Source organism: Macaca fascicularis, chromosome 18 (genome assembly GCF_037993035.2).
Source record: "Macaca fascicularis isolate 582-1 chromosome 18, T2T-MFA8v1.1".
Taxonomy (NCBI): Eukaryota; Metazoa; Chordata; class Mammalia; order Primates; family Cercopithecidae; genus Macaca; species Macaca fascicularis.
In genome coordinates, this window is record NC_088392.1 from 3413387 (window position 1) to 3701744 (window position 288358).

At 43.9% G+C, this 288358-nt stretch overlaps 2 protein-coding genes and 3 long non-coding RNA genes across 15 annotated transcripts in view; 1 reads left to right on the forward strand and 4 right to left on the reverse strand.

Annotated features, from left to right (window-relative positions):
- Positions 1 to 5569: 5569 nt before the first annotated feature.
- Positions 5570 to 144763, reverse strand: GALR1 (galanin receptor 1). Of its 6 annotated transcripts, XR_012427039.1 has the most exons (5): positions 143350 to 144763; positions 138413 to 138478; positions 7455 to 7532; positions 6940 to 6980; positions 5570 to 5803 (listed from the first exon to the last, which is right to left on the reverse strand). XR_012427039.1 is itself a non-coding variant. In XM_074022197.1 (3 exons), exons 1-3 carry the CDS (start codon positions 144013 to 144015, stop codon positions 89511 to 89513), a joined length of 792 nt encoding a protein of 263 aa, XP_073878298.1. In that variant the 5' UTR covers positions 144016 to 144763; the 3' UTR covers positions 89398 to 89510. The 6 variants fall into 6 exon arrangements, 5 of the variants coding, with proteins under 5 accessions (XP_073878298.1, XP_073878300.1, XP_005586452.2 ...); XM_074022197.1 differs by lacking the exons at positions 5570 to 5803; positions 6940 to 6980; positions 7455 to 7532 and adding an exon at positions 89398 to 89570; XM_074022199.1 differs by lacking the exons at positions 5570 to 5803; positions 6940 to 6980; positions 7455 to 7532 and adding an exon at positions 112628 to 112941.
- A 40106-nt stretch (positions 144764 to 184869) lies between these two features.
- Positions 184870 to 190375, reverse strand: LOC141406943 (uncharacterized). Its single transcript, XR_012427040.1, has 2 exons — positions 189491 to 190375; positions 184870 to 185618 (listed from the first exon to the last, which is right to left on the reverse strand). It is a non-coding gene; the product is annotated as an uncharacterized lncRNA (long non-coding RNA).
- A 12558-nt stretch (positions 190376 to 202933) lies between these two features.
- LOC102145602 (uncharacterized) lies at positions 202934 to 222290 on the reverse strand. The gene is made up of 6 exons (XR_012427041.1): positions 222249 to 222290; positions 221767 to 221890; positions 221099 to 221347; positions 217170 to 217265; positions 210143 to 210255; positions 202934 to 203076 (listed from the first exon to the last, which is right to left on the reverse strand). It is a non-coding gene; the product is annotated as an uncharacterized lncRNA (long non-coding RNA).
- Positions 222291 to 246254: 23964 nt separating this feature from the next.
- LOC102145871 (uncharacterized) lies at positions 246255 to 257201 on the reverse strand. 3 transcript variants are annotated; one of them, XR_010582898.2, is made up of 4 exons: positions 256856 to 257201; positions 253198 to 253615; positions 247361 to 247496; positions 246255 to 246506 (listed from the first exon to the last, which is right to left on the reverse strand). It is a non-coding gene; the product is annotated as an uncharacterized lncRNA (long non-coding RNA). The 3 variants fall into 3 exon arrangements; XR_012427044.1 differs by lacking the exons at positions 246255 to 246506; positions 247361 to 247496 and having other exon boundaries at positions 252645 to 253615; XR_010582899.2 differs by lacking the exons at positions 246255 to 246506; positions 247361 to 247496; positions 256856 to 257201 and adding an exon at positions 255328 to 255848 and having other exon boundaries at positions 252645 to 253615.
- MBP (myelin basic protein) overlaps positions 255951 to 288358 on the forward strand; it is a 152906-nt gene continuing 120498 nt past the window's right edge. For all 4 annotated transcript variants that reach the window (XM_005586396.4, XM_005586397.4, XM_015439600.3 and 1 more), the window contains exons 1-2: positions 255951 to 256153; positions 280097 to 280181. In XM_005586396.4, the coding sequence (XP_005586453.1) occupies positions 280131 to 280181 (51 nt within the window). In that variant the 5' untranslated portion in view covers positions 255951 to 256153; positions 280097 to 280130. The remainder of the gene's footprint in view (positions 256154 to 280096; positions 280182 to 288358) is intronic.

A 288358-nucleotide genomic window follows, 5' to 3' on the forward strand; every position in this document is an offset into this window, starting at 1 on the left:
CATTAAAAGACACATAGTCACAAAAATAATAAAATTCCTAGGAATACAGTGAACCAAGGAGGTGAAAGGTCTCTACAATAAGAATTACAAAACATTGCTCAAAGAACTCAAAGATGACACAAACAAATGGAAAGACATTCCATGCTCATGGATAGGAAGAATCAATATCATTAAAATGGCCATACTGCCCAAAGCAATTTACAGATTCAATGGTATTCCAATCAAACTACTAATGATGTTCCTCACAGAACTAGAAAACAACTATATATATACATATATATAGTAAGCGTAACTCGCCATTTAAAGAGGTTACAGTAGACAAGGCTACATATATATACATATATACAGTAAGCGTAACTCACCATTTAAAAAGGTTACAGTAGACAAGGCTACATAATCATCTCAACACATGAAAAAAGTATTTGGTAAAATTTATTATTTATTCATAATACTTTTTAAAACTTAAGCAAACTAGGAGGAATAAAGGTAACTTCCTTAACCTAACAAAAGGCAACTACAAAAAATTCTAATCTCATACTTAATGGATGGTCTAAAATGAAGAACAGGAGAAAGACATTCACACATAACACTTGCATTTGACATTGTACTAGATGTACTATATATATATATGTATATATACACACACACACATATATGTATATACACACACACACATATATTTTTTTTTTGAGATAGAGTTTCACTCTCGTTGCTGGGGGTACAGTGGCGTGACCTCGGCTCACTGTAACCTTCACTTCCCAGGTTCAAGTGATTCTCCTACCTCAGCCTCCCGAGTAGCTGGGATTACAGGAATGTACCACCATGTCCAGCTAATTTATTAGATAAAAACTATTTTAAAATTCATATGGAACCAAAAAAAGAGCCCAAATAGCCAGGGTAATCCAAGCAAAAAGCAAAAGGCAGGAGGTGTCATGATACCCAACTTCAAATTACACTACAGGGCCACAATAACCAGAATACCATGGAACTAGTACAAAAACTGACACATAGACCAATGGAACAGAATAGAGGGTCCAGAAATAAGGCTATATACATACAATCATCTGATCTTCAACAAAACTGACAAAAACGATCAATGGCCATATGCAGAAGATTGAAACTTGACCTCTTTCTCATACCATATATAAAAATCAACTAAGAACGGATTAAATACTCAAATGTAAAACACAAAACTATAAAAATCCTGGAAAACAACCTAAGCAATACCAATCTGGACACAGGAACTGGCAAAGATTTCATGATAAAGAACGCCAAAAGAAACTGCAATAAAAACACAAATTCACAGAGGAGATCTAATTAAACTTAAGAGCTTCTTTGCAGCATAAGAAAACATCAACAGAGTGAAAAGAAAACCTATAGAATGGGAGAAGATATTTACAAACTATGTATCTGACAAAGCTTTAATATTCAGCATCTATAAGGAACTTAAAACAAATTTACAAGAAAAAAACTAACAACCCATTAAAAAGTGGGCAAAGGACATGAACAAACACTTTTCAAAAGAAGACATAAAGCAGCCAACGAGCACATGAAAAGAAGTTCAACATCACTGATTGTTAGAGGAATGCAAATCAAAACCACAATGAGACACCATCTCACACGATTAAGAACGGCTATTACTAAACAGTCAAAAAATAACAAACGCTGGCAATGTTGCAGCAAAAAGAGAACATTTATACACTATTGGTGGGTTGAACTAATTTACAGTTAGTAAATTCATTGTAAATTAGTTATAAATTAATTGCAAATTAGTTCAACCATTGTGGCAAGCACTGTAGGAATTCCTCAAATAGCTAAAAACAGAACTACTCTTCAATCCAGCAATCCCATTACTGGGTATGTACCCAAAGGAATACGAATTGTTCTGTCATAAAAATACAAGCACATGTATGTTCACTGCAGTAATAGCAAAGACATGGATTTAATGTAAATGCCCATCAGTAGTAGAATGGATGAAGAAAATATGGTACCTATACACTATGGAATACTATGGAGTCATAAAAGTGAACAAAAACCCCCGTGACACAAGTTTACCTATATAACAAACCCACTTGTTTACCCCTGAATCTAAAATAAAAGTTTTCTGAAAAGTAAGACACACCATGCCAAAACTCACTGAAAAAGTAGATAATCTAAATAATCCTAGACCTGTTAAAGAAATTGAATTTATAATGCAAAACCTTTAGACAAGGAAAACTCAAGGCCAGATAGTTTCACTGGCAAATTCTACCAAATATTTCAGAAAGAAATAATACCAATTTTACACAGGCTCTTAAAAAAAAAAAAATACTCTTGAATTCTTTTATGAGGCCAGAAGCGCCCTAATCCCAAATCAGGAAAAAATTATATAAAAAGAAACCTATAACTAATAGCCCTCATGAATATAAACATGCTCAACCAAATATTAAACACAACAATGTATAAGAAGGTGAGTACATCACACCAAGTGAGATTTCTTCCGAAAATGCGTATCTGCTTCAACATTTGAACATCAGTAAGCGTAACTCGCCATTTAAAAAGATTACAGTAGATAAGGCTACATAATCATCTCAACACATGAGAAAAAGTATTTGGTAAAATTTATTATTCATTCATAACACTTTTTAAAACTTAAGCAAACTAGGAGGAATCAAAGTAACTTCCTTAACCTAACAAAAGGCATCTACAAAAAATTCTAATCTCATACTTAATGGATGGTCTAAAATGAAGAGCAGGAGAAAGACATTCACACATAACATTTGTATTCGCATTGTACTAGATGTCCGAACAAGTGCCATAAGGCAAGCCAAAGGAATAAAAGGAGCAAAAATCTTAGAAAACTGTCTATATTCACAGATGGCATGATTGTCTGTATTGAAAATCCCATGACATTTATTTTTTTTTGAGACAGAGTCTCGCTCTCTCACCCAGGCTGGAGTGCAGTGGTGCATTCACTGTGCACTGCAACCTCCACTTCCCGGGTTCAAGCGATTCTCCTGTCTCAGTCTCCCGAACAGCTGGGATTACAGGCGTCCACCACCACACCCAGCTAATTTTTGTATTTTTCTAGAGACAGGGTTTCACCATGTTGGCTAGGCTGGTCTCAAACTCCTGACCTCAAGTGATCTACCCTCCTCGGCCTCCCAAAGTGCTGAGATTACAGGTGTGAGCCATCGCGCCCGGCTGACACTTATTTTTTTAACAAATAAGTGAGTTTTCCAAGGATGTAGACATTTCATCAAACAAACATGCAAATGACAATAAACATATAAAATAGTCTGAAAATCATTAGTCATTAAGAAAATGTAAATTAAAGCTATAACGAAAAAAAAACATGTTTATGGGGATGGCTAAAATTTTTTATAAATCCAGACAGTATCAAATACTAACCAGATTGCACAGTAAATAGAACTCTCATGCATCACTGGGAGGGCTGTGAAAGGGCACAGCCCATCTGGAACACACTGGTCAGTTCCTCACAAAGTTAAACATGAACACAGCAATCCTATTTCTAGATATTCATTCAAAAGTAGACTTGAACACTGAAAAATCTGTGTTCACACACACCCCCCCCCCAACGGTGAATGTTTATAGCAGATTTCTCACAATTCACAAACCCTGGAAACATCTTCAATGTCTCTCAACTGGGAAAAGGATTAATAAACTGGTACCTACATAAAGTAGAGAATATCACCCATCAATTTAAAAGGGGAAACGGTCATTGGTAGACACATAACATGCATGAATCTCAAATGCATTACCCTATGAAAGAAGCCATATTCTAAAGGCTACATGTTACCTACATGTTATGTGACTCCATTTTTATGACTTTCTTGGAGATTAAAAAACAGAATGAAGGAAAGCAAATCAGGGATTTCCAGGGATTAAACGTTTGACTTCAAAGGGCCACCAGGAGGGAACTTTTTCAACGGTGATCAAACTATTCTGTATTTTGATTATGATGGCATTTGCATGACTATGCATTTGTCAAAACTCATAGACCTGAACAGTGAAAATGCTATTGTGTATACATTTAAAAATAAATTTAAAAGAAACACAACCCAATAATGAAAGTGGATCCTCAGAAATAGGTAATTTATAATCATTCACAAATGTATTGTTGTGTATACTTCTCTACAGCATTTGAAACTTTCTATTTTATATAATTGAAATTTGTGTGTGTATATATCCTATAATAACATAATACATTACATTATAGTTCAGTGAATGCAGGAAACAGGAATAGCGTATATATGTATGCCATTGTCTGGCAGAGGTAATAATCCATAAATGTTTGTTAGATACACAATTTAATAGAAAAAACTTATCCCTGATGACACAGAACTGGCTCTCCTGCATAACTCTCTCAGTTCATAGCCAGTGGAAACAGCAGATTCGAAGGGGCAAAGAAATGGGTAGAAAAAGTTATTCTGACAGAAAAAAAGTGATCAATGTTAACCCCACATAGACAGCAGAGTACAGAATAATAAAACTCAAACACACAGATTTGTGTGTGCATGTGTTTTACATACCAAATAGGTGTCATTCATCTCTATACAATTTCAAATAATAATTGACATGGAAAGGGGGCCTTATAAATTAAAAGTTTTATTGTATAAAATATTCTTTAGAAAACTTTAGCAAATAAAATAAATTATGAAAAAATTAATTTTTATCTATTTAGTTATTTTGAGATTAACTTATAAGACTAGCTAATTTTTGTATTTTGGGTAGATATGGGGTTTCACTATGTTGGCCAGGCTGATCTCGAACTCCTGGGCTCCAGTGATCCACCCGCCTCAGCCTCCCAAAATGCTGAGATTACAGGTGTGAGCAACTGCGCCCAGTATGCTGCCTTCATACTCTATATGGACATTCAGTGAACCTCTGTTAAATTAATAAATGTTGAGTGATGTTACCATACCCTTCCTGAGTACTAGTTCTGAGAAAAAGTAAGCATTAAAAAAATGTTTAAAAGGATAACATACACAAAACCAAGTTTTATGTGTGTGTGCCTGTATGTGTGTTCATTTGTGTGTGTGTAAAAGAAGGATGCATCAATGCCTATACCTAACTTACATATGGCTTTTCTTCTTCTTAACATTTTTTAAAAAACAACTTACCTTTCAAGAATTGAATAAGGATGTCAATAAGCTAAATTTCTACCAAATGATAAATGGTACAACTAATAGTAAATATATAATAATAATAAATGCATATGCAGCCATATACATTAGGCAAACAGAATCATAGCAGAAATTTAACAATGATGCAAATTTTGTGGGGCATTTTAATTATGTGGTTTTAATACTTTTAAAGGTATAAAATAATTGAGGGAATTTACATAAATATATTAAGGATGAATAAATAATGGCAAAAACCACAATGACTATTGCACAGTGATTGTCCAACCTAATAATGTGGGCAAGTACCCTTGACTGGAAGTGTCACCCAGGTAGGGTACGGTAACATCACTCGAGGTTTATTAATTTAACAGAGGTTCACTGAATGTCCATACAGAGTATGAAGGCAGCATTAAGCACGTCTCTAATCATTCAAAAAGATCACGCGGAGCAGCAGACAGAGTAGAGCATCAAACATTGTGAACCAACGCCAATGTCATGCATTTAATGATAGAAACTAGGCTTATACTTCTAGAATAAAAATCAGGTTGACAGTGAAACACATTTTACGTAACAAGGACAAAGAGAAAGAAGGAGGCAGGGAGCCCCGGGGAATGACTGTGAGTGGACGACGCCCGGTTCCTGCTGGTGCTGCCTCCTTCCGGGATCATATTCAGCCTCTGAACAATCCGAGAGGATACAAAAAATTCACCAAAAGATTGAACCATTAAAAGTGATAAACTATAACATTAAGAATTGAGTCACTTAAATATAAAAAATAAAAATATAGAATAACAACACGAAATTGAGAAACTTATGAGTTATCCAAAGCATTACAATATATTCATTGCTAAAGTCAATCATACTAAAAAAGAAATTCAGGTGTTATATAAAATATTACTCGGCATCCAACAAAGAAGTCAGTCACAGAGCATGTTTTATGAGCTGAATAATGGCCATTATCAAAAACCTAGCCTGGCAAACAGTCAAGTAAATGGCACCAAGTATGAGTCATTACAAATTATTATAAGACAGAAATGTATCATCTAGACACTTTTCTGCAAACTCAGTTCGAAGCAGCACTAGGATCTCCTGGCTTACTTTCTACAAGGACTCTTTCTTTCAGCATTACATGTCTTATTTTTTGAAGATTGAAAGTCACAAATTCAAGTAATGACTATTATTAAACTTCAAGAAATATTTCCAAATGAATACCATGTACCAAATGTTCTAGAATCTCTAATGGTCTAGAATTTATGAACATGACTATAAAACTATATTTATTAGTAATGATGAAATCAATGGTTCATACTGTAACCCTGGGGACAACAAAGGACACTGAGAAATCGGGATCGTGGCTGTCTCAAAAGTTACGTCACTTGACACTCAGCACTTGCTTTGAATTTTTTTTTTTTTTTTTTTTTTAGACAGAATCTCACTTTGTCACCCAGGCTGGAGTGCAGTGGCGCGATCTCAGCTCACTGCAATCTTAACCTCCCGAGTTCAAGCGACTCTACTGCCTCAGTCTCCTGAGTATCTGGGACTACAGGCACATGACCCACGCCCGGCTAATTTTTATATTTTTAGTAGACATGGAGTTCTGCCATGTTGGCCAGGCTGGTCTCGAACTCCTGACCTCATGATCTGCCCTCCTCGGCCTCCCAAAGTGCTGGGATTACAGGCATGAGCCACCACGCCCAGCCTTGCTTTGTACTGTTGTCACCATGACTTGGTACAAAGCCTACCCTCTGTTATTTATCCTATAACTGACATTCTGCCATGCAAAGGATATAGATAATAAACAACATATACTTACATTCAAGGTCTGATTTCTAAGTAGGTTTGATGGTCAGCCCCCTGAAAGAACACAGGAATAGTGGAGAAATAAGTGTGAGCCCACTTTGTAGTCACCTATTTGGGACTCGGGGTTGTAGAGGAGCCCTCTAAGATCACAGGTGATCACAAAAGGCTAGAATGGAGACTTCATGAGACAGCCTGCTCGTTTCTATGGGGATAGTCACACACACCATCCAGGTAAGGCTTGACAGAATCCGCCTCTATCAAGTGCAGGACTCACACGCCTCCAGCCACTTCATCTCCTGCTGAGCTTCCAGGTTCCCGGAGGGAGTGCAGAATGGAGAAACAGGTATTCAGCCTCGCTTTTGATCCGGATCAGCAGCAGCTGCTGAGGCAGCTGAACCCCCTCCCCACCACCATCCCCCACCCAACCCCGCCCCAGGGTTCAGCAGACTGTTCCTGGTGCTGCTGTAATGAATATCCATTTGGGTTAAAACATCACCAGAAGCCCCAGAGGGAAGGAATCCTTCTAACCATCATCCTCCAGCAGGCTCAGTGAAGTGGAACCACGGAACAAATTCCATCTTCTGCCTCTTTGGTATCGTCCCCAAGCTATGTAAAATGTAAACACAACAGAACAAAGCTATTCATCTTTGATGGAGAACATTTGCTCAAAATTTGGAGGACCTTGTTTCTCAGCATCCACAAAGCTGAAAATATTTACTATCTGCCCTTCCATGAAAGTTTGCTGCCCCTAGAAGAAAATCCCAGGTAAATTAATCCAAATAGCTTTATCTTCAGGAACTTCCTAGAATATAAAAGGTTAAGGCAGAGTTTGAATGGAGAACTGGAAGCTAGCACAGTTTTGTTAATCTTTGTGGTTTTGTATAGTGGAATTTAATTTATATATTTTTGGATTATATGTTAGGTGGCCCTTTAGTCATAAAATTAAATGACTAAATTTTTTTTGCAAAGATCTTTAGATAATTACTTTGTTCACTTTTGAGATTACCAAGGAAGCTTGCAATGTCTATTCTTTTGCTAATACCCCTTAAGACTGGTTGAGGCCGCAGTAACAATGCTTTGCAAAACAGGCATTCACCATTGCAAACATATGATATGCACACTCCCAAATAGACATAGGGAAGCAGAGCCGATTTTTTATTGTGCCCCATGAAACATCAGCAACTCCTGCTAACTTTTAGCACTACGTGAGAATGTGACTAGTGAGAAGATCTAGATGAATCCGTTTATGGAAAATCACACATTAGAACAGTATGTGAGGTGTCCACATAATGCCACACATTGTTAGGTGAAGCTGCTTTAAGATCATTAAAAAACCAGTGTTGCATACTGACACAATGGAATAAAACTGTAGCAATGAGAATGAGCAGCCCACAACCGCAAGCGATTATGCGGCTGCATCTCATGAAGGTGATGCTATGCTCAAGAGAAGAGGCCATAGACTAAGCACATGCTGTATAACTTGAATTACATAAAGTACAAAAATGGGCAGAAAGCTCTTGGAAATTAAGATATGGCCACACACGGCGGTGGCTGTGACTGGAAGGGACTTGAGGGGGTTCCAGGGTCTTGATCTGGATGTTGGCTGCACGGTTGTGTTCAGCTCATAATCTACACTTTATGATGTATAAACTTTTCAGAATGCATATTATATTTTTAGCTTTTAAAAATGTAAAAGAGGCCGAGTGCGGTGGCTCACGCCTGTAATCCCAGCACTTTGGGAGGCCAAGGCAGACGGATCATGAGGTCAGCAGTTTGAGACCAGCCTGGCCAATATGGTGAAACCCCATCTCTACTAAAACTACAAAAATTAGCCAGGCATGGTGGCACATGCCTGTAGTCCCAGTTACTTGGGAGGCTGAGGCACAAGAATCACTTGAACCTGGGAGGCGGAGGTTGCAGTGAGCCGAGATCATGCCACTGCACTGTAGCTTGGGCAACAGAGCAAGACTCTGTCTCAAAAAAAAATGTGAAAGAAATTAGAACTGGGTCCATCCAGCCTCTGTTGAGCATATGACAAATGTAAAATCACAAGAGAGAACACATATTAAGGAGTGATTTTACCCTTGCCACCTGAGCTGCGGTGAATAACACTGGATCCCCCTGAGTAACATGGAGCCGGTGGAGGTGTGCCCTTACTGCCTGGCTCTGGGGAAAGCAGGGGAGGGTTCCAGCTCTGGTGGAACATGACCACAAGGGAAGCCAGAAGAAAACCAGGCCTCTGGAAGCCCCGGACCTTGCGGGTGTGCGTAAAGGTAGCATGGAAGCAAACGTCCAAGGCTTAGTGTCCTCTTTGCCTCTTGCCCAGGATTTCCCAAGCCTATTTCAGTTATTGATGCCAGCTTCATGGACTGAGGAGCCATATGATTTCACAGCAAATGAGAGAGGAAGTATTCATGACAATTATAAGCCTATGGATATTCCAGCTCTGATAGTCTCTCCATGAAGCAGAACATTCACCAAGCTAGTCACCAGCAGTGACGAGAGCCCTCAATGTGGGTGTGTGAGCAGCCTTTCCAGGGGTAACCCGATGATGCAGCTCTGAGTGATATGTGCAAAGTGGCTGACTCCAGACCACGACTTATCCACAAGGCTGCTGCTGTGCTCTTTTTTGGTGGCACCTGGTCCCCAATGGAGGAGTTAGAGGTTCTTGAAAATCCCACGAGGTAAAATCTTCTTTTCCAAGAAGAAATGGTAAAAAACACCCAAGGAGAGTTTCAGCGATGCATCTCGGTCTCAGTCTGCACAGCTCCAGGTTGCTGAGGAGGGCAGGAAAAATACATGACTGGACATAAAATTAAAATTGAAGGAAATCCCATGACCTCAAAATGGAGAGAAAGAAACTGAGCTTCTCTTTTTGGGATCTTGAATGACTTGAATAATGGCGGTGATTGAAACTGTGCTGGATCACAGTGTCCTGCAAAAATCCAGGTACCACTGGAACCTGAGAATGTGACCTTATTTAAAAACAGGGTCTTTGCAGCTAAGTGAGTTCACACTGGACTATGATGGGCCCTAAATCCAATCTGACTGGTGCCCTTATAAAAAAAAAAAAAAAGAGGAAAACACGTGTGAAGGTTGGCAGAGGTGGGAGGATGTGGCTGCATACCAAGGAACGTACAGACTGCCAGGAGCCACCATCAGCTGTAAGAGATGAAGTCCTTCCCAAGACCCTTCAGAGAGAACACAGCCCTGCTGACCCTGCATTTTAGACGATAGCATGGATTTCTGTGGTTTTAAACCCCCCAGGTTGTAGTTTTCATCACAGGAGCCACAAGCAACTAGTGACCTGGTCTTTGGAGATTTGCATGACTGGATGTGAGAAGAGGTGGTAGAAATGGCTGTTGTGTACTCAGGGAGCATCTCACAGCACTCGGAGCATTACATGAAGATATTGGCTCCCTAGGAAGAACAACAAACTAATATTCACTATTTTATTTTTATTTAGAGCTGCTAAGGCCATCAAACCCAGATAAGAAATTTATGTCTGGCTGGGTGCAGTGACTCAGGCCTATAATCTCAGCACTTTGGGAGGCTGAGGTGGAAGGACTGCTTAAACCCAGAAGTTCCAGACCAGCTTGGGCAACATAGTGAGACCCTCATCTCTATAAAAAAAATTTTTGAAAGCCAGATGTTGCGGCTCACACCTGTGGTCCCAGCTACTCAGGAGGCTGAGGCAGAAGGATTGCTTAAGCCCAGGAGGTCAAGGCTGCAGTGAACCGAGACTGCACCACTACACTCCAGCCTGGGTGACAGAGCAAGATGCTGTATCAAAAAGTCTGATGCATCTGGATTAAACATTCTGAACTTAGGCAGTCTAACTGGAAAGCCACAAATCAATGACTCCTAGGTTCAGACTTCTTGTTAGAAACGGACAGCCAAGAGTGTGGAACGTGCTCCCGGTGCCCAGCCAACTGCTGTCCCAGCTGAGCCCACCTGGACCAAGGGACAGGACATCCTCCATTTTCAGTCACTATGAAGAAACTATTTCTCATTGTGAGTCGTTTTGTTAGATCATTCTGATGCCCCTCTCAGGTTCATGAAGCAGGTGCAAGATTCATCGGCCTGTTTTGAGCTTGCTGGGAACACTTACATCCGGAATAAATGTCAGCAGACTCAACTCAAAAGTGGCATTTCTTGCCCATGTTGACAATGCCTCTAATAGAGAGATTCACTTTCTCCCTTGTTTTCTGGTGTTAGAGTTAGAACACCAAATGTTCATGCACCTCTGCTTTGCAGATTCAGAAACCTCAACGAAAACAGCCCATTAACTGAGGGAGAAACCCCAGGTCTACGCAGCTCAGCGCTGGACGCTCGGGACAAGGCCATCATCCACCTGCTTCCACACCAACGGCAGGAATAAGGAAGTGAGTAACCCCAGACCTCCGAATATTCCAGGAAAAACCCCCTCCTCTAGTTCCCCACCTCCCTCAGTGCCTCACCAGCACTACCTGCCTGGAGTCCCTCTGGAATAATCGTATTTTACTGCGTAGTCCTGTTAATAGAACTCTCCAAGAAGCTCAGGAGTCCCAGTTCCTCATTCCCCAGACACACCTCCCCAAACCGTCCCAAGCACCTCCCTTCTCTTCCCTCTGCCCAACGTTCCTGGCTCCTGGGCCCGTCCACTGTGCCCTCTGCAGATCACATCATCCACAGCAATTTCCTACCTCATGACATTTCTCTCTAAATGCCCCGCGCTTTCTCGCTATAAGAGAAGCAGGGTCTTCCCCGAGGGAGCTGCTTCACTGCGCTCTCCAGGGGTGGACGCAGTGAGCGTCCTCACTCTTCCTCTCCCCCTACCCTGGTGTTCTCAAGTCAGTAGGAGGAGTAGGGGTCCTCAGAGCCCCCTGGTTCCACTTCTAGATGTTACAGCTTTTCTCTGTTCTGAAAACCCTCAAGGTTAACTGTTGTACCCACCTTCCCTCTTTCTCATGGTAATTGTCTGCTGCTCCCAGGCCAGGTCCCTGACAGTCCTAGAATGAGTTCCTGTCACTGCCACTCCCCACACCATTTCTGCCACAATCTGTGATTTTCACATCAATGTCCATGATCCTTTCAAAATCCTGGCATCTTTGATTTATTCTCTTTTGATAGCCTTTCCCCTAGGCTAACTCAACCACTGGTTCCCATGACGATGGAGTTGCTAAAAACTACATCCCGGTAAAACTCCACACCTCAGTAAGTCCAGCATCCCCAACTTCCTCAGTGATTCGGCCCCCTGAGCCCTACAGTTTTTCCTAAACCCTTTGCACTGCCCCATCCTCCACCATCCTCACTTCCCTCCGTCCCAAGCTGACTTGCCATGGTTGTCATCCCCTCGCTCAGATGCTCAACTCCACCCGTGGCCTTTTTCCCTCCTTACTGCTGTCCAGGCCCCAACTCTATCGCTCTACACAATGTGCACATTGCTAAACAAATCCGGAGAAAAGCATGTCGCCGGGTTAAGGGAACTCACTTCAATCTCTGATCACCGATTTCAGATGTGCCCTCAGCATTCTACGGCAACACACAACACTCCATCACCCTTTCACAGTGTGTCCCCACCTCGGCGTTGTTGGCACTTTGTCCCAGGGGCCCTGCTGTGTGGGCTGCCCTGTGCACTGTGGGATATTGAGATGCATCTCTGGCCTCTGCTCACCCAAGGCCAGTATCATTTTTTTCTCCCCCAAATTGTGACAACCACAGATGTCTCCAGACACTGCCCAAGGTCCCAGGGGGAGCAAAATCGCCCCCATTTGAAGACTATCTATCTATAGATTCCACTTCCAACATGTCTTTCCTCGTTGTCACTCTCTGCTGGTTCCTGTATCTGGTATTTGATTAAGAAGACTGACGAAACCCAGTCTCTACTAAAAGTACAAAAATAAGCCAGGCATGGTGGTGCGTACCCGTAATCCCAGCTACTCAGGAGGCTGAGGCAAGAGAATCGCTTGAACCTGGGAGGCGGAGGTTGCAGTGAGCCGAGATTGCACCACTGCACTCCAACCTGGGCAACAAGAGTGAGACTCCATCTCAAAAAAAAAAAAAAAAGATTCATACACCAGAAAACGTCTTCAATCTCCCACTGTCCAATGGACTCATCTGCAGCTGTTACCTTATTCTCGCTTTCTCTCTCTTCATTCTTTAGGACGCAGTCATGCACCCCTTTAAATTCAACTCCTTCACGTGGGTGCTAGAACACAAGGACTTTCTTCCTGAAACTCTGCCTTCCCGGGTGCATCACCTGTTTTCCCTTTCTCCTGGGTTGTGTGCATTAGCACACAAATGTCATTTAACTTCTTCCACCTTCTCAAAAATCCTTTTGATTCTATAACCCCTTGCAGATGTCAACCATTTTTTCTATATTTTTCCTCAAGAAGTGTCACTCCTGCGAGTTTTCTAACTCACGTTCACCAGTTCTCTTCCCATGTCCTCCGAATTGCACTGGAGTTTACAAGTCATCCTCTCAACCCATTGATACATCCTGCGTATTGTTATCTCGGTGGCTTTTGTGGAACCGCTCACATCCTCCTTCTGAAACACTTTTCTATTTGGTTTCCGGGATGCAATGGTCTCCTTGATTTTCTCTTACCTCACTCATTTCTGATTCTTAATTATTTTTGCTGGTTTTTCTTTCTCTCTCCATATTGGAAAGTTTACAGTGCCCCAGAGCACGTGTTCGGAATTTCTCGTCTTCTCTCAATACCCTCACTCCTTTGTTGACAGCATGCGGTCCGTGGCTCTGAACAGATCTACAGCATGGTGGCTCATAAAGACACATCTCCTCCCCAGACCCCGCTCCTGGACTCCGGTCTCACACATCCATGTATCTACTCAAAGTGTTTCATTTGCTGTCTAGCAGCCATCTCTACATAAACACTTGAAATCCAAACTTGTTTTTCCTCTCGTTTTCCTCGTATCAGTCAACGGCAGCTGCATCATCAGACCAATCACCAGAGCCTCATTGCTGAATCCTCTTTTCCTCATCTTCTGTATCCTGCCTTTCATCAAATTTGTTAGCTCCTGCTTCAAAACGGGTAATTAATTAATATTCATTTTTATTGCTTGTCTCCAACTACTACAAAGTAAGCTCCATGAAGAGCAGAGATGTTACTTCTTTTGTTCATTGATGTATTGGCAACAGCAGATGTTTAACAAATACTTGCTACATTAAGAAATAAATGAATGAAAGTGTAGTTGGTCTCCTGGGGGGGCACTGCTGCTACTTGTTTTAAAACAGAAAAGTTGGTATTTATTAAAATATGAAAATGTCATGGAATCTAAACCTTTATTTCAAAATGACACACAGAAGTTTCTGACCTTAAAGAAACAGTGTATGAATCAATGTAGAAACCAAGTGTAAGAACATTTTGAAACAGATTTTTTCATTGCTCTTCAGTATAGCAGGTTCTTCTCTGCCAGTGTCCTCTTTCCAAGACACTCAGTGCTCTCAAAATCAACTTATAAAAATGATTCAGTGGATAATTTTTTACCCAACATGTCTGTAAGGCACAGTAATAAGTTTCTCCTTTTCTGCAGGAGTGACAGTAGTAAAGGACTATTTTATACATTATTAGACAAAATATTAAAGATGCTCCCATGTCGGTGGCATGCCACATGCCGGCTTATTCCTCACGCATGTGGGTGTCCCCAGGGCCAGCTGCAACCTCTGCTCTGCAGGGTGGCCTGGGAGGCAGGACCCCCACCTCGGGAACACTGCCGGCCCTCAAGGTAACGGGTTACCCTTTCCTTGTTTTGAGAGGTGCCACCGGCAGCACCTTCAGCTGGACTCTGCTGCTGTTAGACTGAACACGCTGGGGTCACCGTAAAGTGGGGGCTAGGAGTGGGCAGAAGGGGTGCATCCTTTTCTGATGAAGTCTCCATCTCTTAGGTCCTGATATGGTTTGCATATTTGTCCCACCAAAATCTCATGTTACATTGTGATCCCCAGCGCTGGAGGCGGGGCCCGGAGGGAGGCATCGGGGTCACGAGGATGGATCCCTCATGGCTTGGTGCTGTCTTCCCAACAGTGAGCTCTCCAGAGATCTGGTTGTTGCAGAGTGTGGCACCTCCCCGCCTCTCTTTCTTGCTCCGGGTCTCATCGTGTGACTTGCTGGCTCCCCATTGCCTTCCACCAGCTTCCTGAGAACTCGCTAATGTAGATCTGCCAGCGTCAGGCTTCTCGTATGGCCTGCAGAACCACGAGCCAATCCAATTTCTTTCCTCTATAAATCACCCAGTGTCAGGTATTTCTTTCATTTATTATTTATTTATTATTTATTTATTTATTTATTGAGACGGAGTCTGGCTCTGTCACCCAGGCTGGAGTGCAGTGGCGCGATCTCAGCTCACTGCAAGCTCTGCCTCCTGGGTTCCCGCCATTCTCCTGCCTCAGCCTCCCGAGTAGCTGGGACTACAGGCGCCCGCAACCTCGCCTGGTTAATTTTTTGTATTTTTAGTAGAGACGGGGTTTCACCGTGTTAGCCAGGATGGTCTCAATCTCCTGACCTCGTGATCTGCCCGCCTCGGCCTCCTAAAGTACTGGGATTACAGGGGTGAGCCACAGCACCTCGCCAGGTATTTCTTTATAGCAATGTAACCATGGCCCAATACAGGGCCCCAGGGCTTGGGGTGTGGCCTTCACAACGTTCCCACCCCTCCCCCAGGGTCCCAGCCTCCCCACCTGCTGGCTTCCCTGTCTTCAGCCTCCTTGTTCTTTTCCCAAAAAGCCCCACCTCCAGCAAGGCCAGGGCAGGCTGAGTGGGGCCCTTCCTCCAGGAGGGAGCTGTTTCTGCGTGTCCTGATGGACAGTCTCCCTTGGAGGGTAGGTCTGTGATACATAGAAGGGTATCTCCCCTCCCTCTCTCAGTCATAAGGGGCTTTTTCCCAGGTCCTTGATGTGAGAACCTGGGGGGTTTCTGCAAGGTGAGCCCCTGAATGTGAGCCCAAGGCCACCCATGGCATAGCCCGGAGGAGCCACTTGCTCTCCGCTAATCCACTCTCCAGCCTGAGACCTTTGTCAAAGCCACCGGCCCAGCACGAGGTCCTACCACGCACCATTCAGGGACTTCTACTCCAGAGAAGCAAACCGCTGGTGCCACATTGAGTTGGATTCTCCTGTGTCTTCAGATCTGGGCTGGCAGTTTGCTTTGCAAGCTCAGCTGTTTGATGGGGGAAGGAAAGTCGGTGATTTCAGTGTCCCACCTTCTCTTGAGGTCATGCAGGGAGCGTCTGCCTCTGTGTCCTTTCTGCATCGGAGCTGCAGTGGGGGTGGAGTAGTTCATCTGGTGGCCTAGAAATTTATAGATTCTGGTTTTGTGTCATATACTTATCGGTTCTAATGGGTTTTATTTGGGTGGAATCTTTAAGTTCTTCTAAATATAAGACCATGTGGTCTGTAAACAAGGCTAATTTAACTTCTTCCTCTCCAATTCAGATACCCTTTATGTCTTTCTCTTGCCTAATTGCTCTGGCTAGGACTTCCAGTATTACATGGAACAAACTCAGTAAAGACACAGATGACGCAAACTATCAGTCAATCGACTTGATGTAACTGACATTTATAGAATGTGCCATCCTGCAACAGCAGAATACACCATTGGGAATATCCATATAGATATTCTGCCATCCAGAATACGCCATATGGAATATGCCATCCAGCCACAGCAGAATACACGTCCTTCCTATCTTCTCAAGTGTACAGGGAACGCGCACCAAGACAGATCACATTCTGATCCATAAAGTCCATCTTCACAAATAACCCGTTCCTCACTTCACAGTGAGCTCTCAAGCACCATGACTCTGACTCCTGTTCTAAGGAGCAACAACTTCGTAGCTCCAACACCTCATCACATGTTACGAGGCCGCACTGCAAACCATCCCCATCTCTGCAATACACACCCTATGCTCTAACTAATGGACCTTTTTAATTTTCCTTGCATTATGAAAACTGGTGCAAAATGAGAATTGTGGGAATGTAGTAAGACTGGAAAAGAATTCCTAGTGCCCAATTCCTTGTGGAATTGCAGCAAGGGTTGCAGGTACTAATATCATCCCTGCTGTAGGGTCTTCAAAGCCTTGTTTTGGTCTCTAGAGAAATTGAAAAAATAATTGTTCAGACACACATCTGAAAACAGAAAACAACCACTTAAGAGATGATGCTGTAAGTCTCATGGTGGGAAGAAAAATGCAAGAGAATTAATTCAAATTCTCCAGGGTTCTATATACAGCATGATAATATCTCACGTTTGTTAATGACTGAAAGGAAACAGCACCACTGACTGTTTACAGCACATAGTTGATTACAAGTGGTTTATAGTTCGTGCACCAAAGTAATGAAGAGATTATATAACAAAATCTCACTGGAGAAAACACATTGACAGTCTTTGCCAACACTTGCTGCAGGTTGGGCCGTGAGGGCCGGAGAGGTCTGCGTGCAGGTGAGAGGCCAACGGCCAACTATCCGAGGGTAGGAGGGGGACCTTCTTCCCATCGCAAGAGTGGAATAGGGAAGAGCTATTTTTACTCATGAAAGAGATCGTGCACTTCAGCCAATAAGCCCAGGAGTCATTACATCAATATCAAATAATACGTAATGCACATTGAGTCTGAATTGTTCACGGATAAAGCACCAAGCGCGACCAGATACTGGGAGGGGGAAGCCGCCTATATGAGGGGTATTTTTGTTTGTTTTGTTCGAGAAGGAGTCTTGCTCTGTTACCCAGGCTGGAGTGCAGTGGCGTGATCTCAGCTCACTGCAACTCCGCCTCCTGGGTTCAAGCAATTCTCCTGCCTCAGCCTCCTGAGTAGCTGGGATTACAAGTGCCTGCTCACCGCGCCCAGCTAATTTTTGTATTTTTAGTAGAGACGGGATTTCACCATCTTGGCCAGGCTGGTCTTGAACTCCTGACCTCATGATCCACCCGCCTCAGCTTCCCAAAGTGCTGGGATTACAGGTGTGAGCCACCGCACCTGGCCTGTGTGAGGGGTTTTATCACCACTTCCACCTGCCCCCCCACTGCAGCTGCACAGCACCAGAGCCAGCAACTGTCAAGACATTCATAAGAAATGGAAGGGGTGGGCCCTCTTAGAACTGCAATTAAAATTTTAAAAAATAGGTTTAGCTCATGTCATGGAGAATGTTCCCATTACTGATTTACTAGTTATGTTCTGATAACTCAATCATCTCCCCCAGAAAGCTTTAAAATCTGTCCATCTGTTTCCTAGTCCTCAAATTCTAAAAATACACTAAAAAATGAAACATCTATAATTGAGACTGAATGTGACCACATTGTTTCCGTCGTGTACCATTTATACATCATAAACTCTCAAAACTAAAGAGTTTCAAAAGTTTCATAACTCCCGTGCTTGCCAGAGTTACGACCTTCACTTTAAATATATATATACACACACTCACAGGAGTAAATCCCAGTCAGTGCCCTAGGCAGCCCTGCTTACACCTTTCATGCTGCCTCCTAGGCGGTGAGCACTCGGTGCTTGTGGGATGGGCAACCCTAGGTCACGGAGCAGGTGCCATGGGCATCACTTTTCAGGTCACCTGCACTCATTCCAGCAGGGGTCTGAACACCGTGATTCCTGGACAGACCAAAGGGGTTTGTGAGCCAATTGAAGGTACCTGCAGTAATGTGTGAGTGCTTGTGGATATGTGTGAGCGCTTGTGGATATGTGTGAGCATGCATTGTATACGTTTGTCTCCATGTATATATGTGTGCCTGCATGTGCCCGTGTGTGCCTGTGGATACCTGTGAGTGTGTGTTGTAGGTATGTGTGTATCTTTGTGTATATGGGTGTGTATATGAGTGTGCGAGAGTGCCTGTGTGTGTCTGTGGATACGTGTGTGTTGTATGTATATATGTGCCTTGTATGTGTTGTATGTATATATGTGCCTTGTATATTTGTATATATGTATCTGTGTGCATGTTAGAGTGCCTGTGGATGTGTGTGTGATGTTGGTATGTGTGTATCTCTGTATGTGTGTATGTTTGTGTGTCTCCGTGTATGTATGTGTGTGTCTGCATGTATGAGTGCTTGTGGATGCATGAGTGTGTACTGTAGGTATGTATCTCTGTGTGTATGTGCGTGTGTCTGTGGATACATGTGTGTATTCTATGTATATGTCTCTGTATTTGTATACATGTGTCTGTGTGTTAGAGTGCCTGTGGATGTGTGTGTGTGATGTTGGTATGCACCTCTGTATGTATGTCTGTGTGTCTCTGTGTGTGTCTCTGTGTGTCAGTGCCTGTGGATGCATGAGTGTGCACTGTAGGTATGTGTGTATCTCTGTATGTGTGCAAGTATATATGCCTGTGTGTGTCTGTGTGTACAAGTGTGTCTGTCTCTGTATGTGTGCAAGTGTATGTCTGTGTGTCTGTGTGTGTGTCTCTGTGTATGTGTGCAAGTGTGTGTGTCTGTGTATGTCTGTGTGTGTCTGTGTGTGTACAAGTGTAGTCTGTGTGTCTGTGTGTGTGTGTACAAGTGTAGTCTGTGTGTGTCTGTGTGTGTGTACAAGTGTAGTCTGTGTGTGTCTGTGTGTGTGTCTCTGTGTGTGTACAAGTGTGTATGTCTGTGTGTGTCTGTGTGTGTGTACAAGTGTATATGTCTGTGTACAAGTGTATATGTCTGTGTGTGTATATGTCTGTGTGTCTGTGTGTGTGTACAAGTGTATATGTCTGCGTGTGTGTCTGTGTGTGTACAAGTGTATATGTCTGTGTACAAGTGTATATGTCTGTGTGTGTATATGTCTGTGTCTCTGTGTGTGTGTGTACAAGTGTATATGTGTGTGTGTACAAGTGTATATGTCTGTGTGTGTGTACAAGTGTATATGTCTGTGTGTGTCTGTGTGTGTCTGTGTGTGTGTACAAGTGTATATGTCTGTGTACAAGTGTATATGTCTGTGTGTGTCTCTGTGTGTGTGTGTACAAGTGTATATGTGTGTGTGTGTACAAGTGTATATGTCTGTGTGTGTGTCTGTGTGTGTGTACAAGTGTATATGTCTGTGTGTGTGTGTCTCTGTGTGTGTGTACAAGTGTATATGTCTGTGTGTGTGTGTATGTGTCTGTGTGTGTGTACAAGTGTATATGTCTGTGTGTGTGTGTATGTGTCTCTGTGTGTGTGTACAAGTGTATATGTCTGTGTGTGTCTCTGTATGTGTACAAGTGTATGTGTCTGTGTGTGTATATGTCTGTGTGTCTCTGTGTGTGTGTGTACAAGTGCATATGTCTGTGTCTGTGTGTGTGTGTGTCTGTGTCTGTGTGTATGTGTCTGTGTGCGTGTGTACAAGTGTATGTGTCTGTGTGTACAAGTGTATGTGTCTGTGTGTGTGCCCATGTGGAGGGAGCAGAGGGAGGCTGTGCTTTTTTCCCAGGAGAGAGTCCTCAGCTGTCATCAGGGTCTCAGGATGGGTCTGTGCACCAGCCCCTTCTAAATAAATACAGGAACCATGGCAAAAGGAAGGCTGGCTGGTACTGTCAGTTCTGATTAAGATCACGCTTTCCACGTTTTATAAATCTGCCTCTACCCAGACAGGCTGTAATCAGGGGGTACACTGATTTTTTTCTTAAAGCAGCTTGCTCTTGTTGGTCTTGATTGTTATTGGCTCAAAGGCATCGCAGTTAGGCGGTTACCATGTGAAGCTTCACCAGAACTTGACGAGGAATGTGCCACCACCTTGTAAAAGTTAAATTATGAAATCAACACCTGAGAGAAAAGATGGACAAACATCTGAAAACACAAGATATCTCCCAAGACTGCCAAAACGTCCCCCCCAAGCTGATCCACTGCACACTGGGAAATGCTGCATTCACCCAGAAAGAGGCGGCCAGCACTGACTCCTGCACGGGGAGGCCAGAGGCTCACGGGGCCACGGACATGGAAGTATATTTTCCAGAGCTGAGGAAGCCTAAGCTAGGATTCTTTTTGTATTCCAATGCCTTTGGTGAAGCCATTCTTACTGTGGCTGAGGACCTCGAGAATTTACCCCATGAGTTAATATTCTAGAATCTAGAGCCTGGAAGGCCGAAAGCATTGTCACACGTGATATCTGGTTATAGTGGCTGAACCCCAACTTAAGGAAATAGTGTGTTTTATACACTATGAAACATTACTTGGTGGAGGGGATTGCCATTTGCAAGAGCTAGGACAGAACTACGGTATTCTGAAAAGGAGAGAGGGAGATGCCAAGAGGTCCCAGAAGAGGGAAGCAGAGTCAGAGATTTAGAAGTTTTGTGGCGCTGTCGACCACGAAGGTGTAAGGTGTGGGGAAGAGCAAGTCCAGCTGGGTTGTACCGGTGAAAAGCTCGAGATGACATCTCTGACTGTCCCACAACCTCTGTGGCAATGCTCAATAACGCATCTGCGCAAGCGACTTTTTACGTCGGATAGATCCTTTGCTTTCATATGTTGAAACGGCTTCTCAGGGTGAGCAGAGTGGCTTTCCATTCAGACTGCAGGCACTGAAAGGCTGGTGGATGGTGCGGGCTTACTGCAAGTTCTGTTTTACACTCTTTGTGTTACACTCTTGGTGAAGTTGTGTCTACCACTGAGAAATGGATACGCTCTCTTGTGGATTAACGAACTCAGTTCTTGGTTGTGTCTACCGCTGAGAAATGGATATGGTTTCTTGTGTATTAACAAACTCAGAACGTAGACAAGGGTGAATTTAAGAAGAGAATGACCGCCACTCCGGCAGCCCTCTTGGAAACCAGCCTAAAGGTTTTCCCCCGTAGCGATGCCCTGATTGCCATCAGCTGCCTGCAGCTCCCTCAGGGTCTGCGCTGGCTCTCTCTGTAGAGATGTGGGTGTGCTCTAAAGAGGCCACTTAAGTCCTGTCCAAGAAGCTCTCCTGTCCTGCTGAGGACGGAGCTCCTGGTGACTTGCAGTCCACCCCGACACTTTGGGAGGCCAAGGTGGGCAGATTGCTTGAGCTTAGGAGTTAAAGACCAGCCTGGGCAACATAGCAAGACCACATCTCTACACATTTTTTTTAATAGTCATGGTGTTGTGTGCCTATAGTCCCAGCTACTCTGGAGGCTGAGGTAGGAGGATCTCTTGAGTCCAGGAGTAAGAGGCTGCAGTGTGCTGTGATCACACCCTGCACTCCAGTCTGGGCGACAGAGCGAGACTCTGCCTCTAAAATCACAAAAATAAGAGAATACAATCACTCTGTCTTGACCTCCTCTGCCCTAACTTGAAGTTCTGAGGATCACACGGCTGAAATCACATAAACAACACCTTTACCACTGATTGAGCCGGGAGATAATGTCTTGTAACAGGGCCTGCTCTTTGTGAGTCTGCAGCTCACAGGCGAAATGACCGTAGAAGGTTATCTAGTCTGACTGGGCCCAGTTTACTCACCATGAAGCGTGATGCTAGTGCTTATCGCACAAGGTTTCGTGAAGCCTGGGTGTACCTTTGCCGTCTCCTCCTTCTACCAAGCGCACCTGAGAGACCCTCGCTTTATTCATGTAATTTCCGTTGTTCCCCATCCCACTCCCCACAGGGCAACCAAGTCATCCTATCAATTGGAACAATTTTGTTTTGTATTTTTTCGCAGAACAATCTGATTTTCTCCTGATTCTCCTGCAAAGTAGTGGAAGCCTGTGTCACAGGTTAGACTCCATTCGAAGCTGACTTTAAGGTGAAGACCAGCATATGTCAGGGCTTATTTACATGAAGGGAGCTCTCTTGGGATCAATAGAGAGAAGGTAAAAGCGGGGCTGAGACACAGCCTCAAGAGGGACCATTCCCCCGACACGGGGAGCTGGGATGGTGTTGAGTTGTTCTGAATTACACTGAGGGGCTGGGTTTTTCACACCCTGTCTGGAGTGGAGGCTGCCCCAGGAAGGCCATAACCTTGAGGGCCAGGCAGCTCTCCACAGCAGTGACATGGGAGGCATCTGACAGCTGACAACTGTGGGGAATGTATCCTCTGTCCTGGAGGGGAAACGGCTGCCCACCCCCAGTGCCCACCAGACCCTGTGCCACCGGCTGGCTGCTCTCACTGTATAAAATGTTTGCTCTTATTAATATTCTGTATTCACTCAGAAAAACAGCTCTTCCATGCCTGTGTTATCCCAGGACTTCTTGTAAAGATATAATCACAAAGAATGAATGACTCTTTCCTTCTGTGCCTGCTGTATTTCAGTTGGCACAATGTCCTCCAGGTCCAGCCAAATATTGTCCTGTTGAACTTGCAGGAATTACCGAAGACAGTCAGACTCAGGAAGCAGAGGGTAGAGTGGTGGGTGCCGGGGCTGGGGGAGGAGGAGGAGGGGAACAGGGTTTGTTCACGGGGTGAAATGTTTCTGGTATGTGTGACAATAAGCTCCTGGGATCCACGGTGCAGCATAGTGCCTGTAGTTAATGTTGTATGCACTTAGAAGTTTTTGAGATCTCGTCTTGTGTTCTGATTGTAGTGGTGTATGTATGACACTGTATGCTTGTCAAAGCTCATAGAACTGCACGACACAGAGCCCTAATGTACACGATGGACTTTAGTTAATAATAATGCGTCAATAATGGTTCATCAGTGGTAATCAATGTACACACCAGTGTAAGATGACAATAGGAGAGATTGTGGGAGGAAGGAGAGATAGCACACGGGAATTCTCTGTACGTGTGTACCATTTTCCTGTAAACCTAAAATGTCTCTAACAATTAAAACTTATTAGTTTTTAACATTTTTTAATGTGAGGCTAAAGAGAAAAAAGGCAAAATGTTTGAGCTTGCATTTTTTTTCCTGTAAACCTAAAACTGCTCTAAAACTTAAAACTTACTAGTTTTTAAAATTTTTAAATCTGAGGTTAAAGAGAAAAAAGGCACAATTTTTGAGCTTGCATTTTAGGTTCTGGCTTGGCTATCTGACCTGCATTTTGATGTCCCCTGTCTAAATCAGGCCATAGTGGGGGAAGCAGGTTGGGAGGTAGGAATAAGAGAAATAAATTTTGTTTGGAGCACATTAAGTTTAGTTTCTGCTACACCATGCAAAAGCCAACTGCAATAATGGTTTAATTGCCATTTGCCTCTCCCACTTCCAGCAATTTTCTTGGAACAAGGCCCTGATATGACTCAGCAAAATGATAGATTATAGAAGAACCACAATATTTTATTATATTGAAAGATCCAATAAATGCTGAGCAAAGTTAATCTATTTCTCATATAAATTATGAATTATATATGCACCAGATTTCATGGCACCCTCTATAACTTAGTTAGATAACTCACAAAAGCCCCTGGACATTTTAAAAATAATTTCTACTGGACCAGCATTCAGAATTGTCCTAGGGTCACAGGATTATTATGTGAACATTATCTTTGGTCTGGCAATGTGAATAGCCAGATTTATGGGTTAATCCTTGCAGAGTTTTAAATTTTCACCAAATAATTGAATGAGACCAAACCATTCCCGAAATTGAACTGGCATATTTCATAGAATATTTCAACATGGAATGCCTGTAAAAGAGGAAAAGTGTCTTTCTTTGAAGAGTTATGCTATTCCCCATGGATGGCACGGTTGTCTCCAGCAAGTGTTTTTAAATTTGTTTCTGTCTCTATTTTAGACATGCATAGAAATGCACTATCTAGTTAGTACAGGTACAAATTAAAAGAGACAATGGCTCTTCTGGCCAGGAATACTGTTTAGGTGGTTTATAATATGTCTGAGTATTACAGAAGTCCACAAAGACTGAATGTACCCTACATGACAAACTTGTCTCTCTGCTTCTGATACTACAGCTCACTGTTCATTTGGATTAACTTTAGTTGGAGACATCCTAAGGCAATTGGTCTCCAGAGGCAATTACTTCTTGGAATTTTTTTTTCAATGCATATCAAAATCTAATAAACTAGAACATTTTATGAGATAAGACTTTGCTTGGATATGAGCAATTAAAACCCGATTACCTATGAGTTGCAGCTTTTCTTCTATTGCTCTCCTTTGCCAGTTCATGATGGTTCTGATCTGGAATTTTGTCTTTCCAAAATGTAAGGAGCCAGTTCTTGAAACAGTGACCATCCCACCATCCTGGAGGCTGCTTTTCTCCCTGGCCCCTGGCTTTGGAGTTCCTCTTTGAGATCTCATAAAACGCTGGCCTAAATGCATCTTCTGCCTTGGTCAGTAGTCAAGGCGTTGGCCTATTCAGTGGGTTGAAGGATGAGAAGTGTCCTGAGTTTTGTGTTTGGGGGTCTTGGGTGGTCCTAGTTAACCAAGCAGATTCCCCAGGAGCACCTTCTTCCCTTTAGTCTGATTCTCCTCAAACATGTGTCTTAAACACTGATACTCAGCCAGTTTACTTGGCATGTTCTTACAAGTGGAGTGAGAACAGGCTGGTGGCATGAGCCAGGCACAGTCAGGGGTCAGACGACCACTGAGCAGGAGGCTCTTGGCTCTGAGACCATTCTCAGAGCTTAAGGGATTCATATTTTTCTCTCTCACCTGTTTACAGTCTGTGCCAGTTACCAGGTGTTTCTTTCATAAAGGGAGTTAAAGATGGTTTTGTAAGGATAAGCTTTGCTTTATGGTTTATGGAAGCTGCATCTGTGCTTCAGTGGTCTTGTTTCCAGGGCAACCAGGTTTTTAGGGGGTTTTGTTTGTCTGTTTGAGACAAAGTCTCACTTTGTCGCCCAGGCTGGATTGCAGTGGTGCAATCTCAGCTCACTGAAACCTCCACCTCCTGGATTCAAGGGATTCTCATGCCTCAGCCTCCCAAGTGGCTGAGATTACAGGTGCCCGCCACCACACCCAGCTAATTTTTATATTTTTAGTAGAGACAGCATTTCACCATATTAACCAGGCTGGTCTCAAACTCCTGACCTCAAGCGACTCACCTGTCTCAGCCTCCCAAAGTGCTGAGATTACAGGCGTGAACCACCGTGCCCAGCTGCAACCAGGGTTTAACGTCTTGTTTTTCACAGAGAACTAACAATCCCTGGGCCAGGTTGCTCTGGGAGTCTGGAAAGTCCTGTCCTGTAGAGCCTCTGGGAAGTCTCCAGCTCTGGTTGTCATGGAGACAAGTAAAGTCCCCTGGCCTTATCATTATCTACTATTGAGCGGCACATAATGTTGGCCTTGCTGGCCTTGTGAGAGTCTTCATTAGGCCTTTTGTCTATCATTTATTTCATAGCCAAGAAATATCACTTACGGTATGCTATAAAGTTAAAAAGATACATTCACATCCTAACTCCCAAAACCTATGAATGCAACTTTACTTGGGACGAAAGCCTTTGCTGACATAATTAAATTAAGTATCTCAAAATGGGATTATCTTGGATTACCTAACGTTCAATTGCAAGTGTCCATATGAGAGACACACATGGAGAAGAGAAGTCCATGTGAACACGGAGACAGAGACTGCAGCGATGCAGACACAGCCACAGAAAGTCAGAAGCCACCAGAAGTGGCAAGATGCAGGAAGCTCCTCCCCTGGAGCCCTCAAAGAGGGCACGACCCTGCTCACGCCTGAACGTCAGACTTCTAGTTCTGGAACTGTGAGACGGTCAATTTAAATTTAGATGTGTTAAGCCACCCAGCTCAAAGTAATGCATAACAGTAGCCCTGGTAAAACTAGCATGCCCCGGGCCGGGCGCGGTGGCTCAAGCCTGTAATCCCAGCACTTTGGGAGGCCGAGGCGGGTGGATCACGAGGTCAGGAGATCGAGACCATCCTGGCTAACATGGTGAAACCCCGTCTCTACTAAAAATACAAAAAACTAGCTGGGTGTGGTGGCGGGCGCCTGTAGTCCCAGCTACTCGGAGGCTGAGGCAGGAGAATGGCGTGAACCTGGGAGGCGGAGCTTGCAGTGAGCCGAGATCGCGCCACTGCACTCCAGCCTGGGTGACACAGCGCAAGACTCCGTCTCAAAAAAAAAAAAAAAAAAACTAGCATACCCCGAAACCATGTGCTACAGTAACCACACCTCAGGCCAACAAGAGGAGAAAAAAAGAACATCCATCCGTAGATGTGAGTTCTAGATAGATGAAATACATCTCTATATGTAGATCTATATAGATCTATGTAGATATATACATAGAGAAAGAGAGATGAGGTCTCACTGTTACCCAGATTGGTCCTAAACTCCCGAGCTCAAGTGAGCCTCCCACCTCGGCCTCCCAAAGTGTTAGGATTACAGGCGTGAGCCAGCGTGCCTGGCCAGATAGATGGATTCTTAATTTTATAAATCGTTGTCACTGCCCCACTTACAGGAATAGAATTCTTAGCAAAGTCTAAAAGAGAAAACCACAACTCTGCAAAATGCTTCTATTCTTGCTGTATCAACCCCTCATGATAACTAATCTCATTCTTATCTTGAGCACAATCCACTCATCTCCCACTCTTTTTAACACATATGTGGAGTCCCCGAATATTAATGACTACATCATGTCCTTCTCATGTTTATAGATTTTTCCATAGAACTTACCTTCCATTGGTTATGAGTATACAAAGACCAAGTGAATAGTTTATTAGGGACTTTTCCTACTTAGAGGCAGGTGCTTTTGCCCCTTGCAGAAAGCTGCACAATTTAGTCTCCACTGTGCACCTATGACCACAATCACAGGGTGACCTGTATGGATTCTGCGTATTCCTGGCCTGCTGTCATGCTCCTTGCCTGAAGAACAGAAACGCATTGCAGTCTCCACTGACAGTTACGCTATCCCTTTCATGTGTACCGTGCTAACTTCTGAGGGGCTGGGTACTCAGGGGAAGAAATAATACCAGTAATAGTTGTATATTTACTGACTTACTTAAAGCTTCTTAGACAAGCATATTTTTAATGCTACAATTTCCAAAATGTGTAATTTTTATTACAAGAGTTTGTTGTTCTTAACAACTCATAGGAGACGAACCGTACACTCTCTTTTATCTATTTCCTTTGTCCCCATTTTGACTCTGTGAGTTGATAATGCGTCAGTGTCTTGATGCAATTAGAATCCTGCTTACCAAAATACCCATGGGACACACCAGACTCCTGTCAAGACAAGTAACATCAACTTGCTTCCTTTACAAAGTAAGGAAATAGTTCATTGTCTCAGAAGTAATAATAGCAGGATGAGTGTTGGTAACACTTCTGGGGGATGGGAAAATGTGTAATGATCCAGCTGTGATTGTTCACAGTCATCGGCATGCCAATCATAAATAATATGGAAAGCAATTATAGAAACTGTATTATAAATAATAAATCAATAAGCATTTAAGGTATAATTCTAAAGATGGTGTTTGATAAATTCATAAATGTAAATACGCAAGAAAAAATAAATTATTTAAAGAGTGCTAACCCTTGAGATATGTTACACAATCTTCAGCATTATTATGGAATTTTAAATTGCCTAAGGTGCCAAGTCAGTAAGATAAGCAGCTGATTTCCCATCAGAAACCATGAAGGCCAGAAGACAGTAGGAAGCATCTTCCAAGTGCTAAAAGAAAGAGGGCCAACTAAGAACACCATCTGATGCAAAACTGACCTCAAAAATTAAGGTGAGTTTAAGACATTTCAAGACCAAACCAACAAAGAACCTGCTCTATAAGAAACACAAAAGACAGTCCTTTAGGCTGAGATGAACAGACCGTACAAAGCAGCTCCAATCCACATGAGGGAACAAAGAGTGCCCATAAAGAAAATTACACAGCTAAAAATTAAAGACAATAAAATATTTTTTCTTGGTAACCTTTTTCTTCTATTTGATTCAAAAACCAACTTCATAAGGCAAAAATTACAAATCCGTGTTACTGGGTGTGTAAGGTATAAAATTCATGTGAAAATAACGGCAAGGGTTGGGGAGAAGTAGAGCTATAAAGGAACCATGTTTTCCTATGAGTTAGAGTTAATTTTCTATTAACCCAAACCAGATTGTTACAGTGAAGATGCTCATTATAACACCCAGGACAACCCCTAAAACCACACACACGCACACACACACATATGCATGTGTATTGCTCATTATAATACCCAGGATAACCCCTAAAACTACATACACACACACACACACACACACACACACACACGTATGCATGTGTATTGCTCATTATAATACCCAGGACAACCCCTAAAACTACACACACACACACACACACACGTATGCATGTGTATGTATATGCGTATATATGACTCATCTGTATATATATAACAAGGAAATTAAAATGGCATACTATAGATTTCATGCAACAGAAGACAGTAATAGGAGAATTGAAACACAAACAATATGTAAGACATACAGAAAACAGCAAAATGGCAAATTAAAATCCAATGAATAATAGCATTAAATGTAAATTGATCAATCCAATTAAAAAAAGAAATAGCCCAAATGAATTTTTTAAAGCATAATAAAACTACGTTTTCTATAAAAGACATAGTTTTTCTTCAAAGACAAAAAGGTATTGAAAGTAAAAGAACTGAAAAAGATATCTCATGCAAAGACATCCCTACCCCCACAAAAAAGAACTAGAAGGGCATCCTAATTTGTGAAAAAATAGGCTTTAAGACAAAAAAATATTTTACTAAAAAAAGAAAGACATTTTATAATAAAGGATCAATACATTCAGAATAAATAACAATTATCAACATATATGCATCCAACAAGAAAGTCTCAAATACGTTGAAGAATGGAAAGAATTGAAGCAATAAAGAAACAATATGATAATAATAGTTGGAAAATTAATAACCCAACTTTCAAATCAATAAGCAGAATATGAACAAGAAAATACAAGACTTGAAAAACACTGTGAATCAGCCAAAACCAATCGATTCCTACAGAATCTTCACCCAACAAAAGCAGAGTACAGATTACTCTCAAGTGCACATGGAAGATTCTCCAGAATAGGCCATATATTAAGTCATAATACATGTCTCAATTAATTTAAGAGGATGGAAATTATACAAAGTATGTTCTCCAACAACAAAGAAATTACATTAAAAATAAAAGGAAACAAGGGAAGTTTTTTAAAGGTGGAAATTAACACGCTGCAAGAATAAACAATGAGGAAAATAACAAATGAAATTAGAAAATACTTTGAGAAGAATAAAAAAGAAAATACAACATAGAAAAATTGATGCGATGCAATTAAACTAGTGCGTAGAGGGAAATTTATGGCTGTAAACATTTCTAAGAAAAGTAAGAAAGAACTGGCATCAATAACCTAACCTTTCATCTAAAAAAAAAAATAGGAAAACATAGCAATTTACATCCACTGTAGGAAGAGAAGGGGAAATAATAAAGATCAGGGCTGAAACGGGGAATAAAAAATAAGCAAATTATATAACCTAAATGGACAAATTCCTAGAAAGATGCAATTTACTAAAAATGGCTCAAAAATCAGCAATCTGAATAAATGCATAATAAGCAAAGACATAGAATCCATAATCAAAAAACTTTATATAAAGAAAAAACTTTATATAAAGGAAAAACCAGAACCAGATGATCTAACAGGTGCATCCTTCCAAACTTAAAACACGTATTAGCATCAACTTATCGCAAACACTTCTACAAATAGAGAAGAAGAGAAAGCTTCCTAACTCGTTCTATAAGAATGGCATTACCCCGACAATGGAGCCAGAGACAACAGAGAAGAATAAAAATATAGAGCAATATCCTTTAAAGACATAAATGCAAAGCTCTCAAAAAAAAAAATCACACAAACAAAATTTAACAGTAAATAAAAAGAATCATACATCTTGACCAACTAAGATTTATCCTAGTAATGCAAGGTTGTTTCAACATACCTAACCCCAATCTATGTAATACACCATATTAATAGAATAAAGGACAAAAGTCATGGATAATATAAGCTGAGAGAAATGCAACATTTTCATGACAAAACACAAACACACACTAGAGTGTATAAACGAGTTCAGAAAGATTACTGCACACAAGATCAATATACAAATTTTCATTTTAATGCCACATGCTAGCAATTTTTAAAAATCCAAAAATGAGTTAAGAAAACAATTTCATTTACAATAGCATCAGAAGAATAATATACTAAGGAATAAATTTAACCAAAAAAGAACAAGACTTGTACAACTGAAAAACTACAAAACATCATTGAAAGCAATTAAACAAAACATAAATAAATGAAGACAACCTGTGTTCATACATTATAAGGCTTGGTAATGTTAAAATGGCAGTATGTTCCAATTTACCTTGAGATTCAATGCAATTTCTATCTCACCCCACTACCTTTTTATAGAAATTGGCAAGTGGATCTGCCTTTTAAGGAAATACCATGAACCAAGAATAGCCAAAACCATCTTGAAAATGAAGAACGAAGTTGGAGGACCCAATTTTGAAGTTAACTACACAGCTGCAATCATCAAGGGTGTATGGTGTGGGTGTTTAAAGAAAGTAAAATCTTGTTGGATGATCTCAATAGTGAGTGGAGATGAAACAGGATGGAATCAGTGGACTTGATAGTTTAGGAGAATTTTCCAAATTTGGGCAAGAGAGAGAAAAAAAACAGACTAAAAAAAAATAAAAAGAACAGAAACAGAACCTCAGGCACCTATGGGACACTCATAAGGTCAAAGATGCATTTACCACTGTCTTATACAAAAACGAGACAGTAGGGCTGAAATAGTCCCAGAAATTGCAGTTGTAAAAGTTCCAAATTTTTCAAAAGAAATAAACCTACAGATTCAAAACCCTGCGTGAAGCTCAACCTCATAAACCTGAAGAAATCCATGCCAAGACAGATGTGATGGTCAAAAACCTGAAAAATATAGCCAAAGAAACAATTTTGAAATTAGCCAGAAAGAAAAGACACTAAATTGTAGGAAAATTCCAGTTCAAATGGCAGTGGGTTTCTCAACTGCTCCAGCAGAGGCCAGAAGGAAATGACACGCACATTCAGGGCCGAAAGAAAGGAACTATCAACTGTGGAGGCCACATCCGGTGAGACTATATTTCAGGAATGAAGGAAATTAAAGATGAAAAAGGAAAACTAACAGAATGTGTCCCTAGTCAACAAGGATAAAAGGATCAGTACACCAGGAAGACACATAATCCCTGAATGGAAATACAACAAAAGACAGAGTCTCAAAATGCACGAGGAGTAAACCGGATGGAGTTGAACAGTGATCAGCAAACCCACAGTTAGAGTTGAGGATGTCCTCACTGCCTTCTCAGGAACTGATAAAACTATGAGGCAAAAATTCAGCAAGCGCAGAGAAGATCTCAACAACATGATCAACCTACTGAATTCACTGGCGTAAACACTGCAGCCAACATCAGGAGAACACACAATTATTTTCATGCGCCCATGAAGCATTCACAAAGATAGATCATATCCTGGCACAGAAAAACAAACCCAAACAAAATGAAGAGAATTGACATCTTACAGAGCGTGTGCTCCAATTATAAAGGAATCCAACTAGAAATCATGAACAGAACAACAGGAAATTCGCTAAATACTTGGAAATTAAACATGACACTTCTAAATAACTCATAGGCCAAAGAGGAAGTCTCGAAAGATATTTTTTAAAAAAAAGATAACTGGAAGAAGGTGAAAATGCAACATATCAACATACGTGCAATACTACGGTGATGATGGTGTATTTACAGCACTACATGGTTACGTTAGAAGAGAGAGTCTCAAATTGACAACAATTCTCTGTCAAGAAGCTGGAAAACGATCACAATAAAATGAAACAGCATAAGGAAGAAAATAATACATACATAATAAATGATATTATATATAATACAAATATGACAGAGCAGAAATCAATAAAACTGAACAAAGGAAAATAGAGAAAACTTCTGAAACAAAAAGCTTGTTCATCAGAAAAGTTTTTTAAAAATGACAATACTGTAGCAAAATGATAAAAGTAAAGAGAAGAAATAACTATTCTACAATCAGAAGTAACAGGGTATTATTACTACTGGCCCCGTAGCCATTAAAAGCTTATTCAGGGAATGCTATGATCAAATTCATGATAATAAATTTAATGAGTTAGAGGAGATAAATCAATTTCTCAAAATGCATGGTACTCTTTTTTTTTTTTTGGCTACCATGACAATTATCAGAAACCTAGTAGCATAAAACAACAGAAGCTTATTATCTCACAGTTCTCAAATCAGAAGTATGAAATGGGTCTCATGGGGTTAAAACCAGGTTGTGAGGCCCGCGTGGTGGTTCACACCTGAAATCCCAGCTCTTTGGGAGGCCGGGACCGGCGGATCACAAGGTCAGGAGACAGAGACCATCCTGGCCAACATGGTGAAACCCCCTCTCTACTAAAATACAAAAAAATTAGCCGGGCATGGTGGCGGGCGCCTGTAGTCCCAGCTATTCAGGAGGCTGAAGCAGAAGAATCACTTGAACCTGGGAGGTGGAGGTTGCAGTGAGCTGAGACCACGCCACTGCACTCCAGCCTGGGTGACAGAGTGAGACTCCGTCTCAAAAAACAAACGAACAAACAAACAAACAATAAAAACAGGTCATGGGCTGGGCTGGTTTGTTCTGAAGGCTCCTGGAGAGGATCCATTTTCTTACCTTTTTGGCTTTCTAGAGCAGCAGTGCCCACCCTTTTTGGCACCAGGGACCAGTTTTGAGGAAGACAATTTTTCCACAGACCAAGGGTAGGGCAGCATAAGGAAGAAAATGGTTTCGGGGTGATTCAAGTGTGTTTCATTTATTGTGCACTTTATTATATTGCAATATATAATGAAATAATTATACATACTCACCATCATGTAGAATCAGTGGGAGGCCTGAGCCTGTTTTCCTGCACCTAGACGGTCCCATCTTGGGGTGATGGGAGACGTGACCAACCATCAGGCGTTAGATTCTCATAAGGAGCACGCAGCCTGGATCCCTCGCATGCCCCGTGCACAACAGGGTTTGCACTCCTGTGAGAACCAAATGCCGCCGCTGATGTGACAGGAGGCAGAGCTCAGGTGGTAACGCAAGCGACGGGGAGTAGCAGTAAACACAGACAAAGCTTCGCTAGCTCACCACTCACTCACCTCCTGCTGCGGCCCAGTTCCTAACAGAATTGGGGACCTCTGCTCTAAAGGCTGTGCTCGTTCTCAGGCTGTGGCCCCCTTCTTCTAGCTCCAAAGCCAGCAACATTGAACTCGGGAGCTCCCTAGCTGCCATCTTTATCGGTTCTCTCCAGCCTCTCTCTTCCCCTTCTAAGGACTCTTGATGACATTGGGCCCATCTGGATAACACGCACCATCTCCTCATTTTAAGGTGGAGGTTATTAGCATCTGAATTCCACGTGTCATCTTAATTCCTCTTTGCCCTGTAACCTAAGTCATTCAGAGACTCTGGGGATTACAATGTGGCTATCTTTGAGGTGCTGTAATTCTGTCTACCGTGTCACAAACCACCAAAACTCAACCAAGATTAAATAGATCATCTAAATAGCACTATCACCATTAAATAAATTGAATTAGTAATTAATGAGCTCCCAAAAAGAAATCTCCAGGCTCAGATGGTTTCACTGAAAAATCTGACTACACTTTTAAGAATTAACACCAATTTCACAAACCTCTTCCCAAAAATAGAAGAGAAAGAAACATTTTTATACTCATTTTATGAGGTCAGTATTAATGATACCAAAACCAAACACGGTACACACTGATCAAAACTACAGACAAATCTCTCTCATGAACTTCAACAGTATCACTGTCAAATTATTAGCGAATTAATGAATAAAAAGAGTATAACATGAACAAGTGCACGGCTAATTTAACATTCAAAATTAATCAATGTAATTACTGTATCAACAGTCTAAAGAAGAAAAAAATGATGTGATCCTGATAACTGCTGCAGAAAAAGCATTCGACAAATCCAACATCTCTTAATGATAAAAACTTGCAGCAAACTAGGAACGCAGAAGAATTACATCAACGAAAATCCCACAGCTGACGTTGTACCGAATGGTGCGTGCTTTCCCTACTGTCAGAAAATAAAGAGGCTATCAGCCCTCACCATGTATTCAAAATAGTAGTGGGAGTTCTAACCAGAACAATAGGCCACAAAAGGAAATAAAAGGCATACACATAAGGAAGGAAGAAATAAAACTATTACAATTTGCAAATGACATGTTTGTATATGGAGAAAAGAAATCTACAAAAAACAAAACCTTCTAAAACTCATATGTTTAGCAAGTTCAGAGAATACAAGGTAACATTTACTCACATTTCTTATACTAACAATGAACATGTGGAAAACGAAGTTAAAAGCACAATGACATTTATACTCACTTCAAAAAAATGAAATAAACTAATAGAAAAATTGTTCTTGCACCAACTAATACTTAGGTAAATACTTCACAAAACATACATGAGATCTACGTGCAAAACCTACATAATACTGACGCTGGTAACTTCAGAGAAAGGAGTAATCCCGCCCTTGTTCAGATTTGACTAGAACGACATGGACTCCTAAGGATTCTTACTGATGCGTGATATCCAAAAACATATTGTATGCCTCAGAGTATGAAAGGAAGAAACTTAACGTCACATGGGCATTTTTAATTTCCCCTTGATAAAGTTTCCTTTATTTAGCAATTTCATTAATTTACTCATGTATGTATTCAATGAATCTTTCCTCATTGCTGCTCCTACAATATATGCTATAGAAAAATGGCAAAGATGAATAAGCTTTCTTTCAACAAACTTTACAACTGAATAACAGATGTAGATAATCACAAAACCAACTATAAGAAAATCATCCTTTTCTAAGAATTTAAATTGTACATTCAGAAAGTCGATCTGTATGTGAATAGATATATCAAGTTACATTAATACGAGCAGAAATGATGAATATTATATGCTTATAATCTATTTGGTTGTGTTTCTACCTAAACTACAATTGACAAGTTTGCTTTTGCGTAAATATCTGCACATATTTCAGCACAATTGTCTTTAGTGGCTGTTTTAGAGCCCTGGCTTCCCGTGTCCTAATAAAGAGATACATTCTTTTTTTTTCTTACTACGCATTTTTACAACACCTACTTCAGACCAGGCTCAGCTGCTCATGCCTGTAATCCCAACACCAAGGTGGAGGCCAAGGCAAAAGGCTCTCTCAAGAGAGCCCAGGAGTTCGAGGCCAGCCTGGGCAACATGGTGAAACGGCATCTCTACCAAAAACACAAAAATTAGCCAGGTGTGGTGGTGCATACCTGTAGTCCCCGCTACTGCAGAGGCTGAGGTGGGAGGCAGAGGTTACTGTGAGCTGAGCTGAGATTCCACTGTTGCACAGCAGCCTGGGCAACAGAGCCAGACCCTGTCTCAAAGCAAACAACAAAAAAAGAATACCTATTGTATATTCTAAGCATCGAAGACGGAAAACAGAACAGTAATTCCTTGCCTGTCTAGAAGCTTCTAGTCACACTGTCCTCTTCTTTCAGTTCCCTTTATAAAATGGTATCAAAATATAAGTTTGCAATAATTTGTTAGCATCCATTTTCACCCAGTACAATCCAATCACAGTTAAATTAGTAAGTGACCTGCTTTGAGAATTTCTAGTCCTGATATTAATGATGATTTTACGGAAAAACATAAAGAACTGAAGAAACCTGGAAAAGTGATGAATAAAAAACTTAAGTCATAGCTTCGGTCCATGAAAAAATCAAATGCATATTGTGGGGCTTACAAAAAAGTATGAGTTCTAAGTTTAGACAAGAAGAATGTGTTTTATTTAATTAGAGGACTTTACAGAGGAGAAAAAGGTATCAGAAACTCTTCAGATGAAAAAAAATGTAAGAGTACTTAGTGAAACTGATGATACTCATTTCCATGCTAAAATATTCCAACATTACAACTGTAATTAAAGCACACTGAGGATAATTATTTAACATCCCCCCCTTTCATACTGTGGGCTTAATAAATGCATGGCTCTTCTCTCTCATTTCCTTCCTCATCCCCAGAAGGCAGCCCGACGGGAGGTGTGGGGCAGGTGCGGGCAGCGCACTCAGGAAGAAATGAACAGCACGAGTTCTGTGTGAAAGTGGAGTGGGGTGCTGTGGGTGAGATTACCTCCAGCCCGCCTGGGAGGGGCTTCCACAGCTTCTCAGCAACATCCTGGCACAGGCTCTGCCCCACCCGTGAAACTACAGCTCTTTCCAGCACTTGAGAATTGAGGCCTGTGTGTTCACTTATTTAGTGAGCATGTATCCAGCTCCAAACCTGTGCCAGACAGCGCTTGCGACGGTGCTCACACCTACTGGGCCGGAGCTCTTGCTGCCCTCCTGAAAAAATGCAGAGGCGGTCCCCAGTGGGGACCCTCCTGTCCCATTTTAATCTGGGGAGAAGTACTCACAAGCTCTCTGCTAGTGAACTTCCTGGCGTCTCCATTCAGTTAGACCAAGACAGGCACACACAATCGCTCATGCTGGACTTCAGAGATGTGAGAAAGCGCCTTAAATCTAAGCAGACCTCATGTCTACACTTCTGTCCGTGAATACTGACTATATCCTTCTATTGATCCCAGGGTTCTCATCTCAAGTTCTTCCCAGTATCGAGACACACATCCCAAATTGTACCTTCTGGAATCACTGTATCCTCTCATTTTTGCAGAAAAGCCTCTCCATCCCCTTTGCCTTCACTGAAATCTGATACTTCACTGTGGGCACTGATTCCTAGTAACCCCTGGAGATGGGAGCTTCTTGCCCTCCCACACGCTGGCCCCCAAGAGGAATGAGACCCCAGGAAAGGGAGTGGAGTTGGCATTGCCCTGACACCATCATCACTCCCCTCTGCTGCTCTCCCTGTCTCCACTCACCCCTTCGGCTGGAGCATGCTCTAAGCAGGGTCACCCTATCACCGCACCTCCCAGGCACTTGCCTCCCTTTGCTGAAGACCCTGTTCTGTATCCCAAACCCGCAGTGATCTGGGATGTCTCGGCTATTCCTGAGGAGCGTCACTATCCCCAGACAACATTAAGTCTGAAGACCTTCAGCTCCACCTGCTCTGCTGGATCACGGTGCCAAGCCCTGGATCATGTCATCACCTAGAAATACTTCTCAAAAGTTATCCACACCACTGTGTGTTTTCTACAAGCCTCCCTGATCCTCATTCCTGACCGAGTCTCCAGTGCCATGAGCCTTCTGCCTTTTTCTATGTTATCCAACCGTGACTTTCCTCACTCAGAACTTCTCTTAAACTGAAATAACCCCATTTCTTTGTTATGGTTGTTGTCGAGATGGAGTCTCACTCTGTTGCCCAGGCTGGAGCGTAGTGGAACAATCTCGGCTCACTGCAACCTCCACCTCCTGGGTGCAAGCGATTCTCCTGCCTCAGCCTCCTGAGTAACTGGGACTACAGGCACGTGACACCACACCTGGCTATTTTTATTTATTTATTTATTTTATTTATTTATTGTAAATGGAGTCTTGCTGTGTCACCCAGGCTGGAGTGCAGTGGTGGGATCTGGCTCACTGCAACCTCCACCTCCTGGGTTCATGCAATTCTCCTGCCTGAGCCTCCTGAGTAGCTGGGATTACAGGCATGCACTACTACACCCAGCTAATTTTTGTATTTTTAGTAGAGACAAGTCTTTGCCATATTGGCCAGGCTGGTTCTGAACTCCTGACCTCAGGTTGTCCACCCACCTCAGCCTCCCAAAGTGCTGGGTTTACAGGCATGAGCCACTGCACCTGGCCAATAACCCCATTTCTTCCACCTGATCTGCTCAGGAAACAAATGATCTGAAATATTTAATGCTATAATTTACCTTTGATATCTTCTAAAACTAGGTATCTAGCAAAAAAAAAAACAAAAAAAACAAACAACAACAACAAAAAAAAAACTTCTACAACTGCTCCAAAATGCTGTCAAAACACATATGTATGGAGAGCCCACAGTCCTCCAGGCAGGGGCACTATGAAAATGGTGATGGCACAAGAAATAAAACACAGTTTTGTGGGGAGGAGGACAGTGATAATGCACATAACCACAAAATATCAACTCAATGATCACAAGAAGGCAAAGTGCATCAAATATGTAGAAATCCAGGGGTTCCTACTGACACACACAGACATCATATTTGGAGATTGCTGGGATAGCTACTCGTTTTTCTGAAAATCAGTAAATAAAGGGTAAGAGTCAAGCATTTGTGCTGCTTTTCTGTATCAAACAGAAAACTAAGTAGGTGGTGAGAGAGCCTTATTGAGGAAACCCAACTAGTAAGTTCAGCAGAAATTGTACGTTAGGAAAATCACCACTTTGTAACCTCTGAGGACATCAAGGATCTGGACAGTAATCATCGATGGATACAATTCATCAGGTGGAGAGAAGGAAGCATGATGACAGAAGAGAAGACTCCCAGCCCTATCTTCCACGGAAACACTGATTTAATAACCATCCCTGGGGGAAAAAAATGCTGTCATGAGAGCTTCAGGATTCAGGTAAGAGGTAGAGGTGCCAGAAGAGGGAAAAACTTGATGAAGGATGAATCAAGGGGCAATTGAATCCATTGATCAATCTTAATGTTACATGTCAATCAAATAACGGTAGAGGCAGTCTCTGAGCCCCTTGCACACTAGGTGTGTCCACACTGCACTGTAATTCTGCCAGCATTGTTCTCATCCAGTTCAACCCCAAGACCTGTGAGAACGGGCAACTTTTCTTTGGTTCTCGTTGAATTCAATTACATGAACAGTCTCTAGAAGAGCAGAAGAGAACGTCTTAACTCTGGGAACTCTATTAACCTGGAAAAGGGAGACTATCCTGGAGGCACAGGAATGCACTCCGATTGCCTTGCGAGTCCTGTGAAATGACATCCTTCTAAGAACCTTTCCTCTCAGAGAGCATTCTTGCTTCAGATGAGCCCATTTGTGTCAGCACTGTGAGAAGCCACATCCCTGTCACCCTTCTCAGGCCCTGAGAGGTGCTGACTTAAGAGGTCATCTTAGCACAGCTTTTCAAACTATGAGAATCACTTTATGTCATGCTCAAGACAATCACAAAGAGGAAAGAATTTGATCTCAACACTCCTTTGCTGCCCTTCTCAAATAAGAGGAGAAAGAAGGATTTCTCTTCGAGATAAGGACAGTCTGTGTGCCACTCATCACGTGCTACGGTGATTACTGAAGGCATTATGTTTCACGTGGGCGTTCAAGGCTGAAACCCAGATACTCTAATCACAAACCACTTCAGTCCACACTCCTGGCTCCCACAAATTGTTATTTGTCAGAAGACAGCTGCTTATTCTCTTAAACAGTTCTGAGAAATCAGTTGTTGCCAGGTGCAGTCGGCTAAAGCCCTCTGCCAAGCTCTCATTTCCTAGACCTTGACAACACCTGCATCAACCCACTCTAATAAGGAGACTCAGACCCACCAGACATTCCTGAGATCTCCCTCGCCTGGCAGCTCAGTACAGAAGCGATGTCATCAGGGTTCAAATACTGATCTTATCACGGCGACATTTGCAACCATCAGGAGACAAGAGACATGCCAACATGTCAGAGATCACAACACACACATCCATGAACTAATGGAAGCTGCTCTTTGGTTCAGAGGAAACGGGAACTAAGTATTCTGCATTTGTTTATATTGCATTCCCACAGAGAGAAGACAACGAAACATCTCTAGGTAAAGGGCAACTCTATTTTATCCATCCATCACCTTTGATGGTTAGGATTTCCTAGGATTGGATGAGCCTCTAACATCCCTCCCTAATTCTCTCCTCCCATAGTCTCTATTCCAAGTTAAGTGACTCGAAGCTTTGGCGATTGGGGATGTGAGAGGAAACCAGCACTCCCACTGGAAGCACTGGAGGAGGTGGAGAGGAAGCTCCACGGTCTTACTACAAGGCTGAGGATTTGGGGAGGATGTTATTGATCAAAATGAAATGAGAGGAAAATTTACTAGTCTAGGGGTTAGAACCTTCAAGTCCTTAACTAGGCTACTAAGACAGGTGAGCTCCCCCTTTAAAAGGAGCAGGGCAGAGGGAAGGATGAATGTACTGAACCCTTGCTGCGTGCAGCACCCAAGCTGTGCTGTGCTGTGTGTACCAGCCGTGGGTCCTCACACGGACTCTACAAAACAGTTACAGTCATTACCAGGATTTTACAAAGGACAGTAGTGAGGGCACAAATGGAAGTAACTTGCCAAAGTCACGCTGCTGGTGGATAGTGGAAACAGGACGCACACCTGGCACCTGGCTGCAGGTACCTGAACCGCGCTGATGTCCTCTTTCCTCGTTCAGCTCTCCTTGAAGGAAATGAATGTGGATGATGTGAACGTGGATCGACTGGGGCATAGATCCCAGTGTGGTTTCCTGATGTATGGGAGCATACTGTACAGCTTTTGTCTATAAGAATCATTCTCATGCAGGCAAAGCGCTCTTGACCCCGACACAGACTTTGAGTCTTGAGATTTTTTTCACTCAATGGAAAGCAGAGGGCAAGACAGACTCAGAGGAGGGAGTGGTGAATTACGGGGAAAACTCATGCCACTGGCAGTTCACCAACCACCCCGGCCGTCTCTCTCTTTGTATGTCCACCTTAGTTCACCATTGACTTTCCAAGGAAGAGGACAGGCAAATAATTCAAGTGGGAGAAACACTCTATTATCACACCAACACACAGGAGAGACTGCAGAAAAAGGAAAATCCCAACAGCCTGTTTTTAAAATAGGGTATTTCACAGGGAACTCAGAGTTTTTATGCCAAAAGTTCCGCCGGTAATGCACCATCCATAGCACACTGGATCTTTACCCATCCCGTCTAGAGCTTCTCCATGAAGGCATTGCAGGGGCCTTCAGCTCCTCACCCTGCAGGAGTCAGCAGCATCCATCAACCTTCTCTCCCACAGAGGAGATCAGATTCAGCTCAATGCCATAAATGCAATGGTTCTCAAAATCTGGTCCCAGAACCGGCATCACCTGAGAACTTGTTAGAAATACAAATTTTTGGGCTCCACCCCAGCCCTACTGAATCAGAACTTCTGTGGCTGGGCCCAGCAACCTGTTTTACCAAAGCTCTCCAGGTGATCCTAAGCCTCAGTGGGTGTCAGCACCAGGTGTAGACCAGTGGGCCTCAAGTGCTTATTACATCCACCTAGGAGAGTTTTCAAACTCCTAACGCCTCGGCCACAGGGCATGCAATGAAGTAGTCCTATGATGAGATCCGAGCCTCAGGAAAGTCTAAGGCTCCCCAGCAGATTCCATTGTGCAGCCAGTCTTGAGAGCAGCATTCTAGTGGATGTGCTTGTCAGGGAAACAGGCTTCACTTGTGCAGCGAGACCAGCAAAGGGGGAACTGAAGCACTACTGGGGTAACAAGCCCATTATGCTCAGCAAGGAGGTTGTGTAATCTCAGTAGGAATGGGAATTTTTGCTGAGGCCAGAGTAGTTGGGACCACTGTGAGCCAAGTGCGCACTGTGTGTGCCGAGTGTGTGTGTGTCAAGAATGCACTGTGTGAGCCAAGTGTGCACCGTGTGTGCCAGGCAGGTGCTGTGTGTTCCAAGAGTGCACGGTGTGCTGAGTGTGGGCTGTGTAAGCCAAGTGTGCGCCAAGTGTGCCAAGCATGTGCTGTGTAAGCTGAGTGAACTTCGTGTGCTGAGCATGCACTGTGTGTGCCGAGCATGTGCTGTGTGCCAAGTGTATGCTGTGTGTGCTAAGCGTGCATTGTGTGTGCCAAGTGTTCATTGTGTGTGCTGGGTGTGCACTGTTGTAAGTTGAGCATACACTGTCTGACCTAAGCACATGTAGAAATGATTCTGCTGCCCAGAAGAAGGGATAGGACTGTGAGTCCAACTTAGGCTGCACCCTGGGGTCCCCTGGGGAAGGTTTGTAACCACCGACATACGTGCTTTGGGAAGCTTGGTATCCGGATTTTAAAAGCTGTGTGAGTAATGCTGGCATGTAGCAAAGGTTGACAACTTGGAGTCATGGTTGGAAGCTCCCTTTGACAACCAGCAGTTCCAGTGCATGGGGTGGGGACACAGTAGCCCTTTACTTCCGACAGCCAATGCATCCCCATTTCTTACAGAAATTCTACCTGTGTGGCGGTGGGACCTGGAGCTGTCACACTGGAGACTCCTTTCTGGGGCTGAGGAGGCTCCTGCAGGAACCTGGAGCTGAGTGCGTGTATGGAGCACTCAGTACATGCAGCAGGCAAGTTCCTGCCCAGAGAGGGGATTGGACTCCTGCCTCTGGCCAGGGAGCTTGTGTGCTATTTTCACGCCTGGGCCAAGCAGGCTAACTCAACGGTGGAAGGACTTCAGCATGGAGTTGAATGGCCCGATGTAGATCACACCAACATAAGCTGTTTTCTTTACTATTTTCTTTACTATTTTACTCAACGAGCCTGAAAAATGTGTCTCTAGAGAAAATCAGCTAAGTCCTGCTGGGTGGGGAAGCTCTTGGCACAGGGGATGGTTCAGCTTTCATCTGAGTCACCAAAGCAGAGAAGGAAGATGGGGCATGAGGAGCTGGTGGTGGAAGACTTGGGGTCCCACTGGGCCCTGGAGATAAGCACTTGGAGGCACCCCCGACACTGGCAGAAGAAGAAAACAGTCCGGGGTCCTGCCAAGGAGGGAGAATTGACGCGCGGAGAAGACCAGGCTGCACCGTGAAGATTGCCTGTTACAGTCAAGAGACTCCAGGACCCCATAGAGCCGAGCTGTCTGCCAGACAGAGCCCACATTCAATTCAACACCGGCATGCCAAATGCCCAGACACAGAGGCCCGAAGCAAACAGAAGTGTGGGGTTTTAAGTACTCAAATTCAGGAGACATCAAGAAGATTGGAGACCGGGGCATCACTGGCAGACATTTCTAAATGTTAGGGCAGAATGTACCTGAGTCACCCTCTAAAGAAAGAAGGATCTGTGTTCGTGTGTTTCGTGTTGCTATAAGGACTACCTGAGATTGGCCAATTTATAAAGAAAAGAGTTTTATTTGGCTCACAGTTCTGCAGGCTGTGCAAGCATAGTTCCAGCACCTGCTCAACTCCCAGTGATGCCTCAGGAAGCTTTATTCACGGTGGACGGTGAAGGGGGGAGCAGGCATGTCATATGGCAGGAGACGGAGCAGAGAAAGGGGTTAGGAGTTGCCAGGTTCTTCTAACAACCAGCTCTCCCTGTGAACTGGTAGAGAACTCACTTCTTACCTCAAGGGCAGCACCAAGCCATTCAGGAGGGATCCGCCCCGTGACTCACACCTCCCCCCGACCCCACTTCCAACACTAGGGATCACATTCAACATGAGATTTGGAGGGGACAAACATCCAAACTATATCAGAAGTCTTTTGGTTTCTGCTCAAAAATGTGGAGACGTGAAGGCTGTCACTCCCATCCACAAAGGGAAAGTGAACAAACTGACCATCAGACCATCAGGAAACAGAGGTCAGAATGCATACTTCAACCCCAAATCTGCAGACAGGCTCCTGCAGAGTCAGGGTTGAGACCACTGATCTGGAGCAGGAGCCATTGAAGCTCACCGGAACCCTCCAATGGTGGTGCTCATGAACCCCTGGAGGCCAGTGTGGACTATCTGGAGGCTGCAGGGTGGGGCTGCAGAGCTACGTGATCCTCTGCACTTTCACGGCCTTACCTTGAAGAACCCAGTGGGTGCTCACAGTAACAATCCAAGAGAGAGACCCTCATGGCACCACGGAGGAAAAAGCAATCATTTTGAAATACACCCAGAGCCTTCTTCCATATACCAAAGGCCCTCCCTCCAGAGGGAAATACTGTGCCAGAGTCTTATCCCTGCTGGGGGAAAAGAATTCCTCCCACTCCTGCCCTCCCAGCATTCCTGTACCACCTGAGGGGGACCGTAGGAAGCACAGACTGCAGGGTGGAGTGTCAGGAAACACTGGGAGGCATCTGCCGGGGCAGCAGCAGCAACACGGGCATAACGTCAGTGCCACTGGAGGAACAGGAAGAGCCGTGGCCCCAAGACACCGGGGCGAGGTGAGCCTGCGACTTAATCCTAAGGTTACAGGGTGTTCCTCCTTCCCCAGACGTTACCACCACCACGAGATTCCAGGGTAGTAACTGTGATTACAGCCACAAGAGCTGAGAGACACAGAGTTCCTCTGAACAGACGTCTGTAGGAAAGCTCACAGTCCAGAGAGAGTAGAACAAGCTCACCAGGGTGCACCTGGATTAGGTGCCGCAGGCAAGTGATGAGCAAAGCCCAGATGCTAACCAGGCTGGCACAAATCGTCACCAGAAGGTCCTGTTCTCTCCATTTCCTATGACGCGATGTCCAGCTTTCAACAGAAAGTGCACGGCACCTGCAATGCAGGAAGAGCAGGGCCCGAAGCGACAAAGCCAGCAGGAGAACCGGCTCAGGTGGGACAGACGCCAGGAGGAGCAGACGGGGAATGTGAGTGACTGTTATGAGGGTGCCAATTTCTTAACCTATTAATGTGATAATACATTCACATATGTTAATTGGACTATTCGTATGGAATGGTCCACAGGCAGTCTGGCTAAAAGAAAATAACCAGGGCTGCCCAGGACGGGGGCAGGTCACAAACACCTTGCAGGGCTGGTCACCAGAAACAACCTTGCAGGTCCTCAGAATGCTCAACAGAAAACGACCCCACCACCCAGCAGCGCCACTCCCAAATGTACACACAGGAGAGGTGAAGACTCGTCCACACAAAACTTCTGTGAGGTTAGATTACACACAACAGAAAATCGTGAAGTGTGAATAAAGTTGTAAAATAAAAATGTATTGTAAAATAAACATTGTAAACAAAAATTCACCGGAGTGTCATCAGTTGGTTATTCTCTGTACCATGCCAATGGCACCTAAGAAGAGACCCCACGGTGTTTGTTCTTTGAGCGCTGCTGTGTTCCAGGCACCATTCCAAGCTCTAAGGAGTCCTGAAACGAAGCAAACGAGCCCCGTTACTGAGCAGCACGTACAGCCCCGCGGAATGGGTTTCTGTGAATCCGCAAGCACAATGTTCATGGAAAGGGGGCGGCCAGTCTGGGAGCTACCGATCCTGACTGTGGCCGCCCGGCCCCACGTGAGTCTTGCTTGTGGTATGTGTTAGACAAGACGCCAAAACCATGTTGAACTGGGCTGTGTGCGAAGACAAATGTTATTTTTAGTCCTCATGACGTTGGTATCCTTACTCCAAATTTACAGATGAAAATGTATATCAAAACATCATATTGTACACCCAAAATATATAAACTATTTCTTAATATTTTGTAAATAATGAAAATAAAGACATTGCAGCTTCTATAAAAATAAAATACTACAAAAAATAAGAAAGGAAGCTTTAAGAATTGAAGCATTTGGGCCAGGTACAGTGGCTCACGCCTGTAATCCCAGCACTTTGGGAGGCCGAGGAGGGTGGATCACCTGAGGTCAGGAGTTCAAGACCAGCCTGGTCAACATGGTGAAACCGCATCTCTACCAAAAAACACAAAAATTAGCTGGGCGTGATGGCAGGCGCCTGTAATCCCAGCTGCTCAGGAGGCTGAGGCAGGAGAATTGCTTGAACCCGGGAGGTGGAGGTTGCAGTGAGCCGAGATCACGCCACTGCACTCCAGCCTGGGTGACAAGAGGGGAACCCTGTCTCAAAAAAAAAAAAAAAAAAAAAAAAGAATTTAAGCATTTTGTCAAGAATCCAAACACTGGTAACTAGTATGGATTTGAAGGGTGGCATTTTTTACTTTTAGCTGCAGTATTTTACTGCCCACTAGCCCACTCCCAGTAGTCTATTACATGAGAGAATTTGCACTTAGAGGACACAGCGGGTCTCTCACTTGTGGCGCTGCAGACGTTGCTTCTGGACAATCGCATGGTGCTGGGTGCCTTTCTGATCATTGAGAGATGCTTGGCAGCATCCCCATCCCCACCCACTACAGCCCGCAGAAGGCCCTTCCCAGGCCACAACAGTCTGCGTGGCCTCTGGACCCTGCTGAAGTCCCCCTACGCGACAGTGACCCTCCACTGAGAGGCACTGCTATGAGGCAATTCAGATCAGTGGTTGCACCTGTTTTGAGATTTTACTTATAATATCTAAATACTGTAGGCATGTGGCTATCAGCAAGAGGATATGTGCATAGTTAAATACTGTAGGATAATGGGAAGCATACCTTTTAGGCTAGTCATATTTTTATTATTTTGCTTAGATTACATATTTTTACTATGGAGCAAATTCTAAGGAGACTGGTTGAATAAGCTAGCTGAGCATAATCGGAGATGAAAATTGTAACATTTTTAGCTTGATAGAGAGTAACTTTTCAAAATATATTAAACGTAAAGATGTCCTAAGGAATTTTCAGAGACTTCTGGAGACAAAATCAAAAACAAGTTTTTGTTCTAGTGCCCTCTGTTGCTAGAATTGCTCCTATAGAACTACTCACTTGCTGACAGCAATGTAACACTCTGGAAAAATACATCTGAAGAATAACTGCTTGAAGACACTGGAGAGTTACAAAACGCAGGCACAACGCAGATGTTCCAGCCACGAAATGAGGAACTGCCCTGCAAGCAGCACCCACAGGACTCCAACTCCCGGGGTGGGGCTCCCAGCGAGGCAGAGCACAGCCCTAAAATCAGAAACCGGGGAGGGATTTGAAAGGGGACCAAGGAAACCTGCTGGGGCGATGGAAATGCGTTATGTATTGATTGGGGTGGTTGTTACACATGTTTATACATTTGTCAAAACTTTTTTTAAATGCACACTTAAAATCATCAGTGTTATTGTCTTTAAATTTTACCCCAATAAGGAAGCAGAAGTACATCAGTGCCTGACAAGAAACAACAATGTCTCTTATACAAGGAAGCCATCAGCGCCTTGAGGAGTTTAATGGCCCAGATGGACGTGCGGCCGGGCTTAGAAAGAGGCCTCGCAGGGCCTAGGACAGAACTGTTTGTTCTCGTTTGCTTATTTTCATGGCTTTGTTGAGATATAACTCACAGAGCAACGATGCCCTCATTTAAAATGTACAATTCAATGGTTTTCAGTGCATTCACAGATGTGTGCAACCACTGCCGCAATTTTAGAAGATTTTCATCACAAAAACCCACTTTTTTAACTCACGCTAAAACTTGGTTGTGTTGTAAATATCAATTTTCTTTCCTTCTTTTTCTCTGTATTTATTAAGTACTGCCTCTCAGCTCCCACTTGAGAGTTCAGTAGGGGAAAAATATGATCTAAATGTCAAATGTGAATTATAGCTTAGAGCAAGCCAAAATTTAAATCAGTATTCCCAAACCGAAGGGTATTACCTGTTAGCTGGTCACAACCCTTAGCTTAGTGGGTTTTCATTATCATTTGTTTTTAAAAAAAGAAAAAGAGAACAGAATAGAAAATATCAGCGTGTGCTACACATAATGTCAGTATTATTTGATGAAATATGTTTCAGGGGTGTGTGTATGTTGGTTCTTACTGCAAAATCTGTTTGTTACCATGGAGTCAGTGAAAAAATAGAAAAGACAGGTATTTAAACCATCCCTTTGGCTGTTTTTGGTCTTCTTTGGGTGAAAATGCCCCATCTCTGCCACCTTGTCCTGACCCTCCCCTCAGATGCTGCAGCTGGGGTGTGAGGTGGGGAGCAGGGCCATGAGTATGGGTCCTAGGCTTGGTCGGGGTGTGAGGTGGAGAGCAGGGCCATGAATGTGGGTCCTGGGCTTGGTCAGGGATGCACTTAGTGGGAATCTAACGGAACTCGAATGACCCCCTTCTCCCTCCGGCCTATTGTCTTGCTGCAAAATCCTAAGAATCTGAGTGTTATTCCATGTTTCTTCTTTGTACTCCTACTGTAGAAAATGGACTCTCCTTCACCTTCCCCTCCCTCTAGGCTAAGAAGGACATGGAGGCACCTCAAGATCTCTTCTAAACGTTATCTGTCAACATCTAGGAAAATAAGAGGGCCAGCATTTCTCCAGGCGAACTTGAGGACTCGGGTGCCCATCAGCAGAGAGAAAAAGCTCCTTTCCTGCCAGGGTTTGGCGTGGGTGTTGAGGTGGAGGAGACCAGCATGGCATGTGTATACCTATGTAACAAACCTGCACATTCTCCACATATATCCCAGAACTTAAAGTATAATTTAAAAATGAAAAAAAAAAAAAAAAAGATGTTGTTGGAAGGCCTAGAGACAGAACCATCATATAATATTTTTTTCCTAGGACACAGTCAAAACTACACAACTCACCTCACTCTGGACTGTCAAAACCCAACTCATTCGTAGATCATGCACTGCCAGCAATTATCTAGAAATTGTAAGTTGAAAAGTGCTTCAAATTTGGCCTAAATTATGCGCAGATAATTAGTGTAATTAGAAAAGTAATGCAGCTCAGAAAACCTGCATACAGAAGTGTGATAAATTAATCTTAGTATTAAATGACAAGGACATACACATAGTTCAAACACAATTCAAGTTTCAAAAAAGCCCTTGGGGAAAAGGAGAATATCATTAAGGTCTCCAGATTATTAATTAAGCCACCTGCTTTATTCTGCTAGTAAGGCTTTCTTATGTTTTACTCCATTAAGATAAAATTTTCTTTTGACAAAGGAAATTTAGGATAATAGTCATTTTACCTATTTATGCCAAGTTTATTGAACCTATGTGGTTGCTTTTCCTTTAAATGATTGTATCATAACATTATTGAGAAGTAATCTATTATTTACTTCCCAAATAACCACAAAGTGAGTTGACATTTTCATTAAAGGAAAAAGAGAAAATTATTATGTCTGGGACATTCATCTAATAAATACATTTTACTGACCTTTCATATGTTAAAGTCCATGACATTTTTAAAATTTTTTTTGCTCATTTGGGAATCTCAGAAAAGAAAAGATAATGAGAAGGGAATTTGAAGCTCAAATTTTAAAAAAAAGAAGAAGAAACACCAACTTACTGGGAACTGGAGTGTCAATGGCCCGGGATCTAAAGCCTTTTAAGTACCATAAAATCCCTGCATGCATACATTGATTTCAGAATCCTGACATACAGTTCTTTGTGCAATGCTAGTCTTGGCACTCACAATTTATTTAAACAGCATGTTACGCTCTAGAGGTTTGCTTCTGCTTAAGATGTGGAAAGCCAGGGGACTATGGTTACCTTGGGCTCAGAGCAGGGCGAGGATTCAAAAGGCATTGGGTTCCAAAGGGTTTGTGTCCCTGCCTCCCTTTTCTCTCTGCAGGCCAGAGATGCCTGCAGCATGGACCGGGTCTTCCTCCACTCTGGCTCCCCGCCGGGTGCTCAGTCATCATTGCTGATTTCTCAGTGCTAGAATCAGTCAAGCAAAGGCTGGAGCAGGAGGCCTCTGGTTCTGCTGGTCCAGACTTGGCACTGGGCAAGCCTGGGCATCTGGCCATAAAATCAGGTTTGTTTTTTTTCACTGCCCCTGTCCTTTCTCCAGAGGGCAGAGAAACTACCTCATGGATACAGGAGAAAAGGGTGTCCTGTGTCTTCCCACTGAAGACAGCTGAGGAAAGAATCAGTGAGCTTAAAGCTAGGTTGAGAGAAGTCGCATGAACTAAAACACAAAGAAGAACAAAAGCGAGAAAAGGGTGGGGGATAAGGAAGAAGAAACCACTGGGATACTACACTTGGTCTAACACAGGTGTAATCGATACCCTAGGAAGAAAGACAGGAATAAACAAGAGAGAAGAAATATGTTCCAGAATTAGAGAAGATCACAGATCCCAGAAGCTCCAGATAGCTTGAGAAGGAAAAAACAAACAAAAATACCCTCAGACATCTAGGGGAAAAAATAAAGAGAAAATCTTGAAAGCAACTAGGAGAAAGAGCATTACACATTGCTTACAGAGGAACACCAAAGAGAATCTCAGCACATTTCTCCTCAGAAGTAACACGAGCCAGAAGGTAATAGAGGGACATCTTTAAAATAATGAAAGAGAAAATGATTGTCAGAGAGAATTTCATACTCACAGAAAATATCTTCCCCAGAAAAGGTAAAATAAAGATTTTCCAGACCAAAAAAGAAGCTGAGAAAATATATGACCAGCAGTTCTGCTGTACACGAAATGCTAAAATGCTTCAGGCAGGAGTGTGATGCCAAATGGTCATTGGGATTACACAAAGAAACGAAGCTCTGGAAATGGTAAAATGCAGGTAAATCTAAAACACGTTTTAATTTTTATTCACTTTAAACATATAACTAGGTCAAACACTAAAACAGGAACAGTACATTATTCCGTCTCCCACATATTGTGTTAGGCAGAATAACAGACCCCAAAGATGTCCACATCCTAAACCCTGAAACCTTCAATTATATCATCTTCCGTGGCAGGGGGACTTGGCAGATGGGATTAAATTAAGGACTTTGAGGTAGGAAGGTTTTCCTGGCTTATCTGCGGGGGGTTCAATCTAACCACAAGCGCCTTAGAAACAGAAGCCATCCCCTGGTTGTGGTCAGGGAGGTGGGACTACGGGAGAACAGGCAGCAACAGAGGCCTAGCTGGTCCTGGAGGTGGACGAAGGGGCTGTAGCCATGAATGCAATGGCCTCCGGAAACCTTCTTCCCTGGAGCCTCCAGAAAGGGGCATACCCTGCAAACATCTGGACTCCAGCTCAGGGAGACTTTTGCAGACCTTCTGGCCTCCAGAATTGTAAGATAATAAATTTGCCTAATTTTTGTGGTAAGGTGTTGCAGCAGTAATTTTCTATGAAAATGAATATAACTAATATGTAGAAGTAAAATAGGTAAGAATCACACAAAGAGCATGCAAAAAGTATCTAAGATTTTACTATAAATGAAGTGGTAAAATATCATTTGAAGACAGGATATGATGAGAATATGAGAAGCCTTTACTCTTACTAGCACAGGTGTATACTTTAACCTTAAAGCAACTATTTTAAAACTTTTAAAAAGGCTTCATAGTATGCCAATACTGGAAAAAATGTGGGACTATAGAAAGTAGTCAATTAATAAATGAGTACACTATTAATAAAATGAGAAGTCAGAAGACTGGGAGAAAACATTTGCAAACAAATACCTGATAAAGGACTTACCCAAAAGACATATATATATGTAAAGAATTCTTACAACTCAACAGAAAGACAAACAATCCAATTTTAGAAGGGCAACATGGCCGGGCACGGTGGCTCATGCCTGTAATCCCAGCACTTTGGGAGGCCAAGGCGGGTGGATCACTGGGTCAGGAGTTCAAGACAAGCCTGACCAACCTGGTGAAACCCCGTCTCTACTAAAAATACAAAAATTAGATGGGCGTGGTGGTGCACGCCTGTAATCCCAGGAGGCAGAGGTTGCAGTGAGCTGAGATCGTGCCATTGCCCTCCAGACTGGGCAACAGAGGGAGACTCTGTCTCAAAAAAAAAAAAAAAAGGTTGGGGGGAGGTGGGGCAACATATTTCAGTAGACATTTCACCAACGAGGAGACACAGGCAGCAAATGAGCATGCACAGAAAGCTGCTCATCATCATCGGCTATTAAGAAAATGAAAATCAATGCACAGCCACTAAAATGGCTTTTTTTGATTTAAAAAGTTAAAACCCAGACACCTGCTGACAGCAAAAGCCAGCAAGAATGCAGAGCAGCTGAAACCTTCACGCACTGCAGTGGGGAGTGAAAAATCACACACACACTATGGAAAACAGTTTGAAAGTGTCTTCAAAATTCAACAGACACCCACCGTGTTGACTCGGCAATCTACCATAGGCATTCTGCCAATAGAAATAAAAAGATCTGTGGAAAGAAAAAAAAAAAAACCTGCAGGCAAATGTTTACCATAGCTTTGTTCATAATCTCAAAAAAAAAAAAAAAAAAAAAAAAAAAAAAAACCCCAAAAACAAAACCAAAAAACCAGAAACAGCCCCAAGGTCCAGCAGCTGGCGGCTGGAGACACAAATCAGAGCACGCACACCCTTGCAGCACTGCTGCAGCCATAAGCTACTGTCTCCTGCAAATGCATCACTCTCAGAGCACTGCTGCAGCAATAAGCTACTGCCTCCTGCAAATGCATCCATCTCAGAAGCCTTATGTCATTAAATGGGGGAAGACAGACACTGAGACTACACACCGTATGAGCCCATCTGTCTGACACGCTGGGCAAAGCAAGCAGTGGCCGCCAGGAGCTGGCGCTGGGGGAGAGAATGGACTCCAAAGCCTCACAAGGAAACTCTATGGTGGTGCTGGTTACACAGCTGAACGTATTTGTCACATCTCACTGACCTGCACATTCAAAAGGATGGATTCTACTCTGTAAACAATTCTACCTCCATACACATGGCTTTTAAATAAATGGCAGAACTAGCCCCTTTGGAGGAGAAACTGAGAGCAGGAGTTAGCAGGTTCTCCGCCTTCTTCCTGGGCGGGGCTCACTTCCTCTCACAGGCCGAGGAAGAGGAAGAGGAAGAGGAAGGCGGCGGGTCTTCAGGGCTGGATCCGCCTCTGACGGCCGCTCCTTCCCGCCTCTCGGTGCTGCCCGCGGCACCCAGGCTCGGGGCTGGCTGCACGTGGAGGATGCCGCTTTCTCATCCCCAGCGGCTAGCCAAGCCCAGGAGGAGACCCTCTGGCTCTGACTTTTCTTTTCCTGGAACAGAGCAGGCTGCAATTCTGAGCCAAGCTTTTCTTGCCCTTAGCTCGGGTGGAAAAGGATGAAAACATGTGGGAGTTAGAGGTGCGTCTGACACGTGGACCTCAGAGCCCGTGCCTGCTTCCAGCGTGCAATGCAGGTTCTGTGAAACAGACATGTTTGGGGAAATAAATATTTTTTACAAAATGGGTAAGCGCTTCTCTGAAAAAACTCTTAAGTGCTGAAAACTTATTGAAAACTTATTTGTAAACTGAAATACAGCTCACTGGTTTATTCATTAAATTTAATTAATTTTAATGATCTCTAATTGTATAGGTTCAATTGCTGACAGTAAGAACCATTCCAGCCAGATTAAGCAAACAGAAGCTTATCAGCAGGGATGAGGTGGCCTCCTGAATCACTGGTGCGGCAAAGGCTCCTCACCCCAGGAGAGTGGTGCCCAACCGTGGGGAGCAGGGTAGCCTCCTCCTCAGCAGGGTCACATCGGGGTGCTGAGGCCTCCACCCGCATCCGTGACACAACCCGGGGGCTTCTGCCCAGCCTCCCACCCAATTGTTCATTCAAGCTGATTTGCAAGGGATCTGGGAAATGTGGTTTTTAGCTCCAGGCTTGGCTGGATAGGGAGGAACACTAGAGGAGGTCAGAATGGAGCGTGAGCTAGCTCAGCCCGATAAACACACTTGGTTGGTCACAGACATGGCTCTTTGTTAAAGCCCATCCACAAACATGTAAGACACAGAAAACCAAAGTGCAGTAATGAATACAGCACCAACAACTGAGAGGGGAGCGTGTGCTTTTCAAAACAGGACGAGCAGAAGAATGCCGTGCAGGCAGGGCTGTTGCTGTGGAGAAGACATCACAAGAAGCCACAGTGTTCCAGAGACTCTCCAGTCCTAAAAACTACTTTATGGCAAGTGCGACATGCAAAGCCTGTTTAGGTTTTTAGATAATAGATCTGGGGCAAGATCTAGAGACTCCAGCTGAGCTAACACATGATGTCTGACATCTGGAAAGTTACCAGAGTCACTGTGGTAGGACTTCCACGCACAATAAAACCGGAGGACTTGAAGGACCTCCAATCTAGCCAGTCTGAATATCTCCCAGGAGAAATGGCTCAGGAAATGGACATTCGTCCAATTTCCTGAGAAAAGAAGACTGTTTTTAAATTCAGTCTCAGTAACTGTGAACACATAACACCAGCCCACAAAAGGAAATGTTAACTACATAACCATCAAATAGAAGAGAGAATTGTGCAAAGTAGAATGTGTGAGGGGACGGTATTATGAATGAGAATAGCACTAGTCTCTGAACAAGATGAAGGAGCAGCCATCATCAGATTTTACAGATTCTGGGATCATCCACCAGCTCCTATACCAGGGTCTGAGACTCCCTCGTTAGATAGCAATGTTCTTTTTGATTAAAACATTACTTCCTCCTGGAGTGTTATTGAAAAGGCAAAATTCACTAGATTTTCCAATGTTAATACCCTAGGTGAATTATTTAATTTCATCACTTTCTTTCATAAATGTAAAAGGACTACCTATCTAAGGACATTCTTGGAATAAGCAACCTTGAAGGAAACCAGAAGTTGGGCTAAAGTAGGTAGTTACCAGGTGGTGGGAATGGGGCCTCTACCAGGCACTTCAGATGCAGAGAATAAAATACAGTCCCTGGCCTCAGTGCACTTCCAGTCTAATTGAGAATACCAGAGAGGCACACAAAAAGGTAACTAAAAACAAAACAGAAGATTGGTACAAGCAAGATCATCCATAAAGGTTTAGAGAGGGAAAACTAAAATATTGACAAGAAAAACTGCAAGAATAATCGGGCCATTCTATAACCATATACCCTTAGAGTTTGAAAGGGCTTTTCATGGAGGCTATGACAACTGCCTGCGCTCGGAGGTACTATCCCTATCTGGAGTTACCTGTGCGTGTGGACATCTCCAGTCAGGAAACTTGCGTCGTGAGTCAGCTTATTCCAATTCTGTTGTTAAAATGGTCTTTCTGCATGTCTTCAAAATTGACTTTCTTTTACATTTCACCCAGAGGTCTCAGTTACCCTTGGGAGCTACAAACATTTTGACCACTTTGCTCCTACTCAGTATTCTTCAAATAGTGAAAGAAATGTGTGTTGTCCTTAAGCTTTCTCCTTTACAGAGAAGCTTTATCTACTAAATGTCTGTCACCATGTTTTCCTTGAGATGGGCCTGAAATTTGTCATCATTCCAAAGGGGATTCAAAACACGGTACAAAAAAAAAAAAAAAAAAAGAGTATGGCTTAGCCTTGGCCGTTTCCATGAAGAGACAATGGCTCACATGCGGCAGGTTTTGGAAATTAGTTTGCAAAGATAGGTGAGGGTCGGAGCGTGAAGGTTCTTGAGTGTGGGGCTAAGTCTGTACTTCGTCTACCTGCAGAGAAGCTACCAAATATTGCCCAGGAGATAATTTACTGGTGGGAAGCACCTTTTCAAAACATGTCCCAGATGTCAACCTTGACATCCAACTTGCAGAATTCCAAATGAAATGGACTCCAATGCTACTCCTCATGGGATGAAATTCAGTGATCAAGAAGTGGGGGTTGGCTGGCATTTTTCTTGTCATGTATGAGCTGAGTGTACTTAATAATTGCATCTTGTTGACTAACATATTATTTCCTCATTCTGCACTGCTGCACCTCTGCTGAATAGGGATCCTCCCCTGTACCTTGGCTACAAAGCTTCCAGCATCCAGCGCATTTGTGGGTGCTGCTGACTTATTGAACATTTGTGACAACCAAAGGCTCTTCTATTTCTGTTTCACAGTCTGCACCACCTGCTTCCAAACTTTCTGTTTCCTATAATCACGCCCTCTCCTTCAGGTTTTCTCTATAAACTTGATTACCCTCAGTTTATGATGCAAAGAATTTTGTTTCCCATCTCCTGCCGGGCTCTTGACTTGACTTCGCATATTCAACACCTAATCATTTGCCTGCCAAATGGAGAGAAATAGACTTCAGACTACGCCCTTTGACAGAACAGAAAGGTTGACAGATGCTCTCAGAAGCCCCTGTTTCCCTTCTCCCTCCCCAATCAACCACTGTGAGTTGTTGCTGAAGGGAATCATGTGCCACTTTATTTCCCTACTAATATAATTTCCTCCACTGGAGAGACAGAAACAGCTATAACTAGTTTTTATTTATAAACAAGATTTTTCTTTATCTCCTTTATGGAAAGATTAATTCCACAGTGATCTATAGAAAGAACTAATAGAAAAAGAAACTGAAAAAGTTAAAGCATTGAGTAAGGCATTAAAACAGTCCAGAAGTCTACGGCCATACCACCCTGAACGCGCCCGATCTCGTCTAAAACAGTCCAGAAGTAATGTGAAATTAAACTTGTGCTGTGGCAAGAGAGGACAGGAATGAAGCAAGAGAATGAAGAAGAGGAAATCAAATGAATAAACCTAATGAAAAGAAAAAATGAGTCAAGGTGGAATCCAGCATTTTCCAGCCAGGTAACTGAGGTCATCCATCCATGTGCTAACCTGTGTGATAGACATGTATCAGGGGCTGAAGAAGAAGGGCTCTAGGTGCTGGCCTTTAGGAGTAGAAGGGTACAAGCTCCTACTAATGTTCTAGTGGGAGAAATAGACAATCAGAACACAAATAAATGGCCAAGATGATTTCAGACAGCCAGAAGCGCTGAGAAGACCATGAAACAAAGTGAGGGAACACGGCTGGGTTGGGGGAGGCAGGGCCTGCTTTAGATTAGGCAATGAAATAAGGCTTCCTTTTGAAACTGATAATGAAATAGAAATTAGGATAATATCAAGGTGGTGGCTGTGCAGATGCTCAGAGCAGACTATTCCAAAAGAAGGGTCAAGAAAAGCAAATGGTTTAAGAACAAACTAAGCATAATTGAGGGGAAAAAGACCTATGGGATCCCATGCAGTGTGAGGATGAGGGGGTGGAGGGTGAAGTTGGGGAAGTGGTTAAACAGGAGGTCATGTGGAAATGAGGTGACAATGGTAATGGTTAGGTACGATGCGTGTCCCTTTGTAAATACTCAGCAAATGACAATTATCTTCCCAATATGGTTTGAATGCATCCCCACCCAAATCTCTTCTTGAATTCCCAGGTGTTGTGGGAGGGGCCCAGTAGGAGGTAATTGAATCATGGGGGCAGGTCTTCCCTGTGCTGTTCTCATGATAGCAAGTAAGTCTCATGAGGTCTGCTGGTTTTAAAAAGGAGCATTTCCCTGCACACGCTCTGCTCTCTTTACCTGCTGCCATCCATGTAAGACATGACTTGCTCTTCCTTGCTTTCCACCATGATTGTGAGGCCTTTCCAGTCATGTGGAACTGTAAGTCCATTAAACCTCTTTTTCTTCTGTCTTGGGTATGACTTTATCAGCAGGGTGAAAAAAGACTAATATACATTCCTTATCTAATTATTATTATAGCTTCAGCTGGCTTGCAGCCTATGCTATACTGCTGGAGAATATAGCATGGACAGTAGGAATAAAAAATTAATCATTCCTCATAATTAATCATGTGAATTCAAAGGAAAAACAAGAAGCAAGTGATTTACATAATTGGAAGATGAGGAAACCTTGCTGTTATGAATATGATGAAAAGAATCCATAATTGCATATCTTGCTGGTAGGAGTGTACATTTGCATAATTTTTAGAAATGTGAGTTAATGAAATTTACCAACAGCATTAAACACATGTGCCTTTTGATTCAGATTCCATTTCTTAAAAATATTTAAGCATGGTAATAGTGAATTCAATGTGTGTGTGCAAATATTTCATTAAAAGGATATTCCTGTGCTATTGAATGTCTTAAAGAAAACTGGAAACAACCTAAATGTTTATCAGCAAGGAGTGGTTACATTATTAAACTTCCACATATCTGACCACAGTTCAATCACTGAAACTGCTGTTACTAAAGGTATACTTATTGACACTGAAAGACATTTCTGATATCTTGCTTAATGAGAGAGACAGTGTAGAAATATTATTGTGGTATGATTGCTCAGATGGACTTTTTTGTCTGCTCACCATTTCCTTGAGGGAACTCCCTCTCCCTCTTTTCCTAGTCCTGTGGGTGGCATGGGGTTTGGGGCAAAGCACTTTACCAAGTGGGGTATCCCCCTGCCACCGTGATCAGCTCAGGAGTGAGCTTGTAATCCTGCTGGACCAACGAGAGTCCTCCCTGGTGTTTCTGCTGGTGCTTACAGGAAAACAGCATTCTCTTTTGCTGGGAGATTTTCAACTAAAGCCAGTCCATCTTCTTGAAAGAGGCCATCATTGCCATGTCATGTTGTGAGCCAACCTGGTTTGAGCCCCTGTAATTAGCAGTGTCACCCACTGGGCTTTTCAGTTGTATGAGGGAGTGAATTCATTTTCTACTTAGAAGAGTTTGACTTAACCTTCTGTGTTTTGAAACTGAAAGAATCATAGCCAATAAGAAACCACTTTTTTAGTGAAAGTGCATAGAAAAGCACCTGGAAGGATCTAAACCAACACATTGATGATGGTTATTTACAGATTTGTGGATCTTATTTTCTATATTAAGTATATGATATTTTGTAATTTTCTTTTAGTAAATAGAACTCACTTCATATCCAACAAAAAGAAGAGGTTAAAATGGGGTAACAGGAGAAGTAGTAAGGTTGGGTCAAGATTTAGAGAAACCAAGAGTACTGTTTCAACCATGTTAGTTTGAAACGCATGCTACACACTCATATGGTGACACTGAGCAGGACTTTGTCTACCTGAGTTCAGAGCTCAATGAAGGAAGTTACCACCAACACACAAAATTGGGGTTATACATTCTACAGAATGTATTTAGGTAAGCAGAGCCTACATATAGCAATTGAGACCTAAGGGATGCCAACACAGAAACTCTACCAGAGGAGAAAAGTCAGCCCAATCAGTAAAGACAGAATAAAGGAAAAGCCACTGTGGAATGAGGCAAACCTGGGAGGATGTCATGGAGAGGAGAGTGCTTCAAAAAGGAAGGAGTTGTCCGTGGTGCTGATTGCTGCAATTTGGTCAATGAAGACCAAGACAGAGCAAGACATGGGATCCAGCCAGCTCGTGATGGATGGCTGATATGGTTTGGCTGTGTCCCCACCCACATCTGATCTTGAATTTAGCTCCCATAATTCCCAGGTGTCATAGGAAGAACATGGAAGGTAGGAACTGAATCATGGGGGCAGGTCTGTCCCATGCTGTTCTCTTGATAGTGAGTAAGTCTCGTGAGATCTGATGGCTTGATAAAGGGGAATTCCCCTGCACAGACTCTCTTGTCTGCCACCATGTAAGACGAGTCTGTGCTCTGGCTTCATCTTCCACCATGATTTTGAAGCCTTGCCAGCCATGTGGAACTGTGAGTCCATTAAACCTCTTTTTCTTTATAAATTGCCCAGTCTTAGGCATTTCTTTATTGTAGTATGCTAATACAATAACCTTGAGGGGGTAATTTCAGACAGATGTGTGAGCAGAGCACAGGAGTAAGTCCAGGAAGGAAAAGGGGGCTGAAATTAAGCTCTTAATTACAGTGAACTGGAGAAGTATTTTACTGTGAGGAGACCTAAGAATAAAGCCTTCCTGTTAAGAAGGAGTGGTGTAGGGGGTCAGATTCTATCATTTATATATTTCAGTATAGGAAATACTAGAGCATGTTTGTGTGTTGATAAGAAGATGTTGAAGAAAGATTATGAACTTTCAAGGAAGGAAGGGCTTAATTATAGGCTTGAAAGAATAAGGAAATGGAATTTATAATACAAGTGAAGAGATTAACTTTATATAAAAGGAGGAAGTGAAAGCAGAGAGAGTGAATATAGATGAAGGTAGATTGGTAGATTCAAAAGTGATAAAATAAGAGCAATTCCTTCTAATCATTTCTAACCAATTTCTCAGTGCAGTGTGAAACAAGATCATCATCCAAGTGGAAAGGTTTAAAGAGAAAAAGGTTGAAACAGTTGTTTTTGAGCAATGAGAGAATGTAGTGGTATTTTTAGGTTTTCTTGAGGGTTTACTTGAGACTTACTGACATGAATTAAAGTCAGAATGTATTAGTCCATTTTCATACTGCTATGAAGAAATACCCAAGACTGGGTAATTTATAAAGAAAAAGAGGTTTAATTGACTCACAGTTCCACATGGCTGGGGAGTCCTCGCAATCATGGCAGAAGATGAAGGAGGAGCAAAGACATGTCTTACGTGGTGGCAGACAAGAGAGCACATGCAGGGAACTCCCCTTTATAAAACAATCAGATCTCATGAGACTTATTCACTATCACAAGACCAACACAGGAAAACCCAGCCCCATGATTCAGTTACCTCCTACCCGATCCCTCCCCTCCCATGACATGCAGGGATTATGGGAGCTACAATTAAAGATGAGATTTGGGTGGGGACACAGCCAAACCGTATCAGAGACCAATGACAAAAGCTTGTTGGTTGAAACTACCAGTAATTTCATCACAATTTAATAGTAATAAAATGAATCTTTTAAATTATCTGGCCTAGTCATTCACAAAATAAAAGCATCCATTGAAACATCCTTAACTGGTAGTTGGTCACTAATAGAATTTCTTCTATACTGGTATTAGTTACAACGACTTCTGCCTACCCCTGGAAGTTCACAAAATGGAAACATCCTAATTATGCAACAAGTACAATCTTTGTTGCTATATTGATATGGACCTGATGTCTGGTTTTGTCATGAACAGGCCACGTAGCAGGGATGGCCACCTCTGAGTCTTGGTTTTCTCGTTTCTAAAGAAGAAAAATCACATTTACCATGAGGGATGTTAAACTGAGATTGCAGTCAGCACTCCTTATCTGTGAGTTTGTAATCTGCAGATATGAAGGCTGGCTGTGCTAAGGCATTTTGTATCTGGAATTTGAACAACTGCAGATCCTTGCAAGGTCCTAGAACCAGTCCACCGTAGATAAGAGGGTCAACCTTACTTGAATATGTTTAATAATGCACCAATTATTTCAATATATGAATATGTTTAATATGTGAATATTTAATATGTGAATGTTAAACATATTTGAATATTAAATATTCAATTAAATATTAAATATTTGAATATTAAACATATTTGGATATGTTTAATAATGCACCACTAAAGAATATGTTTAATAATGCACCAATTATTTAAAAACTTATTACCTCTAACTTAAACTCAGCAATTTATCATTCCTAAAAAGAAAAAAAACTTCATAACACTTTTTCTTAGAAAAATCACTGAGTAAAAATCATTATCTTTAAAAGGTACTTCACACAATAAAGTCCTAATGCATCCAAGTTAGACCTCTCTAATTACAATGGAGTTGAAACATGAAAATTACCTCCCTCACTGCTTTTAAAAATTTTGGAGCCCATTTCCTAAACATGTATTGTCTTTCCTACTTCATTCTGAAAAGCAAACAAACAGGAAAGCAAATTAAAATACAGGCTATTAAGCGATTCCTTCCTGCAGAGTGATGAGGAAGGTGTCAGTTGCACATCACATAGAAGAAATCTTCATTCCTTATATGCATGGTTTCTCCCACCACAACATTCTTGAGCAAATTCCTTGATATAAAATGCTCCCAACTTGCCCTCTTGAAGATAAGCCCGGAAGCAGTTTTTCTCAACATTAGCCTTATAAAAAATGACGGAAATAATTCAGTGCCAGAGTTTGAAAAAGCACTCGTTCAGTTCCCCAGAAAATAAAATTCTTAAAACATATACATAGGAATCAATAATAAAAATAAGTATCTATGACAAAGCAAGGAGGTAAACAAAAAAGGAATTTTTTTTTTTTTTTTTTTTTGAGACGGAGTCTGGCTCTGTCGCCCAGGCTGGGGTGCAATGGCCGGATCTCAGCTCACTGCAAGCTCCGCCTCCCGGGTTTACGCCCTTCTCCTGCCTCAGCCTCCCGAGTAGCTGGGACTACAGGCGCCGCCACCTCACCTGGCTAGTTTTTGTGTATTTTTTAGTAGAGACGGGGTTTCACCGTGTTAGCCAGGATGGTCTCGATCTCCCGACCTCGTGATCCGCCCGTCTTGGCCTCCCAAAGTGCTGGGATTACAGGCTTGAGCCACCGCGCCCAGCCACAAAAAAGGAATTTAACATACATAAAATGTGACACACTGTAAAATAAAGATACGTAACCTTCGATGTGTGCAGATCCCATGTGCTTCTGTAAAATACTGTCTTTATAAAGTAAACACTTCACATGTCATTCCCATAGGCTACAAACAATGACAGATTGGATGGAAAAGAAAAGTGTTCCTATTCTCAGCGTCGTTTTGGTTGTCTGTTTTTGTTTAATGTATTCTGGAATGAGATAGAGAGAAGCTCTGGAACTGCAGAATCAGCCTAACTAGACAGGTGAGACTGTGGGGGGGGGGTGGTATAGACATCCCTACACATTAGGGAAGGTGCTGGCAGTCATCTAGAGCCAGGAAATGATGACAGACTGCAAGAAAGTAAAACAAGCTGGTCTCTGAAGCTATTAAAGTATACAGATTTCCACTTTGGAATCGTTTCTCGTTTGCTTTAAAAACATCCGTATGACACCTCATATTGTGTTAGATATCTCCATCATACACAGGGCAGGTGATAGAAAAATTGTTCAAATGTAGATTGGAGTATTTGCAAACACTGAAGGAAACTTACACACTGTAGGGACTCTAGGTTGAGGCGTTCTTACACAAGAGAAGAAACCCACGTTCTTTACATTCGGTATTCAAAACAGTTATATTTGGAGCAAAGCTTGCTTATTAATGTACCTAATTAAATTAAACTGAGCCAGTAACGCTGTTGAAGCCCTAAGAGCTGACTTTGGACTCAAGACCTATAAGTAGATAGTTTATTATTCCTTAAGCAACTGTCTTTGCCTAGGTATAGACATGACTGATCTATCGTAAAACTGTCAGTCCCTAGTCATGTGGACTAATGTGACGTCTACTGCTGCTCAGTTTCTTACAATTGAAGCTGAGTATGTTCATACCAAAGTCACATTTTCCCAGGTTTCTCCAATTTAGCCTGTAAACAGACCCCTTCAAGCAACATTCAGGAATAAAATGGACATTTTAGGGGGTTTTGGTTTCAAAAAGAAAATAAAAACAATTACCTAGCTATCTAAATTTTTGTAAATGATTTTAAAATCCTTTAAAGAAAATAATGGGAATCCTCGGAGGAACTACGACAAGTAGGATTTGTAACTGATTAGATCTCTTGGTTAAGTCCAAACATGCAATGAAGAGTAGAGAAACGTTCAGAAAATGAACAGGTCGTTTTGTGTGCAGATCTGACCCAGAGCAAAACCGTAGCTCTCACCAGTCAATTCACACAGAACAGGTGAGCTGGATGGCCCCAGCACACCCAAGGAAAACAAGTTTGGAGCCTGCTCTGTACATAGTTTCACAGGAGGAGGCACAGGGAAGCCCAGGCATGCTCCTCCTAAGCTCCTGCGCACACCAGCGGTGAATGAGATGAGAAGGAAATTTAAAAAGACCCATCTTGCAGCCATGGCCCTACTTTTCCTCCACTTCACTGCCTTTTCCTCCCACAATCTGATAATGGGAGAGGGGGTGATGACTCAGGACGCTTCCACAGATGTCAGGGACTTAGTAACACCAGAGTCACACAAAAGTGAATGATGCCTTCCCCAGCAGAGGCCCATGAGTCACATGGCAGCTTCACAGAACTCAGCTTAGATTTCTCTTGGGCTTTACATGGTTAACTTCAAGGAAACTTGAAAAGTCCAGGTTCATATGACAGGAGTCAAAGATTATATCGAGGCATTCCCTGAACTAACACAAGAAGTGATCTTCCTCTTGAAACCTTAGGGAAAAGCAAACCACGGCAGGAATCACCCAACACTTTATTCTAAGAGGTCTCTGAATCTATAAAATGCCTGTTAAACAAAAGGGTCAAAATGCTCTCAAATCAGCAGTTCTAGTACCCAAAAGAGATGGAAATCTCAGTCATGTGGACTAGGTTTCTCCAGGGATAAGTTACCTTCTGATGGGACACCGAATTCAGACTTCTATGATGTTGATTTCTTGATGAATCCCAGCTTCCATCTTCCTCTCTCCCCACCCTCAAGCTATGAATGGGAACATCCAAAGACACAAATGTTCTTCATTTTCACTCCTGGGAAAGTTGTGAGAGCCATATATTGAAAGAAGGTCAGAGCCTTAAAAGAAAATTGACACTCAGACCAACTGCCTAATTTTTTTCAGCAGTTCTACAGAATCCTAGAGGGGCGAAGTGGCTACTCAAATGCATTCAGCGAGTTAAAAACTCAACTGGGGGTTGGGCATGGTGGCTCACGCCTGTATCCCAGCACTTTGGGAGGCCAAGGTGGATGGATCATGAGGTCAGGAGTTCAAGACCAGCCTGGCCAAGACAGTGAAACCCCATCTCTACTAAAAATACAAAAATTAACTGGACGTCGTGGCCACCTGTAATCCCAGCTACTTGGGAGACTGAGGCAGAGAATCACTTGAATCCAGGAGGCGGAGGTTGCAATGAGCCAAGATCACGCCACTGCACTCCACCCTAGGCAACAGAGCAAGACTCCATAAAACAAAACAAAACAAAACAAAACTGGGGAGACATAAGCCAAGGGCCCAAGACCCTGTAGATTTTATTTTCCATTACTACCATTCCTTGTATAATAATAATAATAATAAAATGTCACCCCTAGTTTCAGGACTTTGGCATTCAAATTAACTTTAGGCTCATAGCTTAAATTTAACAGAAGTGTTCATAGTGATAGTTCAGAGATATGGCAGAAAATCTTTCTTCAAATATATCTTCTATGCTATTTTATGTCTTGAAGTCTGGAATAATTATAATAGAAAAGCAATAAAGAAACCTGGGCTCCTTGGCTGAGCTTTTCTGATGCACACATGGCAGTGCAGTGCTTTCAGGGTATGTCTAAGGTTAGCATTTCCTCACTTTCTTAAAGGCCAGCCTGAGGTGATGCCTAATGCATTGGAACTGTGGTCATAAATTTAAATTTGGTTCACTCTTGTAGCCAATAGTAAGAATTGTGGCTTCCTGGACCACTGTTTCCCTCGGCAAGAGCAGCTGAGATGCAGAGTGGGCCCTAACCAGCCACTCCAGCTCTCATGATTGATCCAAAGACAGTTGCATAATCAAAATAGATTTGATCAGGGTTTCTCTCCCAGTAATTTAAAATGTGGAATAAGAAGACCCAGAGACTGAGAACACTGGGGATGAAATTCATTAACGGCAGCATGCAAGAGGCAATAGCCCTTCAGTTCCCTTGCTTGGCCCAGACATTCCATGCTGTGAGACAATTAACTATCCAGGGAGGAAAGAGATAAAATCGCCTCTCTTATCACACCCCAAAATCAACTACAGATGGATTAAAACATTCAATGTAAAGGAAGCAAAACAAACTACAAAAGCACTGGGGAGAAAAACAAAAAACCCTAACAAACTCAACTTTAAAAAATGTAAAACTTCTGTGCTACAAAAGATAGTCCTAACACATTACAGTGTGAGTGACAGAATGGATGGGAAGCGTCACTCTACACATATCTGATAAAGATCAATACACAATCATACAATAGCCTCAAACCCATAATCATGTACACACTGGAAATAGTCAAAGGGAATGCATTGACCATTTTCAGAGCATGGATTATAATCGTTCCTGTAAGGGTGAGTCTTGGTGACTACGGATGAGGGGGTAGGATGCGCAAGGAAAATGGTGCAGGGAAGAGAGGATTTGGGAGGGCAAACCAGCCTCTGCTGTGGTCTGGGCAAGATGGCTTGGCAAAAGGAAAGGTAAAGTCATGTGGACACATTGCAGGAATGTCTTAGAGGATAACCAACAGGATGGGACAGGGATTTGAGGGTGGAAGTAAAAGAAGGCGTCATCAAGGACAATGCCCAGTTCAGCTCTGGGGAAGATAAAGGCAGCCTTTACTGAGAAGCAGATCATGGGACAGGAAGGAGTTTGGGCTTTGGGTGTTGCCGTCATTTATTTTTAAATACTTAAGCAGAGACAGCACAATCAATACATGTGGAAAGATTAGTTTTTGTCTGTGTATCCTTGGGGTGTTGGCTAATATTTGAATGATTCCAACCTAGAATATACACTTCACAAACCACACTGGAACATCTACAAACTCTTTAACTTGTCTTACTTAGGGTCAGCACCAGAGTTTGTGTATTAACGTAACAGATGCTAGAAGTCACCTTTCACCAGTGAAATGAAAGCCGTTCGACACATGAACTGGACAGACGTGCTGCATGGACCCTCCTTTGTTGCATGAACAGGGTATAAAAACCTGACAACTACAGGAGGCTTAGAGCTCCTTGCCGGCCTATGTCTGCCACTCAGAAATTTCACACACATAGTCCTGATAAGCAGATTCACTAAGACCTGCTGTTGATACTGCTGCTTCTCTCCCAAGTAAACCTTTCATGCAAGGACCTCATCAAAGAGCCTAAAAGAATATAGAGAGGCTGGGTGTCGTCAAGAGCAGGCTGGATCACCCTTTATGCCCTGCTGCTGGTCGTGTTTCTAGACATGACAGAATTCAGTGTGATTCTTGCTTCCCTGGTGACACGCCACATGGTAGCTAGGTTGTAGAAAGAAAGATGTTAGCCATCATCTACTTCTAACTATCAGAAGCTATCAAACTTTCTGATAAAAAAGTAACAAAAGTGAGGAAAACCAAAGAGCATCAAATTTGAGGTGCTCTGTAGACTTTCATGTGGCAGTTACAAACAGGCAGTTGGATATATAGGTCTAAAGTTTAAGAATATATAATTTGGAGCCCTAAAAATATAGTTCATATTTAAAGCAATAGGATTGGTGAGTTCACCAGGTAAATGACTGCAGAGAAAAAGAAAGAATGTGAGCAAGATTTGAAGGGCCCCAATATTTAAAAATAGTGTAGAAGAAAGAAGAATTAGTAAAGGGCCAATGGAAGGAGGCAGAGAATTGGCAAAAACCCACAAGAAGAGAATGTTATGGAAGCCAAAACAAGAGAAACGTTCAGGAAGAAAAGATGTGGCAAGCTGTGCCACCCACTACCTTGGGTTTTGTATAAAATTTGGATTTGGAGGGGAGAACCTGTTCTGCAACCCCATAGTGTGTCTGATACCAGGTCTGCTGATCTGTGACCCCACCAGCTGTCTTACACAGCCCATTACATGCTAGGTGGTCTGTAAATTATAATGGAGCTACAGCAACACTTTGCAGTCGTAGAAACAGACTTTCAAATAAATAGCCTTCATTCTATGCACGAAAATGCTCTGAAATAGGCAACACTTAACTCATGTGTTTATTATCTGTGTGAACAAATCAGGCTAGAGTGTTCACAGAGATCAAGCTTCTCACATCACAAAGAAAAGATAAAATAGGTTGAAGAACATGTCATGACTTGAAAATAGCTCCAAAATAGTTGAAAAAAATACAAGATGTGAGTATGGTACATCAGTCACATTAAAAACACACACACACACACACAAAAGTTGGCCGGGCGCGGTGGCTCACGCCTGTAATCCCAGCACTTTGGAAGGCCGAGGCGGGCAGATCACGAGATCAGGAGATTCAGACCATTCTGGCTAACACGGTGAAACCCCGTTTCTACTAAAAATACAAAAAAAAAAAAAAAAAAAAAAAAAAAAAAAAAAAAACCTAGCCGGGCGAGGCGGCGGCACCTGTAGTCCCAGCTACTCGGGAGACTGAGGCAGGAGAATGGCGGGAACCCGGGAGGCGGAGCTTGCAGTGAGCTGAGATCCGGCCACTGCACTCCAGCCTGGGCCACAGAGCGAGACTCCGTCTCAAAAAAAAAGAAAAGAAAAAAAAGTTACATGTGTTTGCTTCTTTATTGTTTTTAATGTCAATCGCATAGAAAAAAACAGAATATGAGTTTACAAAGCTAACTGCAACAATGACTTCTGGGAAGATCATATTAACCTTAAATCATGAGGGTTACATGATTTAAGAATATATGTAATTTTGAAAATAAGCCGTATGTCTGCTCATTGATGAAACGTGAAAATAGGTATAAATAATAGATTAAAGTCTCCCATAACCTCACAACCTAGAGATAACTGTTGTTACTATTTTGGCGCAGGTGGGGATCATCATGGCGGAGGGGAGGAAGGACCGGGCCGCAGCTCTGACTCGGACACACAGCAGTGTGCAGAGGCCTGCATGGTGAATCTTAGCTCCAGAACGACCGGAGGAACAAACCAGGAAACCCGAGGGGACCCACAGACCCTCTGAAGGAAGCGGATTGCACCTGCAAGACCCGAAGACACCCCCAATACTACTGTGAATGCCCAAACTGCGGGAGTGGGAAAGAGAGTTCCTCCGCCCAGAACACACACCGGCACTGGGGAAACGGATGGTCTAGTCTGCAGAAGTTTCTGGCCTTACCTGGAGCTGGGTCAATTTAGAGAGCCAAGCGAAACACGGGGTAGAGGAAGCAGCGGGAGAGGCCCTGGGAGCTGGCTGGGTCCCCACGCAGACCATTCCTGCCTGGCAACGCAGGGATCCACCCAGGGCGGCCAGAGGCACGGGGGAAGCGCAACAGGGAGGAGGAAGTCTCCAGCTGACTTTGTAACAATTTGAAACAGGTGAGAAGCTTCCCGCCAAAACTGGGGGGAGGGCCCGAATCTGGCGCGCAGACTCCATAGGCGGGGAAAGAACTAAGCCTTTTTCTTTCTCACCTGACAGGCAGGTAGCCTGGGGCAAGGTCTCAGCCCTGCACGCCGTCCTCCTGAAAACAGACTTGGGGCTGTTATGGGGGGCACAGTGGGAATGAGACTGGCCCTTCAGACTGCACGGGAACGGGGTGAGACCTGTGGCTGCTGGCTTTCCCCCACTTCCCTGACAACCTGCCTGACTCAGCAAAGGCAGCCATAATCCTCCTACACAACTCCCTTCACCTGGGAACCTCATTCCACTCCCTCACAGCAGCCGCAGCAAGACCCGCCCAGGCAGAGTCTGAGCTCAGACAAGCATAGCCCTGTCCCCACCTGATGGTCCTTCTCTACCCACCCTGGTAGACAAAGGGCATATACTTGGGAGGTCTAGGGCCGCACCCACCACCTGATCCTCCCTGTACTCCCACAGCTGATGCTTTCTGAGAAACGCCAGCTTCTGGCAGGAGGCCACCCAGCACAAAAGTAGTGTTTTAAACCCCCAAAGCTAAGAACCCTCACAGAGACCATCTCACCCCTGTGCCACCTCCACTGGAACAGCTGCTGGTATCCATGGTCGAGAGACCCACAGATGGTCCACATCACAGGACTCTGTGCAGACAGCCCCCAGTACCAGCCCAGACATGGGTAGAATTGCTAGGTGGCTAGACCCAGAAGAGAGATAACAATCACTACAGCTTGGTTCTCAGGGAGCCATATCCATAGGAAAAGGTGGACAGTACTATATCAAGGGAACACCCCGTGGGACAAAAGAATCTGAACAACCAGCCTTCAGCCCTAGACCTTTCCCTCTGACAGAGCCTACTCAAACTAGAAGGAACCAGAAAACCAACTCTGGTAATATGACAAAACAAGGCTCTTTAACACCCCAGAAAAATCACAGTAGCTTGCCAACAATGGATCCAAACCAAGAAGAAATCCCTGATTTACCTGAAAAAGAATTCGGGAGGTTAGTTATTAGGCTAATAAGGGAGGCACCAGAGAAAGACAAAGCCCAATGCAAGGAAATAAAAAAATTTAAAAAAATACAAGAAGTGAAGGTAGAAATGTTCAAGGTAATAGATAGCATAAAGAAAAAAATGACCAAAACTTCAGGAAACATTAGACACACATAAAGAAATGCAAAATGCTCTGGAAAGTCTCAGCAATGTAACTGAACAAGTAGAAGAAACAAATTCAGAGCTCGAGACAAGGTCTTCAAATTGACCCAATCCAACAAAGACAAAACGAAGAAGAAAATATGAGCAAAGCCTCCAAGAAGTCTGGGGATTATGTTAAACGACCAAACCTAAGAATATTCGGTATTCCTGAGGAAGAAGAGAAATCTAAAAGTCTGGAAAACATATTTGGGGGAATAATGGAGGAAAACTTCCCCAGCCTTGCTAGAGATCTAGACATCCAAATACAAGAGACACAAACAATACCTAGGAAATTCATCGCAAAAAGATCATTTCCTAGGCACATTGTCACCAGGTTATCTAAAGTTAAGAAAAAGGAAAGAATCTTAAGAGCTGTGAGGAAAAGTACGAAGTAACTTATAAAGGAAAACCTATCGTATTAACAACAGATTTCTCAGCAGAAACCCTACAAGCTAGAAGGGTTTGGGGCCCTATCTGTAGCCTCCTCAAACAAAACAATTATCAGCCAAAAATTTTGTATCCAGCTAAATAAAGCATCGTATATAAAGATACAGTCTTTTTTCAGACAAGCAAATGCTGAGAGAATTCACCACTACCAAGCCACCACTACAAGAACTGCTAAAAGGAGTTCTAAATCTTGAAATAAATCCTGGAAACACATCAAATCGGACCTCTTTAAAACATAAATCTCACAGGACCTATAAAACAAAAATACAATTTAAAAGCAAAAAACAACAACAACAACAAAAAAAACAAGGTACACAAGCAACAAATAGAATGATGAATGGAATGGTACCTCACATCTCAATACTAACACTGAATGTAAATGACCTAAATGTTCCACTTAAAAGATACAGAACTGCAGAATGGATAAGAACTCACTAGCCAACTATCTGCTGCCTTCAGGAGACTCACCTAACACGTAAGGACTCAAATAAACTTGAAGTCAAGGGGTGGAAAAAGGCATTTCATGCAAATGGACACCAAAAGTGAGCAGGGGTAGCTATTCTTATATCAGACAAAACAAACTTTAAAGCAACAGAAGTTAAAAGAGACAAAGAGGGACACTATATAATGGTAAAATGCCTTGTCCAGCAGGAAAATATCACAATCCTAAACGTATATGCACACTCAAAGAAGAGTTGGTACCAATCCCTTTGACATAATTCCACAAGATGAAGAAAGAGGAACCCTCCCTAAGTCATTTTATGAAGCTAGCTTCACCCTAACACCAAAATGAAGAAAGGATGTAACCAAAAAAGAAAACCACAGACCGATATCCCTGATGAAAATAGATGCTAAAATCCGTAACAAAATACTAGCCAACTGAATCCAACAACATATCAAAAAGATTATCCACCATGATCAAGTGGGTTTCATATCAGGGATGCAGGGTTAGTTTAACATGCACAAGTCAATAAATGTGATTTACCACATAAACATAATTAGAAACAAAAATCACATGATTGTGCAGACTGTGTCGAATGCAGAAAAAGCATTTGACAAAATCCAGCATCCTTTTTGATTAAAACGCTCAGTAAAATCAGCATACAAGGGACATACCTCAATGTAATGAAAGCCATCTATGACAAACCCACAGCCAACATAATAGTGAATGGAGAAAAGTTGAAAGCATTCCTTCTGAGAACTGAAACAAGACAAGGATTCCCACTCTCACCACTCCTCTTCAACATAGTACTGGAAGTCCTAGACAGAGTAATCAGACAAGAAAAAGAAATAAAGGGCATCCAAATTGGTAAAGAGGATGTCAACTGTCACTTTTTGCTGATGATATGATCATTTATCTCAAAAACCCTAAAGACTCCTCCAAGCTCCTAGAACTGATAAAAGAATTCAGCAAAGTTTCTGGACACAAGATTAATGTACACAATTAGTAGCTCTTCTATACACTAACATTGACCAAACAGAGAATCAAGTCAGGAACTCAACCCCTTTTACAACAGCTGCAAAAAATAAAAATAAAATAAAATATGTCTGTTGGCTACATAAATGTCTTCTTTTAAGAAGTGCCTGTTCATATCCTTTGCCCACTTTTTGATGGGGTTGTTTGTTTTTCTTGTAAATTTGTTTAAGTTCTTTGTAGATTCTGGATATTAGCCCTTTGTCAGATGGATAGATTGCAAAAATTTTCTCCCATTCTGCAGGTTGCCTGTTCACTCTGATGATAGTTTCTTTTGCTCTGCAGAAGCTCTTTAGTTTAATTAGATCCCATTTGTCTACTTTGGCTTTTTTTGCCATTGCTTTTTGTGTTTTAGTCATGAAATCTTTGTCCATGCAAAAATGCTCATCATCACTGGTCATCAGAAAAATGCAAATCAAAACCACAATGAGATACCATCTCAGTCCAGTTAGAATGGCGATCATTAAAAAGTCAGGAAACAACAGATGCTGGAGAGGAGGTGGAGAAATAAGAATGCTTTTACATTGGTGGTGGGAGTGTAAATTAGGTCAACCATTGTGGAAGACAGTGTGGCGATTCCTCAGGGATCTAGAATTAGAAATACCATTGATCCAGCAATCCCATTACTGGGCATATACCCACAGGATTACAAATCATTCTATGATAAAGACACATGCACACTTAGGTTTACTGCGGCACTATTCACAATAGCAAAGACTTGGAACCAACCCAAATGGATTAAGAAAATGTGACACATATACACCATGGAATGCTATGCAGCCATGAAAAAAGGATGAGTTCATGTCCTTTGCAGGGACATGGATGAAGCTGGAAACCATCATTCTCAGCAAACTATCACAAGGACAGAAAACCAAACACCGCATGTTCTCACTCATAGGTTGGAGTTGAACAATGAGAACACATGGACACAGGGCAAGGAATATCACAAACCAGGGCTGGTCAGGGGGTGGGGGGCTTGCGGGCAGATAGCATTAGCAGAAATATGTAACGTAAATGACAAGTTGATGGGTGTAGCAAACCAACATGGCACATGTATACCTATGTAACAAACCTGCACGTTGTACACATGTACCCTACAACTTGAAGTATAATAAATAAATAAATTAATTAATTAAAATACTTTGGAATATACCTAACCAAGGAGGCGAAAGACCTCTACAAGGAAAACTACAAAACACTGCTGAAAGAAATCATAGATGACACAAACAAATAGAAACACATCCCATGCTCATGGATAGGTAAAATCAATATTGTGAAAATGATCATACTGCCAAAAGCAATCTACAAATTCAATGCCATTGCCATCACAAAACCGCCATCATTCTTCACAGAATTACAAAAAACAGTTCTAAAATTCATATGGAACCAAAAAAGAGCCCATATAGCCAAAGCAAGACTAAGCAAAAAGAACAAATCTGGAAGCATTACACTACCTGATTTCAAACCATACTGTAAGGTCATAGTCATGAAAACAGCATGATACTGGTATAACAATAGGCACACAGACCAATATAACAGAATAGAGAACCCAGAAATAAACCCAAATATTTACAGCCAACTGATCTTCAACAAAGCAAACAAAAACATAAAGTGGGGAAAGGACATCCTTTTCAACAAATAGTGCTGAGTTAATTGGTTAGCCACATATAGGAGAATGAAACTGGATCCTCATCTCTCACCTTATACAAAAATCAATTCAAGATGGACTAAGGACTTAAATCTAAGACCTGAAACTATAAAAATTCTAGAAGATAACATTGGAAAAGTCCTTCTAGACATTGGCCTAGGCAAAGATTTCATGACCAAGAACCCAAAAACAAATGCAATAAAAACAAAGATAAATAGCTGGGATTTAACTAAAGAGCTTTTGCACAGCAAAGGGAACAGTCAGCAGAGTATACAGACAACCCACAGAGTGGGAGAAATATCTTCACAATCTATACATCTGACAAAGGAGTAGTATCCAGAATCTACAATGAACTCAAACAAATCAGCAAGGAAAACAATCCCATCAAAAAGTGGGCTAAGGACATGAATAGACAATTCTCAAAAGAAGATCCACAAATGGCCACAAACACTTGAAAAAATACTCGGCATCACTAATGATCAGGGAAATGCCAATCAAAATCACAATGTGATACCACCTTACTCCTGCAAGAATGGCCATAATCAAAAAAATCAATGATACTGTGAACAGGGAACACTTCTACACTGCTGGTGGGAATGTAAACTAGCACAACCACTGTGGAAAACAGTGTGGAGATACCTTAAAGAACTAAAAGTAGAACTACCATTTGATCCAGCAATCCCACTCCTGGGTATCTACCCATAGGAAAAGAAGTCATTATCATCAGAGTGAACAGGCAACCTACAGAATAAGAGAAAATTTTTGCAATCTATCCATCTGACAAAGGGCTAATATCCAGAATCTACAAAGAACTTAAACAAATTTACAAGAAAAAAACAAACAACCCTATCAAAAAGTGGGTGAGGGATATGAACAGACACTTCTCAAAAGAAGACATTTATGTGGCCAACAAACATGAAAAAAAGCTCATCATCACTGGTCATTAGAGAAACGCAAATCAAAGCCACAACGAGATACCATCTCACACCAGTTAGAATGGCATCCAGTAAAAAGTCAGGAAACAACAGATGCTGAAGAAGATGTGGAGAAATAGAAACGCTTTTTTTTTTTTTTTTTTTGGTGGGAGTGTAAATTTGTTTTGTTGTTGTTGTTGTTTGTTTGTTTGTTTTTTGAGATGGAGTCTTCCTCTGCTGCCCAGGCTAGAGTGCAGTGGCATGATCTCAGCTCACTGCAACCTCTGCCTCCTGGGTTCAAGCGATTCTCCTGCCTCAACCCCCCAAGTAGCTGGGATTACAAGTGCTCGCCACCACAGCCAGCTAATTTTTGTATTTTTAGTAGAGACAGGGTTTCACCATCTTGACCACGCTGGTCTCAAACTCCTGACCTCGTGATCCACTCTCGGATTACAGGCGTGAGCTACCATGCCCAGCCAATTAATATCACTCATTATGCATACATGACTGTCTGCAGCTGGAACTAACCTTTCGAATGTGTTTTTGAAGCTACAATTATTAAATCAAAGAATCTTAAATATAACTGTATGTCTTGACAAATATTGTAAAATGGCTTTAAAAACAGTTGCACCAATTTATTCTTCCACTAACGGTGAGAGGAATAGTTGTGTCTGGGTCCAGATCAACGCTGAATATGATTTGGGCTTCTCATGTTTGCGGATTTATAGTTGACCAGTATCTCTTTTAGAATTGTTGAAATAAAACCTTGTTGCTTATTAAGACACATTTCCATTTCCCATGAATCACAGATGTAGAGTCTTCTCTGCCAAGTGTGTAGACTCTGATCATTGAAGACTATGAACTCAATGTCTGTGAAATTTCTGGCAATTTTCCCTAGTTTATTTTTTCATTTTTTATTTTGTTTGTAAAACTTTTTTTCATTTTTTACAAAATTTTATTTGTATGTTGTCAAGTAAGCAATCTAAGCAATGGAAATATCACAAATGAAAATGCCCACGTATTTGTTAGGTGTGGTCCCTTGTTCCAGTTTGCTCATAATCTACTGTATTCATCAGGATTCTCCAGAGAAGCGGAAGGATCTATATGGACATACAGAAAGAGGTTTATCATGAGGGATGGGTTCATGCCATTATGGACACTGATAAACAAGATTAAATCTCAAGAAGTTATCGGCTAGACGCAGTGACTCACACCTATAATCCCGGCATTTTGGGAGGCTGAGGCAGGCAGATCGCTTGAGCCCAGGAATTCAAAACCAGCCCAGGCAAAATAGAAAAACCTGTCTCTACAAAAATACAAAAATTAGCCAGGCATGGTGGCGTGCGCCTGTAACCCCAGATACTCGGGAAGCTGAGGTGGGAGGATGGATGGAGCCTGGAGGTCAACACAGCAGTGAGCCGAGATTGTACCACCACTGTCTAGCCTAAGTGACAGCGCGAGACCCTGTCTCAAGAAAAAACAAAAAGAAGTTATGCTTCCCCCTGGCCTATATAATGTGCCATCTGCAAGCTGGTGTTCCAGGAAAGCTGGTGGTACAGATCCCAGGCCAAACCCAAAGGTCTGAGAACCAGAAGCACCAATGTCTAAGGGCGGGAGAAGGAGGAGGTCCCAGCTCAGGGAGAGCCAATTCCCCCTCCTCTGCCTTTGTTCTGTTCAGGCCCTCAGCGGACTGGATGGTGCCCACCCACACTGGGGAGGGCAATCTTTTTCCCCATCCACTGGGGATTGGTTATCTCCGCCAGAAACAACCTCACAGACACGCCCAGGAGAAATGTGTGGGCAGCTACCTGGACATCCCTCAGCCCAGTCACAATGACGTGAAGTTAATCCTCTCATCTTCTGAAGGGAGGCAGTATCATTTTTAAGACAGGGTCACAAATGACCAGAGAAGTAAGCATAGGCCGGGTAAGAATATAGCTTCCTGAGATCTTAATTTACCATATTTCTCCCCTTTTACCCCTTTCTCAACCTACATAATGTGTACATTCTGTGCTTCCTTGCCTGGGGAAGGTTATTTTCTAAAACCTTAGAACATTCAGAAAAAAAGTAAAAACTGCACGTGGAAATAACGTAAGAGGGACTGGCAGGGAACCTTCCTGGATGAAGTGTGAATAGTCTGCTGGTCCCATGAACACCGGGAACTGAGTGCAGAATCTTAGAAGGTCCCACATCTACGACAGCTTCAAGGGAATCAAATTCAGCATCTCAGGAAAGCCAGATCCAGGCTCTACTTCCCCGGGTCCAAAGTTAACCAGCCCACACCTCCAGGGCGTGGATGATGTGGGCTGAGGACACTGGCACCCCTCGGTGGGTACCGGTGTGATTAGATGACCAGTAACACACTGACCACAGGACACACAGCATCAGGCCTGCCCCCAGGAGCCCCGAGAGTGAACCCGGTGGCTGTTGCTGCCCAGAGGGTGAAATGGGAGGAGACAGGGAGTCAACATTGTTTCAGCTGGCTTAAAAAAACAGTCTCATTGTACATATCTTGGAACTGGAGTTTGTAGACCAGAGTTTATTACTCCTCCAGCCAGACTATGGTGGAGCCACTGAAACCACATTAAGGCATTCAGATTTTTATCACTGTCCAGGGCCATCAGCCAGTGATAGTCTCTGGGAAGCTCAAATGGGGGACAGGTGGTGTGACAGGAGGGAGGCTGGCCTCACAGAGCTTGAGTCAAAATTATAAGAGCTAATATCCAAGGGGAGAAACAGACATAAATATGATCAGATGATGCACTTAGAATCCATTCCAAGGGGCTAAGCTTTAGGAAGTTAGTTTATAGCACAGCCAGCCAAGGACCCCAGGTCAGAGGAAGAGAAAGTGACAAGGGGGGTGTGGAGCCCACAGAATCCTCTGAGAGTAGCGGCAGACACAGAAACTTGACTGAGTATTTTCTTCCTCCTGCAAACCTGCTCTTCAGGGCAGAGAGAGGCAGGGATTTGCCACCGTGCACCCACTGAGGGACCCTGACCCACAGGGTCTTCCAATGCAAGGAGCCAGTTTCCATCACTCCTCAGAGCCTCATCTTTCATTAACGCCGGTAGCTCTGCGGGAGGCCAGCACTCCCTCGATATTTATTCATTCTCAGTCCAGACAAGGGGCCCGAAGTGGAGGAAGTGGAGGAAAAGCTCCCGGGGATGGCTAGAGATGGGATGGAAAGAAGTGGAGAATGTGCACAGATGCAGAAAAACGGAATAAGAAAGGCACGTTAGGCCGGGCGCGGTGGCTCAAGCCTGTAATCCCAGCACTTTGGGAGGCCGAGACGGGCGGATCACGAGGTCAGGAGTTCAAGACCATCCTGGCTAACACGGTGAAACCCCGTCTCTACTAAAAAATACAAAAAACTAGCCAGGCGAGGTGGCGGGCGCCTGTAGTCCCGGCTACTCGGGAGGCTGAGGCAGGAGAATGGCGGGAACCCGGGAGGCGGAGCTTGCAGTGAGCTGAGATCCGGCCACTGCACTCCAGCCTGGGCGACACAGCGAGACTCTGTCTCAAAAAAAAAAAAAGAAAGAAAGGCACGTTAGGGGCCCAGGCCGCGTGCCCCTCAGGAAGCTGGGGGCTGTGCTGAGAGCTCCTCCAGAGACCAAGGCCAGGAGGTCAGTGGGCCCCACAATGCCTAGAAGCAGCATCCGTGGGCTGCCAGCGCTGGTGGACAATGGTTCTCAAACCCGCCCGAGTGTCAGGAGGGCTTGTTAGACCTGGTCTGCGGGTCCGTCCCTCACGTTTCAGCTTCAGAAGATCCAGGGTAACGCCCAGAAATTTGCATCTCTAACAACTTCCATGGTGAAGCTGAGGTGGCTGGTGCAGGCACCACACTGTGAGAACCACTGGGTGGGGAACGACGGGGCTTGCTCACACAGAAGACCCCTTACACACAGGCATGAGCCACGACACCAACCGAGGAAGGACCTGTGTTCCTGCTCCTGGTGGCACCACCACCAGCATCACCCCAATCTCATTACAAATGCACTCTCAGACTCAGCCTCGCAGCTTCCCGACACAGGTCTGCAAGTCCGGATCCCAGGTGACCCAGGTGCACACTAAGGTGAGAAGGAATTGTGCTATCAACAGAATCACGGTAAAAAAGGGGAATGCCATTGCTAGACCCTGCCCCTTTTAAACATTTCCTGAGAGGATGGGGGAGATCTGGATATGACTGAATTATTGGCCAAATATGAACACCCCTTCCCCAACACCCCCCCAACATCCCTTCCCCAACACCCCCCAACACACTCTCCCCAACACCCCCCAACACACTCTCCCCAACATCCCCCCAACACCCCCTTGCCCAACACACCTCCCCAACACCCTTTCCCCAACAGCCCCTCTATAACACCCCCTCCCAACACCCCTTCCCCAACACTCCTCCCCAACACCCCCTCCCCAACACCCCCTCCCCAACACCCTCTCCCAACATCCTTTCCCCAACACCCCCTCCCAACATCCCTTCCCCAACACCCCTTCCCCAACACCCCCTCCCAAAACCCCTCCCCAACACCCCCTCCCCAACACCCCCTCCCCAACACCCTCTCCCAACATCCTTTCCCCAACACCCCCTCCCAACATCCCTTCACCAACACCCCTTCCCCAATACCCCTTCCCCAACACCCCTCCAACACCCCCTCCCCAACACCCCTCCCTAACCTCTCCCCAACACCCCCTCCAATACCTCCAGCAGCCCTCCCCAACTCCCCTCCCCAACCCCCCTCCCCAACACCCCCAATACCCCCTCCAACACCCCCCAACACCCCCTCCCCAACACCCCCTCAACATCCCCTCCCCAACATACATGCATGTCTCCTCCACTGCAGGCCACACGGGAGGGGTGCCCTCACCCTGCTTTCACCAGAAGGCCTTTCCCGAGCAAGATGGCCGTGGCCCTTACCAGAGCCCTCCAGCCGTGGCTCTTTAGGGCTTTGGGATAATTCAGAGTAGAGACATCTCTGGCTTATGATTTCTACTGATCTTAACAATGTGAGCATGAACAACGGAGCTAGGAAATGACTCCGTTTCTCAGGGGGATTGTAGGAGCCTTATCTCCTTCCAGTCCCACCACTGCCATCGGCAAAGCAAGGCACCCGCGCTATTAACAAAGGAGGCCAGGAGACCGTCTGCCAGGGGTGTCTTCTGGGGAAGCTCCTCTCTTTTCTGACAGGTAAGGCCAATCCAGTCAGTCAGATGGCACCAGTAAGCCAGGCTCTCCTCCAGGGCCCCGGGGCATCTCCCACGATTGCGAGTCTTCTCTTCTCAACGTCCAGAGTAAGCTTCCATCGCCATTTTGGAAAACACTTCTCATTGCAGTGCAGTTATTTAGTATAAATAACTATAGAGGAAGCTGTACGCTGGTGATTGGCTGGTGCACAACAGCTGAGATGGGGCTGGCCTCCCCATCCTGCAGGAGCCAGCACCCCCACCCACAAGATTCCCACAACCAGGGGCTCCCTTCCGCAACAGGAGGGACCGACATCTGCAAGGACAGAGCCCCTGACCTTCCCACACAGCTGCCAGCAGCTGGCACCCCACACCAGCAGTGGGGATTTCCCCACAAAACCGCTTTCCCACGGAGGGCTGGTCCTTCCCTGGAATGCGGACTCTCAGTGTGTGCCCATGAAGGAAGACGGAAGATGGGCGAGCTAAGCCTTCTTCTGCTGGAACCATGGCCTAATTACATTTTCCCCATAAGCCCTGTTCCTCACCCACACCACGTGGTTTTGAAGAACTCGCCCCAAATGCTGTGAGTGCAGAAGGTGGTCCTCTTGCTCACACCAGGCAGATGACTGTGGATCCCACCTTTTGGAAGGTGGTCCTCTTGCTCACACCAGGCAGGTGACCGTGGATCCCACCTTTTGGAAGGTGGTCCTCTTGCTCACACCAGGCAGGTGACCATGGATCCCACCTTTTGGAAGGTGGTCCTCTTGCTCACACCAGGCAGGTGACTGTGGATCCCACCTAATGGAAGGTGGTCCCTTGCTCACACCAGGCAGGTGACCGTGGGCCCCACGTGATATGAGTGCTACAGACATCGTGGGACCGAAGGACCAAGTGCCCTGGCTGGAGGCCCCTCACCTGCCGGGAGCTGCCAAGACCTCACCCGGGCAGGTGTGGAGCCTGCTGGACACAGAGCAGGATGGGGAAGGGAAGTCACCTTCCTCCCTGATTTCTCACTGCCCTCCATGCCTTTCTGCTTGAAGAGCTGCCCTGTCTAAGCCCCTATCTCGACTCAAGAGAACACGCTCCTTGTTATTCCCTGAGGAGTCGCAGAGCTGAAGCCCCGCAGGGACTAGCTTGGGGCGACGTTTACCCAGGACACTGAGTTAGTTGGCATGGAAGGAGCCTCAGACTAGAGCCAGAAAACAGTGCCCTGCATGTCTTGTTGTTGTTTGTATTTTCATGATTGTGTCACTTAATCTGAGTCTCCACCTCCTAATCTAAAAGATAAATACAGCATCCAACCTTTCTTCCACTACAGTGCATTGCAAAACCAAATTCCCTCAAGACAGGTAGCGCAGGCAGATGGCAGTGCCCTGGAGTCCTGAGCACGGTGCAAGGGAGAGGCTCCATGTGGTCTGTGGCTGCCCACGGCCCTGCTTAGGACAGTCACTGACCCAAATTTGATGCCTCTGCTGGAAATAGCTGAAGCCCACAGGATGTCTGAGGCAGCTGGGACCGCTAGGACAAAATACCACAGTCCGGGTGGCTTATAGGCAGCAGAAGCCACTTGTAGGAGTCAGGAGGCTGGAGGTCCAAGATCAAGTCCCCGCAGGTTTGGTGTCCCGTGAGAACCACTCCCCAGCTCCTGGCTACCTTCTCACCACACCCTCACATGGTGGGACAGGCGAGGCAGCTCTCAGGGGTCCCGTTCATAAGGGCACTCGCCTCATCTTTGAGGGCTTTGTCCCGGTGAGCTAACCCCCTCCCAAAGCCCCATCTGCTCACCCCCATGCTGGAGAGGAGGATTTCCAGGCATGGATTTGGGAGAGACACACAGATAGCCCATTGCCCTGGGGATCCCTGGTTTTTCAATATGCAAAAGGAGATGCTGGGAATCAGTGATTTTTTTAAGTCCTTTCCAGCTCTGGAATTCAATTAATTCTGTCCCATCAGCATGAAGTATCTGAGAGGCAGTCAGTGACGTAAGCTGTTATTTTTGCTGCTATGGGTGACTGGGGGTCCAGGGAGCTGCTATCCAGGCTCCCGCAGGAGACGCAGACTCAAGAACCATATCCCTCTGCAGGGCTCGGCGATGAGCTGGGAGCCCGCTGAGCACCGTTGGCAGTTTCATAGGGAACTTTTGAGACCCAGAGACCCTGGTGTCCTAGGGCACATGGCCAGTGGCCACAGATGTCCCCGGATGAGATGGCCAGGCAGGCCCAGCCCACCTGCCGCCAGGTTCTTGCTGCAGGGTGATGGGCTATTCCAGCCAGGTCACCGCTGGCACCACACCCAGGCAGGGGAGCTGCCTGCCATGCACTCCTGGGTGGACTCCTGTGTGCAGAGTTCTCCAGCCCCTGGCTCTCCTTGGTCCCGCCCTTAGCCCTGCACACGCTGTGGGCTGACACCTGGCCCAGTCTCTCTCACATCCCTGCCCCCACTGGTGAAGGAGCTGGGACAACTCCAGGCAGAGAGGCCCCTGGGAGTTTCACAACCCGGCGTGGGGGCAGCAGCAAGAGGGTGGGAGGTGGGAGTGCTCTGCCCTGAGCATTTTTTTAAGTTCAAGCTGCAATCCAGAAACCCGTGGTTCCAGGCTGTTGCCCCTGCAGTTGTGAAGGGAACTGTTGTGTGCACGTGGAGTGGTGCTAAAGTGGTGGGTGAGAAACTCGGGCACACCACACTGCAGGTCCAATCAAGACCCAACGCACAGTGAGCCAGTTATCCCCTGTGACTGCCCCTGATGTGTCTCCTGTCCCATGGTCTCAGGCGCCCGTGGCATGTGGCTCCACCTGCTTCTGGAAACCATGTGATACCAGCTGTGCCCCATGGGGCATCCCCCCTCCCCTCCACCCAGGGCCCCACACACCCCGTGGGCAGAGCACAAACAGACACTCCAGCCGAGCTCTCAGCCCTGACCATGGTCACCTTGGTCATCATGGCTGATGTCTGTGACTCGGTTTCATTGAGAAAAGAAAGAGAAATTTCACCTAGTCCGTTGAGCATGATGTGTGAGGATTAAATTAGTGCACATGGGTACGTGTCTGGGACCACGTTTCTCCTCTCCCTTGTGGGATGATGCCATCTTCAACGCCCAGCCTCCTCCGGGCGTCCGTGCTGCTGACTGTCAGGCTCAGAGGTCAGCCGGGGTGGTTCCTCCACCCACTCCTCCCTCATCATCTCTCACCCACTCCCGGATCCAGCCTCCCTCTACCTGTCTCCTTCCTCTCACCCCCCGTCAGGCTGCCCCACCGCCCTGCCACCCTTGGCACCTCCACTTGAAAACCCACTTTTTGCCAGCCCTCCCCATAAGAATGCAGACTCATGTCATTCCTCCTAAAGAGGGCATTTTGCCTGTCAGTTTTCATTTCTGAACACTTGTTTGTCATGCAAAAGCCGTGAGTGTCTGAGTTGCTTAATTTCTTCATTGAATGCATTACTTATTTAAGAAAAATGCCAGTCTTTTCCTTTCCTCGAGATTGGAAACCGAAAACATAGAATAACATTAGGCACAACAGCATTTGTAACGTTCTTGGCATTGCTTTTAAAATAAACGATACCTTGTTTGTAGCTTTCTAAGTACACTGTCTACAGTGTGCTACACATCAGTTCCTCCTGCTCTCCTGCTCCTTTTGTGAAAATAAAAATTCCTGTCTCAGCCTTTCACCAGAGATTGCTTTCTATATTTGGATACATTTTCCTGTTTTCCAGTGCATTTCTATGGTTACACAATGTTTACTAATTAGTTTGTTTAATTACATTAGTCAGCAACGGATAGACCATCCCAGTAAGTAGCTAACATTGTTTTCATCTCTTCATGTCAAACCTCAGACTGTCACTTAATAAAGAGCTATGCCTTCAAGCCAGCATGTCTCACCATGAAGAATGCTTCGTGTCAACACTGTGCAAATGGACTGCATGTTGTTTAAAGTCATTGGAATACCTGGATGTTTCCCCATTAGAAATGAGAAAGCAGAGAATCGGTGTGGCAGCTAGCATTGCACTATGTGTATAGACTTTGATTAATAGGCACTGGTTGATAGATTTCAGGTACGGGGGGAAAAAGCAGGGTTTTTAAATTTAAAGCACCCAGTTGGTGCTGAATAGCCCCGCTCACTTTCCAGTGCCGCACATCACAAAGAAAGGTCTTGGCTTCTCCAAGGCTTCATCTCTGATGGACAGAAAGACTTGATGTGCGGCATTCAGCCTTCTGACCACACAAAAGGCTTCTACATTTGGCGATTACAGTGTGAGTCAAAGGCAGACGTTCTGCTAAGTTGAACATTTAGTCTGCCTGTAATTCACTGACGAGGTCACTTTGTTCTTTAATGAAGAATCACCTCCAAACCAATGAAGAGAAGGAGAAAGAAGGCCTCACCCAGGCAGGTGCATGTGGTAGGAACCAAGAGGCAGACACATTTTCAAAAGGCTTCACCCAGGCAGGTGCACATGATAGGAACAGCGAGGCAACCGCTTTCTCATTTGAGCTGTCACGTTGGAGAAAGGGAGGGGACGGGGGGAGGTTGGGATCCTGTCCCTCCTATTTGTAGTCACGTTTCGAACTGAAGAGGATTTCCCAGGATGCATTGGTATCTTAGAAAGATTCGTCTCTGGAGCCCAGAGTGATTAGAAATGTCTTCTTGGATAGTTGATGTTTTCCAGTTTCTTTTACAGAAAACTCTATTCGTCTTTTCTCTCAATTTCAAGAGGGCTGTGATTGTGCAGACAAGTTTACTTCTCCAAAATTTGATTTTCGTAGCCTCCAAAGAAACTTCAGAAGGAAACCACTGGAGGTTAACTGACACCCCGGCACTGGGAATAAACGATGGCACGTGGTGTTCATTCCCTGCTTAGTGGATATAATCTTGTCTTGATACTGTTTACATTTCACGAAGACGTGCGTTGCAACGAGGCAATCCCATGAAAGGTGTCCGTGGCCTGGAGTTCTTGGACAGACTGCACTTCAGCTCCTAGGAATCCAGTGGCCCAAACTGCTCCCTAAGGGAACATGCATGAGTTTCTTATGGCTGCTGAAACAAATTACCTTAAACATGATGGCTTAAAACAACATATTTTCTTTTTTCCTCTTACAATTCTGAAGGCCAAAAGTCCAGAATGAGCTTCACTGAGCTGCAGCCAAGGGATTTGTGCTGCCGGTTCCCTGTGCAGGCTCCAGGGTGGGATCCGTCTTTGGCCTTTCCAGGTTCCAGATGCCATGTATGCTCTTTTGTTCATGGTCCCTTCTTCTGTTTTCAAAGCCAGCCATGTGGCATCTTCGACCCCCTTCCACCCTCTCTCACTGCTCACATCCACTCATAACCTTCTCTGCCCTTGATCCTCCTGCCTCCCTCTTAGAAGGGCCCCTGTGAGGACACCATGGTCCCCCAGATAATCCAGGATGGTTTTTCCCAGCGTCCTCTACATGTTTTCACCGTGTACTGGTATGGCCAGTGTTGAGCAGAGGCAACCGCTGGAAGGCTTCTGCTGAGTGTTTGGTCTGCCTCTTGGGCTGTGGGACTCCCTCGTGGGTTTGCAATGACTATTCAGGAGGGGCTGCTCCAAGCATTGCAAGATGTTTTCCACCTGATGCCAGCTGTGGTCTGGCATCCCCAGAGGAGATGAGGGGATGACTATGGTGAAATTGCTGAAGAGACAAGTAAATGTGGGTAGCACTGTTGGCAAAAATAAAAATAGCCCAGTGAGTGTTGCATTACAAGCTTGGTTCTGTGCAGTGGACTCCAACGTCCCGGCCCAGGCTACTCCCCAGACTAGACAGAACCAGGCTATGAAGAGCCAGAAGGCCAAGCAGTGGCCTGCACAGGGTGCCACAGCCTAGGGGCCTGGGGACCTAGACCTGTGTGGTCACAATATGGACAGGTGACACTCCCATTCCGGTCTTTGTGGTCAGGAACGGCTGCATTCCACTGGGGAGTGGTGACCTGCACAGGGTGAGTGCCACAGCCCAGGGGCCTAGGGACCCAGACCTGTGTGGTCACAGTGTGGACAGGTGATGCTCCCATTCCGGGTCTTTGTGGTCAGGAACGGCTGCATTCCTTTGGGGAGGATGCTTTTGGTTAAAACCATATTTGACCTTCCTTGGCCTCTTTCTGCCACTGCACTGATGTGAGTGTGGATCCACAACCGTGGTTTCTGCTTTCTGAGTCAGATCATTCTTAGTCTTTCTAATGGAATCGCCTTCGCAGCTGGAAATTTTGGTAAAGCTTGTGGCTTACGCAGACACCTCCCATCTGGATGAATAGTGAAGGGGTCGCAGCTCAAGGTTCACCTTCTGTGCAGCGCTGTCCGGACAGGCCTGGGGGCTGAGACGGAGGAGGGGGAACTGAAGGAGGTGTGATGTAGTCCCCCTGGGCCCCATAGTGTCGTCTCATTTTAAGGGCAAAGAAAGGCATTTGGGATGTAGTAAATGCATTTTGAAAAGGAAGTGTGGCCCCTAATGGCCAGGAGTTCAGCAAAAGCACAGCCTTGTGCAGGAGGGAGAGTGCTTTAGAAGATTATACATTGTTTTATAAACAGCAGGATTTGTAGAAGTAAGTGCTCTACCAGGCCCCTCCCCTGAGGCTGCTGAAATAGGAGAAAAATCTTTGTGATTTTTTGTGATTTTAGGGTTATGTAAAATGTTCTTAAATATGATACTAAAAGCATAATCCATAGAGGAAAGATCAAAAAATTAGACTTTCAAATGAAAAAGCTAATTGTACTTCTAAAGACACAATTAGGAAAATGAAAAGATAAGAGCCAGATGGAAAGAAAAATGTTTACAAATCAAGTATCTGAAAAAAAAAACTTGTTTCTAGAATGTATAAAAAAACTTTCAGAGTCAACAATATGAAAACACATAACCCAACATTAAAAAATAGGCAAAAGATTTGAACAAACATTTCACCAAAGAGGATATATGGCTGGCCAAAAAATAAAGTGGAAAGAAGCCAACATCTTTAATCCTAAAGAAACTGCGAGACACCACAACACAGCTCTTAGGATAAAAAACAAACCCTGACATGAGCAAGTGCTGGGGTAGACGTGGAGCAGCCAAACGTTGCTGACGAAAATGCAAATGGCACAGCCTCTGTGAAAACAGTGGTGGCCCTTTAAATGTAAATGCTAAACATTCACTTAATATGACACCTAGCAATCCCATTTCTAGGCATGTACCGAAGTGAAATTTTAAAAGCTGACACATGAATATTTATAATTTCATAATTTCCAAAAACTGGAAAGAATTCAAGTGTTTCTCAACTGGGGAATAGATAACGAATGTGGATATGAACCATCCAAGCCATGAAACAGTCCTCATAAGAAGGAATAAACTGCAGCAACAGGCATGGGCCTCACATCCATTAGCTAAGCAGAGAAGCCAACCTCCGACGTCTGCAGACTCCGATTGCATTCACAACATTCTCAAAAAGGCAAATTGCAGGCACGAAGACTATGCCAGTGGTTGCCAAGGGCTCAAGGGAGAAGACAACTAGTATTCCCAACTGTTCTCCGTATTTCTTAGTGAGAATTCATAATACAAGTTCGTCAAAGGGAAAATCTGGTTCACTTGGCCAACCTATCAAGTAAGGCCATCAGGACCGGCTCCCCCTGGATAACTGGTCAGCCAGATACACACACAGCAGCTCCCTACTCTGTCTGAGACATACAGAATATAAGTGAAATTACTGACAAAAGATAATCAAAGAAAGCACAATTCATATTGCAAATGAAATTAAGATAAAAACTCAAAGAAATTGTTAATAAGACGTAAGCAAAAACAAACAGAAAAGATGATCTAACAATTATGAATTGATACTGATTTGTTATATTACATTTTAAACTCAAAAAATCTCATATTGAGAAAAACTCCTGCAAATAAAGCAAGCGTGTAGAAATCCCACCAAGTCCACCTACCCAATGCCCACAAAACACAAAGCTGAAATACAAGACATGGAGAATTAAAACTTAAAAGAACAGGCGAGTTAAAACAGTCAAATGCAAACCAATAGGAAAGAAGTTTCCAATATTACTATTGGAAAAAATAGAATTCAAGATTCAATGTCTTAATCAATAATTAAAAAGTCATTGTTTTACTGATAAAACGTATCATGTACAAGTAAGGATGTAACTAAGACCATGAGTTATGATTCTCCCTCTCTCTCTCTCTCTCTCTCTCTCACACACACACACACTCACACACACTCACACACTCACACACACACACACTCTCACACACACACACACTCTCACACACACTCACACACTCACACACACACTCACACACACACTCACACACACTCACACACTCACACACACTCACACACACACAGTCACACACACTCTCACACACACACTCACACACTCTCACACACACTCACACACACACTCACACACACACACTCACACACACACTCTCACACACTCACACACACTCACACACACACTCTCACACACACTCACACACACACACACTCTCTCTCACACACACACACACACACACACACACACAGGCTCATTCTCTCTTTGACCAAAAATACAAATGTACCCAATAGTAGTAAAAGACTTTAACACATCTCTCAATCAAGTAGGTAAGATGAAAACAGAAATTGAGGGTAGGGTCAGCAAACTACAACCCCCAGGCCAAATGCAGCTCATGGTAATAGATATTTATTCTGTACATGTGGAGAATATTTCACCTCCCTTCCTAGAAACCAACTATCAGTCCACACAGAAGATCTCAGCAAATTCCAAAAAGATAAATTGTATGGGCTAAGTTTTCCTAGCCACATGCAACAAAACTAAAAATTTATAACAAAAAGCACACACCAAAAAATACTCAACAATTGGAAATTCTAAGAACTTTTCTAAACACACAAAAAAGTTACATTGCTGTTTTGATATTATTATAATTAATATCAACACATAAAGAAGTAAATATAAAGAGAACAAAAAAAAGTTGTCAAGATTTTAAAATATGGATATATGGAGCCACCACTTCAATATTTATCCTGAGGCGAGAAGTAAAAATTTGATCAAAGACTTAGTTTTAGTGCACTTCTCTGTAGTTTTGTTTATAAAAGAAAAAATAAGAAGCCTAGATATGAAACAATAGAATGCATTCATTATGGTAAATGCATACAAACGAACACTGGATCATGTATCCATCAACTTAGGAATGTGATCAAACATTTTTATTAACCAGAGCAGGCTCCCAAACAACAATAACATGATTCTGGGTAGTTTTAAATCTTCCTGTTGATGTGTCCCTATCTCCAATTGCTTTACTTCTATAATTACATGAAAACCATCAATATATTTTATTTAAAAACCTTACCCTACTTCTCCAAAAATGAGCACAGGAGAAAAGATACAATTCATAATATCATAATAATATGATACAATTCTCAGCACATAAAATACAATGAATTCTATTTGAATAGCATATTTTCTTATTCTTAAATTTAATGATATGTTAATGTACTTATGCCTTACATTTGCAAGTACAGTCAATGCTAAAAAATGTTTCAGCAACAAAGTAAGCCATATTCCATCTAATACAAACTTGACACATTTCTTTGGATGTTGAAGAATCATCTCCTCTCAGGAATAAGTGTCAGTCACTCCAAATCAGCAGTCACTGATGTCTTCTCTACATTCGGCTCCCCAAATGTAGACACCTGTTTGTGGTGCAGAGGAGGGGAGATCTCTGTGGTCAAAAAGCTGAGACACTGAATTAATCTGGTCTCTTTACTAGAGTATGTCTCCGAATCTTAACAGGCTAATCATATTTCCTCTATATTTCCAAGAGAGGCTGTAGGTTTCAGGCATACTCAAAGCTTTTAGATATTGCTTGATTTTTGGTTTTGTATTTGTTTTTAATCCTAGAATTGTTTTTTTATGAAGCATCTGACACCATTGCTAATACCATTAGTATTGTGCCAAACATGCTTCGGCAAACTCAGCAATAAACAAGCAATTTGGGCTTCTAAAAATGCAAAAAGATTTTTTGGCAGGTTGAAAACTGTTAAATGCCTTCCTGTTTGATGTAGTCCCACTTGCTTATTTCTGCTTTTGTTGCCTAACTTTTGGTATAATATCCAAAAATCATTGCCAATGCTAACAGCAAGGAGACTTCCGCTTCTGTTTCCTCCTAAGAAGTTTCATGGTTGTAGGTCTTACATTTAAGTCTTTCAGTCATTTTTGAGTTGACTTTTGCATCTGGTGTGAGACGAGGTCCAGCTTTATTCTTTTGCATGTGGATATCTAGCTTTCCCAATACCATTTATTAAAGAGACTGTCTTCTCCCCATTGTGTCTTCTTGGTGGCCTTGTCAAAAATTACTTGACCATATATATTATATGGGTTTATTACTGGGCTCTTTGTCCTGGTTCTATCTATCCATCTGTCTGTTTTAATGCCAGTACCACACTGTTCTGATTACTATAGCTTTGTAACCTAATTCTAAATTAGTAAGCGTGGTCTCACCATCTTTGTCTTTCTCAAAAAGTTTTTGGATCTTTCGGGTCTTTTGTGGTGGCATACAAATTTTAGAATTTTTTTCTATTTCTGTGAAAAATGCTGGAATGAAATGTTGGAATTCTGATAGGATTTGCATTGACTCTGTCTATCACTGGGTAGCATGGGCATTTTAACAATATTAATTCTTCCAACCAAGACATAATAATGGTCAACAAGAATATGAAAAGGTGTTCAACATCACTAACCATCAGGGAAATGCAAATCAAAAGCACAAGGAAATAGCACCTCCCACCTGCCAGGATAGCTACTGCCAAAAAGACAAGAGATAATAAATATTGGTGAGGATGTGGAGAAAGGGGAATTCTTGTACATGTTGGTGGAAATGAAAATTGGTAGAGCTGTTATGGAAAACAGCATGTAGCTTCCTCAGAAAAGTAATGATAGAGCCACTGTATGACCCAACAATCCCACTTCTGATATATACCCAAAGGACATGAAATCAGCACCTCGTAGAGATGGCTGCCAGTCCCCATGTTCATTGCAGCAGTTTTCACAATAGCCAAGATATGAAAGCAATCTTTGTGTCCCTGGACAGATGAATGGATAAAGAAATGATGGTATATACATGCATTTGGATATTATTCAGCCTTAAAAAGAGACCCTGCCATTTGGGACAACACGGATGAACCCTAGAAGATATTATGCTAGGTGAAATAAGCCAGACACAGACAGAAAAATATGCATGATCTCACTTTGATAGGGAATCTTTAAAAAAGTCAAATATATAGAAAGAGAGAACAGTGTTTACCAAAGGCAGAAAAGGGGAAGAAATGAGGACATGTAGGTCAGAAGGTACTAAGTGACAATTATGTAGGATGAAAGGACCAGAGATCTAATGTGCAGCATCAGGATTCTAAAATTAATATATTGCATTGTACAATTATAATAGTTATAATAACATAATATATTAATAATAATATAATTATAACTATAATTATTATATTTAATAATAGTGTAGTGTGTACCAAAAAATTGCTAAGAGCAGATTTTGGTGCTGTTACCACACACACAAAACTACCATATCCATGGCTATGGAAGGTGATGGGATGTTAATTTTCTGGACTATAGTAATCATTTCACGATATATCTGTATATTAAAGCAATATATATGCCTTTTTAAAGTCTCACTGGGCTTTATGAGCTCATGTGCCCTAGGCTACAATTATCACACCAATGGCTTAACATGTGTATGGTAAGAAAAGCACTCAAAGCAAAGTAAAGATGTGAAAAGATTCCTCTCGTGGACCAGAGCCTGCCGAGATTTTGGGAGAAGGCTGGAAATGAAGATTCCACTTTTATGAGATAAACTATTCTGATTCAAATCAACCCTGTTTATTCAGAACTGCTGCACCACTGGTGGGCACCCAGGTGCAGCAATGCTCATGCATATTCCTGGCTGGACATTTCTTTAGTCACAACCTGGCACTTAGTTTTCGACAGAGTGATGTGCACCGGGGGCAGCCAGCTTTTTCAGTAAAGAGCCAAACAGTAAGTCCTCTAGGTCCTGTGGGCCACACGGTCTCCCTCAGCGTTCTTCAAACCCGCCACTGTGGCACCAAAGCACAGGGGAGCAGCTGTGTTCCAGTAGTATCTCACTCAGGGACACTGAGACTGGGACTTCCTGTAATTCTCATGTGTCTCAAAATCTTCTTCTTTTAATTTTTTCCAACAATTTGAACATGTAAAGATCATTCTTAGCCCCATAGCTGGCATCTGGCCCTCAGGTTGTTGTAGGATGTGAGCCTCTGGTAGACACTACTACTCTTTCTTGGGAACATTTTCTCTATCACATTCCAGTTTCCCATAACAACTTTTCTGCTATTCAGTATGTGTTATTCAAGATAAAACTTGACATTGCAATCATCATTTCTAATACACTATTCGTCGCACCTGCTTTGTTTCTTTAATTGCTAGTTCTGCACCATGCAAGACGGTTTTCATGCGAATTGTTCCACATTTCTTGCCGATTTAAAACTCATGGTGCTTTGACTGTGGTGCTGTTTTGTTTTATTTCGTTCAATTTAATGGCCACATGTTTTGAGCAAGAGCTTTAAGAAATATATAGTTCTTCTAAGTGCTGTGGTCATAGCAAAATTCTTTCCGGGATCATCACTGGTTGTCCATCCATCGATCTTAACTTTGAATGAGACATAAGATCATTACCTGCTTGCATTATTAATGGAATCCCAAATACATAGACTTTTTCCTGACAACTTATTTTTATACAAGTAATATTTGTTTATTAAAATAAGCCATTTTTGAAAAAAAAAATCTGCCGTTCCTAGACCTAAGACTTCCCAAATGCATTCGGCGTAGATGTGTTCTTTCACGCTGTGTTTTGCTTTTCACTGTCACTTCCTATGCACACATTCAATCATGGATACAGCCACGTGTTTGACTGTGCTGTGGCAGTCCACTCTATTATCAGGACATAGGTTGTTGAAACATGCCATTTGCTTGGTTTTTCGGGGAGGTTTCCAAGCTCTTCCTCTTACACAATGTCACCGAAGTTATATTTGTCCAACTTCAAAGGGAGTTATTTCCTTGAGATTCATCCCCCAAAGTTGAATTTCAAATCGAGAAGCACTAGCAGCGCTATTTTTATTGGATATTGCCACATACGAAGTGTTTCAAAATAATCCCCACAACCTTGGATTTTGTCCTTTTAATGTACTTGTACTGCGTTAGCGTGGGTGGCACAGTAACAGGCTTTCATCTGCATTTTCTGATTTAGCTGCACTTCTCTTCAGTTGATGATTTTCCGTTTGTATTCACTTATATTGTCTGTGATATCGTGAAAGTCCTCTCGGCAGCTGGCAGTGCTGCTGAGGACACATGGAAGCACTTCTGAAAGAATTTGTTGGGAAAATGTATTTCCAGTGCCCAGGATTTTGGAACGGAGATGCTCCTTCGCTGCTGCCAGAGACCATCTCAACTCCAGATCTGGAATTTAGTTTTGAAGAGCCCATTCCTCCCACCTTCACCCAATCTGCCAAGGACACACCAGACGTCATTCCAGCAAGCCAGCTTCCTGTCCCCATGCTGTTCGCACAGCTCCTAAGCCATTCATCGCCACCCAGCATGACGTGTTTCCCCGACGTCCTGGCACGTGCTCCCTTGGCAAGTGTTTATTGAGTACTGACTACGCGAGGTGCTCTAAGTGTGAACAAGAGAGGCGTGGCTCCAGCTCTCATTAAGCTTCAGTTCCTGGGCGCGGGACTTACTTAGACGTTACTTAGACATTTAAAACTTTCAGTGACCTCAGTGCAGAGGGGTCTGTGGCAAATAATGCTGTGGCATAAATGTTCACTTAGTCAAGTTTAGATTTGACACAGCCTGTGGGATGCCAATGGTCGCTCTGAGTCCTTGTCTTCCCCTCCGCACTGCACGCACCTTTCTTCCTGAAACACCTTCCTCACTTGGCTATGGGATGTCACACGCTCCTGGCGTATGTCCTACAACATAGGTGTTTACTCTTCTTCTTTCAACCCACTCAACACTGGAGCGCTCTGGGCTCGTTCTTCATCCCTCTGATCCATCGACACTCAATTTGGATGACCCATGATTCTAAATGCAATGCATTCCTGATTTGATGATACTCACAATTGTATCTCCAGTCCCAACTTTTCTGCTAAACTCCATGTTTACATATTTCTACTCTCTACTTGATAATCTCCATTCGGATGTCCAAAAAGCACTTCCAATTTTAAAATGTCCAGATAGCTTTGATTCCTCATTCCCCAGCCTCCATTCTACATAAATCAGTCCCATTTCAGTAGCTCAGATAAAAATACTGAGAGTTATCTTGTGTTTCTCTTTCACTTCTACTTCTCCAGCCAATCCTGTTGACTCTAACTTTAAGTTACATCCCAAATAAGCCACTTTTCACTGCCCAAATCACCACTACCAAATCCATGCCACTATCACGTATCATTTACCTAAAATAAAAGTTTTCTGCCCTGAGGGTTCTGCCCTTCCATGGTTTACTCTCCGCACAGCAACTGGAGCAGTCTTTCAAAAATTCAAACCTGAGTGTGCGCTCGGAGTGAAATTCAGACCCCCCGCGACAGCCTTGCAGAGTGAGCCCTGACTCCCTGAGTGCAGATCCCGTCGGCCTTCCTGCCACATCAGGACCAGGCCTGACCGTGGGCTTTGCCTCTCCCATTCCTTGGTGATGGGTGAAGTGCAGGACCAGGCCTGACCGTGGGCCTTGCCTCTCCCATTCCTTGGTGATGGGTGAAGTGCAGGACCAGGCCTGACCGTGGGCCTTGCCTCTCCCATTCCTTGGCGATGGGTGAGGTGCAGGACCAGGCCTGACCGTGGGCCTTGCCTCTCCCACTCTTGGCGATGGGTGAGGTGCTACATGGTTGCTTCGGGTCCGTCTGATCCAGCAAACGTGTACCTCTACGTCTCCGAACGTTTGATCTCTTGTTGACCTAACAGGAAAAGCTGAATCTGCACTCCCAGGTTGTAGTACTAAGGCTTGGCCCAAATTGCAGAAGTAGAGAAGCTGACTTGAGCCAAACCTTAGTACTGCAGCCTGGGAGCGTAGATTTAAGGAGCCCGAATGTACACTCTCATTAGCAGCAGTAACAAGTGAACTTTTAAAGGGAAAGAAGAAGCAGTTTCTGAGTTGGTTACCAAGAATTTACATTAAAATAACATGAGCTATTCATTGGCTAGACACCGTTAAGCTTCAGAGTAGGGGTTAGAGTGTCCAGTGTCCAGTGCAGCGTTATTCAGTTGACTTATAACTGCTCGTGGCAACAGCAAGCAGTTTCAGGGGAACGCACAGCCCAAAGTCGGGGGAGCGGGACGCGATTACCATCTCCTTTTAATGCTTCTCTGGGCCTGATCATTTAAAAGGACTTGCATTGCACAGATAAATGTTCTAGTCTTTCCTCACTCTTTTATTTGGAATAAACACAGCTGTTCACTGCCGATAACGGCTGTGTCATTTGTACAGGACTAACCCTTCTGCAGGTAACAACAATAAACTCAGAATGAAATACAGAAAACAACTATGGAAGGCATTGGAGAGAGATAAGGGGCAGGAAGACCTGGGAGTTGGGTCACTCCCTGAAAAAAGGAGCTCCACCTCCCCAGCATACGTGTGCCCGTGCGCGTGCAGGGAAGCTGCGACTCAGAAGTCGACTGACTTTCAGACTCCAGAGGTCAGAGGACGGAGCACAGGGCTGGCAGAGCTACCAGAAAGTGAGGGGGTGGATATCTCAGAAGGAGGAAGCTGCAGAACGCAGAGCAAGAGCCAGAAAACTCTGTGTGTATGAATAAACCATACACATGCATCTGTGTGTATACGTATACCCACATATATATCATGTATGCTTATGTGTGTGTACACATATAAAGATATGTATACACACATTAAATATATTTAGTATACTAAATGTTGCTAAATATCAAATAATTGTTTATATTAATAATTTAGTAAACAATTAATACAATGTTTATTGTATTACATTAATTATTGTATACAATTATTAATATGATAAACATTATTGTGTTAAACATTCATTAATATATTAAATATATTAATTACTGGTTAATTGATATATTTGATAATTATATTTATTATTGGTTAATTGATATATTTAATCTATTAACTACATTTTTTAATAATATATTTAGTATGCAAAATGTTTAATATAGTGAATATATTTATAAATGTAATAAATCTATGTACTGTCTAAAATGCTGACAATAATATTTTAGTAAGGTTGTCTTTGAGATGACTTCACAGCAGTCTGTAGAAGTGTGAGGTGCTTATGCTGAAAGTTGCGTCCTGCCGTGCCAGGCTTTACAAGTGGCCTTTAGTACAATCTTCTTCACAGATTATTAATAGCTCCTTCAAGGACTGCCTAGACCTTAGATAACAGCAGGAAACACAAGCGTTGTCTCTAGCAGAATCATAGACTAGGCAGCCACACTGACAGAGGGTCACAAGCACCAGAGATCCCAGCGGAAGAACAGGTGCCCTCAGCCACATCAGGATTTCAAAACAGTCGCGGGACAATTACTGGCACACTTACTGGCCTCCAGGCTGCACACATTCACCAATGTCCATGTTTGTCGCTAATATTTGTAGTGTCTCAAGTCAGGGCAGCACAGATATCAATCTTATACTGACCAGACTCTTCATGCAGCCGTGTTCCATGGTGCATGGGTGGCAAATGCTCCAAAAAGTGAGTTTAGTATTTTACTTCATATTAGCTATATTTGGGGTGGTGAGTTGGACCAGCCAGAAAAAAAGCGTCTTGTAAGAGGAATACCATATTGCCACTTTCCCAGAAATTCCCAATCCTGATATGCTTTGGAAATTTAAATTGTTTTGTTTTGTTTTTTAATTGAATACTCTGCTCATGTTACCGAACAGAACTGGGGCCAGCTCTCCCATGCAGTAAGAGCAGATGTCCACACGAAGGCTTGCAGTGGAGACAGGGAGGTGTTTATTTGCAGGGCACTGAGCACGGGGGACCATGAGGCTAGTGCAATGCCTTGCAATGCCTTGCAGGAAAGGGGTTTTAAAGGCAGGGGTAAATTTCAGAAAAACAGAAATTACAGGGAAAATAGTAAATCAATATGAAGGTTATACACTGGTTTTGGTCTAAAAGGGTGAATTATCTTGAGGTGGGGGCTTACAGGTCATAGACAGATTCAAAGATTTTCTGATTTGCAACTGGTTAAAGAAGAGAAAATGTGTTTAAACGTTGGGGTCAGCAGAAAGGAACCTCAGCTCTGGCTCACGGGTGTGACCTCCTCTAGGCCCCTTGGGAAGAAATTTAGAACAACGAGCAGTGGTCCGAGTTCAGTCTCAGCTTCCCTTTATCTGAGGTCTGTGTGCCAGTAGATCTGTTTGGTGGGGGGCCAGGCTCCCCCAAAACAACTCAGGGAATGTACGAGGATGTTATCTTTAGCTTCTATGGGGAACCAAACCTCCCGCGACTCTAGCTTCCTTGGCAATTGTTTTAAGCTACTATTACCTTCTTGCTTATCACATTGCTTATTTACTTCTCAGGGCTAGCTAAGCACTTGGAATTTCCCCCCGAAAGAACTCAAGATTTTCGTGTATTTCCACGTGCGGAGGGACCCGCAGGCCCCAAGAAGGACCTGCTCCATCTCATTCACAAGCACGTATATTCCTACTTCTCTCTTTTATCTCATACTGAGAAATGAAATTCCTTAGGTGATTACGTGACAAACATACATTTAAGTAAACACATTTTTGGTAAAATGTCACTGCTGAAACAGAGAAGGAGGAAGAGAAGGAGGAGGACGGGAAATAGGAGAGGTGAATAAACGTAAATCCTAATCCTGTTTTACTTCTTTATCTTTTCTAAAGGGTTACGAACTGCATGAATAGAAAACGTGGTCTTGCCTTTACTGCTAAGGCTGCCAGGTCCCTCAAGATGAGGAGAAACCAACATTTCCGCAACCCCCCACCCCACAAAAAAAAAAACCCTGAGCCATGGAGGAAAAACCTTCAATTGTGACAAAAATAGAAAAAAAAAAAAAAAAAAAAAAAAAACACAGAAAATTAAAATGCTCTAAAAATCTACTGGGGACAAGTGGATATTTTACTCACAAATGGGTTTTTTTACTGAGTATCATCTGGGTTACTGTCGTATTGTCCACAAAACAGACCTAATATGCTACAACATGCATAACTCTGAGGAGTGCCCCACGTATTCACACAAAGCAACTGTGAAAACTGAAAATGGCAAAAAGAACTGGTAAAATACATTAGAATTTCAAAATTATGCAAACTACCATACCCAAGAGGGTTTGACCAGAGTTTATTTGTATTTTAATTTAGCTTTTATTCATAATGTAATCATGTAGGTATATGCCTTACGGGCATGAGGAAGAAGTTCTTACATGAAAGAGGGTATAATAATAAAAATATAGATACTCAGCAGAGGCTGCTGGCAAATTAAAAAACGAAAACTAATAATGTGGTGTGCTACAGGGAAGGCAATTTAGTTTCAGCCCAGTTGCAGCTCACTGCCTTGGTAGGAACCAGGCCTTTCTTTTTGTTCTGGACCATCAAATAATGATTACATGTTATTAGAGCAAAATTAAGTGTTAAAGTTCATTTGTCAAAAAATGAATAACATAATAAAGTAATATTTAGGCCACCTTCCTTCTAAGAATTTTAGTTTTATTCCAGTAAATGAACCATAAAGCCCTTCAATGTTAAAGCTGGAAAGAACCTTAGAAATAACCGTATTTTTCCAGTAAACTGAAGCTCCACACAGTGAGCTGGGGGCTGAGAGAGGCTTTCCTTCCACATTCTTCTCAGTATTTCAGCTAGGTTCCCAGCAAGGACCCACTGAAAGTCCTGAAAAGGGAGTGCTTTTCCTAAATCCTCTCTGATGGGAACAGAGTCCCTGGTCTCAGCCTCATCTAGATCTTCCCAGGAAGGTCATCCTATGGCAACCGCTGTTGTCTATGATGAGGATTCAAACACAGAAATCACTTAAAGAACTATCCATCTGTACCACAGACACACACAAATTACTAAAGGAAAAAAAAATCCTATTAAACTCAACCTAGAAAATAAACCCTACAACAGAAGCTGCTCTGTTAAATTAACGGAATGAAAACTAGATTTTAAAGAATGGCTCTAAAATAATGCTACAGCTTTTCAAACCTGGATATTCCCCCTCTGCACCAGGCAGGATAGATTTGGGAATCCGTGTGATACTAGACATGTCTGATGCCCAAAGCGAACTGGGAGACTGAGTCAGGACCCAAGTCCATGCCCCAACAGACCCTTTATTCTATCTCTGAGAATTCTAAGAATTAGAGATAAAGTCAGAAAAGCCCCCAAAATATAAGCATCATGAAATGCTGCCAAAAGCAGGTAAGGCCTGGCTTAGTCTTTTATTTGGCAATGACAGCTGTGATTAAGCAAACCAAGGTACCCAGTCACATTGAAAAGACAAACATTCTTCTTAAAACTTGGAAAATATCCCAAGTCTAGTTTAAAACCTAGCTATATTTTTCCAAACCCATCAAACTTCTTGGTTTCTTGCAATTCAAATCTGTTCAAGGAAATCATCTGTCTTCAAAGGAATTAACTGCCTTTCAAGGTGTAGCAAATCTTATCTGTGTTTGAGAAAAGAATTCTGCAAGAAAAAAGTTCTCACTATAGAAATCGGAAACTCTCCTTGACAAGTTGACAAAAGGTAGACAGCCAGTTAAAAAGAGAATATAGGATTTAGGTATCGTGTGATTAAATTCCCTCTAGAAAATAACTCACTGAAAAATTACCCAATTATCAGAACCTCCTATCTTTAGACACATTAGAAGTGTTTCTTCATTTAATGGTCAACATTTATTAAGCTCGTATAATGAGATTTATGAAGGTTAATCAGCACTGAGATAAAAAGATAGATTCCTGTGCTCAAGGAATTTGAAGTCTACTAAAGGAAGACAGGCTAACAATTTAGAACAGGATGGACAAACTTTTTCCACAAAGCGTGAGATCGTGAATTTTTTTCCCTTTGCCCACCGTTTGGACTCTGCTGCATGACTCAGCTCCACCGTTGCAGTGTGAAATCAGCCATAGACAGTCCCTAAATGGCAGGCATGGCCATACACCCTCAAAACTTACCACCACAGGTAATGGAGACTGTCAAGACCATAAAACACAAGGAAACACTGAGAAACTTTCGCAGACCAAAGGAGTCCGGGAGACACGATGGCCACATTAGCTAGGATGCCCCAGGAAGACTCGGGTAAAAGGAGTGGATGGCTGGAGAGAAGCAACACTGAACAAATCGCCTCCTCCTCTGCTCCCGGGCAGAAGTCAGCACCAACGACAAAAGGACTGTCTCATGCTAGTCAAATCACTCACTGCTCAAGAGTCCAGTCCTCTACCCAGGCTGAACCACAATATCGTTTTTTAAATACCAATGGATCAAAGTTGGAAGAGAACAATTTGAATCTCCAAGCAATTTTTTTTTTCTAGTTGTGGAGGCTCAACCCAACCTCTTACTGACAGCTTCTTTATTTAGGTAAAATATTTTAATAGTTCATTTTGCATACAAGAGAAATAGAGGCTGTATTTAGGAACAGAAAGGATTAAAACTGTGAGGTACTAAACTGTGATAGATAATTGAGTAGATGGTCACCACTCTTGCACGGGAATTTGTATCACTGCAGATTAAGCTTCCCTTTAGAAAATGTGACTTGGTTTTCTCTAAGGAGGCCTCAATTCCAAATATTGGGAGAAGTTGGACAATTTCTCAACAGGACAGAAGACAGGAGTGAGGGAGAGAGATCCTGGGGATGCCCTGGGTCTGCGCGCCCTTCTGCTGGTGCAGCTCATGTCTCCTGGACTCCCCATCTCCAGTCAAGCTCCATGAGGAGGCACCATCCGGGGGATGTGCTCCCGCCATCCTGAGCAGATGCCAGTGTGTGCACCTGGGAGCACCCAGGCTGGGGAGCAGACGCCCAGGGACCAGCCTGGGAAACAGGATGTGGTCAAAGACAGAAGAAGGCATCCAATGCCAATCAACTGGCTGAAAGGACACAGTGCAACCAGAGCAGTGTGAGAAATGAAGAAAACCCTGGCAAAATTCCCTTGACTACTTGGCAAAGGAAATCTGGTTAGAAGGAAGGAGGGAGAGGGAGAGAGGATAGACTAGGCATCCTAGATCCAATAGGAAGGGGACTTAATTTATTATTATTTGCACACTAAACTGAAATGTGAAGTCCTTGTGCTGAAGCTTGGAGTCTCAGGATTGCATGTTAATATATATATATTCTTTTTCTAGTTATTTTTTGTTTATTTCAGATGGAGACAAAATATACGCAAATACATGAAAGTTATCATGCAGTAACATGAAATTATGCTTCTGATTTTGCTTTTTGTTTTCAAAAAGAGACAGATATGATGCAGTTATTAACCTCATTAACCTAAAAATGAGATCATGTCCTTTGTGGCAACATGAGTGGAGCTGGAGGCAACTATCCTTAGCAAACTAATGCAGGAACAGAAAACCAAATACCACATGTTCTCACATGGAAGTGGGAGCTAAATGATGAGAACACACAAACACATAGAGGGGAACAGCAAACACTAGGGCCTACTGCAGGGTGCAGGCTGGGAGGAGGGAGAAGATCACGAAAAATAACTAATGGCTCCTAGGCTTAATAGCCAAGTGATGAAATAATCTGTATAACCAACTCCCATGACAAGAGTTTACCTATGTAATGAACCTGCTTGTGTACTCCGAACTGAAAAGTTTAAAAAATATGCATATATAAGTGTAATGAATATGTTTATAATAAGTATGTGTATGCATATACACACAGAAAGAGATGTCCATTTTTTAACTTGCTATTCTGTGTAAAGGGCCGTATTGTCTGTAGAAGCCGTGCAAGCTAAGATCCGTGAGGGTCATGACTTTTCTGCCTTCTTCATGGGCCTGCTCAACACCCAACAACAACGGGAAATAACTACTTTTGAGGCAGGAAAATAGGGTCTGGAGCCAGGGAACATAAGGCCGATTGACACATCAGCTATACCAGGAAATGTCCTCTCCATAGGGCGGATGCTGTAATAGACTTTGTAACTTTACTTCATCCTAAAGCCGATTCACACATCAGCTACACCAGGAAATGTCCTCTCCATAGGGCGGATGCTGTAACAGACTTTGTAACTTCACTTCCTCCTCTCCATTTACATAGGGGATACCCAAAGTCATCCATGGAATCCTCTAGAGGATATTTAAACTCCCCAAAATTCTGTGACGGGGTCTTTGAGCCCCTGTGCTCCGGCCGCTCCCACACTGTGGAGTGTACTTTCATTTTCAATAAATCCCTTCACTGCTTCCTGGCTTTGTTTGTGTGTTTTGTTGAATTCTTTGTTGAAGACGCCAAGCACTGGGACACCATCCACGTTTAACATATTTTGGCGAGCCAGCCAGGAGGAAGAGGTAAGCCCGAAGTTTGGGATTTATTCTTCTCCTTTCTTCCTTCTGCTCCATACAGGGGAATATCTTTCTCTCTCTTTTCCTTTCCAACCTGAGACCCTTGGTGGCCAGGCCAGTACCTAAACATGGAAGCAACTGCAGGTTTCTGGCCATGGCCAGTGAAACTAAGCGGTTTCCATGTGGAGAAGCCTGACTGCCACCGCCTGGTTCGCTTAAGGGCCCTGGATCTTTTTCATGGGTTTTTTTTTTCCTTTCTTCTTCAGTCCTTCTGTGGCTGTTTCCTAGCAGCTCCTTGGAAATTGAGGGCAATTGGCTGGGGTCACTCCCTAGTGCTGCCTGAAGGCCTAGGAATGAATGGGAATAATTGCCCTGCCTCAAAGCGCGGATTTTTTTAATCTTTTCTACGTGTGGTCCTTGATCCCTATGTGCAGCACACCTCGGAGCAAACCCGCACATTTCAGGGGACTTAAACCTTCTTTTCTTACATTCTTCCCTTATCATACTCACTGGCTATGGAGCAGAAAGGCCCACCCGGCCTCCAATTCTTATTACAGCTCATGGCTGTTCTTATAAAGCTCATAGTATGCTCTGGGAGGGGGAACCTGCATGTGCCACCAGAGACGTCTGGAACGCTAAGACTGGACCCCACGGGAGGACGTTCCGTGGGTCCTGCAGACCCCAACCACTCCAGAGAGGATGCTCTTGGCAGAGGTTCTGAGGCCTAGTGTTAAACCCACCGTAGAATTTTCTCTTGCAGGTGCAATGCTGTTTGGCCCTACACTGTTTGGAATCTGGAGTTTACTGTTGAATGGGAAAGTGGGATAGCGTTGCATGTATCCAGGCTTTCCTGCTGCGGTTCTAAGCAGGGGTCCTGGTTAACATGTGACGCCCTCCTTTGATACGGTTTGGCCCCCATGCTCTTTGGAGTCTGGGGAGGTCTGGCCTGTAAAACTCACACTGCCATGGAGACTGCTTTACCCAAAAGTTTGGTTCACAGCCTTCATTGGATTATCTATTGGAGCAAAGTAAAACCAGCAAGCTTGTATTCCTATCTCATGGCTAAGGTCCCAAGCTCTTGGATCTTCATTTATCTGTGTGTGTGTATACAGGTCTAGAGGTGTTTATTTACATGTACACTTATTGTTATCTGTTGCGTCTACCAAATTAGCTTGTAAGTAAAAGAGTACTCATAAATTAAGTAAATAAGTCTGAGCAATTTTCAGGTTCATGTGACTTAAAGTATAACTTTACTAGACAAGCTAGCTTTGAAATTATTTGTGGAATAAAAATAGAAATGCCTTCAGAATTGTCAGTGTACATTTTGTCTGAATTTTATGTTTGTCTTTGGAAATAAACCTTATCAGAACATAACTTACCAGGTTGTATGTTAAAATTTGCCATTATAACATGCAAATAAGACTATTGGAAACAGTTTTACATGCAAGGTGTGTAAGAACAGTAGAATGTGTTTTTTGTAATAAAAGATTATACAAGGTTTTTGCTTCTTTAAAATTTCTGAATCATCATTTTGTCAAAATAAATAGTTTATGATCATCTGGAATTCCAAAATCAAACTTCGGTTTTAAAATCGTCTTTCCTAATGCCTGGCTTTCTGGATGGATCAGAGGGCCCTTGAAAACATCCAGAAAAGAGGTAAACAGGATTATTTGATATGTTTAGGTACATGGGATTGCCAAAATGATATTCAGTCTTCTTTAGGTTATACATTTTTGTGAATTATACTAATATACGTTCCCAAATTGTATGGGATTTCTAAAATAGCATATACTGTCAATTATAATTATGGTTATTAAGTTATTGTAAATCACAAAAATAACCAATTTTCTTGTCAGTGCTATGCACTTAATTTGGAAAAACAACTGGTGTCCAAGTGGAAGTAAGTCTAATGTTAATTAAGCATGGACTCATGGAGAACCAGGATGGCCACCTTGTCTTTCCTGAGTCTTTAAAGCTTTTGTTGTTAAAAGTTCTGCATTCCATGACTCATCATGGAAAAGATATAATGATCCAAATTGAATACATTGGTGTGGTGACTTACAAATTGCTAAAATAGTTTATGACCAATACTTGATCCCACATTCCTGGGAAAACAATTAAAGCTTCAAGTACATTTGCTGACGTGGTGAACCATTTAAACATTATGTAAAGGAATTTCATTCAATTACTACTTTCAATGTATGTTTTCTGGTTGTATAAAAGTCTTCCCATGCAAGAGGGCTGATGTTATAACAGTAGGTTATTATGCTAGTGTATTTTCACCTGGTAAAAAAGCTTCTCATGGTTTGGATCTTCTGAGAACATTGGTGAAAGACTGTCCTTGCCATCCACATTACAACAAAACTTCAGGACCACGGGCTTTGGGTTCATGGTCTTGCAACTGAGAAGGGTCCCTCCACACTTTTGGAACTGTACACGCTTTGGAACCCTTAAGGTAAAACTAACCAGGGAACTTTCTACCAAAAAGAGACTTCAGAGATCATACAATCTCTGATGTATGTGAACAGCTTTCCGCAAGTTCACAGATTCAGACTTCAAGATCATGAAACTCTTATCTTTGAACGCTTTTTCTTGCTTGTGTCTCTATGAACAATAGAAGTGGAAGCGGGGTCTGTTCTGTACACTAATGGGGTGTACTTTTATTTGTGAAGGAGTTTGCAGCCTTATACATGGATAATCTTATAATGAAACTATGGCACGAGAACAACATGACGCATGCACAAGCTTCAATAGCCAATTGATCAAGTGGAAGAAAGGGTATCAGTGATTGAAGAGCAAATTAATGAAATAAAGTTAGAAGAGAAGTTTGGAGAAAAAAAAGAGTAAAAAGAAACAAGGCCTCCAAGAAATATGGGACTACATAAAAAGACCAAATCTACGTTTGATTGGTGTACCTGAAAGTCACAGGGAGAATAGAACCAAGTTGGAAAACATTCTACAGGATATTATCCGGGAGAACTTCCCCAACCTAGCAAGATAGGCCAACAATCAAATTCAGGAAATACAAAAAACATCACAAAGATACTCCTCGAGAAGAGCAACCCCAAGACACATAATTGTCAGATTCACCAAGGTTGAAATGAAGGAAAAAATGTTAAGGGCAGCCAGAGAGAAAAGCAGGTTACCCACAAAGGGAAACCCATCAGACTAACAGCGGATCTCTCAGCAGAAACTCTACAAGCCAGAGAGAGTGGGGACCAATATTCGACATTCTTAAAGAAAATAATTTTCAACCCAGAATTTCATATCCAGCCAAACTAAGCTTAATAAGTGAAGGAGAAATAAAATATTTTACAGACAAGCAAATGCTGAGAGATTTTGTCACCACCAGGCCTGCCTTACAAGAGCTCCAGAAAGAAGCACTAAACATGGAAAGAACAACTGGTACCAGCCACTGCAAAAACATGCAAAAACAACTGGTACCAGCCACTGCAAAAACATGCCAAATTGTAAAGGTCATCAACACTAGGAAGAAACTGCATCAACTAATGGGCAAAATAACCAGCTAGCATCATAATGACAGGATCAAATTCACACATAACAATATTAACCTTAAATGTAAATGGGATAAATGTCCCAATTAAAAGACACAGACTGGCAAATTGAATAAAGAGTCAAGACCCATCAGTGTATTCAGGAGACCCATCTCACATGCAGAGACACATATAGGCTCAAAATAAAGGGATGGAGGAAGATCTACCAAGCAAATGGAAAGGAAAAAAAAGAAGGGGTTGCAATCCTAGTCTCTGATAAAACAGACTTTAAACCAACAAAGATCAAAAGAGACAAAGAAGGCCATTACCTAATGGTAAAGGGATCGATTCAATAAGAAGAGCTAACTATCTTAAATATATATGCACCCAATACAGGAGCACCTAGATTCATAAAGCAAGTCCTAAGAGACCTACAAAGAAACTTAGAATCCCACACAATAATAATGGGAGAATTTAACACCCCACTGTTAATATTAGACAGATTAATGAGACAGAAGATTAACAAGGATATCCAGGACTTGAACTCAGCTCTAAAACAAGCAGACTTAATAGACATTTACAGAACTCTCCATCCCAAATCAACAGAATATACATTCTTCTCAGCACCACATTGCACTTATTCCAAAATTGACCACATAGTTGGAAGTAAAGCACTCCCCAGCAAATGTAAAAGAACAGAAATCACAACAAACTGTGTCTCAGATCACACTGCAATCAAATTATAACTCAGGATTAAGAAACTCACTCAAAACCACACAACTACATGTAAACTGAACAACCTGCTCCTGAATGACTACTGGGTAAATAAAGAAATAAAAGGCAGAAATAAAGATGTTCTTTGAAACCAATGAAAACAAACACACAACATACCAGAATCTATGGGACACATTTCAAGTAGTGTGTAGAGGGAAATTTACAGCACTAAATGCCCACAAGAGAAAGCAAGAAAGTTCTAAAATCAATACCCTAACATCACAATTAAAACAACTGGAGAAGCAAGAGCAAACAAATTCAAAAGCTAGCAGAAGGCAAGAAATAACTAAGATCAGAGCAGAACTGAAGGAGATAGACACACAAAAACCCTTCAAAAAAAAAAAAATCAATGAATCCAGGAGGTGGTCAACAAAACTGATAGACCACTAGCAAGACTAGCAAGACTAATAAAGAAGAAAAGAGAAAAGAATCAAATAGACACAATAAAAAAACGATAAAGGGGATATCACCACTGATCCCACAGAAATACAAACTACCATCAGAGAGTACTATAAAAACCTCTATGCAAATAAACTAGAAATTCTAGAAGAAATGGATAAATTCCTACACACATACACCCTCCCAAGACTAAACCAGGAAGAAGCTGAATCTCTGAATAGAACGGTAACAGGCTCTGAAATTGAGGCAATAATTAATATCCTATCAACCAAAAAAAAGTCCAGGACCAGACGGATTCACAGTCAAATTCTATTAGAGGTACAAAGAGGAGCTGGTATCATTCCTTCTGAAACTATTTCAACCAACAGAAAAAGAGGGAATCTTCCCTAACTCATTTTAGGAGACCAGCATCATCCTGATACCAAAGCCTGGGAGAGACACAACAAAAAAAGAGAATTTTAGAACAATATCCCTGATGAACATTGATGCGAAAATCCTCAATAAAATACTAGCAAACCGAATCCAGCAGCACATCAAAAAGCTTATCCACCACAATCAATTTGGCTTCATCCCTGGGATGCGAGGCTGGTTCAACATACGCAAATCAATAAATGTAATCCATCACATAAACACAACCAAAGGCAAAAACCACATGATTATCTCAATAGATGCAGAAAAGGCCTTTGACAAAATTCAACAGCCCTTCATGCTAAAAACTCAATAAATTAGGTATTGGTGGGACGTATCTCAAAATGATGAGTTATTTATGACAAACCCACAGCCAATATCATACTGAATGGTCAAAAACTGGAAGCATTCCCTTGGAAAACTGGCACAAAACAGGGATGCCCTCTCTTACCACTCCTATTCAACATAGTGTTGGAAGTTCTGGCCAGGGCAATCAGGCAGGAGAAAGAAATAAAGGGTATTCAATTAGGAAAAGAGGAAGTCAAATTGTCCCTGTTTGCAGATGACATGATTATATATTTAGAAAACCCCATCGTCTCAGCCCAAAATCTCCTGATAAGCAACTTCAGCAAAGTCTCAGGATACAAAATCAATTGCGAAAATCACAAGCATTCCTATACACCAGTAACAGACAAACAGAGAGCCAAATCAAGAGTGAACTCCCATTCACAATTACTTCAAAGAGAATAAAATACCTAGGAATCCAATTTACAAGGGATATGAATGACCTCTTCAGGGAGAACTACAAACCACTGCTCAACGAAATAAAAGCAGACACAAACAAATGGAAGAACATTCCATGCTCATGGATAGGAAGAATCAACATCATGAAAATGGCCGTACTGCCCAAGTTAATTTATTGATTCAATGCCATCCCCATCAAGCTACCAATGACTTTCTTCACAGAACTGGAAAAAACTACTTTAAAATTCATATGGAACCAAAGAAGAGCCCTCATTGCCAAGACAATCCTAAACCAAAAGAACAAAGCTGGAGGCACCACACTACCTGACTTCAAACTATACTACAAGGCTACAGTAACAAAAACAGCATGGTACTGGTACCAAAACAGAGATATAGACCAATGGAACAGAACAGAGGCCTCAGAAATAATACCACACATATACAACCATCTGATCTTTGACAAACCCGACAAAAACAAGAAATGGGGAAAAGATTCCCTATTTAATAAATGGTGCTGGGAAAACTGACTAGCCATATGTAGAAAGCTGAAACTGGATCCCTTCCTTACATGTTATACAAAAATTAATTCAAGATGAATTAAAGACTTAAATGTTAGACCTAAAAGCATAAAAACCCTAGAAGAAAACCTAGGTAATACCATTCAGGACATAGGCATGGGCAAGGATTTCATGTCTGAAACACCAAAAGCAATGGCAACAAAAGCCAAAATTGACCAATGGAATCTAATTAAACTAAGGAGCTTCTGCACAGCAAAAGAAACTACCATCAGAGTGAACAGGCAACCTACAGAATGGGAGAAAATTTTTGCAATCTACCCATCTGACAAAGGGCTAATATCCAGAATCTACAAAGAACTTAAACATATTTATAAGAAAAAAAAATCAAACAACCCCATCAAAAAGTGGGTGAAGCATATGAACAGACACTTCTCAAAAGAAAACATTTATGCAGCCAAAAGACACATGAAAAAATGTTCATCGTCACCGGCCATCAGAGAAATGCAAATCAAAACCACAATGAGACACCATCTCACACCAGTTAGAATGGTGATCATTAAAAAGTCAGGACACAACAGATGCTGGAAAGGATGTGGAGAAACAGGAACACTTTATACAGTTGGTGGAAGTGTAAACTAGTCCAACCATTGTGGAAAACAGTGTGGCGATTCCTCAGGGATCTAGAATTAGAAATACCAATTGACCCAGCAATCCCATTACTGGGTGTTTACCCAAAGGATTATAAATCATGCTACTATAAAGGCACATGCACACATATGTTTATTGTGGCACTATTCACAATAGCAAAGACTTCGAATCACTCAATGTCCATCAATGATAGACTGGATTAAGAAAATGTGGCACATATACACTATGGAATACTATGCAGCCATAAAAAAGGGTGAGTTCATGTCCTTTGAAGGGACATGGATGCAGCTGGGAACCATGATTCTGAGCAAACTATCACAAGGACAGAAAACCAAACACCAGATGTTCTCACTCATAGGTGGGAACTGAACAATGAGAACACTTGAACACAGGGCAGGGAACATCACACACCAGGGCCTGTTGTGGGGTGGGGGGTAAAGGGAGGGATAACATTAGGATAAATACCTGATGTAAATGACGAGATAATGGGTGCAGCAAACCAACATGGCACATGTATACCTATGTAACAAACCTGCATGCTATGCACATGTACCCTAGAACTTAAAGTATAATAATAATAATAAAATTCTCAAGTGAAGCCACTGCTCCTAGATTTCTCCTTGTGGGAAGATTTTTTTTATTATTACTAACCCAATCACTTTACTGTGTGTTATTTTATAGTCCTTTTTCCCTATAAGGTCAATAATATTGTTCTTCCTTTCATTTTGATTTTAGTCATTTAATTCTTTTCTCTGTTTTTCTTGGTCAGTCTTGTTAAGGCTTTTTCAACCTTTCAAATATTTTCAAAGACTGACTTTTGGTTTCATTGATTTTTTTGCTATTCTGTTTCTATTCTCTAGTTCATCTGTTTCCACTTTAATCTATACTGCTTCCTTCTTTCTGCTAGCTTTGGATTTAGTTTGCTCTTTTTTTTCTAGTGTCTTAAGGTTGAAGGTTATATTATTGATTTGAGGTATTTCTTCTTTTTTAACATAGGTGTTTACAACTATAACCTTCCCTCTGAGACCTGCTTTTGTTACTTCTCATGATTTTTGGTGTCTTTTTAACTCACCACCATGGTTTCCTATTTGCCTTTTGATATCTTTTTGGATCTATTCATTATTTAGGAGCAAGTGTTCAATTTCAACATATTTGTGAATTTCCCAAGTTCCCTTCTGTTATTGAGTTCTCATTCCCTTCCACTGTTGTCAGGTAATATATTTTGTATATCATCAGTCCTTTGAAATCAAATTGAATATGCTTGATGGTGTAATGTAGAGTGTACTTAGAGAATGCTTCATGTACACTTGAAAGTTGTTGCTGGGTAGAGAGCTCTATAGATACCTATTAGGCGTGGATGATGTACACCATCGTCAAGTTTTCTTCGGCTTGCTAATCTTCTATGTCTTCTATTCATTATTGAAAATGAGGTCTTCAGGTCTACTACCATTGAAGTCTCTATTTCTGCCTTTGATTCTGTCCATTTTTGCTTCTATTTTTCCTCTATTTTTGCTTCTATTTTTGCTCTATTTTGCTCTATATTTGTCCATTTTTGCTCTATTTCTGCCTTTGATTCTGTCCATACATTTTGGGACTTTTTTGTCAAATGCAGACATGTTTGTTTTCTTTTCTGAGACAGGGCCTCACTCTTGTCACCCAGGCTGGAGTACAGTGGTACAATCTCAGCTCACTGCAACCTCTGCCTCCCAGGCTCAAGCATCCTCCCACTTCAGCTTCCCTCGTAGCTTGCATTACAGGCATGCACCACCACATCCGAATAATTTTTTGTATTTTTAGTACAAACGGAGTTTCACCATGTTGCCCAGGCTGGTCTCAAACTTCTGAGCTCAAGCAATCCACCACCTTGGCCTCCAAACGTGCTACCATTACAGGCATGAGCCACCACACCCAACCTTATAATTGTCTTATCTTCTTGATGGGTTGACATTTTTATTATTATAAAAGTATTATTTGTCTCTATTAACAAATTTTGTATTAAAGCCTATTGTATCTGATATTAGCATGGCCAATCCAGCTCTGTTTGGTTGCAAATATGTTTGCATGGCATATCCTGTTCCATCCTTTTACTCTCAGTCAATTTGTGTCTTTTATTCTACTGTGATTCTGTTGCAGACAGCACATAGTTGGAGCATTTTTTAATGCATTCTGCCAGTCTCTGCCTTTTAGTTGAAGCGTTTCATTCATTTAAGGTAACTACTAGTAAAGCGAGATTTATACATGCCATTTTCTCTATGTCCTACGTCTTTTTTTCCAGTTCCTTCATCACTACCTTCCTTTGTGTTGAATAGTTATTTCCTACTGTACCATTTCAAGCTTCTTGTCATTTCATTTACTATGTATAGTCATTTCCCTAGTGGTTACTCTCACAATCACAATTACCATCTCAAATGACACAAGTCCCTTCCAAGTTAATGCCAACTTAATTTTAATAGTATACAAAAACTTTGTTCCTATATAGCTTCATTCTTCTCCCCCATATGGTGTTATTTTCACATATTACATATCTATAAATAATGTGCCAATCAACATACATTTAAATTATATTATTCAGTTGTCTTTTTAATTATAGAGGAAATAAAAGGTGTAATTACAAGCAAACGTGCAAACATACACTCTTTCCTGTATACTTATGTAGTTACCTTTCCTGGTGCTCTTTATTTCTTCATTTAGAATTGAGTTGCTGTTTAATTTCCTTTCATTTCAGCCTGAAGGACTCCTTTTAGTATTTCTTGTGGGTTAGGTCTATTAGCAGCAAACTATCTCAGCTTTCATTTATCTGGAAATGTGTTAATTTTTTTCTTTATATTTAAAGGCTAGTTTTGTAGGATATAGTATTCTTGGTTAAGGCTGGGTACAGTGGCTCAAGCCTGTATCCCAACACTTTGGGAGGCCGAGGCGAGCGGATCACAAGGTCAAGAGATCGAGACCATCCTGGCCAACACAGTGAAACCCCATTTCTACTAAAAATACAAAAATTAGCTGGGCGTGGTGGCGGGTACCTGTAGTCCCAGCTAATCAGGAGGCTGAGGCAGGAGGCTCACTTGAACCCAGCAGAAGGACTTTGCAGTGAGCCGAGATCGTGCCACTGCACTCCAGCCTGGTGACAGAGTGAGACTCCATCTCAAAAAAAAAAAACACAAAAGAATTCTTGGTTAAGAATCCTTCCCTCCCCTTCCCTCCCATCCCCTCCCCTCCCCTCCCCTTCCCTTCGCTTTGAATATGTCATCCCACTGTCTTCTATCATTGTTTTGATGAGACGTTAACTATTAATCACACAATTTTGGCGTAATAATTCACTTCTCTCTTGATGCTTTCAATAGTTTTCTCTTTGTCTTTCAACAGTTTAATTGTCGTATTAGGCTGTTCTTGCATTACTAAAAAGATAAACCCAAGACTGGGTAATTTATAAAGAAAAGAGGTTTAGTTGGCTCATGGTTCTGCAGGCTTTACAGGAAGTATGGTGCCGGCCTCCGCATGTCTTCTAGTGAAGCCTCAGGAAGCTTTCAATTATGGTGGAGGGTGAAGGGGGAGTAGATACATCACCTGGCAAAAGCAGGAGCAAGCAAGAATGAGTGGGGCAGGGTGAAAGTGCCACATAGGTTCAAATGACCATATCTCACAAGAACTCACTGTCATGAAGACAGCACCAAGCCATGAGGGAGCCGTCCCCCATCATCTAAACACTCCTATCCCCGTGATGTAGACACTCCCACCAGGCCCCACCTCCAGCAGTGGGGATTACAATTGAACATGAGATTCGGGTGGGGACAAATATCCAAACTATATCAATTACGATGTGTCTAGGCATGCGTCTCTTTGAAATTCTCCTATCCGGAGTTTGTTGAACTTCTTGGATGTTAGATACATGTCTTTTATCAAATTTATAGAGTTTCAATGACCAAGGGCATAAAACATGTAACAATTCAGTCTTAAAACTGAGTCTATTAAAACAAAAACTACCATATAGAGTCTTTCAGGTAACTTTGTACTCTGGGGGGTTTCCTCTTAATAAGGCTTCTGCCTGATCACTCATTTGCCACTTGATATTTCTGTCAATTTGTCTTAACAATCTATCTTCTTCTTTTTTTTTTTTTTTTTTTTCCCTGAAACAGAGTTTCACTCTTGTTGCCCAGGCTGGAGTGCAATGGCATTATCTCAGCTCACTGAAACTTCTGCCTCCTGGGTTCAAGGGATTCACCTGCTTCAGCCTTCCAAGTAGCTGGGATTACAGGTAGGTGCCACCACGCCCAGCTAATTTTTGTTTTAGTAGAGACAGGGTTTTGCCATGTGGCCAGGTTGGTCTCGAACTCCTGACCTCAGGTGATCTGCCTGCCTCAGCCTTCCAAAGTGCTGGGATTACAGGCATGAGCCACCACACCCGGCCTACCTTCTTTCTTAAAATTATATAGTTACATTCCTTGGGTGACAAGAAATATATATTATATTCATTTTTATTCCTGACAATGCCTAACATCGTGAATTGCATACAGATGTTCAAAAAAAGTTTATTGATTGGCAAAATGAAAAAAAATGTTTCAACTTAAAGAAACTTTTATTTTGGGACCACAACTATTATTCATTAAAGTAACGTAATCTTCCTGAAATCACATTTATGAAATGTTTTCTTGTAAAAGAGAAAATTTATAGTAACTTATACATTCAACATGAACCCTATCAGCGTATTCTTTATTTTTTCAATTGTTCAGATAATACATTTAAGATTTATGGATATTTACTTTACCAGTATTCTGTAACTACAGTGTAATCACCCTCGGTAGAAACAAATTTCTGAAATTTCATTTATTCCTTCCCCATCTATTATTTCTTAACAGACATTCATCATACACTTAATTTAGACTTCAGAGAATAGAATGCCATTTATATATATTAATACCCTTATCTGAAGTCTCTGCAAGCATTTTCTTCTCTCACAGTTATTCTCAAAATGTCAAATGTGTTTAATCCCATTTTACAAAATAGAGTAAAAGGCAATTAGCAGCTTTCAGTGTACCAATTTAAGTTTTTAAATGACAGCTTTAAAACTTAATAATATACTCCTCAGGAGAACGCTATGTACAAAAAAATGATAACACCTGCACAAAATTATTTCCGGAACACCACTTCTCAGGCCTGGCTCCCCAAGCTGTAGAATCCTAGAATCTTAGAAGATATCTTAATGGACACGTGCTAAAACATCCCAGCCAAGGAAGGGTGCAAGGGCCTAAAGGGGTCTCCCAGAGCACAGGACTCACCGCCTTCAGAAACAGCCTGTATCCCTTCGCAGACTCTAAAATTCCTATTGTTATAGTTATGAATGGTTTAAGAACTAAGAAAGGAACATTACTGCCTGCACCCACCAATATCTACCAATCATCTAAAAAGAGATTGCAGGTGTCAAGGGGGAGGAGACAGAGGCAGAGAATTCCTTCTCTACATCCCATGAACATGTGGATGGGCTTCTTGGATGAGCATAGTGAAAGTTCTGAGTTCACCTAAACACAAGACCGATGAGCAGGTGAGTTGCCAGGGGTTGGGGGCAAAGCCATGGGAGTCAGGCCCCGATTATGAAGGAGGGCAATGGATTAGAAGAGCCAGGGAAGCCCTCAAAGACACAGACAGTAGAGAAACTTTGTGCAAGGTCAAGAGAAACCCGTCTGGTGAGAGGCCAGTGAGGTAAAAAGTGCGATGCTACAGAAAGGGAAGAAGGAAGACACCTCGAACTACAACACACCCTCATGGATGGATGCCTCAGCAACTACCTAACCCATCATATATGCCCGTGTTTATGCATTCACAAGAAAACCATCAACCCTGGATTTTTTCCTGCAATATTAAGTAATATTTTATTCTATCATTAAATAGTACCTACACCTTGAGATGATGATATTGGAATATGCATTTTTAAAATGGCTTCAACTGAAGACATAATATTCTCTTAACTGCTGAGTCTATGAATTCTTTAAATATTTTTCACTTAAAAAAAACGTAAATGACCCACTGATCTTATTTACACCATAATTGCGGTCATTTTTGTATTTGTTTTTAAAATGATCTTAACCAGAGATGACAACACCAATGAACCAGAATCTTTTCTCTTGCATGTAGAGAAAATCATATCAAGGCCGGGCGCGGTGGCTCACACTTGTAATCCCAGCACTTTAGGAGGCCAAGGCGGGCAGATCACAAGGTCAGGAGATTGAGATCATCTTGGCCAACATGGTGAAACCCCGTCTCCACTAAACTACAAAAAAATCAGCCAGGCATGGTGGTGCGTACCTGTGATCCCAGCTACTTGGGAGGCTGAGGCAGGGGAATCCCTTGAACCTGAGAGGCAGAGGTTGCAGTGAGCTGAGATCGCGCCACTGCACTCCAGCCTGGCAACAGAACAAGACTCAGTCTCAAAATAAAAAAAAAAGAAAATCATATCAAATGTGTGTAAGTGTGCAAAAGGAAGATATGAAGCTTCTTCTTACTAATCAACAAGCCAAAGTGGAATGAAAAATCAGGCAACTCTCTGCAGCATTAAAGATGTGGCCAGAGGAACTCACTATAAAGCAGACAATATTAAAAGGCATTACACTTGAAATCTATTGATTTTATCTCAGTGTCTTTCAAAATTTTAATCACTACAGAGAGGAGATATTAGACTGGGACAATCTCAGGACCCAGATGTAATATTCCGTGGCCAAGTCCTTTATTTTAGGCTCACTGCCACCTCCGTCTCCTGGGTTCAAGTGATTCTCCTGCCTCAGCCTCCCGAGTAACTGGGATTACAGACGCCCATCACCACACTCAATCTAATTTTTCTATTTTTAGTAGAGACAGGGTTTCACCATGTTGCTCAGGCTGGTCTCGAACTCCTGACCTCATGATCTGCCGGCCTCAGCCTCCCAAAGTGCTGACATTACAGGCATGAGCCATCCCGCCCAGCTGGGGGGATTTTCTATATAGATAATCATGTCAGCTGTAAATAAAGACAATTTAATCCCTCTTTTCTGCTGTATATGCCTTTTCCTTTTTTTTCTTGCCTTATTGCAGTGACTATAACTTCCATACCTTGTTAAATAAGAACAGGTGTCCTTGCCTTTTTCCTTATCTAAGGGAAAAGCATTCCGTCTTTCACTATTAAAACATGATGTTAGCTCTAGAGTTTTATTGTAGATGCTATTTATTAAATTGAGGACATTTTCCTCTACTCCTAGGTTACTGAGAATGTTTTTAATCATGAATGGGTGCTGGATTTTGTCAAATGCTTCTTCTGTGTCAATCATGATAGTCCAATTTTCCTTTAGTAGCCTGCTAATACGGCAAATAACAGATTGATTTTACACTGTTGATCCAGCTTTGCATTCCTGGAATAAACCCCTCTTGGTCATGGTACATAGTTCCCTTTAAACCTTTCTGGATATGATGTATCAACATTTTGTTGAAGATTTTGTGTTTATATTCATGAGATAGAGGTCTGTAGTTTTCCATCATTTTGTATTTTCTCTATTGACATATATTAAAAGTACATTATTGTCATATGAAAGTCTGGGAACAATTTCATATTTACAAAAGAATCCTTACATGAAAAAAGATTGGGAATTGCCAGGCTAAATGGTCACTTTACCAGGCTGAATGTCCCTTTCACGTTTATGGAACTATAATTCAATTTATGAAACTATAATTCAATTTATGAAGAATATTCAGGTATTAGAGAGTGATGAAAAGACATTCTGGTGAAGGTATCAGGCATCAGTAATTTTAAAAAGCAAGTGCTCATCCAAGCGGAAAAAAAGCTAGTTACCTAAAATGGGGGCATCAATTTGCCTTCTGACTTTTTTCTAGTAACATTCAAAATTCCGAGTTGGGTCTAGAGATACCTTAATAAAAATAAACTGCAATAAAATAGTTTCATCTGACATTGTTTTTCAGGTATAAAAGCAACAAATTAATATTCTCAAATATGCAGCAACTAAAGAATACAGTGTCTTCAAGAACTTTATGGAAACAGAAAATTATTTCCATTTTGTTTGGGGAAAAAAGCACACTTTTAAACTAGAGCATTTTAAGGAACAAATTTTATTTTCAATTGAAGAAAACTGGTTCCAGTTACAAAGGCCAATTATATTTCATGCAGAACACAGAGGTAGAATGATGGAGGATGACTAGATTTGGCATTAACTGAATTAATACAAACTCTTAGTTTTTGGCTTTTGGCTTTGTCAGCTTGCTGGCATTCATGCTAGATCTATAAATAATGAGATAAATTGTATGGCCAGCTCTCTAGAGAATAATTATAACAGCATCTGGTAAAAGAAGATCCACGTTCAGTACTGCTTTCATATCAGCATTTAAACAATCACATTGTATTAGTCCGTTTTCACATTGCTGATAAAGACATACCCGAGACTGGGCAATTTAGTAAAGAAAGTGGTTTAATTGACTTACGGTTCCACGTGGTGGGGGAAGCCTCACAATCACAGCAGAGAGTAAGGAGGAGCAAGTCACATCTTACATGGATGGCAGCAGGTAAAGAGAGAATGTACCAGTAGGGGAAATGCTAGATGCTTATAAAACCATCAGATCTCGTGAGAACTCACTATCATAAGAACGGATGGGAGAAACCGTCTCCATAATTCAATTATCTCCACCTGCCAGTCCTTAACACGTGAGGATTATTACAATTCAAGGTAAGATTTAGGTGGGGACACAGAGCCAAACCATATCACACATTATTAAAATTTTAAAATACAGTATACATAGATTTTTTTCCTTACTCATACTACTTATGTTATCAGGAGATAATTTAAAACCTTTAAGTACAGGGAAAGTTTATTTATCTCTTAGAGATAATGATGTAGTTAAAAATTAGCAGTCACATAGAAAGACATGCAAATATTTAAACACTGAGTTAAAACACTGGGTTCAAAACTTCACATCTAACAATTTTGAATCCTATTTTAACCCTTAATGTTTGAGAGAAACAAACTGAATGCATAGGTGCCCTTTTCCACCAAGCTATTTTATTTTATTCTTTTGAGGGGAAAGTTATAACAATCTCTGAAAGTCTTTCAAGTTATCAAACTCCTTCATGCTTTTGAAAACTTATGAATTTCTGTAGCTAGGGTAATGTAATAGTTAAACAGATATTTTATTGATCTGATCAATGTAAGCAATACAAATTCTGAATGATTTAAATTCCATGTACATAATTTTTTTCACAGAACCATAAAAGCTTAGACTTTAAAAGACCATCTGCTCAATTTGATTGGTTATCTGCTCTGAAAATGCAGATGCTATTTATTTTAAAAAGCCTGGACTCCACCTTCACCTTTAAACCAATTAAATCAGGTAGTAGATCTCACAAGGCGGTCTCTGGACCAGCTGCAAATCCTTGGGCCCCATCCCAAATCTACTGAATGAGAAATTCTGGAGATGTGGCCAACAATCTGTATTCAACAAGCTCTGCAGGTGATTCTGATGCCTGATAAAATATGAGACTCTCTGATCTAAGGTAAGGCCAGAGCATCACAGGTACTTTCAACTGCCCAGCTCATTCAAATGTGCAGCCAGTTCCCAACTCACTGACCTTTTCCAAATCCTTCTTGTATGCATGAGGATACCAAAGACAGAACTTCCAGTAGCAATGAAAAAACAGAATTCAGATCAAACCCTCAGTATCCTAATGTTCATTTTATCCTTTCTAGAATGATCCACAACTACTCTCCTCACTTAGGCAGATAGAACTGAAGAGAGTAAAAGATTTGTTCGATCGTACCCAACAAAACTTTGGATTTCTATACCTCTTTGCCAAATTTTGAGCCTCTATGTGCTATATGGCAATAAAATGTGACTCTTAGAAAACCAAAATATGAAAACTAACATTTACACATCCATTTCTGGCTTGTAAATATTTCTAAATTATAATCCAATTTTATTTCAATGGAATGATTAAGTTTGATTTTTTATACATGCTAGCCCTATTTTGAAAATATCTCAAATCTAGGAATCTGTGTATTCACTCAGTGTCTACCATGTAAAAGTTCCTCTGGGGCCCATGAGGCTGTGAAGAACACAGGGCACGCGCGCCTGAGGACACTACCGAAGCCTCTTCTGTAACCTCGCCCTGAGCCAGAACACTGAGACCTAGTTCTGAAGCTACACTGACATACCAGCAAATTCTCTCCAGAAGGAAAATGATATGCTTTCCATTTTTAAAAAACACTCTCATCGTCAAAGCTAGGTGACCCTGACACAATGTTCCCAAACAGCATTTGTGCACCCTGTTTCCTTTCTTTCCAACAAAATGGGCAGATTTCCACTGAAGAACAGCACACGTAGTCTCACTTCCACCCCCACTCTTCTGTTTTCTTGGATCTTTGCTCTTTCTCAATGGAGACTTTGTATAACCAGTGACCACAATGGCAAGTCACATAGCAAGACACCTGTCTATCATGCTGGTCATGTCTTTCACTCAGAGCTGTGTGCTGCCAAGTCCCCACCTATATTTGACCTTCACACATGAACTCTAGACCAGGAATGACGGAAACTCCGTTCACCTGCGCAAATCTCCTTACAGGAGCAGATGCAGTTCCCGGCCAGAGTAAGTCCGAGGGAGGCACACCCGTCACAACTCCACCCAGCATGCCCAGGCCCAGAGAGCTTCCTGCAGCAGGAGTCAAGTCCCAGCTTCGGAAATCCTCTCACTGAGTGGACGGACAAGTCTCATCTGCTGAGTCATAGCATCTCAGAAGTAACTGCACCCCAGACACCCACAGGGAATGAGTTCTCAGAGACGCAGCCCCCGCTGGATCCAGAACCCCACGCAAGGCCCTCAGGAGGCCACAAGCCAACTGACCTGTGCTACAACCAATGCTATGGAGGAACTGCTCACATGATCTGTTACAAAAGTTACTTGCTCACGAAGCTTGAGTTTCTGTTAGACAGAAAAGTATTGACAGGATAGCCAGGAAAAAAAAGTCCTAAGTCGAAACAAAATAATGAGGATATAGAAGTCTTGGGCCAAGCCACTTTGTGAACCCCTCAACATTCACAGAAATTGGAAGATCCCAAGTGTAGAAATATGACCAACTTTAAGAAAAGACTAGGGAAGAATAAAAACAGACGTGTATGAGTAATAAAAAGACTGAATGAAGGCGTAATCAGAAAGCCAACACAAATAAAGGATGATAGATTTTTTGGATTAGTTGTTCTCTAATGATTCTCAACAAATTATTACACAGACATCCAAAGGCCAATGGAGGTAAGAATCACCTGGCTGAGAAGGAGAGGAGGAGCTGGGAGCCTGCTTCTGCCATCAGCTTCATTTCTCCACCCTCCCGCCATAGTCAACAGTCCCCAGACGTCTCCAGAAGCCCCAGCGCTACAAGATGCAGGCTCTAAGAACCAATCAGAAATGATGCTCTGTGATTCCTCCAACAAGACAGTGAACCCTTAGATACCTGACACAAGTCCATTATATAGTGAAGGCCTTACACGTACCCCATTGCAGCAGTCCTAGGAGAACGCCACTCACACAGTGCAGGCCACACAAACATAAATGGGGCCCTGAGAGCTTTGCCTGCAGGGCCTGGGTGGCGCCCGGTGATCTGCCCTTCACTCAGCTTTTGGACGTCTGCCTGCTTTGGTGCTCCCCATACTGGAAAAGTTCTACGTTGGGCCCAGGTCATTCTTCATTAGCACCAGCCACAGCACCATCTGCATTTTCCCCATGATGTGACATGTTAGCTAGATTGCCCAAAAACAAGCTCAATTAGCCAGCAAAAAGAAGAGCTTCATAGATCACAATGCTCTCTAGAATAATGACACATAAATAGTTCCAGTGTTCATAATCAATATCCAATATTTTGGAATACAGTACTGTGGTATATGGTGTCCCAGAGGAAACCCACAGCAGGCCCCAAAATTCATCCCAGTTCATGGGTTACCATACTGATCTCCACTACCTGAGAGTCAAGAATTTAAACAGTGGAGCTCAGTTCCAGTCTATTCCACCGGCAAGGGATCTTTTCTTCACTGTGCCTTCCCTAATTGCAGAGAATTCGGAGCTACACAACGTGGCCTGAGAAATCTGGTCTCCGGCAGAAAGGGAGAGGCTTTCTATCCAACAGTGCCAACAAAATCTTGAGCTAACAGTTCAGCTCTTCAAGCAATTGCCTGAATATGGCAAATGAAGCCAATATTGAAAAGATGCAAGAGAAAATTCAGCGGAGGTTATTTCCAATGAATACAAAGATAAGACCCTCACTGGCCGCCTTCCCTTCTTTTTTCCTTTTTTTTTAATTTTTATTTTTTCGAGACAGAGTTTCACTCTTGTTGCCCAGGCTGGAGTGCAATGGCGCAATGTAGGCTCATCACAACCTCCGCCTCCCAGGTTCAAGCAATTCTCCTGCCTCAGCCTCCTGAGTAGCTGGGATCACAGGTGCCTGCCACCACACTGGCTAATTTTTGTATTTTTAGTAGAGACGGGATTTCTCCGTGTTGGTCAGGCTGGTCTTGAACTCCCGACCTCAGGTGATCCACCCGCCTGGGCCTCCCAAAGTGCTGGGATTACAGGCGTAAGCCACACATCCAGCCCCACCTTCCCCTCTTATTCATCATTCACGATGATGGCCTCTCCCACTATTTCTGCACCTAGAACAAAATACAAGCATCATCCAATGCGGGAACAGGGCCTATGGGGAGGGATGGGGAGCATCTGCCAGTGAGTCAGCACTGTGAGTAGCACCAGGCACCACAGAGAAGCAAAAGCCAGGACCTGCCAAGTCGTGTGAGGGTCAAACAGACATGCTGCCCTCAGAACCCCGGGATGGCAGCTAAAGTAAAACACGTGAATGTGAGGGAACCTGCTACACGAGGAAAAGAAACCACCATCTATTATCCACAGCACTTTCACAAGCTGATGAACAAAACATCCTGCTAATGCATTACAATACACGATACACTCTCCTTAGACACCTCTGCCTTATGCAGATACAGCCCCCATTAAAGATGTCTTAAGCATTTGAAATTCTTCCTCAGGCTCAACTTTTCCACTTTTAAAAGAGAACATATTAAAATATGGTTAAATAAAATCACATATAATTACCATTTCATAATGTTTTTCTTTCCAGGTCAACATGTAACTATCTGAATTTTAAACCACCTACTTGTTCTTACTACATATAGCTGTTAAAATAAGTCAATAATTAAACAAGTCATTAACATCTACTTGAGAAATAGCCTTACATGCAACATCTTTAATGGCCAAGAAGAACATGATTACCTTTAATAGAAACCCACTTACAAATTTAAGACATGGAAAATATGTGCAACAGTATAGATTAAATTTACAAATTATAGACAGTAACTTTCCAGAGGACGTAGCCACATTTGATGCATTTCCCCAATTAGTATCTATGTAGTTTACATACATGTATTTGATAAATCATTGAAAGCAAGAACATGAAGAAGCTGCACAATAGGTTATTTTCCTCAATGTAATGCTGCTTTAGCATGAGCAGTTTAGTGTTTACAGATATCCATGGCCATGATTGCAAAGGAAAGGGGTGCTCAGGTAAGCTGTCCTCTCCTGCTGAGATCTTGGGTCTCAGTTAACATATGAGAATGATCGCTGCACTGCCTCAATCTGTGAGAATGCAGAAATGCAGTATGATTTTGAGTTGAGCCACAAGAAGTTCTGAGCCTTGCATGACTCATGCACTTCCTCAAGCATCTCTCCTCCCCACTCTGATTTGTTTTATCTGGGCCAAAGGAGGAATTTTTCTGTGGTAAATATTATCGAGAGGAAATCTGGATAGAAGACAGTTAGGATAAAACAGATAAAAGCACAGGAGATTGGGATGGTGCAGGAAATGGTTTTACTCCCAATGTGTAAAATAAAACAATTTAGTTAAAAGCAAAAGTAATTTACCTAAAGTATTCAGAAATGGTTTTACTCCCAATGTGTAAAATAAAACAATTTAGTTAAAAGCAAAACTAATTTACCTAAAGTATTCAGAAAATGGTCTCAGTCCCCCATATGAGCACATACCTGGTCGGAAGAGCACACAACACAGAGAATCTGTGTCCTGTCTCCAGGATATAGGACAAGAAAGTGTTTCCATCCACATCACTGTATTCATCAGCAGGACACTGAAATTGTTGCTTATGCGTGTGAAACAGCAAGCATTTCAGCCACGAAATATCCCAGAGCCTGTCTCCTTACGTGAAAGCAAAAAGCCTAGGGAAATAACAGCTGCCTTGGGGCACTGAGACAACCAAATCTGTGTAGAAAGCATCGATTTTCTTTGAAGTAAACTGAAAATGTGGGTTTCAAGCAGCCTGACTTCAAAGGCACACGCAATATTTCTCCCTCAATCTGATGCTGGGAGAAAAAGTGTGTCCTTGGGAAGCTGTCTTTATTTAGCGATGGAAAAGAAGGTGCTTCAGAATTGGTCATTATATGTGAGGGAAAAGTCTAGCTAGGAAGCAGATGCTTGGCAAATGCAATACACTCCTGTACTTCTCTGGATAATTTCACACTGTTTACGAGTTCTTCTGGAACTCTTTATTCAGAAAACTTTGTACAGGTTTAGATCTTTGCAGAAGATGTCATTGTCCCTATCAAAATTTGTTTTAGAAGTAGACCCAGCTGAGACTCTGAGTAAGAGGAATTGATTAGAATGACAAGATGCAGGAAGTATAGCCTATCTAACTGTAAAATGCAACAATGAGCATTTACATTTAGCAAAGCAGGGGGTGCCTCAAGCTTCCCTCACGCCAGCAGCATCTGGGAAGGACAAAAGGCACAGCACGTTTTCAGCATACCTCTAGAAAATAGCAACAATGGCTACAGCATTTTAAAAAACACTTCCATTTATGTGCTTACAGATCAGAAGGAGAAAACAAAGAAATAGCCATGGTGCAAGAAATCATTTCCATTCATGCAAATTCAAATGCAACCAGAGCGCACTTCTTTGCACAATTTTGTGAATTCACACCCAAAGAAGTTGTTCTGGAGTTTGCAACAACAGCTTCAAGTTCCACAAATCACATGAGGTATCATTGTCAGGATAAAATTTTTCTGCTCCTATATATTTGAATAAAGTGCAAAAACATTCGATGCAAAGGACTTATTCTTTAAGACTCTCACTTACACATAAACACAATTTCTTTCTCTGGTCAATAAACATAAAAATATATCACTTCGAAATCTTTCTAACATTTTTCTTTCCTTTTATCCAGAGAGTTATTAATAACGTCGCAAATATAAACACTGGTCACTGAAATATGATTAGTGAAAGTAAGTGAACCAGCTAAAAAAGTTAAAAAGTTAGCATGCCAAAGGCTTATGTGAAGTTTGTATTTTTAATTTGATGTTTCATGTGGCATGCTGATTTGGCACAGATGTACACTACACTTTTTTTTTTTTTTTTTTTTTAGACAGAGTCTTGCTGTGTCGTCCAGGCTCGAGTGCAGTGGTGCAGTCTTAGCTGACTGCATCCTGGACCCCCTGGGCTCAGGTGATCCCCCACATCAGCCTCTAGAGTAGCTGAAACTACAGGCATGCGCCACCACACCCAGCTAATTTTTATATTTTTAGTTGAGACCGAGTTTTGCCATGTTGCCCACGCTGGTCTCAAACTCCTGAGCTCAAGCACTCCACCCAGCTGGACCTCCCAAAGTGCTGGAACTGCAGGCATGAGCCACTGTGCCTAGCCAAATCCTTTTTAGCAAACAAACAAACAAAAATTCTTGCTTTTGCTTCCTCCTAAAACATATCAAAGTCTTACAGTCTGAAAAGTACTTTTCCGATACAAGATAATTTAATATTTTCATGCCATTTTCTCATTGTAAACACACATCAATATAAAATTGTTATGAAAACTACATTTGAAATTCAAGTGGTGATAGTTTTAACCCCAAGTTAACATTTTTAGAGGAAATAGTATTTGGTGGAAATGTGCATTAAACATTATTACAAATGTGATGAAAACACATGCATTTGTACAAGATAGGACACCCCAGGTATATTCAGTCCCATGGTTTTTTTGAATGTCATCTAAATCAAACATGAAATATGCTTTATCGATAGGCATGACCATTACTTCATGTGACTTACCGAATTCTGTCTAGTCTTTGGTCCCATAGAAATTATTATCTACAGCAGCCTCACTGTTTTTTTTTTTTTGTTTTTTTTTTTTTAATCTCTCTTTTTAGTAGGTTCCATTCAAGGCAAAATGAAAACTTTTGTCAAGTACTTACACAAAATTTCAAAACCCAAAAAATTTCTGTTTTGTTAACTCTATAAAGCCTAATTTCACAGGATAAATTTGAATCAACAGTGCCTACTACTGCACCCCAGGTCATCACCACAACCCTGAATTGACTCCTGAGATAAACCGACTGTATCTCATGACGACAGGCTTCCAAAGCTCTGTACACTAGCTACAATTGGAAGCAAACGCCATCTGTGCAAACAGACTTCAGAAAGCCTTCTTTCCACTTCATAGATGTGTCTATGCAAATGGCCAAAAATTCATCACTGTGTGTCCATGATCATATTTTAAAACACATAGTTCACAATATTACTTCTCTTAAAGACTTAAAGCTCAAATTTTTTTCTAAATAAATTTGGTTTAAAATGGAGACTGCAAATATTCCTGACCATATTGACGGGCCAGTTCTCAATCTATGAAGAGTTGAACATATCTATGGAATTCTACTCAGCTTCCATTTCTGAAGAGGAACAAAACTATGCAGCATTGTCTTTTGTTTCTGAAACGTCATTTAGAACTAAAATAAAATTGAAAAATAATTCTCACTAGACCTAGGAATTTCCTAAATGGATCAAAGTACTTTTTAACACAGGTGGGATTTAATTAAAATGACTTGAACTGTTGTTAAGATAACAAGGAGCAGCATTGCTCACCAGCTCACTCTGTTTCTGTGCCTGGTCCACTTATATGGAAACTCAACCATAAGGATACTCTCATACATCTTTTATCACACATGAGTACAATTGGTTGATGGTGGGGTGTCTATTCGACTTTTATTTTCTTTATTATCACTCAGATGTGAATCTTTGCGAATGCGACACTTGAACACTTGCTTATAGGCCTTCCTGAAATTTTCAGAGAGAAACGCGTATATGATAGGATTCACGGAGGAATTGCTGTACGCCAGGCAGTGGGCGGTGATTCTGAAGAGGAAGGAAGCCGGGGTCAGCGGGAAAACTCCAAACTCAGCCCAGAGATGGATGATGTGGTGCGGCAGCCAGGAGATTCCAAACACCACGACCACCACCAGAACGGTCTGCGCAGTCTGGAAAGGAGGAGGAGGCGGAGGCGGTGGAGGAGGAGGGAGAAGGAGGGGGAGGAGGAGAGGGGAAGGAGGGGGGAAGGAGGGGGAGGAGGAGGAGGAGGGGAAAGGAGGAGGAGGAAGAGAAGGAGGGGAAGGAGGGGGAGGACGAGGAGGGGGAAGGAGGAGGCGGAAGAGAAGGAGGAGGAGGGGGGAGGAGGAGGAGGAGGGGGGAGGAGGAGAAGGAAGAGGAGGCGGCCACAGTGGCAAGGGAGAAGAAGGAGGGAAATTCATTGATTACAACAGAAAAAGAATCCAGCATTTTAAAATACATCCTAAGCTAATTTTATGTATATTTTCATGAGATCAAAAATGGATACTACATCTGTTTTAAGTGTTAACCCTCACTCCCCATAATACTTTTGTTCATAACTTCTCCAAGACCTGTCATTACCTTCCATAGTAATAATTTTGTGATATGTGTGAAATGCATTATAGGAAGAATGCTTCGAGTCATGGAACTAGAAAAGTACAAAGATTAGAGACTGTAACTTTTAAACCAGCAAAACTGTTCAAGCATGCTACTCACACAGCTGTATCACCAGCAATGCATCGCAGAGGAGTGCTGGACTTTGCTCCAAGTAGTCACCTCTATGAGCAAGAGTATAGGTGTTTATTTCTCCTCATTAAACTTTGGCAAATTCAAGGCCAAATTAATTGATGCACCGATGTGTTTCATTTCAGTTTCAGTGTATGGACCAAATTAGTCCCTTTTGCTTTCTTTCATTTTAACTCTTTCTTTGCTGCTCCTAAATCAGAAATACTTAGAAATCAGAGGTAGGGTCTTTGTGTTTCTTTCGTGATTTCTACTGAGCAAATGGTAGGAGGAAGTCATCCCTGATTAGGGACCTCAACAGGAGAGGACATCAACCTCCTATGCTCTACAAGCATATGCCTGTATGCATGGCCACGGCCTCCTCGACTGGCCACAAACCTATGGGACTGGAATTAAGCCTTAGGGCAACCTCGCCTGTTCCACACATGTTGAAAGACAAGAGCTAGGTGGCTTAGTCTGTGATTAATTGAAAACTCTATGTCTCTGGATTCAAAGAAACGACAATGATCTATTTTATTAAAATGCTTTCATTACAAGGTGTCTTAATATTTTTTAAACTATAAAATAAAAAGCAATCAGTTGGTTCCCTCTCAAACAGATTGTTCTTTAACAAGTGCAGCTGAAAACCCACACACAACCTCTAGTGTCTCGATGGTCACAACAGAGCCGTCGAAACTAGTGGACCAATGACGGGACCACATGCATTATTTCACCGAATCCCCTTTACAACTCTATGAAGCAGACGCTCTCATGGCCCACAGATTGTAGATAAGGAAACTGAGACTCAGGAGGGGAAAAGCAAACGTCCAGTGTCTCACAGCTGAATGCAAAGCTGGGGCTGGCAGCCAGGCGGACATGCTCCCCAGCCCACGCGCTCTGCAGCTGGGGTGCAGGGAAAACTCCGGTCATCACAAGCCACATTTCCCTCTCTGCTCACAACAGGGCTGCTTCTCAAAAAGCATCGTGCTAGCTGGGTGGGCAATAAAGGCCCCCATGAGACAACCTCCATCTCAGTTCCCCGGCGTGAAGGCACAGAGCGCTTCCCCAGCCGCCTCTGTTCGGCGACTTCAGCTCTCTGTTCACTTTATCAGCAAGTTTACTTCTCGTAGGAAAAAAGGAACATTAAGTGCGTAAGAGGTGCGCCTTTCAGCCTCTTTTCCAAAGGTGTGGACTCAAGGAACCTCCTTCTCTCAGACACAGTCCAGGCTGTAGTATTTTAGAGCATGCTCGGACATGGGGAGGGGAAGCATCAGAGTGTGAGCTGGCAGCAATCCCATTGATATGGTTTGGCTGTGACCCCACCCAGATCTCACCTTGAATTGTCATTCCCATAATCTCCGCATGTCATGGGAGGGACCTGGAGAGGTAACTGAATCATGGGGGCAGTGATCCTCATGCTGTTTTCGTGATAGTGAGTTCTCGTGAGATCTGGTTTTATAAGGGGTTTCCCCCGACCCTTCGCTCTCATTCTTCTCCTTCCTGCTGTCATGTGAAGACGGACGTGTTTGCTTCCCTTTCTGCTATGACTGTAAGGAGGCCTCCCCATCCCTGTGTAACTGTGAGTCAATTAAACTTCTTTCCTTTATAAATTACTCAGTCTTGAGTATATCTCTATTAGTGGTATGAGAATGAACTAATACAGAACATTGCTACTGCAGAGACTGGGGCACTGCTGTGAAGATACCCCAAAATGTGGAAGCGACTTTGGAACTGGGTAATAGGCAGAGGCTGGAACAGTTTGGATGGCTCAGAAGACAGGAAAATGTTGGAAAGTTTGAAACTCCCTAGAGCCTTGGGGTGCTGAGAAGACAGGAGGATGTGGGAAAGTTTGGAACTTCCTAGAAACTGTTGAATGGCTTTGACTAAAATGGTGATAGTGATATGGACAATGAAGTCCAGGCTAAGGTAGTCTCAGATGGAGACCAGAAACTTCTTGGGAACTGGAGTAAAGGTCACTCTTGCTATGCTTTAGCAAAGAGACTGGTGGCATTTTGTCCTTGCCCTAGAGATCTGTGGAACTTTGCACTTGAGAGAGATGGTTTGGAATTGGAATTTATGTTTACAAGGGAAGCAAAGCATAAAAGTTTGGAAAATTTGCAGCCTGATCATGCAATAGAAAAGAAAAACCCATTTTTGGAGGAGAAATTCAAGCAGGCTGCAGAAATTTGCATAAGTAATGAAAAGCCAAATGTTAATCACCAAGACAATGGGGAAAATGTTTCCAGGGCACATCAGAGGTCTTCATGGCAGCCTTTCCCATCACACACCCAGAGGCCTACGAGGAAAAAGGGTTTCATGTCCAAGCCCAGGGCCTTGCTGCTTTGTGCAGTCTTGGGGCTTGGTGTCCTGTGTCCCAGCTTTGGCTAAAAGGGTCAACATATAGCTCAGGCCATTGCTTCAGCAGGTGTAAGCCCCAAGCCTTGGCAGCTTACCCATGAGGCTGGGCCTGCAGGTGCACAGAAGTCAAGAATTGAGGTTGGGGAACTTCCGTCTAGATTTCAGAGGATGTATGGAAATGCTTGGATGCCCGGGTACAAGTCTGCTGCAGGGGCAAAGTCCTTAGGGATAACCTCTGGTAGGGCAATGCAGAATGGAAATACGGGGTCAGAGCCCCCACACAGACTCCCCACTGAGTCATTACCTAGTGGATCTGTGAGAAGAGGGCCACCATCCTCCAGACCCCGGAATGGTAGATCCATCAAAAGCTTGCACCCTGCACCTGGAAAAGCCATAGACACTCAACATCAGCCATGAAGGCAGCCTGGAAGGGGGCTATACCCTGCAAAGCCACAGGGGAGGAGCTGCCCACAGCCATGGGAGCCTACCTCTTGTATCAGTGTGACCTGGATGTGAAACATGGAGTCAAAGGAGATCACTTTGGAGTTTTAAGATTTGGCTGCTCCACTGGATTTCAGACTTGCATGGGGCCTGTAGCCCCTTTGTTTTGCCAATTTCTCCTATTTGGAATGGGTGTATTTCCCCAGTGCCTGTACCCCCATTGTATCTAGGAAGTATAATAGGTACTTGCTTTTGATTGTAAAGGCTCATAGGCAAAAGGGATTTGCCTTGCCTCAGATGAGACTTTGAACTTGGACTGTTAATTCTGAAATGAGTTAAGATTTTGGGGGAATGCTGGAAGGGCATGATTGTGTTTTGAAATGTGAGGACATAAGATTTGGGAGGGGCCAGGAACAGTAAGACATGGTTTGGCTGTGTGTTCCCACCCAAATCTCATCTTGAATTGTAGTTGCTATAATCCCCATGTGTGGTGGCAGGAACCTAAAACGAGATAACTGAATCAGGAGGGCAGTTACCTTCATGCTATTCTCATGATAGCGAATGAGTTCTCATGAGATCTGATGGTGTTATAGGGGCTTTTTGCCCCCTTTACTCTCATTCTTCTCCTTCCTGCCGCCACATTTGCTTCCTCTTCCACCATAATTGTAAGTTTCCTGAGGCCTCCCCAGCCCTGTGGAACTGTGAATCAATTAAACATCTATTCTTTATAAATTACCCAGTCTTGGGTATGTCTTTATTAGCAGTGGAAGAACAGACTAATAGACCCACTCTTCTCCCAGGCCTCACTGGGTTTCACGGAGCAGGAAAGCAGACCCCCTCCCCTGGCCTTCCCATCACAGCATAGGGATGTGGTGAAGGGTTCACCTGGGGCCACCAGTCTGTTTTCTAAACAGAAATACTCTAAAATGGATGAGTGGGAGAAGAAAAGTTGGGGTAAAAGAAGAGAAAGCAAGAGAAAAAGAATGAAAATAGAGCCTTGTTTTTCTTATAACTTCACATGGAGAGAAGACTAAGACATGGGAAACTGACTCCATGACTGAGACAGCATTGTCCCACCACAGATTTTCCCTTGGGACACAGGCCTTCTTATTATGGTCCTGCATGGACCTCACACCCTGCAGGACTATCACAGGGCAGTGGGAACCACAGCTCCACACTGCTAGGAGGGGAAATCCTACGTGGCAAAAGGACTCTTCTTTTTTTTTTTTTTTTTTTTTTTTTTGAGATGGAGTCTCACTCGGTCACCCAGGCTGGAGTGCAGTGGCACAATCTCAGCTCACTGCAACCTCCACCTCCCAGGTTCAAGCAATTCTTCTGCCTCAGCCACCTGAGTTGCTGGGATTACAGGTATGCGCCACCATGCTGGCTAATTTTTGTATTTTTAGTAGAGACGGGTTTTCACCATATTGGTCAGGCTAGTCTCAAACTCCTGACCTCATGATCCATCTGCCTCGGCCTCCCAAAGTGCTGGGATTACAGGCGTGAGCCACCACGCCCGGCCAAAAAGACTCTTCTTGTCACTTCCCATGAACTAGAGTCCCACTGCAATAGAAATGACAACCAGACGATAATGCATGAGATGCCAGCTCTTCAAGGATTGACATGAGGTAGCAAAGTAAGACGGGAGATGAAGTTTATCAAAGAGGGGGACTGGAAGCCAGGAAGCTGTGCCCAGGATCCAGGCAGAGACAGTAGAGGGAGGGCTAGATCTCAGATCAAGACCAGGACAAATTCTACCAGCGAGGTGGACAGGAGATGAGAGTTAAGCTCCCTATCCAGAGGCACCAGGGAATGCACAAGATCCCAGGACTGACAGCAGGTCTGTGTTCCCACCTGGTCATGCTATAAGCTGGTTGTATGACCTTTGTAAAATGTCATAAACTCCCTGAGCCTCAACTTCCTCATCTGACAATAGGATGAACCAATGAAATGATTCCTAGACTATGCCTCATCTATTTAAACACGACAAACAGCTCAGGTATAAAAATCTGAGTATGGGTTTTATAGGGTACAAGCTTACATATTAAAACCACTTACTGCATGACACACAAAGCAAACAGATAATGTGCTCACATATATTAAGGGAGTGCCTGCTATCAATCCATTTATCCATTAGTGGATGAGAAATGCCATTCTCAGATGATTTAGTCAAAACAATCTAGATATAATTATACCTACAGATAGAATATAAAACATCATCATTTCTTTCTAAGACAATCAGACCATCTCTCCATCTCACAAAATGATTCTTTTAGACATTTTTACTAAGTGCAGGGCAGAAATCGATCCCAGCAGCTTACTGATAAGATCCATGCCTTATCAACATCCACAGGGCAAATGGTAGTGTGCCCTGAGGCCGGAGGGCAGGGTTTTCTCTGGCAGTGTTTGTTAACTTTGTGTGTCCGTGACTCATTCCAAGTTTACCTTTTAATTTTTACTAGTCCCATTAGTCTTAGAGCCATGGATAAGAATCAGGTTCTTTTTCTTGGTTTACCAGCAGCTTTGAAATGAGATGGGATTACAGTTTGCAACATAAATATCAGGAAAGAAGGCTTAATGGGTATTGCATAAACTACATCATTTGTCTCAGATTGTTCCCAAAAGAGTTTAATGGAAAGCCTGTCAACACTGACTATCCTCCCAGATAAGTATCTCCAGGGGTTTCCTATTTTCTTCATGTTTATCAAGCATCTCAGGCCATTGAAGTGGAAGGCCTCAGGGTTGTTAAAAGCCAGCTCTCTGCAAACAGGCCCTGGGCACCTGGACCTGCTGTCTTCAAACTGAGTCCAATTCAGTTGTAGCAACATCAATATGGCAAATACACCCATGTGCATGGCTGAAAACAGTAGATGATTTTTGTCGTCATTCTTCCCTTGCAACAGATGCTGGTAGAAGATGGGACATGGGGCAAGAAGTTCCATGCCGGTGGAAAACCATCTTTATTCATTTACTACTGCTCCAAACTGTCAAACTCAGGAAACAATATATGCCTAGCATAGACTAGCTCAAAGTTAAAGATCTGACAAAATAATGCATGTGTACTAATTTCAACCCTGGGATTTAAGTAGGTTAGTATGCCTATCCTTACCCAGTGCAAAGCCTTTTTTTTTTTTTTTTTTTAATTCAGATCGCTATACCTCATCTCTTATAGCTTTAAAGCAATTGGTAGAGGTTATTAGTTACCCAGGAATCTGCCTTTTTAAAAAGCTCAGCCAGGTACAGTGGCTCATGCCTGTAACCCCACCACTTTGGGAGGCTGAGGCAGGAGGATCGCTTGAGGCCAGGCGTTCTAGGCCAGCTTGGGCAACATCCTGAGTCCCCACCTGTAAAAAATGTTTTCAAATAACTTAGCCAGATGCAGCAGTGTGCACCTGTAGTCCCAGCTATGCAGGAGGCTGAGGTGGGACGATCTCTTAAGCCCATGAGGTTGAGGCTGCAGTGAGCTATAATCACACCACTGTACCTAAGCCTGGGCAACAAAGCAAGACTCCATCTCTAAAAATAAATTTAAAAAGAGCTCAAGAAGGTGTTTGGAGAACCACTGATGAATTACATAAAAGTCACAACAAAAAGAAAGTTGTCTTACCCACCTCAATTTAAAGGCAATAAAAAATGCTTAGTATCAACCCCTAAGGCTGAAGCATCTCCTTTCCTAGAAAGAGCTGGAAAAGCCGCTTCCTGTCTTTCCCATGGAAACATCAGAAAGTAACATCAGAAAGTAACCAAACACTGAATCTGCAGGAGCTTGATTTTAGACTTCCAACCTTCAGGACTGCAAGGAATACATTTCTATTGTTTACGGACCACCCAGGCTGTTGTATTTTCTCATAGCAGCCTGAACAGACTAAGACCAGTGGATACAGAGCAGAGAAAGTCACAGAGAGAACTCCCCTCCCTGGAGGACGAGACTGATTTTTAAAATTTATTTATGACGTGATTCTTTCTACTCTCTTACAGGGTCCTCCGTCTCCGTCAGACGGACATGTCCCCTGTGCTTCCCTCCTTTGTCTATTTAGCGTATAGAATCCCAACATGATCTTCTGATGGAGAAAAATTCATCGTTTAAAATTATATGCTAAATCTCTCTACAAATTCTTCTTACCCTTGAGTTTAGGTCTTTTAATAGCCTGGTTTCTCTGTGCTCCTTTTGCTGAAAGTATCTGAAAAAATATTAGTCGCTCTTCTTATTGTGAGATGCTGTTTTTCAAATCATCTGAGGTGTCTGTTCTTTCTTCAAAGAATTTTACTCACAATATGTCTAATGGAATTTGGCTGGGGAGAAAAGAAGTGACTAAAAGATGAAAATGATTTAAAAAAAAAAAGCTTCACAAATGTATAAATGACAGCCAAAAAGCTTACTGAGTTACTTAAAGCCAAAGAAACAACAACAACAAAAAGCAAACATTAAAAGAAGCCAGTGGCTGGATAGGACATCAAGAGGTCCTTTAATCCAATTTTCTCCAAGAAGCAATCATCCAGTAGGCTGTCTATCCCATTTTGAGGTATTCCAAGGTTTTACCAATCAGCTTTGAGCCAGAAACTCAAAGCAGAGTTTAAGCAAAGCATGTGATCAATCTCAGCGCTTTATTTCTGCAGTAGAAATCCTATTCTTCTTTTGCACTTTCTCCAAACATGGAGAATAACTGTTAGCATGTTTATCATGAAAGGCCAATCTACCCACCCCATAATAGTTGTAACTCTTCACAGGAAAGCCCTGTATGGACGGCCGCACTGTCTCAAAGTTTATGTCCCCACCCCCTCCAAAAAATTCATATATTGGAACCTAATCACCAAGGTGATGGTATTAACAGGTGGGGCTTTTGGGTGGTAATTAGGTCATGATGTGGGGGGAGCAGTCACAATGGGACCAGTGCCCTTATGAATAAGGGCCCAGAGAGCTGCCTCACGCCTCACACCCTATGAGGACACAGAGACTAGAGCCCTTATGAAAGAGGCCTAGAGAGCTGCCTTATGCCTCCCACCCTATGAATAATGGGACCAGTCCCCTTATGAAAGAGGGCACAGAGAGCTGCCTCACGCCTTCCACTCTGTGAGGACACAGAGAGAAGGGGCCATCTATGAACCAGAAAACAGCCCTCACCAAACACTTAATCTGCAGGAGCTTGATTTCAGACTTCCAAACTCCAGGACTGCAAGAAATAAACTTCCATTGTTTATGAGCCACCCAGGCTATGGTATTTTCTTAAAGCAGCCTGAACGTACTAAGACAAGTGGATACAGGGCAGACAAAGGGAACTTTACTTAGCCACTGAGAGAAAGGGCTGGAAACAAGTGGAGCTGAAATGAGCAAACTATCCAAATCCCTGTCACATCTTCCATTACTAATCAAATGAACACGTGTGCACCAGTAGCAATTTTCTGTGCCGAGACCTGGGGAAATACCCACAATGGACCAATCCAGTTCCTGTCTTTGTCTTCAGGGAAGTTGCCATGTATTCTCTTTCCCTCCCGCATTTCCCCTTTCTCGCCTCTCCTGCCTCTGTCCCCCTCTCTCCGCCACCTCCCTTCTCTTCACTCTTCTGCCTCCAATCCCTCTTCTTACCCTTCCTCTGCTCCTCTCTCATCTCTTTCCTAGATACACACACACCACCACCACCATTACCACCACCACCATTACCATCACCACCATCACCACCACAATCGCCACCATCATCACTATTACCACCACCACCACTGTCACCACCACCACCACCACCACTGCCACCATTGCCACCACCACCACTGGCACCATTGCCACCACCACCATCACCATCACCACCATGACCACCACCATCACAATCGCCACCACCACCACCACCACCATCATCATCACCATGATCACCACCATCACCACCACCAACACCACCATCACCACCACTATGACCACCACCATCACCACAATCACCATTATGACCACCATGACCACCACCAGCACTATGACCACCACCACCATCACAATCGCCATCATCACCACCATCACCATCACCACCACAATCGCCACCATCACCACAATGATCACCATCATCACCACCACTACCACCCACCACCATTATCACCACCATCACTACCACCACCATCACCACCACCACCACATTTATTTGTCCTATGCAAACAAGGAGGCAATTAAATACATCAAAAAGATCTGACATCTGTTCAGTGGCTGTTAAGGGTCAGAGGCTGTGAAAATGAAAAAGAAAATCTTCATCCCTTTTTCAAATGCTAGAACCTCCTCAAGGTAAGAATAAACAAAAGACAATTTTATATAGATATATTTAGTGTATGTATATATGTAAGCACATATGTCTTATACATGCATATACTCACATAAATCTAAATATTTGTGTATATATGTGTGTGTATGTGTATATAACTAAAGTAATTACTGAACTAATCACTGATCTTTAGGTTTTTTACTGTAAAATAAAACAGCTTTTCTAATCATTTTTATAAGACCTATTTTTTAAGTATTTTATTCTTCACTGAGACCTTCACAATTTCTCTCTAATACTTTTTCAAATATAGAGACTAAAACTACCATCGACACAAGTAAGATTCAGCAAATATTAAAGAAATGTTTTGTTTTATTTCTGTTGGTAAGCATAAAATCTTTTGAATCATTAACAAACATTTATCACAGATCAATGATGTCTTCTTGGTTAAAGTTTGGTGAACCCAATCTCTCCCAAGGGAAATTAAGCTCTTCCTTCCCTGATGCTCCAAACACTGCTCCCTTGAACAGGCCTTTGGGACTTACACATTTATCTCTTCCATTACAACGTTGGCTTCCAGGTGGAGCCAGTTCCTCTTAGAATCCCCTGGGTCAGCTTGGTCCTACACAGAGCAGGGGCTCCAAAAATAACTGTCCAAGGAGAAGTCAGAAACGATCCTTAATTGTCTTTAAAGAACCATTTTCTTAGAAATAAGAAGTGCGACTCAGAGGAAGAATAAATAGATATACCAGAAAAATGGAAAATCCCTACCATAACAGCACATCACTAAAAACAAAGGAGGAAGGCACCAACGTTCAGGGTTTATTCCATTCATATAACTTAGCACTTGGTCAGCTGCTCTAATGAGGGGCCTAGATGCCTAAAATGAAATATTCATCATAGTTGTTCAGATGTAAGAAAGGATCAGTGGTATAAAGCCATAACATGGTCTTGTTACTTATATTGCACCTTGTATTCTTAGGTGGTTATCCTAAAAACTGTATGATTGCATTTCTAATATAAGCTAATTTTTTGCTGCCAGAAAAAAAAAAAAAGGTCTTAATGTTTGTACTCTATAACCAATTCTCTACCACTAGTTTCGACTCTGGACTGTCAGATGGCCTTTTAGCCACATTACTGTTGATCAACAAGGAAAGTCAGGAAAAGCTGTCCTTTATTTAAGTAGAATTTTTAAGTAAACATGATTAAATATGATCTAAACTATAATTTCTATAAGTTATATATGTCATTGATCATAAATACTTATAAGGAAAAAACAAGGTATTTTAAGATGCTACTACTACGCTTTTGGGTTAAAATGTCCGGTTATAACCTCCTACTCCTTAATCATATTGCCTAATAATCTCATTCTACTTCCTAAAATTAGAAGTTATATAGATATTTTCTGAGTAAAAGTTAATTTAATCTTGATCTGTGAAATAGTTTTTCCTCAAAATGTAGAATGTCAAGACCATCAGTAAGTTAGGCGCTGTAATACTACTCAGGAGAAGCTTGTTTAAATCAGGGCTGGGGGATGAGAAAGTCAGTTAGCCACGGAAGGAATCAGCTTTCAGCCTTGTCCACTCTTCAGTCTTTACCCGCGGGGTCAGAGTCAGCACATGTGGGTGAAAGAGGCAAGGACGACCCAGTGCCCTGGCGGCTTTAGGGAGGGATTATAACGACGTTGTCTTAAACGAGAACCAAACCTGGGCTTTTTGGAATCACATCAGAGACTGTAAACATACAACAAAATGACTATACTTTCCCCCTAAGTGTGCATGTCAGCGACTCTGCACTCTGCACTCTGTCTCAGTCAGCCCAAGCACACCTCCCAGTGAGGCGCAGGATCAGCAGAATCCGCGTTTCCTCGTCTCCCCAGATCTTCAGCTAAGTTTGAATGCAGCACAGAGTGACCCGCGATGCCCTTGCCAAGGCTGACCCTCCATTCCCATCCTAACGGTGGGAGGCTCATCTCAAACCTCCATAGCCACACCAAGGGTCCTAAATGTTACAGGCTTTAGGTAGACATGAGGGCAAGTAAAAATAAAGATAAAGTAAGCTCTGAAAAGTAACACACATATATATATATATTTGTGATCATTACCTTTTTCTTGGATGCTTCAGACTTCTTTGACATGTTCTTCAACTTTTTATGCAAATGATTAAGAACCTGAAAGACACAGACTAATGAAATCAGTTCGCCTCACCTCTCACAACCCACTGCGTATGTTGCATTAACAATTATTGACATGCTGAAATGGTAGCATCACTATTTATAAGATCATTAAAATAAAAACTCAAATTAGGTGATTAAGTAACAATGAATGTGAGTTGCCAAATACATTCTTTTCTAACATTTACGAGCATGCCAGGAAGGCTGATGCACAGCCAGACAAGTTCACAGCCATAGCACCTGTTTGCAGAGAATGCCCAGCACATGGAGCTCTGGGGTTTTGCCCAGAAACAGCCATGCCATGACCCACTCATGCAAGCTTATTAGTCTATTATCTGCCTTGGTTTCTTCCAGGACCCCATATATTAACAAACACCAGGTCCCTACTACATGTCAGGCACAATGTTAGATCCTGGATGCATCAAAAAACTAGAGATTTGCCCTTCCGAAATTCACTGTCTGATGGGGAAAGGAGGCAAGTAAACAAATGAAGATAACATCATCAGACATTTCTTCAGCGCAGCCCACCCAAATATCGCCAGCGTTTGTGCCAAAATATTCTTTCTTCTTCCTCTTATGGGCTGCCTCCACTGCAATTGTCCTTACAGCAAATCACCACCCATCAGGCTTCCCTTCACTCTTTATTCCAATCCTACCCACGGTGCTGTGCTTTTAGACAACTTATTGGGGATTCGGCATCATCGATGATTTACAGAACATTTTTGCAAAGGTTTTACAATTAATGTCCCTGTCAGGGAATCTCCTTGAGACACACTGGCTCCCTTAATTAAAGAAGCTATTTTTGTCTTTTCTTGCCAGTGTAATACTCAGGAGAAATGATATGAAAATGTGAGGTTTTAGATATTGGAATTTCCAACATATATTTGGTCTTAGACAACATTGTTAAGCCTGCAGAACTGTCACTTAAGTTCATTGCTATATCCCATGTGAGGGAAAATCTAGAGAAAATCGAGCCCCAGGGTGACTAAGTGCTTTAGATCGTCTGTAGATTGCTGAGAAGTCTCTCAAGGAACCAGAAGCCATGTTCCAACCAGTTCTTTGTTCCCTGTAGCATGGAAATAATTTAATCAAATTGAACTTATTGCAAAAGCCTGCTCCATTCAGCCAGAGGAGGCACTTTCAGAGCAATTAGTCACACCTTACTTGGAAGCCACAGGATCTATTTACCAGCTGCCCAGGTCTTATGCAGGTGAAGCAGCAGCCATCACAGGGGTATGAATTCTCTCCCCTACTGAAATGCTTCCCAATTCCTGAAATGACTCAGCAACATCCGCAACAAAACAAGTGTTTACTTGCCGCAGGAGCATTTGGGAAAACACTCAATACATTGACAAGGTGTTAGTTTACTGTTCTACCAGCAGAAATGAGAGTATCAAAACCTGAATGCAAGGTATCGACAGAACAGGGGCTTTCTTGCAGGAGCAAATGAGAGCGTTTCAAAGAGGAAGGAAAGGGCTGGAGGAGGCAGGACCCTGCCCAAGAGGACAGGACCGCCTAGATGGCTCAATGGCAGCCTTCCCAACGGGAAACCGCAGGACAACACTGGTCACTGAGGACACAGGAGAGACCAGAGGACAGGCCGCACAAGCAAAATCAGAGAGGGACACCTGGACAAATCACAACAAAACGTCCAAATGTGACCAGCTTCATAACGCTGCCGAGCTCCATGCGTTCCTTCCAAAAAGAAATTTGGATCACAGCTCAGCCACTTCAAAACACCTAAAAATGTTGAATGCTGTTGAATGGTCAATGGAGAAAATACTCAAGTATATTTTAATCAGCTCTGTTTCTCTTCAATAGCCCATAGTATGAGCACAGAATGATGTATCATGATATACCATTGAAGGTCTTGTCAGCAAAGGAGGAAGAATGTAGATATCATGATAGGGTATGATGAGGTTTAAGAAGAGAGTGATAATAACATACTGGGGTCTCTTGGTGAGTCTGTAAATTTCTGAGTGTGCACAGGAAGGTGCTAGCTCAAACCAAACCCAGGTCCTGCTGGGCACATCCTGGAGATTCAGAGTAACTTAGTCGGGTGAGCCCATTGAGTTTATCCTCGTGGTAGACCAAGGAGGTTCTGGACAGTAATTCACTCTAAGGAAAGTGAGCGAGGGGCACAGCCCTGGTGAAGAACAGCTCCACAGCAGCAGAGGCGAGGGCTCTTCCGGGGGCACTGGGTGGACAACTTCGACTCATCCTCCCGCCATGTATTCGATGGGTTTCCCAGAAACTGTCTGGTGCAAAAGACTGTTCCCTTACAAACCTGTAAGAATTTGGAGGCAAAAGGCAACTCTGGAATGCAATTGTCTTAAGTTTCTTTGTTTATTTAAAGCATCATAACCTCAGGTTCCCTTTTAGCCATCTGTGCTTTTTTTTTTTTTTTTTTTTTTTCAGGCTATCTAACAGACCTGAAGAATAGCGAATCCTGAAACCAATACTCAAGTAGCAAAATCCTTAACTGGATGGTGCACAGCTAATGCCTGAGCCAAAGAAAAGCAACTTGAAATAAATCTCCACCTATCCATGACAGCCCTGAAATTAACTTGTAAATATTATGCTGAATTCAAAATATTTTTCCAGTTATGCTTAGAAGCAAACTATTTCCATATAAAAAATCCAAATGATCCTGTATTCATTAAAATTTTTTTTAAAAACTATTTTTTAAACATTGCCTTTCTGTGGGACTTCTATAGACTCGCAAATGACAGAAATGTAGCCTAATTTATTCCTAAAAGCTTACTTTGTCATTTCCAGTAAGATTTTAGTTCTTCTCCCTAAAGGCTTTGGGGAAATAAGGAAGCGTGTGCTTCAGTTCTACTGCAATAATTAGGAACTTAACAGCCATATATTGTAAGATTCCCAATCTCAGACTTCAGTGTCCTCAAGGCCTCAGCAACTGTCCTGTCCTCCGGAGACTGGGAATCCCTGTGTTAAAATCCTTCCTTCCTTCCTGAATCATTCACCAGCTTCATAATTTGGGTCAGGTGTTCCTTTCCAAAGCTCTTTTTCCTTAAGTAATAAAATGCGGGTAAATAATAAAATAGCTCCAAGCCAGAGTTGTGCAAATTAAATGAGATGGTGCACATATCAGATAATTGTGCTAGGTAAGATGGCCTTTGTTTAGCATTTGCAGAAGACCACATTAATAAACCAGCCGTTTTCCAAATAGCTAAGCTAGAGTTCTTTTCCAAATTCCCTTACTGCTACTATATTGGTGGTGGTGGTGGTGGTGGTGTCGTTGTTTTGAGATGGAGTCTCGCTCCATCGTCACCCAGACTGGAGTTCAGTGGCACGATTTCAGCTCACTGCACCCTCTGTCACCTGGGTTCAAACAATTCTCCAGTCTCAGCCTCCGGAGTAGCTGGGACTACAGGGGCCCACCACCACATCCGGCTAATTTTTATATTTTTAGTAGAGACGGGGTTTTACCTTGTTGATCAGGCTGGTCTCAAATTCCTGACCTCAGGTGATCCACTTGCCTCGGCCTCCCAAAGTGCTACTATATTTCTTTATATTTAACCTTTTGGTGCAAGCCGTTCAGATAATATCCAGCAATACTATTATTCAAAATCGACACGATCTACATAGATGAAACAGGTCGGGGGAAACAGGTGGCTTATAGCAAACACTTCTGTTGATAAAAATACCTTGTGAATTGAGTATTAAAAGTGATAACTGTTCTACCTAGTGAGGTTATTTGTGGTCATATAGTCACAGCCTTATTGAAACAGAATGAGAGACCGAGGTGCAGTCAGGGGAACCTGGTAACAGAGCTGTATTTCAAATGGCCACGCTCTGGAGCCAGAAGGCTGCGCACACTGGGGTTTACCCCGTGAATCGCTATCCCCTGATTGTTAAAATAAGCTCTTGTTTACGCAAATAGAAACACGTGTGTCAAAGGCTGAAGACGTTTTGATCAGTATAAAGTCTTCAAACACTTGTGGACGTAATGAAAAAGAACGTGAGTTCTGAGCTCTGCCCGGCTGTACAAAGGGAAAAACGATCTCCCACACGCGTGGACGGTGCCTCTGCTAGAGTTAGGGTGAAGATCCGCCGCCTCAACCACTTCACCCTGTTCTGGAGACCTTTCTAAAAAGGATTGAAATGGGGAAGCCGAAAGCTCGAGTCCATTCCATTCCAAGTTCCTGGAGCCTGCGGTCAGGACTCTGTAAAGAAACACCGTTTTATAAGGCTAAGCTTCAGAATAAAATTCAAAGCTCTGTCCCCGGGAGCAGTGGCTTCACAGAGCCCGGTGTGCGCAAAGCCTTCGGAGCGAGGGCAAACTGCGCACCCCGGGGGAGAGGGGCCGCCCCGCGAGCCCCCCGACGGCCAGCTGAGAGCCCGGGAGCGGGCGGTGGGGACCCGCCACCCTCGCAAAAGGTTCGCGCTCTGGTGACCACGCGCTCCCCTCGGGTCCCACAGCGCCGAGGCGGTAACCTCCCCGCGCAGCTGATCTGGTTGAAGAGTTGCTGGAACCGAGTGGGGTTTGCGGTACCGGGAAGGAGGCGGCAGCGCCCGCCTACCGCCCAGGCAACCTGGGGGCTCTGAAGCGCCGCAGGGGCGAGGAAGGGGAGGGGAGGAGAAACTTGTTCTACCAGACCATGCGAAGTGAACTGCAAACTTTCCCCAGCATCTCTCAGACTCCAAGTAACTTTCTTGCGCGAGCCAATGGCAAGCTCCAGCAGCGGCCAGGGAGCCTCCCCGCACAGATCCGCCCCAGCACCGGCGGGGTGGAGGCAACTGGGGCCGGGCTGCCGCCAAGGCTCCGGCAGGGCCGCGGAACACTGGGACCCCCGGGCCCCCCACCCTCCCTCGCACGTCTCGGCCCGGTGCCCGCCGCGCACCTTTGCATAGCAGAAGCAGATGAGCAGGAGCGGCAGCAGGTAGCCGAAGACGAAGGTGCACACCACATAGGCCTTCTTGTGGCGAGGGTCAGGCCACTGCTCCCAGCAGAAAGTCTGGTTGCTGGCGCGCGGCTGGAAGAGGCCCTGGTGGTAGGCCACGGGCGAGGCCATGGCGATGGACAGCGCCCAGATGCAGCTTACGCCCAGCAGCGCGTTGCGGGACACCCTGAGGGAGGAGGAGCGCCGCGAGTGCACGATGGCCACATAGCGGTCCACTGACATCGCAGCCAGGGTGAAGATGCTGACCAGCATGGACACGGTGAAGAAGTAGTGTATGAACTTGCAGATGAAGGCGCCCAGCACCCAGGTGGGCAGCGCGTACACCGTGGCCTGGAAGGGGATGCAGAAGAGCAGGTAGGCCAGGTCGGCGATGCTCAGGTTGAGGATGAACAGGTTGGTGGTGCTCCGCGGCTTGCCCGGCTTGCTGCGCGCCAGCACAGTGATCACTAGGCTGTTGCCCAGCACGCCCAGCGCGAAGATCAGGCCGAACACCACCAGCGTGACGAAGTTCTCCACGCCGATGCCGAACAGCGGCCCGGGCTCCGGGGCTGGGGGCTCCGGCCAGCTCGCGTTGCCCTCGCTGAGGTTCCCGACCGCCAGCTCCATGGCCCGCGGGGCTGCCCGGGCGAGCGGCGGGGCGAGCGGGGAGGGCGGGTGCCTGGCAGGAAAGTAGGCGCCGGGGGTGGTCGGTAGTCCCGGCGCAGAGCACGGAGAGCGCGAGTTTAGGAGTCTGAGCTTCCCCTGAGGCGCGCGCCAGCGGGCGCGGGGATCCGGTGGCCGTGCCTGAAGGCACCGTCTTTGCGCCGCGACCTTCTGAGAGGGCGGGGACGGGAGCCCGGAGCTGGACCTTCTCGGGAAGGGACGGTGGTCTTGAGAGCTCTAGGTCCCCTACCCGGGCGCCTCCGCCCGCTGCGCGACCACGGAGCCTGGGAAGAAGGATCCGCCGGCTGCAGCCGCGCAGGTGGAAAGACCCTTCTCTCCGCCTTACAGCTCCAGATCTTCGCCGGCCGTTTTCTCTCGCTCCCGGAGCGGCTGCGGGCTGCACCTGTTGCTCAGAGCCGCTCCTTCCCGCGGCGCTTCCCCGGACTGCCGAGCGCGCAGCAGCGCACCGTGAGGCTCCTGCAGACAGGGCTCCCCGCGCCTCCCGCGCCACCTCCCCAGTGGGCTGGCGCCTGCGACTCCCTCCCGGCTTTTCCAGGGATTCCGAGGTGTCCACAGGGCGAAAGCTCTTTTGGGGGACTTCCTGGTGGTAGAAAGAGTCGGGTACCAGGGGCCTCTCGGCTTCAACTGAGAGACGTAGACCGCCTGGCTGAAATCCGCGCCCCCTAGAAGTCACAGTGCGCGAGCAGAGACTGGACGGACTCTCGCGGGATGGGTCGCCGCCCACCTCCCGGCTGGAACCCGCGCGCGCTCGCCTCCGCGGGGTGCGGACCTGCACGGCTGGCTGAAGGCGGGGCTGCCAGCTGCTGCGGGCCGGGCAGGCGAGGGAAGCCGGGCGCTCTCCAGGGCGCTCCAGAGCGCGCCGGGGGGGAGGCGGAGGGGTTCGCGGGCCCCCTCACCCATCAGTGTCTGTCCTCCTCCTCCTCCTCCTCCTCCTCCTCCTCCCCCCCAGGGTGGCTGTCCGTGAGAAAGCCTCTGTCCCTGGAATAACCCCAGGAAATCGAGGCTGGCGCCGCTCCCTGGAGTTTTGTAAAATTGGCCGCCTAATCCCACCCTTATCCGCGGCCTGCTAGAAAGGAGAGAAGTGCGAAGGGAAAGGGCTGTGTGGGCTTCTCTATAGATGTGGATGACATTGAAGGGGAAAGCTGTTCACACCACTCAACCTCACATCATTTTTGCCTTGCATTACTCATCTGAGGGCCATAAACTGCAGCGATGACAAAATATTTTTAAAGTGAAAGAACGTGCTTAGTATCTTACTGCGATAAATGTAGATTTGCCAGAAAGAAATTAAGCCGTTTCGGTACAGCAGGGCCAGTCACGTTATCTTTGTAACCTGGGTGGTTCCCAGCTAGAGAGCCGACACTGATTCCTTTATTTGGGGTGATTTGTCTGTTTCACTTTCAAAAACACCGATGCGTTTCCAGCATTCTCCATCTGGTGGTTGTCCATTACGCGCGGACGCAGTGCCTGAGGGCATGGGTAATCCAACGACCAAAGAGGGCAGGGGCTCTTCACCTTAGGGAGTTGTAGGATCTTGTTTTTCTATCTTGTTAGCTCTGTTCTGCCTCATTTCCAGATAAATCTTGATGCAAGTTCATTGAACATCTGTGTATTTTATGAACATCTATGTATTTTATCTGCATTCATTGCTAGGGAGTTCCTTGCAAGGGAATTGTTCTATTCACACACATTTTCTGGAAGACCAAATTGAGTGTAAGCAACCTGCCAAGAATGCGCTTACCTGCCCTGACCTGAGAGAATGCCTTGAAATTTCCTTAGGTGATCTTGCCAATCCGTATTGCTTTTTTTCCTGAGATGCTCTCCGACCCAGGCTTTCAAGGTATCATGTTATATTGGACACCTCTGTTAGTAGTAATATGATTTGGAAGAGTTTTTAAATTATGAACTATTTTGACATGAAACAGATATGATAAAATAACATTGCATACCAATGTACCCACCATCCAGCTTAGAATAATTTTTAAATATTATCAGTGGAGTTGAAGTCACTTTTGTATACTTTCCAATCACAACCTCCACCTCTCCTACTATCTCCAAGTAACCTAAATTTGTTGTCTGTTAGTCATTTCTTTATACATTTTTGGCATATGCATATGATCTTAAATAATATATTGTAGTGACTTTTTGTTTGCTTTAACATTACATAGTTGGTATTACGGTACATGTTTTGTTTGTTTTTGCCTTAAAGTATAATTTGTTATTGCTATAAGTACACCAACATTCTTTGCTTTGTATTTGCCTGTTACATCTTTTGCAGCCTTCCTGTTATGTCCTGCAATTTAAAGGTATTGCTTTAATATAGCACATAACTGAATTATTTTAAAACATAATTTTAAAATCTCTAGTTTTTAACTGGCAAGTTTAGGTCATTTTTATTATTACTAATCTATATGGATTTTTAACATTTTATTTTGTACTTTTTTTCTATTTCTGTGCTTTTATTTTTTCTTTTTTTGCATGACATCTTTTGAATTGCATTTTAAAGTGTTTTCTCCCTCCCTCCACATTCTTGGAAAAGGAAGATATGACCTACTTTTATTATTTTACTGGTTACCCTTGAGTGCCTACTATGTGCCAGGAGCCATTGTAGGTTCTGAAGATAGAGCAACACAACAAAGTTCTTTCTTGTATGGATTTTACATTTCATTACGGACACGACATTTAAAAATAAAATGATAATGTCACATGTGGTAAACACTGATATAGTTTAGACACCTGTCCTCGCCAAATCTCATATTGAATTATAATCCCTAATATTGGAGGTGGAGCCCAGTGGGAGGGTTTGGGTCAATGGGGTGGATAGCTCATGGCTTGGTGCTGTCCTCAGGACAGTGAGTCTCAAGATCTGGTTATTTGAAAATATGTGGCACCTCCTCCCTTCTCTCTCTTGCTCCTGCTCCTGCCATGTAAGATGTATCTGCTCCCCCTTCACCTTCTGCCATGATTGGAAGCTTCCCGAGACCTCCCCAGAAGCTGAGCAGATGCCAGCACCATGCTTCCTGTACAGCCCACAAAACTGTGAGCCAATGAAACCTCTCTTCTTTGTAAATTACCCAGCCTCAGGTATTTCTTTATAGCAATGCAGGAATGGCCTAATACAACCCTAAAAGAGAAGAATGCAGGATAAGGGATAGAGAGCAGTTAAAGAGTGTAACTATATACAGGGCAATTGGGAGAAACATCTGAAAAACTGACATTTGAGCAGGAACCTGAAGAAGTATAGCAGGAAGCCTTTTAAACAGGTAGTATGACACATTCCTGGGAAACGGTGCAGCAGAGGAACCTGTGTAACGAACGAGGACGACAGTTTTACTGTCATGGAAACAGCTGGGAAGATTTGTCAGCCATGAGGCCAGAAAACATTGGTTGAGGAAAATGGGGATGGATGACCTCGGACCTTGGAGAGCAAGGAAGGGGCCTGGGACTTCATTCTGGACTTGAGGAAGTCTTGCAGGGAGTTTTGAGCAGAGAGATGTTATGCTCTGACCTGCGATTCCGAACGATGATTCTGGTGTACAGGTTAGAAGAGCAAAGGAAAGAGCAGAAGACCTGGCAGGAAGCTTGCAGGACCCAGACAACAGATTGTTCTAGGTGTGGTGGGAAGGGCTTGGATTCTGGATATCTCAATGTTGGAGCAAATGAGATTTGTTGGTGGATGGATTTAAGGGGAGAGGAAAGGGCGAGTGAGGTTGACTACCACAGTTTTAGTCTGACAGCCTGGATGGGAAATCACCATTTACTGAGTTGACACAGAGTGGAAGGAACGGGTTTGGAGGTGGGGAGCATCAAGTTAAATTTTAGGTGTTTGCTACACATGGGACTGACAAGATGGCAGTTGGGTGGATTTAGTCTTGAGTTAATGAGAGACCAGAGCTGGAGTCATGGATTCAGAACTTACTAAAATTCTATTAATATTAAATAGAATTTAAAATTAATTGTTATCACTCCCCTCCTCCCAAGCCATACAAGTTTCAGGAAGCCTTCTAACTCCAGTCACTTTTTCTCATTCTAGCTGGTTTTGTTGCCCAGTTTAGTTTTTAATTTCCCCCCAATTAGGCATATTTGTTGTTGTGTGATGCAGGCACTATCCAGTTTGGTTACCCACATTCTTACCCATGACTTTCTTCACCTTCTTCTATTCATCTTAAGCCTTTTCCTTGTTGTTAGAGAATATATTTCAAGTTTTCCTTTAGTGATAGTCAGTGATACAAATTGCTCATTGCTACTCTTATTGGAGTTGGCCAGATAGACATTTCTTTTCTTCCAGTACATTGAAGATCTTGTTCCACCTTCTGGATTTTGCTGTGGCTCTTGAGAAATCAGCTGACGTCTTTCTGTCACTCCTTTAGAGACAATTTGACTTTTTTCTCTATTTCTAACATCTTCTCTTTATCGTTGCTGTTTTATAATTTCACTTTGATATGTTTGTGATGATTTTCATTTTTTAGCCCTTCTTGTTGAGCTTCTGAAGCTAAAGATTAATATATTTTTCATCAGTTCTGGAAAAACTTTCAGCCATTATCTCATTTACTTTTCCCATTCTTGGCACTCTCTCCTCCTGGAGTTCTGAGACATAGCTTAGACCTTTCCACTATCTCTTTCCTATCACTCACTTTTTCATACTTTTTTTCTCTTCATCTGTGCCTATTTATTCGTATTTCTTCAGCTATACACCCTTGATTTAACTGTTCTCCTTAAGTTCTCACAGAATTTTTTTCAAATGTGCCAGGCCTATTTTTTAATATTTTCTTCCTCATTTCTGATGTTTCTAATTACCTCTCCTATTTATTTGAATATTTTAGATATGCTGATTTTACATTCTGAAAATTCTAATATCTGAAGTCCTTGGAGTCTAATTGTGCTTTTATTATTTCTACCACGTTCCTATTCTCATAACTTGTTTCCAATTTTGTTTTGTTTTTGTCCTTTAGATTTCCGTTGGGCCAAAGCATATCTGTGATGATTCTATAGGTCTAAGTTAAGTGCATACTCCCATGAAAGTGTTTTTATTTGCTCTGCCATTGGCCCAATGGTACTATCAACTCAGGACATTTTTAAGTTAATTTCTCAGCATGATATGCCTCAGGACACGCAAGGGTAAATTCAAACCCCAAAACCTACATAAGAGAGGGAATGGGGAGTGAATTCTCAGGCCTTTCCCTCCCACCTGGCCCTAAGGCTGCCACAGAGTTTTCTAGAAGTGTCTGTGGGCAGATTGCTTTATTGCTCCCACTCATTTACTGCACTCCCTATTGGAAAATTCTGTAATCCTGCCTCTCCTGGGTGACTTTGTGCTCCTCTCAAGGCAGAAATGAGTCTTACTCTTTCCTTCAGGCTTTGGCTGAGAAAATGTGAGTGCAACAGCTGTGAGGTCATCCTGAGCTCAAGGTCTAAGGGATACCATGGGATTCATTCCTTGGGCACAAAGACTCTGCGTCCCAATGCAGGCTGCCACTTTGGGCTATGTTCTCCATGAATACATGGCACAGGATTTCAGTTGACCCCAGTTAAAATGTCCCCTTAGCAAGAAATTAGCCTTTGTGGCTGTGAGCTACTTGTTACTGCAGCTTAATGCAGCAAAAGCTGACTACAGCATTTCTTCACCAGGAAGCTTTTTATAGGTGAATCCTTCACCAATAGTGTAGCCTTTCAAGGATCCTGCATTTTTACAAGGGTCTCAATTATCTGTCTTATTCTGTCTTATTCCAATTCTCTTACAGTCGAATCCAAGATGACCTAGTCTCTAATGGAAATTTTAAAACTCAGCAAGACACAGTGGCTCATGTCTATAATCTTAGCACTTTGGGAGGCTAAAGAGGGAGGATTGCTTGAAGCTAGGAGTTTGAGACCAGCCTGGGCAACAACGCAAAATCCCATTTCTACAATAAAAATAAAAATAACATTAGCTGGTCATGCTGGCATGTGCTATAGTCCAGCTACCTGAGAGGCTGAGGCAGAAGGATTGCTTGAGCCCAGGAGTTGGAGGCTGCAGTAAGCTATGATAACACCACTGTATTCCAGCCTGGGTGAGAGAGTAAGACCTCAATCTCTAAAAAAAATCTGTGACAGATATGAGTGTTTACCAAATTTTCAGTTCTCCCCTTCCAGGCTCCTGGAATACTGCAGTCCCATTGATGTTCTGCAGGTCTGCAGGTCTGCAGGATTAGTTAGGTCCAAACAAATAGGAAAGAGAAACTTCCAAGCCACAAGGAAGAACCCACACAAGCATCCAGTTTCTCTTCATCGACCTGGGTGACCCTGGAGAAGGCCATGATGTCCAGCCGTGAGATGGAAGAGGGCACGAACACTGAGTCACAAGATGGAGGAGAGTCTCTCAGAGCAGCAGCACCCTTTATGTAAATGAACATTTACCTTTCATGTGTTAAGCCCTGAAATTTTTGAAACTGTTTTTTGTTTGTTTGGTTTGTTTGTTTTATTGCAGCAAAACACAGCCTATCCTTAGCAATGCTCCAAAATTTTGGCTAATAAATTTGTCAAAAGTCCTGCTGGCTACAGTGGCTTTCATATCTGTTTAGCACTGTAATTTTCTGCTTCTTCATTTTTGGAATCCAAAAATGTCCCCAGTTCATCAAAAGCTTGTTTATGGACTCAAGATGCTGTCTTACAAAGCCGAGTAAGGCTTTTCAGTATAGAGTATGTAATATTGAGAGAAAATGATGTCTGGAAAGTGTTTTTCTGTTCTCAAAGAATTTAATGCTTTATAGCAAATATATTGGGATTGAGTCAGAAAAATATCTCCAAGAGGAAAATGGAAAAATTTCATGAGAACATGAAGAAACAAATCTCAAAAACCAATAAAAAACATCCAGGCCTCATGTCCAGGTCCTCAGGATTGCTATATCCCCTTATTGTGGAGCATCCTAGAATCTGGAGTTTTTGTGTGTTTTTTTTTTTTTTTAGGACAAAGTCTTGCTCTGTCACCCAGGCTGGAGTGCAGTGGTGAGATTTCAGCTCACTGCAACCTCCACTTCCTGGTTTCAAGCAATTCTCCTGCCTCAGTCTACCAAGTAGCTGGGATGACAGGTGCCCGCCACCATGCCCGGCTAATTTTTTTGTATTTCTAGGAGAGATTAGGTTTCACCATGTTGGCCTGGCCGATTTCAAACTCCTGACCTCAAGTGATCTGCTCACTTCGGCCTCCCAAAGTGCTGGGATTACAGGCGCGACCCACGCGCCTGGCCTGGAGTTTCTTTCCATGGGTTCCATTACGTTTGTTCTGTGCGATCAGGCGCCACGGGAAAAACAAAGGGGACTTGGACCGATGAGCAACTGGCAGAACGATCACCTGGATCTTACAGCAAATGTGAAGATGGGCTGCAGTTTCTCCATCCCACAGGATGTCACCATCTGACACAGAGCTCTGTCCCGAGTGCCTGTGTGCTGACCCCGTGACTCCCTGAGCAGCCTTGTAGCTTGCACCAGGGCCCTTCCTTCTGGATACTGTGCAATGTCCCTGGAACTCCTGGCTCCCCACTCCCTGTGTTCCCAGGAGCCGTTCCAGTCAAATGGACTCTTACTAAGCGTCCTAACATACCCTGCTCTTAGTTTTTTTGCCTTCCTGACAGACTACCTATGTGAATGTCAGTTTTCATTTTATTACACCTAACATGTTTTCACTCATCGTTCAAGTCCCAGCTGCAATGTTACTTCATTTCCAGAGTCCTCTTGGCTATCCCTGTTAGGGCACGTCACTTCTCCCTCTATATTCACAGAAAACTCGTCCTGGCTTCCCAAAGCACCCTCACAATGCTTTGTAACTTCGCATGTCACAGGACAAGCATCTTGCAGTCCCACAACCCAGGAGTCTCTCCGGGGCACATTGGGGTCGGCTCCAGGCAGCTGCTCTGGGTCTCTGGAGGTCTGCCACACAGCCAAGCACCGGCTAGGGAAGGGTTTGGGGGAGTGGATGCCGTCGGCATCCTCCCTGCTTGCGCATAGGCCCCGTGTGTCTGTGAGGACAAGTGCAGGGCCAGCCTGGGGACCCAGCTGCTCCGGTCACCTTAGAGACGCAGGCAGCCCACTGGGTGGATGAAGCACACTCCTGGGGTCTGAGGGCAGCTGCACAAGCACTGCTGGAGCCACAAACTCCTGGGGATTTGGGGGGGGCATCATCATCCCCTCTGCCACTGACCCAGCCCCCTGGCTTCCCAGCCAGTCCCTGCCGGGCCCTCCTGCCCTCGCATTCAGCCCCAAGGGTGTGGCACAAGCACCAGCCTTGGGTGTCCGCTGCACCCCTCTCCCACCCCGCGCCCCGGTCTCTAGGATGTTCCAGGCTCCACACAGGGACCACTGTTCCAGCAAGGTCACTCTCTGTGGTTTTAAACAGCAGGTTTTGGAACTCACAGTAAAACTTGGACTCCACTCCCTTACCCCCACCGCTGGCACTGGGGCCTGTTGTAGTTTTCCCCGAGGGACATAATCCTGTCTAGTAGCTAAGTTTTAGTGATATACAGGGTGTAAAACAAAATATCTTGAAAAAATGGAAAAGGAAGCATTTCAAGTATTATCTGGCCACATTCATTTAACCATCTCCACACTCTGAAACACAGCAGACACATGTTTCATCTTTGCCTCCCAAACTAGCATGTGAACATGCTAATGAATGAATAGTAATAAACCGGCATCAACCAAGTCATTAATAATTAGCAATAATTTTGAAAGTGTCTTATGTGCTATACTGTAGGAAATATGTTCACTATCTCATCGAATTCTTATAACAACTGTAAAGTTGGCGTTATTTTCACCATTTTACAAGCAAACAGCTAAGTCTTGGAAAAGTTAAACCAACCTTAGGACTCATGCACATTTTTGTTTGTGGTGATGAGATTTAAGCTGGATCAATTTCAGTCCACATATGATATTCTTAATCTTTATACTGTTGTAGAATATTTAGTATATACCTATGTCAAAGTACAGTGGGAGATGGTATCCTCTGAAACACATTCATGGAGATTCATTCCCTGTATAGAAAATACCTGAAGCAAGTACATATTTATCCGCCCAGCATCCCCACCTTTGAGAAACATTGTTTCACCATTCTGTGGTAAAGCAGATTCATCCTCAGATGTCCCCCAACTCCTGGGATGTAGCACTGCTTCATCATATACAGTATATACATATTGTATATACATAACACATCTCAGCTTTAGAAATCAGCATCTACCCAGGCCTAGCCAATCCAAACACTCCACAGGTTAATCTTCCCCTGACATTCCAAACTGCCACATCTACAAAAAGTTTGAACTGTTGGCGGCTGCTTTTGTCACCATGTGAAGTAGGCCCCTTGAGGCCACCACTCATGTGGAGGGAAGCCAAATGAAAAATGGAGATCAAGAAGCTCAGAGGACATCACTATAGCTGCTGGATCCAGCTGTGCCTGAAGACAGTCCCCCGCCTAGACTTGCCAGTCTCATGAGATAAGCTCCTGCTCTTCACAAGTGAATTTTAGTTAAGTTTCTGCAACCAACAAAAGGCCTGATGTAGCACTGCTTCATGAGAAATATACATAATACATCTTAGCTATTCGTTTATGCTCCATTTGAGAAATAAAATATATAGGAAAGAAAAAAATGCAAAAATGATAAAAATTAAATAGGTACTTGAAACCAGATACTTCTGGTCTATTTTCTAGATTTAATACTTTAAATATTTTCATTTATCTCTTTGCTTATTTTTGAGACAGAGTCTTTCTCTGTCACCCAGGCTGGAGTGGTTCAATCTCCGCTCACTGCAACCTCCAACCTCTACCTCCTAGGCTCAACCATCCTCCCACTTCAGCCTCCCATGGAGCTGGGACCACAGGTGCTCACCACAATGCCAGGCTAATTTGTGTACTTTTTGTAGAGACGGGTTTCACCATGTTGCCCGGGCTGGTCTCAAATTCTTGGGTTTAAGCAATTCACCTCCCTGGGCCTCCCAAAGTGCTGGGATTACAGGTATGAGGTACCATACCCAGTTTCTTATTTAGATTTAAGGTAATCACTGTTTCCCTTAACTTCACTAAGAAAATAAAGTTTAAAGAATAGTAAGGGGTCACACATTTGAGAGATCATTGCTTTTAAGATTTTTTCTGTATTCATTCATTCATTCATCAAAGGAATACACTTAAATTTAAATCATAACACAATTCCTTCCTCTAGGCATGAAATATAGGAAATTTACACCAAGAAAGGATTATCCTGTGCAGCTTTTCCTAAACAAGCATATCTTACTGACATGCGTGATAAATGCACAAAAAGGGGCATGAATCAGAAGTCTACAGAGTGGCAGATCTTCACAAGTTCTTCAGTGCTTCAAGAAAGCTGCATTCACACACCTTCTATAAAATGCAGTGTTTGGGGATGGTGGTGCTGCAAGAAAATCGAAGATACAGAAAGCAGGGGCCTTACGATTAGAGTCCTCTGCATTTCCAGAAAGGGACTGTGTCCCCTAACACAAAAGCTGTATGAAACAGAAACGGGGCATCTCTGAATAACAAGGGCTGCCCTCCCGAAGCTCCTCATTAATCTCAAAACCCAGTAAAGTAAGAACTGGAACAGCTGTGAGTGTCTTTCATGAACTGGTTTCTAACTTCTGACTGCTAATAAATCCCAGAGGTGGGGGTCTAGCTTACATTGTTCAGCACATTATGGATAAGCCCAGTGGCCTGTCACCTACTGTAGCTTGTAAATGTTTTCTGGCTAACGAAGCTGAAGAAATGGCCTGTCTTCCACTTACATAGCTGATGTTCTATCTTTCAATATAATATTGGAACTTGTCCATTCTGAACAACACATTTGACTTCTTTATTTCCCTTCTTTAAAGTCCATTTGGATTCCAATATTTAAAGGAGTTATCGATTTCATCTATCCAAGTCTATTTATGAGTTTACTTCCTACCTATCCCTCCATTCCATTTCTAAGTTTTGCATTAAAATAATTAGGAGAGGGCTGGGCGTGGTGGCTCATGCCTGTTTCCAGCACTTTGGGAGGCTAAGGTGAGCAGATCACCTGAGGTCAGGAGTTCGAGACCAGCCTGGCAAACATGGCAAAACCCCATCTCTACTAAAAATACAAAATGTTAGCCAGGCATGATGGCAGGCGCCTGTAATCCCAGCTACTCAGGAAGCTGAGGCGGGAAAATCGCTTGAACCCAAGAGGCAGAGGTTGTAGTGAGCCAAGATCACACCACTGCACTCCAGGTTTTATTTTCTTAAACTGCAGAATAGATGTAAAGAATGAGTTAGCCTAGGCAACATTGTGAGACCCCTATCTCTACAAAAAATGCAAAAATTAGCCAAGGATGGTGGTGCATGCCTGTGGCCCCAGACACCTGGGAGGTTGAGGTGGGAGGATCATTTAGCCCCAGGAGTTGGAGGCTGCAATGAGCTATGATCATGTCAGTATACTCCAGCCTGAGCAACAGAGAAGAACTCATCTCAATAAAACAGAATAATGAGTTACAAAGACTACGGTGAGATGGTTTTCTGACACGTTAAGGTGAGAACCTCATGGCCAGTCATCTGTTGAGTTTTAAAATATAGTTCCCATCTATTGTTTTGCTGTATAAATTTTACTCCCAGCAGTTTCAGATGACTAATACATCCAACTTTGGCCTCACAAAAAGGTGATATGCAGTCCTTGGGACTCGGGCCCTTCAGAAGTTAAGGGAAACGAGGAGCAGAGCAAGGAAGGAATGGCCAGCCCACAGGGTCAGGGAGGCCACGGCAGCAGCCCCTGGGGGAGGGGCCCAGGCTATGGGTGTACAGGTTCCCCTTGCGTCTCCTGGGGTGATCAGATCCAACATCAGGCCGTGGGGGTGATAAAGTCCAGCAGAGTCAAAAGAATGAGAAAAGACAGTTTGAGAGAGAAAGTGGGACCAGGGACCATCGAGAGTGTGGAGGCTCCAAAGGCCCCGAGCTCTGGAAGCCCAGACTATTTACTGGTGATCAAAGAAACAGGTGGTGAGAATGCGGGGTTGAAAGGAGCGTTGCAGTAAGCACATGATTTACAGCTGTGACAGTTTAGCATACGCTCTGCTACTTGAGATAACAGGGAGCAGGTTCTTTTAACTCAAGATACAATAGATTCTGGGAGAGCAAGGAGCCAGCAAGTCTATACACATTCCAGAGCCACGAGCCCTGGATTCTATCCAAGCCACGAGGGGATTTTATGCCCTGGGCTTAGATTATGGTATGTGAGAGTAGCCTTCCACCCTTTAGCAGAGCTTGGTGTTCCAAAGGTCACGAGGGGTTTTAGACCCTGGACATGTTCCAAGACGCTTTTACATTATGTCAGACATGCAAGCCCTGCCTCAGCTTCTCCCAACAGCATTCCAACCCCTGCAGAAACACATCTGCCACAGGAGCTTCCCCTCTTCCTTCCCGCATTCTTGCCCTTGCCAAGGCTCCTGAGCCCTCAGCTTCCTTGCCCCAAGGCCCTGACAGTGGGGAGGGGCTGAGGATAAACACTGTTCCACATTCCATATGATCACATTTGTTTTTCATAAGGAGAAACACATATGTTATTTATAGGAAGTAATGTGTAATAGGATGCTAAAATAGCAAAATGATTTTTTAAATTTTTTAGACATCATAGATTAATGGAGCTGGGGTAAACAACCAGTTTCTTCTTCTGTCCTCTAACCCAGGGTAACCCCAACGGAGCTACTGTTCCAATTTGGGGCACTTACACTAGTTTCCTCCTTTCTTTTGCCTCAGATGTTTTCTTGGTGAAACAGAAATAATAGCACCTCCCCTATGGAGTTGTTCTGAAAATTAAATGAACTAATAGATGGAAAGTTCCAAGAACAGTGGGAGCATAAAATAAGCATGAAAAAATGCTGCTTTGAAGTTATCCATCCATTCAGCTTGTGAATGTTTGCATTTTAAGACACTTGCTTCTAACATTCTACTGTTACAGTATTTTATTCCTTCTCTCTGTAGTTCAGCTGATTATTTTAAGATACTTGCACTCCTTGTGACAGAATTTTATCACATCTCTCCATATTTATGATGTAATCAGCTCTGTTAATGTAATGGACCAATAGTAAAAACACCACCAATTGCTGATCATTCAAAAACACTGACACATGGCTAAGCGCGGTGGCTCACGCCTGTAATCCCAGCACTTTTGGAGGCCGAGGCGGGTGGATCGTGAGGTCAGGAGATCGAGACCATCCTGGCTAACACGGTGAAACCGTCTCTACTAAAAATACAAAAAAAAATTTAGCCGAGCACAGTGGCAGGCTCCTGTAGTCCCAGCTACTCAGGAGGCTGAGGCAGGAGAATGGCGTGAACCCAGCAGGCAGAGCTTGCAGTGAGCCGAGGTTGCGCCACTGCACTCCAGCCTGGGCGACAGAGCGAGAGTCCGTCTCAAAAAAAACAAAAACAAAAAAACAGACACATTAAGATTTTACTTTAGGATGGGTGTGGTGGCTCATGCCACCACACTGTATTTGTTGAATAATATTCTGTTGGGTGAAATATATGTGCTTTAAACCTATTACAATGTTGGATATGTATTTCACTAGAACATACTTCCTAGGGCCCAATTAAAACATACTTAAGAATGCATGAAAATTCCAAGTTATATATTTAAGAGAATTTATAAAACACTGTAGCTTAGTAAAAAGATGATGAATTATGGAATCAGAAAAGTCTGGTTTAGAATGTATTTGTTCACACTGTAACTCTATAACTTTAGACAAGTTTATTTACAGAAATATTAAGAGTTCAAATAAATGATAGACTAACGTAGATAGTGTATCTAGTATTCTCTTAATCTTCAAAAGAATTTTATGAGGTCATTTTAATCTCTACTTTAGATAGTGGAAATTGCCCTGAACCTTATTTCCCCAAATGCAAAATGAAGATCATTAACCCTAGAAGCTACAAAGTTGCAACTACGAGGCTTACCATAGAGCTGGTTATAATATTATTTGTTAAATGCTAGATATATTTAGTAAATGTTAATGTTTCTGCTGAAATATGGTGTATTAGTCCATTCTCAGGCTGCTAATAAAGGCATACCTGAGACTGGGTAATTTGTAATGAAAAGAGGTTTAATTGACTCACAGTTCAGCATGGCTGAGGAGGCCTCAGGAAACTTACAATCACGGTGGAAGGGAAAGCAAATACCTCTGTCTTCATATGGTGGCAGGAGAGAGACTGAGAGACAAAGTGAAGGGAGGAAGCCTCTTATAAAACCATTAGATCTCGTGAGAACTCATTATCATGAGACCAGTACAGGGGAAACCACCCCCATGGTTCAATTATCTCCACCTGGTCCCGCCCTTGACATGTGGGGATTATTACAATTCAAGATGAGATTTTGGGTAGGGATGCAGCCAGACCATATTGTATGGACAGATCAAAAGTGAAGGCTGTGGTGTGGTCAACGTACGAATACAATGACACTGCATGCAAAATAGTGTCAATGTGTACTTTACAGACAGTTAAAACCCAAAACTTAGCAATGGTTACTGATTCATTATCAACAAATGCTGAGGAAGGCAACTTTACACCTATAGCCTTTAACTTTGTTGATAATTTTTCCAAAACTTCATCCTTTTATATATCCTCACCTAGTCAATCATCCAGGTTAGAATGGTATATTCGAGGAGGGCAACATAATTCAGACCCAAAATGGTCAAAGCTTACTGAACAATGGACACTTATGCTAACGACTGCTAAAACAAAAACTACGCAAGAGCCAGCAGGGATTCTGGGTCGATATTATTGGCTGGTGTGCTAAGTTGGAACTGCAGCCTCTTATGATGGTCTTTGTTCATCTTGAGAAAGTACTAATTGTATATGTATCTCTAAGTGGAAGGATTTAGGTACAATATCTAGCAAAGAAGAAACACTGGGGCAGGTGATAACAATTGGGAAGTGATGGTGACAAAGGGTCCACCAAGTTGTCTCATTTCATTTCAAAGGATACTTGTCTTAAATAGGTGATCCATCATTCCTTAGGCATTTCCACTGAAGGAGGTTAAAGCACCAAGGTCTCTGGCACCCATCTGTCTTTGAAAGAACCACACCTGTTCTGTAATGCCCGGAACTATCAGCACCACCACCTCTTCTGTGGAATGGTCGAGATGCGGACCTTTAGCACTTCCTGCTGTCAGACCTGTCTGCCAGTTCAAGGCTGCCAACAATCAATCATTAAGAAGTTCCTTCCCTAGCCCTCCACCAAAAGCTGCTTAACCCAACCCTACAGTTGTTTGGTTGTCATGGAAGCCCACCCCACTTACTACCAGCCATTGTTTCTCCTCCCAGCCACTGATTGCCAGGAAGGAAGAGCAGCCAGGTGCAGAAAGAGCAGAAGGTGGGCTCCAAGCTCCCTAATTTACTGCATCTGTTGCCCAGCCCACTTTAATCACGATGGTGTAGGTCAGTGGCCCAGCAACTCCCCAGTCACAATCGATCAGGCAGCACTAAGGTGTAACGCCAATTTCTTTGTGTGTGGCATTTTTCAGCACTCTGGACATTGTCCCCAGGCCGCTTTTTGCCGCAGCAATACTAGAGATGACAAAACATTGAGACTCAGAGGCCGTCAGCAAGAAGCACACACTTCTGTCTTCCACATCTGCTTGCCACGTGGGCTTGGCTGCAAGTCGGTTCCACATCCGCATTCCAGAGTCCAGTTGAGAACACAGTCAGATGGGTGGGGAGGAGGAGAAGAGGCTGAGCCCGAAAGCACATTTAATTTGTTTGGATGCAGTGTGTGTCCATTCTGCTCACACAGCATTGGCCAAAGCAAGTCACACCAACAAGCCTCAGGAAACTCTTTGAGGAGGGCTGCTCCTTCCGTGTGTGTGGGAAGCCAAGAGCAAATTATCTGCTGGCTGATAAAATCCACTGCAGGCCTCTCTAGCTGTGAAATCGTTGCCTTCTATAAAGCAATGGAGACTTGAAATAACAGATGGCAAAATAAAGGCAGCTGGATGAGAATGATTGTTTTCTTGAAGGTATTGTCAATGAATATGACAAGCCCCACAAGGCAGAACTCTAAATCTGTTACTTGACATCATAACTCATCACCTAAGCATTGATTCATTCTCTTCTGTTTTAGGGTATCGAGTTACCATGGTGTGCACGGCTTCCTATTAGGCATTTAGGAGCGGGAGAGGAGGAATGAAAAGACTGAGGCCACAGGCATGCCGCCCACATGGAGCACCACTGGTGGCGTCTGGTCACGGGCCTGCAGCCACTGTGTGCTTCTGCAGAACGGTGACTGCAGTCATCGTGTGTAAACAGTGCACCTGTGAGCATGACTGCTGATGACAACTTACAAAAGCAGCTGTGCAGATGCTAATTGCAAACTGAAGGTGCTAAAGCCATGCAGTAATAAAGAGCATGGATTTGTATCAGGCACACCTGGACTCATGCCCCAGCTTCTACTGTGTGGCCTAGGGCAACCTCCTCAGTGTTTCTGGGCCTCACTTAATTCATCTGTAGAATAGGTTTGCTTTATTTATTATGAGAGATAGCACCTAGGAAACGTGCTGGGCATGGCACGTGTCATGCACAGAGCGGATTTGCAGCAGCATTTAGCACAGGGGAGCAGCAGGGGCAATGCCTGCAAGAGTGTGAGGGCAGCTGCAGCAGTGCCCGCAGGTCAGGGGGCGTGTCCTTTGTGGGGGCATCATGAGAAACACGTTGGCTGGAAAAGTGGCTGAGACACAGAACTCAACTCACACCCGTTTCCTAGTAGAAGAAATGCATATGGAAACCTAAATTTCAATTTCATAACCTGTAAATAGAAGACCATGGTTTCCTAAGAGGACTAAAAACTAGAATTTGTATGTAAATTAAAATATAATTTGATATAGGAGTCTGGAATAGCAAAATTAATAGACATATTCCACTTATTAAGAGCAGACAGACCTGGTCTACCTGCCAGATGTCACTTGGTGAAATTAATTATCCAGAAAATAAGTATATACAGAGATCTGGGCACGTTTCTTGACTTTTGTAGACAGGATCTGCAGAAATTGAGCTTCACCAAGGTGACCCTTCAGAACAACTGCATCAGATGTTTCCTGTTTTACTTTCCCCAGAGCTGTTCAATCAAATAAAGCATTAGCCAGAAAGTGAGTCTGTTTACTATTACTAAAACTCTCAGCAATAAACCTGTTGAAAACTCAACTTCAGCCCACCAAAGCAAAACTTATGCATGAATTAAGAGTAACTGCTAAGGTGGTATAAAATTTCTGTGGAACCTGACAGCCTTTTTGCCCCTAAAACATACCCTTTATTCAATGTTGAAGAAATTTTAACCATTAACTTCACACTATTGGCTTTGAGGTCTTGATTCATTTTAAAACACAGCTTTTTGGTAGAACAGGAAAGGGAAATGGAGAAAGAGAGAGAGGTAATGAAAAAGAAGAAAAAAGAGGAGGAGGAGGAGGAGGAGGAGGGGAGAAGATGCTTTATTGACAGTAAACATTAACTACAATATGGAAAGGGGGAGAGAGAGTAATTGTACAGAGAGGAAACCTGATAGACACTACCCCAGCTGGGTGATCAAGGTCAACATCCATAGCAATGTGTACATTCATTTATGAATTATTTATTGAATTATGATGAAAATGGCACTTCACCTCTGTGGTCTTCCTCACAAAAACCCATAACCCCAGCATAAGCATGGGAGAAATATCAGAAAAAATCGGGTTGAGAGCCATCCTCCAGTATACCTGATCCATGCTGCTCAGAATTCTCAAGTTTATCAAAACCAGGATAGTCTGAGAAGCTGTCAATGCCCAGAGAAGCCTAAAGACATATGACAATTAGATGTAAGGTGGTGTCTTGGATGACATCCTGGAACAAAAGTGAGACATTAGGGAAAATCTAGTGAAGCCCAAATTAATAGTGGAGTTTAGTTTATAGTCAATAGTAACCTATCAATATGGGTTCATTAGCTATGCTAAACGTACCATGATAACGTAAGATGGTAACAGGGAAGACAGTGCAGGGATCCTGGGACTCTGTTGCATCTGCACAACTTCCTGCAAACCAAAAACTGTTCTGAAATAAAATGCTTATTTTCTAAATGTGGGGAAGAAGTATGGCACAGGAGACAAACGTGGCCTACTTCTCCTCAGTGTGCAAGCTAGCAGGCACCCCATCCTGAGTCAAATGTGCAGCAGACACATGATGAATGATGCACGGCGTTAAGAAACAAACAGTCCCATAAAAGAAATTGAACCTAAAAGTCACTGTTTACAGTATAACAAACCTAATATGGGAATACAGATATATCCCAGAGGAATTCACTCAAGAAAGAGGTTTGTGCATTTGGGCCCTGGGTTGTTCTATTTTTCCTATAGTCATCATTTCAAACCCAGATTCTCAAATATTCAGGAGGGAACTGCACATGTATACTCTCTATTCCAAAAGAAAGAAGGACATCTTTCAAGTCTCTTTCAGAAAATTGTTCTTGTTGCATGTTATAGAACTCATAAAGTGAAAACACAGGTAGAGATTCCCCTTTGATAGAAGATAAGTCAAAATCATTCACACAAAAAGCCATTTAAAATTTATCACACCAAGACTTTAGGTCCAGCGGTAAACAGTGGTACTCTGCTGCCCAGCAATGTGTGCTGGGAGTTGCTGTCAGCCACTGTGCTCCCTCACCTGCACAGCCCTCCATGGCCTCAGCTTGGGGAACATGAAACAGAAACAGGGCCCACACCTGACCCCAGCTTGGGACCAAGTATTCCATCCTCTCCCCTCCTTTCCACTTTCAAGTGCCCCTGTGTCTCCTGTGAAAGACACCAGCCGGCACCGTCCCTCTCAGAGGGTAATGTGAGCTTCAGAGCCTCGGTTTTAGTCAACCTTTACCCATGGAATCGTGTCCCATCTCTCCCCTAAAACGGCTGCCTGGGTCCCTGATGACCCCAAAGAGAAGGGCCATCCCCACAGCCTGGAGCAAAGACTCAGATTATTCTATGAGCAATAAATAAATTTCTCCCAGAATGAGCCATGGAAATACTGGGTCTATTTGTTACCACAGTCAAGCATATCCCAGTTTTTATAATACCTCTTGGGAGAGGAGAAGATCACCATTGTGTAGAGCGACAAGAATGAGGATTCATGGCAAAACATTGAGGAGGAAAGATTTCAGGCACAAGAGCGTGGGAAACCAAACTAGTGACTTGAGAAGGGACAGTCACACCCACAGGAAGATAGCAAGGAAGAGAAACAGTGGACAGGGACAGAGGAGAGAACTTCCACACTCGGGCAGTTGGCAATGACCTTGAGTGCTCCCAACAGGCAGGGAAGGATGAAAATGAAATTACACTACTGCAGCAGGCAATTAAGTAATTGTTGATTAAATAAATGTCAACTTTAGTGGGTTTTTTGAATAATTACATAGTACCCATAAAATTACTGTCCTACTTTTGTTTGCTTAATCCTAGGAGAATTTCTGGTATCACTACATATTCTTGTTAGCTCTCATGTTTAATCTATTGAGTGATATCTGTTAATTTATTTAGTCATTTTCCTATTGTTAAATATTTAGATCACTTACAATCATAACATATTGGAAGCAACGTCACAATGAATATTTGTGCTTATGGAAATTTTTTCTTGTGATAGTTTATCTCCTTAGGATAAATCTCTTTAGAAGTATAATAATTTTATAAATGATTTTTATAGCCAGTGGCAATTATGCTATCAAAAATTAAACAATTTATATTATTTTCTGCTAATTTAATATATCGAATCTTTTCATTAATTACAATAGTGTAACAATCTTATCAAAAGCTATTAAATAAATGTATCATGACCTAACGTTCTAACCAGCTTGTTACAGTAAAGCTCAACTTAATTAATTCATGCATATTAATGTAATAATAACCTTTCTTCATGCTGTTGCCAGTAACTGTTTAATAGGGCAACAGAGTATCATTGGGAATTATACACAAATGAAGGTTTCCTGTATCTTAAAAGAAATGGTACCTCAGCTCTTTCTCCCCCAGGCATATTCAGTTACCTTTTCCTCCATGAGATCATATACAGGAACATTTATTAGGGTTATTTTAAAACAGAAAACTCTAAGTGGGAAATAAAAACGGCCCATAATCCTTTTACCTGATAACCCATGTTGACATTTTGTAACAAATGAAAGTAATACATGCACATGATTAGAAAAATCAGATAATAATGGAAGGTATAAAACTCAATGTGTCTAGAATAGGCAAATTCATAGGGACAGAAAGCAGAACATAGGTTACCAGGGTCTGCGGAGAGACAGGAGTGAAGAGTCATTGGTTAAGGGATAGAGAGGTTCAATCTAAGACGATGAAAAAGTTCCAGAGATAGCTAGTGGGAAGATTACACAACATCATGAATGTACATTACGTCACTAAAGAAAAAGGCAACATTTTTTCACTTTAAAAAATTTTTTTATTTCCACAGGTTTTTGGGGAGCAGGTGGTATTTGGTTACATGAGTAAGTTCTTTAGTGGTGATTCATGAGAATTTGGTGCACCCATCATCCGAGCAATATACACTGAACCCAATGTGTAGTCTCTTATCCCTCACCCCACCTACCCTTTCCCCCAAGTCCCTAAAGTTCACTGTATCATTCTAATGCTTTTGCATCTTCATAGCTTAGCTCCCACTTATGAGTGAGAACATGTGATGTTTGACTTTCCATCCCTGAGTTTCCCCACTTAGAATAATAGTCTCTAGTTCTATTGTGTGTATATATATTGTTCTATATATGTATTTTATATATATATGCACATCACAATTTCTTCATCCACTCATTGATTGATAGGCATTTGGGCTGGTTCCATATTTTTGCAATTGTCAATTTTGCTGCTATAAACATGCCTGTGCAAGTATCTTTTTCATATAATGACTTCTTTTCCTCTGGGCAGATACCCAGTAGTGAAATTGGTGGATCAAATGGCAGTTCTCCTTTTAGTTCCCTAAGGAATCTCCACACCATTTTCTACAGTGATTATACTGGTTTACATTCCCACCAGGAGTGTAGAACTGTTCAAAAAAAGGCAACTTATATTTTAAAATTGGGGATAAAAGTTTCCCTCCTCTAGTCTTTACCTTTCCCCAAAAAACAATCACTAAAATTGTTTGACAAGTGTCCTTTGAGAAAAAATTACATTCATATAGTCCCTTATACAAAAATATGTAGCATATATATTTTTTATTTCCATGAATCGGATGATAGCTTATACAAAGATGTGGATTTTGCCTCTTTTTCCCTTAGTAATATTTCTTGACCACCAACAAATGGAGCCATACCTTATTATTTTTACCATCTGAATAACTGTTCATTATATGATTATAATTTATTTAACTAATCTATTCTAGTCTCCATATGATATAGGACAAATGATAGATACTTCCAAGGAGCATTTGTGGAAAATTTTAAACAATAATGAGGCTAAGATGAAGATAATAGTCCCACCTTAATAATGTTGATGTGGAATTGACATTGTTTATGACTGTGAAGATACGATCTAAATCATACATAAGCTGTATAATCCAAAGCAATTTTTAAATGACAATAACAATAGTAGTGACTAATCTAACATTAAGTCAGTATTAAATTTGGCTAATAAAAATATGGGTGGTTATTTTTAAAGTGGTAAAGTCACTGGAAGCAATTCATTCCTCCCACGATACTCTAGACCTTAGTGAAAGGAACAGAACCAGAATATGGGGATAAGATGTGTTTCAAAGGCTTCATATACATCACCCGTGGTTTTACTAGCTGCACCCTATGACAAACTCTACTTTTCCAAATACTTGATTGAGAAATAGCTCAAAAATGTTAATATTATTCAAAGTTCTCAGTTTTCATTCTGTGATGCTAGTTTTAGTCCACTAGGTAAAAGATAATATGTCACTAGGAAAAATAGTTTTCAATCAATTTTAAATATTTATGTCAATATTGCCTCTTCTACCATTATTAAAAAGTTAAACTCTTTCAAGTTAAACAGAAATGATTTATTAATAATTCCCAAACTAAATTATACAGTCACAGCCAAATCCCAATAATTATAAGGGATTTCAGCCCTGAAGATAATTACTATATTCTTTTCGTTTCTTTCTGCTCAGTTTATCAGAATCTGCTCTCTAAATCTTCGCCCTTCACTTCTTCTTCACGGGTTTTACAAGCCACAGTTACAGAGGCAACAGGAGCATTTCTATTTCAGAACAAATTCCAGTGTAATAACTTAGATGAATAAACAGCATGGTTAATTTTGACATTCAAGATTGTGTGTTTCTAGCAAATAGCTAATTTTTTTAAAACTATTAAAGAATATGCATCTCATTTGCAACCTCTAATAAGTCTCTCCCAAATTGCGATAAAATATGACTTTTAGCAGCACTGGATATGAAGACTGGCAAGTCCAATTAATCTCAGAAATTTGAAGGAAATAAAAATAAGCAGATAAACCTAAAGATTTTATGAAACGGCCTCAAAAAACAGAAACTACCTTAAAAAGGAAGTGGAGTTGGCAGAGCCTGCATAAATCCCAGCCCCTCCTCATGTAAAGAAACAAAGGTAAATCAAACTAGAAACATGGACAGATATTCCCCACAGTACTTTAAAAAAGTACTCCCTCTTCTCACTACTTCTAGCCATTAAACACCATCTTTCTTATTCACTCACAGCAGATTCCAGACTTTCAAAATCTAGAAAATGAATAGGAGCAGATTGAGGCAGAAAGAGAAGGACGTAGTACCCTGAACGTGCACGGCGTAGCCTCCACAGGTAAAGCTCGTGGGTTGGTGAAAATGTTTGAAATAACTTGATAGAAAAGCAAGCTGGGATTTTTAATTGTCAAAATCTTCATAAACTCAAAAGTATGAAAGAAACATAAATTATGGTTAGAATATGATGCATCTCAATAAATCCCATGGGGACAACTTAAGATACATTCAGAAGCAGATTAAAAGCTCTGAGGAACTACGTGGATATGCCAGAAAAAAACATATTATCACAACGGGGATGGAGATAAGGGGCCTAGAGCCTCACTTGCACTGGCCAAGCTCGTCTCAACTTGAGTTTGAGTAAAGAAAAAACAAGTATAATGAGATTGAGAAATTGGCACTCCCTATACATCATCAAACAGTCTCGAAGAAGCAATCCAGTGTAAATGGGTCATCAGAGATCATCAGCTATGTAAAGACAAGGGGGTAATATGGAGGAGAAAGATGAACAAAAACTGACAGAAAAAAAAAAAACAGAGATAACTCAGGGAACAGAAAGAAAATAATTTTAGTTAACATGCTAAGATATTCAGGAAGATATTACTTTCACAAAATAAAATCAATATGCTCTAAAATGGAATAATCAGAGAACAAAAAGGGTCTTGGAGTCTAAAATGTGCTTAAAACTTTAAAAAAAAAAAAAAAAAAAAAAAAAACTAGAGTGAGGGAGGAATCCCAGAATGGAAAAGAAAAAAAAAGGGAAGAATAAGAAAGACAGGAGACATAGCATGAAGGCACCATCTGTGTCATCCCCCAACTGACTAACAGCAGACCTCGGAAGAGAAACAAAGAGATGAAGAAATTGCCAAAAACATAATAGAAGGAGGAGAATCCCTTGAGCCTGGGAGGCTGAGGCTGCCGTGAGCAGAGATGGCGACACTGCACTCCAGCCGGGGCGATGGAGTGAGACCTTGTCTCAAAACAATAATAATAGAAGAGACTTCCTCCACAGATCTAAAGATGAACCGAAGTTTTCAGATTGAAAACATTCACTCCGAGACAACATGAATTTTAAAAGATTCACGTCCAGAAACATTCTGAAGCAATTCGAGACCAGCAAGAGAAAATGGCGGCTTCCGGGGAGAAGAAGACGCCTTCGGTGTGTGACCAAGAAAACGACCCGCCTTGACCGCGGTTCCAGCAACACACGGGACTGATCTGAACCTACTCTACGCTCAAACCAGCTATCAATCACAGGTGAGGCTTAAATACAGACACTTCCAACTACGGAATAATGCAGACACTGCACCCTTTCTTGTAAAACTGAGGATGTTATAAAGGGCTACAGTGAAACATGGATACAGTGCCAAGCTACTGTAAGTTCGATTCTGGACACATTTGAGGATGTGTGAGATATATATTTTTTCTTGTCGATAGAAGAGAGAAAACACAACCAGAAATTTACAGGAGAAAATTAAAACTCTACCATGGCATAACTTCAAACAATTGATGGAAAATATGTTTAAGGGAAAGAATTTGCGTGGTGAATTCTTGGAGCATTGTCTTTTTAGTAACGCAGCTTGCCTACAGACCATTTGTCACTGCTCTTATAATGCGGAGGATAAAAGTATGGAACCTGGACTCTGGCCATTTAGATTCCACCCCAGCTCTGCCCTTTACATCTGAGAGACCTTGAGGAAGTCATTTAAACCCCATTTCCATCAGTTTCTTCGTTGGCAAAATGGAGATGAAAATAGCAGTATCTAAGTCATGGTGTTGCTCCACCACCAAAACGTACAAAGACAACATCAAAACGTTCACTCGGCCTCCCTACATAACATTGTATTAATGAAGACTGGCAAGTCCAATTAATCTCAGAAATTTCCCCAAAAAACAATCACTAAAATTGTTTGACAAGTATCCTTTGAGAAAAAATTACATTCATATAGTCCCTTATACATAAATATGTAGCATATATATTTTTTATTTGCATGAATTGGATGATAGCTTATACAAAGATGTGGATTTTGCCTCTTTTTCCCTTAGTAATATTTCTTGACCAACAACAAATGGAGCCATACCTTATTATTTTTATCATCTGTATAACTGTTCATTATATGAATTATTATAATTTATTTAACTAATCTACTCTAGTGTCCTAGATATTTAGTTCAATTGTTTGTCCGTATGTCCATACGATATGGGACAAATGACAGATATTTCCAAGGGACATTTGTGGAAATTTTTAAACAATAATGAGGCTAAGATGAAGGTAACAGTCCCACCTTAATAATGTTGATGTGGAATTGACATTGTTTATGACTGTGAAGATACGATCTAAATCATACATAAGCTGTATAATCCAAAGCAATTTTTAAATGACAATAACAATAGTAGTGACTAATCTAACATTAAGTTGCTATTAAATTTGACCAATAATAATATGGGTGGTTTTTTTTAAAGTGGTAAAAACCACTTTAATTAATTAATTAATTAATTTGACTTGCCAGTCTTCATTAATACAATGTTATGTAGGGAGGCCGAGTGAACGTTTTGATGTTGTCTTTGTACCTTTTGGTGGTGGAGCAACACCATGACTTAGATACTGTTATTTTCATCCCCATTTTGCCAACGAAGAAACTGATGAAAATGGGGTTTATATGACTTCCTCAAGGTCTCTCAGATGTAAAGGGCAGAGCTGGGGTGGAATCTAAATGGCCAGAGTCCAGGTTCCATGCTTTTATTAACATTGTATTAATGTTATGTAGGGAGTATTAGCAAACCTTAATAACTTAGAAGCAAATGCAATCCTGTGTTATAGCAAAAAATGATTCATTCAAAAATGTTTGTCAAACAAATGCTTATTGATCAACCACAGTAAGTTAGGCTTATTACTGTAATCCAAGAATGGTTTGTTTAATAACTAGAAACAGTTTAATTCATTACATCAATAAAAATAATATAATGACTAAGATTTTTTAAAGGTTGTAGGAAAAATAAATCTCCGTTTCTTATTTTAAAAGACCTAATAACATTCCTTAACATGATAAAGAACATATGTTAGACCAAGAGACATTATACTACATGGCCAAACGCAAGATATTCTCACTGAAATCAGAAATGTACCACAAGCATTATTACCAAACATTATTTTGTGTGTTATTACACAGAAAAATAATAACATAACACAAATTTTCACCATCAAATGCACCAGGAAAGAACAAAACCAAGTTTGTCAATAATATAGATAAATAGGAGCTCTTAACTTGCTAGGAGAGCAAAATGAAGCAAATGTTCTGGAAGTTAAATTGCCAAAATATACCAAAAGTCATAGGATTACTTCTTTTTGGCACAGCAATTACAATTACAGCAATTAATTCTAAGTATAAAAGTCAATGATACACACAAAGATTTATTATTAAGCATGTTTATCTGTTCCTGCCTCAGTTTGCTAAGGATAATGGCTTCCAGCTCCATCAATGTCCCTGCAAAGGACATGATATTGTTCTTTTTAATGGCTGCATAGTATTTCATGGTGTATATGTACCACATTTTCTTTATCCAGTCTATCATTGATGGGCATTTGGGTTCATTCTATGTCTTTGCTATTGTGAATAGTGCTGCAATGAACATACGCATACATGTGTCTTTGTAATGGAACAATTTATATTCCTCTGGGTATATACCCAATAATGAGATTGCTGGGTTGAACAGTATTTCTCTCTTTAGGTCTTTGAGGAATTGCCACATGGTCTTCCACAATGGTTTAACTAATTTACACTCCCACCAACAGTGTATAAGCATTTTTTTTCTCTATAACCTCACCAGCAAATACCACATGTTCTCAAGTATAAGTGAGAGCTAAATGATGAGAACGCATGGACACATAGAGGGGAGCAACACACACTGGGGCCTATCGGAGGGTGGAGGGTGGGAGGAGGGAGAATATCAGGAGAAATAACAAATGAGTACTAGGCTTAACACCTGGGTAATAAAATAATCTGTACAACAAACCCCCATGACACAAGTTCACCTATATAACAAACCCATGCATGTACCCTGAACTTAAAAGTTAAAAAAAAAAAAAAGAAAGAAAACAACAACAATAAAAACTCTTGCTCTTTAAAAAAAAAAAAAAAAAAAAACATTGTTTATCAAAGATCTAATTGGTATGGTCAAAATTACAAACTAATCCATTTATTAGCTGTGAATTTTTTAAATAGCAGTTTAATTAAATTGAATATGGTTTAGTCTTTTTAAGGTCTGAAAACAATATCCTCAATATTATGTGAAAAAAATAAGACAGGAAAGCAAACGAGTAATGAAATTAACAAATAAGAAGGGAATTTTAAGGTGGTATGGGAATTTTAAGGTGGAATTTATAACTTTATACCTATCATGCTGAAAAAATAGAGGTAATAGGAAAATGCAGTTTTCCAGCCTTTATTTATTTGGAAAGAGAGGGAACATATGAGCAAGCCCATCGTAACAAGGAGAAAATGAAATGCTCTGCGCACACTCTGCAAGACGCTAAAACATCAGACAAGGTGTCATGCTCACAGGGAACTCACCATTATTTTCTTTTATAATTTAAACTCTTTTGGAGCAAAGAGAAATACAAAAACTTCCTGAAAGACTTCTACAAGATAAAGGTAGGCAAAAATGAGCTCTGGACAAAAAAAGAAGGCAATCAATGAAACAATCCCATTGCCATTAGTAGAATATAGCAAGAAGATAAGAGAAAAGCTATAATACACCGGGAAGGAGAAGAAAACTGTCATTTTTATGCATATGGAGTGATTGTCTAAAGGTTTAGAGGAAAACACTAAACATTTATGAAAATTAAAGAGTTCATAATGTTAGTTCAGCATAACATAAAAAAAAAATGACTTTCCTATGAATTAATCAAAGATTAAGTAGATGCTTCTGGTTTATACAAAGTAAAATAGGCTGTGTAAACAGACAATAGGCAGCAATGAAGACCAAAATTGTAAATACTCTGTAGTAATTCTCCCAAATTTAATCTATAACCTCAACACACATTCAATCGAATTTCATTGCAATTATGGCTCCAAACTTTATCTGAAAGACAACATTGAAGAAAAAAAAGCGGGGGAGATCTAAGAGAATGCTATTAGATGACTCATATGAAATGAACAAATTCCTACAAAAGCAAAAACCACCAAATCTGACTCAGGGAGAAATAGAAAATCTGATTAGGCCTATAACAAAGAGAGAGTAATTAAGTTTATTAGTAATTACATTTAATAATTAAAACTACCCACAAAGAAAATCCCAGTCCTGAATTTTTGAATTCTCCCAAAATATGAAAAAAATAATAACAATTCTTCACAAATTATTTCCAAAATAGAAAAGGAAGAAATCCTGCCAGCTCATTTTATGAGCCCTATTTGACTCTGTGTGGGAAAGAGTTAACATTTCAGGCCTGACTGCTGTGGTTGGAAAGACCTGCTTACTGGGATGGTTCTTGGCTGGCATCTGGGAACTTGGATATGGGGAGGGTCCCCACCACGATTAACTGACAAAGGTGGTTCACTACACCTAAATTGCTTCTGTGAACAACATGATTTACGCTGAACACCTGCTTCTGAGTCTGGAATTTCAGTCCATGCCAGGCGGAGGCTGCTCCCATTCTCAGCCCTGGTAAAAACCCCAGGCACTGAGTCTCTAAGGACTTCCTGGAGGGTTTGCTAACATGTAGATTGCTGGGCCACCTCCAGAGGCTCTGATTCAGCAGGCTGGGGTTGTGGTGGGGGGCGTGGGCACTTCAGCAGATTCGGAATGGGTGTTTCTAGTGTGTTTCAGGGGGATTGTGATGCTGCTAGTCCAGGGACCAAACTTGTAGGGCCAGCGATCAAGGGAGCTATTTTACCTCATTCCTTTTTTAAGAGAGTTAATTTCTTGAATATTCCTTTCCATTTTATTCCATCTGACCACAGCTTACACAATTGAATTCGTTTGTTAAATCTAACTACCACAAAGAAATTCTTAAGAAACAATGACCTAGTAATTATGAAGTTATTTTAATGTTATTTAATATCTAGGATATTAGCCAATATCTAATATGTTCTAACATATTCTAAGTATGACTATATGACTCCACAATTATCCCAAGTGTAATGTTTTTAAGACAACATTTTAATTGTTACAACTGGGATAGGTCAAAGTGTATAATACAATTAATTTTAAATTTTGTTACATACCTTCTAAATGACATTTGCAATATTAAACACATCTGACTCTCTAACAATACTCTAATTCCTTTGACGTCACAGTGCTGTTTGTTCGTGCTAGGTTAGGGGAGGAAAGCTAAATCCAGACACCACCACCCATCTGCTGTGCTGGCAACACGCCTTCTAACCAAAGTAACTAACGCTTCTGCAACAGCTTTGAGAAGTACTACCACTAAAGGGGAATTTTCAGTTTGTCCCCTTCTAAGGTGAGCATATAAATAATCTGAAGATATTTCTACCTCTGATAAATTAAGATTTGTTTCTTCAGCCTTTCCCCATGGTCTAACCCTAATAAATTGTGGCATTGGACTTACCTATAAATCCTTGCAAGGTAATGCCTGCCCAGAAGTAGCTGTAAATAATGCTATCTCAGGGACACTAAAAGCCAACTCCACCATTACCGAGACTGAAGATTTTGTTACAGACCTAATATTTTGTTACAGATGGTCCATGGTAAATATACATAATTGATTAATACACTGTGAATTGGTTTTAAAAAATGATGTGAAAAACATTTTCAAAGAAACTCTGTTTCATTACTTTCAAATATGGCTCTACATTTATTTTCTTGTTTCCAGTTTTATCTCCTTTCTAATTCAATTCCTCCCCCAAGGTAAGAGTGATTTTCCTAAAAACATAAAACATTCTCTTGCATTAAGCCTTCTTGTCCTCAAGATAAAGTTCATCTTAGTCCCCAGGCCTCATCTGTCAGCTTGCCTCCATCAGCCTTCACCCCCAGACATACCCCCCACACACAATGCTGATGCACCATATTTTTCTGTCTGTTTTTCCAACTTGTCATACACTTTTTAACCTTCCGGATTTTGCATAGACTGTGTCCTTGCCTTACTTATTTCCGGTGATCCTTCAAATCTCGGTTTAAAAGACATGACTTCAGGAAGCATTCTCTTAGCCTGGGTCTGGGTTAAGTACTCAAATCATATTATTCCATACCATCTCTACTTCTTCCATCAAAGAACCTAGGACACTGGATTTCCTGCATATTTGTTGAAATGTTCCTCTAGATTGAGAAGTCATTTCCTAACGTATTTACTGCTTTGTTCAGTGTCTAACAGAATATCTGGCACTCTAAGTGCTCATTGACTATATGCTAGATGGATGGATGGATGGATGGATGGATGGATGGATGGATGGATGGATTGGATGGGTGGTGGGTGGATGGATGGTGGATGAATGGATAAATGGATATGTGGATGGATTTGCAGATGAATAAATGGATATGCAGATGGATGGATGGATGGATGGTTGGATGGATGGAATGCATAAATGAATGGGTGGATGGATGGGTGGGTGGTGGGTGGGTGGATGATGGATAAATGGATATGTGGATGGATGTGCAGATAAATAGATGGATATGCAGATGGAGGGATGGATGGATGAATGGATGGATGGAATGCATGGATGGGTGGATGGATAGGTGGGTGGTGGATGGGTGGGTGTACGATAGATGAATGAATAAATGAATATGTGGATGGATTTGCAGATGAATAAATATGAAGATAGTGGATGGATTGATGGATGGATGAAATTCAAGTATATGAAGAATCTCTAAAATGTTACAGCACCCTACAAAGATCTTACTGAACCTCCTAACAGCTCATGTTCTGGCACACCTGAAACTGATCACTTTTGTAAGACACCTCAGCTGTTCTTTCCAGAGGAAGTGGCCAGACCACCTAAGTGCTTTGGTTGTTACTTGCTCACAGGCACTGTGGCTGGGAAGCTGTGTCCTGGGGAAGCCTCTAGTGCTGCTTCTTACTTGTGCAAATATAAATTGAGTTTAGTCAACAACCATTGGTTTGAGAACAGGAAGTAACAGGTTTCTCCATGACCCTCCCACATTATTCACTGTGAAAACCTGGCTGCTAAGGGAAAGGTGGGTACGTTTGTATAGAATAGAAGAAAGAAGCCAATAAATAAATCTCTTCCCTCTTTTATTTTTTAATATTAGGCTTACTGAGGTACAATTTTTTTTTTTTTTTTTGATACAGAGTCTCGCTTTGTCCCCCAGGCTGGAGTGCAATGGTGTGAACTCAGCTCACCACAACATCTGCCTCTGGAGTTCAAGCGATTATCCTGCCTCAGCCTCCCGAAAAACTGGGATTACAGGCGCCCACCACCATGCCGGGCTAATTTTTATATTTTTCAGTAGAGATGGGGTTTTGCCATGTTGTCCAGCCTGGTCTTGAACTCCTGACCCCACGTGATCTGCCTGTCTTGGCCTCCCATAGTGCTGGGATTACAGGCATAAGCCAATGCGCCCGGCCATTGAGGTATAATTTGTATGTAGAAAAATTCACCCTTTTTATGGGTAGAGTTGTATAAGCTTTGACCAAAGGATGCAGTTGTGAGACCACCACCATAACCGACATGGGCAATTTCCATCACAGATAAAACCCTTAAATGCACAAACAGCCACTCCCACCAGTTCCAGCTCTTGGCAGGTGCTAATCTGATTTGGATTGTACAGTTTTATCTTTCTAGAATATCATATAAATAGAATCATATAGTATGCAGCCTTTGCACCTAGCTTCCCTCAACATACTGACTTTTTCATCCACGCTGTTGCCTGTGTCCGCAATTCATTCATTTTTATTGCTATGTAGCATCCCACTGTTTACTTTTTATTGCTATGTAGCATCCCACAATTTACCTGTTCACAGGCTGATGGATATTTGAGATATTCTGGTTTGAACTGATTCTAAAAATAGGGACTGTAGACACTTATACATGGGTCTTGGTGTAGATGTATTTTTTTATTTATCTTAGGTAAATACCTAGGAGTGGTATTATGGGGTTAAGCGGTATTCATATGACTAGCTTTATAAGAAACTGCCAAACTCATCCAGAGTGACCGCGCTGTGCTGGATTCTCACCAGTAACAGATGAGGCTTTCAGTCGCTCCATGTCCTCACCAGCACTCTGTACTGGCATTTTTTTTAAGCCATTCTAATTTATGTGTAGTGTTATCTCCTTTTGGTTTGAACTTGAATTTCTCTAATGACTAATGGCTTTGAGCATCTTTTGATGTGTTCATTCACCATTGATACCTTTTATTTGGTGAATTGTCCAAATCTTTGCCACTATCCCATTTTTTTGTTTGTTTTTGTACTATTTTGCGAAAGTTCTGTATATCTTCTGATTACTGGAGTCTTTTTCCTCACATGCATGTTTTGCAAATGTTTTCTCCCAGTCTATTGTTTATCCTTTTATATCCTTAACAGTGCCTTACAAAGAGCAGAAGTTTTTAAATTCTGATGAAGGTCATTCAACTTACCCAGTGCTTTTCTGTTATAGTTTATGTTTATTAGATCTTATCTAAGAAATACTTGCTTAGCCAAAGGTCACAAAGATTTTCCTACATGTTTTTTTCCTAGAACTTTGAGTCTGCAGCTTTATAGTAAGAATTATGATTTATATCAAGTAAATATTTGTGTATTGTACAAGATATAAGCTGAGGTTCTTTTTTTATATATGCAATCCCAACTGTTCCAGCACCACTTGTTAAAAACTCTTATCTTTTTTGAGTAACCTTGTTAGCACTGTCAAATAATCAATATATGTATAGTCTATCCCGGAACCTGTTCTGTTCCATGCATCGTTATGACCTTCCTTCACCAATATCACAATGTCTTCATTAATTAATATTCATTAATACTGAGATCAGTATTAAGAGGCCTCCGATCCTTTCCTTTATCATTTCAGCATTCACAGGTCTTTGCGGAGATCTGTCAGTAGGAAAGTGCACCAGGGCTGCCAGGAGGACCCCACACAGTGACCCAGACACAGCTCAGTGTGAATGAGCCCATGGGGACTGGTGATGCAGAGCACATGGCCAGCAGTGAAGGCTGCAACCACCACAGCGGGACTGCCATGCTTTGGGCGGAAGGGGAGGTCTGTCAGGGTGAACAGAGGAGGTTTCACCATAGGAAGCCAACAGGAAGCATCACCGCGGCCTGTGTGGGGACCAGAGCAGCAAGGTATCGAGCACTGAGCTGGGCCCCGAAGACAGGACCACAGCACGGCTGTCCAGACCAGGGCCACCACTGAGTAGCTTGGCCTCCACAGGTCTGCACCTCTGCAAGCCTTTGGAAGCATAACTGACTCCTTTGGACGGTGAAGCTCTTACCTTTCAAAATTAGGAGTAGGCTGGCACGGTGGCTCAAGCCTATAATCCTGTCATTTTGAGAGGCTGAGGCAGGCAGATCACCTGAGGTCGGGAGTTCGAGATCAGCCTGACCAACATGGAGAAACCCTGTCTCCACTAAAAACACAAAATTAGCCAGGCATGGTGGCGTATGCCTGTAGTCCCAGCTACTTGGGAGGCTGAGGCAGGAGATTCGCTTGAACCCATGAGGCAGAGGTTGCGGTGAGCCAAGGTTGTGACATTGCACTCCAACCTGGGCAACAAGAGTGAAACTCCATCTGAAATAAATATAAATATAAATATAAATATAAATGTAAATAAATAATAATGAGGAGTAAAATGGAGCTCCAAGAGGAAAACCACTTGGACTTTCTCATACTTTGAGTTGGTAAGTGCTCACAAAATTATTTTTTTCTTTTTTTTTTTTTGAGACGGAGTCTCGCTCTGTCGCCCAGGCTGGAGTGCAGTGGCCGGATCTCAGCTCACTGCAAGCTCCGCCTCCCGGGTTCACGCCATTCTCCGGCCTCAGCCTCCCGAGTAGCTGGGACTACAGGCGCCCGCCACCTCGCCCGGCTAGTTTTTTTTGTATTTCTTAATAGAGACGGGGTTTCACCGTGTTAGCCAGGATGGTCTCGATCGTCAGGAAAATTATTTTTTTCATGTGGCTATATTTGTACCAGAGTCTAAGTGTTAGATCAAATTCTACAAAAGTGTAATTTCTGTGGCTTAAAAATGTTTGAATATTGGCAAATTCAAATGGTTTGAATTAATAAATCATATTGGTTCTCATTTATTCACTTTGAAATCACCTATCTTGCCGCAGATTCACAATATCTTACTACATATGGTGCCTGCTTGGGAAGATTTCTCTCTTTTATCTTTCTAATTTTGCAGTCTGTCTTCTTCCCACTCCTTAATGAAGGCTGTCTTAATATTTCAGGATATTTAACATACATATACTACTCATACATACTAAATGTCAAAACAGGCCTCTTGCTAATGTTCTTTGTGATAGTAGCTTTTCATTTTCTTCTGACTGGATTCGCTATTTTCTTATGCTCATCATTCTGATCTATAAAGTAACTTGGATGATGTTCATTTCGGTAAATGAGAACTTTTGAACAATCACAACAAAAATCCTAATTTGTATCCCTAAGAAATTCTTTGATCTTTCTGTATCCCCTTTAAAAACTTTACAGCATTTGGCCAGGAGTTAAGAGGACATTGAGATTCATTAAAAATTTACATTTTTTTCTTTCTTACAACATATTACTAGGATAGGATTTAAACTAATGAGCCAAACGTAATAAGCAAGAAGCAAGAAAACGGCACCAAGGAACCAGCTCATTTACAAGCTGCCTGGAGAGCTGACTATAACTAAATAAACTTAAAGCTTTTCTTGAAGTTCTCTGGCAAATATATTGAGGCCAACTGGCAAATACATTGACCTGAATTTTTATTTTCTCTATTAAGAGAAACTGTGTTTCCATAGGGAAGGAAGACAGATAAGTGCAGAGGGTGGAATAAAGGCAGCAGAACATAGGGTACACCCTAGGTGGGGCGCACACGAGGTGCAGCTGCCCCTGAAAGTCCACAGCAAGAAGGCAGAGAGAGCACAGCACAGCTGTCTGTCACCCACGTGGGAACAGTGCAACACGTGTGCACTCTGGAATCAGACACACCTGCTTCTTTCTTTTCCAACACAATACTGAACCTCACCAAGCTTGGGTTTCTTCATCTGTAAACTGCAGATGAGAATAGAACCAAAAATCATGGGATGGTTATAAGAACTAAATGTGGGAGAACACGTAAAATGCTCAGCGCATCAGGGTGAGAGAGGGAAGAATGCTGATGGCAGGGCTGCAGGTCTGGGCAACAATGGAGAATCGTGCAGGGGAATTGCGGAACTCAGGGAAGACGTTTAATCAGTCTGCTACTCCACTAATTCATTGATGGGGGAAAAAAAGCAGATTATGTTATTAGAAAATGACATCAGTCAGTCCATAAGAGAAGTTGTATTAATCTGATTTCACACTGCTGATAAAGACATACCCAAGACTGGGCAATGTACAAAAGAAAGAGGTTTATTGGACTTACAGTTCCACGTGGCTGGGGAGGCCTCACAATCATGGTGGAAGGTGAAAGGCACATCTCACATGGTGGCAGACAGAGAGAACTTACGCAGAGAAACTCCTGTTTCTAAAACCATCAGATCTCATGAGACCCATTCACTATCACAGGAACAGCACAGGAGAGACCCACCCCCAAGAGTCAATCATCTCCCAGTGGGTCCCTCCCACAACATGTGGGAATTATGGGAACTACAACACAGGAACAGCACAGGAGAGACCCGCCCCCAAGAGTCAATCATCTCCCAGTGGGTCCCTCCCACAACATGTGGGAATTATGGGAACTACAACACAGGAACAGCACAGGAGAGACCCGCCCCCAAGAGTCAATCATCTCCCAGTGGGTCCCTCCCACAACATGTGGGAATTATGGGAACTACAACACAGGAACAGCACAGGAGAGACCCGCCCCCAAGAGTCAATCGTCTCCCAATGGGTCCCCCCCACAACATGTGGGAATTATGGGAACTACAACACAGGAACAGCACAGGAGAGACCCGCCCCCAAGAGTCAATCGTCTCCCAATGGATCCCTCCCACAACATGTGGGAATTATGGGAACTACAACACAGGAACAGCACAGGAGAGACCCGCCCCCAAGAGTCAATCGTCTCCCAATGGATCCCTCCCACAACATGTGGGAATTATGGGAACTACAACACAGGAACAGCACAGGAGAGACCCGCCCCCAAGAGTCAATCATCTCCCAATGGGTCCCCCCCACAACATGTGGGAATTATGGGAACTACAAGATGAGATTTGGGTGGGGACAAAGAGCCAAACCATATCAGAAGTCCAATGTAAAAATCAAATGTGAACTTGGAATTGGAGAGACCGCTGTATGCACAAACTTCCCTTTAGCAGCATCACGTGGGAAAGGCAAAGGAGAACAGAAACCAATCTTATTCCCTTTATGAGCAGATCTCATTTTGTTTGAGGATAATTAAGGAAAAAAGGTCTTCTATTCATCCTTTGGAAACTAATTCCCACAGTGGCCCTTGGACCCATACCAGCTTTCTAGAAAACTCAACCAAATCTGTTTTGTAAACATAATTCGATAAGCAATTCTACTTATGAGAATTTTATCTTACAGATAAATGGGCACATATACAAAATTTTAAAGGTGCATATATAGCCATTGCAGCGAAAGGATTGTAAACAATTTTCTAATCAAAAATGGGCTGAGGTAAAATTACATAGTTCAGTAAAGGTCTATACATTCTATGCAGTTACAAAAAAAATGAAGACACTCTCTCTGTCCTGATATACTAATAGCTCCAAAATATATTAAGTAAAATAGCATAAGAAGAAGCATATGATCAGTGGAATAGCACTGCGATTCCAGAAATAAATTCATACCTTTGATTTTTAACAAAAATGCCAAGATAATTCGATGAGAAGAAAATAGTCTTTTCAACAAATGGTGCTGGGACAACAGGATATCCACATGGAAAAAAAAAAATGAAACTGGAACCTCACCTCACAGCATATATAAACTTAACTTAAAATGGGTCTAAGACTCAAATGTAAAAATAAAACTGGCTGGGCACGGTGGCTCACACCTGTAATCCCAGCACTTTGGTATGCCAAGGTGGGCGGATCACCTGAGGTCAGGAGTTCGAAACCAGCCTGACTAACATAGAGAAACCCTGTCTCTACTAAAAATACAAAATTAGCCAGGCATGGTGGTGCATGCCTGTAATCCCAGCTACTTGGGAGGCTGAGGTAGGAGAATCACTTGAACCCAAGAGGCAGAGGTTGAGGTAAGCTAAGATCACGCCATTGCAGTCCAGTCTGGGCAACAAGAACAAAACCCCATCTCAAAATAAATAAATAAATAAAATTTAAAAACAAATAAATAAAACTATACAAATATTAGCAGAAAACAAAGGGATAAATAAATCTTGATCTTGTATTAGTCAATGGTTTCTTAGAAATGACAACAAAGGAAAAAATTAGATAAACTTAACTTTATCAAGATTAAAAACACTTTTGCGCTTTAAAGGATAACACCAAGAAAGTGAAAAAGAACTCACTTAATGGGAGAAAATATTTGCAAATTGTATGTCTAATAAACACCAAGTATGGAGAATAAAGAATTCCTACAAATTAACAGTAATACGACACCACAATTTTTAAAATAGGGAAAAGTTATAAATAGGCATTTCTTCAAAGAAAATACACAAGAAGCCAATAATGGCATAAAAAGAAGCTCAATGTCATTAGCCATCAGGGAACCGCAAATCAAAACCACAGTGAGGCACCACTTCACGCTCTTGGATGGCTACAGTCAAAAAGGCAGAGAGTAAGTGTTGACAAAGATGTGGAGGAACTGAACCCTTCATACGCTGTGGTCAGAAGGGAAAATGGTGCAGCCATTTTGGAAGAGAGTTTCACAGTTTTCCAAACTGTTTTGGTGATTCAAGTTTAATTCAAAAGGTTAAATACAGAGTTTCCACATGACCCAGCAATTCTACTCTTATGTATATTGAGAATTGAAAACATATGTCCAAACAAAACCTATACATTAATATTTATACCAGCATTATTCAAAATACCCCAAAATGGAAATCACTAAGTAGCTATTAACTGATGAAGGCATCAACAAAATGTTGTATACTTATAAAATGGAGTATTGTTTGGCAATAAAGGGAAATGAAGCACTGAAACATGCAACATAATGAACTGAAAGCACAAAACACCACATACAGAATGATTTTGTTTACATAAAAATGTCTAGAATAAGCCAATCCAGAGAGACAGAAAGATGATTATTGGTTGCCAGAGGGTGGGCAAGGGGGGTTGAAGAGAGAAGCCTCAGATACACAGTTTCTTTCAGGGATAGTGAAAATGTCCTGGAAATGGGTAGTGGTGATGGTTGCACAACTCTGTGAATAAACTAAACACTACTGAATTGTAACCTTTAAAAGGGTGAATTTTATGTTTTGTCAACTATACCTCAAAACAGCTGTTATAAAAAACTGACGGGGCTGGGCATGGTGGCTCACGCCTATAATCCCAGCCCTTTGGGAGGCCCAGGTGGGTGGATTACCTGAGGTCAGGAGTTCGAGACCAACCTGGCCAACATGGTGAAACCCCATCTCTACAAAAAATACAAAAATTAGCTAGGTGTGGTGGCGCATGCCTGTAGTCCCACTACTCAGGTGGCTGAGGCAGAAGAATCACTTGAACCTGGGAGGCGGAGGTTGCAGTGAGCCGAGATTGTGCCAGTGCACTCCAGCCTGAGTGACGGAGTGAGACTCCATCTCAACAATAACAATGACAACAACAACAAAAAAAACCTGATGGAACATAAAATAATAAATAATATTTTAAGTTAAAATATTAATTAGTAAAGAAATGTAATCGGATATTAGGATATGAAAAGTGTAAGCAAGCTAAATATTCATCTTTCATATAAAAGAATTAATAAGTATTGTCTGAAGCTGCAGATTAAAAAAAAAAGTTATAAATGTATTAGCTAGAGTTCTGCAGGTTCCTGCCAATAGAATTGAAAATAGAAAGAGCTCGAAGCAACGGCCTCTGGTTACCAGTTGGTTGTTGAGGAGGCGTGGCGTGACTATGACTCTCTGTTCCCAAGTGCATGTTTATTTTTACCAAGTATTTTAATTTTAATACTTTTAAATAGTTACAATAGAATGAAGTAGAACTGTAATAACAGCTTACAAAGATTTCCAAAAAATATGTTAAGAAACCAAGTTGCAGAAGAGAGCACACAATTTGATGCCTTGAATTTTTTAAAAAGGAGGAAGAAGAAATTATTACATAACTATCTTTGTGTATGTCTGGGAAGCGTCTGGAAATACAAGAAATCATCACAGCAACTAACCTGAAAAGTTCGACATGCAGGAGTGAGGCTCGCCGAGCAGGAGGCCTTGTTCTCTTGCAGCCTCCGGACTGTTTTCCACCGTGACATTTACCTTTATGGCACTTTCACACTTAAATAGACAATGGGAACAACTCCTTTTTACGTATTTGAAAATTAGTCTGACTTTCTATTGCCTTTCAAATACTAATCTTCCAATTAGTTTGGAGGACAAACTTGAAAAGAAAGACAGATGATTGAATCTTTTTTTTTTTTTTTGAGATGATGTCTCGCTCTGTCTCCCAGGCTGGAGTGGCGTGATCTCAGCTCACTGCAACCTCCACCTCCTGGGTTCAGGCAATTCTTGTGTCTCAGTCTCTTGAGTAGCTGGGACTACAGGTGCATGCCACCACCCCCAGCTAATTTTTTTATTTTTAGTAGAGACAGGGTTTTGCCATGTTGGCCAGGCTGGTCTCCAACTCCTGACCTCAAACAATCTGCCCACCTCAGCCTCCCAAAGCGATGGGATTACAGGCATCAGCCACCACGCCCAGCCTTTCAATCTTTGTAGAAGTCATATGTGAGGACAGAGGACATCAACGTGACTGTTGATGTCACGTTGGAAAGGAAACACACAACAACTTCTTGACTTTTGAGCTAAATTAAACTTGAGGTCTTGGAACCTTTCCTCATGGTTTTCCCATCAGCAAGGTACCAAGAATTTGAGTAAACCAAATAATGAGGACTAAGAAAAGTAGAGCAAGACGCTGAGGCAAACAATTAATGACTGGGCCAAGCCAACAGACAGTCATAAGAAAATATGGTCCCTGAGAGAAGGAAACAAACAGCAAATAAGCCATACAGTGAGGTGGAGAAAAGAAACTCTGGCTAGATTTTTATATGGATGTTAAAGGCCTCCTGGCCTCCCTCCCTCCTTCCTTTCTTTCTTTCTTTCCTTCCTTTCTTTCTTTCTTTCCTTCCTTCCTTTCTTTCTCTTTCTTTCTCTCTCTTTCTCCTTCCTTCCTTCTTTCCTTCTTTCTTCCTTTTCTTTCCTTCTTTCTTTCCTTGAAATGGAGTCTCGCTCTGTCACCCAGACTGGAGTGCAGTGGCACAATCTTGGCTCACTGCAACCTCTGCCGCCCAGGTTCAAGCGATTCTCCTGCCTTAGCCTTCCAAATAGCTGGGATTATAGGTGCCTGCCACCATGTCCGGCTAATTTTGTATTTATAGTAGAGACGGGGTTTCGCCATGTTGTCCAGGCTGGTCTCAAACTCCTGACCTCAGGTGATTCACCCACCTCAGCCTTCCAAAGTGCTGGGATTACAGACATGAGCCACCACACCCGGCCAAACATATAAATTTCTTAATGAAGGGCTTGGAAATTTCTACTACCAGCTTGACTAAAGAGCCCAGATCTATTAAGAATGTCTTTTAATGGCCACTTGATGGCACCATAGTTAAAATGCAGGCACAGTCACTGGCCCCTGTAGTATCACAACTATTCCAGAGCTGTTACAGAGGCAGCAGCCCCATGAATTCAGATACAGCTCGACAGAAAGGTACAAGGACAGAAAACCTTTTTCAGGCCCTCCAAAATAATTGTGTACCTTGGCCTTTGCTTGCTAAAAGATCAAGCAATATTCCCTGACATTCCCAGGAAGGAAGGAAAGAAGGAAGGGAAGATTGCTCCATCCAGAAGAATTTTGTCTAGCTACCGTAATTAGATTTTTATTCACAAGCAGCTAGTAGAGAATCACAATGGAATGCACTTAAATTAGGTTAAAAAGGGATCTTTGAAATGTCATTTGCAAAATTAGTTTGTGATATACAATATTCTCCTGGCCCAAGGTTAAGTAGATTTGGGGAAATAGATTTCAAAGCAATTTCCCATTCGAGGTTTTTCATTCTTCTCCTCCCCTCAGAGTCTCCATTTGGGCCTGAAGTCCAGAACGTTCACCTCTTCTTTGTTTCAATATGGAGGCTTCCACAAAGACCAAATCCTAGAAGGTACCACCACAGCAAAGCAGGCCGTGACTTCCAGCTGTAACCTGCAGACAGCCAGGTCCCCCTTCCGTGGAGGGTCCTTGATCCCAGAGATAAATGTTTCCTTTGGTTTGTGAGTTTTTGTTTTTACCAATTTCCTCCTCTTATCCTGTGATCCAAAGTGCAAGTAAGGAAAATGTGCGTTGTTCAAAGTTACCCAAATGAGTACTTTTGTGTGTTGAGGACTGGAAATGAAAGAGCTTGTGAATGTGATGATTAAATGTATACTGTAGTAACCCACATGGCACAGCAACAGACCAACTTCCAATCAAGCGACCTGGCGAGGATAAACCTGAAGCTCAGTACATCTGTCTGTGCTCTGTTGAACTAATGTCAGGAGGCTGCAGCCAGATGCCAAGGGCTATAGGCCTCTGAGTTACATGAAGATGGCGTAGAGATGGTGCAAGCTGTCAACAAAAAAGGCCTCTGGTGAGTAGGAGAGCACACCCTCTTCCATTTCAATCTGGTGGAGAGGAGCGCCCAGCAGTCCTGCTCCCCGGAGAATGCCTCCTCACTGCCTGGGAGGGAGAGCCCATGACAGACCAGCAGTCCCTCCAGACACCAGTGAGTGGGATTTAAATGACTTCTATATTCAACATGTATTTAGGAAGAGACTTCCAGTCCCATCACAGGTAGCTGCCCTCTTCCTCCTCAGTCCTGTGTCTCACCACCAAGAATCCCAGACACAGCACAGCCAACAGGTGCAAGAACAGCCTGCAGGGTGTGAAGAACAAGGCAGGGTGCCCAGGGAGCCGGGCTCCAGGGAGGATGTGGACCTGAGCTCCTGGGCTTCCTACCACCCCTCATGGATTCCACATGGCTCTGCAGAAGCTCCAACCCTGGGGCCACCGCCAGACACACACGAAAGGAGCTCCAGGAAAACCATGCATGCGCCCCCATCCCCCAGCCAGAGGACCACGAACAGAGCAGTCCAACCACAGGAAACCCCTGCAGCAAGACTCATCAGACATACACACAGCCCATCCCCGGGCTAAATCTTAGTAGGGCCGATGAGGGGTGGACCTTCCACCTCACCACTTCCACTCCTTCCAGGGCCTGGGGCTGCACCGAGCACCAACTGGCTCCATCCCACCCCCCGCACACGCAGGCGGCACCCTGACCTATCCGGGGCAATGACAGTGGGTCCATTGTGGAGCTGAGCCCACTCCACCCCACCCGGCAGCAACAACCCTGAGCAAAGCAGTGTGACGTGGGGCTTCTCTCTGCCCTGTGCCCTCCCTGGCAAGCCCCTCACCATGAGAAGGGATACGGGGTAGGGGGCAGGTTGAGTCCACTTTTTCCCCTCAGTATCAACTGGACTGAGGAGGGAGCCCCCTCCCCGCATGGCATCACTAAGCCTAAAGCCAGCAGTGGGAGGCAGGCAGTGGCACCAGCTTCCCCACAGCCTCCCTGGAGTCAGCAGGGCCCAAGGGAGCTGAGTGTAGCTGAAGCCCCACACCCACCTGAAGATACTAGAAGGGCCAGGGAAGGTCATCATCACCCCACGTGCCTGCAGCCACTCAGCACCGTCAGGGCTCTGCTGCGACTGTAGTGCCACACGCACCCTGCCCAGACACAGCAGCCCAGCGGAGAGCACCTGCTGCCGACGAAGACTCCAGCAGCTTTGGAGTCTCATAAGATACCCTAAACGTCCCGGCTCCTATCCAAAGTCACTCAAAATACCAAGAACTAGGACAATCACAACTGGAAGGAGAAATAAAGCAGTGGATGACAACACGGAGATGAGTCAGAGGCTGTCATTAGCTGAGCAGGATCTTCACATAACCATCATAAATATACTTCAGCAAGCACGAATTCCCAGGGAATAAATGGAAAATTAGAACCTTTTAGCAAAAGAATAAAGAAAAACCAAATGAGCGCGTGTGCGGTGGCTCATGCCTGTAATCCCAGCAATTTAGGAGGTCAAGGAGGGTAAGCACGCGTCTCAAATACCGAGAGAAAAGGACAGTCAACACAAAGTCTATGGCAGGGAAAACGTCCCTCATGGACGGGTATAAATAGAGACACTCTCGGGTGAAGGAGCACTTAGAGAATCTGCCACCGGCAGGTTACTCAAAGCACGGCTGGAGGAAGTTTCCTAAACAGAAGGGAAATTACAAAAGAAGCAATATTGGAATATTAGGAAAAAAGCGAGAACAACAGCAAAAGTAAAAAATATGGGTAAATAAACAGACTCCTTCTCCTCTTGAGTTTTCTAAATTATATTCCATGGTTGGAAGCAAAAATGACAACGCTGTCTGATGTTCTCAATGTACATGAAGAAAGTATTAAAGGTGATAATTACATTATAGACTATAACATAATATTCTAAACTGTAATATAATATGGGGGAGGGAAAGTATGAAGAGAGAGTTTAGGTGACCACATTGTATTAGAACTAACAAAATATCCGCACCTCTAGACCATGTAGGATGTGTATAAATAATGAAATACCTACAGCTACCATTTTAAAAAACTAAAAAAAGGGATAAACCCCAAAACACTAGATAAATCAACATGGAATTCTTTTAAAAAAATGTTCAAGTACAGAAAAGCCAAGAAAAACAAAATAAAGACACTCTAAACAGTGTTTTTATACTTCAGTAAGGACACTGAAAACCACCAGCCGCTGGGCACAGTGGCTCCCGCCTGGAATCCCAGCACTTTGGGAGGCCAAAATGGGAGGATCACTCAAGCCCAGGAGTTCAAGACCAGCCTGGGCAACACAGTGAAAACCCGCCTCTTTCTAAAAATAGTAATAATGTAAGAAGAATAGCCAGTGACTGCAGAAGCAAGGGCTGTCTTTGGTCGGCATCTCTCCGGTGTGTTTCTCTCGGGACATAGTCTGCTGAACGCATGGACTTGGAGTTAACCGGACCCCTGTGAATTTTCAGTCATTCTCTGCATGTGTCTGAGCACGTGCCCCGACCTGGAGCACCCTGGGCACTCAGCCAGTGTGGTCCTGACCTCACAAAGCCTTTGGGTTCAGGCCAGAGAGAAAATATGCTATCGATAATTCAGGGCTTCTAAATTTGCTGCCAGCTGAGATTTCTGAAATTCCCGCCACGTGAGGGCTTCATCCTGAGCCCTGTGGAGTGCCCTGGGTGGAGATGGGCGGTGTACCCCATTTTACAGAGAAGGATCAAGAGAATCACGAGTATCTTCCGAGGTCACACAGCATACAGCAGTGCGTGTACTTCCACCCAGGGCTTTTACCTCTCAAGAGTTTTCTAGAAAAATCTTAATTATTACACGGTTTCCAAGGCAGGACTGAAAATAAACCTAGGGCTGCTCATTTTTACTATTTCACAAATGGTATTGTTTTATTTCTCACTTTTCAGCTTTAATATTTCCCAAAGAACTGGGGGACATTTTCTGGTGGCAAAAACGATGCTCACTTACATCACCAAGCCTGTCGGTCTACGCAGGTTTTGTCCCACGCGGACCAGCTATCACCACAGATCATCTCAACAAACAGCAATACTTAGGAGCATTCAGCTCATCTAGTTTTGCCAAGCTGATTTTTCTTTTTTATAAAAATGTTAGAGAGGGAGGGATAAATCACAAAGAAGGCCATACCATGGCCACTTCCATCCATCTGCTCACACCCCTCCCCCTGCCTGCCTGGTCCTTCCTGCCAGCAGCATCCAAAAGTGTCCCGGGCAAAGCCCCTGTGGCTCTTTCCTGTTGCTCTGAACCCAGAGGTGGAAAAGCTCTGGACGACTCTGGGCCTGAGCTCACCAGAGTGAATTCTTCCTCCCTCTCGCCCACAACCCATTCAACAGATGCTCTGAGCACCCAGCGGAAATATTCAATGCCAACTCGACTGTACTTCTCCCAGCAGGGCCCTTGGCTATGGGGGAGGCAAAGGTACCCAAGATCTCTGGTGGTCCTGGGACAGCTTGTGCAGGCTGAATGGGATGAATCAGCGACAGAACTGTATCCTCCCCCAAGCTACAGGGCTAAAAGGGATAGACAAGCCAACTGTTTTTCTACACAGAACTCAACTGAATTATTAACTTCGTAAGACGTTTTCTAGCTCATCTCCATGTTTTCAGGTTATATATGTTAACAGATTGAATTATGCTATCATTACTTTACTTCTTCATATCAGTGAAGCAAAAAGAAACACACAGAAAAAAATATGAGTGGTGGCTGCAAGTCTCGTTTAAAACACTAAAAACATGAAACAAATTTGCAATGATGAAAAGAAAAAGTACCATCAAACAGTAAGCAAAGGCTACTGCTTACTTTTTCGACATATATTTTCCATTCTCACCTTTGCCTTTGATCAAAGAATTCTTTATAGTATTTATTGAAGCTTGAGATGAACCGTCACTTATAGGAAAAGGAGACACTGCCTCAACATGAGGACGCATGGAGAGGCTGCTGAAGCACCTCCGATTCTCCCTGTTTGTTGTTCTAGTTAACATGGAAGGGAGACGGGCATGTAAATATTGTGAGACAGTCTCATTAAATACTCACACACAACATTTACATGATGTATAGGATGAATTCTCTACGTGGGTGTCCTTGATAACCCTAGTATTGCCCTTTCAGGAAACCTCTTAGTAATTAATTTCTTCCACAGGTACTTGGTGCACATGGCTCTGGGCAGACCTTATGAGGCTTGACACGAATAGACCATCACCCAGAGAGGTCACTCTGCAGACACAGGATTTTGTCTTACTCACTGTGGACTCTTCACAATCTAGACCAATGTCACCTGGTAGAGATGTCACAGAAGTTTGCATTATCCAACACAGTATCTACTAGTCCCAGGAGGGTACTGAATACTTGAAATGTGGCCAGTGTGAGTGAGGAACTGAGTTTTTTAACTTCATTTCGCTTTCACTGAATTTCAATAGCCAACCGTGGCTGGTGGACAACACAGACATGCCTGAGACAAGCAGAAATTCAACAAGTATTTGTTGTTAAAAGAGGGAGCGGCCTCTCCCCTATGGAGCTCGTGATATGGGGAGAGATAGATATTGGTCAAATAATGAGAAAATAAATCTGTAATTACAAATTATAACTTGGCTACTGAAAAGTGCATGATGGCCAAATGCGTTGTCTCACGTCTATAATCCCAGCACTTTGGGAGGCTGAGGCAGGAGGATCACTTGAGTGTAGGAGTATGAGACCAGCCTGAGCAATATAGGGAGATCCCATCTCTACAAATTAAAATTAAAAATTAGCCAGGCATGATGGTGCTCACCTGTGGGTCCAGCTACTCAGGACGCCGAGATAGGAGAATCGCTAGAGCCCGGGAATTCAAGGCCGCAGCGAGCTATCATCGCACCACTGCACTCCAGCCTGGGTGACACAGCAAGACTCCACTGAAAGAAAAGAGGAGAAAAAAGAGTACATGGTTTCATGAAGGAATATAAGCAAGTACCTTGGACCTCACGGAGACTGTCTCCGAGGAAATGGTGTTGAGGCCAAAACCAAAACAGCTGTGAGCTGAACACAGCACCAGAGAATAGGAAAGGTAAAGAGAGAGAAAGGAGGGGAAGAGAGCAAGAGAAGTAGAGACAGAGAAACAGAAATGGAGAAAGAGGAGAGAGAAGAAAGGGGACAGAGAGACAAAGAGAGAAGGGGGAGAGACAGAGGGAAAGAGGCAGAGAGGGAAGGAGAAAGAATGGAGACAGAAAAACAGTGATGGAAACCAACAGACAGGAGAGAAAGGAAGAGAGAGAAAGAGAGAAGTGGGGAGGGAAAGGAAGATGGGAAGCAGCAGAGAATTCCTCCTGGCAGAAGACGTCGCACAGGGCAGTGGGAGGGAGCATGGGCAGTAGGAGGGAGCACGGAGCAGTGGGAGGGAGCACAGGGCAGCAGGAGGGAACACAAAGTGGTGGGAGGGAGCACAGGACGGTGGGAGGGAGCACAGAGCGGTGGGAGGGAGCACGAGGCTGTGGGAGGCAGCACAGGGCGGTGAGAGGGAGCACAGGGCGGTGGGAGGGAGCACGTAGCAGCGAGAGGCAGCACAAGGCTGTGGGAGGGAGCACGGTGCAGAGGGAGGGAGCATAGGGCTTCAGAGAACAGCGTGTATCTGTGCGAATCTCACAACATGAGGTTGGAGGGGAAGGGGTAGCCAGCTCCGGCGGGCCGTCCAGGTCCTGTTGGGATTTCCCTCTTTACCCTCAGAACCATGAGAGCCTGCTAGAAGGTGGTGAGCAGAGAAAGGGCCCACAATGTTTGCGATTTTGAAAAATCACCTGTCTACAACACAGAAAACCAGCCAGAAGAGTGGACTGAGGGGAGAGATAGGCGGCTACTGCAGGTGTCCAGGCTACAGACGGTAACAGGCGCTTCCAGGAGGAGAAAGATGGACGCTGCCATCACACCTGAAAAAAGGCGAGGGCATGTCTGAGACTGGCTTGTTTCCAAACCACCCTCAGAAGCCCGGATGGATGTTGTGCTGGGAACGCCCTGTTCATCCAAGTTTCCACCTACACAATAAAAGCCCATCACAGGCCGGGCACACACTGTGTCATTCATTCATTCACTCACATCAAGGGAGTCACTGCCCTCCAGAGGCCAAGCACGGCCACGGCCAGTGGAGGCTGAGCCAGGTGGACCCTCAACCCCCCTGCCTGCATGTGTGCACCTGTGAGTTCTCTAAACCAGAGCTGGCAGGCTTAGGGAAGCCTCAGGAAATTATCAGCTCTCATGGTGGTAGCATCTTCCCATCTATCGACTTACTTAACTTTAAAATGGGTCACAGATTTCATTTTGGCTTCAGAGCCGTGGCAGCCCCACCATGAGTGGCCATTCCTGTCAAATAAAGCAACATGAACAGCCTGGGTTTATATCCATCTTTCCCTTCCAAACAAGGCAAGTCAGGAATTACTGAGAAAGTTATAAAGGCATTTGGTTAGAATTCATTCACTAAGTAAATAAATTTAATAAAGCAAACATGTAACAAATAAACTTAATGAAGCAGACATAACGGAGTGCAGGGCAGGACCGAATGTCCCCCCCGGTACTTACCGTTCCTGAACCCACAAGCTTGACGGCTGGGTTGGGCTGCAGAGCGGACAGGCCGGTGCGCACCACCACGCTCACAGACGGCAAGCGCAGGGGCTCACACAAGGACGGACGGCAAGCGCAGGGGCTCACACACGGACGGACGGCAAGAGCACGGGCTCACACACGGACGGACGGCAAGCGCACGGGCTCACACACGGACGGACGGCAAGCGCACGGCCTCACACACGGACGGACGGCAAGCGCACGGCCTCACACACGGACGGACGGCAAGCGCACGGGCTCACACACGGACGGCAAGCGCACGGGCTCAAGGACGGACGGCAAGCGCACGGGCTCACACACGGACGGCAAGCGCAGGGGCTCACACACGGACGGCAAGCGCACGGGCTCAAGGACGGAAGGCAAGCGCACGGGCTCAAGGACGGAAGGCAAGCGCACGGGCTCACGGACGGACGGCAAGCCCACGGGCTCACACGCGGACGGCAAAGCGCACGGGCTCACATGCGGACGGCAAGCGCACGGGCTCAAGGACGGACGGCAAGCGCAGGGGCTCACACACGGACGGCAAGCGCAGGGGCTCACACACGGACGGCAAGCGCAGGGGCTCACACACGGACGGCAAGCGCAGGGGCTCACACACGGACGGCAAGCGCACGGGCTCACGGACGGACGGCAAGCGCACGGGCTCACGGACGACGGCAAGCGCACGGGCTCACACACGGACGGCAAGCGCACGGGCTCACACACGGACGGCAAGCGCACGGGCTCACGGACGACGGCAAGCGCACGGGCTCACACACGGACGGCAAGCGCAAGGGCTCACGGACGACGGCAAGCGCAGGGGCTCACACACGGACGGCAAGCGCACCGGCTCACACACGGACGGCAAGCGCAAGGGCTCACCGACGGCAAGCGCACGGGCTCCGAGACAGTGAGAGGTTTTATTGTGCTATGTTGCTCTGATACAGAGAATGGAAGTAAATATTGGTCATAACTGCCTCCAGAATCCCGCCAGTCATGGGATAAAGAAGGCAGAAGGGAGGGATTGATCACATCCGCCCTCAAAGGCAAGCTCACATCGAGAGGTTCCACCACCACCCCCATTCCGCAGGTCCATCCTCTCGGCCTCGAATCGTTTGAAAAATGCAAGCAGTGGCCCTGACCTTAGTGATCAGACAATGAGGACTGAGGCCAGGACTCGTGCAGGCCCCTCGGCAAGCCCAGCGGTGGCCACATCAAGCTGCAGTGGCATCCAGGGGTGTCTGCTGCAGGCTGGAGTGAAACAGAGGCTCGAGGCTCCAGAAAGGCGTCAGCACCTGGGGCTGTGGACAGAGCCACGTGGAAGCCCTCTCTGAGGACAGCCCGCTGCTGAGAAAGATCTCCACAGGGATTCTTCCGGAATAAATCACTCACCACCTTCTGAAGAAGACACTGATACAGGTAAGTCCCGCATTGAAAGCTTTGGCTGGGTGGAGAAGATGCCATTCACTGTGGATGGTACAGACGGCAGGGGGCAAGGGGCCAGACAGGAAGGTTCTTCTAGAGGTGAGAGACTTTTACAGGAAGAGGTAAGACCTGCCAGGAATGGAAGGAGACTCTGGAAAGAGAAGGCCAGAAACATCTAGAAAGATCCAAAAAGATGACGACTCTTGCAAGAGCGTTGCTGGCAACCAATTCCAGTCTCTCATGGAGCTGAAGATGAAGAAAACCTTCGGCCACCAGAAAGCAACCAGTCGCAGGGACGGCAGCTCCACCAGCTCTAGGGCCTGGTCATGGGAGGCTGTCGGGGTGGCTTGAGAGCTGTGAGGAAGCTGGAGAAACCCGTGCAGGGGCTGTCACAGCCGATCGGTGCAGCAGGGTCTCGTATCAGCAAAATGAGATGCAGAAGCCAGCGGGAGGAACAAGGACAGTCAGAGAAGGAGGCAGCCCCGACCTGCAGGTGCAGGACCACCATGGCTGAGGGTGGGAGGACAGGGTCGTCCGGAGGAAGACCCCCACCTGGTCATGAGGCAACCGCTTCTCTCCAGCCAGGGCATGAGCTGTGCTTATGAGCATGCAGACCATGAGCAGAACAGAAACAGTGACAGCCACACACACACACACACACACACACACACACACACACACACACAAGAAACAACAAAGCCACGACAGAGCTCCATCAGCAGCATGGCTCAGGGCCTCCCAGCTGCCAATCTTTGATTTAAAAATACATATATCTAGCATTGTTTTAGAGATATTCTTGGTAAAATATCAGGAGACACACTCCTCTTGCCACCCTAATTTAAATAATAGTTGTTTTTCTGAGCCAGTGAGTGACCTTGTGGTTCTCAACTCAGGATAATGGACAAGGTGATGCTGTCCTGGGGACACTGGCAATGTCTGGAACCATTTGGGTTGTCAGTGATGCCTGGATGCTACTGGCATCGCATGGGTGGAGGCCAGATAAGCTGCTGGGAACCCTCCAATGCCTGGAACAGACCCTCAGGGACAATCAGCTCCAGGAGCTGACAGTGCTGAGGTGGAGAAACCCCGGTAACAGAATCCAACGCCAAGAGACCAAGAGAACTTAGAAGGGTCTTACAACAAGGTGGCTTCCATTACTGTTTTCCTCCGGATAAAATCATATCGATCAGCCTTAAAGAGACAGGTGTCTCTGTTCCTCTTGTGAGCTCTCTGCAACCCAGAGCCCGTTGGGGGCTCAGCCCCTGTGCCCATCATAAGGAGGATGGAGAGAGATTGATGCTGTAGTCACACCTGGCCACTGCTCTTCCCCACCCGGGAGACCTGTCTCCTCCTGTGTTTCCGAGGTGACTGTCAGGAATGACCCTTAATTACAATGACGAGTTCATCCTGACTCATTTGAGGCCCAGCCGAGGGGGCCCCTCTCTGCATCGCAATGCGGTGTGTGTATGAAATCCCACCCTGATCTGGATGCAAGCCTGCAGGGTCTCTCACTCTCCTCCGCAGCTCCACTCCAGACCTGGGGCCCCACTTTCTCCAATAGAGACACGTCATCACACCCTACAAGGCCAGATGTTTATGAAGACCCTCGCACAGGGAGGGGCAGGAAGGGTGAGAGAGGAAACAGTTTCACAGGGCCTACTCTTAAAGAAACCAGGAAAAGGCCTTTGTCTCTGAGCAAAAGCTTCATAGCTGCAAATAATCCACACCCACGACAAATACAACCTCGTGCTGAATTCCGAATGGCGCTGCTTCCAGCCATGTGCATTTCATTTGTCTCACCTCAAAATTACAAGTAAATAAACACAGAAACGCACCTCTAACCCATTCCTTCCAGATATAACAAACTCTAACTTTGAGATTTTGTGATTTGAACAAATGGTATTAAGAAATAATATTTACAGGTTTGAATTTCAATACATTGTTTTCATTTTGCAAAGACACCTTCTAAATAAGCAAACACAACTTAACTTTAACTAATTAAAATTTAATTAGAAGTTATTTCTCTAAGATTATAAGTGATCTGGGAACCCCTTAAATTGACTCCTCTATGGTGCTGAGTAAAACCTCTCAAGCTCATGGAAAACAGAGGTTCTCATTTTAAATAAGAAATTCTTCTAGAAGCACACATGCAAGTCCCTAACGGGCTGAAAGGAGCTCCGAGTGTGAGGGATCCTGTCTCCTGAGTCTTGCTGTTCTCCCTGAATTCAACAGCAAAAATGTACCAGGCCCTTCCATTTAATTTGGCACAGTAACAGCATTTTTTCCTTGTCTTTTCAAAAATTATCTCAATGCAATAAGAACAAGAAAATAAGCCCAAACTTCACCTTTCACAAAGCTAGGAGACATCTGTTCTTACAAATCACAAAATATGAAGACAAAAAAATGGCTGCAAAAATGGTAAATTACTTAGATGATAGAGAAAGGGCAGACTTAAAGGGCCGGGATTTGGAATGCACTGGGATGTGGCGTAGGGTTGGGGCAGGTCCTCACCCACTCCCGACATGCTCAGGTGACTAACCCTCTCCCACTAACCCAAATATGGGAATTATATGCACAGAAAATATTTAGCAAGAGCGGCCACTTGGAAATGGCACCAGCAATGGGGTAAGAGACATGACAGGTTCACAGTACAGAGATGCCATTTGCCATGTTTCGGGATCTTATGGCGTGCCTCGTTGGGAAGAGCTGCTGATTTTTTTCCCTTGCAGCAGTTGAGAAGATCATTAGATGAGAGTGGTTCTCCACTGGAAGCAATAGTTTCCTCCGAGGGGATATTTGGAAATTGTGCAGCATTATTGTCGCAACCTAGAGGTGTGGGCAGCCACTACCAGCACCCAGTGGGTAGAGGCCAGGGGTGCCGCCCAGCATTCCACAGTGCACAGACAGGAGGACAATTGAGCTGCCCAGCGAGGAACAATCGAGTCAAAATACCAAGAGTGTTGCTGTTGAGACGCCTTGATTTATACCTACGAACTTTGGAGCTAATTCTATGATACATGGGCCAAGAAGCAAGAAATAGAAAATGAACACAAAGAGGGAAAAAAGCTCTGCCTTGTTCCCATGGATATTATGTTTTGTCTGTTTCTGAATCATATTAAAGGCTAAAAGCTAAAATGGAATAACTGATTCACCATGAACTCCTTTTTTTAAGCATGAGTAATACCTAAAGCCCTGAACAGCCTTGTAAGTTCAACACATGGTTTAATGTGCCAGTATAGACTTAGAGCATACAATTTTCAAATGTATTGGGAAATCGATATTGAGATATTCAAGTAACTGGGAAAAGTCAACCCAAGTTGATGATTTGGAGAGACACCGTCCCTCCCTGGCCATGCCACTCAGAAGCTTGGGAACCCCATATTCTCAGCCTAGCAACACAAAATTTGCAGTTTGTCAGTAAAACAGAAAGGGAAGAATTATCCAATCACATGGGGCTTGCAGAATCTCATTAGATCAAATTAGGCAGTAAAACAGTTTATGAGATTTTACTGCAGCACCCTATAGGAATCATTTTAACAGGTGTCCAAGTCATTTGTAATTTTCAAGAAGTGTTTAGCTGTCTGCCTGGGTGGTCATGAAGTGTTGTCATTGGTTATGGGAATTTAAGTTGCCCTAAGGAACATCCAAAAGAAATATCTGCTAGTGACCTAAAATCTTGGCTTTGGAGCTGCAGAGACAGGTTCCGCCAACAGGTATTCATTGCAAAGCCATTAGGGGACAGAGAACAATTGAAGGTAAGTAGGTGAGGTGAGAATAAACCACACAAAAACTCCAGGGAGAAGTCGAAAGCCATTGATGAAGCTGCCAGTGTTGGTTATGTGACACACATGACATGAAGAAAGGGAGACAGAGATTTTTTCATCACCTTCACATTGCAGAAATTGTTGCTATTATCGAATATGGTGCTCTAACTAAAAGAGGCCTTAGAAGGGAGACTTAGGAAGAACGAAGAATAAGTAACAATGGGCCTTGTTTTTAGAGATGGTAGAAGAAAGAGTGGTGGGTGCAGACAGACACGTTTGTATGTGAGGAGGCAGAGGGATCTTCCAGCGGGCAGTGAGTGAGGGGCAGGCTGCTCACACCTTGGTGTCCACATGGACCACCGGGAATCCCATGACACCAGCAGTCTAGGGGGATACCTGGGATTCCGCATTGCCAGCAAGCTCCCCAGTGGCATGGACATTGCTGTCCTGGGGAGCCACTGGCGTGGCGCTGGCTTCTCTGGGCTGTCAAGGCTCCCTGAGTAGCCTCCCTGGTCACAGTGTCCTGGTGGCATCAAGCACAGAACCAAGACATTCTAATGACAGTTCCATCCAACTGCCATTTTTATCGCTTGTCATGCATTTCCCTTTTTAACAAGAGTCCCAGTAGAAAAAAAAAATAATAACTGAGCCAGATATTCTGGATATATGACATTTTCAGTGTAGACAAGGATATTTAAGAATAAAAACTAGGGCCGGGCGCGGTGGCTCAAGCCTGTAATCCCAGCACTTTGGGAGGCCGAGACGGGCGGATCACGAGGTCAGGAGATCGAGACCATCCTGGCTAACACCGTGAAACCCCGTCTCTACTAAAAATACAAAAAACTAGCCGGGCGAGGTGGCGGGCGCCTGTAGTCCCAGCTAGTCCGGAGGCTGAGGCAGGAGAATGGCATAAACCCGGGAGGCGGAGCTTGCAGTGAGCTGAGATCCGGCCACTGCACTCCAGCCCGGGCTACAGAGCAAGACTCCGTCTCAAAAAAAAAAAAAAAAAAAAAAAAAAAAGAATAAAAACTAGAACAGAATTATAAATGAGAAATATCCAAAGCAAAATAAAATTAAAAGAGGAACTATCTTACTGGTAAGATCAACCAGAAGTAAATCATGTTTTTATTTTGTGTTTGTTTTTTAACTTTTGAATTCTATTGCTAATTTCATAAAAAATTAAATTTTAATAGCTCTAACACTGTCTTTAGAATGCAATAAGCTTTATCCCAGAAGGAATTCTAGAAAGAGAAACTTTGATTCTGGGAACTAGAAAGATTCTAGAATGAATAATTTAAAATAAAAATAGTGCCTAGAAATTTGATGCAAAAATGAGAAATTTATTCCTGTGAACTAAGCTACTAAGACTTAGTAATATCTGATTATTGAAGAATCTTTTTCTACTTAATTGTTCATGTGTCTATAACCCCAGGCCAAATTTTAATTTTTGTAATTTCCTTTGAGAAATTAATAGACCTAGTTTAGTCCAAGCTTTACCCTTTCCTCTCTGTGTACTTGGGAGAAGGAAGCATAATTATGCTGCTCCTTAACTTATTTGGGTGTAAACTCGAGAGCAACCACTAAGGTGGTAAGAATGAGAGTCCTTTATAAAGGGCTGTATAAGTGTTTGTTACAATGATTGCCATTGTCATCAGTATTTCTAGCATGGATTGACCACAAACAAAAAAGATTAGTTCACATCTGTAATATTATTTCTAGAGAGAAGATGTTTTCTGTGTAGCAGGATCTCAGAAGTCTATATAAATATTTTCCATATAATTATTTCAGTGTTATTCCAGATTCCTAAGGCTCAAACTCCTCTGTCATAAAGCCTGTTTCACTAAAACAGTTATAATCTTAGGAAAAAATTGATGCAGAAGAAAAGAAATGTACCACCCAGTGACCAAAAGCGGATTCCTGGTTTTGACGCAGCACCTGCAAGCCAGCTCCTGAGCAGATTTCCCAGGCCCCACCTGGCAGCTCCTCCCCGCTGCACCTGGCTCCCCCAGCTCCACAGCTTGGCAAGGTATGAAAATTTGAAAAGTATTAGAATTATTTTTATATTTAGTCTTTCATGGTAAGTGAAAGATTCAAGCTGCTTGAGAAAAGAAATAGAGGTGATTATATAAAGAGGAGAACATTAGATCCCCTCCTGAAACACAAAACAGAATCCACCAACAAAACCACCCAGCCAGCCAGCAGGAGCCGTGACAGAGACTTTTCTAGCTCTTCCTTTATCCCTGGCCACACCCCTCCCTTCCCCACCTTCTTTAAAACCTCAGAGGTTCTAAGGTCCAAACCCTATCCTCCTCATTTCTAGGTCCCAAGCACTTGGCTAGAGTGATTAAATAATTTAATCCAAACATTGTCCCCAGGGGAAGGCACCATTGTTATGCTGAATTTAGCATATAAATCATAGTTGCCATCATTTTGAAGATGTGCCTATTAAAAGCAATTGGAAACATGCAAATAATTTTATCACAGTCTATGAAAGTGAAAAGGCCTGCTTAATTGGTATGATATTTTCAATGCTTGGAAACTCATAGAAAGAGCCTTGGGAAGCTTCTCCTTTACAAAGTCTGTTTAGACCACTGAAACATCAAAGAAGGAGAAATCGCACTGGAGGAAATGAAAGAATCCATGAACATAAACTATTCCATAAACATGAATCTTTGAATTTCCAGGATGAACTCAAGAGGAAAAACCATATACAAAAATCAATGAATCTAGAAGTCTGTTATTTGAAAAAATAAATAAGATAGATAGAATGCTAGCTAGACCAATAAAAGAGAGAATATATAAATAAACACAATCAAAAATGACAAAGGGACATTACCACGAACCCCGCATAAATACAAATAACCTTCAGGGGTTGCTATTAACACCTCTATGCACAACAGTTAGAAAACCTAGTAAGAAATGAATAAATTCCTGGAAACATACATCCTCCCAAGATTGAACCAGGAATAAATTGACTCCCCGAACACACCAATAATGAGATTCAAAATTGAATTAGTAATAAAAAGCCTACCAACCAGAAAAAGCCCAGGACCAGATGGATTCACAGCCAAATCCTACCAGGAAGGTAAAGAACAACTGGTACCATTTCTAACTGAAATTATGCAAGAAATTCAGGAGGAGGGACTCGTCTCTAACTCATTCTATGAGGCTGGCATCACCCTGATACCAAAACCTGGAAGAGACACAACCAAAAAAGAAAACTTCAGGCCAGTATCCTTGATGAACATCAATGCAAAAATCCTTAAAAACAAAATACTTGCAAACCAAATCCAGCAGCACATCAAAAAGCTAATCCCTCATGATCAAGTAGGCTTTATCCCTGGGATGTAAGGTTGGTTTAACATATGCAAATCAATAAATGTAATTCATCACATAAACAGAACTAAAAGCAAAACCCACATGATTGTCTCAATATATGCAGAAAATGCTTTTGATTAAATTTAACATCGCTTCATGTTAAAAACTGTCAACAAACTAGGCATTGAAGGAACATTCCTCAAAATAATAAGAGCCATCTATGACAGACTCACAGCCAACATCATACCAAATGGGCAAAAGCTGGAAGCAGTCCCATTGAAAACCAGCACAAGACTAGGATGCCCTCTCTCACCACTCCTCTTCACCATAGTACTGGAAGTCCTGACCAGAGCAGTCAGGCAAGAGAAAGAAATAGAAGCCATCCAAATAGAAAGAGAGGAAGTCAAACTGTCCCTGTTTGCAGAGAATATGATTCTATAGCTAAAATCCTCATAGTCTCTGCCCAAAAGCTTCTTTATCTGATAAACAACTTCAGCAAAGTTTTGGGATACAAAATCAATGTACAAAAATCAGCAGCACTCCTATATACACCAACAACATCCAAGCTGAGAACTAAATCAAGAACACAATCACATTCACAATCACCACCAAAATAATAATAACAAAATACCTAGGAATATTGCTAACCAGGAAGGTGAAATATCTCTACAATGAAAATTATGAAACACTGCTCAAAGAAATCAGAGGTGACACAAACAAATGGAAAAACATCCCCTGCTTATAGCTAGGAAGAATCAATATCATTAAAATGGCCAAACTGCCCAAAGCAACTTACAAGTTCAATGACATTTCTATCAAACTACCAGTGGCATTCTTCATAGAATTAGAAAAAACTACTTTAAAATTTATGTGGAACCATAAAAGAGCTTGAATGGCCAAGGCAATCCTAAGCAAAAAGAACAAAGCTGTAACCATCATGTTGCTGAAATTCAAACTATACTACAAAGCTACGGTAACCAAAACAGCATGGTATTGGTACAAAAACACACACATAGACTAATACATAGACTAATGGATCACAGTAGAGAACACAGAAATAAAGTCACACACCTACAACCATCTGATCTTTGACAAAGTCAACCAAAACAAGCAATGGGGAAATGACTCCCTATTCAATAAATGATGTTGGAATAACTGGCTAGCTATATGCAGAAGATTAAAATTGGACCCCTTTCTTATACCATATAAAAAAATCAACTCAAGATGGATTAAAGACTTAAATGTAAAACCTAAAACTATAAAAACCCTGGGAGATATCCTTGAAAATCCATTCTGGACATAGACTTTGGCGAAAATTTCATGACAATGCCCAAAGTAATTGCTACAAACACAAAAATTGACAAATGGGACCAATTAAACTTAAGAGCGTCTGCACAGCAAAAGAAACTATCAACAGAGTAAACAGACAACCTACAGAATGGAAGAAAAGATTTGCAAACTATGCATCTGACAAAGGCCTAATATCCAGAATGTATAAGGAACTTAAACAGAACAACAAGTAAAAGTCAAACAACCCCATTAGAAAGTGGTCAAAGAACATGAACAGGCACTTTTCAAAAGAAAATATACAAACAGTCAACAAGCACATGAAAAAATACTCAACATCACTAATCATTAGAGAAATGCAAATCAAAACCACAATGAGATAGCATTCACACCAGCCAGAACGCCTACTAAAAAGTCAATAAAGAACAGGTGCAAGGTTGCAGAGAAAAGGGAATGCTTACACACGGTTGGTGGGACTGTAGATTGGTACAGTCATTGTGGAAAGTAGTTAGGTGGTTTCTCAAAGAACTCAAAGCAGAATTACCATTCAATTCAGCAATCCCATTACCGGTTATATACCCAAAGAAATATAAATAGTTCTACTGTGTGGGCATATGCCTGCGTATATTCATCACAGCACTATTTACAATAGCAAAGACATGGAATCAACCTAAATGCCTATTAACAGTAGATTAGATAAAGAAAATATGTAATATAGACACCATGGAATACTATGGTCTCATAAAAAGGAGTGAGATAATGTTTTTTACAAAATGTGGTTGGAGCTGGAAGCCATTATCCTAAACAAACCAACACAGGAACCGCAAACCAAATACTCGCTTATAAGTGAGAACTAAACATTGAATACACATAGACAAAAAGAAGGGAACAACAGACACCAAGGCCTACTGAAGGGGGTTGGGGGGAGGAGGGAGGGGATTGAAAAATTACATATCAGGTACTATGCTTATTACCTGAGAAGTGAAATAATCTGTACACCAAATCCCTGTGACATGCAACTTACCTATATAACAAGCCTGCACATGTACCCCTGATCCTAAAAGAGAAAAAAAAAAAAAGAAATAGCAGACTGGTCATGATTTTTTTTCAAACAGCAATTTAAAAAGATTGCTTGCAAGCTCCTGTTGAATTATCATGGTTTATCATTAGCAACATTCAAAAATGATTTGTGAAAGATACAGTTGATGAATAGTTTAAAAAGATGATGATGAGGGTGATGACTTCTCAAGAGCAATATTTGCTGAACTAACAGCATGTTCCCTTTGGACATTATATCCAAGCTGGTAGCTCCAGGAATTTCATGAGCATGCTGTAACTGGATTGCCACAAGGCATAGGATAAGTCTCTTGTAGCATCTTCAATAAATCAACAATAAATAATGGCAGCAGGTTTCCACAGTGACGTGGCTCTGTGAATGATATAATCATATTCCCTGGGCCTGTGCATGAATCTGATGTCCTTCTGGAGGGGACTCTAGTGTAGACCACAGGGTTCTGCCAGTTGAGCACTGCTAGTCCTATAGTAGGTCAATGCACAGAAATCATACCTAGCAGATGTATCTATGGATGACAGGGCTGGAAAAGACAGCTGGTCTGCTGGATGGGCAAATCAAGATGTAAAATGATCCAACAAGTTAGGATGACAGGCAGAAACCAACAAGACACATGTCCCTAGAAGAATTGAAAATTCCTGAATTTTAGATTGCTAATATAGAGATAGATGGAGAAAATTCCTGGCTTAAGAGAACTCATGGGAAAAATTCCTACAGGTAAATTATCTATAAAACTCACCCAGCACAGGGAGGGCCACCTTCAGAGAAAGGTTGTCTTTAAAACAAGATAGTTAATCATTATCTTAAACTCTGACATTGGTTAGACACTTCCAGGCCAGAGTTCAAATGTGGGAGCCCCATTTTAGGACGTCCAAAAAAGAAGACGAACAAATAAACCGAACTGTTTTGTGTCCAGAAGGTCATGTCTAGACAAGGCTTATATCTTTCTTTCCCACACACTCTTCTTTGAATCCTTTTTGTCTGCCCAAAATCTCATTCACCGGCCAATGGACTATAAGACAAGTTACCAAAAATTATTCAAAATAGCTAAAGATGAATATGCTGTAGGTAACAAACATCACTCTAACTATTCGGTAAATACTCTAAAAATACTTATGTCAATCTTTATCTTTTTTAATTTTTGCATTTTGAGGATTTGAAGATTTTTTTCTAGGAAAAAACAGTTAAGATGCTTAAATTCATGCACTAAAGCATAACTATATACTACACTTTTGTTCTCACCACTCTATTCCCAGCATTGGGAAGAGCTTTTTGCACAGAGTAGGCTATCACCAAGTAACTGCTGAATGAATTAAGGAATGGACAGATGAGTGAATGAACTACTGCTCCATGGTTTATCTCTTGCCAGTCTTTGCATCTCTTCTCTTCCCTGGGCCCCAAGGGGCCCAATCACTTACAGTCCCTTGGAGCTGCTCTTCCACCTGTTAAAGCCTTTGTCCAAGCTGTCTTCTGTCTAAGTGCTCCATGCTGGTCCCATCTGTCCCCTAAACAGGCCCACACTGTGCTTCCTGGCTGTACTTCAAACACAACATTTTCTAGTAAGCCTTTCTTCATCCATTCTAGAATATAAACTAGCTGTGATTTGGGTGATTTTTTCTCAATTGTTGACTCAATTCTTTACAGCCACTGCTCCTTTTGAAGGCATCTTGTTTGTTTTGTTTTTAATATCATGCTTTGTTTTTCCAAGACAGAATAAATTGAACTTACAGGCTTCATCTGTTATTTCAAAGAGAGATTCATACAGCTAACCACCCAGAGAATTTTAAAACCTGTTATTCCTAATATTGTGCCATTTTAGTAGGGAACTCAAGTAGATTTTTTGTTCTTTTCTTTTTCTTTCTTCTTTACTTTCAAAGCTTGAACATCATTTTAGAAATGAAAACCTAAAATAATTGCAAGAATTCTAACCCAAGATGACAATAAATGGCAGCAGAAGGGACACAATGGACTTTTTACATCCAAAAATCTGAGGTAGCAAAATCAGACCAAGCTGCCTGAATTCTGTGGTCTACGGGACACACGTTTTACAAACTAGCACTGAACTTTTATAAATGAGTTGGAATTAGTGCTTTGTGACGGAGGATGAAAGATTAGATCATAAGTTCACTTCTGTGGTTCTGCCAATAAGAAGCAAAGCTGATTAGTAACCCACAGCTGGTCTATTCCCAGGGCTCAAAGGGAAAGGAAAGGAGGATTAAGAGATTGAGCAAAAGCAAGAGGAAATAAACATGTCTCCAGCATTGGAGGAACTTTGTGTTGCTATTGTGCCATCCTGTACCTGGATAGTCATGGGGATTTACCAATGCAGCAAACAAAAGCATTTTGCTGCAGCCAGAAAAGGAAGGCTGGGTAACAGGGAGGTTCTGACTTCAGGAAATCCCTTTCTTGGAAAAGATTTACTCTCATACATTGCAAAGGAATGTGAAGTTTTGTGGCTTCTTTCAAAAGCAAGTTGGGTACAGATGTTTAATTCAAAATACATAAATTCTTCAACCCCAAAATCCCACTCTTGGAATCTATCCCATGGAAATTACACTACTAAGAATGTCAAATGTATAAGGTGTATAACATTATTTATATGGACAAGAGCTGCAGATAAAGAGACCATCCATCAATAGGAGGCTGGCTGAATAAACTAGGCTACACCTCTCCATAAAAAACTATGCAATCCTCAAAAACAAATTACAGCTACACCATATTTCCCAGAGAGATTTTCATAAAACATTGTTAAGTGGAAAGCTGTTGAAATGTGTGGTTAATCAATCTATTCCTGTAAAACAAAAACAGAGGAATTCCCTTTGTATATGTACAAATGCACTTGCTTATGTATGTACATGTGTCTGCTTGTGTGTTTGTATGTATGTGCATGTTTACCCAGTATTCTATACGTGTATACCAAAACACAGAATGAACACTCAGTCATAATGTGGGCAATCAAGTAGGTTCTGATGGGGTGAAGGAGTTTGGGAAGAGAGAAAAATGAAAAAGGAAAAGAAAAAAATTGTATTAAAAATGCCTCCTTCAACTTCTAGCCTAAAAAAAAGGTGGTATAGACCTGTTTCCCTGCTCTTTCCCACTAAGCACAACTATAAACCCTGGAAACAAAGCAATAGACACCCAAAGGACAGCTGTGATGTATGGTAAGAGGAAAGCAATGTGCTTTGCACTTCTGGGACTGGAAGAACAGCACAGTGGCAAGGTGTCTTGTGACCCCACTCAACAAAGAAATAGAAGCCAGATTCTGTCACCCATCCACCAACCACGAGCCCTCAAAAGAAGGTAGCCCCAGTAGGCACATTCCTCCCCTGATCAATCAGGGGTTCCTCTTGACAACACCAAGGGAGCCCAGTGGTACCTGCAAATGGGATTGATTGCCACTGAAAACAGTGACCATGGAAAGCACTCTCCTTCTCCCTGGGCCTGAGACCCCCATCCCCATCCAGAGACACCCAGGATAACTACACTAATGTTGAAAAAGAAGAACACAGTGGGAGGAACCACTTTACCGATATTAAGGCTGACTACATAGCTACAGTAATCCAGACACTGTGATGTTGACAGATGGCTAAACAATAGATCCATGGAACAGGATTCAAAACTTAGAGAAAGACCCACAAAAATATGCTTAATTGATTTTTGATGAAGGTACAGAAGCAATTAAACAGAGGGAGAATATTCTTTTTGTATCAGGCAGGGTTCAACCAAAGAGGCAGAAAGAGTAGGAGATATTTAGTAAGCATTTGTTGCAAGGAGTTAGGATTAGGCAGCTAGCTGGTCATGTCCAAAATCCATGGTTAGGCATGAGCTGGTGCTGGCCCATAAGTAGGGTTTCTTCTTCTCCAGGGAGCCCTCATCTCTGCTTTCAAAGCCTTTCAGCTGATTGAACCAGATCCACTTGGATTACCTAGGATAATATCCCTTAGTTAAAGTCAAGTGATTATGGACTTTAATCACAAATAAAAAACCAATACCTCCATAGCACTAAATTAAGGTTTGAGTAAATAACTGAGGACTGTAGAGTATCCAAGTTGAAACATCCAAAAGAACATCGCACTTTTCAACATGTAATATAACATATGGACATCCATAGGCAGCAAACATGAGCCTCAACCTAAACCTCGTAACACACAAAATTAACTCAAAACGGATGATGAATTTAATGTAAAATGCAAGTTTAGAACCACTAAACTTGTAGAAAACAAAAAGAAAAACCTTCAGGATATAAGACTAGGCAAAAAGTTATTGGATCTGACATTAAAAGCAGAATCAGTAAATGGAAATATTGATAAATGACTCTTGGTAAGTATTAAAACCATTTGCTCTGTGAAAGCCCATGTGGAGATGATGAAAAGAAACACTACAGGCTGCAAGAAAATCTCTGCAAACCACCTATCCAACAAAGGACTAGTCTCTAGAAAATATTAAGATCTTTCAATCTTTAACAGGAAAAACAAACAATTCAACTGGAAAACAGGCATAAGACATGAACAGATCTTTCACCAGAGGATACACAGGTGGCAAACATCATTAGCCATCATGAAAATGCAAATAAAACTGCAGTAAGATATGACTCTACACCAATAGAAAGCTAAAATTTAAAAAGTCACCAAATGCTGTTGAAGAGGTGGAGGAACTGGGTCACTGGCATACTGCTAGTAAGAATGCAACAGGGCTCGGCCACTCTATACACAGTTTGGTGATTTCTTATAAAACTCAGTGTTCCAGAAAAATGAAAACTTACATTCACACAAATGCCTGTATGTATTAGTCTGTTTTGATGCTGCTATAAAGAACTGCCTGAGACTGGGTAATTCACAAAGGAAAGAGGTTTAATTGACTCTCAGTTTAGCATGACTGGAGAGGCCTCAGGAAACTTGCAATCATGGAGGAAAGTGAAGGGGAAGCAAGGCAACTTCTTCACAAGGCGACAGGAAGGAGAAGTGCCAAGAAAAGGGGGAAGAGCCCTTATAAAACCATCAGATCTCATGAGAACTCACTCACTATCATGAGAATAGCATGGGGGAAACTGCTGTCATGATTCAGTTACCTGCACCTGGTCTATCCCTTGACATGTGGGGATTATGGGGATTACAATTCAAGATGAAATTTGGGTGGGGACAGAAAGCCTAACCATGTCACTGTAAATGAATGTTCACAGTAGTTTTGATCATAATAGCACCAAACTGAGAACCCAGATGTATCTTAACAGGTAAGTAGTGAACAAGCTGCAATGCACCCCTATCACGGAATACTACTCAGCAATAAAAAGGACCTGCAGACCTCAATGAGTCTCTAAAGACTTATACTCAAAGAAAAAGCTAATCTTAAAAGATTACATGCTGTGTGATTCCATTCAAATATGATTTTTGAAATGACACAATTTTAGAAATGGAGAACAGAATAGTGGCTGCCCGGGATAGGGATTTGTTGTGGGGGGAGGAGCATGGCTGTGACTGTAAAAGGGCTATCAGCAGGATCCTTTGGAGCATTTTGACTATGGTGGGGTGGATGTGATAGAATTAGATAAACTAAGTACACACACACACACGTAAGTATAAGCAACACTGGGGAGGTCTGATGGTTTGAGCCTATCAATCAGTGTCAATATCCTAGTTCTGATACTATACAATAGTTTTGAAAAATGTTACCATTGGGGAAAAGTAGGTGAAGTATAACTTCTTAAAACTACATGCTTGTCTATAATTATTTCAGTAACAATTTCTAGTAAAAAAAAAAAGAACCTATACCAAACATTAAAAAATTATCTTTACATCCTTATGCAAAACTATGTTTATCTGTAATTAGATGAATAAAAATTTTAAGTAAATGATTTAGAATGTAAAAAGAGAAAGAAAGCCTTTCATCCTTTTCTGTAAAGGACACACCTTCCTTTTTCACCAGCCACTAAATTTTACTAAGGGCAGAGGATTCTCCCTGCTTACCAAGGGACTATGACAGCTCTCTTGTCAATTAACCTGAACATCAATCCTGCTATTTTGTCTGGTTTTCCTTGACTTGGGAGGCTGAAGAAACAATGTCCAATAGCTACAAGGAGCTGACATCTGCAGAGCACTGTCTATCTCACAGCCACAGTGCTAAGAGCTTTGTGTGCCACATTGCACTTAACAATCATAATGGCTAACAATCAGCAGGCACTTCTTTGTGCCAGGCATGCTTCACACATGTTACCTTATGCTTCACACACGTTATCTCATGCAATCCCCATTCAAGCCCTAAAAGGTGAGTACTCCACCCAAGACAGCGTGGAGAAGTTGGTTGGGCACAGTGCAGGGCAGGGGCCCCCCGCACAGACCTTTCTGACCTCGCCGGGACCTACGTGCATGGGAAGTGAGAGGGCTGGCCTCCCTGTCACCATCGCTGTGGTGTGTGGTCAAGGACCTCAGGCCTGTTCCAGGGTGGTTCACAGGGGGGTTAGGGACCTTCAGTCAGGAGGCCATGTGCTCCCACAGGCTCCACAGGCAGGTGGCCTCTGGCAGAGCGGGTCACACCTAGGTTTCCCAACATCCTCACAGTCCATAGGCCCAGCCCTGAGCTGATCTGATTAAGGAAGGAAGCACAATGGATTGCCCATGCCAACACCCCACTGCCGGAAACCAGGGCATGGCCAGCCCTGACATTCTTCCCCCCAAGTTTTCAAATCCAACTTCCCCATTTAACAGGCTTTCCGACAAGGAGGAAGTTGCCACCACTCTCTTCCTGGCTGAGATGGCACAGTCACAAGGATTACAGGAGACCACGCTCGTAAATCTCTAAGCACACAGGCAAGACCTTGGAGAGCACTCAAGGTCAGCTTTTCAAAAAATCACTTCAAAACAATTGAATGGCATTAAATGTTCTTTCTTATCATAGAAAATTAAAAATTGAGCTGGGCCTGGTAGTTCACACCTTCCATCTCAACACTTTGGAAGGAGGATCTCTTAAGCCCAGGAGTTGGAGACTAACCTGGGAAACATAGTGAGACCCCATCTCTACAAAAAATAAAAAGTTAGCTTGGTGTGGTAGTACATACCTGTAGTCTCAGCTACTCCGGAGGCTGACGTGGGAGGATTGCTTGAGTTCAGGGGGTCGAGGCTGCAGAGAGCCATGACTGCACAGTGCAGTCCAGCCTGGGCGACCGAGACACTGTCTCAAAAGAGAGAGAGAGAGAGAAAGAAAGAAAAGAAAATTTAAAATGGACAGGACTTGGCATCAAGATGAGACAAGGCCACAACTGTGATGGGATTTGAACCACATTTTGAAGGCCTGCAGGTGGTTAGTGTGGTGGTCTGTGTTATTGTATGGTTATTGGAATACACAGCAGACCCTAAATGAGACTGACATTCTTCCGCAAGTTTCACATAATATACCTGTTAAGTGTATTCAGCATGAAGATTAATTTTTAAATCAAGCACCATGCGTTAAAATTCTATTTTGTGACTTCTATGAGGGTGAAATGTAAGCCTTCACCATTTTCAGATTTGCTCATACCTTACCTTCCTTTTCACCCATCATATGGAATAATGAAATGACAACTAACAGCCACCAAGAGCCCTGAAGGTCTTCCCCCTCGAGTTGTCTCTATCCCCAAGCATCACTTCTGCGAGGTCTTGGTAGAAAAATAATTGAATGCATTAAGCACAAATGTGGACATATTTGACAACAATTACTTACATGTTTGTTGTCAATTTTAATCTCCATTAACAGTAAAGAGGCTACCCAGGTGCCAGCACTGCTCCGGGCAACTCATATATCCATCAGCCACCACACCAGGCCACTTCAGAGCGAGTCCCACAGTGCCTTCCCATGCAAGACTCGGTTGATGAAAGGGCATTTAAAAATGGAAGAATTTGGGAATGTAAATTAGTTCAACCATTGTGGAAGAAAGTGTGATGATTCCTCAAAGATTTAGAACTGGCAAAATCATTTGACCCAGTAATCCCATCACTGGGTATAGACCCAAAGGAATAGAAATGATTCTATCATAAACATACATGCATGCATATGTTCACTGCAGCACTATTCACAATACCAAAGACATGAATCAACCCAAATGCCCATCAATGATAGGCTGGATAAAGAAAATATGGTACATATATACCATGGAATACTGCGCAGCCATGAAAAGGAATGAGATCATGTCCTTTGCAGGGACATGGATGAAGCTGGAAGCCATTATCCTCAGCAAACTAATGAAGGAACAGAAAACCAGATACTACATGTTCTCACTTATAAGTGGGAGCTGAACAATGAGAACACATGGACACAGGCAGAGAAACAACACACACTGGGGCCTGTCTGGGGAGGGTGAGGGGGAGAGCATTAGAATAAAGAGCTAATGCATGCTGGGCTTATTATTATTGAAAATCAAATAATTACTTTCTACCTAAAGCATGGGTGCATTTTTCAGTACGTAATCCATTGTCTCTTCTCTCTTTAAACGGCTGGTGAGAAGTTGCCCTCAGATAATAGTGAGTAATATATTACAAGCACCAATGCAGAAGTTTCTTTTACGATGTTAGGTCTTTTGGGAAGTTGAGTCTTTCTGGAAAGGATTTATATCATGTGATATAAATCACATACCTAGGTGATGGGTTGATAGGTGCAGCAAACCACCATGGCACACGTTTACCTGTGTAACAAACCTGCACATCCTGCACATGTAACCTGGAACTTAAACAATAAAAAAATAAAAAACATGCTTACTGTCTTTCTTTGGTGATTGAAAAAGGACGCATTTGTGTGCCAATGCTTGTAGAACATTTACATCTATATTCAACTCTCTTTCATTGACCTTGGGGTTTGCAGGAAGGTGGAGCAAAGATAGAGAGGACTCCTAGGAAGACACGGACTCACTGCTGCTCACTGGTTGCTCCAGGAGATGCTCTGTCAATCAAGGTAGCTCTCAAGTCACATAGAACCAGGAAATAAGGGTTCTCTGGGTATTTTTCCTTAGCTGAATGCTAAGCAAAGGCTGAAGTGTAGAATTCTATCGCTTCCATTTATCTTTTAACATCCAAGTTGCTTGTCTTGGTAACAGAATTAACAAGAGTGGTCAACTCCAGTCAATAATAATTTAATTGTACATTTAAACATAACTAAAAGAGTATAATTGAATTGTTTGTAACACAAAGGATAACTGCTTAGAGAATGGATACCCCATTCTCTGGGAGGTGATTATTACATGTTGCATGCCTGTATCAAAAAATCTCAAGTACCCCATAAGTGCATACACCTACTGTGTACCCACAAGAATTAAAGAATTAAAATGTAAAAAAAAAAGTGGTTGAGAAAGCAGAGAAGTAATAATCGCAGGCTGGACACATGTACCCTGCACAGGGGCAGCTGCACAGAGCTGGTGCATGCCCAGGGGTTTTGAGGTCACGTTAACTTTCTCCTGCTACAAAGTCACATGATATAAATCCTTTCCAGAAAGACTCAACTTCCCAAAAGACCTAACATCGTAAAAGAAACTTCTGCATTGGTGCTTGTAATATATTACTCACTATTATCTGAGGGCAACTTCTCACCAGCCGTTTAAAGAGAGAAGAGACAATGGATTACGTACTGAAAAATGCACCCATGCTTTAGGTAGAAAGTAATTATTTGATTTTCAATAATAACAATTATTCCTAGAACATGTTTTTAACTTTTTCAAACAAGAACTTATGATTTCTTACTATTGCCTCAAACTATGATCCAGTCAATCATAAAACTGGCCAAACTATTGAGCAGCAAGTGACTGTTTCAACAAACATATTACAAACTTGACATAATCGCAGGCCAACAGCTAATTATTCTAAGGGATATCAAGTAAGCAATACCAAAGAATGACACTAGAAGCTGCAAATGCAATCGACTTCAACAATGAACTTACAGAAATTACTAAAATTCAGGTTGGAAAAGTGGGATAGCCTCTGTTTCAGATGTTCCTGGCGTGAAGGTGTACTGGCCTGAGCCTCTCCCATGGAGGGGTAGGGAGTCCTGGTGCCGGGGTCCCGGGCAGCACTGAGCGGGGAGACAAACTCTGTTCTTGCCAGACGACAGTCTGGGTGTTGACCAGTGTCCCTGGTTCTCATCATGTGGGAGACGTGAAGCTGCCCAGATTGCCTCTGGGAAGAGGCAAGACAGTCATTGCCATGGTTAAGGTTTAAGCCTCAAGTAGTTAAAATGAAAAAGTGACTAAGTCATAACCCTGCACCATTCTCAGCATAGAGCAGCTCAATTAACATAACAATTTCTTATCTGAATGGGAAATAAGCCATGAGTCTGGGGAGCATGCAGATTAAGAAATATGTCGAGGTATCATCTTTTTTTTTTTTTTTAATTATACTTTAAGTTCTAGGGTACATGTGCACAACTTGCAGCTTTGTTACATATGTATACATGTGCTGTGTCGGTTTCCTGCACCCATTAACTCGTCATTTACATTAGGTATTTCTCCTAATGCCATCCCTACCCCATCCCCCCAACCCCATGACAAGCCCCGGTATCATCTTTTTAATGCCACAGAGCTTTCAAAAATTATGATTGACTGCAGATGTAACGCTGGCAAAACTCAGAAATGTCAGGATTCTTGGCTTCAATGTGTTAAATGATGAAGCTAAAACCCTCAAATTCTTTCTAATTAAGAAGTATCTGTATTCGATTCTTGCCTTCCAGTGTCCAGGGGTTCCCTTTAAGACTTGAATTCCCCGATTCATAAACATGAACAGTTGATCTGAGAGCAGACAGGCACTGGGGTACAGGTGTCGAGGGATCGGCAAGGCTCCGTCATTAGCTCAGGGACCTGCTCTGTGCACACTCCCAGCAGAGAGCATCTCAACACTTAGGAAAATTCAAGTTGCTATGTGTCTCCAACCTTTTGAGTGTTCTTAAGTGACTAAAACAAGAAATAATAAACACGTGAATCCTGAGGGCCTTATTGAAACCTGACACTGAGTAGAAGAATTCTCTGGTAACACTAAATCATCAAAATATTTGTTTCTTTTTTGATAAGAAACAAACAAACAGTCTTGTAGCTCAGGAGCATTAGGACTGTGCAGTCCAATAGATGCGGGGTAGGACTGTGCAGTCCAATAGATGCGGGGTAGGACTGTGCAGTCCAATAGATGCGGGGTAGGACTGTGCAGTCCAATAGATGCGGGGTAGGACTGTGTAGTCCACTCAACACGGGTGAAGACCTGTGTCTACAGCCATCAGTGGGGTTCATGCAGAAGCCTTTGAGGCAATGCATACACCTAAAAGTTTAACTTTTTTCTCATTTCCTTCCTATGAGTATCTTGACAGTAAAAAGGAATGGAAGCATCTAAGAGTTTCTGTAAATTCACAACTAGATACATAGGCAGCCTCCAAAAATGGAAAGAGCTTTTGTTGTTGTGTTTAAGCTGAAAAGGTGACTGTTTGGATTTTGCAATGTCTTTTTTCTGGAAACAGAGTCATCAATATTCCCTTCTCGCTACACCTGCCAGGACCCAGTCACCCTCTCAGTGTGGGTTCTGCATTTCTAGGGTGGCCTAGGAGAACCCAGGGGTGAGCAGAGACCATTTCAATGGCAAAATTTTCAGAAATTATTAAATAAGATATTCTGACAATGAATTCTCAACGCCATGGGGACTGGGAACTCTGCACCATGTCCCTCACAGGCACCAAACAAGAGACAGTCCTGGTCACTTAGGCTCTGGAGACACAGTAGCTTTCGTAAGCCTTTTCCATGTTTGTGGGAGCCCATGCCGTGGAAATCCACTTAGCACCGGGGAGGAGGAGGGGCCCTGCTTAGGCCAGGAGTCTTGTGTCTTCCTCTCATAACCCAAAAAGAATAAACTCAGAGTCTGTGGCAGATCTGGGAATCCTACCTTTTATAAACCTTGTTAGACTTATACATTTGTTCACAGATGACTGGAATTGGCTCAAAGCAGAGATGCCGCCACAAACCCACACTAGCTGCAATGAACACAGTGGAGGAAACATTTTTCAGATGTAGCCTCTAGTGCTCTTCTGACTTAAGATAATATCAAATAATGGAGGAAGGGGTACTGGGGAGTTTTCCACCTGTTCTCTATTAAGGCCAGACTACTGCTGATAATACTATTTCTTTAAAAACCCACCTGACTAAGCCCTACCTAACTAATATAGGAGTGGGCCTCTCATTCTAATTGTACTGCAGAATTAACCACCGTTGATGTTACAGTGTCAATGGGAAAGCGCGCGCCACGTTCCAGCCAGGTGTCAGGTGCAGACGCTCCTGCAGCCACCCTCAGCAGGCCTCCCCTTCTGCCTCCTTCCCTCTTTACCGCATTGCACAGGCCTCGGTGAGTGTGGGATCTGGGGTGCGAGGAAAAGCAGGCCCTTGATTGCCATTCCCAGGTTCTTGCTCCCAGCTGTCAACTACCCAAGAGCCTAACCCCTGACAATTTAGGATTAGTCAGTAGACACAGAAAGTAAGACTTCTCTCCAGGGAATTTGAGTTTTATTTAAAACTCCTAGGGAGTCCACAAAGTAGACTCATGATGCAATGATAAACAACAGGATTCCTATTTTGTATGGGAGTTTCAACCACCACCTCCCCAAATCAGGCATTTGAGGGGCCCCTTACTGACGACTCCAATTGTTATGCTACTAGATTTTTAACTTGCCAGAGCCACTTTTAATCTTAGCATCTGAGATAATTCAGAATGCACTGTATGATTGCAGGTGCTATTGAATGCTGCTATTCTATTGCATATTATTTACATACCGAATTATCTATTGTGGTAATTTATTAAAGTATTACCTATTTTATGGTATGTTATTCTGTAATCCATTGTATGTGATTGATTATACCGACTACTCTACATCATTGTTTGGAAAAAGCAAGCCTGTGATAAAAGTGGGCAGATTGAGTAGGGTCCAGAGGAGCATGGCAGCGGAAGTCGGAACAGAAGTGCATCAGTATCACCCAGCCACTGTGCTTTACTGAACTATAATTACATTAATGAATTAAAGTCAGCAGAGAAGCTGCACTTTTGCAGAGGGATTTTAAAAACTAGCACAGTTTCTAAGACCTCTTTCAGTCAATGTTTGTGAGAAGTCATCAAGTAGAGAATTGTAATTCTAAAAGAACAATGACATCTTCCAAATTTTAAAAATAGCGAAGAATTTCAAGGAGATTGGAGACAGAGAACATTAATGTTGCTAATTGAACGTGTAATTACCACATGTTTTCCCTCAACCTGATTAATCAGATAAGCAACTAACAAGTACATGGCAGAATCACACTCTCTCCAGCTTTAGACATGGGCTGGGGGTGCTGAGTGAGCACCGATTTGACTTCTTCCTCTTTCAAATAAGGAAATGGAGTGGCAAAAAGTTGTCATTTTCCCATGATCATGAGCATTTTGCTGAGTGCTGAAGGACAACAATGCAATCATACATATTTAGGAGTCTTTCCTCCTAAGAATTTATACAGGAGTCAAAAAGACCCACTATCTAATGCATAGTAACTTAAAAACAAAATTGTCATGCTCCCCATAAAGACTCTTTGGTCAATGATGGACCACAAATACAACAGTGGTCCCATAAGATTACAATAGAGCTGAAAACCTATGGCCTGGTGACATCGTAGCTATTATACCATCATAGTGCAATGTATCGCACATGCAAATCTATGATAAAGACACAGGCTGGGCACTGCAGCTCATGCCTGTAATCCCAGCACTTCAGGAGGCCGAGGCAGGTGGATCACCTGAGGTCAAGAGTTCAAGACCAGCTTGGCCAACATGGCGAAACCCCTTCTCTATTAAAAATACAAAATTAGCCAGCATGGTGGCACATGCCTGTAATCCCAGCTACTCAGGAGGCTGAGGCAGGAGAATTGGTTGAACCCGGGAGGCGGAGGTTGCAGTGAACCAAGCCCATGCCATTGCACTCTAGTCTGGGTGACAGAGAGAGACTCCATCTCAAAGGCAAGGCAAAGCAAGGCAAGGCAGAGCAGGGCAGGGCAGGGCAGGGCAAGGCAAGGCAAGGCAAGGGAAGGCAAACATACATTGGTTTGCCATGGACATATTTCTGAAGAGTGATACCTCCTTAAGAAGCTCCTCCTGCAGGTCCGTCAGGAGGTGTCTGGAGAAGACGTTGTCACGATAGCTCCACGTGTGTTATGGCCCCTGAAGAGCTTCCTGTGGGACAAGATGTGGAGGTAGAAGACGGTGACACTGATGATCCTGACCTATGTAGGTCTAGGCTGATGTGTGTATTCGTCTTAGCTTTCAACAAAACAGATTAAAAGTAAAAAAATATATATATTAAAAATAGTAAAAAGCTTATAGGATAAAAATATAAAGAAAATATATTTTCACAGCCGTATGTTTGTGTTTTAAGTGACGTTATTATAAAAGAGCCAAATGTTTTTTAAATTAAAAAATCTATAAAGTATAGAAAAATGAGGTGCATTTATTATTGAAGAAAAAAGCTGTTTTAAATACATTTAGTGCAGCCTGAGTGTACAGTGTTTTTAAAGGCAACCGTAATGTATGATAAAGTCCTAGGCCTTCACATTCACTCACTCCTTACCTACTGACCCACCCAGAGCAACTTCCAGTCCTGCAAGCTTCATTCATGGTAAATGCCCGAGACAGCTTTATCATTTTTTATCTCTTACACCATATTTTTACTGTACCTTTTCTATGTTTAGATACACCAATATTTACCATTGTGTTACAAGTGCCTACAGTGTTCAGTGTAGTGACATGCTGTTTGTGGCCTAGGAGTGATTGACTAGACCATATAGCCTGGATGTGCAGTAGGCTGTATCATGTAGGCTTGTGTGAGTATACTCTATGGTGTTTGCAGAAAGATGAGATCACACAACAATGCATTTCTCAGGACTATGCCTGTTGTTAAATGACTCCTGACTATATGCCAAGTTGTCTCTACAAGACAATTTTCTTAGTCCATTTTGTGCTGCTATAAAGCAATACCTGAGGCTAGGTAATTTACAAAGAAAAGAGGGGTTTTGGCACTTCTACACTGCTGGTGGGAATGTAAACTAGTACAGTCACTATGGAAAACAGTGTAGAGATTCCTCAAAGAACTTAAAGTAGAACTACTATTTGTGTTTTGTTTTGTTTGAGACAGAGTCTCGCTCTGTTGCCCAGGCTGGAGTGCAATGGCACCATCTCAGCTCACTGCAGCCTCCACCTCCCAGGTTCAAGTGATTCTCCTATCTCAGCCCCCCAAGTAGCTGGGACTACAGGCATACACCACCATGCCTGGCTAATTTTTGTATTTTTGGTAGAGACAGGTTTCACCATGTTGGCCAGGCTGGTCTTGAACTCCTGACTTCAAGTGATCTGCCTGCCTCAGCCTCCCAAAGTGCTGGGACTACAGGTGTGAGCCATGGCACCCAGCCAAAAAGAAGAACTACTATTTGATCCAGCAATCCCACCACTGGGTATCTACCCGGAGGAAAATGAGTCATTATGTGAAAAAGATACTTGCAAACACATGTTTATAGCAGCACCATTTGCAATTGCAAAAATGTGGATCCAGCCCAGATGCCCATCAGTCAATGAATGGATAAAGAAACTGGGGTATATATACATATGATAGAATACTACTCAGCCATAAAAATGAATAAATTAATGACATGGCATTTGCAGCAACCTGGATGGGACTGGAAACCATTATTCTACGTGAAGTAACTCAGGAATGGAAAACCAAATATATATGTTATCATAAGTAGGAGCTAAGAGGATACAAAAGTATCAGAACGACACGATGGACTTTGGAGACTCAAAGGGGAAAAGGTAGAAAGGGGGCAGAGGATAAAAGACTACAAATTAGGTTCAGTGTGTACTGCTTGGGTGATAGGTACACCAAAATCTCACAAATCACTACTCAAAGAACTTACTCATGTAACCAAATACCACCTGTCCCCCAAAAACCTCTGGAATTAAAAAAAAAATGAAATGACAAAACCAACATAAAAATAAAAAATCTCACCTTGAATTGTAATAATCCCAACGTGTCAAGGGCAGGTCCAGGTGGAGATAATTGAGTCGTGGGGGTGGTTTCTCCCTCACTGTTCTCATGATAGTGAATAAGTCTCATGAGATCTGATGATTTTATATAAAGGAGTTCCCCTGCACATGCACTGTTGCTGCCACCATGTAAAACGTGCCTTTGCCTTTCCTTTGCCTTCCACCATGATAGTGAGGCCTCCCCAACCACGTGGAACTGTGAGTTCATTAAACCTCTTTCCTTTATAAATTACCCAGTCTCAGGTATGTCTTTATTAGCAGTGTGAGAACAGACTAACACAATCCTACAAGGCAGAGAAGGTCAGAGAGGAGCCAGATACATGTAGAGACAGATCCCAAGGGTATACTGGCCTTATAACAACCTGCTTTCATGGGAACTAATCCATTCCTACTACAACTAATCAACCTCATCAGAAATTGCTACCAAGAGAATAGCACCAAGCCATTCATGAGGGATCCACCCCCGTGACCCAAACACCTTCCACTGGGCCCCACCTCCAACGCTATCCCACACTGGGGATGCATATCAACATGAGTTTCGGTAGGACAAACTCAAACCCTAGCAGAATATTACCTCATTAATGGAACATTATCTCATTAATAGACCAACAAAACTGGATTTTAATATTGACCATGAAATGACATATTAAGCAATGAAAAATCTGTTTGTAATTTTTATAACAACAATGTTAATTATTAATATTGTTATTATTGTATTAATATTAGTATTATTGTTTTCTAGAACTATCTATTCCAGGTTATTCTTCAAGTTCTCATTCAGCTTGATTGTTTGTGGCTAAGGAAGTTTGATCATGATTGCATAATGGTTTTGCTTAAAAATTTCTCCAATTCAACTGAAAATAATTTAATTCCATGTCAGACAAAATGCTACATAAAAATTCATGTTTTGTAGATAGTTGAGAAAGAATCTGTGATGGCCAAGTTTGTAATGGCATTAGATGAACTAAGAACAATTTTGACTTATACTCCATTATCAAGAAGTTTGAAATACATTTGTCTCTTACCATAAGAAGAGGGCCATCATGTTTATATCAATCAGGTTAGTGCATGAGACCAAGTCTTGTAGTCTTTTTAACACTGCAATGGTTTCCATACTACTAGAGGTAATTTATTACCATCTCGTGCCTTCAAGATAATGATTTCCAGAAATGCTCTCTGTACCTAGGCAGGATAAATGGTGATCATCTCCTGGACTTTTATAGGTACACAGTTACCGTTCTCCAGTTATAGGTATAATTGATGGTTAACTTCTATATAATACTTGAATTCCTCTCTAATTTTTGTATACTGGCTACCTTTACCCACACCAATTATGATAGGCCAACTAGAAACATTCCGCAGAGGCGGTTCATCAGAACTGGGTATCTGCAGTGATAGTTCAGAGTACTCAGAGTTTCTGCTAATGCTGGTGGATTAACAGACATGAATATTAAGCTAAAGAATCTAACCTTACACACAATGGCACCAACAAGGTGAAGGATTTTTCTAGGATAAAAAGTCCCACAAAAACATATTATCCATATTTCACATGTTGTAAAGTTAAGGTGATAGATTTTTGAAGAACATCGAGATTCCTGGGAAACTAGAAAAGACTGCTTTTTGCACACACTTTGTTTTTTCATATATGGCACTGTTTTTGTAATTAGTACCTGAGTATCAGCTGGCATTTTATGATGTGTAGAGCTTGGAAGGGTCAGAAAAATGTGGTGTTTGTTCCAACCTAATGCATCTGTACAGATTTAAAACCAGGAATTTCTTAACATCGCCATCTGTTAAGCATCTCTTTTTTGGCACATTTAGCTCATAGACAATGAAGTACCTCAGCAATTGTTGCCTTTTGTGTAAGTAATTAAAGTTAGTCAATAACTAGACTCAGAAGGCTTACTTTTATTTTATATATTCTTTACTTCAGGTGCGTTTAACTTGGATTTACAATCTTAACAACTCACCTTGGGATGATTGCAGTGTCTCTAGGTCCCTCATGGACCAGATTTCACCGTGGCCTACCCTGGGCCAAGCTACCAACGTCTATGGTCTGTTTTATTGTAAAAACTTCCCAGATGGTTCATTGGCTTCCACATGTAGCCCTCTGTGGATGACTTTTGCACAGCTGGAGTTTCACTGGACAGGGCTCTCCTCTGCAATGTTGAGCCAAGGCTGGGACTGATGTAGACACTCCAGTGATCACTGAGCAATGCCTGCGAGAGCAGGAGGGGAAGCAGAGAACCTTGTCAGAAGCTGGAAGGCTCCTTGTTTCTGCCAAATCCTACTGCTTTCCAGCTAAAAACAAGGATTTTTTAAAAGAGAACATTATAAACAAAATAAGCAGAACAATAAATGAGACGCTGCATAGGTTTAGTGTAATTTGTTTTCCTTGTTGATTTTTACTATAAATGCAACCAGCAGAGTTTAACTGCACTCAAGTTCTCCAGCAATCGAGAGCATCAGCACTCGGCTACAGAACCTTGAAAGGACCCCAGGCCTATGCAGCTGCATGGTTTTATAGCAACCAGCTATTATAAGACCAGGTGGTGGTGCAGGAATCTAATGTGTTGCCCAGAGACGAGGATGGTCTAATCAAACACAGCTTAAATGAAAGACAATGAGAAGATTTCACCTAAAATCCTTAACAATGGGTTTCTTCACAGAGAGTTTGAAGTTAGCTTCCACGCACTTGGCGTCTGGTAGGGCTCTACTGAAAGCTCACAGCTCAGAGGTTTCTACTCTGAAGATGTACAGACCTGGAAGAGAATTAGAGTCATATGTTATTTTAATTAGATGAAAATGGCCCATAAATATATCATCTCTTGCTCTCACTTTCCCGTTCATCAGCAAGTCCTACGGGCTCCCAAACACACCCAGAATTCTTTCTTTGCCTCCTTCTTTGTTCCCCTAATCCGTCGGTTCTCATAGTGTGGGCTGCAGACACCTGAGAGTCCCTGGAGGAGACCTGTGAGTCCACAAGACCAAAACTATTCTCATCAGAATATTAAGATGTTATTCATCCTTCTTATTGTGTTGATATTTGTACTAATGGTTCCAAAGAAATGACAGGAAGAACTGCTCATTCTTTAGCATGATACGAAGCATGGCACTGACCTGCAGCAGTGATCATTGTCCTTTTGGCCCCCACAGACTTACCTGCAAAAGAAATGCCACTTCCGTTAAAGACTGTCCCCGAAGAAGCCGCATAAATTGTGAATTGTATAAAGCCTCAACTCTTCAATGCATGTTTTTCAATGCATGTTCAATGCACAAACTGGAAGGACACAGAGAGCCTGTCTGCTACAGATGGAAGTTTGCGGTCATCTCAGAGAAAACTTTACTCACGGGACGGTTTGGGTTTTTTGGTGTTTTTTTTTTTTTTTTTTTTCTGAGACAGAGTCTTGCTCTGTTGCCCAGGCTAGAGTGTAGAGGTGTGATCTCGGGTCACTGCAAGCTCCACCTCCCAGGTTCAAGTGATTCTCCTGCCTCAGCCTCCCAAGTAGCTGAGATTACAGGCACCCGCCATCATGCCTGCCTAATTTTTGTATTTTTGTAGAGATGGGATTTCACCATGTTGGCCAGGCTGGTCTTGAACTCCTGACCTCAGGGGATCCGCCCGCCTCAGCCTCCCAAAGTGCTGAGATTACAGGCATGAGCCACCAGGCCTGGCCAATAGGACAGTTTTTACTTTGAAGAAAGATAGCGGACAAACTAAGGGAATCCAGACTTGAGTTTATGGCTGGTATTTTCTCAGAAATGAATGGAGGGAGCCATTGCCTCAAGGAGCACAACTGACACCGTCTCTTGCCAAGAACACAATTCGAGGTCTAGAGTGAAAATCTGAATTTCGGGAAATGTATATCTGCCTCTGCACACTCAACAGATTTCAGATACTTAAAGTGTTTTCTGATAAAATCAATGGGGATATTAGGGAATGTGATTTTTTAACGATAAAATTCATGATATATGTCAATATTTGGAAGATCTGCACAATTCGGTGGAGTTTTCTAAATGACAAATGCTTGATGTTATAAATGGTATAATTGCAGGGGGACAAGATGAATTCAAAGAGTAAGAATGACAAACGAATTTTCACATAAAAAAGTTAAAAGTTTGTTACTGTGGTTTCAGATTTCATGTTGCAATTAATCATTAAGAAACTATCACTTGTCTAGTTTTGGTACAGATAAGGAAAACATCCACAATCATAGGAAAAGGTTATTAACTCTCCCTTTTCCAACTACTCATCTATGTGGGGGTGAATTTTCTCCATATACTTCAGCCAGAACAGATATCATGGCAGACTAAAGGCAGGGGCAGCTGTAAGAATCCAGCTGTCTCCTGTTAAGCTAGACATCATAAAAACGTAATAGTCACTCATCACTAATTGTTTTCGTTTCAAAAGATATAATTATTTTCCATAAAAAATAGATATTATCACTGTTTACATGCAGCAGGCTTATAATTATTGGTTTTAAATATATTAATAAATTATCCTGTTTTAATTTCTGAGAAAATAATTTCTCAGTCAATGTAGATAGATATAACCCACATAATCTCATTAAATTCCCATCACAGCCCTATGAACTAAATACTATTGTCCAATTTATATCCTGCAAGAGTAAAGGGGCCCATTATTAATGTAATTAGGATAAATTTGCCACTAAAATTAAATATGTTGATTGTAAAGACAAGGGCTGATCTGCCTTGATAAGATTTTCTCTTAAAACCACCTGCCTGCCTTGGTGAACATTCAACCATCAACTTTCTCCTCTACTCAGAAGCGGCATCTGCACGCACGAGCAGCTGGCCTTGGGGAACTGGCACAAGGATTCAGGTTCCCTCCAGAACAAGCGCTCCTCTTTTCTGTCCAGCAAGGTGTCTTGAGTAGAACTACCATGGCAACAACACATGAGGCTTGGAGAGTTCACACTTAGACATCTGATCCAAATCCCGTTGATGACAGCTTTGTGTCCTTCGGCTTCTCAGCCCTGCACTCAGCCAAGCAATAAGTCGGGCTGCTGGGTACCAGAAGGATCCCTGGCGAATTACAGCTCATTCACCAGAACCAGATGAATGGTCCACCTTCTTTATGAAGCAGAAAATGCCTCTCTCTGGCAAAACCCCATCTCTACAAATAAAAAATTCAAACATTAGCTGGGCACAGTGGGGTGTGCCTGTATCCTAGTTACTCAGGAGGCTGAGGTGGGAGGATTGCTTGAGCCCGGGAGGTCGAGGCTACGGTGAGCTGAGATGGAACGACTACACTCCAGCCTGGACAACAGAGTGAGACCCTGTCTTGAAAAAAAAAGAAAAAGAAAATCCTTCTCTCAAAGCTACAAGGCTGAGAACAAAGCTCTGGCTTCTGCAGGAAGCAGCAACACAGCACGACGTGTCCAGGGTTGTTTCAAACAGTGATTCTAGATTTGGGGCAACTTTGTCCCCATGGGACATTTTGCCAGCCTGGAGGCCTTGGTGGTTTTCGTGATGGGTGTGGGTGTGGATGCTACTGACACCAGGTAGGAGGAGGTCAGGGACGTGGCTACATGTCCTGCAAGGCAGAGGACCCCCCCACAACACACACACACTGAGAAGGATACAGCCCTGCATCAGAAGAGCAAGGGTGAGGCACCCCGTTTCGGAACTGCCCTGCTCTCCAGACACCCCCTCTCTGCAACCATCCCTGCTGCTGGCGTGGCGCCCACCCCAGGAGTCCACTCATCAGGTCCCAGAGAATGTCTCTGGGGTCTGCATCTTTCATAGCATATGGAGTCCTGTCTAATTGCTAGTCCCTGCTCATCCAACATGCAGCAGAGTGCCTTGTCCAGAATGAGTATTTGATAAACATAAATAGTGGCTTAATAAATATTACTATATTATCTGTACCTCTAGTGTCAATAATCTTACAAAGAAATCGACCCACTAATAAGTTAGAGCCGCTGGATCCAATGGTAAGTTGGCATGTCCACACCAGGTATACCAGAAGTAGCACCAGGATAAAAATGTGAATATTCCTACCCCCCAAAAATAGGAGTGTGAACTCTTACATAAGGCATCTTTTTTAATTAAAAAATCTCAAAGTAACCCAAAGAATAATTATTGAAAGGATAAACCAGAGTCCTAGAAACACTGCCAAGGATTTCTTCACTTGAGTGGAAGGAGACCACGCAATGATGGCCTCTCTGAGCGGCACCGTTGCCGGTCACTCTCACTTAGCTCTCCACTGTCTGATCAGAATCCACACACAGCTACTGCGAGCCTACTATAATTGCCAACTGTTCTAGAAACTGGGGATTTGAAACGTAAAAGACTCGGCGCGGCCCTCCAAGAGCTCACAGCCAGATGGGAATGTGAAGATAATTTTTCCCAGTGGGTAAAAGTGCTAGAGACCCCAAAGAATATGCGTCCGGCCACCGTGTGAGCTCACGTGATCTCGTTTTCTTTAAAGGCAGGGGCAGTGAGGAAGGAGACCGGGAGGGCTGGCATCCAGGTAGGAAACCATGGTGTTTAGATTGGATGGTGAGAGACGCCAGGATGATGAGAAACGCTCAGAGCTGAGTCTGTTCTGAAGCCACAGTCCTCATCGGTGTGGTTCCTCCAAGTGCAGAACCCTTGAGAGAGGGGCTTCGCTCTCACTGAAACTGGGCTCTCCCTGCAGTGTGAGGCCAAACCCCAGGCCTTGGCAAAACCCCCTGGGTCAAGACTGCCCATCAGGCCTCGCAGGTGTTGGCCAGCAGCCTACCTCTTCACGCACCGCTGGAGCACAGTTCGCAGCTCCTCAACGTTCATGTTCCCGAGGGCAGCAGGATGACAGTCACCCACCCCCACAACAGCCTTCTCACCGCCTCTGCTGCAAATCCTGGCTCCCCGGCCACTAGCAAGGAACATGGGCCCGGTGTCCAGCCTCTCTCAGCCTCTGAGTCCTCATCTATAAAGTCAGCAGCAGAAAACTCACTCTCAGGATCATTCTGACAAACAGACAGCACATAAAGTGCTTGGTGTGTGCAGAGTGCTCACAGCCCTGCTCACGTCTCTCCTCCCCTCCGATGCCGTGACAAGAAAACCAGCTGCTTTGGCAGTGCAGGAGGGCCCAGCGCTCTGCTAGCTGCTGGCCACGTAACTCTGGACCTCCGGGGCCTCGGATGTCCGTGACCACCCCAAATGGAGGCAGTGCTGCCTCCTTCCAGGAGCACGAAATAAGGTATGAGTACAGCCCCCGACACAAAGAAAAGGATTCCTAGTGATGGTTATTAATATCTTACGGGCAGGACACATCTACCAACCCTGTCACCAGCAGGTTCAAATACAGCCATTCGATCAGCATTTGTTTATCACCTTCTGGGCGATGGTGGGGCTGGGGGAGTCGGGGGGCGGGTGGTGCTGGCATAAATCAGTGAATGAGAAGGGTAAACACAGCCTTTAAGGAGACACATAAAACAGCAATTGAAAACAAGGTCAGAAAGCAGAAGGTTCTGGAACCACGGCTTATGTGTGCTGCGGCCTTGGGCAAGGTCTCTGACTTCATTTTTCTCAGCTGTAAAGTTTGTCATGAAGAATAAGTGAAAGCTCACCTATAAGTCGTGAAGCACACTGCCTGGTACCCAGAGAGAACCTCCTCCGTATTAGCTGCCACTGCAGTTTTCTTACACTTAAAGCTATCATTATCATTATTATTCAGGAGAAAGGCGATTTTTCGAGTTAGGACTTTTGCAGTTGGAAATTAAAGAAACTGATTTCATGTAGAGTAAACCAAATTAAACGGTCTGTCTTCACATGACCAGTGCGTCCTTGGTCGGGACAGACGCAGGCCCAGCTGAATCCAGGAACTGAGGCGACGTCTTTGGGATTCCTGGTTGCTTTGTACTGCTTTTATCGTTTGCTCTCAGCCTAAAGCAATTCTTTTATACTCAGGTCACCTTTCTCTCTTTTAAAAGGAAAATAGCCTTTAAGATCTTCAGAATTTTATCTTCCAGTTTCCATGGAAGTTTTTTCAAACACACACAAAAAAATAAGACTTCTCCCTTCTCCTGTAGCTCCTCCTGATTCCAGGAAAGGACTCTGACTGCCCGGGCTGGGCTTCACACCCACCTGGGCTGATCCTTGGGTGGGGAAGAGCGGTGGGACCAGCCAGGTCCTGCAGTACAGGCTCCCCAGGGACTGTCGTAGCAGAATCCACTATTGGCAACCCCATTTGAATCATTGGGCTGGGAGGAACGGTTCCTCAAAGGAAAGGGGTGGGCAGAGTGGTGAGAGGCAGATACAGAGCCCCTGGCGGTAATAGACACAGACAGCCATGAAGCTGGAAAACGGTACAATGAGGTCATGACACTCTAAATGAGAAAGGCAGATTCTCTGCTGGTCTTTGGGAAGAAACGATGAAAAACATTGCCTAACTGTCACCCTGCAGGACTTCTGCCTCCCAAGGTTCACAGCTTAGTTTGAAGGTGACTCGAACTCCGGTAGGTTGCTCATTTCATTCCCAAGAATAAAATCATAAACATCTGGGCAGAAAGCTTTCTGTGGTCCACTTCCTAATGGACGTTGCATGAATGCTTGGCCAAAATTGAGTTAATTCGATTCTTAACATTCGAGTTAAAGTAGTTTTGTATTTCTTTATTTATAAATATCGCAGGAAATACTCAGTGAATCTTTGAATTGTCTTTTTTTACTTCAGTAAGTGTTCCCAAGTGCCTGCTGATCTGATTAATTCTACAATTAAAATCCAGGTCCCACAGAGCACTTTTGTGATCACTAGCCCAGTGAAATCACAGGGAAGAGGATAAAATACATGTGTCCCGATGTCCTTCATACCTTCTCAACGCGGACTTTAAGGCTTTTGCAGATAAATACGAAACATGCTTTGCCAACCTTCTACAAACACACAAAAGTCCCCAGACACTTTGTGATTGCAACACCACTTGGCATCTCATCTAGTGCCTGAGGCCCGCGATGGGAATGGGAGTTTATTTTCAAAGCTGCACTCCTCGTCCTGCCAGTTAATAAGCAGGTAAGCAGGGCCTTGCTTTGGCGGTCTCCACTCCACTCCTAAACCAGACGCCCTCCCCTTCACCCCTTGATCTTCTGCCCTCCGGTCCTTCGCCCTGGGACGCTCCTCCTGCTTTGCCTCACCAGTTCCTCAGGACCAGCCTTCCCCCAGTCTCACAGGGTGACCCCCTCCTCGGGGTGTTGAGGACCCCTGTGGAGCCTCCAGCATCTGTGCTTCCCTGCATCGAGGCACAGTGAAGGTTGCAGGATAATCGTCTGCTCACTGTCTCCTCTGCTAGGTCCCCTTGAGGGTCAGAACCTCGCCGCATCAGTGGATGTCACCCGGGAGGTGTTCACACTGTTCACTGGGCAGGTTAACTTATTCCACAAGTACCTGGACATGCAACCCTGAAGGAGGCGTGGTTCCGTAGGCCCTAGAACACGAGCTCGTGCAATCCTCATGGCTTTCCTGTTGGGTATTCGCCATTGCCTTCCCATTTTGCAGGTAAGGAAACCGGTGCAGAAAAGTGAAGCAAAAGCCAAAACCCCTCCCAGGTAGGAGAGGGCCAGATCCAACCCAGGCAGGGGCCCTAAAGAGCGACCTGCTGTGAGAATAAAGTTAAAGGACACACAAGGAGCTGTGCAGACGTGGCTGCAATGCACCTGTGCCCAGCACCATGGTCTCCTCCCTTCTAGAAATTCACCACAGCCCTGGCAGCCTCCCAGCCTGAGAAGTAGGCGTCACCTCATCAGGAAGCCACTCTCTGCTTTTCCAATTCCCAGGAGCCCCAGGTACCCTGTCCACTCATTTCCTTAGACATGGCATTGGGCACACCGCACTCTGCAGAGGGGCCTTCCCGTGTCCACGCTGCACGACACCGTGCTCTGCAGAGGGGCCTTCCCACGTCCACGCTGCATGACTAAAACGCAGTGGGGTAGCGGGTCCAGGATCCTCCCTCAAGATGAGAAGAGCTGGCTATGCCTGGTTTATGGATAGTTTTACAGATCGTCACACACAGCCTTCCCGCGCCATTCTATTTCCATCCTGTGGAGATCCTGTGTGGAGGGAGCTTTATTCCCTTACACCCTGTTTAAAAACATGCTGATCAGAAAACTGTCGATCCTCTTTCTGCCACCGTAAATGAGTTCGTGTTTTCTAGAACTTTGCGTGCCTGGCCTCGTGCAGCAAGAGCTTCTCTGGGTCTGGCTCCTGTCACTCAGCACGATGACTGTGAGTTTCCTTCCTGCGCTGCATGGGTGAGGAGCTCGTCTCTGCTCACTACTGAGCACTGTTCACCGTGTGGACACGCCCGGGTGTGCATATTCCTTCACCTGTTGGGAGACAAAGGGTTGCTCCCTTTTGGAGATACTATGAATGTGGCTGCCATGAACATTCATGCACAAAACCACCAAAACACTGACAACTCCTGCGAGGTCAGGCTCTGCCCTCTCACAGACATCCCCACCGCTCCACTGGAGCGTCCTTCTACCACTGCCCTGGAGCTCTTCCCAGGCTCCTCAGCCTTTGTTTTAAATATGCAGGACACACTCCCACATCCTCTGAACCCTGTCGATCCTGGATGCCAGGAGCTTTGGTTTCCATCACTGGGAGAGGTGAGTCACCCCATCTCTGTCTCCGTAGCCACTGACCCACTGACTTTTATCATTGTCCCCCAAGAATTCTGTGAAAGTGATAACTACAGCCTGCCCTATGTACATGTGGACATCACACATATAACTACAGCCTGCCCTATGTACATGTGGACATCACACATATAAACACATACTTTTACACACACACAAAATCAGGGTCAAACAAAAAGCCAAAAAGAAAATGTTTAAGTGAGCACAAATGAAATCCATGTGGGATAATGCTAGGATGGAAAGAGATTCATAGTCATCAATACATACATCAGGAAAAAAGATGGGTGCTGAGTTTCAAAAGAAGCTAAGTGAGCAATCAGTAAAATTAGTAATGAATAAAGAAGCCCCAGAGAACAAGGGAGACAGAGACTACAGTGTTCACTGCAGCAGACTCTTTAACATTCAAGAGTGGGAAAGCCCTGACTGTCCCTAGCAGAGGAAGGCAGAGGCTAGGGTGTAGCCACGTCATAGCACACACGACAGCTGTCACGATGGGTGAGCTGGAGCTACCTGTCCATAGCAGCTACATCTCAAAAGCAAAACGTGAAACAAAAAGCAAGTGACATAAAGGCACATATAGGCTAACGCAATTTATGTGTCTTAAATACAGAATACCTGGGAAGTACAAAGTATGAGATATTTTTAGAAGCAAATATGTATCATAAAAGTGTAAAAGCTTGCCTGATCCTGATACTCACTCACTTCAGAAGAGTGATTATTTCTGAAAGGAAAGAATGAGAGCAGGAATTAACGAGTTTCAGCTTTTTCAGTGTTGCTATTTATTTAAAAAAAGAAAAAAGAAAGAAAAGAATACAGGCCTGAGGCAAATACACCAAACTCTCACATCTGTTTCGTCTTAGTCGGGGACACATAGATGTCTTATATGATTTTGTCTACATTGCTGTATGTTCAAAATATTTCATAATCAAAACAAAGAAAACTACTGGGTCCATCTTTATAATTATCATTTTAAACCTCTTTCGATTATCAAAGCATTTTTTATATGTCTAAGAATGGGACATGGATTTGTACGGGTTGGCTGTGAATCAAATTACTAGCATCAAATTGAACCTTGATGTGACTTGAACGATGGTTAAGCCTGTTTACCTGGGGAGACGGAGTCAGGCAGCCTGAGGTTATACCCAATCAACCATCCCCTCCTATTGAACACCTCCTTAAAAAAATCCGAACTCAGCCTCTTCTTTTCATCCCACGATCACTGTCCTTGGCTGCACGCCCCAGCCCCCAGCCAGCAGTGCCATGCAAATGACACGAAGCGGAAACATGAGCCAGCAATACCAAGCGAAATGTCACCCTACTGCCAGGCCGTTTCCCCTTTTTAATACTGTATTAGTCCATTCTCGCACTGCTATAAAGAAATGTCTGAGGCTGGGTAATTTATAAGGAAAAGAGGTGTTTTTGTTGTTGTTGTTGTTTTGCTTTGTTTTGTTTTGTTTTGTTTTTTGAGACTCTCTTGTCACCCAGGCTGGAGTGCAATGGTGCAATCTCTGCTCACTGCAACCTCCGTCTCCCAGGTTCAAGTGATTCTTCTGCCTCAGCTTCCCGAGTAGCTGGGATTACAGGCAACTGCCACCACGCCCAGGTAATTTTTGTGTTTTTAGTAGAGACAAGGTTTCACCATGTTGGCCAGGCTGGTCTCACACTCCTGACCTCAGGTGATCTGCCCACCTCGGCCTCCCAAAGTGCTGGGATTATAAGCATGAGCCACCACAGTTGGCCAGAAAAGAGGTTTAATTGGCTCATGGTTCCACAGGCTGTGCAGGAAGCATGGCAGCTTCTGCTTCTGGGGAGGCCTCAGGAACCGCCTGAGGCCATCTGGGCAACGTGGCACAAATGGCAAGGCAGAGCAGGTATCTCACATGGCATCTCATATGGCAGGAGCAGGAGCAAGAGAGAGATGGGGAGGTGCACCCTATACACTTTTTAAAAAACAGATCTCAGGGCAATTCACTCACTCACTGTCAACCACTATCACCGAGGGGACAGCACAGAGGAGACGGTGCCAACCCGTTGGTGAGAACCCCACCCCCATGATCCAGTCACCTCCCTCTAGGCGCCACCTCCGACGCTGGGGATTACAGGCAACATGAGGTTTGGTGGAGACGCAGATCAAAACCATATCAAATATTACAACCGCCTGCAGTTTCATGAGCTGTCAGCTGCTCGCCATCAGCAGCCAGGGAAGCTTCACCAAACACAGGACAGGAATTCTCTCAGGGTAGATGCCAAATTCCAGGCCATTTCCTGCTTTCTTTCCTTCTAAAGTCTTATTTGTTCCCATAAACTCTCTTGTTTTCTGATTTTGTATTTCTGTTTTGTTTTGTTTGGCTGGAGCTAGCCTGAGCCAGTTTTTCATGCTTGTGGCTGGTACCTGTTTCCTGGGGGCTGCCATTATAAAGTACCACAACCTGGACTGAAAACAACAGAAATGTATCAGGCCACCAGCCAAGAGACCAGAAGTCAGACACCAAAGTGTCTCAGGGTTGGCCCCTTCTTGAGGGCTCTGAGCAAGAATCTGTTCCCTGCCTCCCCGGCCTCGGTGGCTCCCAGCAGGCCTCGGTGGCTCCCAGCAGTCCTCGGTGGCTCCCAGCAGGCCTCGGTGGCTCCCAGCAGGCCTCGGTGGCTCCCAGCAGGCCTCGGTGGCTCCCAGCAGTCCTCGGTGGCTCCCAGCAGGCCTCGGTGGCTCCCAGCAGGCCTCGGTGGCTCCCAGCAGTCCTCGGTGGCTCCCAGCAGGCCTCGGTGGCTCCCAGCAGTCCTCGGTGGCTCCCAGCAGGCCTCGGTGGCTCCCAGCAGTCCTCGGTGCTCTTTGGCTTGTGGCTGCACCACTCCCATCTCTGCCCCTGTCACAGGACACACTCTCTCTGTGTCTCTGTGTCCAAATTCCCCTCTTCTTACAAGGACACCCATCCATGCATTAGGACTTGCCCAGTCCAGCATGGCATCATCTCAACTTGATTATAGCTGCAAAGAAAGACCCAGCCTCCAAATCATGTCGAGTTCACAGTGCACTGGAAGTTGGGACACGGACATATCCTTTGGGAAGATGTTATTCAACCTGCAACGTTGCACAAATGACCTCAACTAATAATAAATAAAGTGTATTCCATTTAGTGTGTAAATAAAGTTTAAAACAGAGCCTGTTGCTTTTGCATTAAAGAGCAGTCCTGAACTCTTCAAAATCCCTCGTGGCCCTGGGACAGGGGGCGAGCCCCTTCCCTCTTCCTTCTCACCCTGCACCACCCCACCCCACAGCACCCACTTCCTCTGCCCGAGACACTCGTCTCTCTGCCGTGCCCACATCTGTGTGGTGGAAAGTGCCTGCTGATCTTTTGCATGACCGCTAATCCAGCAGAATACTTTAACAGATACAATCGCTTATATGCACAAAAGGGCATGGGCACTCCCCGTTGTCATCCTCGGGAGTTGTCGCCATTGACGCGAGAAGTCACGTGCTGAAGATGTGGCTCAACATACATCAATGCTCCTCGTTGGGAATTGTCTTCAAAAACAACTAAAGACAAAGCCATATTCTTTTTAGTTCAAAACAACATCAACATCTCATCTGTTCTGCTTGTTTCTCAAAATATGAATATTCACCACTATCCACGACAGTCATGAGATCGAACATCACAACTGAAAAATGTGAATATTTGAGAAAAGAGTAAGATCTCCCACAAGCAATGTAAGAAGACAAACTGAGAACCATCCTGTTCAACTCATATCACACATGGCCAACTTCCCGAATCCATAAAAAAATTTCTACAAAGCATGAAGACCAATAGACTCATAAGCAGAAATGGCTAAAGGCCGTGAACAGAAAGTTCACATAGCAAGAACTCATAGTGCGAAAAGAAGCCCAACCTCACTTATTATAAAAACTGTACCAAGATAACTTATCACCTCTCAGATCAGCAAGTCTGAAAAGTTTGATAACACACAGCGGGACAGATTCTTAGGAGGGCAATTTGGCATTAATTATCAATATAATGTGTATAACCTTTGACCCAGCAACTACCTCTACAAATACATTTACATGTGTGTTAAGTGATGTGGTGTAAAGTATTTCTTTACACCATTATTTGTTATAAACATCAGAAATAACCTAAATATCTCTCACTAACTTGGGTATTTAGTATCTTAGTATTTATTTACTCTGGGTAAATAAATTATATCACATTCATAAAATAAAACTCTATACAAATGTTTACAAGTGAGTATGTTTCCTAGCTTAGTCCTATCAGGTTGCTACAACAAAACACCATAAGCTGGCTGGCTTTCACTACAGAAATTTATTTCTCACAATTTTGGAGCCTGGGAAGTCTCAGATCAGTGTCTGGTAAAGACCTGCTTTCTGGTTCCTAAATGGTGCCTTCTTGCTGTGTTTTCACATGGTGGGAGGGGCCAGCCAGCCCTCCAGGGCTTCCTCCAAAAGGGCAGGAATCCCATTTGCAAGGGCTCCACCCACATGGCCTAATTGCCTCTCAAAGGGGATCCCTGGGGATTCAAATGGTAATGCATGTATTTGGAGGGGATGCAAACACTCAGACTATAGCATCCCTCAAGTACTAATAGGCTATTACGTGTAAAAAAAAAAATGTGGAACAGCTTACAAACTTCATGTATATGCATTTTATATCATATAGTGCCTTAAGGGCTGAGAAAGGGGAAAGTGCCTATGTATACCTCTGTATTTTAGCTACGTATTTGCTTCCCTATGCATCATGTATTTCTGGAAGGATACATTAGGAACTGATGATACATTTGTTATGTCTGCACACTGAAGATGAGAGATAGGGCTTGAGATCTGAGAGCCAAGGGCAGGGAGCAAGCACTTGGCCTGCACACACTCGGCCAGCACTGTCTTCTGGAACATTCTCTTCTAGAATCCAGGCAACAGTGTAGGCACACTTTCCAAATGGTGAGTTATAAAAAATGGTTTAGACAGTTTCACAATTTTTTTTAATATTTACATGATCTCCCTAGGTGGCTAAAGGTAACATCTATAATTTTTACATTTTTTAAACATATTCAGTTACTTTAATCTCCCCCTGTATAAACATATAAATCATAGATAGGAGAAAAGTCTTACTTAGTTCCTCCACTGTTTATTAGGCTCCCCACTGTCAATGAAATAAATGACTAAGATACTATCTTTCAGGTTATTTCTCACAATGACAAGGTGAAACTCAAAAGGATTTTAAAAATATAACCAATCACAAAACATTTCCCATGCTTTCACATTACTCTCAAAGATTTGGAATATTTTATGACACATGACTTTTTGCGTGATTCCAGCTTTTTATGATTTTTCTATCTATATTCCAAATTCTGTTACTGTAGGCAAACATTCCTTCAAATCCTTTTCAAAATATAAAATTACTAAATTAAGGTGCAATAAAATATATTCATTCAGCCAACAAATATTTATTAATGTCTGCTACACAAAATGAAGGCTCTATTAGACCTACTCTATCCAAATAAAAATGAAGAAAGAGAAGTATAAACAAATTTAAAAGATTAATAAGAAATTCTAAATAATAACGTAACCTCACAGTGGGCCTGGTTAGAAAAAACACACTTCCCCGTCCTTCCTTTGTTGAAACGCTCCCTATCCCATGCGGAGATGCTCTCGGGACCATTTCTGACTTGTGAAGGATGGCAGGGAAGGAAGAATCAGAAGACCATGCAAACTAGCTCCAGCATAGCTGGGTTTCTGAACATATCCAGAGGTCACACGTACAAACACATCTGTGGCAGAGCTGGACCCACAGGCCGTGAACATTTCTATGCAGTGTGTTTTCCCTTGTTATGCCCAGACCGTTTATTCCCCGAAGAAGACCACCAGAGTCCAGAGTCAAAGCTAAGCAGCAAGGATCTTTATTACAGATTCGAACCTGGAACTCTCCCTCGCTCGTGAAACGAGACGGGCAGGAGAGCTCCCCCACTGAGCTCCGAGCAGTGTTATATAGTCTAAGAAAAGTGGGCATAGAGTTATTATACAAATCAGATATATGATTGGCTAGTGTTTGAACAAGGCGATTTGGCTAACTATGATTGGTTCCCGCCATTTCTGATATTTTGGTTCAAACTTTGAGGCGGGAGAGCAGGTTTATGGCAGCAAGAGTTTATCTTACTTAAACACGTCTTGTGACCTTGCCTCAGAACTTACAAAATCTCTGGTATGTGCAAAACAAAATCTCTGGTACGTGCAGAAAACCAGGTACTCACAGAACTTACGAAATCTCTGGTATGTGCAAAGATTAGAGAGCAGAACAAGGGTGTAGCGGGTGGGGGGCGGGTACACATCTATCTTTGTGTCCTTCCACCCTCACTCTGAGTCAGGTATCAGTTCCTTCCCTCGCCAAGACACCTGACTCTCGCCTCCGCTTCTCTTCTCTCTGCAGACCGGCTTTCTCTGCAGACCGGCTTTCTCTGCCGCTTCTTAATTTCTCCTTTCCCTGGGGGTGGCTCCAGTGTGGTGCTACTTCCACACAGCCCCTTACATCACCAGAGCCCTGCATCAGGCGACTGCAGTCAAAGGGGAGAGACAGAGGGAACGCGGCTCCACCTAGATCTTGGGCGCCCTACGCCTGGGTCAGTGCCCCGCTTCTCCCACCTTCTAGCTAAGGTCAGCAAGCTCAGACACCCCTTTATTCCAGGTGTGATGGATGGTGAGGCAGGTGAGAATGGAACTCAAGCATCGCATGGAAACCAACCGACATCTGCTGCAAGACTCAAAGTACCTGGGGGATTATTCCAGAAGTTGGTTTTTGCTTCAATAGTTTTATGGAAGAATTTAAAATGTGTTGCATACTTTCTTGCAAATATGATCTCGTCACACTCGCCCACTTACAACTTTACAACTTTTTAATGGCTCGCCCTTGTCCTCAGTGTAAATCTCAGAGTTCTCAGCCTTAAGCATCTTCCCTCTCCTAACCTCTGCTCTCCTAACCTCTCCCCTCCTAACCTCTCCTAGCCTATCTTATTTCATAATCCTCTCCTCATAAACATTCTCCCTTACTTCCAGACCTTTGCACGTCCTGTAATTATTCTTGGAATTATCAGCACTTCATGCTATATAAATGAAACTGAAACCTTTAATTCTGTTTCTAGAGTTTGAAAAACATTTGCAATCAGGTCTGCTCCAGAGAAAAGTGGGAGGTAAGAATAAAAATGGTGTGCAGTGTGTTTGATCTCCCAGTGAAGCCCACCTCCTTGCCAACACGCCCACCAGGAGCTTGGTTCACTTCTGATCTTTCCTCCACCCTAGTGAAATCAGATCAGGGAAGATCCAAAATTCACTCATCCAAATGAAACTAGCTCACAGTTTCCATTTCATTTACCGCTCCCAGTGCTATCTGCATTGAATCATGAATCAAAATTTTAAGATTAAAGTCATAATGTTAGAATGTTAAACTGTCCATCTTCAGCCAGTAGAAAATGGACATTATTTTCCATTTGAAAGGCAGGTGGAGCCTTTCCAATGACTCTGAGTTCAGTTTTCTGCCATTGTATAAGGCAGAGTTCGGCTGCACTTTCGTTGTCATGAAAGTACGTATTGCATGGATGAATAACGGAAAATTTTCATAAAACTATCTGTGATTGCATCTGCCAAGGCTGGTCTGCAGAGCTGCACATCAACACAATAGCTCGTATGAATTTCCACAATAGGCCAGAAATGATTAAATAATTTTTGTAGAACAGCATTTGAAATTTTGCTTCTGTCTCTATTTTTCATAATAGTCAGCAGAGAACCGATTGCATCCCTCCAAGAAATGAATAATTTGGCATTTTAAAGAGGTTCAGAGGCACACATTAGCACAGAAAAACCATTACGAGCCAGTGTGTCAGGCACACACATCTCGGCGGCCTTTTCAAGCACTTTATCTTTCAACTTTACCAAATGCTATTTTTTAAAAGCATCCAGATTTCTATCCTAAAGGCAATTATTTTCTTAAAGTTCATAAAGGGTAGGAGACAAATGAAAAATGCATTTTAACATGTATATCTGTGTCCCCCAGCAATAAAATCTAAATAGTATATTAAACTGCAACTCTGAGAGCTGTGAGGAAAAGGGGCTTGCATAATTCTAGTCCACTGTATTAAGAAATCCATGAGATGGTCTAAAACCATTTTATGTCCATACAAACAAAGGCTACACAAATTCCCCAATGTTCTTATGAAACTTTGTCAATGCCTTCTGTGACAGACAGATTTCATGTGTGAAATTGGCTAGGTGACAGTACCCAGTTATTCAATCAAATGCTAATCTGGGGTTGCTGCAAAGACATTTTGTAGATGTGGTTCATATCTATCATCAGGTGACTTGAAGTAAAAAGGTAGATGAGGTCCACTCACATACTCTTGGAGAAGAGGAAGGTCTGCTTCAAGATTGAGCATCAGCTCCTGATTCAGCTTCCAGGATGCCCACCTGCCCCTTGGATTTCAGAATTACCAGCCCTACAATCATGTGAATGAATGTGTTGAAATAAATCTCTTGATTGATAGATAGATGATAGACAGACAGACGGATGGATAGATAGATAGATAGATAGATAGATAGATAGATAGATAGATATAGAGACATAGAGACAGAGAGATAGAGAGATAGGGAAAGATAGGCGATAGATGATAGATAGATGATAGGTAGGTAGATAGATAGATAGATAGATAGATAGATACAGAGAGATAGATAGATAGCTATCTGCTAATGGTTCTGTTTCTCTAGAGAACCCTGACTGATACATTGTCCCATGTGATAATATTCACTAACATACATTTCACACCCTATAGTTTTCTCAAGGGGAAATGCTCTGTGAATATATTAATGATATGAAGCCCTGTGAAGGTTTTGTCTATGTGAACAGATTGTTTTGGTGGCATTAAATCAGCTTTTTCAAATCATAATTCCAGTTACCTGAACAAGTTGCCTGAGTTACTGAAGCAACCAGAAGAATCAAGACCAAATTACCTCTTACCATTTCCAGGATGTAACCCTAAGGAGCTGACTAATAGTTGTTATTGTTGCTGTGTGTTCTAGTTGGAAAAGTCAGAACCGTACAAATGGAATTGGTGTACTACAAACATAACACAAAGATGGGAGGTGAGCCTGTGGGTACTTTCTTCGATGTTTCTCAAGGAAAAATGGGGGCATACAACTCTCACTTAACCAGGTTAAACTGCTATTTTTCTGCTGACTTGATGATTACATTTCTGTCTCATTTCCTGATTTAGATCATCAAATTTAAAGTCAGTGCACCTATAATCCCAGCACTTTGGGAGGCCGAGATACGTGGTTCATGAGGTCAGGAGATCGAGACCATCCTGACTAACACGGTGAAACCCTGTCTCTACCAAAAAATACAAAAAAAAAAAATTAGCTGGGCGTGGTGGCGAGTGCCCATAGTCCCAGCTACTCAGGAGGCAGAGGCAGGAGAATGGCATGAACCCAGGAGGCGGAGCTTGCAGTGAGCCAATATCGCGCCACTGCCAGCCTGGGCGACAGAGTGGTGAGACTCCGCCTCAAAAAATAAAAAAATAAAAAATAAAAAAATAAAGTCAGTGCACCAATGAGCAGGCCTCCCTCATTCTTCAGTAGAGCTCCTCTTAAAGTCTCCACTAGTCCTTTCTAGTGAAAGCCTATAAACGCTGGAAATAAAAAGTGGAAGCTACGGACCATCTCCTCGGGAATTAACCCTGCCTCTCCTGGAAGACAGGCACACCTCACATTCTGATGCGAACACACACTACAACAGATGACACACGGCTTCTCGACCGCCCTCACTCCTCACAGAGCGCCCATCTTCTGTCCCGCATACAGCGGCATGTGACAAGTCACTGGACCTTCTGAGCCCAAATACCTGATATCCTTGATTTTATAAAGGCAGGTGGGAATTATAAACACTCACGTAAAATGAACCAGCGGACCTTGCACTTCAAAGAAATCTCACAGTTTTTAAATCCTCTTGGTAAATATGAACTTTTTTTTTTTTTTTTAGTGACTGGATCTCACTCTGTCACCCAGGCTGCAATGCAGTGGTGCTATCACAGCTCACTGAAGCCTCGACCTCCTGGGCTCAAGCAATCCTCTCAACTCAGCCTCCCGACTACCTGGGACCACAGGTGTGAGCTGTCTCGCCTGGCTAATTATGAACTTTTGTGCATTGCCTTTGCTGAAAGCAAGAAACAGGTCTATTCTGCTGAATGTGGGCTGAGCTTACTCTGTCAGCCCACTGGTATTTCATTCAAGTTAATTGATCCACCTGGCAATATGCATTTCATAATTACTGCCAAAATTACCATGACTGCATTTATCTGTGTAGAGTGTGTGTTTCACCTGGGCCTCCAGTAGATTAAATAGCACAACTCTAGACTTTATTTTTTTTTTAATTCCTTTTCCTTTTTTTTTTTTTTTTTTTTAAGACAGAGTCTCACTCTTGTAGCCCAGGCTCGAGTACAATGGCGTGATCTCAGCTCACTGCAACCTCCGCCTCCTGGGTTCAAGAAATTCTCCTGCTTCAGCCTCCCGAGTAACTGGGATTACAGGTGTGCACCACCACACATGGCTAGGTTTTGTATTTTTAGTAGAAATCGGGTTTCACCATGTTGGCCAAGCTGGTCTCAAACTCCTGACCTCAGGTGATCTGCCTATCTTGGCCTCCCAAAGTGCTGGGATTACAGGCAGCTCTAGACTTGATGTGATGACGATGATGATTTAACACAAATGCCATAATTCTATTAGGTTCTCCAAATTTTTATTGTGATTTCACATGCAAATTCTTATTTAATACTCACGACATTCTATTTTACTTTACAGATGAGGAAAACTGGCCTTAAAGAGAGCAAGTGACTCACCCATGAGGAAGTGACAAATCAAAAGGGGAGTTGGCAGCAGAGCCCGACACCCAGCCTGCGCACTTCCCCTCCTAAGGCCATCTCGGATCTGTAAACCCCTGACGTCTTTCCAAGCTCTTCCCAGACACACACCAGCAGGTCTGATTCCCATCCCACTGAGGACCTCTGTGTGTAAGGCCTCCTGTTCTGAGAACTCTTTCTCCCCGTGGACAGCAGAGACTGGGCCTGCACACAGAGGTCTGTCCTCTGTTTGGTTTTCCAGGCGTGGTTCTGGGAACCAGCGCTGTCTAACATACATTCAGAACATCATGAAACCAGAAAAAGGAAGGAGAGACCAGCAATATGAGAGACCCGGGACTTTCCACTTCTAAACTCACATATTAGAAGCGGGCTCCACAGCAAGATGGATAGCAACCAATCAGCCAGTCCAGAAAGAGAACACAGTTACTTTTATGACGGACATCGATACCCATTCATTGATGGGAGGATCCTTATGATATTGTGCTAAGTGGAAAAGCAAGTTACAAAAAAAATTATAGCCTGATCATAGTTTTATACATAAAAGAGTGAAAAGTGAAAGTTCATACCATGCTCAGATAATTGTTTCTCAGTGGTATAATTTGGAGCCTTTTATGTTTAAAAATGTTTTTCTTCATTTTCTAACTTTTAGCCATAAGTAGGCAGTGCTTGAGTAACATAACGTTTGAAAGACAGTTATGGCTAATGGCTAATCATTTATGAGTAGGCTATTCAGTTACCAAACACTCTTATGCCAAAGACCTCTCCCACCTCCTGCCCAGTTTTCTCCAAACAGCCCAGGAGTCTGGGCAGGAAGTGGGCAGAGCCAGCACTGATGCCCAGGCTCAGCAGGGACAAGGAGGTGACTGGGCCTCCATCCTGGGTGTTAACAAGCTTCTTCCCTCCTCTGCTTATAAAGCTGCTCCAATTTGCAGAAGAGTCAACTGGTGACTGTTTCAGGACCTGAAGTGAATGAGCTGAGGAACTAACTGTGTGTCACTCTTAGTTGCCTACAGTGGCATTACCACTGCGGGAGCAGCAGTCACGTCTCTCCATCCCATGGGCATGCTCAGCACTCAGGCCCCACCTGCAGGACGGCAGAGGTATTTGCAGGTACAACCGGCCCAGAACATACTTGGGAAAGCAGGGATGAGTCAGTTAGATTTCCCACTAGGTTTTCAAACTGCAGCTCTTTTTTCATCCAGGGGGTGGACCTTGTCTGATTGGCACTCGATGTTGTATGACCCTGGAGCAGGTATGCACAGGGAAGGGGAGGAAAACCTGTGCACTCTCTCTCCAGTTCCTGCACGCTCTCTCCCATGCCATCGGCGGTTGACATCACCAGGTCCCATCTACGGCCCGGCCCAGGCGAAGTGGGTTCCCTCTCTGTGTTGCCGGGCAGCTCTGACCGAGAGGACAAGCCCCAGCTGTCAGGAACTAACAGCATCCACTTTCCTCTTTCCCTTGAAACTCGCATCTTTCCAGATGTCACCAGTTCTGAATCCTGTGCATAGTATTCATGTTTCAAAGAGAATGCTCAAAATACTTTAGAGAATAAGCTTTTTAAATGCCCTCCGGTGCTCATGTAATTACCCACTAGGTCATGAGAAGTCATTACTGCTTTTACTCTTCATGTTTATAAATAATGGAGCCCTTCTCCTGTGCCTCTGTTCAGCTATAATTTGTTAGCCTAGTTGTGATTCCTCTGGGCTTGTGAAACTAATAATGTTTACTTTCTTTAGAAATAGAAAATCCATAGATGCATAGCAAATGCTTATTTAGTCTTCACTCTGTGCCAGGCACTTCTGATGAATCTCACACAGACTCTCATTTCATCCTCAGGACAATGCCTGGGATAGGGGCAGAACAGTGACCATCACTATTCACCAGGGAGACACTGAGGAAAACACAGCCAGCAAGTTGCAGAGGCTGAGCCCAGGCTGCCCGGCCCTCACACAGGCCCCTGAGTGTCATGATATACGGCACTTCTGCCCAGGCAGCAACAAAAATCACTTTCACCTGAGTGTCCATGTGTGACTGTGAGTCTGACCTTCCAAGAAAGCTGCCCCCACACCGGGAGGGCTCACAGAACTCCTGTCGTGACCAGGCTAGCTCCGTCCCTTCTCACACTGCCATTCTTGGTTAGGTGACAGCCACACAGCCTGGGCTGATCCCCTCTGAGGGAAGCCCCAGGGTTTTATTTGAAGACTGATTATGAATGAGGCACCCAGGGCTGCTGGCAGCAGTGGGCCATGAGAGAACCCTGCCAAACCTGGAATACACTCTGAGGAAGCAGGACAGGTGGAGAGAGGGATGGTGGCCCCCGTCTCGTCACGGGAGCTGCCAAATTCACTGCATCCTTCAGAACCTTCTAGCAATGCAATACAGTGGCTTCCTCTTACTGCCTGCATCCTTGTTAATGTGGGTTTTCTTCTTGGGACTTGCAACCAATAAATAATGTGGTCAGGAGAGGAATATTCTTACCAACAGCCATTCAGACATGGCATTGGCTGCCTGGAGGCAGAGAAGGGGCAGCCATTGGCTATCCTTGACATTTTACAATTAAACATCCAGCTATATTATCTGTGTATGGAGCTAGCACTTGTGTAATGTGAGGCTACAGAACTAGGGGACCATAGAATTCAAAATGTAGAGAGTGAGGCCCAATCAGGAAAGAGAGGATTGCTTTGGAAGTGGCCACCCCACCTGTGATGCAGAGAAGAAATGGGTATGGGCTGGTGAGCAGAAGATGTGGTCCTAGTTATCTGACCTTCTGAGGCCAAGAGACTTGAAGGATTCTCTACCCCCAGGCCAAGGTATTACCAGCCAGGAAGTGGGGATTTTTTTTTTTCTTGAGACGGAGTCTCGCTCTGTCTCGCCGGCTGGAGTGCAGTGGTGCAATCTTGGCTGACTGCAACCTCTGGCCCCCGGGTTCATGCCATTCTCCTGCCTCAGCCTCCTGGGTAGCTGGGACTACAGGCACCCACCACCACGCCCAGCTAATTTTTTTGTACTTTTAGTAGAGACGGGGTTTCACTGTATTCGCCAGGATGGTCTTGATCTCCTGACCTCATGATCCGCCTGCCTCAGCCTCCCAAAGCGCTGGGATTATAGGCATGAGCCACCACGCCTGGTGGAACTGGGGATTTATCAGGACCATGGATGGAGGTCGGGAGAAGTCAGATCCTCATGCTGACCCCATGCACCTCCCATCGGGCTTTCTTTCCTCGAAAGTCATTCTTTCTGGAGAGGCTCAGCTGGTGGGCAGCCAGGGCTTTTCCTCCCACCAATGGACACTGGAATGTACCTGAGGCAGAAGCCACTAAATACAAAGTGAAGCTGGGAGAAAGCTTGTTGCCAGGATGCAGAGGTTCCCTCCAAATTCTGGGTTCAAACGCGATAGCTAGATAAGATCTCTGGTTTGGGTTACTAAACAACTAAAACCAAACAAACCGAGCAGAAGTCTAAATGTCAAGGCCTTGCATTGCCAAAAAAAAGCACTAAAACTGAGCCAAGGGCCACCAAGACAAACATGCAGGAGGACCCATATCTCTCCCACAAGAAAGCCCTAGAAAATGTGGAGCCAGCTGGGGGCGTCACCCCAAGGCCTTTCCAGAGTGTATTAGTCTGTTTTCACACTGCTGATAAAGACATACCCAAGACTGGGCAATTTATAAAAGAAAGAGGTGTATTGGACTTACAGTTCTGCATGGCTGGGGAGACCGCACAATCATGGCGAAAGGTGAAAGACACATCTCACATGGTGGCAGACAAGAGAAGAGAGCTTGTGCAGGGAAATTCTCATTTTTAAAGCTGTCAGATATCATGAGACTCATTCACTATCACAAGAACAGTGCAAGAAAGACCTGCCCCCATAATTCAATCATCTCCCACTGGGTTCCTCCCACAACATGTGGGAAGTGTGGAAGTTGCAATTCAAGAGGAGATTTGGGTGAGGACACAGCCAGACCATATCATTCCATCCCTGGCTCCCCCCAAATCTCATGTCCTCACATTTCAAAACAAATCATACCTTCCCAACAGTCCCCAAAGTCTTAACTCATTTCATCATTAACTCAAAAGTCCATAGTCCAAAGTCTCATTTGAGACCAGGCAAGTCCAGGCAAGTCCCTTCTGCCCATAAGCCTGTAAAATCAAAAGCAAGTTACTTACTTCCTAGATATAACGGGTGTACAGGCATTGGGAAAATACAGCCATTCCAAATGGGACTAATTGGCCAAAACAAAGGGGCTACAGGCCCCACACAAGGGGGGAGTCAAATCTTAAAGCTCCAAATGATCTGCTTTGACTCCATGCCTCACATCCACACCATTCTGATGCAAGAGGTAGGTTCCCATGGTCTTCGGCAGCACCGCCCTGTGGCTTCGCAGGGTACAGCCTCCCTCCTGGCTGCTTTCAAGGGCTGGCACTGACTGTCTATGGCTTTTCCAGGCACATGGTGTAAGCTGTCAGTGGATCTACCATTCTGGGGTCTAGAGGATGCTGGCCCTCTTCTCATAGCTCCACTAGGTGGTGCCCCAGTAGGAATTCTGGGTGGGGACTCCAAAACCACATTCCCCTTCTGCACTGCCCTAGGAGAGATTCTCCATGAGGACCCCATCCCTGCAGCAAACTTCTGCCTGGGCATCCAGGTGTTTCCATACATCTTCTGAAATCTAGCAGAGGTTCCCAAACCTCAATTCTTGACTTCCATGCACCCACAGGCTCAATGCCACATAGAAGCTGCCAAGGCTTGGGCTTCAACCTTCTGAAGCAACAGCCTGAGCTGTACCTTGGCCCCTTTTAGTCACAGTTGGAGCGGCTGGAACACAGGGAACCAAGTCCCTAAACTGCACACAGCAGAGGCACCCTAGACCTGGCCCATACAATCATTGTTTCCTCCTAAACCTCTGGGCCTGTGATGGGAGGGGCTGCTGTGAAGACCTCTGATGTGCCCTGGAGACATTTTCCCTATTGTCTTGGGGATTAACATTTGGCTCCTCATTACTTATGCAAATTTCTGCAGCCAGCTTAAATTTCTCCCCAGAAAATGGGATTTTCTTTTCTGTTGCATTGTCAGACCGCAAATTTTCAAAACCTTTGTGCTCCACTTCTCTTATAAAAATGGATACCTTTAACAGCACCCAAGTCACCTCTTGAATGCTTTGCTGCTTAGAAATTTCTTCCACCAGATACCCTAAATCACCTCTCTCAAGTTCAAAGTTCCACAAATCTCTGAGGCAGAGGCAAAATGCCACCAGTCTCTTTGCTAAAACAAAACAAGAATCACCTTTGCTTCAGTTCCCAACAAGTTTCTCATCTCCATCTGAGACCACCTCAGCCTGGATTTCATTGTCTGTATCATTATCATTTTGGTCAAAGCCATGCAACAAGTTTCTAGGGAATTCCAAACTTTCCCACATTTTTCTGTCTTTTTTTGAGCCCTTCAAACTGTTCTGACCTCTGCCTGTTACCCAGTTCCAAAGTCACTTCCACATTTTCAGGTATCTTCAGCAGCACCCCAGTCTACTGGTACCAATTTACTGTGTATTAGCCCATTTTCACACTGCTGATAAAGACATACCCAAGACTGGGCAATTTACAAATGAAAAAGGTTTATTGGACTTACAGTTTTACATGACTGGGGAGGCCTCACAATCATGGCAGAAGGTGAAAGGCACATCCCACATGGCAGCAGACAAGAGAAGGGAGGTTGTGCAGGGAAACTCCTGTTTTTAAAACCATGAGATCTTCTGAGACTCATTCACTATCACAAGAGCAGCACATGAATGATCCACCTCCATCATTCAGTCACCTCCCACTGGGTTTCTCCAGTGACATGTGGGAATTCTGGGAATTACAATGCAAGATGAGATTTGGGTGGGGACACAGCCAAACCATATCACAGACAGACACAGAGTCAGGGGCATGGCCACTGGGTCCTTGTCTGGACCGCAGAGTTGCCCATGGCTTTCCTCTCTCCTCCTCTCCATGGCAGTCTACTTATACTTACTCTGTAGCTCCCTCCACCATCCCACCACCAAACCCAGAGCCACACCCCAGAAGATGCAGAGAGCTTCACCTGACCAGATATCCTGGGCTCGGAGCTGATGGCCTCATGTGGGTGGCACTCAGTTTAATGCCATTGTGGGGGAGGGGCAAAAGGGATGTCTGGTCTTTATTTATTTATTTATTTTAATGAGACAATGTCCCCCTCTGTTGTCCTCTGTTGGCTGGAGATTGTGCAGTGGCACAATCTCAGCTCACTGCAACCTTGGCCTCCTGGGTTCAAGTGATTCTCCTGCTTCGGCCTCCCGAATAGCTGGTTCTGCAGGTGCCTGTCACCAAGCCTGGCTGATTTTTGTATATTTTTAGTAAAGACAGGGGTTTCGCCATGATGCCCAAGCTGGTTTCAAACTCCTGACCTCAGGTGATCTGCCTGCCTCCACCTCCCAAAGTGTTGGGATTACAGGCATGAGTCATCACACCCAGCCAAGATTTCTGGTAATTTTGAAAAGTAAATGTATGTGAGGAAGACCCCATGTGCCTGAGTGGATGCTCACCCTCTCGGGCTGTGGACCTGGCCCTGTGTCCCTGAGTGGATGTTCACCCTCTCACACTGTGGACCTGGCCTCGTGTCCCTGAGTGGATGCTCACCCTCTCATGCTGTGGACCTGGTTCCATGTCTCCAAGTGGACACTCACCTTCTCGGGCTGTGGACCTGGCCCCATGTCCCTGAGCATCATGTTGTGAGGATGAAATCGTGGAAGTCTCTAAAACACTTACAACATAGTAAGTGCCGTGTGTTACTCAACTATTTTGACTTTGGTCTTCTATTTCCTGCAAAGAAAATAATGAAAAGGATTTAATTAAACATAAGAGGAGAGCATTCTGGGGAGACGCCATCCTCTGTGTTAATGAGAGCAGCAGAGCTAGAGGGAGAGGGTGGTTAGTGGAGTCTGTGGGCATTAGAGAAATGCTTCCCTCTCTCCTGTACTCTCAGAGAGTAATCAGAGTGGTTTACAGTCATTTGCATTCCTTTTAGCTGATAAACTGTGCTTCTCTGAGCCAGACTGGGTCACGTGGGGCCTGACCATCACTCGGGTGCTGCACTGAAGCCCTACCTGCCAGAGGGATTGACAAGGCAGAAGTCAGCAGGAAGGGCGAGGCCCCTGCCTGTGTGGAGCTCAGGTACTAACAATGCAGGAGGCTGAGAGTGTGCAGCATAGCCAGTAAATAAGCAGGAAGGTGCCAGGTCATATTGTCAGTGCAGTGCAGAGACGACACAGTGATGTGAGACACTGATGAGATGGCTGCTTCCAAATAGGAGGCCAGGATAGGTCTCACTAGAAGAGGATTTTTTTTTAATTGTGGTAAAATACACATGCTATAAAATCAATCATCATAAGCATGTTTAGGTGCACAGCTCAGTGGCATTAGCAATTTCACATCTTCCTGCAGCCATCACCTCCTTCCACCCCCAGAACCCTCTTTGCCTTACAAAAGAGAAACTCTGTGCCCCTTGAAGGAGGAAGGGATTTCTAAGTGGAGGCCCAAATGACTAGAAAAATGGGCTGATGTTGGGGGGCTCGTGGAGAAGAGAAAACAGCTCAGCAGAAACAGGGGAGGCAGAAACACGGGAGGCAAACATGAGACACAGAGGGTGTATTAGAGGGGGCTCTGAGGGGCACAGCCAAGCAGGGGAAGGTGGGTGGATTTTATTCTAAAGGCCATGGTATATTAGTCTGTTCTCACGCTGCTAATAAAAACATACCCAAGACTGGGTAAGTTATAAAGGAAAGAGTTTTAATGGACTCACGAACTCACAGTTACACATGGCTGGGGAGGCCTCACAGTCATGGCGGAAGGCAAAGGAGAAGCAAAGGCAAGTCTTACATGGCGGCAGGCAAGAGAGCTTGTGCTTGGGAACTGCCCTTTATAAAACCATCAGATCTCATGAGACTTATTCACTATCATGAGAACAGTGTGGGGGAACCGCCTGTGATTCAATTCTCTCCACCTCGTCCTGGCCTTGACACATGGGGATTTTAACATTCAAGGTGAGATTTGGGTGGGGACACAGCCAAACCGTATCACATGGGAAACACTGCAGGACTTCAAGTGAGGGATGTGGCGTGACCAACGCAGGGCTAACGAACCCATCTCTCCATGGCGTGGACCGAAACAGCCACTGCAGCCTGGGGAGCCTCAGGGCAGCTTGGGCGAGGTGAAGAACGGACATGCAGAGAACAAGGAAGTTTGGGGGACAGAGGGACAGGATGTGTCAACAGCTTAGGTACATGGGGGTGCAAAGCATCTGGGACAATTCCTAGGTTCAGGGCCTGAGCCCTGGATGGTCAGGGAGATCATTCCTGGGGACAACTAGAACACTGGCTCAGAGAAGGCAGAGAGGCAGGGCCAGGAAAGATGGATCTCCATTCTGCCTGGGAGACATGGCTCCTTGGTGAACTGCAGTGTCAGACCTAGAATGTAGTGTCATAGAGAAATTTAACATTAAAAAAAAACTGGAGTAGTGTAGACTGCTTTTCTCCATATAAACCTGATCACACATTATGATACCATCAAGTTAAAAACGGCCGGGTGCAGTGGTTCATGCCTGTAATCCCAGCACTTTGGGAAGCGAAGGCGAGTGGATCACTTGAGGTCAGGAGTTTGAGACCAACCTGGACAACATGATGAAACCCCATCTTTACTAAAAAAAAAAAAAAAAGTACAAAAATTAGCCAGGCACGGTAGCACACGCCTGTAGTCCCGGCTACTCAGGAGGCTGAGGCAAGAGAATCACTTAAGCCCAGGAGGTGGAGGTTGCAGTGAGCCGAGATCACGTCACTGCACTCCTGCCTGGGAGAAAGAGCAAGACCCCATCTCAAAAAAAAAAAAAAAAAGCTAAAATTACTGGTTATATCATATAATCCATGCTCAATGAGGCTGTATGTTAATTTGCATTTATTTTAATAACCTATGGCACACATCCTTCTGCAAATAGAGAAGCAAATTTATTTTCCTAACCGAGATGAATTTCTGAAATTTTTGTTTTTGGTTGCCATAAGAACGGTTACATATAAATGTTCAATCCCAGAAACAGTAATAATAAAGATATCCAAAATAACTGAACACCATGCTGGCATCTTTCAATTAGTATTGGATATTTCAATAGACACTACAGCACAAAGCCAAAAAGCGAGTTCGCGTCAGTAAAAACTACTCAGTTTCATTTATCTTGTACAATTTAGCCAAAAGCTTTAAATACTAAGTCATTCTCCCATAATTCCTGATTATAAAACACACTTGAAAATATTAGTGTGTCCTCAAGGCTTATATTTGCTGTCAAATAATCACCTAATCCCATTTCACTTAAGCTATGAAGAAATGAAGTCGCAGAAATATGAAATGCTTTATCCAAGAAGAGACATAAATATATGGCCGGGAGAGACCAACAGGAGGAGCTCGGTCTCCTAACCTTTTTTTTTTTTTTTTTTGATTCGGAGTCTGGTGTGCAGCCAGACTGCCTGCTGCCCACGCCGTACTCTAGCCCTTTCTTGCAACAAATCCAGCAAATATTTACCGAGGGCCTCCTGTGTGCCAGGCACTCTTCTGAGTGCTTGAAGTACCTAAGCGACGGTCCCATGCCTGTCCTTGAGGAGCTCACCGTGTAGCTGACACCCTCAGGGAGTCACTACCCTGCGCAGCATGGAGAATCCATGAGCTCCTCTGAAGGCTGCTCGCCGTAAGGACTTCACGGCTCATGCACCAGGCTCCTCAAACAGTGCAGGGAACAAGAGAAGCACCCCGGGTCTCACTAATGACTATGGGTTTCCCTAGAGCTTTTTCTGCCGGAATCTCCCCCGCCCCACTTCTCTGCTCTCCCCAGAGCCGTCCACATGCTCACCAGCCCACGTCCTCTAATTAGCGCCCTTCTTGGTTTCAAACCTCTCCTTCCTCCAGGGCAGCCCTGAAGCTCCTTGGCAGGAGCCTGCTCCAAAAGGGCCTGGCCCCAGCTGATGTCTCCAAACTCCTGTTTGGTCTCTGATGTTCTCTGATGTTCAGTCACACATTTTGTGCTCCAGAAATCCCCATGATTCCTCAGCACCTCATGCTTCCGAGACCTTGCTGGCTGGTGCTTCCACCTGGCACACCTTCAATGCCCCTCCTGCCCCTCTCCACCTGGCATCTCCCCCAGGACACCTCGAAAGACGCCCTCAGGGCCTTCCTGACTTCCGGGCAGGGCTCGTGGGTCACCCTCTGAGTTTTCCAGGTCCTCGCAAACTGCTATTGTTGCCACCCTTTGCAACTGGCCTTAACATGACCGCTGGCCCAAACGTCTCTGTGAGCAGCTCCTGGGCCCCCAAGGCCCAGTGCCAGGCGTATGTCAGGAGTGTAGCACACATTCGCAAGGCACTAAATGACAAGACTCAGGCTGAGGTCTTCTGGGAAGGAAGCAGCAGATGACACCTGCACAGGGTGGTTTTGGGGTCTTAGCTGGGGGAGGAAGAACCAGGCACAGGCAGCAGGGGGTGGGTCTCTCCTGTGGGGTGGCCCGATACTGTCCCCCGGGGTTTGTGAACCTGGAGGGTGCTAGGAGCCTGCAGGTGGGACGAGGAGGCTGGGTGTTGCCCTGGGCTGTCTGGGCACAGCTTCAGAGAGGAGGTTTGGATGGTTGGGGCCATGGATGGGAACAAGCAGAGACCCTGACTTCTGACCCCTGACCTCACTCCCCACAATGGCTCCCGTGGCCTTGCCCTGTGGTCCTCCTGAGTCTCCTCTGCTCGCCTTCCTCCCACACCTCGTGTCTTTTGTGGCCGAGTTGCTTGACTTCCACTTTAAAGGCTTTGTAGAGTGAACGCGTGGACGCCTGTTTTTCCCCCGGAGGGATTGGCTCTTGTTGTCTGGCCCTGCTGAAACAGAAAGTCACCATCTGGGAGGCTTCACAACAGAAATGTAGCCGCTCAGTCGGGAGGCCAGGAGTGCGAAATCCAGGTGTGGCCAGGCCTGTGCTCCTGCCAGGGGCTCTAGGGGAGGGTCCCTCCGTGCCTCTCCCAGCTTCTGCTGCCCTCAGCGTCCCTCAGCTCCGGGATGTACAACTCTCACCTCTGCCTCTGTCTCCACATGGCATCTTCCCTCTGAGTGTCCCCTCTGCTTACAGGACACAGCCACCCACCGGAGTCCCCCAAGGACCTCGTCTCTGCCTGATTACACCAGCAAAGGCTATTTCCAAGCACAGTCACTTTCCCAGGTACTGGGTGGTCAGGACTTTGAGTTCTCTCTTCCGGGACACACTTCAACCCATAACAGTGAACTTTCTCTGTAGAAACAGTTTTTCCACCTTTGAGGACAAACTCCAGAGAAACGAAGCCTCGTGCGGGAAGAACGTGGCATTAGGAGCACCATAGAGGCAGGTCTGGGTCAGAAATGGGAGGTCACCGAAGCCAGGGCCAAGCCTGCCTGGTGCCCACTCGTCCTGCCTCTGAGCCCCTCTAGGGCCTGTCTCCCTCCCTCAGAGCTGGCTTCTGACCCCACTCCTGCAAGAGGGCTGTTCCATCTTCAGAGCCTCCCTCTGAGGTCTGCCATGGCTCCCATGCACATTCCCACTGTGCATACTCTGGACTTCCCGTCAACTCTCCCATCCTCTCAGGCTGCTTCCTGGGGCTGGTTGTTAAGATGTCACATTTAATCGCCTTGTTACAAGAGCATCAAACGTAGCACACAGTCTAGCACGTACACAACCCCCACCCATCCCGCAGACCCAGCTAACGCTCTCCTATCCCTCACTCTTTCCTGCCGGCCCAGCTCCTTCCCAGCTGCTGGAGCCTGGCTAAGGCTCTCCTGTCCCTCACTCTACTCCTGCCAGCCCAGCTCCTTCCCACCTCCTGGGGAGGCTGGCACTCGTTTCACCACTCCCCGCAGGGAATTTTGTTGACTGGTTTGGAAGCTGAGTATTCGTTCCTTTTTTTTTCCCCCTATGTCTTGATCTAACCCTCCATTAAGGACTGCATGTCTGTCCCCACAAAATTCATATGTCAAAGCCACAAACCCCATGGAATGGTATTTGGACATGGGGTCTTTGGAAGATAATTCAGCTTAGATTGAATCCGTGAGGGTGGCCTCATAATGAGATTAGTGTCTTTGTAAGAAAAAGAGGCCAGAGCTCAGGCTCCTCCCCTTCCTCTTTCTCTCCCTCCACCACCCGAGACACAGAAAGAAGGTGCCGTTTACGAACCAAGAAGCAAGCCCTCGCCCAACGCCAAGTCTGCCAGCACCTTCATCTTGGACTTCCAGACTCCAGAGCTGGAATATCTGTTTTTAAGCCACCCAGTCTGTGGTATTTTGTTATGGCAGCTGAGCTGACTAATACACCCTCAAGTGGGAAGAAAGCCCCCCTGGCTAGGTTGTGAATATATATTGCAAGAGTGAACAGAAGTAACGTCTCAGTCTCAATAGCCAGCACAGAATTCCTCTGAAGTACAACTTGTTTGGAAACAACTGTGATCAACCCCTGGGTGAATGAGGGAGACCTCAATACCTGGGTGTCCACCGATGCCTGAGCTGCAGAAAGACAGCGTTCAGCCCTGATGTGAGGATGACTATTACCTCCACACTACCGATGAAGGGAATGAAGCTCAGAGAGGTGTAGACCAGGTCTGAAAATCATGTTCAGTCCTGGCTGGGTGTGGTGGCTCAGGCCTGTAATCCCAGCACTTTGGGATGCCGAGGCAGGTGGACCATCTGAGGTCAGCAGTTCCAAAACAGCCTGGCCAACATGGTGAAACCCCATCTCTAATAAAAATACAAAAATTAGCTGGGCGTGGTAGCAGTTGCCTATAATCCCAGCTACTCGGGAGGCTGAGGCATGAGAATCGCTTGAACCTGGGAGGCGGAGGTTGCAGTGAGCCGACATTGCGCCATTGCACTCCAGCCTGGGCCACAGAATGAGACTCCATCTGAACAAAAAAAAAAAGTTCAGTCCTTTCCTAAGCAAAACATCATAACAAAGACAAATCTGTTGATGAGGAAACTAAAGAAAACTCAAAGTTCGTGCAGTCTGAGTTCTGTCGGAAACTATTTAGATTCATTTACTTCCTTTAGCTTGGGTAATTTGGAGTTTAATTCAACTTAACAAAAAATTTATTGAGTTTATTTCATGCACAAAACATTTTGCTATTTGCTGCCATATGAGATGCCGGATAGATCTAACTTTCTGCTCTCTGGTACCTTGTGAAAGATGGGGGTAACTGCAATGTGACTTTCTTAGAAATGTCAAAGACACAATGAGGCTTTGATGGGTTACTTGTCAAAAGATGCCTTTCAATTTTATTCAGCACAGTGAATCTCTGTCCCTTTGCCGAGGGCTACATGGACATCTTCATGTGAAAGTTTGTCTCTCAGCAGTGAAATGCCAGCCTGTTTCTTCCATCCACTGTCCTCAACCTGGGGTCCTTTTTCTAACCAGGAGGGCATGAAAACCCCCAAGACAGGACCAATTGATCCAAATGTGAATCCACTGTTTTGTTAAATAGTATTATCTATATGTTTTCTTTGAAGAATCCATGAATGTTTAAAACTGCCTGGCTGCCCACCTGCATGGACACTCCATCCCAACAAAATATGCACAGTGCAATTTTATAAATACTGTAAAAAGACTTTTAACTGGAACTTGTGGAGCCTGACATTTGCAGGGCTGACTGTTGGCATATGCAGTGTTTCAGGAAACCACTGAAACACCAGCAGCAGGAGCACCAAACAGAAGGCCACGTGCTGCTGCTGTCACTGTGGCCTGAGGGACGCTCTGGAGCCCAGCATACAGGGACATCTGCAGGCAGGAAGGTGGCCCCGCCCTGTGGAGTCACTGAGATAAAGCCAAGAGATGTTTTGGGGAGGAAAAGCTGTTTCTGATGCTAAAACAGGTATCTAAAACGGGACCCAGTGTTCCAGCTTCCCCAGCCTGAGCTTTGAGTGACTTCAGCTGGGACCTGGGTGCACCCGGGTTCGTTGTCACCACCCGTGCTCCTAGGGCAGCTGTCCAACCTCCCACACCCACTCCGCTCATCCTTGACTTAAAGTGAGGTTGGGGGCAGAAAAATTGGAGAAACACACTATCTTTGGCACCCTTTTCCCTCCTCACCTTCAGCCTGAAAGTCCCAGAACCTTCCTAACCTCTCCACTTGAAAATCTCTCCTGAGGAAACCACCAGACTGAATGCTTTTGGGTCGTTGTGGAACTATTTCTCTTCCAGTTGCCAGCATTTGAACACAGTTGCTAAATCCTCCCCGCCTCTGGGAGAGGCTGGTTTTAGGCCGCAACCCCGACCCCACGCTGAAGTCGGTGTCCCGCCTCCCAGCGAGGGCCGGGATAGGGCTCACCCCTCTCCCTCACTTCCTAACAAACTGTGTGGGTCCCAGGCTGCCTCCGGAAGCTCCAGATCCAGATCCCTGACTGGGGGTGTAGGTCAGGAGGAACGCGGGGCCTCATTCAGGGCCTCCCCCAGCCTCCTCCTCTATCACCTTTAGGAGGCCGAGAATCCAGGGAAAGATCTCTGACCACTAAATCTGTGTGCAGGTGAGTCACGGCTAAACAGCAGGCTTTTTCTTTTTAACAAGAGAGCGACGAAGACTACGATGTCTCCGGGCTGCGGGACCAGGCTGCTTCCTCGCACCTGCGCGTGTTTTCCTGTCTTTTCCGCGCGCGCTTCCAGCGCCCGTCCTGCAGGAGAAGGTGCGCCCCCAGCTCCCAGCTCCCAGCGGGGCACCTGCCGGCCGGACATGGGCCTGGCCTGGGCTCCAGGGGAGGGAGGGCGCGCCCCGGGAGGACCTGCCAGGCTCCTTTCGCCTCCAGGCCGGGCTGACTCCTCCTGCAGAGCCAGGGCCGCGCCAAGTGCGTCGGCAGTTTCTGGGGTTTCCAGCCCCTGAGGACGCGGGGAGATGCGGCCTGGCACTCCTCCCGCGAGGTCGAGGTCGGGGTCGGGGTCGGGGTGGGTTCGCAGGCCAAGCCACGCGGGAAGGGTCGACGGGCCGCAGTTGGGAGCCCAGTTCGGCAGCGGGCGAGGCTCCAGGCCGCCCCTCTGAGGTCTGACCCTGCGCGTGGGCCCCGTGCGCCCCCAGAGTTCCGCGTGGGCAGAGCGGGCCCCGGGTCCTCCGAGCTCCCGGGTCGGCTCCGGCGGCCGCGTCCAGGTGGGGCGGGCCGGGCGGGATCGGCCTGTGTTTACCTGACTCGCAGGAAGCCCGGGGAGGCGGGGCCGGGGAGCGGGGTGCGCGCCCGTCCTTCCGAGCCGCCGCCGTCAGTCACCGCCGCCGCGCGCCAGAGAGAAGCAGCCTCCAGCCCCGGCGGCCCCGGTCTCCCGACCCCGGAAGGCGGCGCAGGCTGCCCGGGGACCCCGCGCGTCGGCGCTTGAAGCCGAGACGAGCCCGCCCGGGCCGAGCAGGGGGAGCAGGGCCTTGGACCCCGCGGCGCCCCTCGGCCTCGGAGCAGCGAGCGCAGCGCCGGTGGGTGACCCTCAGGGACGGGCGGGCGGCTCTGCCGCCTTTGTCTCTGTGCCCCTCCGAGTGGGGACCGCGGAGACCTGGGCGGGATCCCGGACCCAAGCCCCGCGGGAGCCTGGGACACAAGATCTGGGACAGGAGCTGTCCCGACGCCCGGACTCAGGGTCCCTCTCTTGGCTGGGGACGCGCAGGGGGAACCTGGGCAGCGGCGCAGGTGGCCGGGCAGGTGGCAGCCGGCGTCCTCCCTGACCCGAACCCACCTCGCCGGCCCCGATCCCCACTGCGAGGGGGTGGGCGCGGGTGTAGACGCGGGTTTACAGCGCCGGGGCCGGACCCTGACAGTTGCCCAGGGGTGGTCTCCAGCCAGGCCCGGCGGTCCCAGGGTCGCTGCAACCGCTCGGCCTCGGGCCGTGGGGCTGAGGGGAGGAGTCTAGGGTGGGAGGGGACGGCGGTCAAAAGCGGCCACTCTGGGCGGGTGCGGAGAGGGCGCTGGCGGCCAGGGCGGGCTGGAGGGTCCTCCCGACTCGCGGCGCCTGCTAATCACACCCCGGGGGCCCCGCGCGCGATCGCGTCCCCGACCCTGCCCCCAGGGCGAAGCGCAGTCTCCCTCTGAGCTCCAAGGGCGGCCGCGAGAGCCCGGGTCCGGGCTTCCGCCTTCGCAGGGCCTGTCTCGGGCTCCTCCGCCCGGCCGGTCGCTGCGCCCACCTGAGCCCACGTGCGCCGCCTGCAGCCGCCCGCTGGCCCGCCCGGGTCTTCCCTGCAGCCGCCTCCTGGGCCCCACTGCCTGTCCTGGGCCGGGTGCGTCCGGTTTCGGTGGCCCCCGAGGCCGGCGTGTGTGACCTGCGGTCATTTGCCGCCACACTGTATTTTCCACGGTGCCGGGGGCAGCGCCTTGTGTCCTTTCGCGTCCACCAGAGCCCCCCGTTTTGGGAGGTGGAGTGGGGCTTGGGAAAAGGTTCAAGCGTCTTTGGGGACCCCAGTGCGACTCTGGCTGGAAACAGGCGCGTTCTGGTTCCTTGTTCCGTTTTCCAATTGCAACAACATGAGAATCAACAAGTGCTCGGTTTCTCTGCGCCTGGGTGAGGGGCGCGTAGGCTCGCTGGGTGCTGGGTTGGGAGGGGCGTGGACTTCGTTCCGGCGAGGCCGCTGCCTGGTCTGACCACAGAACGTCCCGCCTGGAAAGAGTTTTTCAGAGGAAGGAAACGTCAGGGAACATCCAATGTGTTTTTTGGACATTTTATCTGGCGAAGCTCCGGGGGACGGGTTAAGGACGGTCACCCTCAAGTCAGGGAACCATATGGATTGAGCAGGGTCCTGCCCGGAGCTCCCTGGCGGCCACCTCCAGTGATGGGCACCTCCTTAGCGTTTGGGGCTGGGGCTGTGGATACGGCCGAGAGCCAGGAACCCACCTGCCTTTCAGTAGAGAAGGCCAGGGGAAAGGGCACCGCGGCAGAGGGTGTGTGTGTGTGTGTGTGTGTGTGTGTGTGTGTGTGTGTGTGTGTCTTTTGTTTTTTAGGGTTTTGTAGGGGAAAGGGCACCGCAGCAGAGGGGTGTGTGTGTATATGTGCGTGTGTGTGTCTTTTGTTTTTTAGGGCTTTGTTTTGTTTTCTGTGAAATCTGAGGGGAAAGAACCCAGTTAAAAATTGTTGTAAATGCTGGAGTAACTCCCAGGGAGTTAACTGTTCTGAAACAACCACTTCTGCTAACTCCGGGTTAAACAAAGCTATTTTGTTCAATCCTCTTTGAAAATCCTCCAAAAGTATCACAATTCTGCCCAGAGATAAGAAAGCGTAAGATGCGTCGCTTGTTTTACACCTGGTAACTCACGGTTCCTCCATGATTTGAGACATGGGGTTTGAGTTTGGTCAGTGGCGGTCCTAGCTGTGTGCACTGATTAAAGTTAGCCCCCAAACGCTGGAAAAAAAAAAAAAAGACCGCACTTTCGTGTGGTGGTTCTATTTCTGCCTGAATTTGTCAATGTTAATTGTAAGTTATTTTGTTTGACTTTTAATCCTCCTCCAAGTTCTTTAAAAATATGACATGCTTAAGATTAGCAGCTTCCTCTGTGCATTTTCTGTCCCCAGGGAGTGTTTATCCACCACTTGCACATTGCCAGACTCTCTTTTGAGAGCGGTTTGTCACCTCGGATAACAGTTGGGACGGCCCTAGGATGCTCTCATTGGATGTCGCCATCCTATTCATATTTTCATTTATTACTGATGAGGAAACAAGGCTCAGAGAGGTTAAGTTATTCTAAGGGCACATGAGAAGAGGGCAGGATTCAGTCCAGGGAGTCTGCACCAGTGCCTAACTGCTGCTCTGCACCGCCGTGGTGAAAAGGATGGCTTGCAAAGGTGTTCCTGGGTCCTCCTTTTAAAATTCCACCCCTAATAATGAGTGAGTGTACCCAGAGATGTCCCACACACGTTTCCCTTCAAGAACGATTTGACCATAAGGCCACTGGCATCCGTCTTTGTTCATCATCCTCTCCTTAGCTTTCTTAGTTGTCAATAAAAAAGAAAAAATATTCTAATTACTCCTTGTCTTTTTTTTTTTTTTTTGATAAAGTCTTGCTCTGTCGCCCAGGCTGGAGTGCAGTGGTGCAATCTCGGCTCACTGCAACCTCCACCTCCTGGGTCCAAGAGATTCTCCTGCCTCAGCCTCCCCAGTACCTGGGACTACAGAGGCACACCACCATGCCTGGCTCATTTTTGGGTTTTTTGTTTGTTTGTTTTTGTTTTTGTTTTAGTAGAGATGGGGCCTCACCATGTTTGCCAAGCTGGTCTCAAACTCCTGATTTCAAGTGATTCGCACACATCGGCCTCCCAAAGTGCTAGGATTACAGGCATGAGCCACCGTGCCTGGCCTCTAATTACTCTTGGGATAATTTTAAATAAGTGGCCATTAAGTAGTAAGACACTTCTATTGGCCCATTGGAACCCCCGAAGGAAGCGCTGGAGCTGTGTAAGGGAAGAGTGCTCACCCCACAGGCCCTGATGCCAGCTGAGCAGAAATGCCAGGCGAGCCGCTGGAATAGTCTCCAGAGGAGATTTTAAATCTCTGTCAAAACCTGTAGTGGGCAGGCTTCATCCAGAGAAACAGGAGCAGGTGGAGATACATATTACTCATGGCAAGGAATTGCTTATGCAGAGGTGGGCTGGCCAGGTTTGTGGGACATCTGTGGGACAGGCCAGCCAGAAGGGCAGCTGATCTCTCCGGCCGGCTGAAGCTGCCTTCCACAGCAACATCTCCCAATGCAGTGCCAGTGACAACCATGAAAGCATGTTCCCAAGCTATTAGCAATGTCTCAGACTCAATAGCCATTAAAGCGCAAAAATGTCATTCTGAATGTTCTTTTGTTCTGGACTCTGTGAATAGCACTGCATTGGTCGGAGTCACCATTGTGAAAAATAGGTGGATGTCTAAAAGATGAGGAGACACAGACCTATGTGAGGCCAGGATCTAGACTACAGAAACGGTTCTAAAATGTGGTAATTTGAAACAAGCCACTAGTCCTAGCTACTCAGGAGGCTGAGGCAGGAGAATGGCGTGAACCCAGGAGGCGGAGCTTGCAGTGAGCCGAGATCGCGCCACTGCACTCCAGCCTGGGCAACAGCGTGAGACTCCATCTCAAAAAAAAAAAAAAAAAAAAAGAGTAAAATATGAGACTGAAGAGAAAACCCAGATGCACTGATAAAATACGAAAAGGACTTTAACCCTCTGGAATTCAGGGAATTCAAAACTAAGATGTCAAAAAGGTTTTTTTAACTTTACTGTACTGGAAAAATTTAAATTGTGACTATACCAAATATTAGAGAAAGTGCAGAAAAATTAGACCTCACATGAGTTCAAGTAGAATGTAATTAGGAACAAAGATGTTAGAGAATGATCTAGAAAAACTGAAGATGGGTGTATCCTAAGATCTAACAATTCCACTTCTAGGTATCTCCTCTAGGGAAAACCTGGTCTGTGTGCATAAGACACACACAGTGGATATTCACTGAAGCAATATAGTAAAACTCTGTTTTGAGATCATTGTAGATTCACATGCAATTCCCTTCACCAGTTTCCCCCAACAATAATATCTTAAAAACCATAGTACAATGCCACAACTAGAAATTGAACATTGATACAACCCATTAACTTCGTTCAGATTTCAGAGTCCACCAGTTTACATGTACTCGCTTTATAGACTGCTCTGTGTGTGTGTGCGCGTGCGTGTTGTGCATGCGTGCTTAGTTCTGTGTAATTTTATGACCCGTGTAGAACCATGTGACCACCAACACATCAGAGGACAGGACAGTTTCATCACAAGATCCTTAATGCTACCCTTTATAGCCAAGCTGACTTCCTCCTTCCCCCTCCCTAAGGCTGGCAACCACAGTATGGTTCCCATTTTCTACAAAGAATGCTCTATAAATGGAATCATACACTATGCAACCTTTCGAGACGGAATTTTTCCGCTAAACACAATTCCCTTGAGACCCATCCAGGTTGGCAAGCATGTCCATAGGTGTTTCTTTTTAATTACTCAGTGGTGTTCGCCCATCTGAATGAACCATGGTGTGTTCAACCGTTCACCCGGGAAGGGTGCTTGGATTCTTTCCAGGTTTTGATTATTGCAAACAGAGCTGCTGTGAACATTCATATACAGGTTTTTGTGTGAGCATAGTTTTCATTTCTCTGGGATAAATGCCCAGGAGTGCAATTGCTGAGTCATATGGTTAGCACATGTCTAATTCTGTAAGAAACTGCTAACTCTTCTCCAGAATGGCTACACCATTTTGCATTCCCACCGATGGTGTGTGAGTGATTCAGGACCTTCCCAGCCTGGGCGGCATTTGGTATTGCCACTGTTTTTTTCTTTTTAATTTTAGCTGTTCTAATAAGTGTATAGTGGTATCTCCTGATAATTTAATTTGCATTGCCCTGATGGCTAATGACATCAAGACCTTTTTATGTACTTATGGCCATCTGTGTATCCTCCTTAGTGAAAAGTCTGTTCATGTCTTTTACCCACTTTTTAATTGGATTGTTTGGTTTTAACAACTGAGTTTTCATAATTCTTTATATTTTCTAGATACTGGCCTTACCACTCTGTGACTATTTTCTACCAGTTTATCTTGTTTTTTCACTCTCTTCACAGAGTCTTTTGCAGAAAGTTTTAGAGTTTGCTGAATTCAAGTTTATTAATTTTACCTTTTTCGGATTTTGATTTTTGGTGTGAAGTCTTAAGTCTTCACCTAGCCTGAGGTTCCCTACAAATTTTATAGTTTCACATCTTACACTTAAGTCTCTTTACCATTTTGAGTTAATTTTTACATGAGGCGTGAGGTTTAGGTTGAGGCTTATTTGTTTTGGTTTGGTTTGGGTTTTGCCAATGAATGTTCAGTGGCTCCGGGACTGTTTGTTGAAAAGATGATCCTTCTTCCATTAAATTGCTTTTGTACCTTTGTTAAAAATCATTTCCACTTATTGCTGTGGGTCTATTTCTGGGTTCTCTATTCTGTTCCATTAGTCTCTATGTCTGTCTCTCTGCCAACAGCACACTCTCTCGATTATTGTCGTTGCATAGTCAACTTTAATCAGGTGGAGTGACTTCCTCCCACTTTATCCTCCTTTATAAAAATTACGTTAGCTATTGTAGGTTCTGGGCCTTTCCATATGAATTTTAGAATAGCTCATTTATGGATACAAAAACCTTGCTGGAATTTTGATAGGAATTTCTCCAAACGTATAGATGAGTTTAGGGAGAATTAACAGTTTTACTGTGTTGAGTTTTCTAATCCATGATCACAGGTTTTCTCTCTATGGGTAATTAGGTCTTCTTTAACTTCTTTCATCAAATGTTTTATAATTTTCAGTGCACACATTCTGAATCTGAAGTTTTTTTTACAGTGTACATAAGTGTTTTATTTTCTTTGGGGCATTTCTAAATGACATTGTGTTTTAACTTCAGTTTCCACGTGTATTGTGGAATATGTAGAACTGTGAGTAATTTTTATGTGTCAATCTGTATTCTGCCACCTACTGAGCTGCCTTATTAGATCTAGGAGGATTTTTTTGGTAGATTTCTTGGGATTGTCTATGTAGACCATCATGTTATCTGCAAATCGGATAGTTTTATTTCTTCTTTCCAATTTATATCCTTTTTATTTCTTTTTCTTATCTTATTGTATTGGTTAGAATGTCCAGTGCTATATTCAATAAGAGTTGCAAGAACTTGCCTTATTCTGATCTAAAGGGTAAAGCACTGAGTTTTTACCACTAATTATGATGTAGCTATAGGATTTTTATGGATGTTCTTTATCAAGTCGATAGTCCATGTCTCTTCATGAGTGTGTGTTGTATTTTGTCAAATGTCTTTTCTGGGACAATTTATATGTTCATGAGATTTTTCTTCTTTGGCTTCATGGTATGATGGATAGTATTGATTGACTCTCTAATGCTGACCCACCCTTGAGTGTCTGGTATATATTCCACGTGGCCATGTATATAATTTTTTGTATGTTGCTAGATTCACTTTACTAATATTTTGTTGAAGACTTTTGCCTATAAGTGTTTGTGAGAAAAATGTAGTTCTCATTTTTCGTATAGTCTTTGCTGGCCTCATCAAATGAGTTAGAAAGTGTTTCCACTTGTTCTAACTTTTGGAAGAGGTTATATAAAATTGCCATAAATTTCTCCTTAACTGTTTTAGTGGAAATTTCCAGTGAAACCATGTGGGCCTGGGGATTTCTTTCTTGGGTATTTCCTTCCTTCTACTTTCTTTGTATATATTTCTTTGTGTATATTTAGCTCTTTTTAGTTTCTTGAATTAGATCTTAAGATTATCGATTTGAGACTTTTCCTGTTTTCTAATATAAGTATTTCAGGCTATGAATTCCCTCTCAGCACTTCTGAACTAGGTGTACATATTTTGTCAAGTAAATGTTTTGATACAAAGAAAAGGAGGGAAACACATTAATTCCCCATGAGTAAGGCTATAGATTTATACTCTGATCTACTTATGACAGTTAAAATAAACTACCCAGACTTTGTGTATCAACATGGACAAAATTCTAAATAACAGTGTTGAATGGAAACCAACAAACTGCAAATGAATACATATAGTATTATTCTATTTATTTAAAATTTTCAGATACGCAAAAGAACACTACATGTGGTTGTGATTACATGGGATTATATGATATATAGGAGCCATGCCAAGTCATGTTGTCTTCTAACCTCGGGGAGGGGAGAGGATTGGCTGTCTCTGTATGGTTTTATTTCTTAAAAATATTTTGAGGTTTTATACAAATAACAGAATGTGTTACGTTTTTTGATGAAAAGGACAAACCAGCTGTCTTGTAGATTATTATCTGTGCTTTTTAATATGTTTGAACTAATTAGTAATTTATATTAGCAATAAATAAACTGATGGAAAGTTTAGGGGGAAATGACACCAGTGATAATGAAGCATTAGAGAAGATTAGAAGGCCTCACAAAGGAATCTGAAAGTAGGTGTGGAGGTGAAATTACTGAAATTTGGTAAGAGCACAACAGTGACAAGGAAGGCTAAGGAGAGGAAGAAGAAAGGGCAGGCGAGACAGTCTCTCCCTCCTCCTCGTCATTTGTTCAAGCAGTATACGTGCAGAAAGGGAGGATAAAGAGAGTGATCTGAAAAGAGAAGCATGCAGAAATGGGCAGGAGCCAGGACCTCAGAGGAGTCGGCTGGATTTAGCACAAGCCTGGGGATTAACAGGGTGTTTGCAACCTCACTCTTGAGCCAATGACTTGAAGAAGAACCATGAGAATCTAGCTAAATCTGAAAAGATTTAAGGAACAAAATTTTTATGGGCATCCAGCCCTTTTTCCTTCTTGCCTGTCAGGATTTATAATGAGCGGGGCCTCTAAGAGAAGTCTAGTATGATTCAGACAGAGGCCGGCACGCCGGGGCCCCACTTCCTGTCACTCTGCAGGCGACTTGGCTTAGAAACTCTGCAGGTGCAGCGTGGCTGCCCACTCAACAGCCTCAGGAAGTCCCCAAAGCCCTATCTCCTATCTCCGGTGGGTGGGCTCTCCCCCATTGGCCCCGAGGGAGCCTCTGCTCCTTTCCTCTCCTGTCCCCTCCGAATTCATCTGAGAAGGCACCCAGGCCAGTATGGCCCCAGCTGCCCGGTGTCCAACCGCTGTTTCCAGGGGTGCAGCTGGGGAAGGTGGTGCAGGCAGCGACCACAGCAGCTACTGAGCCCCAAGAAAGGAGTCCAGCACAGGGGCGGGGGTGGGGGAGGCATGGTGGCCAGAAGAGTTATTCTAGCGATTTATGTTTACATCAATTCACTTTCTTTAAGAGTCAAGGGATTCACATTCAGCTTACCCATTTTCCAAAGGTCAAGAAAGAAAATGAAGTTTTATTCATAGTAAGTGATTAACCAATTTACCTGTTTAATTTTACATTAGCGACCACCTATAAAATATATAAAAAGGCAATTAATAAAGAGGAGATAGAACATGGAAAGGAAGGACCCGGAGGCAGAGATGAGGGGGAGGCAGGAGGCTGGAGAACGGGAGCTTTCTCAGGGGCTCAGGGAACTGCTGGTGTTGCGGCCCCGCCTTTGGGGGCATCGGGTGACATGGGATGTTCCCAGAGAGCCCTGCTCCTTCCAGGTAGGAAGGTATACCGAGCCGCCCTGCAGGCGAGAGCACAATGCCCCGTGCTGGGAAGGGATGGAGCTCAGGGCAGCTCTACCCGCAGACTCCGTGCAGGTGCCCTAGGCTGCTTCCTGGCCGACCACCAACCCGGAGAGACAGAGAAAGGCTCCACTCAGATCTGCTTTTCACCTGGAGCCTGATTAAGAAACCTAAAGCTCCAGAGGTCAACACATGCTGAAAACAAAACGAAGCTACCTGGATCAGTTTAGAGTCCTAGCAGGCATGGAATTGGCTTGGTGGCTGGAAGCCCAACTCCCAAGCCAAGCATCTGCTGTGGCCCCCTGACCTGCTCACCAGGGGAGGGGACAAGCTGGCTCATGTGGTCTTCACCCACCTGCACACGTTACACTGAGAATTCAAATTAAATGCAGAGTCCTAGGCCCGCCCTGGCATCACCGTCTTGGGGACGGGCCCAGGAATACTTATTTTAATGAGCTCCCTATCAACTCAGGATCACTGCTGTAAGTGAAGGAAGGAAACAGACAGTGCCTCGGTGTTTCCAGGTCGATAGGGCTCCTCTGAATAGACACACACAAGCTCTCAAATGCGTACTTTCATGTGATCAGGAAGTCCTTCATGTTTCACTGATACATTGAATTTGCATTAGAAAGAATAACTAATTGATACTAAAGCTTTTTGTTGACAGTTTATTTGCATCATGTATTTTTGATGCATTATATATATAGAGAGTAACATTTTATATCCTGCATGAGTCTTCATCTGATGTGGAATGTTTATGGATACTCATTTTCTTCATCTTTCTTGAATAGTTGAAAGCTAACATGTTTGCTAAACTTGCTGTCAAAGCAAAAAATTATAGAACTATGTTGCAGGCTCCTCACATACAGCAAATGTACCATGACTTTTTAAAAATTCCTTGGTGTCTACTCTGTACAAAAATACCATACTGTCCATTTCAGGTACATTAAGAGAAAGTAGATGTCGTTCTCGCCCTCCAAGTGCTTATAGTTTTGTTAGGAAACTTAGAAGTTCCCAAGTAATTTCCCAAGGGAAAATAATTGCCCAATACCCTGCCATGTATACAAAATGCCACGGAGTTTCTAAAGAAGGGGGTTGCGCCCAGTAGAGGAGTAGGCTGGATGATGATGACTAGAACTGGCAGAATTATACTGAATGGAAAATATACTAGCAGAGCGTGGTGGCTCACACCTGTAATCCCAGCATTTTGGGAGGCCAAGGCGGGTGGATCGCCTGAGGTCAGGAGTTCGACACCAGCCTGACCAACATGGTGAAACCCCGTCTCTACTAAAAATACAAAAATTAGCCAGGCGTGGTGGTGGGCAGCTATAATCCCAGCTACTTGGGAAGCTGAGGCAGGAAAACTGCTTGAACCTGGGAGGTGGAGGTTGCAGTGAGCCTAGATTGCGCCACTGCACTCCAGCCTGGGTGACAGAGCAAGATTCCGTCTCATTAAAAAAAAAAAAAAAAGAAAGAAAGAAAATATACTGTAACGTTTTGGTGTCTTCGGTGCCGCAGTTCACTTCCCACTTGGCCTCCACTGTCCCGGGAGCTGCCTGAGCTTCTCCCAGCTTGCCCGTCTGGGAGACTTCTCGGGACTCTAGCTGAGACTCGAGCTGGGATTCCCAGCTCATCATTGGCATAGACCACTCCTTTCTGGAGTCGCCTCCTTGCCCTTGTTTCTCAGCTGTCTCCTTCCTTGCACAGCTTCCAAAAACATGGCTGTGTCTTCTCCAGTTTTGGTAGTGTTTTGTTTCTAAGGGTCTTAAATGCTACATTGCAAACTTCTGTTCTGGAAAACTGTTAAAATATGTGTTAGCCCCCACTGATGTCTACCATAGTGCACAGTCCCTGATACTTGTTGCATAAACTAAGAGGCGGATTCTACCAGTTCCACTAATCGTCATCCAACTGATCCACAGCAAAAGCCTATTATTTTCCAGAAGTCATGTGTCTAAATCTGTTCTCCACCAATCAGAAGCTAAAGACCTGGCATGATTTATTCAGCTTAAATTGTTGCCTGAAATTACCAGATAAATTAACTCAGTAATTTGACCAAAAAAAAAAAAAAAAAAAGGACTCTCACATATTTTAGGAGCTAGGTTTCTCTTACTTACGTGGGTTTGTGGCAGGCAGTGTGGTCTGTTTTTATTCTGGTTCTTTCGACTATCTGAAAATGTAACAACCTTGGGATAACTTGAGAGCGAGATGGATGAAGTGCGAACACCAGCTACAGTTGTCTTTCTAGAAACACAAAGAGGATCAGTTGTATTTCAGAAACAGGCATAGCGCGTTTGTGGACAGCCTCAATATATCATTTTAGATTGCCGTGTGAAAGGTGTTGTGATTTTACAAGGGAGATGATGATTCTTTTATTCTGTCATTATTTTCATATGTCAAGACATATTTGAAGAGAGGAGGATTTAAGCAAGATATTAAAAGCTCGCCTTATTCCTTTCAGACTAGTGATTGAAAATTGGTGTATGCAGGGTGGGAGGACTCAGAAGAGCTGAGGCCTGGCAACAGCCTTCCTAAACATGCATGTTTAAATGTATGTGAAATGTCAGGGTTAAAGCCTCATAGGAAGGAGTCCTAATACTAAGACAGCTAGAAAGCAACACCAAAATAAACCGTATTATGGGAACTTACAGTAAAAGTCTTTTTTTTTTTTTTTTTTTTTTTTTGAGACAGAGTCTTCCTCTGTTACCTAGTCTGGAGTGCAGTGGTGTGATCATGGCTCGCTGACCCCTCAATCTCTGGGGCTCAAACGACCTCCCACCTCAATCTCCCCAAGTAGCTGGGACCACAGACAGGCACACACTGCCACACCAGGCTAATTTTTTTATTTTTACTTTTTGTGGAGACAAGGTCTCTCCATGTTGCCCCAGCTTGTCTCGAACACCTGGGTTATTCCCACTTGGTCTCCCAAAGTGCTGCGATTACAGGCGTGAGCCACTGTGCCCAACCTTCAATTTTAATGGGAGGTACATTAAAACATGGATTACGTTTCACACGATTTCAAAAACAAACAAAACAACTAGATTTGCTCAAGAAGAGAGAAAAGGTCCCAGCGGTGTTTTTGTATGACTTGATCCTCACGGAGTCCTGAATCTTGTAGATTCAACTTCGTTTGTTTTTACAACATGTGTAGAAGAGGAATTTGAAAAATTTACCCTGATTCCACCCACAGAGGTTTATTCCTGACCTCTTTCGATGGAGTGACACTTAATTACCATGACACCTGTGCTCAGAGGACAGCTCTGAAGGTCAGTAACATGGTTTTCCAAATCCCAATATTTCCCCATCCTTTTCTTGGGTGAACTTTTCTCGCCACTCTCTCTGGAATTTTCTGCTGTTGGTGTGATAGACCTTGTGACTAACAGTGTATTTTGTAAAACAGTCTGGAGGCCCAGAGAAAGCCAGATATAAAAACTGGCAGGGAGAAGCCAGGCAGAGGGCATTCATTCATTCATCATTCATTCATTCCTTCAAGCAGGCCTAGCTCGGGCCCAAATCAGTGCCTGGGGGGCTTCCTGAAAGGAAGAAAAACACCCCACGCTGAGGTCCTTGTCCTGGGTCTGAATGCCTGAGTGCCTCTGGGCGTCACAGCCCCACTTCACAGCTGCCCCCTGCGGCCTCCCAGGTGTGTGTAGCATGTCTGAGGTCACCTGGCCGTGACGGTCACAGCTGCACCCGATGCTGGGGGGGCTGACCTGATTTTAGAGGTTTCTATTTTACCAGTGTTGGGAGGAAGCCTACAGGAGCGTGTGTTCCCTGCATGAGGACTTTGAGACCCGTAATGGATTCACAGAAGAATGCTCGCACCAAGCAAGAGCGAACCCTTTAGCATACCTCACCTGAGACAAGGTGGGATTGGTGCTTCGTGGGCTGAGCACAGCTGTGCTCTTCCTGGATTGCAGGTCCTGCTCTGTCTCGGGAGACACTGGGGGTCTGCCCTGGAGGAGGGTCACCTGGGGTGGCCTGGGCCACTGCAGCTGCTCCCACTGCGCCCAGGCCTCTCCCGTGCCCACCCCAGGGCCATCTGTCTCCTGGGGGCTTCGCATCTGAAGCTTCAGCCTCAAGCTCAGGGAAGGCAGCTGGGTCCACAGCCATGACCACTGTGACTTTCTCTGTGTCCCTTCGTCCCCAGCACCCCAACTTTGGTGCCAAGCCCCATTTCCTCCAGTGGCTCACCCACACTTCTCTTGGGGTGTCCCTTGTTCCTCCAGAATCAAGGCTTCCGTTTTCTGGGAGGAGCCTTCAGTCCTGGCTCCTACGCTCAGCTCCCTGGGGCTCACCAGGTGGTCTCTTCTCCAGACGCACATGGAGGGTGCTGAGCTGTGTGGGCGCGGCTTGGGGTAAGAGGGAAGAGCCAGCACTTCCCTTGCTGTTCTCTCATCCACTTGACAGGCATTTGTCAAGCACTTGCTGTGTGCCTACTGTGTGCTGTGTGCCTACTGTGTGCTGTGTGCTGTGTGCCTGCTGGGTGCTGTGTGCCTACTGGGTGCTGTGTGCCTACTGTGTGCTGTGTGCCTGCTGGGTGTTGTGTGCCTACTGTGTGCTGTGTGCCTGCTGGGTGCTGTGTGCCTGCTGTGTGCTGTGTGCCTACTGTGTGCTATGTGCCTGCTGGGTGCTGTGTGCCTACTGTGTGCTGTGTGCCTGCTGTGTGCTGTGTGCCTGCTGGGTGCTGTGTGCCTACTGTGTGCTGTGTGCTGTGTGCCTGCTGTGTGCTGTGTGCCTACTGTGTGCTGTGTGCCTGCTGGGTGCTGTGTGCCTACTGTGTGCTGTGTGCCTGCTGGGTGCTGTGTGCCTACTGTGTGCTGTGTGCCTGCTGGGTGCTGTGTGCCTACTGTGTGCTGTGTGCCTGCCATGTACCACGTGTCTGCCATGTGCTGTGGACTGCGCCAGGTCCTGGGGACACCACAGTGGTAAGACAGAGACCCAGGTGGGCTTGCTGTCCTGTGGCGAGGGTGGTGATGCAGTACACGTGGGGACGGGGAAGCAGAACGCCCGGGCAGTGACACAGTGGCTCTTCTCAGCACCTCACAGGGTCCTGGTGGCTTCCAGGACACCTCAGGCCCTCTCCTGAGGCTTCCAGGTCCCCGAGCCCCTGCCTGTTCTGGGTTGGGGCAAGTGACACCTCCACCACCCAGCTCCAAGCCATGGCTGCCCCAGCTCCAGCTCGGGGACCTGTGGGACCAACTGTGGCCTTCACTTTCCCCCGTCAGCCTCCCTCGCGGAGGGTGCAAGGGAAAGTGTGTCTGCCAGGCAGCGTCCGGCTACCACAGCCAAGGGTGGTGGGAGTGTGTCCTTGCAGTGCTCTGGGACAGCAGGAAGGAGCACCACATGTGGTAGTGTGTGTACATGGGTGTGCGGTGTGTGTGACTGTGTCTGTGTGGTGTGTGTGTGGTGTGCATATAGTGTGTGGGGGTGTGAAGTGTGTGTGTGGTGTGTGTGTGGCATCTGGAGTGTGTGCGTGCGTGTGGTGTCTGGAGGGTGTGTGTGGTGTCTGTGGAGGGTGCGTGTGGTGTGCGTATAGTGTGTGTTGAGGAGGCGTGTGATGTGTGTGGTGTGTGTGTGGCATCTGGAGTGTGTGCGTGTGTGTGGTGTCTGTGGAGGGTGCGTGTGGTGTGCATATAGTGTGTGTTGGGGAGGCGTGTGATGTGTGTGGTGTGTATGTGGCATCTGGAGTGTGTGCGTGTGTGTGATGTGTGTATAGTGTGTGGGGGGTGTGGAGTGTGTGTGGAGTGTGTGCGTGTGTGTGGTGTGTGTGTTATGTCTGTGGAGTGTGTGGTGTGTGTGTGTGTGGTGTCTGTGGAGTGTGTGTGTGGTGTGTGTGTGTGTGTGTGTGTGATGTCTGTGGAGTGTGCGTGTGGTGTCTGTGGAGTGTGCGTGTGGTGTCTGTGGAGTGTGTGTGTGTGGTGCGTGTGTGGTGTCTGTGGGGTGTGTTTGTGTGGTGTCTGTGGAGTGTGGGTGTGGGGGGTGGCCTGTGTGTTAGAATCCAGCTTTCCGCCCTGTCTCTGTCTGTGAACCCTGGTGCCACGCACAGGGCCGACACTCACACAGGAGATTTCCTGCATCTCGTCTTGGACTTGGCCTCCAGTGGGAAGAATCCAAACCAGCAGCTCACAGATCGTGGCTGACTGTGCTAAAACCTGAACAGACCTGTCCTGTGCCAACTGCCAGGTGCAAAGCCCCCAGAATCCAGCCCATGTTTTAAGGGTGGTGGGTGGAGCTCAGAGAGACCAAGCAGTCTGGCTGAGGCCAATCCACCCTAAGGGAGGGACAGGGTGGGACACAGGCATCCAGCTCCTAAACCCACTGTCCCCCCATCCCACCCCAGCCCACTGTCCCCCATCCCACCCCAACCCACTGTCCCCCATCCCACCCCAACCCACTGTCCCCCATCCCACCCCAACCCACTCTCACCCATCCCACCCCAGCCCACTGTCCCCCATCCCACCCCAACCCACTCTCGCCCATCCCACCCCAACCCACTCTCCCCCATCCCACCCCAACCCACTCTCCCCCATCCCACCCCAACCCACTCTCCCCCATCCCACTCCAACCCGCTGCTCAGAGGTTCTGTGCAGTCTCTGGATGTTACCTACCTCATTCAAAATCTTAGATCAGGGCCAACTAGGAAATTACCCATCCATAGATACTGGAATTCTGGAGAAGTATCAATAGTTCAGACACTTTATAATAATTTCAGGACCGTCACAATCTATCAGGCAAGCCACGAAACTGTGACTATGTTCTGCCAATGTGTTTGCATCTTTCAAACCCTGTTCTTTACCCCTTGTGAAAAGCCTTCCTGGATAATCTTGATTTTGATGTGGGCGTAAATTAAAAGGCCTCTACCTAGGAATAATAAATCATTGCCTTTTGAAAGGATACTGGTCTTTTTAGGCCCAAAAACATCACGTGGAAATTTAACGTCATGCAGAAAACACTCGAAAAGCTCAAGTTCAAAATGCAGGCTCAGTGGCAGTCTTACGTTCGTGACATACACCGTGCATGCCGGGTGTTTATTATTGAATCATTCATTTAAATGCCATTTTTAATGACAGAGCTTTAAAAGATACTTCACTTAATGACACATTCCTATAGTGCTTCATAATTTATTGTTGCTCTGTGATAGTTTTCATGTAGAAGGAAATGAGTTATGGGGTTATTAATATATTTTGAGTCTTCAGAGCATACATGTGACATGAAGGAGAAAGCGCCCTCTAGCCTGTTGATGGAGGTCTTTTTCATAAGAAATCCAGGACTTCAAGCATCAAGAAACCAAAGACCAGGTCGTCAGGTTGGTGAAGTCACAAACCACGTAGCAGCCAGGAGCACAGCGCAGCTCCGACCTGTTGATGCTGGTGCCAGGCCCTGCTGTGTGGACTTGTGTGTTACTTGGGTTTCCTTTTTTTTTTTTTTTTTTTTTTTTGAGACACAGTCTCGCTCTGTCTTCCAGGCTGGAGTGCAGTGGCACGATCTCAACTCACTGCAACCTCTGCCTCCTGTGTTCAAGAGATTCTCCTGCCTCAGCCTCCTGAGTAGCTGGGATTACAGGCATGCACCACCGCACCCAGATAAGTTTTGTATTTTTAGTAGAGACGGGGTTTTGCCGTGTTGGCCAGGCTGGTCACGCATTACTCCGTCTTTCTAAACCTCATGAGTTTCAACATCCGTAAAGTGGGGAGCATAATAATAGCACTTGCCTCCTCATACAGTAGACAGGACTAAGAAACTGTACTTCTGACCCGTTCCATGAGAACCTAGCCCATAGTAAGCACCCCATCGATGCTGGGCTGCTACCCAAGCTTTCCTGAGCCCAAATCTAGTTCTGTTCAATGTATCATTCTGCCTCATGCTGTGTCTCCCGCCCTCCTTTTCTTTAAATATAATTGTCACTTGCTATCGTCCTTTGTCTTTCTAATGTGTCTTGCAAAGTTAAGGACTCACCCAGTAAAATGCTGCACACCCATGTGAAGACATGGGGCCCCTTAGGAGATCAGCTCACAGCCAGGTCTTTTGTGAGACCATGGTGAGGTTAATGACCACATATTGCATTCTTTTCCTTGATTAGAACCTGGAGGGCTCTGGAAAATTCCAGAAGGTTCTGAAAGGCAGTTGCCCAGTAAAATAACCACACACCTATGTGAAGACTTAGGGCCCCTTAGGAGATCAGCTCAGAGCCAGTTCTTTTGCAGGACCATGGTGAGATTAATGACCACACATTGCATTCTTTTTCTTTATTAGAATCTGGAGGCTCTGGAAAATTCCAGAAGGTTCTGAAAGGCAGACACCCAGTAAAATGCTGCACACCCATGTGAAGGTGTGGCACTGATCAGAAGATGGGCTCTGAGCCAGGTTTTCTGTGAGACTGTGGTGGGGTCTGTGGCCACAGCATAGCATTCTTCTCCTTGATTAGAATCTGGAGATTTCAGATCAACCACTCTACTTCCCCATGATAGCAGCAGAGCTGAATGTCTTTCCTATCATGGACTCTGTGATGGGAATCTGTGTTTTCAGGAAGATTCGGTTTATTTTAGCCAAGACCCAAAGGACAGCTCTTATGTGTACGCATGGCCTGAGCATCGGGCCAACACATTTGTTCCCTACACACAGACTATCAAGAGCCATTGTGCCTGGTGGCAAGGAATGTGTGAGTTCCTCTGCAGGTGAATTCAAACATTGTCCCGTTCTGTTAACACCAGCTCTGGCTGTGAGCAATGCCTGAAGTCGGTGTGGTTCCTCCAGTTACCAAGACCAGGGCCCGGGGTCATGTTGACCCTGCAGATGGTGGTATCGGCAAAGGCGTCACTCCCTGCCACGGCTCAGGAGGGACATACAGGTGACTACAGAGGATCAGCTGGTACTGGCTTGTAGTGTTCCTCTGACTTGACAGTTTGTAACCCAGCGACCTGTAAAATATTAACCAGTGGTTTCCACAGCAGCTCCAGGAAGCCACATCCACCATCAGGGCTTTACAGATAAGGAGGACAGGGCCCACATCCTCAGAGCAGGCAGGGAGAGCAGGAATAGGAAGGCCCTCGCCCAGGCACGTCTGCCCCCAGGCCTTCCCCACTTCCTCCCTGCGGCCCACGTCTCGCCCCGTCCCAGCTGCCGGCCCCTGGGTTGGGCGGCTTGCGCACCGCACACTGGGAAAGGGGGCTCAGCAGGACCTGACCTGTGTTCCTATGACTAAGCCCCACATGACTGCGAAGCCACCAGGGATCCCACCGGCCGCAGAGCAAGGGCGTGTCGCGTGTGCCTGCGTGACTCTGCCCTCCCCGTGCCATCCAAAGGCCAGTCCCAGCGTGACGGTGTTGGCGTGGCTTGTCAGGACTTACACAGGAGGAGCGGTTTCCTCATGACCTCGCTATTTTTACACAGAGAATTTCGTAACTCTCCATAGTGCTGCTAAAGCTGGACACCATGCCTGTCATAAACGTGTGGATGCATTCACAGGAAATTTCAAATGCTCATCTGACTGACACGTGGATGAGCGACTCTTTGATCTGCCTTTTCTTCCCGCCCCTCCTTGAACAAAATGCTTTGCTTTGGTTTAGACAGGTGATAGGGTAGCAAGCTGGGAACTCCAGAGCCAGTAATTTGCTGCTTGATTCTAATAATGGCTTTCTCTTCTCTCCAAAGTCAGCTGATCCTGTAAGCAGTCACTTCAAGGGACCACAATCAGCTTTCCCATAAACTCCACTTTTCTGTAATTCCATCGTTTTCTTTTAAAATGATTTTTGATAACTTTAAGGCAGTGATAGTCAGTGCCATAAATCTCCTTGAATCTGCTAAACCAGAAGAAAAGGAAGGATGGTGATGACTAGTTTACAAATAATATTATCGGATACCCCAGAGCAAAAATCCCCATCCCAGGAAATAGAGAAGCTACTTTCTTATCAGGCACTTCTCACATGGGGGAATGCAGATTGGGTTTTTGGAATTTGTTTTGCTTGCAAGTCCTGTGGAGCCCCTAGCCCAGGGCTGCCTCCTGAAAACTGCCAGGAGCCTAGGTCCCCCCAGTGTCTCAGGGAAGCTTGCTCTGGGACAGACATGGATGCCTCAGATGAGTTTTGACAGTGTCCTTTGCAGAGAAGTCCAGGCTTGCGGGTTGTTGTTCCTCTAGGGCCCCAACCCTCTGGAACACTTGCTCATCGGCAGAATCGACTCACTGTTCAACATGGGCGAAGAGCAGTGTCTGTGTCCTGTGGTGTAAGTCAGTCCCCCACCTCCCCAGGAGTGCACCCCGTGCATTGGCAGATTCTGTTCTATTGGGTCACTTCATGCCACACTCAAACTCCACTCACGGCATCTGGGCGACAGGGACTTTGCACAGCCATGCCCTCTGCCCGGAACACTGTTTCCCTCCTCAGCACCTTCACCTGCACCTTCTGCATCCTGCAAGTCTCCACTTACTTCCTACTTCCCTGCATGTTACCCTCTAGGGCTGCTGCAAGGCGGCACCACAGGCAGGCATCCTGAAACAGCAGAAGCAGACCCCCACCGTCCTGGAGGCCAGAAGCGCAAAGTCAAGGCGTTGGCAGAGTGGGAGCTCTGCAGGAGGCTCTGTCTTCACCTCCTCCAGCTTCCGGTGGCTGCGGCAATCCCTGGTGTCCCTGGCCTCGTAGCCATGTCATTCCAAATCTCTGCCTCCATCGTGCGTGGTGTCTCTTCTTGTGTGAAATGCCATGTATGTATGTCCAAAATTCCCTCTCCTTGGTCAGGCACAGTGCTTCATGCCTCTAATTGCAGCATTTTGGGAGGCTGAGGTGGGTGGATTACCCGAGGTCAGGAGTTCGAGACCAGCCTGGCCAACATGGTGAAACACCATCTCTGCTAAAAATACAAAAAAAAATTAGCCCGGTGTGGTTGCGGGCACCTGTAATCCCAGCTATTCTGGAGGCTGAAGCAGGAGAATTGCTTGAACCCGGGAGGCGGAGGTGGAGGTGGAGGTGGCAGTGAGCCGAGGTCACGCTATTGCACTCCAGCCTGGGCAATGAGACTGAAACTCCATCTCAAAAAAAAGAAAACAGAAAGAAAAGATCCCTCACCTTTCTCTTGTGAGAACATCGGTCATTGCATTTAGAGCTCACTGTAATCCAGGATGACCTCATCGTAACTTGAGGACATCTACAAAACCTTCCTTCCAAACCAGGCCACCTTCACAGGTCCTGGAGTCAGGACTTGGACATACCTTTTAGGTGGACGTGATCCACCACATATTATCCTGGGAAGCGTTTCTCGACCTGCAGGGTCAGGGTTCATGGCCACCCACCTGCTCCTAGACTCAGTAAAGTGGAGTCTTGTTCAGGGTCACCCAGATGGAACCTGGATTGAGACCTCGGTCTCACCTGCCTGATTTTCACTGTAGAAAGTCAGAACTACCTAGAGAATGAAATCAGTAAAATACCTAGGAACAAGGTGTTTGCTCCCCAGCTGGGAGCTATTTCCCTGCACAGATAGGCTAATGAGTTTTATCTATGCTGAATTATCCTATGGCTCCACCAAGGTGACATGTAGCCTAAGCTGCTTTAGATGTACATTATTAAAAATGAGAGCCTAACAGTTAACAACTGTGGACTGCTTCCTAGTAAATCTGGATGACTAACTTTGCCTATGCCCAATGTTAACCCTCAAGGGAACACGAAGTGTTGATAATCACACAGACATTATCAAAATGTCCAGTAATCCCAGGGGCTGGAAATCGGATCTAGAACTGAATACCAGTCCAGAAGTCTCAGCAGTCCTGATGGAATCTGAAAGTCCGTCCCTCCCACAGCTCTCGCTCAGTTCTTACTCTCTCTCTTTCCTTTTCTGTTAGTTTACAAAGGCTTCTTTAATTACCCCAGAGATGCTTCAGAGTCAGCTGGCTTTCCTTGCAGCCTTTCACATGTTTACCCAATTTTTCTCTGGCTCTCTCAATTTGATTAATTGCAAAAAACGAAAAAAAAAAGAGCTCCTGCAAGCATGCAGCTGCTTTTGTGTGCAGATGGATCTTTTCAGCACATTACAGAAACCAGCTGCCGGGCTGAGCTCTTAGCCCCGTGATAGGGAGAGCGTCATCCTTCTTGAGCTCTTCTCTAAAAGGCAGACTGGGACAGGGTCAGAAGCTAATAAGGCAGACTGCCAGTCACTCATGATTATCAGCCAGATGCTCTGTCGTTCCCACCGTAGTGCCGTGAGACACATCTCACTTACCGGTGCTCAGGGGCCATTTCCATTAAGGGCTCTGATGGGGGCTCCCACACATCAAGTTGTCGTTTTGTTCCTCTTGTCTTTCTTTTCCTGCTAGTCTATAAATTTTGCATTGAAGGCTAGAATTAACCCACCCTCAGTGATCCATATAAATATTCTTTATATTCATCTGAGAGGCCAGTCAAATGCAAGTAAGTAGGCTTGTGTAGTCAAATCCAACGAGGTATATTCAGAAGTCTGATCTGGACTTGAGTTGTTTTCACCGATTCTGTGTCCAGTATTCTTGAGTTTTCTAAATCGTGATTAAGATCAGTCATCCCAGGCGTAACCTAGAGTTGTGCTGTGAAGCACGATAACAATCGATCAGAACAAACTGACTTGGAAGAAACACAGCCCCTCTCCGAGGAGCGGTTCAGCACCTTGTGAGCAGATTTCAGCTGCGTTCAAGAGCCCTTGGCCCCAAAATAGCTCTCTTTGTCTACCAGCAAGTCCCAAAAGATTTACCTGTCCCACGTGATTCTGATTTGGGACAAGTCCTTGGAGCTCTGTTTTCTGGAAGGAGTGAGTGTTGCCTGTGGGTTTGCCTAGTCCCAGCGTGAGGAGATGGGAGGAGGAGGGTGACAGGTGGATGGAGCCAGGGAACAGGAAGGGGACTGGGCAGGCGAAGGCTCCGAGGAGGCAGAGGTGAGATGATGCCTGGGCCAGGAACAGGCACTTGGAGAACACAGCCGGTGATGGCAGGCTCTTTATGTCTGGACAGGCAAAATGCTCCCGAAGGTCCAAGTTGTCAGCCTTAACTAAGGGCAGTTACCTATTTTTGCCTGTGTTTCACTTCTCATTTCTTTTTTTTTTTTTTGAGGCGGAGTCTCGCTTTGTCCCCAGGATGGAGTGCAGTGGCCGGACCTCAGCTCACTGCAAGCTCCGCCGCCCGGGTTTACGCCATTCTCCTGCCTCAGCCTCCCGAGTGGCTGGGACTACAGGCGCCCACCACCTCACCTGGCTAATTTTTTTGTTTGTTTTGTTTTGTTTGTTTGTTTGTTTAGTAGAGATGGGGTTTCACTGTGTTAGCCAGAATAGTCTCGATCTCCTGACCTCGTGATCCGCCCGTCTCGACCTCCCAAAGTGCTGGGATTACAGGCTTGAGCCACCGCGCCTGGCCAGACCACTTCTCATTTCTTAAACAGGAAGATGTATTGAGAGAGATTTGACGTGTTTTTATTCTATAACGTGTGTCCATCCTGCAAGCTCTTAATATTTAGTTAAAACAACACCACATGGAATTAGAGAGCCAGAATTAGAACGGGAATGACAGCCCCTGTGTACCCAGGGATCAAAGCAACATCTCACGAGGAACACACCCATTCTTTCTTAAAAAAAGAACAGGGTGAGTTTGGCCTTTCCCTTGGTTAACCCACTCTTATCCAGTAAGGCACCACACCTGCAACAAGCCCTCATTTCCCAATGAGAAGATTGCTCCTCAAGGTTTTTTTGGTTGTCCAATTGAAATAAATTGGGAAGGTAGAATCGCACTGGACACCGAAATCCTCCGCAAAGGTAGCCTTGCGTTTTTAAAATCATACATATCAAACTATTATTTTTTTCACTCTCATGCCGCGAAGCATGGGGAATGCACCTGATTCTTGCAGGTGGATTGTGTTCATATCATCACTAGAACGGCATCTTTGATTTCCCCGAGCATCATCTGTGGGCACTTTGACCTAAGTTGCTTCAAGTACACATGTTTTAAATCTCCCTGCGCGAGTGCCTCACTGGAAGTCTTATGGCGGGCCCCAGTTTCCATCACACATCATGAAGGTAGGTGGGGTTTTCCCTCTGTGGTCGGCTGCTAGTCGTCTCCCACACAGTGAGGGAGGCGGACTCCGGGATGGCGACTGTGCTGTAGGCGTTTGCTTCTCTTCTCTGCAATCCTTCCAGCGGCTGTGGGGTGATGGGGTTGCCCACCTGCGGAAAAGTGTCCTCAACCAGTCCTCCTGAGCCACCAGAAAGGGACCCGGGAACGTGGGAGATGGAAAAGCTTGGCTGTCGGGCAATTCTCTTTTCTAAAGAGAGACTTTTGAGGAACACAATTTGCATTGTGTTCGGGCGTCTCTACTATTTTGGAGAGTCCCCTCGCCCCACGTTCAGAAGACGGTTCATCGTGTTCCCTCTCAAGGAAAGCTGTTCCTGGTTTCTGCAGGAGAATGGGTAGTCACACCTTTTTGCAAAAGAATACATCCATCATGGAAAACATGTCGTTGTCCTTAAAGACTCTGGTCACCTGCTGCCAGGTCTGGGCTGATGGTTCCAGTGGCCCTCAGCTGAGGGACCCCAAGGCCAGGCTACGTCCCGCAGGAAGGCTGGAAGGAACAGTTTGCTTGGAATGGGTGTGGCTCGATTCTTCCATTCTTTGCATATCTTGGGGAAAAATCATAAATGTGCTGCTAAGGTTTGGGTTAGAAAATAAAAATGAGGAGTAACATGCTTTTTAAATCCAACTTTATCTTCCCTACAAATTCTGCAGATTCTTTGGACACTTGTCGGTTAAGCTGTCCTTGGTCTGATGTTGGCTCTTTCTGTGCTCACATGGTTTCTTGAAAGCAGTGAGCGTGAATAGCTTCTTACTACCTTTTCGTTTTAGACGAATGTCAGCACCTTTCTGGCATCTCAGCTCATCTCATTACAATACACCTGAGTGTGGGATGTAATTGTGTGTGTACATATGTGTGGATGGACAGATGGATGATGGATGAATAGACAGATACTTCTGTACGTATACACAGATCTGCAGGATTTCTTGAGACGGGTTGAAGTGTGTTACTGAACAGAATTTGGATGTTGGTGCGGTTCTGTTTTCTAGCTCTTTGCATGGGATCGAAAGATAGCATTTGTTAATAAGATGACTTGGACGTGTCTCTTCTGTTTTCAGGGCCTTGGTTTCCTCTTCTCAAAAACGGGCATTATATATCTCTCTCTCTCACAGGAGCGTCTTTCTGATGGAAAAACAACATCGAAAACTCGAAGAGCACTAGACTTCAGGCTAACTCTTTCTTTCCCTTTCTCTTTTAGCCTCTGAAGCCTCGGAAGAGCCGATCCATTCAGGATGGGAAACCACGCAGGCAAACGAGAATTAAACACCGAGAAGGCCAGTACGGTAAGATAGGAGCTGATCCTACAAATGCGCATGTCGTTTTCTTATTAAACACAAATCCCCTTGGTGTGTCAGAGGCTACGGGCTTGGGCTCTTGCTGCTACACTCTTCCCTGACAGCTGGGTGGAAGCCTGGCCCTTGTTACTACGATTAATTATCATTAATTTATTCAGGAAGATTGCATGGCAATAGGTAGGTCCTGACCTTGCAAAGAAATAAAGGAATGAAGGAAGGGAAGGAGTTAGGAAGAAGAAAGAAAGGGAGGAAAAAAGAGACACAGAGAAAGAGAGAGAGGGAAATGAGGAGGAGAGGAAGACAAAGCAGCCCTTCCTCTTGGTCCACGTTGTGTGATTGGTCCTTGAAGTATCAAGAGGCTCTCAGAGAGGAAAGCGACTGTAAATTCCTTTGCTCTCATGCAAAAATACTTTTGATTTTTTTTTTAACATTTTTATTTTTTAGATAAAGGTATTTCCAAACTGCATTCTCTCTAATTAGCTACTGGCTTGAAAGAGCATGACAATTTACACCAATTCATGAACGGTGAAACACATCAGATTTTCTTTTAGTTCAAAAACCTAATTCCATCTACTAAGGTCCCACTCCTTTCTTCTCACCCACCATGGAGTTTGCCTCTGACTTTTCACTCTGGTCTGGTTCTGGAAGAACTCACACTGAATCCCAGAGGTGTGGCGAAACGACAGGAAATACTTGAGCTGTTTCTTTGGACCTCTCCTAAATCGATACCCTCCTTTCTCCTGCGTGTGGCTAGTTGGCTCCTCACCAGTTGTCCTTGCTTTGGGGTCATGCTCTGGCCTGAATGCGTATTGGAATCTCCCAGAGACTTTTCAGACCTGCCAGGGTCTCTGCCCTCCTCAGATCCCAATGCAGCCGTGGGCATTTTTCAAAGCTCTGCAGGCTCCAGAGCCAAGGTTCCAGGTTCCTCCTGCTCCCACGTGTCTTGTACTTTGGCTACCAGGATTTTTCTCTATTGATTGCATATTCACCCTCCTGCCTCTAGAACTTCAGGAAGCCCTTAGCACAAACTAAAGTCCAAGGTCCTCAGCCTCTGGCTCCGGCCCTTCTTCAATCTCACCGTCACTGGCCTTTCCAGTGGCGGCTCCTCTACAGCCCTTTCCTCACCCTTATCAGAGAACATTTGGAAAATACAGTTAAACAAACAGGAAACTGCAAATTAAACATCATTCGAATCCTTCTGGCTAGTAAGAATTCATCTTCTTTGTATTTCTAGTGCGGCATTCGGCCACTGTCCGCCTTATTTGAAGGCATCGGCTTCCTCTGTCCGATTCGGATTCTCTACATTGCCTTTGGGTCCCCTGTGGTGCCCTGAATCAGGGTTCTGGACCCTTTTCCCACTGAGACGCTCAGGACAGATGATCCAGTGATGTTGACAAGGCCCACAAATGCCCAGGGGTCCTAGCTGCCTGTGTCTCGGCCTACTCCTCTCTCTGCACTGGAGAATCATTTCAGATTGTGAGGAGTAAGCCTGCCAGTGTGCACAGAACTGTGGACCCACCCTAATTTGTATGGGGCGGCCCTTGCTCTTGGTCCACACTGTGTGATCGGTCCCAGAAGTATCAGCAGGTTCTCGGAGAGGGAAGAGATTATAAAAGTCCTTTGCTCTGATGCAAAAATACTTTTGATTTTTCAACGTTTTTTATTTTTTAAATATATATATTTTCCCCCAAGGGAAATTATTCCATTTCATTGGTACTTTAATTCAACATAAAATTATGTCTGCTCCAACTTGCGGCAGATGTGGTGCACTAGAATGTCCAGCTGCTGAAGATGGGCTCAGGTTAGGGTCAGGGGAAGATGGGTTAGGGTTAGGGTCAGCGGAATCCCCGACTTACACCCGGAATGCTTTAGAAATGTCCGCGGAATTGAACGGAATTGAATTTCAGTCTCCAGACCTCTTCACTGTGGTCTGTAGTGCATTTTTATTTAATAGTAATAATAAACTTGGAAGAAATGGGGCCTTTTCTGATTTGTACTTTAACTCAATTTCTGTGTCAGCCACATGAGTAATTTTCCATGATTTGCTTTCAAATCATCCATGGAAGGTGAATAGGTGACTATATACTGTTCCTCTGTATATTTTATCTTAATTAAAGTGATAAACAGTATTTAGTTTCTTACCTAAGGATTTAGAAAGACTGACTTTATAAATATGTATATAGTTCTAGTCAGTGTCAAATGGGGGAGTTGACTCATTATGTTAGTCAGCCTGTACTTAAACTGTATCACAGATAATGTCAGTGTTATAATTAGCAGTAACGACCATAAATGTATTAAGTTACTAATTTATTAAGAACATGGCTTGGATACAGTATCTGCACCAGGAGGATTAAGTTTCAGCTAAAAGTGAAAGTGGAAAAAACAGCTCTGCTCAGAGATCTCTAGGCTGTTAACACTAGTGGTATTTTAAGTCTTAGAATGACTGATTTGCAACTCCAGTTTCAAAGAACCTCTCTGTGGTGTACAGTTTCTTTCCTGTTGTTTGACACTGTAAAACACCCACATATGTTTTTAATTTGTTTAACGCTATCAGAGTAAGATTGTTGAGCCATAGCAAAGCCCATACTTAGGCTTTTGTTTTCTGAAATCACGTGTTTAAAGTTCTGATCATTTAAAAAACCTCAAAACTTGGAAAATTTAAAACTCTGATTCCTGTAGGTGGTTTTAAGAAGAGCTTTTTGTTTTTTCTTTAAACTTGATGGGAAATATTTCATGCCCGTCCAAGAACATGCCCTGTGATGCTGCATAGCTTAGTAGAGCGTTTAAACTTGAACCACAAAAGGAAACGTGACGTGAGCTCCAGCCGTGTGGCCTACCACTCTGGATTTCTGTCTGTGATTCTGGGAGTCATTTTCCCCCTTAGGAGAGAGTCAAGGAAAGCTTCTGTCAGTTTCAGGTCTGGTTACTGATCTGTCAGCAGGGAGGGCAGCTGCAGCGGGGGCTGCCCGTCCATCCCACACACAGCCTCTGCAGAGCCGCCCCACTGCCCAGACCCGGCTGCTCAGGGCCACCTCCTCCCCGCCCTGCTGCCACCTTCTCCACCCCTCCCCACCCACACCTGATGCCTCTTTCCTCTGCCCTGCGGCTGAGTGCTCTGATACACACCGTAGTGATTTGCCAATCATCCGACTTCTTCCCCTCCGACATCAAGGAGGGAACTTTCCTCTCTCTGATGCCTCCATCTCTAAGCCTGGAGCATCCCCAGCACGTAACTGGCTCACAGATGTTCGAAAGAGTAAATGAATCATACCTACTTCCTAACTTCTTTTTCACATAAAAGCTCAGTTTTCTGAGCAGGCTTTGGGTGCCGTTGGCTGCTGGGGAGGTGGTGGGGAGGCCTCGTCCGTTGCCTGCAGGAGCTTCCAGTCTCCTTTGCAAGTTTTGCCCTCAGTGACTCAGGGCTTTGAAATTTGCTTCTCTCTCATCCCGAATAAGCCACGGCAGGATGTCAGAGGAAGAGAAACTAAAAGGTTAACTGTGGAATTTCTCTGATGGGTGAAAAAAAACACTTTTCTGGAGTTGCAGTGTTAGTCCAATCATGTGGGGCACAGGCACCAGTGGTTGAGCCGCCTTCCTGGGCCAGTTGAGGGTCAGAACAGGAGACGTCAGATTCAGGGAGAAACACTCCGCCCATCAGAGGAGCGGGCAGCCTGCCCTCCTGATGCGTGATTCACTCTTGTGGATGGAGTGTAACTTCCTCCAGGCAGGCTCAGGTTCAGTGCACAGCTCTGCTTCTCAGAAACGAAGAAACTCCTATTCTGCCTTTGACTCCCTATGTTTTTTTTTAAGTTGCAGGGAAATTTGGTTTCCAAATGGTTCTGCCTCACTAATTTACCAGCTTTTTATCACCCTGCCCATTTTGTATTTGGTTCTCCGTCTTACTACAGAACTTGGCGGAACCCAAGAAGGAAAGGGTACCAGCGGCCCTGGAGAACCCAGGGACGTGCCTCAACGCCAGGAGGGGAGCAGGGGGCAAGACTCACCCACAGAGGGACACCCTGTCTCGGGTAGTCTCTGCCTGCCTGGCAGTCTTTGGGCCTTAGGACATAGACACTTGGCTTCACTGGCTGCTGGAGGAATTCACTCCTTTTTGAGGAATTCACTCCTTTTTGGGATTGGGAATCAAAGGGGCTGGGCAGTTACCTTTGGGAGGGTCAAAAGCGCTCAGAACAGTGGCCATGTGCCTAGCCAGGCTGCTTGTGGCTTTTCTCCCTGGGCTTTCTCTGAATGCTGTGGATCTGTTGACCTGTGGGCTTGCTCTGTGGGGTTTTCTGGTGATCGCTGAGCTTCCTGGGGATGATTCACTACATGTTCAAAACACCAAACGAGGCCAGGTGCGGTGGCCCCCGCCTGGAATCCCAGCAGTGTGGGAGGCTGAAGCAGGCAGATTGCTTGAGCCCAGGAGTTCAAAACCAGCCTGGACAACAAAGTGAGACCCCCCATCTCTACAAAAAAAAATCAAAAAATTAGTCGGGTGTGGTGGTGTGCGCCTACAGTCCCAGCTACTCAGCAGGCTGAGGTGGGAGGATCACCTGAACCTGGAGAGGTTGAGGCTACAGTGAGCCATGATCACACCACTGCAATCCAGCCTGGGCAACCAAGTGAGACCCTGTCTCAAAAAAAACCACAAAACGCGCACACACACACACACACACACACACATCAAATTCTATCTAGACCAGTGCTAACACTGTATTACTGCCTCCTGTGAGCCAGCAACTTTGCAGGCATTGTCTACATTGTATGTTGTATGAGTTCTTGGGCTGCCATGACAAAATGGCACAGACTGAATGGCTTAAATAACTGACATTTCTTCCGTCACAGTCCAGAAGACTGGAAATCCAACAGCAAGGTGCCAAGGGTTGGTTTCCTCTGCAGCCTCTCCTTGGCTTGTAGACAGCATCTTCTGTCTGCATCCTCCAGTGGCCGTCCCTCTGTGTGTGTCTGTGTCCTATTCTCTGCTTAGAAGGACACCATCATGTTGGATCAGGGCCACCGTACTCCAGTGGGACCTCATCTTAATGCCATGGCCTATTTAAAGGCACCGTCTCCACACGCAGTCCCATTGTGAGGCAGTGAGGGTCAGGACATCCACATAGAGATTCGGGAGGAGCACAGTTAAGCGTATCACATGTGTTACTTGATAAACCCCAGCAGAGGCTGCACAATTAGAGACAGTAGAGAAGGAAAGCCCTGGGACTGGCATTTGCCACCACATCTGACACCTCCCGGGGAAGGGACTCCACGCCAGCAGCCACCTGCAGTCTCTGCCCTGTCCTCAGGAGACAGCAGACCTGGTTTCTCTTCTGCAGACTCGGGTTGGACGCTTCCTGTGCAAAGTTCCTTCTTCCTGCCTCCTGCCACAGGCCCCAGCCGGCGGCTCCTTCCGGGGCAGGCAGGCATCTGCAGAGCGCTCATCTCCCACCTGCTGACTCGTGGCTTTGCGCAGCCGTCCCCATGCTTAGGACCCTCAAAGGGTCATCTTCATTCTCACAGGGACTAAGTCTCAGAGCTGGGCTGGGCCTGCCTGAGGCCAGGTAGCAAATGGTGGGGAAGCTGGAGAGTAAAGCCAGGCTGGGAGCCCCAGGTGGTGCAGCCGGGCAGACCAGGCCGGGAGCCCCAGATGGTGGCACAGCCGGGCAGACCAGGCCTGCAGCCCCAGGTGACACAGCCGGGCAGACCAGGCCTGGAGCACCAGGTGGCACAGCCGGGCAGACCAGGTCTGCAGCCCCAGGTGGCACAGCCAGGCAGAAACAATCCCTGCATGGGAGTGTCAGTCTTCTAGTGGCCACAGGAAATGAGGAAAGAGACAGATGAAATCATTTTAATGTCATGTCTTTTCTTTAACCTAAGAAACCCCAAATGTCATGTAAGCATAGAATCCATATAAAAATTGTTCATGAAATGGTTTACAGTTCTTCTCCCATGAAGTCCTCACACTCAGGGATATATTTTAACTCATGGTGCAGTGTGGCCTGGCTACGTCTCAGGTGCTGGGTGGCCACACATGGCTGGGACCATAGGTCTGGGCAGCACAGCTCCAACCCTGGCCGTGCCCACACACCCTGCCATCTATAGCCAGGCGGAACATGCTGAGACCCCCTGTATAGTGTACGTCATGCAGTTCACCATCCCCTTTGTGCATGGTACCCATTGCTTGATAAATAAGTACTTTCTAAAGGAGTCAGAAAAAATTGAAAATTACCAATATTTTTCCCTGAGAGATGCTTACAGGTCCAGTTTTTCACACACTCCCCCTCCCCTTGTATGAAATGAGTTGGGATTGATAAAGATGAGGAGGAGGGGAGAAGGATGCAGGGGAAAATGGAGAGGATGGGAAAGAAGAGAAGAGGGAGGGGGAAGGAGGAGGAGAGAAGGAGAAGGAAGAGGAGGAGTGGGAAGGAAGAGGGGGAGGAGGAAGAGAAGGAGGCGGGGGGGCAGGGGAGGAAGAGGGGGAGGGGACAGTGGGCCAGGCTAATAAACGCAGTTGTAAGGGCTGCCAGGGATAAAAATGCAGTGCAGAGGAGGAACCAGGAACGGCCCGTTTAAATCTGCCCAGACTCAGAGGCCGTTTAGGGCCAGTGAGAGTGATGTTTCCTGAGGTGCATCCACACCCCCGTCCAACTCTGCCCTGCCTTGGTGGTGCCTCAAAGCCCTCCTAAGCCCTTACGGCAACGTAAAGGCTCAGACCTGGGACCTTAGCACCTTAGCACAGGTTCTGAGCCAAGAGCTGTGGCTGAGCCCTGCAGGTGTCATGGCATTTATCAAGTTGTCTTGCCACGAATTTTCTCTGACAACAGACAGCCTGTTTTTAATTCATGAGTGGATCGATCGTGCTCTTTCCAAGTGCAGGTGAAAATTAGTTGTTTAGGAATGTTTGTTTGTTCATTCCTGCATTCATCCATTCCCACACACACATATTAAAAATACTTTTTATTGAATTCCTATTCTGCATAGGACACTGCAGTAAACTTTGTGATTGAAAATTCCGGCTTCACCACCAGCTAGTTAGGTGATCTTGGGCAAGTTACCTTCTCTCTGTGTGTTTACTTACGATGATAACGTGAAACGATGATAACATTATATAAAGTGATTGAGTCCACATGTGTTGTGCTCTTAGAACACCCCCTTGTACATAGTAAGTGGTATGTGTTGTTTGGTGTTACTAATTTTCTTCTTATTGGTATTATTTAAAAAAAAAAAAAAGTGTAAGTCCCTGTATCTGTCCTCAGAATAGCTCACAGTCTAATCAGGAGACTAACAAAATTACGAAACCACATTCAGAGCAATGATGAGTGTGCAGAGCTCCGGACAGAAGCGGGGCTCCCTGGGGCTGTGGAGCCCACAGGCCGGCAAGAGAAGCTGCAGGGAGGGCTTGTATCAGAGGGAGAGACGGGGTGTCCTTCCCCATTTCCCAGGGTTGAGACAAGCATAAGTAAATATTTAAATACTGTGTTTTTTTTTAAAAAAAGACTTGATTTGGGGCACCTGCTGCAAACCTTTCCCACTCAGTATCGCCAAGGCTGTAGGGTCTGGTTGTCCCCCAACACCGGCTCCACCCAGTCCAGCTTTACCCCAAGAAGAGCTCTGCCTTTCAGAACAGCTGGCTCTGCACACCCACCCAAATGTAACTCACAGAGCGATTGCTGGGAGACAGCCACCCTCTGTGATGAATCTGCATCACTGTGTGAGTGGCTGGCAGCTCCTTACACATCCCATTGAGATCGCCGTCTCTGAGAGGATGCCCGCTGGGTGAGGCTGCCATTTATTAACACAGGTTGGAATCGTCTCAGGCTGTGTAGAAGACGTCTGGCTCTGCAGATGGCCCTGGCTGAGACTCTGGCTCCCCAGGGTAGCTGCTTTCCTCTTGAATCCTGGAAGCTCTAAGCTCTCTTCTCCCCTAGGACATCACCCAGAGCAGCAGCGTCCTGCGGAAAAGAGTGTCAGTGGCATCTTTTGTTACACAGAGGAGATGGGATCCTTCCTGGTGAGAGGGAGGGAGGCAATCAGGAGAGCCAAGAAGAGAGATGGGTCCCACAGGGGAAAGTTGTCCACAACAGGAAGAGCTGCCACAGGGCTCCCCTCTGCCCGGCCCCTGCAGACCCCATCTTCACAGGGTGGAGAGCTGGGGTCCCAGCATCTGT

Excerpts from the sequence above, each read along its gene's own strand:
- GALR1 (XM_005586395.5), bottom strand. The coding sequence starts at position 144,015 with ATGGAGCTGGCGGTCGGGAACCTCAGCGAGGGCAACGCGAGCTGGCCG. Across the intron at positions 138,479-143,349 it reads TCTGCTTCTGCTATGCAAAG|GTTCTTAATCATTTGCATAA; the intron begins GTGCGCGGCGGG and ends TGTGTCTTTCAG. Across the intron at positions 126,709-138,412 it reads CTGAAGCATCCAAGAAAAAG|ACTGCGCAGACCGTTCTGGT; the intron begins GTAATGATCACA and ends CCTCCTTTCCAG.